Raw genomic sequence first — 288,358 nt, 5'->3', positions numbered from 1 at the left:
TCATACACACAGGCATATGCGTCGCGAAGAAACTGCAGCGGTTTAATTCATGTGTGCTGTAGGACGCGTGTATGGGCGTACACACATGCAACTGGAAAAGCGTCCTAAGGACGTATAGCCACTCGCATAATATTGTTTCAAACACATACGAATAACAAACATTATAAATATTACATAATACATCTCAAACTATATAAAATAATATTCTACTTTATACCAAACGTACAAAACTACTGTGAACCAATCTAAAAGGATAACTAACTTATGAAATGATTTACAAACAACTAAGTTTATGTACATTGTGATTTCAAACGAAACAAAGACTGGTTTTAATCAAACCTTTTACATACAAATTAAAATCAACAAAATACGTATGTATCTCATAAATATTTCCCTAAACATCGAATACGGTGCGCAACTAAGCGTACGGTTCAGACAAACTGGAATAACTCTAATCAAAAAGTTATTTGAGGTACCGTCACCTTCCGCCTCAAAATACGTACGTAACTCATAAATATTTCCCTAAAAATCTAATACGAAGGCAACTAAGCGTACGGTTCTGACAAACTGGAATAACTCTAATCAAAAAGTTATTTGAGGTACCGTCAGCATCCGCCACAAAATACGTACGTAACTCATAAATATTCCCCTAAACATAGAATACGATGCGCAACTAAGCGTACGGTTCAGACAAACTGGAATAACTCTAATCAAAAAGTTATTTGAGGTACCGTCACCTTCCGCCTCAAAATACGTACGTAACTCATAAATATTTCCCTAAAAATCTAATACGAAGGCAACTAAGCGTACGGTTCAGACAAACTGGAATAACTCTAATCAAAAAGTTATTTGAGGTACCGTCACCTTCCGCCTCAAAATACGTACGTAACTCATAAATATTTCCCTAAAAATCTAATACGAAGGCAACTAAGCGTACGGTTCTGACAAACTGGAATAACTCTAATCAAAAAGTTATTTGAGGTACCGTCAGCATCCGCCACAAAATACGTACGTAACTCATAAATATTCCCCTAAACATCGAATACGATGCGCAACTAAGCGTACGGTTCAGACAAACTGGAATAACTCTAATCAAAAAGTTATTTGAGGTACCGTCAGCCGACGTCGAAGTCTGAGGTTTTCAAACATTTGATCCATTCTAAATATACTCGTATCATTTACGTTTACGTTGGTTGCGAGCCTTTTTTAATCGGATATTTGTGATTCAAACAGGGCTCTCTATATGAGACAGAGGGTTTCAGGTTTGATTCCAGCCTAAATAAACATCCAAATAATGGATTCCACCTCCTACAGAAGTAATTACGGCTCAATTCCAGACACACAGATGGTTCCAGGTTTAGTCCCAGATCAAGAAAATATACAAATATTGCATTTAGAGGTAGAACCTTATGTGGTTCGACTCCAGTGGCACCACCGCTCCAAATAAGTCTACCTACTAATAAATAGCAGTTTATCGGAGACATCGGCCCGTATTTTTCTTTTCACACAGACCGGATGGTATAAGCTTGGAATTGACCGGAGGGGAGCCGCCAACTATTTCACATAGACCGGCTGGTAAAGATCTGAAAGGGGATGCACTCGCAATCGGAGCCCATCGCTGCGCGAGGGAGAATGAGCACGCAGTCAAAACCGGCTAGCTCCTCTTATTATTTCACACGAAGCGCGTTCAAGCATTCTTAGTGACCAAAGAAGTACACATACAAAAATAAACCTTAATACAATTGTAACTTAAACTCTGTTTTAACGTGATTAAAATCTGCTCCCCTCACCGAGCATGTCTGTGTGATCGGACCCTTAGCGCTGCTGTGTTCTGGTTTGAAGGGTGTGGTAAGGGATACATATTTTTTCGAGACATGCCAGTTTAGTCCTCAGTAGCGGCGCATATGAGGCCGACGTCAGGTACCAGAGGATCTAATCTTAACTGCGGTTGATTACAGATGTCCATGGGCGGCTGTAGCCACTTACTATCAGGTGGACTGCATGCTCGTCACTACTCCTATATTATAAAAAAAGGAAACAAACATCGCATAAGGCATTGTGTTTTAGTTCCATCTATTGATCCGCTAACTGCAGTTTACCTGATCAGTAACCCTTACCATGAGTTTTCAAAACATCCCACAATTTTACGTTACGTTTACTCAATCCATTATCCTGTTCCGTTTGCTTCAGTAAACTGAGTAAACGTAATAATACGTAAGTGTTCAAGTCTTTTTGTCTGCCTTAACATGTTCGCAAAAAAAAAAAAACATAAAGCGCCATTTTGTCAATTTAGACATTTAATATTATGTTACTGACACTGTAGTTCTGATACAATCAGCTAGGGGCGCTGATTGGAATTTGTATGGGCAAATACGTAAACAAATACCAAAATATTTGTCAAAAAGTAAAAACTCATGGTAAGGGTACAGCATTCAAGTTCTATTTGTACGAATAAAAACGAACAACGGAGTTTCAAATTGCTTCAATATTGCATGTTACTATAAACTGAGGCAATTCGATGAATTTATCAAGAAATTCTATTTTCATTTTAGATATTCTATTGAAGATTGTAATATTATAAATTGTACAATGATAAAATATTCTATTGTATATATGAATTATTTGTATGTTGAAGTAATTTGAAGTTGGTAGAACACTGTGGTTCGCCTCCAAAGGTACCGCCGCTACATCTTTTTCTGCCTAATAACAGCAGTGTTATAGCTGCTGTGTTCTGGTTTGAAGGTTGTGGTAAGGGAAACATGTTTATCCGTGGGGTTCGAACTTATTCCTCTTTATAAGGCCAGGTTTGTTGTTTCGCTCACGCCGGCTTAATGTACTTGTACACATGAAAAATAAGGCCCCCACACACTTAAAGCTTTGCTATACATATGCAACAATGGCAGAACTTTTTGACGATAGCGTTATCATACCCTCTAGCGGCTTAAATGAGGGGCGGAAGGGGTGATCTGCTCCTGGTCTCTGATCCTGGAGGCCTCCAAACACAGTTGTTAAAAAAAGTCGTCAAGACCAAACAATCTATGAAATGTGTATCTCTCAGCGAAAAAAGATCGCCGAATCAAATAGTTTTTACACTTTTGGGGGCCTCCATTCAACTTTCCGTCCCGAGCTTCCGATGACGTTGGAGTCCTTATCATAGATTAGTAAAGATACTTCACCGCCTTGAAATTGAATGAAGCCACAAACGGCTTATTAGTAAGTTATTTTTTTGAAATCTTGACAAATAAAAACGAAAAAGAAAAAATACCTATAAATAACTAATACTGCGTAATTTACATAATAAATAAATAATTATTTCATATATTTTAGGGACATTTTAGCACGGAGACGTGGCAAAACTTTTTTACGCAACTATTTCAATTCTCAAAACTGGGTACATTTTCTTGTTAGGAGTGAGTAATCTTTATTTATCTATGGTCCTTATAGATCTGTTAATCAGGTTTTCTAAGTTAACGGCTTTAAATAAGCCATAAGAGTTTTGTTTTTGGGAAGGGTGGGAGGGGAACTTCAAAAGAGACACGACCTTTTGGGGGAAGAAATCTCCCACAGGGGTTGTAAGGACGCACCCGTTCACTTTCGTGATGCCCTTAGGCTCTCAGAGCATGTAGTTGGAAATAATTCTGATTTATATTTTAACTAACTATATATATTTTATTATTTGTATGTGCTATACGAATGTCAGTTGCTTTTAGTCCTTTATGGAAAAAAACGTTATTTTGTGAAAATTGTTAAAGGGCTGTTTTCGGTTATATGTATGTTATGGTAGATTTTAAACGCGGGTGAATCCACAGGCAGAGCTAGTATCTACATGTATGAGGCGTTCTAGCATCGTCTTGAGTTATATGAGGTAACGATAAGCTCCTTTAGTAGTATTAAAAAAAAAAAAAATAATTAATAAAACAATAAAAATAAAAAAATACGTGTGGCACTCGGAGACTGCCGCGGTAAAGCTATTGCATAGCATTTTTTATGCTATGAAAACGCTCAGAAGGAATTCCAGAAATACAATATATTCTTCCATAATCATCAACATTTACATTAATACATCTTTATCCACTATTTTATCATATCTCCATTATATAAGACATTGCAAATATCAGCTGACATTTCATAACTCCAAGCAAGACTGAACATTCTAAAATATAAAATAGAAAAGTATTTAATAAGTGACGTAAAGTATTAACAACCAGCAATATAAATGGATCAATGCGATGTGCCTGTGACATTTGGCCGAATGTTACAGGTACATCGCATTTTTCAATAATAAATACACTTTGTTTATTCATATTTAAAACACTTTGAACACAAATTATTTGTACCATAAATCATAATGGCGTTTTGATTTTGTGCTGTCAAGTCTGTCAGTTGTAATTGTACGTTTAAAAATAACAAACACTCTTTTACGTTATTTTATCAATCCAGAATTCAACATAGCTTATGTTGATAAAACATATTATTTTGATAATATGGTAATATAATTTTGAATTTTATAATGGGAATATAAAATATACTTCACGCAATTTTAAGATTTCTGCACGGATTATAAAAAAATGTGTATTACTGCCATCTGTGTTCAAGTTGACGAATTAAGGTTATCAAATAAAATAATAAGGAATGTAAAATAATACTTTATTCAATTATATCCATATTTTTCTATTGACAGTCAACAACTCGGTTGCCTGGAGACTTGATATCCAACAGTCCTCCACCGCTATTTTCACTTACACCACCAGGGGCGCCGGCAGCATTTGGTCAAGGTGACGGCGCACCAGTATGCCATTTTCAGTTCTGACTTCATAATGGAGTCTACCTAATCTTCGGATGACGACTCCGAACTCCCATTTAACTCTTGGGTTGGTGTAACTGCGGACTTGTACCTTATCACCTTGTCCGAACTCCTGCGTTGGCGGTGCATTGTAATGTAATCTGGATAGTGGGGCGGATTTCTTAAATAAGGCATGCATATAGGTTCTTACCTCTCTGCCGAACATAAACTGATAAGGTGATAACTCTTTTGTATTAGGTGTACGTCTCAAGCGTGCCTTGACAGTTAACAGTTTATCAAATAAACTTCCGCTCTTGCTGATATAAAAGAACATTCAGGTATTAGCCGATTATTTTCTTTTTGTAGGTACATTCAAAAATTTAAATTTTAGCTTTGTATATATTTCTTCAAATTCGTACCTGTATTTTATTTCCTCTTCTAAATCTTCTTCTGTAAGCCATTCAATATTTTCTTGAATCGCGTAGAATTTGTTCAAATTTTCTTGTAAAGAATTCAGTCGTATATTTATTTCTTCAATGTCAATTTTTTCTATTCCCGAAATGTAATTTTCGGTTCGTTTCATTAACCCACGTAATGTGGCTCGTATTTCCTTATTGTTTTTTAGTTCATTCGACATCTCGTCGCCAATATCAAATAAAATAATAAGGAATGTAAAATAATACTTTATTCAATTATATCCATATTTTTCTATTGACAGTCAACAACTCGGTTGCCTGGAGACTTGATAGTTGGATATCAAGTCTCCAGGCAACCGAGTTGTTGAAAGGTGTTACTTATTTTCGTTACGGAATTTCTCTATTCGGTCGCCGCGCTCAAAGCCCGCGATAAAAGCTATGCAATAGCTTAATAAAATCAGTCTGTCAATTCAGGGGGATAATGCTGCTAGTACCTTGGGTACACTTCCTCGGGGCAGCGATTTGGCTTATTTATTTTATTTATAAAATTTAAGTGTTAATTGTAGTTGTTTTATTTTAAATAGTGCTTAATTGTTTTTAAAATTTCTATTCTAATTATTATGAATATCTTCAGAAAAATAAAATGATGATTTTTATTTTTGTGTGTTACAAGCCTTAAGTAGAAAAGGCAGCGCCCGCGGACTGAAATGCAATTATAGAAAATACGGGTTTTAATGCAACACCGAATACGACTTCCATATAATACTAATCATAAGAAACATCGTTCATGCCATCTAGAGATAAAAGCTGTCATGTGTGAGAGGGGCGGAGGACTGTTCCGTACTCCTTAGGTACTATATTATATTTGTGTATCAAATAATCTATACTTTCCTAGCTGACCCGGCAAATGTTGTGTTGCCATATAAATAAAAAAAATGTTAAGGGTGAACAACCCTTATCACTTAGGGGTATGAAAAATAAATAGTAGCCGATTCTCAGACCTACTGAATATGCATATTAAATTTGGTGAAAATCGGTAAAGCCGTTTCGGAGGACTACGGTAACTAACACTGTGACACGAGAATTTTATATATAAGATTATACGAGTATGTATGTATAATGTATAATGTAAAGTATGTATAATGGAAGAGCGGGTTGTTAAATGTTTTTTCTTTGATTTTTTTTGTGTAATTTTTATGTAATGTAGTAGCTACTGTCGCTCATGGACTTATGCCAGCTACAGGTGTGCCGCTACCCTTAAGGTCTAAGCTGGTATTTTTTATAATATAGGAGTAGCAGATGAACATTTGTCCACCTGATGGTAAGTGACTACTGCCGCCCATGTACATCTGCAATTAACCTTAGATATGATTAAATTTCTACCTGAGGTCGGCTACAGGTTTGCCGCTACCCTTGAGGACTGAGCTGGAATGCCTCGGACAAGTATGTCTCTCACACCACACCTTACTACTAACCTAACCTAACCTAACCTAATACACTAGAACACAGCAGCACTTAACACTGCTGTTATTAGGCAGAAATAGATGTGGCGGTGGTGCCGCCGGAGTAAAACCACAGAGAGTTCTACCCTTTGTTTTATATATCCATATCGGGAGCATAGCTTAAGCCCGGCGTTAGTACAACGTTAACGTTGTGCCGCAAAGCCCCGTTAACGTTGGATCGAGATAAACTACGGTTCTCAGTCATGTGACCATTACTTTGTAAGCATTCAAAATTACTAAGAAAATAATTTATTAAAAACTAGAGATTTTACTAAAAAAACCCGATTGTTTTATTTATACATAGAAGAAGAGTGAAGTGTTTTTTAATTTCTTTATTGCCGATATTTTGACCCAGTTGCATGGATCGTGGTCACGGCGAAACTGCGGTGGCGGGGAGAAACCGTTGACAAGTACTAGTGGTAGATTAATCTATGTACCCTACGTCTCGTTCGTTTTTCTTTTCTAGGTTCCATATCACGACACACAACACTAACAGTATCCTGCTGTTATTAGGCAGAAATAGATGTGGTGCTGGTGCATTTGAATTCGAACCACATTGAGTTCTACCATCTTCAGAATTATAGCTTAAATTACTTCCACAGTTTAAACGAATCTCATATGTTAAAATAATTTAAAGAGTTCGGAGAGCAGGGCGTGCCAAAGCATGAGAGATATAAACATACATATAGTCCGCGCCAAACTGCTAGTCCGCTCTGAAGTTGTTGCGAGCAGGTGTAGTCATATAATTTGCTATGGCGATGCTTATTTCTATATTCAGAGCGGACTAGTAGTTTTACGTGGACTATACACACATACGCGCGAAAAACATTACCCTCCACATCATCATCATCATCATCATCAACCCATTACTGTCCCACTGCTGGGCACGGGTCTCCTCTCAGAATGAGAAGGATTAGGCCATAGTCCACCGCGCTGGCCAAGTGCGTATTGGTAGACTTCACATACCTTTGAGAATTCTTTTTATAAATCTCTCAGGTATGCAGGTTTCCTCACGATGTTTTCTTTCACCGTTTAAGCAAGTGATAATTAATTTCTAATTTTCTAATACGCACATAACTTTGAAAAATCAGAGGTGCGTGCCTGGGATTTGAACCTCGGACCCCTCGATCGAGAGGCCGAGTCTCTTAACCACTAGGCTATCACTGCTGCTATTACCCTCCACAGTGAGCCAAAAATAACTCTTGTTCAACATTTTGAACTTTATATTCTTGTAAGTGTGATGTCTATTAGTAAATTATGTATTTCATATGCATTTGCAAGGCCAAAATTAAGGAAGAGGAGGAGAAAAAGAGTAAAATCCAATATAACCAAAATCCATAGACACCCCAGTAATCTGCTATCGCTGACAAAAGTGACCCAAATGACACTTGTTAATATTATCCGGCTCGAAGGACCAAAGCAGATTATCGATAACGGATTAACGCTCACATTAGCCCGTCCGTTCGGAAACACATACAATATGCTTTCTAGGAATAGTGTTTCGTTCGAAAATATGGATAGACGGATAATTCTTTGAAATTATTCTTTTTAAAAACTGTTATTTTTTACAAGCTATTATGTGGAATTGAAGATGCAAATGAGAATGCAAATTACTTAATTTTAAGTAGTCAGCCCTAGAATGAACTTCTGTAACCTTAAATAGTATCTACAAAGTTCTACTGCACTTTTATGAACATTTTATACTATTTTTCAACTTTATCCTGTTTAGTAAAAAGGTGCAAAGAGTAGCGCTACTTGAACATTTTTGGGGTTTAATTTATGATATTTGATCCTTTCCATTCCTCATCTATCATCATCGTTTGCCGAATAGTGGGGTATAATTAGATTTCACCACGAATCTTTTATCCTCAAAATACTAAAATCTCGTGGGTTTCCGTCATTCTACTTCCTCATCTGTAATCCATTTCCCTTTGTCCACTTCCATTGTCCTCACCATTTTTCAAGTCCCACTTCTGGGCATCATTCCCCAAAACTGGGGAGATCAATACTTTACCACACAACATTTATCATCCCTTATAATCTAAAGTCTCGTAACTTAAACATTTAACTTCCCCAGTTGTATTTACACCCCATTTTTCAAGTCCCATAGCTCTTATCATCATCATCTTTCCCACTACAGGGGAAGACAGATAGTCCACCATGTAACATTTATCACACCTTATAAAACTAAAGTCCAGACTTAAATATAGCCTTCATTTTATTTCCCCAGCTGTATTTCAGGCTGTTTTTACAAACAAATGGGGTTATCTGCGCGGCGCGCGGTCTCAAGAGTGTAGGAAGCTATCTAGATTACTTATTTTACATTTATACAAGTTTTACCCGCTGTTTCGTGTGTTGGGTTTTTGGTTTGAGAAACTCTAGGTTTTTGATGAAAATCTTATGTTTATCCCTGTGAATCGTCCAAAAAGTTTGACTCACAATCCTTTCAAAAATTTCCAGTCTTGTAGATAATGTCTGAATGGGAGTAGCAAGGATTTTTATCTTTGAGAATAAGTCCCATCAAAATTGATTCAGACTTGTTTGTTTTTGAAGCAATAATCTTGCAGTCTACGTGATGTTTTAGTTACCTCATCGATATCAATATAAGGTCTTATATCATGATACTACCTATCTTGCATAGTAGGTAATATATTGGCTGACTTACGTATAAGGCGACTTTAGTCATCAGTACCCTTACCATGAGTTTTCAAAACAGCCCACAATTTTACGTAACATTTACTCAATCCATTATTCTGTTCCGTTTGCTTAGTAGACTGAGTAAGCGTAACAATAAGTAAGTGCTCAAGTCTTTCTGTCTACCTAACATGTTCACAAAAAAGAGAGACCAAACATAAAGCACCATTTACTCAATTTAGACATTTAATGTTACGTTAATGACACTATAGTTCTGATACAATCCGCTAGGGGCGCTGATTGCAAATACCAAAACAGTCATATTTGTCAAAATATTGTCTTTATTAATTATATGTAAAAATAATGGCATTTAAAAAAAATGAAAAAGAGAATAATTATTTTTAAAATTAAAAAAGACAAACCCACTGAGTTTCTTACCGGATCTTCTCAGTAGAGGTCGCGTTCCGATCCGGTAGTAGTCTAAGAAAATATTGTAACTGACAATTTGAAAATGCCGCCGTTGGCCTATACAAAATAAATATATTTCATTTCATTTCAAAACGTAAAACTCATGGTAAGGGTACTGGAGTGGCAACGCATCTGTAATCCATTTCAGGTAGAACTCTCATTCAGGACTTTATTAAAATTCCATAGACAGCAGTGCCCGTACTCGTGCCATCAATAGCAAGCTACAGTCCATCAATCCTTTAAAAAATATTGCAGACAAAATACAAATTTCGTTTCATTTCATGCAAAGTAGTTCTATTTATGGTCCATGAGTATTTGACCTTATACTATTTTGGAACAACAGACAAACCATTACCTATTATATATTTCTCATTATTCCTTGGAGTACAGTTAAGATATGACTGAATCATGAAAATGTGCGGAGCGCTCCAGATCTGGCTTTCAAAAAGAGGTTTACATGTTAAGGCTTATGATCGGTGATATTATTCATATTGTTTCAAATATGGGTCTAAATAAATGTAGATTAGTAGCGTAACGTAGGGTTCTATCGCTCGGGGCATAGGCCGATTTTTTTCTCAGAGCTTAGGCCTAATTAGCCGCCCAGACCATTTTGCGGCTGGAGCGTTTGCCGAATTTTCCGCCCCGAGCGTAGACCGAACTTGCCGCCCAGAGCGTATGCCGAATTTGCTATAGAGGCGTAAGCCAAATTAGCCACCGGGGCTAGACCGTATTTGCCAACTATGTCGTAAGTTACATTTATGGGGATATAAGTAATTTGTCGTCTCCAATTTAGATAATTAAATCAAAAAAACCTGTTCAGTCTGTCTGCTCTTTTTTACCAGGACACTAATTATATTTTTGACTAGAAGTGCCCCTGATTTAATCTTTAAAATCTTGCCAAAAAGCAGATAAGACAATTTGTCAATATCGTTTGACAGAGTTACTCGCACTACGCAATCCAACATAGTTTTTAGCGGCAGCGTTTTCAACTTCAGGTAGGATGTCAAATCTTTGTATAGTTAGATATCATAAGTGACCGTGGCAGTGATAATCATTAATTTGACTGCACGCTCATTGGCTACAATCATTAAAATTACTTAAAGATTTAATTATCCCTTTTGAGCTAACACTAGCTGTACCTACACTGCATAATTGGCCTGAATAAACAAAAGTAGACATTGAGTCTCCTTTTGTTAGACTGAAAGTTTGTATCCGGGTGTAATCAGTCTTATGCGGTAGCTCACCGCATGCAGGGCACAGGATTAGAGCAATGCATTGGTTACATAGGATGTCAGTCCTTTCTGAGGTTAACTATGACTACGGCAGAGAGCTACGCTGAATAATTGACCTGAATCAACAAAAGAAGACACTATCTGTATCCGGGTGCAATCAGCCTTATGCGGTAGCTCACCGCATGCGTCAGGGCAGGATTAGAGCTCGAAGAGGTAGGTATTTCGAAGTAAACGTTGTTTATGTCGTCGGAACTTCTAGCTTTAAGAAATTAATGGTTATATTTTTTAATAAGTAAACATCGGTAATTTAGAAGATTGTTTAATTCTAGGGTTCGTTGATGACATCTTCTCATGTCATTTATTCGATTTCGTCCAAAACATTCGTATGTAAAAACTAACGTTAATTACCTTCATTTTGATATTGAGAGAAAGTACATGTGAGAAGCAGTTTACTATGTACACGGCATAATTGGCCTGAATAAACAAAAGGAGACATAGGGTCTGCTTTTGTTAGACTAGAAGTTTGTATCCGGGTGTAATCAGCCTTATGCGGTAGCTCACCGCATGCGTCAGGACAGAATTGGAGTACGGAGATCGTAGGTATCTCGAAGTGAACGTAATATGCTACAGCGAGTTTTGTGCTTAAGAAATTAATTGCGAAACTATTTTCGTGTTTTTCTTATATTATGTAGCTTAATATTTTACCAAATTTACGCTATAATCATAACTGGAAATATGAGAAAATACGTACAATACCTTAAGTATAGATAAAATATTTATATCAATTTCGATTAAGATATTTAAGATTCTAATATTATTTTATCTGTATCCGGTAAGATTAGTACCTGGGGTTAGCTACAGATGTCCGTAAGCGGTAATAGCCACTTACCATCAGATGGATGCATACTCGTCTGCTACTCTTATACTACATTTATAGTATAAAAGACATGTTTTGAGTTCGTTAAAGTCGATATACAATTTGTTATGAAATAATTCCGTCCATCCTTACCCGCTTTATTTATATTTAATCAATAATTAATGTAAATTGGACCGATGGAATCCAATTTGCAACGACACGGCGGTACATTCGGTAGACTAATTAGGCCGTAATTTGCGTGAACATTGAATATACTAGTGCATTCGCACGGTATATCGCAGGTAATGCATCCTATGTATGAACGTAATTGAAATATTATATAAAATTTACTTTATTTACAGGAAATCCTGAAAAAATCTCTTCGGAGAGATGATTAAAAATCTACACTAATATTATAAAGAGGAAAACTTTTTTGTTTGTTTGGTTGTAATGAATAGAAAATAATAAACTTTAAAATTTATTATTAATTATTATAAATAGGCTCAAACACTACGGGACCGATTTTAAAAATTCTTTCACCATTCGAAAGCTGCATTGTCCACGAGTAACATAGGCTATATTTTATATGAAATATATTTGATACATATTTACAAGTTGAGGCGGTACAAAGTTTGTCGGGTCAGCTAGTAGTTTATAAAGGTATGTACAGTCTACCAAAATACATAATTGTCATTAAATTTTGTACGCGTTGTCAGGATTTCAGAAAAGGACATAGAGTATGTCGGCGAGTTCCCATTACCGCACTTATTTGGTTCCATATTAATAAAATGAATGAAACCGACTTTAATATGAGAATCACTTTTATTCACTTTTATTTATAATTCGGGCAGAGTAACGGCTTACACGACTGATTAAATGCGAATGAACCACGCTCTACCAGCGCGTGGACTTAAATACTACTCAAGTGACAAACAGCATAAGAACTACCCTCTCACATCACTTGTTTTGTTATAACAAGTGACGTGATTCACAATAAATTTAACTTAATAAAATAACATTATATTGAAAATATTGTTTTAAAAATACGAGAATAAATATTCTAATATTATTATAATTTATATAATTATTTGGTATGACTAACAAAGTTTTTTGAAGTACTACCGGAAGTCGTCCATATTTTAATCTAAATATTAATTCCACATTAACAATCAAAATTAACATGATAAAAATTAATATTATATATTATAAAATGCCTCACCGCCCATAAGTACATTTATCCTCAAAAAATACTCTTCTCGAAAATGATAATGAAAATATCTGACGTAATAGTAAGTAAATAAATAGTAGTAAAATAATAGTAAAATAAAAGTAAGTAAATAGTAATAAAATAATAACTAACGTTATTATTTTATTTATCCTAACTTGCTAATCTTAACTAATATTATAAATGCAAATGTTAGTCTGTTTGTTTGCAACATTTTCACGTAATAACTACATAACCGACTGTCATGAAATTTTGTACATACGTTGTCAAAGGTTCAGGTCAAAGGGTGTGGCAAGGGAGACGTTTTTTTTTTGTTTACGAGGGGGAAACCTTCAAAAGGTACCCAGTGTCGTAGGAGTGACACAGGGTTATGTGGGATTCTTACCGCACTAAAACCCCCCCGGTGGCCGTCCTTAGCGTTGCCAAGAGGACTCCGGGATCTCCTACGAAACGCAACCGGAAGTCCTCTGAACGCGTTGCCCCTTCGGGCTCCTCCTAGGTGAGCTTCACTCACCACACCGTCTGGTGTTTACGATGGTATGCGACTACACATACCGCCGTCCTTCCCGGGGTCGCTTACTGGACGGCTCGACCTCCCAATCTTGCCGCCCGCAACCCCGGAAGCCCCCTTTTAAGTCGCCTCTTAAGACAGGCAGGGGATACCGTAGGGGATTCTGGTCCCGGAACTACAGGGACAGGCAAGGGAGACCTACTTTTCCGAGGCGTTTCAGCTTAGTCCTCAGGAGTAGCGGCGCATGTGTTACCGACCGCAGGTAGGAATATAATCCTATCTGGGGTTGATTACAGTTCTCACTTACCATCAGGTGGATCGCTACTCCTGTATTATAAAAATGTTACTTTTAAATAGATATTAGGAACGTAGTCACAAAAATACGCACAAGCTTAGCAGTAGCTAGTACCACTCGAAGTGTTACTTATTTATAAAAGTAATTTAGCGGAGACGGCAACTTTCTTGCTAATACCTAATTGATGCCGATGCTCTGATCAACACCAAGTTTGTATCAAAGTTATGATTAGGAGCCCTTAGAAAATGTCTACTGAGCAATAAGATCGAAATGTCTGTTCTGAGAATCTAATAACTTGTAATTAGAAATTACTCTAATACTACATATTCTCATAAAAAGCGCGCATAACCCCGTTTGTAGCTTATAGAAGATCTAGAAAGTTAAATAAAGTCAAGCGCGGTCAAAAGTTTGATGGGTGACCGCTAGTGGCGAAAATGCACGCTAAACAGCTTTTTGAGAAATAGAAGTGGCCCTCCAGTCCATTAATTTTCAACTTTTTTTTTTTTTATATTATAGGAGGAGCAGACGAGCATGCAGTCCACCTGATGGTAAGTGGCTACTGCCGCCCATGGACATCTGTAATCAACCCCAGATAGGATTAGATATTCCTACCTGAGGTCAGCCACAGATGCGCTGCTACCCCTGAGGACTAAGCTGGAACGCCTCGGAAATGTCTGTCTCCCTTACCACACCCTTCAAACCGGAACACAGCAGCGCCTAACACTGCTGTTATTAGGTAGAAATAGGTGTGGCGGTGATGCCGCCGTAGTCGAACCACAAAGGGTTCTACCACCTTCAACTGTTGGAGAACTAAGTGTGAATGTCTCATTTATGCAGCTTTTAAGACAACACCGCAGCATTTAACACCGTTGTGAACAACGGTCATTACAACGGTGGTAATGCTGCGGTATAGCCATAAATAGTTAAGGAACTCGGCCTCTTGATAGAGGGGTCCGAGGTTCAAATCCCAGGCCACCTCTGATTTTCAAAGTTATGTGCGTATTAGAAATTAATGATCACTTGCTTAAACGGTGAAGGTGTTAAGTCTACCAGTACGCACTTGGCCAGCGCGGTTAACTATGGCCTAATCCTTCCCATTTTGAGAGGAGACCCGTAACCGGCAGTGGGACGGTAATTTGTTGACGATGATGATGTTCAGATGAGGGGTAAGATCCATGCCCAACAGTGAGACATCATAAGTGGGACAGACCCGTTCACTAGAATCCGTGTCTTAGATTCAGACGATATCCAGCCGAAAATTATGAGAATATATCAGACTAAACTTACCCAAATTGCGAGCTTAAGTTGTTCCTACCACTTCTAATTTAAAGCAAGGATTTATTCGCCAAAAGTGAACAGTGGGGCCAATGCGGTAATGAGAAAAGTTATTTGATCGACCGTACCAATCATAACTTTGATCATTGAATCAGTATCTAAGATATTGAATTATCGAAGCTTTTTTACGAAATAGAAGGTGAACTAAACGAGCATGGAGTTCACCTGATGGTAAGTGGCAACTGCCGCCCATTGACATTTGTAAACTAGGTACTCAAGATAGGACTAGATTTCTACTTAAGGTTGGCCATAGCTAACTGAGGACTAAGTTAGAACGCCTCAAGGTCTGAGGTACAAAAGTGGGCATGCATATAATATTTTTCTCTACCACGTATTTGGACAGCGCGTTGGACATGGTCTAAATCCTTCTCACAGACGATTTCCAGCAGTGGGATAATAATGGATTGAGATAAAGGGCATATTTCGAACAATTATAATTAAACATATGAACATATGTTTAAACATATATACGGATAACTTTTTTAAGGCAGTTAAAAGCAGTATTTAACAGACATTTTCAGTATTTTAGTGATAAGCTTCGGTGAAAATATTTTAAGGTTTATTTAAGGCTTTATCGGAACTCCGTAGAGGTGCCACAGGTCGAATGTTAAAGGTATCAGTGACAACTCGACCTGAAAATATGTAGGTAAATATCAAAATGGTAAAAATTTAACAAATTAAGGCATATTATCTTGAAATGGTTTTCGTATAGTATTTTAAGATATATTCAGTGATAAAAAAGCAGTGATAGCCTAGTGGTTAAGAAACACGGTCTCTCGATCGAGGGGTCCAAGGTTCAAATTCCAGGCACGTACATACCTCTGATTTTTCAAAATTGCCTATTAGAAACTTATTATCACTTGCTTAAATGGTGAAGGAAAATATCGCGAGGAAACCTGCATACCTGAGAGATTTATAAAAAAATCTCAACGGTATGTAAAGTCTACCAATACGCACTTGGCCAGCGCGGTGGACTATGGTCTAATCCTTCTCATTATGAGAGGAAACCCGTGCCCAGCAGTGGGACAGTGGGTTGATGATGACAGTGATAGCCTCGGTTGAAAATTGGTTTCTTAATTGGGGGTTCAAGGTTCGAATCACAGGTTTTTCAATAAATATTATTTGTCTTGCTATAACGCAATATATAGAAATAAAGTACAAAGGACTACTTATTTCACAATGAAATTTCTTCCAGCAGCCCTCAGATTCATACGAAAACAAATTCAGCGCGCAATTTTTTTGGGTAATAACCCAACTACTATTTCACTATTGTGAAAAATCACAGGTGGTACGAGAGAAGAGTGTCCGGGAATCGAACCCCGGCCCCTGCATTTAGACACTCATTAGGCTGCAACTTTGTTCTGTAGTATTCACTATTAATTATTTTCACGAGCCTTCTAGACAGTCTGTAATCAATAAAAATATTCAGTCTTACTTCCTGAAAGAGTTACGATGACCTATGAAAACGCCATATTCCGTACAGTATTGATCCTTAGTTAAAAATAGCTTACGACGTCTGGATCGATTATCTTCACACAGTAACTAGGTTATTTATAAGTCTTGTATTGATTTTATGAAAAGCAAGTAGAAAACGAGCACTCCACCTGAAGGTACGTAGTTACTGCATTTTTATAATATAGAAGGAGCAGACACGCGTGCAGTTTAACGGATAGTAAGTGGCTACTGCCGTCCAAGGACATTTGTAATCTCGAAATAAGATTAGATTGCTACCTGAAATCCGCCACACGTACGCCGCTACCCCTGAGGACTAAGCTGGAATACCTCGGAAAAGTCTGTCTCCCTTACCACACCCTTCAAACCAGAACACAGCAATGTTTAACACTGCTGTTATTAGGTAGAAATAGTTGTGGCGGTGGTACCTCTATTTTCTACTCTAATCTTTAGTTTGAAGGTGGTAGGACCCTTTGTGGTTCGACTCCGGCGGCACCCTCGCCACACCTATTTCTGCCTAATAACAGCAGTGTTAGACGCTGCTGTGTTCCGGTTTGAAGGGTGTGGTAAGGGAGACAGACTTTTCCGAGGCGTTCCAGCTTAGTCCTCAGGGGTAGCGGCGCATCTGTGGCCGATCTCAGGTAGGAATATCTAATCCTATCTGGGGTTGATTACAGATGTCCATGGGCGGCAGTAGCCACTTACCATCAGGTGGACTGCACTCGTCTGCTACTCTTATATTATAAAAAAACCTTTTGGGACAATATATTTTTCTATCCCGACAAATTTCGACAGATTCTTATCACGTATCTTTACGTCAGCATTAATCCGCATCCTTATCACAGTATTACAAATTTTCGCACAAGCCGTGAGTTGTTTTAGCTGCAACTTCCTTCTTCCGATTATTTCGCTGATTACTATCAGATGTATTCTAATCATGTGTGTACGATCGTATTGGCCTTGTGTGTGACTTCCTCGTCAATATAAACCAATCGTGCATTGTTTGTTAAGAATGAAGGACTCAGGTTCGAATCCCAGACATGCTATTAGTTCTGTAAGAATTAGAAAATGATTTGCTTTAATGATTAAGGAAAATCTTTCAAAGGTCTCTGAAGGCCTCTGATGCATCAAGTATGTATCAGCGTGGTACTATGGTATTAATTCCCCTCATTATTTACGGAGGGTTCTGGAAGCGATGTGTATCCCAAAGTTGGGAGTGGACAATGTACTTATAATGATGACACAGACAGTTAAAGAAGTTTGCGCCCCTAGCAAGAGTTCAAGTTTACCGTTTTACACCCCTGGCAATATTTAAAGTTTACACCACGTTTTTTTTTTACAAGGGAGATACCTTTAAAAGGTACGCGACGACGTGGGGGCGACGCCGGGTTATGTGGGATTGTTACCGCACTAAAACTCCCTGATGGCCGTCCTCAACGCTTGTTGGAGAACTTCGGGATGTTCGAGGGAACACAACTGGTTGTCGATAATTTTTTATTGTTAGACGACGTGCTATAAAAGTAATCTTGATAACCCTTCGGATATAATGGTGTTAGTCTACTATAAATATTTAACTCTTGTGCACTTTCAGGGCTTGTGTACACTCAGAAACCATCGGTTTGAGATTTGCATTGTCAGTTAGCGTTCAGTTAGAAATAGATTAGTCTTTCATCTTTTTCGGCATTACAAAGTGTGTTGTGGCGTTGTTTTCGGCCCATGGACACAATGACACGGAAATACAGTGTCAAGTATGTACCGTAATATAATAAACATACAAATCACGCACTTCTAAAACAAAGATCTAAAAACACGCAAATCTAAAAACGTTCAACCAATTCCAATTAAATTTTGTGAGTAGGTATTTATAAAATATGGCTGGTTAAAGTTTGAAAGATAGGATACTTTTAAATCCCATAGATGGTGCAGTCAAGATAAATAATATATTGTCAGGAAAACTCGTCAGGACATTATTTAAAAAACTTTTATAAACCGAGAACATTTTACTTCACAATTTTACTTTACTAGTTAACAAAATAACAAGTAAGCATACAAATAATAGATTCGACAATAAAAGTGGAAGAGTAACGTTCTTTACAATAATCGGAAAATAACTGCCCAGAAGGCAATCTACAGTGCCTTTTTAAACCCCCTTTTTTAGTTAATATCCTCATTTGACAAATCAATTTTCTATCTTCTATTGATGTTCCTAATAATATGTTAATCTTTCATCTACGGCATCACAAAGTGTGTTGTGGCGTTGTTTTCGGCCCATGGACATAATGACTCGGAAATACAGTGTCGAGTATTTACCGTAATATAATAAACATACAAATCACGTTACATGACTGTTCGTTGGACGCAAATCTAAAAACGTTCAACCAATTCCAATAAAATTTTGTGACTTTATATTAATTATCACTTGCTAAACGGTGAAGGAAACATCGTGAAGAAACCTGCGTTTCTGAGGGATTTGTAAAAAAATCTCAAAGGTATGTGAAGTCTGCCAATACGTACTTGGCCAGCGCGGTGGACTATGGCCTAATCCTTCTCATTCTGAGAGGAGACCCGTGACCAGCAGTGGGACGTTAATGGGTTGATGATGATAATGATGATGATGAGTATTTATAAAATACGGCTGGTTAAAATTTGAAAGATAGGATACTTTTAAATCCCATAGATGGTGCAGTCAAGATGAATAATAGAAGTTAGTCTTTCATCTTCGGCATCACAAAGTGTTGTGGCGTAGTTTTCGGCCCACGGACACAATGACACGGAACTGCAGCGGCCAGACGTCGCATCGCATCGCGTCGCATGCTAACGCGCGGACAACCACCTTCCACCCGGTACAATTGTTGCGGATTTTAAATTAATCGTACTCGAGGTTTTAATGAGAAGGATAGATGGTCGAGGTATATCTGTGTCACATTTCGCTTTACTGTGTAGTATTATGAAAAATTGTCTGATTTTTAAACTGATTAAAAATATTTATGCTTTATGTCTGTGTATTAAACGAGCATCTATTTGTATGCCCTTATCTCTGAAATCGCTAGAAAAAAAGAAGGTACCTACATCATCCCTAGATTAGTTAAGAATACTCTCCCCGAACAAAGAAATGTAACCTTTTGACAATTATCACTGACAATTATTTACGTGTTTGAAAAATATTACAAAAAATTTAGTTTTTAGATCATTTACGAATGAAACGATATTTCTTCGCACATTTCCTTCGATTTCGTGTCTCAACTGCGCATGTTGGCATTATTCCGCGTAAATTACACCATGACAGCCATTAGACGGCTGACAGAATTGTCAGCTGTTGAAGTCATTTAATGGCTTTCTTCAATTACAAGGCGGTGAGATATCTATACTTATCTATGACATCATCCATATCCATCATTCACTTCCGGGGTGAAGCAGTTCTGGGTTTCGGAGGAAGGGTGTGGATGCTCGCTGACTTACATATAGAGCTGATTCTATGTGGAATTGGACCCAGATGTCTATGGACGGCAGTGACCACATACTATCAGGTCGAGTGCATATTCGCTTGCTAATTCAATATTATAAGAAAACTCATTTTGGTCGAGACATTCAGCCGTAGACTTATAAATGGTTATTAGGAAATTGCTAGGTCTCCCTCTAATTTCAAAAATTCAGATTTTATAATATATCTAAACTCAATTATCAATACCTTACCCTTGAGAACTAAGTTCAAAAGCCTTTATGTAATCGTATCAGTTTATTCACTGGTTACATTGGAAAGAAATAAAATGACAAGACGACTAATGTAACCATACGTTCCGCTTTGGACAGAATAATATCGCTTTTGCTTTCTATCCTTCGGTATCCAGCGAAGGCAATAAGTCCCTTCTTTACTCGTAGGTAAAGGTGGTAATTTCTTTTGTGGTTCGCCTACGCAGGCACCACCACTTTTGTCATTCTAATAGTAATGTTAAGCGCTGCTGTGTTCTATACCCTTACCACGAGTTTTCAAAACATGCCACAATTTTACGTTACGTTTACTCAATCCGTTATTCTGTTCCCTTTGCTTAGTAGACTGAGTAAACATAACAATAAGTAAGTGCAATAAGTAAGTCTTTTTGTCTGCCTCACATGTTTGCAAAAAAAAGAGACAAAACAGAAAGCGCCATTTTGTCAATTTAGATATTTAATGTTACGTTACTGACACTATAATTCTGATACAATCCGCTAGGGGCGCTGATTGGAATTTGTATGGGCAAATACGTTAACAAATACCAAAACAGTCATATTTGTCAAAACGTAAAAACTCATGGTAAGGGAACTGATTTGAAAGTAAGGTAGAGACTCTCTAAGTGTGTTCTAAGTTATTCTTCAGGGGTAGCAACTCACCTATGCCAACTTTAGATGGGACTGTTCTATGTAGGGTTAATTATAGATGCTCATGTCCGGCAGTACACACTTATTATCAATAGACACCATGCTGTTGTGAAATAATAAGATTTTTTTTAAAGAATCATTCCACGCGTGTCCCAGTCTGAACAGAAAAATGGTACGGCAAATATGACGCAACGCGTTATTAGCGTTATTTAACAAAAAACAGGTCCCGACAGTTCAATGGCTTCACGCAATTGCAGTAAAACAAGTACTGCAGGTGCACGGTCGGTTTGTTCGTGGACTCGTGGTTATTTATACCCTCAGAACTGGTTCCTAGGGGTTAGCGTTTGTTAGTAGCCTTCAACGCTGTCCTAGGGATCCTCGGTTGCGATTTTATGTTTAGAAATGTTGTGGGAAAATCTTTATGTAATTTATAATATATGTATTTTTTGGCCCTAAAGTACTAAATTTATCTCCTATTAGGGACACACAGTGGTAGTAGTAACTCACTAGTAGGGACAGAAAGAAGTAGAGTAGTTTTTAAGAAAAAAATCTATAGGTTGATTTTTTTCTTCGTTCCTTATTATTTCGGATTGGACTCATTTAAAATATGTTTCACGAAGTTTGAAGGGAGTTCCAAAAAACGGAATAAGGCTAGGGGACTGAACCAATTAGACCCATCTATGTAACGCTCCAAATGATGTCACTGAAGTGGCAGGGGAGCTTCAGAAATAATAGTAAATGACTGATTCATATCAATTTACTCATAGTTAGGTAAAAATAGCTTTAGATTTACTTCGTTAACAATAATTTCTTGGTTTTTTAAATATTTGAATTGTTATGTATTTTTTACGATTGCCAGGGGAGCTTCAAACGAAGCTTCAAAGCAGGGGACTGATTCGCAGTAACCAATTTAAAATCACGTTTCACATGAACCTCGCAGTACAAACGTGTGTTAGACGTGCGCGCAATACTAATAGCTCGCCCTTGGGACCTTCGGCAGCTTAGTTTAAGTTCCTGGAGCGCTATTGTGCTAGCATCAGTGTCTGGAGGGCTTGCGTAGGCGCAGTACGGCAAATAGGTGTGTGTTCTATTACTTATCGTTAAGTTAATTGAAATTTTCGGCTGATTTCAGGCTATCAGTGATGTGGTGTGTTTTTTGTGTTAAGTGGTCACTGACCTTGGATGGTAGCGTAGGCTAAAAGTTCCGAAAGGACTAAGTTGGAACGCTTTATGTAAGTATGTCTCACTCTCTTCAAACCAGTACACAGCAACGCTACATGGTTGCTATCAGAAAGATGTGTTTGTGTTTAATGTTTGACCAATGTTTAGACTAATTTTATTGTTATAAACTACTTTTTACTTCTTTGTTGTTGTATGAAAGATGTGTTATACCTAATAATAGATAATAATTATAGTGTTGTGTGTCTGCATACACTCTGAAGGTCCAGGGTTCGTATTCATAACTGATACTGATGACCTTCAGATAGTGCAGATCTTCTTACTCTGAGAAAAAAACCGTGTAAAAAAAATAAACAATAAAACATTCAAATAACTATAAAATGTATAAATAATTAAATATAATTATAATAATCAGTTATTCAAGTAAACTAACTTCAATAGTGTTATGAACTTACTCTTTGTTAGATCTTAAAATCGGGTGCATTTTTTGCTTCAATCAAAAACAAAGGGTTGAAAATTGTATTGTAAGTTAATTTATGATTGCTAATTTATGATTGAGCAGTGCGTAGGTGTCTTTTGACAAGCTATTGTTATGTCAAGTTGACGTTTAATTTGCGAATTTGAATAAAATCAACGAAGATTAAAATAAATAAATGAAATGAATCGAGTTTATTTTTGCATTGTTTTATAATTTATACGTGTATATTATAAGTTGAAATTTGGAATAAAAAAGAACATGTTCGTTAAAACCATCTTAATGGAATAGGCATAGATATGTAGAACAATTATAATATTTTAATCACGCATTTGATTGAAAGATTTTAATCAAATTATGTAAAAATCAAATAGATTTCAATCAATATTTTTAACTTACACAAATAAATGAAATTTAAAGACATTCGCTTAAATTAAATTTGATTTTAGGTTTCGCTTCAGAAACTTTTGCAGGTCATCAAAATTTTATGCGAAAATTCAATATTTGAAAATGAATTTTCATCTCGAAATAAATTAATGTAATGAAATCTGCTGTTTGGCATATTTTATTCAAGAACTTGGTATTAAAGCTGTTTTTGTTTTTATTCCTAAAAATTATCAAGATCAAGTCTCATGGGTACGATATTGTCCCAGTTCATTTATTTGAGCATTCAAATAGAAAGATTTTCTCTCAAAGTACTTGAGTTCAAAGTAAGTGATTGTTAAGCGCTGCTGTGGCACCACCGCCATACCTATTTCTGTCTAATAATGTTTGAAGGGTGTGGTAAGGGAGACAGACTTTTCCGAGGTGTTCCTGCTTAGTCCTCAGGGGCCGCGGCGCACATGTGGCCGACCTCAGGTAGGAATATCTAATACTATCTGGGGTTGATTAAAGACGTCCATGGGCGGCGTCAGCCACTACTTCTATATTATAAGCCGTAGTGTCGTGTTTATAAACAAGTTATTCCGTGTTTATATTCAATGGACGATGTAATAACAGATCTTGCGTGTTACTCGAAGAGAATTTTAAATACTATTTAATGTTGTGTGCAAAAGTCTTCTTGTAAATTCCATCGAAAGATTGTTTTGTGTTTTTTACAAAAATCTGTGATAGTGTAGTGTCAGTTTGACGAACTACGAACTGGACGAGTCTCAGGTTCAAACCCCAGGCAAAGTAATCTCAATGTTATGTAAATACGAATTTATCACTTTTTTATGACGAAGAAAAGATTATTTTTATTTTATTTTCATTACAATGTCAGGAAACTCATGAAGTCATTTTCCACTTGGTTTAAATGCAAACATCATCGATCCATTATTGTCTCACTGCTGGGCACGGGTCTCCTCTCAGAATGAGAAGGATTAGACCATAGTCCACCGCGCTGGCCAAGTGGACTTCGCATACCTTTGAAAACATTTTTTTAAGATTTCTCAGATATGCCGGTTTCCTCACGATGTTTTCCTCCATTGTTTAAGCAAGTGATAATTAATTTCTAATACGCACATAACTTCGGAAATCAGAGGTACGTGCCTGGGATTTGAACCTGAGACCCCTCGAGCGAGAGGCCGAGTTTTTTAACCAATGGGCTATCACTGCCTAAATGCAAACACAGTTCTGTAAATATGTACATATCGTAACATCAACAGACCAAAACTATTAAAATAAGGCGGACAAAGAAACATAAAATGAAATAATCTATTCGAATAACTTATTACCTATGTCTTAGACATTGTTAGTACCTACTATGTATTAACTGTATTACTAATTACTGTATTCGTAATTACTATGTATTCTACTTTAAAATAATTTGTTACTACGAACCTAAGGCCTATACCTCGTTTAGCTAAAGTCTAAGGCTGAACAAGGCATTCCATGTTAGTCAAAAAATAACAGGCTTGAAGGTACAACCTTCTGTGGTTCGACTCGGTACTCTCGGTACTCGAATTGGTACATACTTTTTCGAATTTAGTCCTCAAGGGTAGCGGCGCATTCGTAGCCAAGCTCAGATATGAATCTAATCTTATCTGGGGTTGATTACAGGTGCCTATACACGGCAGTACTCACTTACCATCGGGTAGACTGCATGCTCGTCTGCTACACCTATATTATAAACAGGAAAAAAATAAAAGACTTATGTTAATCTCGTTTGTCTAAAACCTAAAGGCTTAACAAGACTTTACTTAGGCCTAAACCTTAGTTGTCTAAAGCCTAAAGCCCAAAGCCCAAACAAGACTGTTTTTATAAATATAAAAACAGTCAAGTTTTTACAAATATAAAAACAGTCAAGTTTTTAAAAAATATAAAAAAAAGTCCTTAAAATAAAGTAAAAAGCAATTAAACTCGTAAGAACGCTTGAAATACAGGAATTCAAATTGAAATTCGAACTTCATTTAATTTTCACCGTTACATTAACCGCTATGTGTCCCTTTGAGAATCAAGAGCGAGAAATAAACCAGTTTTTTCAAATTTCGCCCTTAAACACGAGAGTTAAGGTTTAGATTAACGGTATCAGATTAGTGGTAAACGAAGCCTTTTAGGGTCGTTTTAGTTAACGGAAAATGACCTTTAGGTTACTAGAATAAAGGTGGGAATTGCGTAACGATGTCCACCAAGTGCATGCGTTCAATGATCTTAGATAAACATGAGTATTGACCTCAAATAATTGACAATTTGCATTTTATGCGCACTCTGTAATCTATACTTATCGATTTGTTTTCTTAAACTTGAATTAGATGGAGGCATAATCTGTGCCACTTTTTAATCTGTTCCTGTTTGTCGATTGTCAACTTTATTTTTAAATGTGGAGAAAGGTGGTTATCGTATTCTGCCAGCAAATCTTTGTTTTATTTTTATACAAATTTTATATTGTAAAGATAATTGGTACTTTGTTTTTATGTTTTTGTTTTGAAAATAGTGACATGTACAAAGTTTATTTATAATTTTAGTAACAAAAATAATGACTGAAATATTTATGTAACTTTTAAAATAAGATAAAAAGACAGGATTTAAATTGTATAATATTTAAAGAAAGTTAAATAAAAAATCAAATATTTAATATTTTTTCTCAAAAATATTAAAAAGTGTAAATAATATCTGTGGTTCATGTCATTAATTCGCGCCAAAACTCGGCCAGACTCATAAAACTAGTTTTTTCGACGAATAGCAAAGGTTTATGCGATTCAGCCTATTGTTTATATGGTCGACATCGTATCGCCCGTCGATTTATGATATTGTAGTTGACAGTGTTGCCAATATTTCACGCAAAATTTCGCGAATTATTATCAGAAGTTTTCTATCAATTTTTATAGGTTGAATTTGTTTATTAGATTTACTTTAAATATTTTTTTTTAATTTGCGCTATACCTATGTATTTTCATAAAATGAAGGGATATTAAAATTACAATATTAATTTAGTATTCATTATAATAATTATTTTTGACGTAATAGGTGACCTGCGTCTGACTCTGCCTCTTTGTAAATGATACCTTTGCGTTAAAGCCTCAAACATCAATTCAGCCTAGATAGGCAAATATTGTCTTTGATGTTTTAATCGCTTAATAAGCAGTAAATTTAGACGATAGCAATTAAGAAATGTCTATACAAATTTATTTTAGATAGATTTTCACAAAAATGATCTTAAATAAATAAGTCCTACTTTTTATGTGACACTGGCCTTATTCCTTTATTTTTTTTTATCAAACAATCCGTTATTGAATCCTTTGACCCACTTCTTTTATTTATTATGTTTTAAACGCACTTTCACGTCAAAAGTGAAATTGTAATCGATGTTAGGGCCCTTTTTACAAAAAAGAAACTATGTGTGTCAGGTCGGTCATGTTTAAAATTAATGTTGACTTTTTAAGCAGTCACGGAAAAAAAAATAAAAAACATAGTGGGTCAAGTTTGTTATGACCTTATTTTAAACGTATTGTGGATAATATTTTTGAAAGAAAAGTTTGTTTACATTTTTTTTACTTTTGCGTTATTTGCTATCCTAAAAATATTGTGAAACTACATAATAAGTTATAATACAACTTTGAATTTAAAATAATAGGTTCGTGTGTTAATATTTTCGCTTCTAATACAATTGACAAAAATTAAAACTTTAAATTATTTGTCTGTCGAAAAAATCAAACAAATATATGTAGATGCTAAATTGCTAACATTCAATAACTATAGATTTTATTGCGACTATTACATTACTTATATTTAGTGTCCAAAGTAAACAAAAATAAAGTAAAATATCGATCCCTGTTACTTAAAACATTAGATAGATCGAATATTAATAACGCTACTCCATGGCTTCAACCCACTCCAAAAATATATCGCTTAGTTAATCGAATAGTTATATCAAATTTACTTTCGGACGGAAACCTCCGAAACTTCGGAGACATATATGTTACTAATATTAAAATTACTTTCGGATGATCCGAAACTTCGGAGTCATACAGAGTGGGTTTATCAATGGACAAGACAATAGTGTTGTCATCTTATAAATAACACGACAGTTACAAAAAGCCGTTACGACCACGATTATAATCGTTAACTGTTATGTATACATGTGATCGATGCGCACGCGCCGATCTAGTTTTCTATGCAATTTAATTATGTTGTTAGGGTGTGTTCATCATGGTGCATTTTTTGAAGATAAGAAAAAAATATAAATCTAAGTGTAAATAAAAATAATACGTGTCTTTATTTCTAAACAAATAAATAAATAAAATATAAAACATATTCAAGTCTAAAAAAATGTATACTTCATTATCATAGATACTTAATATTCCTCAAAATTAGGTTGGTATATTAAAGATATATTGTTATATATTTTAATGTGTATTAATTGCTTCAAGAATGAATCTGATCTAAGATGACTGCTTTTATACATTTTTCTCCCTCAGTCATTATAAAAATGAGCAAGAGGTAAATAGTAATGTCTTGTTATTTTGCATTACGAAATTTATTAGGTCAACCTACACGAAACTTAAAAAATTATCTTGAACGTAGTTAAAGAAAACCTAAAGATAGTTGATACTGTTCATTTAAAATATAAATATGTAAAGGTTCTTACTATTCATTGTTATATTTAACCGAGTTCCCAAAGGATTAGAGGTTATCTTTTCGTGCGTATATATATATTTTTAATTATATTTTTTATGGCAAAAATGTTACTTTAATTGGTCAGGACCTTATTAAAGTATACATTTTAAAGTTTATATAAACACTAGTTGAGCCCGCGCTTCACCCGCATTTTAAAGAAATAATATGACATACATAAAACGGAAAATTTGTACCTGCATTGGCATGACAGTGGTGCCATCTGTCGAAAATTGGTCTTTAACTCCCAAACCCTCGTGGGCTCTTGGACAACAACTTTGCTAAAGATCATCACTTGATCAAATGCATAGTTTCCGATTCTATAACTACTTACGAATTAAAAATTAATTAAAGAAACCTTTTCCCACAGACTAAATTGTGAATCTAAACCATTCTCAAGTCCCCTTGAACACACACAACAAATTTCATCAATATCAGTCCAGTCGTTTAGGAGGAGTTCAGTGACATATAGACGCACATAAGAAATATATGTATAAAGATAAAATACGTCATTTTATACATGAAATGTAGCACGTATTTATACTGTAAATAAAAGTAAATAATACAGCTTCGTTAAACTAAATAATGGAATAGTACAAATATTTGATTTCCACTTGAAATGCATGAAAGCTTGGTAAATTATAGTTTAGTTGAAATATTTACACGCTATTTACATGTATATAGCCTAGGTAATCGCGTTATATAAACAGATTCGAAGCGTTCTCCGTTCTCAGAAGTAACAATAGTCTGTTGACTAACGCCCGTTATTTATAATCAATCTATCCACTGTATTGTAATATACCAAACATCAAAATGTAACTATTTCTGGCTTCTAGAAATGATCAAATTTCGATAATTGGTAGAAATAAACGGATGGATTGAATATTAATAAGGAGGATTAGATGGAACGCCTCGAATAAGTATCTATCCTTTACTATACTCTTGAATCCAGAACACAGCAGTGCTTAACACTGTCGTTATAAGGAAGAAATTAAATACATGTTACGGTGATGCCTTTGGAATAAAAATATTTATTCTACTATTCTAATATTAAAATATTAATAATAACTGTTCTGTTGTCAAACATATACATTTTTTTACATAAGTATTTTTCATCAAAATAATATACTAGACAGACTTTTCCGAGGCGTTCCAGCTTCGTCCTCAGGGGTAGCGGCGCATCTGTGGCCGACTTCAGGTAGGAATATCTAAGCCTATCTGGGGTTGATTACAGATGTCCATGGGATGCAGTAGCCACTTACCATCGGGTGGACTGCATGCTCGTCTGCTACACCTATATTATAAAAAAATACTAAATTTATTTCACATGATATTCGTTTATTACTAACCATTACATAATGATTATAACTAGAATTCTCAGCCTAGTAACTAACCGCGTAATAGAGGAATGCTTACAAATTCCGCTTAATAGTTCTCAATAAATACGAAATAGTGAACAAATTGGCGATACCGCAGATTGAATAACTATTTGAAACAATGATCCCAAAGGGCAGCCCTCGACATTCAGTGGCATTTGTGTTCTGTAATAAATTGTTAAGTGATATCTGGTTTAATCACGACTTCACGAATTAAATAGACGTCATTCATTATGCCATCCTCCTTTTTAGTTTTGATTAGGTTGGTTTGCGGTTTCATAATATTATTTTATATAGTTATCAACCCATTATTGGCCCATTGCTGGGCATGGGTCAAAAGGATAGGGCCATAGTCCACCGCACTGACCAAGTGCGAATTGATAGACTTCACATACCTTTGAAAACTTTTATTTTAAGATTTCTCAGGTATGTAGGTTTCCTTCAACGTTTAAGCAAGTGATAATTAATTTATAATACGCACATAACTTCGAAAAACAGAGGTGCGTGCCTGGGATTTGTACCTCGGATCCTTCGATCAAGAGGCAAAGTTTCTTAACCACTGGGCTATCACTTGCAATTTTATATAGTATAGAAGACAGAAGAAGTGAACGAGCGTGATGTTCACCTGATGGTAAGGCCGAACGCCAATGGACATCTGTAAGCAACCTTAGATAATAGAGTCCAACTTGAGGTCGGCCACAGATGTGTCGGTACCCCTGAGGACTAAGTTGGAACGCCTCAGATATGTCGGCAGATACTCTTCAAATTGGAACACCAAAACATTTGTATACTACTCACTGACTTTACTTTTTTTCATATTTTTCAGTTTCGGCATTTTTTAATAATATAGGAATAGCAGACGAGCATGCAGGCCACCTGATGGTAAGTGGCTACTGCCGCCCATGGATATTTGTAATCAGCCCCAAATAGGATTAGATATTCCTACCTGAGGTCGGCCACAGATGCGCCTCTACCCCTGAGGACTAAGCTGGAACACCTCGGAAAAGTATGTCTCCCTTACCACACCCTTGAAACCGAACAAAGCAGCGCTTAACGCTGCTGTTATGAGGCAGAAATAGGTGTGGCGGTGGTGCCGCCAGAGTCGAATGAAAAGGTTGTACCTCTTTCATACACTTATATGTATACACCTTATAGGTGGCGCTAATGACATTATATTTAAAGCTTATTGTTATGAGCTTTGGTAGACTACTTTATACATGTTTTAACCTTTTTTACAATGGTCTTGAAAATGGCCATGATGAAGTCTTGGTCAATTGTGCTGTAAAAACAAAATCCGAGTTGAAATGAAACGAAATGGAATGGTATTATTTTATATAAACCTCCGGGGCACTTATAAATTGTCGGTTAGGTAGTTACAATATTGTTTCTTATACTATCTAGTATACGAAAGGGTACTTGACAGTACCCTTACCATGAGTACTCAAAACATCCCACAATTTTACGTTACGTTTACTCAATCCATTATTCTGTTCCGTTTGCTTTAGTTGAGTTCGCAAAAAAGAGAGACAAAACATAAAGCGCCATTTTGTCAATTTAGATAATTAATGTTACGTTACTGACACTGTAGTTCTGATACAATCCGCTAGAGGCGCTGATTGGAATTTGTATGCGCAAATACGTAAACAAATACCAAAACAGTCATGACAAATATGACAGACCGATTGTGTCAGAACTAGGAAATCGTATGGGCCAATACGTAAACAAATACCAAAACAGTCATATTTGTCTAAACGTAAAAACTCCTGGTAAGGGTACAGTTTAAACGTACCCTAACTTTCGCCTTGCACCTTGGCCGACCTCGATGCCGGGGCGATGACCCGCTGCCGCCCACTGGTATTGTATGTAAATCACCAACCCAGATACTTTCTCATTGTCCTCCGATTGTTACGGGATGACACACGGTTTGCATCGAATTCCGATTGACTTGTTAGTCATTTTGCGGTTTGATTACTGGACGAAATTGTGGATTTATTGTCTGTATTGGGCTTAAACAGTGATATCTTTTTGCCTATTTATATTTATCCTTTAGCCTTTTTTTAAGAGTTAAAATTCAGTCAAGGATCAGTGGTTCAAACTCTGACACTACTGATTTTTCGAACTTTTGTGCGTATTTTTATGATCAGTTTTTTTAATCGTAAAGGAGAAGATCGCGTGGAACCTATACTTAAAACATATCTAGAAGGTATGTGAAGTCGACTCATAGGCACTTGGTCGGTATGGTGGACTATGGTCTACTTCCTTTCGCTCTAAGAGAAGACACGTGCCCAGCAGTGGGACAGTAATGGGTTAAGAACAACGACGGTTTATTGGGGGAATCTTCGCAGATTGAGATCTTAGTGGATTTAAAAGTTTAGCATAGTTCCTCGGTAGTCGGCGATCGCTAAAGGCGTGGTTGGAAAATATTTGTCACGGGTCATTAACTCAAGCCTCCCCCTTCAATCCGTTTTATACGAGAGCTGGTTTATAGTCTCCAGTACCCCAGTTATGAGGAGAGAATGTGCCCCAGAGTAAAATATATAAGAGGTCATCATCATCAACCCATTATTGTCCCACTGCTGGGCACGGGTCAGAATGAGAAGGATTAGGCCATAGTCCACCGTGCTGGCCAAGTGCGTATTGGTAGACTTCACATACCGTTGAGTTTTTTTTAAGTCTCTCAGATATGCAGGTTTCTTCCTGATGTTTTCCTTCACCGTTTTAAGCAAGTGATAATTAATTTCTCATATGCACATAACTTTGAAAAATCAGGGGTGTGTGCCTGGGATTTGAACCTCGGACACCTGGATCGAGAGGTCGAGTTTTTTTACCACTAGGCTAACACTGCAGAAGTAGGTACAGCTAAATAGGTGCGGTGTGTGTAAGGTTATTTCTATATTCTGTTTGTCAGAAAGCTTTGCTGGTGTCTAACTCTTTTCATATATTCAACACTTGACCAGTATACATTAATTGGTTTAAAAACATGACATCCTTGAACTCCTGTTAAAATAACGTTTTTTAATAGGAGTGCGAGAGGTTAACAGAGAGGTTAACAAGGTTTCTATGTACCATGAGTATATAGAAATATAAAGATAATCATCCTAAAACTAGACAAAATAGTAGCTCAATTAGTCAATTACATGTCTGCTTGAACAGGAATCGAACCAGGAACTTTGCATGTCAGATCAACTGTAATCTCCACAACACTAACTCGCTAGAAAATATCTTAAACAGACAGACTTTACAGTAAATTCCAGTAATATATATGCAATATCTTGAAGCAAGGTACTAGGATACCATATACTGAAGGTGTAATTAGACTCTGACAAGCGATGCTACATGACAGAGTGATGTTGACTTTGACATTGATTACTGCTTGCATATAATGCACGATGCAATGATTAGTCTAGTTGTAACCGGTTAGACTTAGCTTAGGCTGTGTGCACACGAGCGGTTCAACTGCTAATTAAAAAACGCATAAACTGTTACACTTTTTGGCATACTAATTAAGAACTCTTTTTTGTTTTGTCATTTTAGTTATCGCTGAGCTCAATATCGTATAGTATCGTATTCGTATCACGGTTATCCTCTGAACATCACTATAAGAATATTTTTTTCTTTAATACCTACTTATCAGAGCTCTATTTTTAAGGAGCCGGGTTTTAGGTTTTAACTACATTTTTTAATTAAATGTACTCGTAGGTAAAAGTAAATGTAGATATTAAAAGTGAAGCAGTTGAGACATTGTTTCTTATATGGAAAGTGCGGGGCTTGATACGAAAAGGAGTTTGTATTACATTTTTATTTTAAGTGTCCTCTCCACAAGTTACTTTTATAATGTTATAGTCCGCGTAAAACTGCTAGTCCGCTCTGAATATAGAAATGAATCACGTCGCTATAGCAAATTGTATGATTACGCCTGGTCGTAACAACTTCAGAGCGGACTAGCAGTTTGACGCGGACTATAGGTACTTAAGGTTTCTGACTTGATTCACGACCACAGTTCTTTTGTGTTACTCACTTTTCGACAATAGTAAATTAAACGTATCATGACTCAAATATGACGACGAATATCAAATTACATATCGTCACATTTGTGGTGAGTTGGTATATTGAGGTATGAGTCGGACAGCATAATAATCGTCAACCCATTACTGTCCTACTCCTGGGTACAGATCTACTCTCAGTTTGAGAAAGATTAGGCCATAGTCCACCGCGTTGGCCAAGTGCGTATTGGTAGACATAACATGCAGTTGAGATTTTTTTTCAGGCATGCAGGTTTCCTCGCATTTTTTTCCTACATCGCAAAGCAAGTGACAAATAATTTAAATACGCACTTAACTTTGAAAATCAGTGCCCGCTTGAGATTTGAACCTTGTGCCCCTCAATCGGGCCGAGTTTCACCCAAGCTGCTGTTAACAGCATAATAATATATCCTTACCATGTACTAGATACCTACATACCTAAGCTAAGTCCGCTTATCCACGTACGAATCACCGAAGCGTATAGTCTCAGATATAACCGCTCCGTGTGTAAGCAGCTTACGGTAGCATTTACTGTGTTTGTGGTAACGCCACGATCCCTCAACTCAGATGTAGTATGTCGAAGGATGCTAGTTATCTCCATAAACACGATTTAGTTCATATGTGCCGCCATCTCACGACGGCTTTGAAAAACCCAAATCTACGTTTTTGTAATTTCTAGGTGTTCGAAAAATGCCCTTAGTTGACAATTGACAGACAAAAATAAAACCTGAAAACTATTATTACTTTATTTTATGTAGCATTTTTCAAAAATGTTAAGAATAGGTTACGATTCTCTAAGTTTTATTGCTGTTTAATATTTTTGATTATGAAAATTTTGTAAATACTAGTTTAGAGTGAAATTTCGAAATTTTTTATCATTTTCGTTTTTTTTTTTTTTTGTAAAATAAATATCATTAGATTTTTTTTAAATCTAAAAATAGCAAAGGGGCATGCAATTCAAACAATATTAGTTCTACCGCCTTACTAAATTACAGCTAAATCTTATTTTACCCTAATATAATCAAACTACCTAATTTTTGCCTACCGAAGTTTAAAATAAGATTTCTAGTAGGCAAATAATATCAAATATAATTATTGGAAGTCAAAATAGATGGATTAATTTATAAATAACAGATGTAAGTAATTTATTACTGCTATTGCAACCTAAACAATATATAAACATTTCTTTCACATATAAATAATCGAATGAGTTTCAATAGAAAATTAGTAAAATCTAACAGGAAAAAGATAATTATTACTTCCAGTAAATGTAAAACCTCTTCAATGTAAACATCCTTCACTTGTTTGTTTTGATTTATAATAAGATTAATTTTCGTTATCAAAATCCTTATACTTGTCTTATCATACTCACTTAGATTCCGATTATTTGCTGTTATGACCACGAAATGTATAGCATTATTATAATATTCAGAAATTAATATGTTATGTACTATTTTTTATAATACACAAGTAGCGAACGAGCATGCAGTCTATCTGATGGTAAGTGGCTACTGCCCACACCCTTCAAAACGGAACACAGCAGCGCTTAACGCTGCTGTTATTAGGTAGAAATACGAGTAGGTGTGACGGTAGTGCCGCCGGAGTCGAACCACAAAGGGTTCTACCACCTTCAATTCTTATGATGTATGTGGCCACTGCCGTCTATGGACATCTGTAATCAACCCCAGATAAGATTCAGTCCTACCGGGGATCTGATATAATTCATATCCCTAACTACTAAATTGGAACGCTTGGGGTAAGTATGTCTCCCTTACCGCACCCTTAAAACCAGTACCCTTACCAGGAGTTTTTACGTTTCGACAAATATGACTGTTTTGGTATTTGTTTATGTATGGGCCAATACGATTTCCTAGTTCTGACACAATCCGCTAGGGGCGCTGATTGGTATTTGTATGGGCAAATACAAATACCAAAACAGTCATATTTGTCGAAACGTAAAAACTCCTGGTAAGGGTACAGAGCACGGCAGCGCTTAACATTGCTGTTAGTAGGCAGACATAGGCGGTGGTGCCTTTGGAGTCGTACCACAAAGGTTTCTATCACATTCAATTCACTTCATACCAATTTACCACATTCTAGAACATAAGCACAAATAATTTTAGTATTTGTAGTGCCACTGCAGTAATAGTACCTCTGAAGTCGAACTACAAAACACTTTTTTACTATTAAACGGTTTTAGGTTTTTACGTGATTCCGAAAATAGGTATTGCTTTAACACTAAGGTTGATCGCCCACCGGCTACTGTCGCGCGAGCGACTTGCGTAGGAAGTGTTATCACTTATGCTACTGAGCAGTTGCTCGGTTAGTGCTCACGTCCCCAATTTGTTGCCTGTGCGACCGGAAAACAGCAAATGTTGTATTTTTCGAAAAATATAAACACTTAATAATTGATCCATGGGACGGTGTAAATGTTTTAGGGACTAAATAGTCGCCCAGTAACTTTTGACAGTCGCATACTTCTTACAAGAAATGTAAAATTCGATCTTTGATACATAAAATTTGTATAGATCGAGTATTAATAATCAATGGAATAAATTGTGAAATTTCGATTTTTGGCAGGCAAAATATTTAATAGATTTTTTAAATACAAGACATTGACAAAATTCAATCATAAGCTACTATATATTCCCCGAGCAACCATTGACAGTCGCGTTAACTACTTAAGTTGCTTGCGATAGTCGCAAATGCGCGGGCAGCCTAAGATCTAAAACGACCTTCAATCTTCTTCAAGTCATGTTGTAACTTCCGTTACTAAGTAATTTCACGAGAAATCTTCCGAAATAGTTGAAAAGAAGATTAAGATTCAATAAAGCAGACCAGTTTCAAAGAGGCTATCAGTGTGTGCGTTTGAAATATAGTTCACTTTTATTTATTTATTTATTAAAAAAAGACAAAGTTATAGATTTAACGATTTTCCTAAGTTTTTAGCCTAGTCATTAAATATTAAAACTATGTTAGTAATTAAAGAAAATGTTTAAATCTACTAATTTGTGTGTAATGTGTGTGAAATTGTCGGTTATGTTTCTGTTGTAAATAGAACTGTATAAAAGGTAATGGTGGAACGTAATATTTTTTACGATTTGATAAAAACTTTAGCGGGGACTAGTGAAGTGATACTAATATAACATTTTTTCTCGCTCTTGTTTGCTTATAATAAAATATTATATTATTTCTACTTATTAAAACTTACTTTAACCACTATACTAATGTTATATCTTATATATAAAATTCTCGTGTCACAATGTTAGTTACCGTACTCCTCCGAAACGGCTTTACCGATTTTCACCAAATTTTATATGCATATTCAGTAGGTCTGAGAATCGGCTACTATCTATTTCTCATATCCCTAAGTGATAAGGGTTGTTCTTAATTTTTTTGTGTTTTGTGTGTTCGGTTGTTGTTAACCCTTAACATTTTTTAATTTATATGGCAATACACCGTTTGCCGGTTCAGCTAGTAATATTATAAAACTGTAGTGTGTAAGTTAGTATATAATTATTTAATTTTCTTGTAAGCAATCAGTTAATTACGTTCTCACTGCTGGGCACCGGTCCTCAAAGTAATGGCTTTAGGCCACAGACCACCGTGCTGACCAAGTGTAGATTGGTAGACTTCAAATATCTTTGAGAACTATTTTAATATGTATAAGACTCCGAAAATCAGACGTGTATGAGATTTGAATCCCAGCGTATCCTCAATCTAGCGTAAGAGCTCTTATTTCAAACAACAAATCTACCATTGCCTTAGTACCCTTAAAGTTATTTCTTAATAAGTAATCTTTCAATTGGCAACCACTATTACAAAAATGTCAGTAATAAACGCTACTTAAACAAGTACAATTCATTTTATAACATTTTTTGTATTATATTGTAAACTAATTTAAATCTTTTAATAAACTTGTCATCAATCCACGGAAAGAAACCTCGATAAAAAGTTGTAGTAATAAAAGAAAGAAACAAAATAAAATACAAAATTGCTCTCTTTTCAAATCACACCGGTTCGCACTTTTATAAGCCTGTTTTTATTTCGCTGTCAATAAAAACTTAACTAAGCAACTAGTTTTGTTCCGCGGTTTCTCTTGTTCATGATGTTACCCGAAAAATATAGTTATTTTTCGTATAAAAAAAAAAATCAAACAGTCTCAACAGTTTTTAGATTTTTCTATTAGTAAATAGGCGCGGGATCGCTTTGAAATTTTATTATATTCTAGCCCATAATTTTGTTTAAAAACACTATTAGAATACAGAAATTCATAGATCCTACTGTTTGCTTACATTTCATAACAAATTATTAAATAAAAAATTAACTATATACAACCAAATTGGTTTTAAAATGAATATAAAACAGGTTTCGAACAGAGATACTAAATCAATTAACATTAGTTCAAGTTCACATTATAGGGATCGGCGCTTACTCACAGATAACAGATAGCGACGTCCATTAGTCAGCATCGAAAAACATCAATTTCCCTAATGTGTAATAATTAACAATTAACTTAAAATCAGAAAACAAAGTCGTAATTTCCCTAAATGTGTCCCAAACGTCACCTTGACCGTGCGCGACCGAAAATCGAAAAAAATCGGAACCGTGCTAATGATCTTTATTACATCTCAAAATCTTGACACGGCACCTCCTCGTATTAGCGGTTGGCCTACTATAATCCACGTATATAAAAGATACCACGGAGATGCAAGTTCAGTTTTGTGTCAACGCTTATGTGGAGTCCGCGCCCGTCTTTATAATTATTTGTTTATTTTAGAACCGGTATGAGGCAGCTTACGTTGGCAGTGCTCTTCGGAGCAGGGCTGGTAGCGCTCGTGCAATGCGCCCCTCCAGGGAAACCGTCGCTCGGCTGGGGCGAGAGGACCTTCGCGATCGTCGAAGTCAACCAAGCAGCCACCGCGTACAACCAGCTCGTGAAGAGGAAAGATGCCGCCGACGTCTCCGTCACCTGGAATGTCTGGTCTGGGGATCCAGCTGACTCCGCGAAAGTACTCTTCGATGGCAAGGAGATGTGGTCGGGCGCCTCTAGCGCGTCAGGGTCAGCTACCTTCCCGGTCAAGAAGGGCGGCAGGTACCAAATGACTGTAGAGCTCTGCAACTCTGATGGGTGCAGCTCAAGTGACCCAACTGAGATCGTCGTCGCTGATACTGATGGAAGCCACTTACCGCCCTTAGAGTACTCCATGGGAGAGAAGAACAAGCCTTTCAAGCAGACGTCTGGAAAAGTTGTTGGTGCGTACTTCGTCGAATGGGGTGTCTACCCAAGGAAGTTCCCCGTGGACCGCATCCCGATCCCCAATTTGACTCACCTGCTGTACGGTTTCATCCCGATTTGTGGTGGTGATGGCATTAACGACAGTTTGAAGGAAATTGAAGGCAGTTTCCAAGCCTTGCAAAGGTCTTGCAGCGGTCGGGAAGACTTCCAAGTGTCCATCCATGATCCTTGGGCTGCATTACAGAAACCTCAGAAGGGATTATCATCATGGAACGAACCTTACAAAGGTAACTTCGGCCAGCTGATGTCCTTGAAGCAAGCTAGACCCGACCTGAAGATCCTGCCTTCAATCGGTGGTTGGACTCTCGCTGATCCGTTCTTCTTCTTCGACGACCAGGTAAAGAGACACCGCTTCGTGAGCTCAGTCAAGGAGTTCCTCATCACCTGGAAGTTCTTCGATGGTGTTGACATCGATTGGGAGTTCCCTGGCGGTAAGGGCGCTAACCCAGACCTCGGTGGACCTAAAGATGGTGAGACATACGTTATTTTGATGAAGGAATTGCGTGAAATGCTCAACGAATTGTCAGCTGTGACTGGAAAGAAATACGAGCTGACTTCCGCCATCAGTGCTGGTTGGGACAAAATCCAGGTTGTGGACTACAGCCGCGCGCAGAACTACATGGACCACATCTTCTTCATGAACTACGACTTCAAGGGAGCCTGGTCCAACGACACCTTGGGTCATCAGACGTCGCTATACGCTCCAGCTTGGAAGCCCAAAGAGACCTACACGACTGACTTCGGAGTGAAGTACTTGCTGGCTCAGGGAGTGAACCCTAAGAAGGTGGTTGTAGGCGTGGCGATGTACGGACGAGGCTGGACTGGTGTGAACGGGTACACAGACAACATTCCGTTCACAGGTAACGCTAGTGGACCGGTTAAGGGCACCTGGCAAGATGGTGTGGTAGACTACAGAGAAATAGCCAATGAGATCGCACAAGGCAAGTGGGAGTTCCACTACGATAACGTTGCACAAGCTCCATATGTGTTCAGGCCTGCCACCGGCGATCTAATTACATACGACAATGCCAGATCGGTTATTGAGAAAGGCAAATACGTCAGAAACAACAAGCTTGGTGGCTTATTCGCGTGGGAGATCGACGCTGACAATGGTGATCTGTTGAATGCAATGAATATGGGTCTCGGTAACAGTCCTGCGTAAATGTGATCGTAATGTAAGTTAACTTAGGAAAAAGGTCTCAATGTAGTCTAGATTAGAAGCGTAGATTAACTATTTATATGCTCAATATTTGCACGAATTTCATTGTCACTTGCCACTCACGTGTATTGGATGTTTCATTGTAACTTAAGTTCATATGTACTGTCATTGTATAAAAGTCATTATGAAAAGGAAATAAAAATAAGACTTGAACGAGTTTGTGAGGACGAAGGGAATGTAAATAAAAAACTTTAAAATTAACTTTTGATTTTTATTTCTTAATTTTCTTAGATTGATTTAAGTACCACACACACACACATAACGCACATTCTATAAACACACAAATATAAGTAATTATAGTCAAAATAATTATATTTATCTAATGTCTTGCACCAAAATAATATTATACTATAGACATATTGAGATGTATGCCTCGTAAGGCTTCGAACCTAAGACTGTCCTTCTAACAATTCTTCACCTTCGCCACTGTTGCCCTATCTACATATAGCAAACTTAATTTGTGGATTAATTGGTCTGACATGTTTCCGGGTTCGATCCCCGGTCAGACAGATATCTAAATGAATTTAGAATTCTGCTCTGGGTCTGGGTGTCAGTGTATTCTTCTATGTATGTGTTCATTGCACCCATCACACAGGTAATAGTGTGGGTCTCTAAATGGTCCTCTTCTTGTACTGTACATACATAAAATCGGTACTTAAGTAAATAGAATCAAAGTAAGTAATGTTAAGTTAAAAATACGCAATATGGTTTCGATATTTTGAAACTTAATTCATTGGGGATTTGATTTATCGTTTTTATATTACTTTTTTCGACAAAGTTTAGGACGTTTAGGAGTTTTTAGGACTTTGCCAAAGTCAAGTTAAAAGACATTGTATATGAAGTATAGAAACATTTGTCTGTCAATTTCTTTTTTGTGTTATTTCAAAATATTTTACATATAGGCTCATCTCAACTCATCTCAGCTCATCTATCTTATTCCAATACTTACAAAAGCCATATTTACTGTTTTAATGGGTAAGTTTTTTAAAATTAAAATATAATAAAATTATTTTCCATTGAATAAAATAAAAATATCCACTGAATGGGTTTTGAATTAAAAAACAGTTATCATACAAATAAATTCAGGTTGTAAACGCAATTTTGAGACAGTTTAAATTAAATTTTTACTTACATATTTTAATTTTATTAAGTATCAGAATAAAATATTAAAGAATAAATTTAATTTAGCTTAAACTTAACACACAGACTGATTAAATTTAAATTAAATTCATCACATAAAGTTTCATTTACAATTTTGATTTGAATGAGTAACAAAAAATAAATTAATTGGACCGATTACATTGCTTCCGAATCGCATACGTGACATCGAACCCAGAACTCTCTTGACCTGTAGAACAAAAACATTTTTTTATATAATATTGGAGTAGCAGACGAGCATGCAGTCCACCTGATGGTAAGTGGCTACTGCCGCCCATGGACATCTGTAATCAACCCCAGATAGGTTTAGATATTCCTACCTGAGGTCGGCCACAGATGCGTCGCTACCCCTGAGGACTAAGCTGGAACGCCTTGGAAAAGTCTGTCTCCCTTACCACACCCTTCAAACCGGAACACAGCAGCGCCTAACACTGCTGTTATTAGGCAGAAATAGGTGTGGCGGTGGTGCCGCCGGAGTCGAACCACAAAGGGTTCTACCACCTTTAAATAATAAATAGTAGTAATTATTATAAAAACATACACCCGACTGCTTAAAAACACAGCCTATGGTCACTTACACAATTTAGACGAATCCAACGACACCTCATAGTTGTTACAATCCGTCAAGCTATTGGCCTGCGAGGTATGCTAAAGAATGAGATATATACGTACGTACATACGCTCGAAAACTTTACCTTCCAGTAAAAAATATATTACGACACAGGATTATTGCACGGCGGTTTAAAAATAAAATTTTCAAAATAATTGGCCAAGTGCAAGCAGAACTCATATAATAGGGGTTCCGTATAACAATAAAAATATGGTGATATTTTTATTATTTTTTTCTCATTGTTATCATCGCATAGTAGAAATGCAATGTGAAAAGTTGAACTGTCTACCTATTATAATTCATTAGATAAAGCGACAAAAGCAGTTTCTTGTAAGGCGACTCCCATGCATTTTCAAGGTTATTTATTTTTAGTATTTGTTTTTAGCAACAATCGTAACACACACTCTGTAACAAATTCAAGTGTCTATCTATTACGGTTCAAGAGACAGTCCTGTGACAGACGGACAGACGGCGGCTTAGTGTTTTATAAGGTTGTATTTTTACTCTTTGGATACGGAACCCTAAAGGAACATTGCAATTATAAGCCGGCCATTCCACCAGAGGGCGCTAAGGACCTTAACCCCTCCCATAAGGAAGGGTCGTTGACCTCAGCGAAACCAGATTCATCCCAGGAACCAGATTTGCACTACGTGGTTGTTTTTTCTGGACACAGATTATAGAAATGCAGACTGGCAGCTTTTTTATGATATTGAATAAGTAGTAAGTGGTCACGTCTGCTCATAGAAGAGTCAATCCTATTTTGATTTGATAAACTTCAAATAAGATTGTAGTCCTACTTAAGATTGATAAATAATTAGTTAACCAAATACAATTAGTGTAAGTACCACACTTTAACGACAAGTATCGTGTTTTTAATGTTAGTCTTACCACACGTTTTAAATCAGAACACAGTTGTTCTTAAGACTGTTGCATTACATGCAATGCATTACAAATTCTTCAAAATTTGAAGGCGATTTTTAGATCATTAGAGATTTTTTTATATTAGCGATCATGCTAATAAAATAAAATAATAATGCGCCCTTTCGTCAATTTATACATTTAATATTACGTTACTGACATTATAGTTCTGATACAATCCGCTAGGGGCGCTGATTGGAAATGATATGGGCAAATACGTAAACAAATACCAAAACAGTCATATTTATCAAAACGTATTTACGTAACTTACCATCAGTACTCTTACTCATGGTATGAGTACTGATGGTAAGTTGTCTTTGCCGCCAATGGACATGAACTTTAATGAACCACAGATGTGTCGTTACCCCGGAGGTCTAAGCTGGAACGCCTCGGAAAAATATGTCTCCCTTACCACACCCTTCCAGAACACAGCAGCGCTTAACGCTGCTGTTATGAGGCAGGAATAGGTGAGGCGGTGGTGCCGCCGGTGTGGAACCACAAAGGGTTCTACCTTCATGTGTGTGTTCTAGTGTGGGGCTGTGAGTATAGAAAGATTCTCAAAGTGTCTTAAACTTGTTTATAATAAACCACGTATCACTCATTAAAACGCTGTTGTTTAACAACTATGTATATTATTTTATTTACGTATTAAGATTATAAATATGTAAATGACTAAATTGTTTACATATGCGAAGTCCTCCCAGTTTACACTTAGCAAAGATTCGGTGGCCATAACAATAGCGATTACAATTATATTTATCTTAATACGTGGTAGGAGTAAAAATGAAAAAAAAAAACGTAAAGTAAAACGTAAAAAGGTTTTCCTTATTATTTTGTATCTGTTGGTTTGTCAAAAAAAATAATTAATAATACAGATATGCTTATGTGAGACGATCCAATCAAATCTTTAATAATGCTATTTTGCATAATATTATGAAGCCATAATAATAGGCTACGAATAGGGTAATAGTTTTTCGATTGCAAACTGTGATTTCAATTTAATTTAGGTAATGAGTTAAATTATACACTTGGTACTGCGGTCACTACACTTTGAAATTTAAATTTCATCATCTAGTTCTGGGCACGGATCTCCTCTCAGAATGAGAAGGAATAGGTCATAGTCCATCATGCTGGCCAAGTGCGAATTGATAGATTGAAATCAGAGACGCGTGCCTGGGATTTGGACCTCGGACCGCTCGATTAAGAGGCTGAGTTTCTTAATCACTAGGCTATGTACAGAATGATTGATGTTAATATATTTAGTTCATTTAAACGCTGGTTCTCTAGCCTCTGCTGCAACAACCGGTAATACCGGGCCGATAACGGAACGGTACCGGTATTTGTTATGCATTCAGATCTGTTTGATAGCTGGGTATTGACCTGCTAAGCAAAGTATGGTAATTGGTAACAGTGGTTTTGGATATATAAGTATTTGTTTTTGTTAAGTGTTTACAATGTCAAAGATTAGTCGCAGAGTCGCATGATTAGATAGTGTAGTGGTAGAGTTTTGTATATTTTGTATTAGTTTATGTTGTCTATTTTGTACGTTCGTCAACGGGATTTCGGATGTTTAGTAGGTAAATATATCGTACTAAAAGGAAATCGCCGGTCTTTCTTATAACCTTGAAGTAGCAAGGGTGCATGCAGTCCTCCTGATGGTGGTGGTTATTGTATGGAGAACAGGAGTTCTATTTGAATTCTACATCTTCCGTTCAGGACCTTTGAGGACTAAAACGGTGACGTCATTTAAGTTAGTCGGCATCAACACCGTTCCTTCGAAACTCAGAACTGCTTTAGCCAGAAATATGTGTGGCCAGAAATAGACGTGCCGATGGTGCTTCTCTGACCGACACTGGTTCTACCCTTTTAATATTTAGATGAAACTTTTTTACTTATAATATAGGAGTAGCAGACGAGCATGCAGTCCACCTGATGGCGAGTGGTTACTGCCGCGCAGGGAAGTCTGTAATCAACCCCAGATAAAATTAGATATTCCTACCTGAGGTCGGCCACAGATGCGCCGCTACCGCGGACTAAGCTGGGACACCTCGAAAAGTATGTCTCCCTTACCTACGCATGTCTACCTTAACAATGTATTTTATGCGTACCTAATAGTCACATTATCTTACTCATTAGTTACAAAAATCCTTTGTTCAACACAGCATGTATTCATAATTATTACCATTTATATGCTATTTGCTTAAAATAAAATTGCTAGTTGCTCTCTGATTATTTTCAATACAAACAACACGACTTGCGTACTAAGTAACCAATCAGTATGCTGATCGTCTCTCGAAGATGAACATGTGATTCATATAATTAAGAACAGATTTTTTTTTAAAGTAAATGTCCATGCAATGCTGCTGATGGCATTGTCGACATGTATAATAAAAACATTGTTAAAGGTGGTAGAACCTTTTGTGGTTCAACTCCGGCGTCACCAACGCTGCACCGCTTTCTGCCTAATAACAGCAGTGTTAAACGCTGCTGTGTTCTGGTTTGAAGGGTGTGGTAAGAGACATATTTTTCCGAGGCGTTACAGCTTAGTCCTCAGGGGTAGCGGTGCAACTGTGGCCGATTTCAGGCAAGAATATCTAATCCTATCTGGGGTTGATTACAAATGTCCATGGGCGGCAGTAGCCACTTACCATCAGGTGGACTGCATGCTCGTCTGCTACTCCTATAGGTATTATAAAATAGTAAACGTGTATGCAGTGCGTCTGAAATGGCTACTTACGTTCATAGACATCTAAAATAAATAAATAATAATAATAAAACAAAAATAGCTATTCTTCAAAGCCGGCTATTAATAATAAAAATTAAGGTGGTAGAACCCTCTGTGGTTCGACCCCGGCGTCACCACCGCTACACCTAATATATATGATGTAAATTGAGTATTTTTAACACATAAATAATATTCCAAATGGATATTAAATTGGTTTTTAATGTCTATTCAATTGATATAGCCCAATAGCATCTACTACAAACTAAAAGTAGGCCAAAATATCCAAATTAGCTTGCAGACTAATTTGGAACGTTTCCCGTTCCAACTTATTTAGCAGTGGGATATAAAAGAGCTTCAGAAGCAGCAGACACTCAGTTAGAACAAAAATCTTAGTTCTATGCCTGGCCGGGGTTTGAACCCGGAACATCAGGTCAGTATGACCACTGCGCGCTACAACCAAACCATCCTATCTTAAAGTTATTAATAGTTGAAATCTACCGTATAACCTATTTGTAAACGGATAATCGTCCCCCAGAGACCTATCACCCCACGCTCCCCAAACTTACACTTGCGGCCACGAAAAGTGTACGCGCGGGATTATTTTAATTAGAACTGCAGAAACTTCACTTCAGTTACTGTTCTGTTTTGAAGTTAACTTACTTGAATATTGTTCTAGTTTTGTGTGTGTTAGGACTAAACTTGGTTACGTTCCTGTGGTTTAGTCTAATATTCTCCACGGAATATCGAGTGAATTGAAGGTGGTAGAACTTATGTGGTTCGACTCCGGCGGCACCACTACCACACCTATTTCTGCCTCATAACAGCAGTCTTAAGCGCTGCTGTGTTCTGGTTTGAAGGGTATGGTATGGGGGATATACTTCTCCGAGGTTGTCCAGCTTAGTTCTCAGGAATAGCGGCGCATCTGTGGCGGACCTCAGGAAGGAATATCTAATCATATCTGGGATTTTTTACACTAGTCTTAAAGTTATTAATAGTTGAAATCTAGCTTATAACCTATTTATAAACGGATAATCGTCCCCCAGAGACCTATCACCCCACGCTCCCCAAACTTACACTTGCGGCCTAGAAAAGTGTACGCGCGGGATTATTTTAATTAGAACTGCAGAAACTTCACTACTAGTTAGTTACTGTTGTTTTGTTGAAGTTTACTTACTTGAAACTTACTTGTCTATTTCCCTGGAAATTACAACTGAATGAATTGAAACATGCAGTCCCCCTCATAAATGGTAATTTCTCCCAATGGATATGTATAATGTTACAGACACATCACATTGATCCATTTATTTATACTTTACGTCACTTATTAAATACTTTTCTATTTTATATTTTTAAAATGTTCAGTCTTGCTTTGAGTTATGAATTGTCAACTGATTTTTGCTTCTTTTATAATGGAGATGTGATAAAATAGTGGATAAATATTTATTAATGTAAATGTTGATGATTATGGAAGAATATGTTGTATTTCTTGAATCCCTTCTGAGAGTTTTCATAATAACAACTCCAAATAAGATCAGATTCCTACCTGACATCGACTGCTGATGCATCCTATCTTTGTGGACTAACTTGGAACGCCTCAGATAAATATGTCTCCCTATCCACACCCTTCAAACTCAAACACAGCAGCGCTTATTACTGCTGTTTTCCAGCTTTTCCAATGGAAATAAATGTGGCAGTGGTACCTTCAGATTCGACCATGAGTTTTTTTTTTTTTTTTATAATATAGGAGTAGCAGACGAGCATGCAGTCCACCTGATGGTAAGTAGCTCCTGCCGCCCATGGACATCTGTAATCAGCGCCTAACACTGTTGTTATTAGGTATAAATAGTTCTACCACCTCAAAAACCTTTTGTGATTCCAACAAATGTATTGACCAAATAAATATGTACTTTATCTGTAGCCATATTAGGTAGACCAGGTAGCCTTAAGATACTCTTAAACATAATAATTCAATAATAATCAAATACAAACTATATTTACAACAATAATAGTGTAATATGTTCTATACTAATAACCTATTTCACCCCAAACTACTTAGAATTACACTTGCGGACACCGAGAAGTAGACCCGCGGGATCATTTTAATTAGCGTAATGTAGAAACTTGATTGCACTGCTTCGCCATTTAAGATTACAGTTACATTACATATGTATAAATTCTAAGTTAGATTTCAAATATATTAAATGTATTTTAATAGGAATTCTGACTTGTTTAGGCAATTTCGCACATAAGGAGTTCTTATTTAGTGACTGAGGTTTGGTGTAAAAAAAAATAAAGACCAATTTTTAATGTGACTAAAAATAAATCAATCATATAATAAAACATTTTGCTATTAAAAATCAGTCATAAAAAAATGCTATTAAAAAGCTTATTAATTATATAAATTAATTATATAATTTATAAATATACTAGCTAACCCGGCAAACGTTGTGTTGCCATATAAATAAAAAAACGTTAATGGCGAACAACCCTTATCACTTAGAGGTATGAAAAATAGATAGCAGCCGATTCTCAGACCTACTGAATTTGCATATAAAATTTGGCGAAAATCGGTTTCGAAGGAGTACGAAAAGCCGTTTCGGAGGAGTACGGTAACTAACACACTGTGACACGATATTTTTTTAAATAAGATTTAAGTATAAAGCATTTAACTTAGGATTTTTAGGTACGATTGCGGTAACAGCATCCTCATACCTATTTACTTTAGCGTTTTAGAGTACCTAGTTTGACAATTTCTTCTTACTAGAAATTCCTAAACTTCGATCATTAGCACGCAAAATATGGATATATTTTATAATACAACTGTCGTTAATATCTGATAGCATAAGCTAATCCTCCCAGAAAATCTAGGTTCTCTAGTAAAATTGAACCTTACACAATAATGAAACACTGTCTTTATTGTAGAAATGTACGGAAACTAATGAAAAGATGGCGTAAATAATTGTAACATGTTACACTGCCGTGCAATTAAAAGGTAATCTACTTATTCCACATGATAATTATCAAAAGAAAATAATGTAATATGTGACATTGTTATGTTTTTAGAACGATTATACAATTTTTTTGTTACTGTAGGAAAATGACAAGTATGCAACTTAGTGGAACTAAATGGACATTACACGTTTTATATAATATAAGTAGTATTATATCTAGGGGAGACTGGGGACACTTGATCCTTATGGGAGACTAGGTACACTGCATTTACAAAGCTTCTGTGAACACTATAGAGGAAAGTAACTAAATGTGGGCTAGTGCTTTAATATGGGCTAGCGACAATTCTCAAAAACTTACAGTCGAAAGAGGCAACAAACGACGATCGTACATCGCATTCACTCGCTCTAACATCGCACTTACTCACTCTCGTCAATCGCGCGCGAACTGTCGCCAGCGTCGGCCATACTTGTGTTGGTGCTGTCGAAAACTTTTCTGAGGTACGTATCAATGTGCTGTTTAATTAAACAATCTTAGGTCTAAATACTGTAACTATGTGTTTTATTGAAGAATGTAAGGTGTATTTTATGATTTTCGGTCGATTTATTGCTTGCTTCCCATGAAATGTAAAGTACACGATCAGATTTATTTTAGTTAAGAATTTCGAATATGGGCTATTACTATGGTCTTAAATATGGGCTAGCCCATATTTAGGTATTACCCATATCTGTAAAGTATTTTAGGTGCTTGGTTATGTCGTTCTATAGGTATCTTCTTATTTTTTAAGCCCCGTACCAAAAAAAATCAGAACTACATCCAACTCGGTCTCGGTCATAACTTTATCTCCATATAAAAATGACCTCATTGAAACAAATAAGAAGAAGATTGAAAAAGAAAATAAAACAAAAGATAAGAAACCCAAGCAAAAGAAAAAAAGTTCTGGAAATAAGAAAGCCAAGACCAGGGATGAAAGTGAAAGTGAAGAATATATCCAATTTGATTCAGATAGTGAACCAGATGCCCCTATAGGAAGAGCGGCTCCTGACACTGCCGATGCAGCGTGTTTGTTTTGTCAGGAACTTTTTTCCGAAAATGCAGACGAAGAACTATGGATTAGATGTTTAATGTGTCAGCTCTGGGCACATAATGACTGTGCTGGGCCAGAATTTGACACTTGGATATGTGATTTTTGTAAGTAAATTAAGTGGTATTTGAAAGTAAATTATGTGATTTATTCCATCCACCAAAGTTATTTGATCTCTTATAAGATAAATATTTATAATTGTTATTTTCACAGAAGATATTATAAGTTTTTATTAGTAGCCCATATTTGAGTACCTGCTCCATATTTAGCATCTATTTTGATATTTGGTTCTAATGCTCAATATAATTATAAATTATAATATTAGGAACATATGATTGTTAGTTAGCTCTTTAGAAATGTATGTGTGATTATTTTGACAACAATAAATGGTTAATCTTTTAATAGTTTTTTATTTTTTAAGCAAAATCAAAATGGTAGCCCATATTTGGTTACTTTCCTCTATGATTTTAGTGTGGCAACATTGGTTGTCTATAATACGTTACAACCTTCTAAAGTTGGTATTCTTGTCCAATTTGATATTTAAGCAGATGGCGGATGATTGTTTGTTTCGTGTCGCAGGAAAATATTTTTCGTAAGTTTTCATTTTGATTAAATAATTGGTTAGTAAACTTATTTTGGGTAAGTATCACTTTTAAACTATTCATTATCTATGTTTTTAAACGTCTGTTTCACAGAATAGTAGTAGATTTTTTTACAATATATTTTTATAACCAAAGTATATCTAGGGTACACATGGTACACTTTCTTATGGGAGATATGATCCCACCGGATCAAACGTCCGTTCATGTTTATTTTTTAATAATTTCAGGATTCAATATGCCCAGAGTATATAAAACAATAGAAGGTGCAAGAAAAAAAATATCAACCATAAGATTCTGTGATAATAAGAACATTAAGTAATGTTAGCTGAAAACATAGTTACTCGTATATGTGATTTATCAAAACAGTGGATATGTTGTTGTTGTTTCTACTAAGAAAATAAATCAATGATAAATTAATTTTAACATATATTTTTTTCATTTTAGTGTCATATGAAAATATAGGAGACTTATTTTCCTCAGGATCAAGTGTTCCAGAGGGGAGGGATCAAGTCAGACATATATATGGGACACATGATATCATTCCCTATACGAAGTTTTCGTGGGCTGGTTACAAAATTTAAACACCGATATTATTAGCTTTTCTACTTAGTATAGCCAATGAAATTCCACGTATTTCAGTACCCATATATCTAAAATTGGATCAATATTTACCAAATAGTGGTCAAAAAACAAAAGGGGGGATCAAGTGTCCCCAGTTTCCCATATATCCTAATTTTGTAGGTGGTAGAAACCTTTGTGGTTCGAGTCTGGCGGCACCACCGCCACACCTATTTCTGCCTAATAACAGCAGTGTTAGGCGCTGATGTGTTCGGTTTAGAAGGGTGTGGTAAAAGAGACCGACCGGGGTTAAGGGTGGCCAACCTCAGGTAGGAATATCTAATCCTAACTGGGGTTGATTAAAGATGTCCATGGGCGGCAGTAGCCACTTACCATCAGGTGGACTGCATACTCGTCTGCTATTCTTATATTATATAAAAAAAAAACAAAAAGGCGCTTTCTACACTCATATACTAGAATTCCCTGTGTCATGGGTGCCATGGGCACACAGGCGAATACACAGTACATATATAGCATATATAGAATCTGCCGTTAAGATATGGAGCATTCATTCATTACGGTACATGGAAACGGGTTTATATTCGATGATAGGCTTTGTTTGGTGACCTACTAAACTTGTAGTGCACCACCGTGACTGGGTAAGCAATATGCGATAAAAAAGAATATCGTGTATAGATAAATACAAAAAAAATCCAAATCTTATATTTATACTGTAGATTTGAGGATAAAGATTGAAAATATGAATTAGCACTAATTTTAAGGTTTTGCTATGTTACGAGTACTACAATTCTGTATACAAATTTATAGACACACACACCCACAAACAAACACGCACGCATACATGCACACACACACACACACACACACATAAAATACTATTTTACACTTTATCGTACTCACGACTCCCGGACACAGCTTTATTGTGTAAATAGTTCAAGTTTTCTCATTTTAAGTGACCATGTATGTGTATGAGAAAAATAAAGATTCTTTAAACCCGAAAAATGTGAAAGAGATTATCTTTTTAATATTTTGAGGTTGTCTTTTAAGGAAGCTTTGGTACAGTTTTCCTGTTTTTAAGTTGTTTAAGTCGTATTACTAAATTAGCACAGATCGATTACAGATTTATTTTACTCGTAAAGTGTAGTTAAAACATTTTATTATAGAAGAAGTGTAAGGGCAGTAAGGATAGTCTTCCTTACGAAAGTTTACAAACTAAAACGGAATACACCAGCTCTTAACACTGTTATAAGGCAGAACTAGGTAGATGGCAATCCAATTTAATTGTAATTAAAAAAGGTACCGCCAGGCGATAAAAAATATCTCGTTTCTATTTAATCGCTTGTAGTAGCACAAGCCCTTATATATTTTTAAACGATTTTTAATGCTTAAATAATTTAAATACCAGTAGTGACACAGCTAGAATGCTAATTGGGTTATAAAAAATATTTATTAAAACGTTAATTGGGAAAACATTCGCTTGAACTACTAATAAATACCATCTTGTAGGTATGTCAAAAGAATTTAATGGTGAATAGTTCTTTTAATTTTTTAATTTAGAGATAGTAAACTAACGTGCAGTGATGACCTAGTGGTTAAGAAACTCGGCCTCTCGATCGAGGGGTCTGAGGTTCAAATGCCAGGCACCTCTGATTTTTCAAAGTTACGTGCATATTAGAAATTAATTATCACTTGCTAAACGGCGAAGGAAAACATCGTGAGGAAACATGAGAGATTTATATATAATAATATTCTCAAAGGTATGTGAAGTCTACCAATACGCACTTGGCTAGCGCGGTCGACTATGGCCTAATTCTTCTCATTCTGAGAGAAGACCCGTGTCCAGCAGAGGGACAGTAATGGGTTGTTGATGATGATGATGATGGTAACTGGCATCCAGTGACAACGATCAACCCAAATATGATTAGAAGTCCGTTACAGATGCGTTGCTGCCCCTGAGGATAAGGTTAGGTTAGGTTAGTGTTTCAATAAGTTTTATTTCCATTACCACAAATTTAAATCAGAACACATCAGCGCCTAACGCTGCTGTTATTATTAAATCTACATTGGAGTAGCAAACAAGAATGCAGTCTACCTGGTGTTAAGTGGTCACTGTTGCTCCTGTACATCTGTGATCAACTCCATATGGAACAGATTCTACGCCACAAATTGCAGAATTGCTTCAACTGGCACTTTCCCGGTCAAATTTAAGTGTCTATACCATTCTGAAGGTGGTAGAGGCCTTTGTGGTTCTACTCCGGCGGCACCACCGTCACACCTATTTCTGCCTAATAATAGTAGTGCTAGGCGCTGCTGTGTTCCGTTTTGAAAGGAGTGGTAAGGTAGACATACTTTTCCGAGGCGTTCCAGCTTAGTCACTCAGGGGTAGCGGTGCATCTGTGGCCGACCTCAGGTAGGAGTATCTGATTCTATCTGGGGTTGATTACAGGTGTCCATGGGCGGCACTAGCCACTTACTATCAGGTGGACTGCATGCTCGTCTGCTACTCCTATATTATAAAAAAAAATAAAAAATCAAAACTGGCACTTTCCAGATCAAATTATACTGTCGCTACCATCTCTAAGTACTTATGCATTTATGTATGTATATCTTTGTAAGTATTGTTTTGTTGACTTTTATATCTCATTATTGGACTCAGGTCTCGTTTCAAAACTGGATGAGTTTGAAGCCTACTCCAAAATGCTTGTACGTTAAGTATAGACATTTTCATAGCAGTGCAAAGTCTCAGAAAAACAGAGGAAAATTAAAAGATAAAAGAGTGCGACATCTAATTACGGCTCGAAAATTACGCGTTTGACAAAACGTTGTCCGCTGACTTTGTTTTTGGAGCGAAAAATAAGCAAATACACTTTGACGTTTATTTTTACTAATTGTCAGAGATTTTTGTCGCAATCTGTGACGTAATATTTGTGGACGTAGTATAGTTGTTTTAATAGTTTGTTGTATAAATCGGAAAATTAACATTTTCTTCATTATACAGAAAACTCAGGTATTCGGAACTTCGAAAGACTATTACGAAGGTAGTAGAACTCTTCGTGGTTTGACTCCAAAGGCAACATCGTCACACCTGTTTCTGCCTATAGACAATATATAACATGCATATTGTTATAACAATAGTGACAAGTGCTGCTGTGCTCTCGTTTGAAGGGTGTGGTAAGGGACACATATTTAACAGTACTCTACCGTAACTCCTATATTATACGTTGTACAGTAACTCCTATATTATGTAAAAAATAAATGAGTTACACGTACTCGATGCGTTCCAATTTAGTCCTCATAGGTAGCAATGTATCCGTGGCCAATCGCACGTAGAACTCTAATCTTATCTAGGGTTTATTACAAATATCCATGCTCCGCAGTAGCCACTTATCACCAGGTGGACTGAATGCTCGTTTCATACACTACTATAAAAACTTCCTACTATTTAAAAAAAACTTGGAATAATATTTAAACACATCGTATACATAAATCAATTAAACTAATTTCTTTCAAACCGTGTGTACCAAAGTTAATATCACTTTTACCTTTAAAGCAGAGTTTTTCAAAAGCTTAATTACTGCTTTGCAAAGACCTTTAATGAACTTTTCAGAATAGGACGAATCAGGGTAGCGAAGTCTATCAATGAATAATTTATCACGCGTCGTAAACTTGGGGACAAAATAAAGTGATATGGAAAAGGATATATTGTGGAAAAAAGTTGCGGTCTTTGACGGCGACAGAAAAGGTGAAGTTGACCCTTTGTGGTTCGACTCCGGCAGCACCACCGCCACACCTATTTCTGCCTCATAACAGCAGTGTTAAACGCTGTGTTCTGGTTAAAAAGTGTGGTCAGGACATACTTAATACATATACATAAGACATAAGACATACTTAACCGAGGCCTTCCAGCTCAGTCCTCAGGGGTAGCGGCGCATCTGTGGCCGACCTCAGGTAGGAATATCTAATCCTATCTTGGGTTGTGTACAGATGTCTATAGGCTGCAGTAGCCACTTACCATCAGGCGGATTGCATGTTCGTCTGCTACTCCTACATTATTAAAAATATCGTGAGAAAACCTACAGAATTATTAAAAAAAAGGTGTGTGAAGTCTATCAATTCGCATTGGGCCAATTTGGTGGATAATGACCTTTTTTGTTATAGAATGGGAAACCTTCAAAAGGTATCCGGTGCCGTGGGAGCGACACAGAGTTATGTGAGATTCTTACCGCACTAAAACCCCCCCTCAGTCAGTCAGTGGCAGTCCTCGGCGCTGCGTAGAGGGCTCGGTACGGTATGCGACCACACAAACCGCCGTCCTTCTCGGGGCCGCTGGCCGGGCGGTTCGAGCTCCCACTCTTGCCACCCGCAAGCCCAGAAGCTCCCTTTTAGTCGCCTCTTACGACAGGCAGGGGATACCGTAGCCATATTCTGGACCTGGAACTGCAGGGACATGGTGGACAATGGCCTAAAGACCACACTCTGAGAGAAAACCTGTGCCCAGCCGTGGGACAATAATGGATTAATGACAACGTCTATTTAACCGACTTTATTAAACACTATTTCCAAAACTAAACTCCGTACTTTAATTTAAACCACATTTAGCAAGAAATGTACAATATACACAGTAATAGAGAAAACTTGTTAATACTCTAATCATTCCAAATAATACTAGAACTGAGCTGAAATTCAGGAATTATAATGGAAAAGTACACAAGTACTACATTTCAGCACGGTAATTGCTTCAGAACTGCAAATGAAAACAAATTGTAATTTTACGTAAAGTTGTGTAATTCTACCGCGGATCTATTACTAGGGTTGCTAGTGAGGTAATGACCCTAAATATGGTCTTACATTAATATTGTTAGCCTTTGTTTTGACCGCTAGTTATATCTTATATATAAAATTCTCGTGTCACAATGTTAGTTACCGTACTCCTCCGAAACGGCTTTACCGATTTCACCAAATTTTATATGCATATTCAGTAGGTCTGAGAATCGGCTACTATCTATTTTTCATACCCCTAAGTGATAAGGGCTATTCACTCTTAACATTTTTTTATTTATATTGCAACACAACATTTGCCGGGTCAGCTAGTTATAAGAAAATAAAACTCTTACGTTTACTTTTACTTACGACAAAAATAAATCTATCCAAAACAAAATGAGCTAAAGTTCAAACTGATCTATTTCACCGTAAGATGCAGAGTTGAGATAAATCACCCGCTCAGGTAAAGCCATTATCTTCCTAATCGCTGAATTTACCTCCGCCACTATAGCCTTAGCTTGATCTAGGCTATTACGAACCTACCCTATCTCTACACTAATAATCATGTTATAAAAGGTTTTATAAAACTTAAGTAGGAGACGAGTATTAGAGCATAACAGTCTGAAAGAGGAATTTCTGAATTTTTTCTCACTTTTGCTAAAGGAGTCTGGAATAAATAGTCTTAGAAATTTGTGGATAAAAAAAAATCTAGTCTTGTTTTAAAAATCTTTTTTAGGGTTTCGTATTCAAAGGGAGAAAACAGAAGCTTATTACCAAGCCTCCCCTGTCTGTCACTTGGGTATATCTCTTTAACCGTTATAGATAGACACAATTTTTTTACAGAATATGTATAACAAAAAACTAAAATTAAAGAAAATTTGAAAATAAATAGGGGTCTCCATTCCAGAAACCGCTATGATTCTGAGTGTTTTTCGATTTATTTTTTGAATCGTAATTGGTAGACAATTAATTTTAATCATGCATTTACTACTATGGCTGTTATGATTACAAATTTTAAAAATAAAAAAGTAAATGAAATTTGGTGGTAAGGAACCTCTCATATGAGAGTCTTTTTTATTTTTTATTATTTATAATATAGGAGATCCTTGTTAGATTGGAAAATCAAAGTTGCCTGGGATCGAACCTGGGAACCCCGATTAAGAGCCTGTACTGTGTACTAGACATGCAAGTGTGTGCATTAAAAAATCGAAGACAGTAATAAAAGATGCATCGTACGGACAACACGCCTTTTATTGACGGTCTATCTTCGAACCACATTACAGGGCCGTCTTAGGACCAATAGGCTATCACTGCTCCATCGTATCTTCCTTACCTTCATTAAAATTAGAACACATTACTGCTTCATATCAATTTCATATATCCGAAAAAATGCCAAAATCGTTAAACAATTTAAAAAGAGAACCGACTTTAATTAAATCCCAATCGGTAATGCGTAAATATGTTCAGAAATATCCTTTTTTGAGTTTAAAAACATTAAATTAACGTTCTGTTGTATTGTGGGAACATTAAAACATTAATCGGCTTATTATCCCGACGGATAACCGGATCCGTATTCCGGTTACACCACCGATACGACTCTTTTGCCGGAACTATAAAATACGTACATTTTAAAGCGCTTTAAGCCCTTAAGCGTGATTGATTCCGGAGCAAAGCCACAAATTTCCGGATTTTACTTATCCGGTTAAAAATTACCCGGGTCTCTTGAAACTACGCCTATGGTCACATACTGCTATGGTTATGTGGCGTTCCTACTTTTATAAGTCTACTAGTACGCTCACTAGGTCATTAAACTGAATTTCCCTGTAGTTCCGGGACTAGAATAGGGCTACAGAATCCCCTGTCGTAAGAGGCGACTAAAAAGGGGCTTCCGGGGTTGCGGGCGGTAAGAGTGCTCGAACTGTTCAGTATGCGACCCCGGGAAGGACGGCGGTATGTGTGATCGCATACCGTCGTGAACACCAGATGGTGCGGCAGGAGCGTAAACTGCTCCCCCAGGGCAGAGCCTGATCGGGGCACCCCGCTTGGAGGACTCCGGTTGTGTTCCGTCGGAGATCCCGGAATTCCAACAAGCGTTGAGGACGGCCACCTGGTTCTAGTGCGGTAAAAATCCCAAATAACACGGCGTTGCTCCTACGGCTTCGGGTACATTTTGAAGGTTTGAAGGTTGAGGGTTAAAAAAGGGTCATTAAACTGCAAGAGAATAAAAAATTGCCAGAATACTACAATTTGAATTAAATATATTTGTGGTGGTAGAACCATTTATGGCACGACTCCGGGAGCACCACCGCCTTACCTATCTGGCTTATAAAAGCAGTGTTAAACGCTGTTGTGTTCTGGTTTGATGAGTGTGGTTAGAAAGATATACTTATCTGAAGCGTTTCAACTTAGTCATCTGCTAGCAACGAATTTCTGATGTCAGGTAGGAAAATTCTAATTAAATGTATGATTGATTACAGATGTCCATGGGCAGTGGTCAATTACTTTTCCGAGGCGTTCCAGCTTAGTCCTCAGGGGTAGCGGCGCATCTGTTGCCGAGCTCAGGTAGGAATATCTAATCCTATATGGGGTTGATTACAGATGTCCATGGGCGGCAGTAGCCACTTACCATCGGTGGACTGCGTGCTCGTCTGCTACTCCGATATTATAAAAAAAAACCTTCATGGACGGTTTGCTCGTTGCCACTTTTATGATGGAAAAAAGATCATAATGATACAGCAAAAACATACAGAACCCGTTTTTTTACAAACTGTCATTACACACGCATAGCCTCCGGGCCGGTTCACACAATGATCTATAAATTGCTATCGTGGCACCATCCATTTGTGTTAGACTAATAACTGCGATCGGAGGGTTGCTATATCCCTTTGTGGGAATCGGCTATGGGCGATTGACGTTTTTGCTTTTACCGTGACCGATGACCAAAAAAGTTTAAGTTGACGTAGAATATTATATGCGTTATTGATGGAACTGTGTTTTTTTATAATACTAGCTGACCCGGCAAACTTTGTACCGCCTCAAAATCTATTTATCAAATATATTTCATATAAAATATAGCCTATATTACTCGTGGATAATGTAGCTTTCGAATGGTGAAAGAATTTTTAAAATCGGTCCAGTAGTTTTTGAGCCTATTCATTACAAACAAACAAACAAAGTTTTCCTCTGTATAATATTAGTGTAGATAGGAGTAGCAGTCAAGCATGCAGTCTAACTGATATAAGTGACTACTGCCACCCTGACTGTATGGTTATTGGCTACTTCTATACGATAAAAAATATAACTAGCGGTCAAAACAAAGGCTAACAATATCAAATGTAAGACCATATTTAGGGTCAATACCTCACTAACTAGCAACCCTAGTAATAGATCCGCGGTAGAATTACACAACTTTACGTAAAATTACAATTTGTTTTCATTTGCAGTTCTGAAGCAATTACCGTGCTGAAATGTAGCGAGCTTTTCCATTATAATTCCTGAATTTCAGCTCAGTTCTAGTATTGTTTGGAATGATTAGAGTATTAACAAGTTTTCTCTATTATGGTGTACACTGTACATTTCTTGTTAAATGTGGTTTGAATTAAAGTATCGAGTTTTAGGTAAAGTAGGTCTAGTTGTAAATGGTTACGTATTTTGAATATTTAATCGTTGTCAACCCACTACAGTCCCACTGCTGGGCCCTGTGCCCAATGTTCTCTTATAGTGAGAGGGATTAGGCAATAATCTATCACGCTGGCCAATTGCGTATTGGTATACTTCACACTTTTGAGAACTTTTTTAAAAACTCCGGCGTAAAGGTTTCTTCACGATGTTTTCCTATTCAATCTATCTAATGTTTAGCGTACAAAAGATCGAAATTTGACAATTACTTCATACTAGAAAGTATCAAACCTAGATTAAAGTCCAAGAAAAATATGGATAGATTGAACATTAATTACTGACTTTAGTACTTTAAAGTACCCAACTAATAAGAATGAAAATAAAAAGTTTCGTAAAGTCTCGCGTCCATCAAAATGCGAAGCGAATGCTATACTTTTAATAGCGGAACTTCACTCAGACTATAAATACGTAATTGCAATAATTATAGAACGAAACGTCGCCGACCATAACGTAGGTTTGCTGTTAAATATTACAGTAAGAAGTATTGCAGTGCGGTATTAGGCATTTATTGATTTTTTTGAATTTTTGATTGGTGTAGCAAGCGAGCGGTCACTTACCATCAAATGGACTGCAAACCATTTAAAAAACGCTTTCTACACTTACGGCCCCACTAGGATTCCTTGTCGTGGGTGCCATAGACACACACATAGACAAATACATAAACACCCAGACCTAGACAGAAATCTAAATTCATCATTCAGATATCTGTCTGGCCGGGAATCGAACCCGGGACCCTCTGCGCAGACCGGTATGGTGACCGCTCCACCACGCGGGTCGTCATAAATTTGATGGTAAGTGGTCAATGCCGTCTATGGTACTCTGTAACTAACTTTTTTTTATATAATATAGGAGTAGCAGACGAGCATGCAGTCCACCTGATGGTAAGTGGCTACTGCTGCCATGTAATCAACCCGAGATAGGATTAGATATTCCTACCTGAGGTCGGCCACAGATGCGCCGCTACCCCATGGACATCTGTAATCTACTTCATATAGAACGAGGAATTTACGTGAAGTCGGAGGTTCTGAGGACTAAAATGTCGCCTCATATGTAATTCAGCCGCCATTTACACCTTTCCACCTGGACCGCAAGAAATGGTTTACGATAAAAATAGATATGGTGGTGGTGATATATACCTCATTAAATCACAATCGTTCTACCAACTTTCAATATATTAGGGTGTTATCGGAGGTAGGTCAAAATAGTATTATTGAAATTTTAGGCTAAATTGACCGTATTTTCAAAAACTGGCAACATTTTACACCAAGCCTTGAAAATTAACCCAGTTCCGATATTACCATAAGTAATTATATTTGCTTTATTTGCTGAATATGATGAACCGTAGGGCTGTTATTCTAAACTTAATTTCGTTCTAAACTTAAGGTCGTTTTAAAGTCGAGAACTTCTCGAGATAGCCCGTTATGCATCGTGATATCTTAATTAATTTAATCTCGCCCAATAAATATTGGAATGATGAATCATTACCGCTGGAAACGGAGTAATCAGCGTTCAAATCTGTACTGCGATGGTTTCTGTTAAATATAAATGCGATAAGGTCGACCGCACACGATATTTTATCGCTCTAATATAATATTATATAATATACGAATAATAATAAAAAATCTTTATTGAAACACAATTTAGTACACAATGATATTAGATCGAATATTAATTTGTAGTTAAGTTGAGTTTGTAATAAATGCGGTATTAATTAAGTATTCTTATTTTCAAGCATATGACATAACAGAAGTTTAAGTACTAATCAGTAGCAAATTTTCAACGAAGTACTAGACAGGTACTAAGTAGTATGACTAACAGGAAGCAACAGCGAGAGACAGGTAAGTCCTTGGAGTATAAATAAAAAAAATATTACTAAACGAAGGTTTAAGCGATATGATGTCGTTTTCAAGAAATGGACAGCAGCGTCATCTTGCAAACTTTTTTAGAATAAGCTTATGTTGAAGAATTTATATAATACATGGAATTCAAGCAATTATTTAAGCCTTTATAATGAATCTCAAATAGAATTTGAATTTTACCTATGGTCTCTTAATGTTACACCTAATATATACATAGAACTCCTAATGTAGGTGACGTTATCAAAAATAATTATGTCGATCGTGTGCGGTGCCCTGACAACGGAATCAGGCTTCGACGCAGCGATTTATTGCAATCGAATAATTGATTCGTATCAAACCGCGGTTACATCGGACGAATTCGTGCCGCATTACCGAGGTTACCTATCATATAGGGCACATTCCCTTTGAATACAGTAAGTAAACTCCTTTAGCACTATATATCACCCATAGATTAGTAAAGATTACTCACTCCTAACAAGAAATAGAACAAGTTTTGACAATTGAAATTGTCACTGTTATCTATTTCCGTGTTTGAAAAAAAATATAGTTTTTAGACCATTTACGAATGAAACGATATTTGCCCGCACTTTTTTTTCGATTTCGTGTTTTAACTGCGCATGTCGGCATTGTTCCGCGTAATTACACCATGACAGCCATTAAATGGCTGACTGAATAGTCAGCCGTTTATGTCATTTAATGGCTTCCTTCAGTTACAAGGCGGTGAGATATCTATACTTATCTATGATATTACCATATAACATTTTGAATGGTGGAACCTTTTGGGGCTCGACTCCGGCGGCACCACCGCCACACCTATGTCTACCTATTAACAGTGTTAAGCGCTGCTTTGCTATGGTTTGAAGGGTGTGTTAAAGGAGACATACTTTTCCGAGGTGTTCCAGCTTGGTCTTCAGGGATAGCGGCGTATCTATAGCCGACCTCAGGTAGGACTTTTATTTCATCTAGGGTTGATTACCATGGGCGGTAGTACCCAACCACCCGTTAATCATCAGGTGGACTGTACTCTTATACTTCAATATTATTAACAATAATAATAAACCTCATTCTCATTTCTTTAATGATGCTGTAAGTATCGTATTATTATTTCACTTAGCACTTATAATTACTTCCCTAATATTTCTGGTTGGTGAATATTGCTATACATTTCTTAAAGGCGCAAAAAATAGAAAACATTTCGAGAGAATTAAACCATATTGTACGAGTATCATGATTGCCAAGTAAGGATTGGTAGATCTCTAGACACTGTAAGATTTTTTTATTCACAAGTATGTAGGCTTCCTCGCGATATTTGACACCTACCTACCGAATTAACTGAGAGTAAGTACCTACTTTAAAAACTTCTCAAACGCATGTGAAATTTACCAGTGAAATATTAATATTACAAGTGACGCTTAAAGCTAAACAAATTAATCTTACGTACCAAAAATAGATATGTCTTTTTTATCCCTCAATCCCAACAAATATTTATTATATTTTTAATAACACGAACCCAATACAAGGTATCGGTATCGTACGTGTAGAATTGAATCCCGGTGTCCGGGGACAGCTGTGATTGGTAAGATCTGTCCCGGTCCCCCGGGATACCATTTGCAGACCGCTCACGTTTTTTATTTATTTTCATATCCACATCTATCCCGTTTATGGCTCTCTGGTATTAGGTCCGATTGGTTTTCGTAAGGTCGATGTTGTAAAGAAATTTTAAGATAGAAAAACTGAAAGGAAATGTAGGTTGTGTAGTATTGAATTTACTGACGGTGTTAAGAAATTATTTGAAGAACTTTTAATAAAAGTATCTGTTAATATTTATTGCGAAATCCTCTGTAACTAATTACTAGAAGTTTATGATTAATTAGAAGTAAAATAAAAGAGCAAATTACTTCTAAAAATGAAGATAAGTAGGTATTTTATTACGTAGGTACTGACTATTTTGTGATCATTAGAATCATTATTAATCACTTTTTTCTGTCCCACTGCTGGGCACAGGTCTCTTCTAAGAATGAAAATGATTTTTGTCATAGTCCACCACGTTTTCCATAGCTCGCTGAACTAAATTCATTAAAGTTGTATTGACGCCTGTGATTTTAACAATAGCAACCATACAAATCAGAACAATTGTTATTATTTATGTAGGCGCTTGTGTATGTAAATTAATTTTATTACATTTGACTAGGTATTATAAAAGTTATTAGACACTTGAGGGTTTGATTATGCCATGCTCACTTGAAAAAATAAGCATTTCATTATGTATATTTAAAGTAAAACATGTTTAGTATGGCGTCCTCTTCGTCGCTTCTATATGAATGCACTCTCAAAGCGGTGATACTTAGATGCTTGAAATAATTCTGTTAACTACTTTTCATCAGACATTAAGATTAAAATTATTTTTATAGTAATTTGCTGGCCGAAGTAAGCTCCAGCTCTTCACCGGAGGCCTCAATCAGGCGCGAAGACAATTCTTTATAGAAATGCTTCGCTTCCAGTCAATTCAGCGAGGTAATGTAATGCTGCTAGTATCTTGGGTACACTTCCTCGGGGCAGCGATTTGGCTCATATATTTTATTTATACATTTTTCGTGTTAATCTTAATATTTTTAGTTTATATATTTTTTTGATTGTATTGTAGTTCCTCTGAATAAAAGAAACATCTGTTTTTAAAGAAAACATATTTGTTTTAAAACGATCCTAGTCTAAATTATAAGCTAACTCGTTTCTATCTTCTATTAAGCCGGCTTAGGGGATGAATTTTCGAAAATCCTCTCTCGGTGCTCATTTACGTTACATAACGTCCTCTGCCAATCTGCATGTGACCTACCTATACTCCACATCGATCCCTTTAAACGGTGATATCTTTTGTGGATGCCGCCTGATTTACATATGAGGCGGCCATCTTTTTTAATAAGAAGTGAATGTATAGCGAGTATGAAGTCCATCTAATCCATCTGATTACTGCCGTAACCTGTAATCGATCCTAGAAAACGTTTTCTACGCTCACAGCCCCACTAGAATTCCCTGTATTGTGGGTGTATTTGTGTCTGTGTGTGTTGTGTCTATACACAAACATTTAGATATCTGTCTGGCCGGGGATCGAACCCGGAACCTTACGCGTCAGACCAGTATGGTGACCGCTCCGCCACGGGGGTCGTCAAAAGAAAAGATTAGATTCCTACCTGTCGGTCATAAATGCTATGAGTATGTCTTCCTCACCATACCCTTCAAAGCACCATTCGGTGCACCTATATCTAAGGTGCATCGGTGGTGCATCAGGGGTTGAACAAAGAGTTTTACCACCTTCAAAAGAACCCCTAATATCGGGAGCTGTACCCTAACCATGAGTTTTTATGTTTTGTTAATACGACTGTTATGGTATTTGTTTACGTATTTTCCCATACAAATTCCAATCAGCGCCCCTAGTGAATTGTATCAGAACTATATTTTCAGTAACGTAACATTAAGGTACTAAATGTCTATATTGACAAAATGGCGCTTTATGTTTTGTCCATAGATTAGTAAAGATACTTCGCCGCCTTGAAATTGAATGAAGCCACAAATGGCTTATTTTAGTAAGTTCTTTTTTTGAATCCTTGACAAATAAAATCATTTTTAGAGAAAAATTACGAATAAATAACTAATTTACGTAATAATTACGTAATTTACGTAATAAATAAATAATTATTTCAAATATTTTAGGGACATTTTAGCACGGAGACGTGGCAAAACTTTTTTACGCAACTATTTCAATTCTCAAAACTAGGCACATTTTCTTGTTAGGCGTGAGTAATCTTTACTAATCTATGGTTTTGTCTCTCTTTTTGCGAACATGTGAGGCAGACAAAAAGACTTGAGCACTCATTGTTACGTTTACTCAGTCTACTAAGCAAACGGAACAGAATAATGGATTGAGTAAACGTAACGTAAAATTATGGGATGTTTTGAAAACTCATGGTAAGGGTACTGGTTATAGATGTACCGGTAATGACCACTTAGGAGGACTGCATGATCATTTGCAACTTTTATCTAAAACTACCTGACCGGGCAAACTTTGTACCGCCTCAAAATCTATTTATCAAATATATTTCATATAAAATATAGCCTATGTTACTCGTGGATAATAGCTTTCGAATGGTGAAAGAATTTTTAAAATCGGTCCAGTAGTTTTTGAGCCTATTCATTACAATCAAACAAACAAACAAAGTTTTTCTCTTTATAATATTAGTATAGATAATAAATATACATGATATAGATAATAGACGCTATGTAATGGGCTAAGAAATAGGAGCCATGTTAAATGAAACAGCGATAAAAATCAGAATTTTATTAAAGAATCAACATTTATTACAATATCATAGAATTTACAATACTATCTATATTTAACTATTATAATTAAATCTCATTTCATTTGGAAATGTATTGTCAAGATTCTTTTTAATAAAATTAATTTGAATATTTTTTTGATTTTAATTAAATTTTCTAAGCTCATAGATACATTGAATATTCCAAAAAACTTTAAAAAATATAATAAAATTTTGAAACTTTCATGCAAGTATAAAATATAGATCTTATTTTTCCAAAACATATGAAAATTTGAAAACCACGTCGGTATTTTGATGACAACCGAGTAGATCCGTGACATTCTAAAAGAGTTCTTTACGAAGTAATTTAAAATACTCATTTATGAAAAAAAAAGTAAAAAATCAAAAAATTAAATTTGAATTAGTGGGGGTCTTCTGTATTGCACCATATTTTGCGTGGTTAGAAAATCAAAATTGGACGCGTGTGATCACTCTTGAAAACATACAAGACAACTTGACAGTACATTTCCAATACAATTATTATAATAACTGATATGGAAGAATTCGTCTATACTCGTCTTAGGGGGCTCTTAAACGGGCTATTTTGGTGCAATTTGTAGTTGCAATATTGCCGCTGAGTGTAAATGATTGCAACGTAGTGCTATACTTGCTGCAAATATTATTTATTTGTCATTATTTCCCTTCTTAAAATTTCAAGGGTTTAGATTTTTCTCTATCACGCCAGCTAAGTACAGATGATGATTTTACATAACTTTGAGTTTATTTTATAATTATATAACTTCATATTCCTATATAGGTTTCCTCGCGATATGCCCCTTTTCCATTTAACCGCGTGTTTCATTTAATTTTAAACGTATCTAACTTTGAAGAAGAGGCACGTAATTTAGATTTGAATCTTGGCCCTCCAAGGCATAAAGTTGTAATTCATACGACTAATACCTGTTTCTCTATAAATTTTAATATTGCCCGGCAATATTGAACAGTTTGGTGTTGTGATACCGCCTGTCGATAACTATCGGGCTATATTGCAGTCGTACTATACCAAAACGTTGCAACAAGTCACCGGCAATATTGCCGCATGCAATATCGTTGCAAGATTTCCACAAAATGCAATACTATAGCCCACTTAGAAGCCCTGTAAGTATCATTGGCAATCTTTGGAATTTACAATAGTCTATTAAAATTATATTTACACGACGTACTGTTCAACTTCCGTATGCTATCTTTGTGGCATCTGTGAACAAAAGAAAAATATTAGCACATTGAACATTCCAGTTTAGTCCCAGGTCTAAGAGGTAGTAATACTACCTCCAAAAATTTAAATGTCACCTCCAAAATTCTGAATGTCTGTGCGTGAGAAATTCATCTTATTATTATTTATTATTTGAAAACCATTATTGTCCCACTGTTGGACACAGGTTTCTTAGAAAATATTTAGTTCACACTGTTCAAGTATGGATTGACACTTAGACTTCAAATAATAATAATCACAAATTGAACAAATGTGTGTACATATAAACACAGTACAAAACTATCGTCGCATATCAATATCGTAGCGTATCAATGAGTGGTCATGTTTCATGCATATGTGTACAACTCTCATGACGGCTATTTCATCAATGGATCCATGTTACACACACACTTGCAGTGGCTATTCCTGTCATTCGTATTTCGTAACACATGAATTTAATTAACATTGATATTTGCGACATTATACTAAAGCCATTTCAATGTTCCTTTTTTATGACATTTTATAAAAAAACATGCATTTAACGTGATGGCAAATGGCAATTGCTGTTCATGCACATCCATAATCGAGTCCTACTTGAGGATCCCTGACACGCTCAGTATTAATAATCAATCTCTGTAATGTTTTGCATACCAAAGGGTGATCAGGATAATAAGTGCATCGTAGTACGGCGAATGGAAACAGAAAAAAATCATTAAAACAACGGATCGATTGTTACCATATCATCTTCAGGTGTTGGTGGGGTGTAGGGCGTCTTGGCCACGCTCGGCGCCTCCTTGATGGTGTAGCTCTTGTTGTCGCTGGACTCCAGCACCACTCGCGGTGGCTGGCTCTCTGCTAAACAATCACTTTGCTTTATATTTTAATACTAAATAGTTCGATTCCGGCGGCACCGCCGCCACGCCTATTCCTGCCTAATAATAGCAGTGTTAACCGCTGCTGTGTTCTGGTATGAAGATTGTGGTAAAGGAGAGATAATTTTCCGAGACATAGCTTAGTCTTCAGGGATAACGCACACAGGCCAACCTAAGATAGAAATCTAATTAATTATCTAGATTTGATTATAGATGCCCATGGGCGGCCGTAACATCATGCTCATGCTACTCCTATATTAAAAAAGAAAAAAAACACCAGAATATCACAGACTTAGGGTTCACGATGACGGAACCCTACTGCGAGATCGTCTGTTACTCCATTAAAAAAAACACTAGGGTTTAAAAAACTTAGAGTTCACAATGACCCTGAAGACTTCCAGAACTCACCAGCCTTAGGGTTCAGGATGTCAGGCTTCGTCTCCAGCTTGTCAGCAGCGGGATACGCGATGAGGTACCGTCGACCGTTCGCGTCGACTTGCACCACGCTCTGCGATGGACGCTTACTAGTGGTGGTAGCTTCGTTGCGCCTGCTGTAATGTAATCTATATATTATAAGACGGCAATGGGCAATATGTTAGATTGTTCCTGGTCTGGGCAAAATAAGAAAAGCAATATGTCACTTGCTTTTGTCAGTATGATTTTATGAAAATGTTAATGATCTATATGTGTACAGTATCCCTAAATTCACCGTTAAGAAGGCTTAGGGCAATATGTTAGTATATACCTGTTATGGGAACCTAAGAAAATTATGTCACTTTGTTTTGTCATTAAGAGTATTTATGAAAATATTAATGAATACAGTGTCTTTAAATTCAAAAATGTCAAGTAGACATGAGGCTACAACCTAAGTTGCACCCTATTATCCAGAATATAAGAAATAAATTATATCTCTTGGTTTTGTAATTATTTATGAAAATGATAAAAATCTGTAGATGTTTAAAAATATTCGTTAACATAATAATTACCTTTTGCCACTAATTTCTATTGATACTACTTATACACATATATGCTTTTCTTGAGCTTTATTAACTCTATATCTTTCTAAGCTTGATAGGACGGCAATATATTATAATGGTGGTAATAAGGCATACCTTCGTATAGCTATGGCAGCGATGGCGCCCCCGGCGGTGAGGAGCGCCGCCAACGCCGCCAGCGCCGCCGCGCCCGGAAACTTAGACGCTACTCGGGTTTCCTCTGGTTCAATAGAAAGTAGCTGAGTAGCTAATTACGGGAATAAGTCGTTTGGTGCGATGATATGGAAGTTTGGTGCTACGATCTTGTAGCTTAGGTGATGTTAAGTAGTATTCCATACAAAAGGATTTTATGTAGTTCTCACCAGCGACAAAGTGCAAATATTTCGCTTTAATTTACTTATTGATTATGATTACCTGTAGGGATTAAGTTGTTACGGGTCATGTAACTTTCTGCCTTACCATTTTTTAGAACAGAATACAGAGAAAACAGAAAAACAGCCTAATAAAAGCAATGATAATACTTTTGTTACTCGTATTAGGCAAAAATGGTGTGACGATGGTGCTTCCGGAGTAACTTGAATTTTTCAAAAAGGTTTTTTTTTAATTTTTTTTGCACATTGGTAGTAGACCAATTACACAAAAAACTCTTCTTATACAAAATAAACATACCAGTCTGCTTCGCCGCATCCTTGTACACCAGCTCCCTGAGCATCACAGGATCGGAGACACCCTTGCTGTTCCGTGCGCTGACCGCCAGGTTCTCCTCCTCCGACAGCATCTCCAATGCTGACCAGCTTATGTTCAACCAGACTACCATGTCTGGGGACAATGAGAAAATTTACACGAAGAACTTAAAGTCTGGAGTTCGAATCCCAGGTCAAAATTATCCCAGAACTAACTACAATTCGCATTTAGTTCTAATTATATATAAAAAAAAATTGCTTAACAGAAGGATAGAGGATTTGCTTAACATAAATATAGGTAAAATATATTTTACCTGAATTTCCAAAAATAATTTTTTACTAGGTATTTGTCAACATTATTAATAAAATTGTTATTTTTTTACACTCAAGACTTCTTTATTTAGGCTCACTCCACGTCCTCTAAGAACTTTTTAAGGCTTCTAAGGATCTCTAGCTTGTAGCGTTCCTATATAATTATTTTACTACACCGTTTTAAGCAAATGATAATTATTTTCTATAGACAATAATGTGGTAAATCAAAAGTATAATCTAAGATTAAGTCTGTCAGGAGCTTAGGACTCGAACCTTGGTCCCTACGATTGAGAGGTGAAGTTTCAGGTGAAATAAGGGTATCACTACTATATACCTATAATTAAGTTAATCTATATAAACCTCAATTTGCGTATCTTACCAAGCGGTCCAGCTGTGTTATTGACCAGGACCCTCCCGGTCTCCCCCAAGGCCTCCAACGTGAAGTGCTGGCTGAGGCCTCCGTCGTAACCAGCTATACACTTCACCGTGAGGAAGGCCTCCCCGTTCTTGAGCACTCTGTTGGCTGTGCAGTTCCGTGGTGGAGAAGGTCGAGCTGGTGAAGAAGATAAGTAATAAAAAAGTTGAACTTCTTCAAGTAAGATTCTTCAAGTAAGTTCTTCAGAAGATTTGATAGTAAAAGATGGACTTCTTTCGGGGCCTATTATGTAGACAAAAAAATCGATAAAAGAAGTTGTGCTTCTTAAGTATCGCACGATGTGGGTGATGAAGAAAACTGTTAAAAGAAGTTAAACTTCTTTATTGTCGTATGATGTGGCCAAAAAAGAAACTGATACGAGAAGTTTAACTTCTTCAGATCAGTAATAAGTCATTATGCTGCACTAAAAATATCATATATTTCGAAATTTTACTTCTAAACATCAGCAGTATTTATTTTATAAAATTATTCTACAAAAATATAAAGTTATCTATGTGTAAAAATTGTACCTTCAAATAATTTTCAGTTTGTATAAAATTGTTGTAAAAAAGGATATGATGGAATACAAGTACAGTACATTTATTTTATCGTGGAAAACAATGGAGTTGAGGACTTGTTCCGCCGATGAAGAGAAGCGAGAAGATAAGCTTAAAAATATTAACTGATAATGTTAGCACATGAAAAAAATATTTTGTATTGTATCACCCACAGCGGCAATACCATCGCTTCACTTATTTTTGTTTATTATAACCTATTTGGCTACAGCCCTTCGTAAATCCCACTCCTCCGTATATATCTCTTCCCAAAACTGAGTAAAGTTGACTGACTGAGTACAGTTTACTCTGTACGGCACGTACGCTGTGTGTCTTACGAAAAGCCTGGTTGTTAGCAATGGAACAAACCCATGAATAAATGAAAGTTGATTTATCAAACGTTGTCAGAAGCTTTCATAGATAAGTATAGATATCTCACCGCCTTGGAATTGAAGGAAGCCATTAAATGGCTTAAACGGCTGACAATTCTGACAGCTATTTAATGACTTTCATGGTGTAATTTACGCGGAACAATGCTTACATGCGCAGTTAACTTGTGCAGAAACACGAAATCGAAGAAATAGTGCGGAGAAATATCGTTTCATTCGTAAATGCTACATTTTATTATTTTTTTTCAAACACGAAAATAGATGACAGTGACAATTTCAATTGTCAAAACTGGTTACATTTTCTTGTTAGGAGTGAGTAAACTTTACTAATATATGGAAGGTTCAAATGAAGACGATCGATTAATTTCAATCGTCAATACTCGTCACTCGTCAATACTCATTGAAGCAGCGGTATGACTGGTCCTTTCAGCTGGCTACCCATCACAAAAGTGCACGACGCCGGTGAAGAAGCTTTCACTTCAAAAAAGCGATTATCGTTTATCTCTTTCCGCCTATCCAGTGCTCGTCGAACAGGTCATCGCGGTGATGGCACGGGACAATACATTTTATTTCACGCCGCCGAATCACAATATCATTTCGCGCCGGCGATTGTCAATTTTATTCGAAATGCGAAACACTCGGAACAGTTTTAAAACAGTCCGGTGACAATTGTGAAAAAATAAAAATAAGGGTGGATGTGCATGGGGCGACTTGCAACTGCGGTGTTTTCGGAAGTTCTCAGGACCTTCTAATAGTATAATGCGTTTGTAATAAAAGGCAAAAAATGAGTTAATTTTAAACACTTGAAAGTTTTTATCTGATGGCTTTGAAGCTGTCTTTAGATGATTTATGAAATCATCGTTCCTATTCCGTTCAAAAATAAATAAAAAATAAGAACGACTAGTGCATAAGTCATAGTATGTGATAACTGTGATATATTTATTCAGCTTTAAGCTCGTCATTTAACGAGCTCGTCTTTTAAATTTTATAGCTTTCAAAATGACTACGATATCATGAAGGTTTAACGTTTGGGTGATATTATTAACTATGGACCATATTATAAGCTTATTCATTTACTAGTTTGTTAAATATACGCAACATAACTATAATATTCCAATATTTAATCAATGTAAATAACATTTTATCGATTTAGAGGTGTAATCGCATAGTAGTAAAAAAATCGAAATTTAAATCGCAAGTTACCAAACCCCCTAAACGCTAGAACGCGTCACGTTTCCCCGCTCACGAAATTTGAAAAATGTACCCCCGAAAGTGTTGCACGTACCAAAATGTGTCAAATTAGTAACGCCCCGACAAGTTAGCATTTTTACTTTATTCACTTAAAAATACGGAATGTGTGTGCAATATATTTTGAAAATAGTCGTCAACGAATGGTAGAGTTCACACTTTGAGAACTTTGTTGCAAATTTTAAAAATATTCGAGAGAACGCCTGAGCGTTTAGTTTTCCTCGCATTTTTCTAAGAACCTTTTCAAAAGGTTAACTATTTCACAATTTCTAACATAAAAAACGTTAAAAAAGATATTTTCTACACTCAGAGTTCCACACTTAGATTCCCTGTGTCGTGGGTGATATACACATACAAAGTACAATACACAAACACCCAGACCCAGAAAAAAATCTAAATGCATCATTTAGAGTTTAGACGTCTGGCTGAGCGGGATTAGAACCTGAAACCCATAGCGTGTCAGATCGGTATGATGACCGCCTTACCACGCGAATTGTCAAACTAAAAAAAACAGAATGGTCATGTTCTAAAAACAAAACATATTATAGGAGAAGAGTCCTAAAAGTAAGTTAAAGATAGTAGAACCCTTTGAGGTGCGACTCCAACGGTAACAGGCCCACACCTTTTTTGCCTTATAACAGCAGTGTTAAGCGCTGCTGTGTTCTGGTTTGGGCGTGTTAAGGGAGACATACTTTTCGTAGGCGTTCCAGTTTAGTCCTCAGGGGTAGCGGCGCATTCGTGGCCGACCTAAGATATGAATCTAATCCTATCTGGAGTTGATTACAGTTTATGGGCGGCAGTAGCCACTTACCATCAGATGGACTGCATACTCGTCTGCTACTCCTATATATAAAAATAGAGTTTCGTAACATATAGCAGTAGAGTCGTAGAGTCTCGTAAAGTTAATCTAATGTATTCGTGCGTAACTGGAGGCTGCATTTCGTCAGCGCCGAGGCTCTATCTTGTTAGTTGTTCCAATATTGCCTCTATTGAACTTCGCCGGAATATTTCCAATTCCCCTATCTGTTACACATATTAAAATAGGATTTTCCTATTTTCCCTGTTTTTCCTATCCTATATATAAAACTAAGTAACAAGCATAAAACCTACTTGAATATGCTTGTATTGTCGTCGTCGTCTACACTACTATCCCACTGCTGGGTACAGTACCCTTACCATGAGTCAAAACATTCCACAATTTTACGTTACGTTTACTCAATCCATTATTGTGTTTCGTTTCCTTCAGTAGACTGAGTAAACGTAACAATAAGTAAGTGCTCAGGTCTTTTTGTCTGCCTCACATGCTCGCAAAGAAGAGAGACAAAACATAAAGCGCCATTTTGTCAATTTAGACATTTAATGTTACGTTACTACAATTCTGATACAATCCGCTAGGGGCGTTGATTGGAATTTGTAGGGGCAAATACGTAAACAAATACCAAAACAGTCATATTTGTAAAAACGTAAAAACTTATGGTAAGGGTACAGGTCATTAGACCATAATCCACCGCGCTGGCCAAGTGCGAATTGGTAGACTTATAGGTATAAATATAGGTTTCCTCACGATATTTTCCTTCATTGCTAAGGCAAGTAATAATCAATTTCTAATACGCACAGTCGTAACTTTGAAAAATCACCAATAGGATTATACTTTATTCCCCCGACTGAAAAGCCGAGTTTCCACCACTACAGTTTCATAGTCTATACCAATACATTTAGTCGTTATAAAAAAGAAAAAAATCAACCGCCACAGAATGAAATCCGAGTCTTCAAAGCATTTTAACAACCAACATGACTGGTGGAGATAGACTGAAAATGTCAATGTATATTCCATTCTCATTCTGTTGGAAATATCGAAAAAATATAACGAAAAATCCTCACCGAATAGCAAAGGCTGAATCGTCACAAAGCCACGGAGGTATATTAAAAAGCAAATGTCAGTTTGTCTGGCTGTCGACAGTAACGGATGATTGCTTATAGATTTCGCTACGGATTGAAATTTAGGATTTCGTTAGTAAAATATATTTAGGTACAGGATGTGATTCGAAATGTGTGTCGAATTTTTCATGTCTTCATTATGTGCGCAATGCGAAATTATGCGGATAAGTGGGTAATTTTTAATATAAATGATTGATTTTAATATGTTTACTATGTATAATTTATTGCTAGCAATGATCGTTTTTTTATTATTATATAGGAGTAGCAGACGAGCATGCAGTTCACCTGATGGTAAGTGGCTACTGCCGCCCATGGACATCTGTAATCAACCCCAGATAGGATTAGATATTCCTACCTGAGTTCGGCCACAGATGCGCCGCTACCCCTGAGGACTAAGCTGGGACGCCTCGGAAAAGCCTGTCTCCCTTACCACACCCTTCAAACCGGAACACAGCAGCGCCTAACACTGCTGTTATTAGGTAGAAATAGGTGTGGTGGTGGTGCCGCCGGAGTCGAACCACAAAGGGTTCTACCACCTTCAAGTCATTCTGAAGGTGGTAGAACTCTTTGTGTTTCGACCACGGAGGCATAATCGGAGGCCTAGTAACAGCAGTGATTAGCGCTGATGTGTTTCAGTTATAAGGGTGTGGTAAGGAAGATAGACTTATCTAGTGCGTTCCAGTTCAGTCCTCAGAGGTAGCAACACATCTGTGACCAACCTGAGTTCGAACCCTATTATAAAAAATGTATACGTATAAAATTATGTATTGTCAATTGTAATAATCCTATTAAGTAAATTTGATTTGCATATCAGCAAAACTCAAAAAGTAATTTAATGGGTTAACTAAAAATTGTATCATTATACTTTTAATCCCATTTCGCATTGCAAATAGAACGTACTTTCTCGGTGAATCTGTGATCTCTAATACTTTTATTTATTTCACCAAGCGTGGCCGGGGTTGGTAATAGATGAATGTGTGTAACATGTCAAAGTGTCGCAATAGTTGCAATGTGACCGAGCGTGAGCGTTGCAACTTTTCTCGTTATATGCGACTCCGCAACTTTGCTTTATCGACAAATGTACTTTTTCATTTCAATACTATGTAATATAAAATACTTAGGAGGTATTTCTGGACTTACATTGTTATTTTAGTAATGGGAGAGATAAAATTGGTGCAGATTAAACATGTTTTTCAGTAATTATTATAATTCTTACAAGTCGCTTAAATACCGTCAAAACTTTTGGCGACCATCTTTATTTTTAATATCTTATATTTAAAAATTTTAAACTTTTAATAATAATATAAATAAGTTTATTTAATGGATGAATGTGTGTAACATGTCGAATTGTCGTGAAATAGTTGCAATGTGACCGAGCGTGAGCGTTGCAACTTTTCTCGTTATACGCGACTTCGCAACTTTGCTTTATATCGACAAATTTTCATTTTATTTCCAATACTAAGGATAATTGTTCTTATTTTTGTTATTTTAGGACTAGTTTTGGCGATAAGTGGTGAATATTGATATTAAATGGTCACTAATTCTTATCAAAAATCGCATTTAAATACTATCAGAAATTTTGTCCAAAATGTTGTTGAGTGGTTTTAGTTAGAATTGATGAATAAGTAGTAAAATTTTTAATTAGATAGAATAACGTACTTATAATAATATAAATAAGCATACTAAATGGATGAATGTGTGTAACATGTCAAAGTGTCGCAATAGTTGCAATGTGACCGAGCGTGAGCTTTGCAACTTTTCTCGTTATACGCGACTCTGCAACTTTGCTTTATCGACAAATGTACTTCTTATTTTCAATACTAAGAAGTTAGGAGGTATTTTTGCACTTATATATTGTTATTTTAATGATGTTAGTGGTAAAAGCGGCATACATATTTATTGTAACGCGATGAACTATTATTTAAGTATCGTGGTAACATTCTTTTACTTCTGCCTAATAACAGCAGTGTTATGGGCTTCTATGTTCCGATTTGATGACTGTGGTAAGGGTTCAACATAGTGCTTAAGGGTAACAGTGTCTGAGGATCTGAGGTAGAACGCTAATTTGAACTAGCGTTGCAAATATCCATGGCACTTACCATCAGTGTATTGGTCGTATAAAAAATAATTTATTAGTGAAGCAAAATTTTACTGCCAAAGTTTTTGGACAAAAATATTTATTTTTTTAATGGTTTCGGCTATGCATTGAAAAATCAGCAAATATTTTCTTTAGTTACCTATCTATTAAGTATAAATATTTTTTTATCGATCTTCATAAGCATTTCCCTGTGGATTTAAATCCAGTTCAGTGGTTTAAAAACGTAAATTACCTTAGAAACTTTCATGCCCCATTTCACCCCCTTAGGGGTGGGTTTTGTATATATATCTATAAGGACAAATAAACAGATAGAAATAGGTGTGCGGTGATGTCTCCGGAGTCGAACCACAATGTCATGTTCAACAATAGGCCATAAAAGAAATATACCTAATATATTATCCAAAAATTAGACATAGAAACATGCAGTCCACTTGATGGTAAGTGGTTACTGCCGCCCATGGACATATGTAATCAAGTCCAAAGAAGATTCCTATTCCTATCTGAGGTCGACTAGAGATGCGCCGCTACCCCTGAAGACTAAGCTGGAACGCCTCGGAAATGTATGTCCCCCTTACCACGCTTCAAACCAGAACACAGCAGCGCTTTACACTACTGTTAATAGGCAGAAATAGGTGTGTCGGTGGTACCGCCGGAGGCGAACCACAAGGGGTTCTACCTCCTTCAGAAAAACTTTTTCTTAAAAATAAACATATTTTTGAATTTGGATTATTCCAAATTCCCATTAAACTACATAACTACATAACGATCTAACCACATCCATTCTACTTCTCGATAACCAGGATCAATATTCGGGAATGTGGAATGTTTTAATTAAATTGCTCAATTATATTAATTAGCATGATATCGATAGCGGTTATCTGCTGTCATATTTTTGATTTACTGTCCTTTAACTTGGGGGTGTTAAAACTTTTTTGATTAGGGAGGGAAAATCTTAGAAATATATTTTTTAAAATTAGCAACGAATTCTTTGGCGGCTGGCGTAGCGGTCGCTAGGACACCTGACTTGCTAGCGTTGTGGGTTCGATCTCCGACTAGACAGATATTTAAATGTTGAATTTAGATTTTTTCCTAGGCTCATTTCATCGAAATGTAAGAACTGCTGTACTCTAGAAATAAAAGTGTCGGTGGTATAACTTCTCCTTGAAATAGGTGTGCCAGTGTTATCTCCCCTCGTTAGTAAGTCTATCTGAAATATATGTCGACCGTTAATCAATCCGAGATAGTGTCAGTGTGAAGCTCGATGGAAGTTGCATGAAAATCTTGACAATGTCCGCTCTACACCCATAAATTTAATCTAATTGTCAGTGTCTCAGTAGTTGGGGGTATCAGTGATCAACCCCAGATAGGTTACTGCCTGAATCTGACCGTTATCTACCTGTCACAGATCATACACGTCATGTCTTGTCATTACAGTTCACACCACTCATCAAGTGAATTACACGCTTTCTTTACATTACAAAAAAAACAATTAACTTTATTCATACATTTTCGTTTAAAATTACCCATTTTATTTCCAATTTGCGGTGTCTTTACTTAACGAAACAATTAATTCATGATGACCCGTCGCCCGGCGTGAATCAACCGCAATGGGGGTCGGCTATCGAACCAACGTACAAATTAATTAATTGCTAACCTAACCAAAATTGTCTTGAACTATTATATTGCGTTGAACTATCAGTTTGGCAGCGATCTTCAAGCTAGGTTAGGTGCGGCCGTGCTCCGACAGTCTCGGTTCGGAACTTGATGTGAGTCTGAGATGTGCAGAAAACTTCGATAACGTGATTCAGTGTCCTACTAGTGCCATCTGCTGATGAGTTGCGGAAAGTCAGTATAATATGAACTTCGAGAGAATATGAGTGAGTCTCACTCAACTAACTGTCAGCTGTCACGGTCAGCAGCCTTGGAACATTTATGATGAATGGCATTTCAGGCTATAATCCACCGTGCTGGCCAAGTTCGAATTGGCAGGCTTCAGACGCCTTTGAGAACTTTTTTTGGACTCTCAGGAGTACAGGTGTCCTACACCGTTAAGCTTTATATTAAAAAAAAACTTTTGTCCAAGAACCGCGTTTTAATTTCAAAAACATATTTCTCAATATACGATTGTGACCAAAAGGCATTACTCTCCGCCTTTGTCGAACGTAATAAAATCGATCTACGACATTCCTTATTTTACGACGCTCACTGTGTACGCGCGGTAATAATGTGAAACATTTATAAAACTATTAATATTTTCTATCATGCTGGTTTATTTTAAGTTCTTAAATAAGGGTTAATAAGGGTTGTTTGTCAACTATCCCACTGCTGGACTCAGTCTCAGGGGCTTAGGCCACAGTTCATCGCGCTGGCCAATTACGAATTGGTAGACTTCAGACGCCTTTGAGACCTTTTATGGACTCTCTGGTGTACAGGTGTCCTTTACTGTGAAGCTTTATAGTTTAAAAAGCTTTGTTCCAGAAACCGCGATTTAATTACAAAAACAAATTTCTCAATATATGATTGTGGCCAAAAGGCATTACTCTCCGCCTTTGTTGAACGTAATAAAATCGATCTACGACATTCCTTATTTTATGACGCTCACTGTACGCGCGGTAATAATGTGAAACATTAATAAAACTATTAATATTTTAGTATCATGCTGGTTTCTTTTAAAGTAGTTAAGTTTAGGAATAATAAGGGTCGTCAAGCGTCCCACTGCTAGGAAAAGTACTCTCAGCGTAGGTTCAGGCTATAATCCACCGTGCTGGCCAAGTTCGAATTGGCAGGCTTCAGACGCCTTTGAGAACTTTTTTGGGCTCTCAGACGTACAGGTGTCCTTCATCTTTAAGCTTTATATTTTAAAAAGATTTTATCAGGAACCACTATTAATTTCAAAACATATTTCTCAATATACGATTGTGGCCAAAAGGCATTACTCTCCGCCTTTGTCGAACGTAATAAAATCGATCTACGACATTCCTTATTTTACGACGTTCACTATACGCGCGGTAATAATGTGAAACATTAATGAAACTATTAATATTTTACTATGATGCAGCTGGTTTCTTGTAAAGTATATAAATTTAGGGTTAATAAGGGTCGTCAAGCGTCCCATAGCTAGGCAAAGTTCTCTCAGCGTAGGTATAGACCATAGTCCACCGCGCTGGAAAAATAGGAGTTGGTAGACTTCACACGTCCTTGAGAACTTTTTTTGGACTCTCAGACGTACAGGTGTCCTTCATCTTTAAGCTTTATATTTTAAAAAGCTTTTTTCAGGAACCATTATTAATTTCAAAACATATTTCTTAATATACGATTTGTCTGGGTGTTAATCAATTTTTATTTGGGTGGAACTAATTTACTGTGTATCAGCATTGCAGAGTTTCAGTAAAATGTAGTTATAGTGGTTGGGTTGAAGAGACTAACATGATCTTGGTTGTGCAACTGTTGACTGGGGCTACGACAATGTCCTACAAAAATAGTCTTTTTTATAATATAGGAGTAGCAGACGAGTATACAGTCCACCTGATGGTAAGTGGCTACTGCCGCCCATGGACATCTGTAATGAACCCCAGATAGGATTAGATATTCCTACCTGAGGCCGGCCACATATGCGCCACCCTGAGGACTAAGCTGGAACGCCTCGGAAAAGTCTGTCTTCCTTACCACACCCTTCAAACCGAAACACAGCAGCGCCTAGCACTGCTGTTATTAGGTAGAAATAGGTGTGGCGGTGGTACCGCCGGAGTCGAACCACAAAGGGTTCTACCACCTTCAAAAGTCTTGTACCATTTAAAAGTTAACTATGTAAAAAAATGCACAAAAAATGTCACTTTAGTTTCACAACACGGTATTTTAATATTCCCAATGACACGAGAATATTACAAATATTAGTGAATATCACAGATATTATAATAATATAACGAAAAGACGCGCGAAAGCGAAAATATTTTTTAATCTGTAGCGGTTATTCAAACCCTCAAGCCGCGAAGCCAATAAATTTGCGAAGGTTATTTTATTACGTAATAACTCACAGATTATACAATAAATCCACAGATTATATTCGGGCCGATTTATAGTTTTTCGTTCAACGCCCAACGGCGGAATAAAAACTTTTTTACTTAAAACTTAACCGAGTTGAAATAGGTATTTGTTTCACTATTAGCGATATTATTCATTCACATTAAATGAATTAAAATAATGATTATATAATTTATACTTATATTTAGATTAGTAAATAAAATAGATATATTATAATCCGCTTTAATATGCATATTGCATATATCTAAAAATTCTAATGTATAAAAAAATATTCGACAAACTCTTAACAAAAATATTTCTTATAAGCGAAATAATATGTTTTGGACTATAACGTCAGTATTTTACGTATTATACTTTTGTCCACACGAACGAAGGTTCCTTCATACTATCCTCTTTACTTGGAACTTTTCAGATTCTCAAGGGATTGAATATTAGCGGGTATAGCTATTAATATTTTATATTTTACAGCAATTCATAATATCACTAATATGCTATTTACAACTAATTAACGTAATTCGCTTATCGCCACTCGCCGTCAATAGAACAAGTGCCTTAAGCCGAGTATTCCTCATTCTTATATTTTTTTCAATACTTCTTCAGGAGTTGTGCAAAGTTTATATTATTATCATCAAAGTGCAGTAATTGGAGTGCGAGTACTTTTGTAAGTAGTTTTTTACTAAAGAAGTTTAGTGACAAGATTTTATAACTTTACTTTGTAAGAAATAAGTAAATAACAGTGTTTATGAGGAACAAAGGGCGTTCTAAGTTAGTCAGGTAGAGTAGCAGATGCACTTTCTTTAAATTTCCAAGAAAGTTGGTGAAGATGTTTACGGTTCGGCGTTAGAAGTTACACTTCTTTATTTTTTGTTTCTAAAGAAGTGTAACTTCTATAAGTTAGTGATTACTTACTATCCTATGCTGGGCACTTATCCTATGCTGGGTAAACATGAATTATTTTCCCAAGGTACTTAGATTTACTACAATGAAATTTGGTGTGTAGCCCAAAATTATATACTAGCGTTGGTTATAAAGCTTAAAATAATAATATTCAACAAAATCTTGCAAATAAAAATGTGTGAGGAAACTTTAGTAATAGGCCGTACTTTACTATCAATATAGGCGAAATGTTATCTTTACACTTCATAGAAACCAAAAAGTTTTGATACACAGCTCAGTTATTAAGTAAACAGAGTGGTTACACCAAATTCTTTTTCACACGTACCTTTGTAATGAAACAATATACAAAGTTGCGATATTTACCCGAGATATTAAAATCAAAATAGATTCTTTACAGAATTTAGAAAACCACACTTATTTCTGCCTAATAACAGTGTTACGCGTTGCTCTATTTTGGTTTGAACGGTGTGGTAAGGGATACATACTTTTCCCAGACAGTACAGCGTAGTCCTTAGGATTAGCGGCGCTGTGGCTGACCTCAGGTCGGAATCTAATATTATCTGGGGTTGGTCACAGATGTCCATATGCGGCAGTAGCCTTACCTTCAGGTGGACCGCCCACTCATTTGCTACTTCTATATATAAAACATCATACCAGCAGGCACTTTCTGAGAGCACGGCTTCTTCTGTCGCAACCACCTCTTCAGAAGTTTCGTTATTGAGAAGAGGAGCGTTCACCGCTAAAAAAACCCCATTCGTCATAGCGCCACGGTTCCAGGGAATTCCACTCACCATTGATAAAAGTATAGGGATCCTAGGAGTTGACATATCGTGTGATGTGCAATACCGGGGTCATTTGGACGTTAAGGCGAAGTTGGCATCAAGGAAGCTGGGCGTTCTGAACAGAGCGAAGCGGTACTTCACTGCGGGGCAACTCCTTCTGCTTTATAAGGCGCAAGTGAGACCCCACATGGAGTACTGCTCGCATCTCTGGGCAGGAGCACCCCAATACCAACTTAACCCACTTGACTCCGTACAGAAACGCGCAGTACGAATCGTCAACGATCCGAGGATTTCCGATCGGCTAGAACCTTTAAGTTTACGGAGGGACATAGGTTCCCTCTGCGTGTTCTACCGGCTTTACAATGGTGAGTGTTCCCAGGAACTATTTGACCTGGTGCCTACATCACCGTTCCTCCATCGCACCACTCGCCGAAGGATGAAGTTCCATCCACACCAACTGGACTCGTGGCGGTCCTCCACGGTTCGATTTGCGCGGACGTTCTTGCCACGGACGTGCAAAATGTGGAATGAACTTCCTTCTGAGGTATTCCCGGAGCGCTATGACATGGGGCTCTTCAAAAAAGGTGCAAAAAGAGCTCTCCTTCAAAGCCGGCGATGCATTGGCGACTCCTCTGGTGTTGCAAATGTCCATAGGCGACGTTGACTACTTTCCATCAGGTAGCACGTCTGCTTTATCGTCAGGTTCAAATATATAAAAAAAAAAAAAAAAAAAAAAAAAAAAAAGAGGCGGTGAAAAAAACTCCATGTTTCATATCTTTTAATGGTGGTAGAACTCTGTGATTCGACTTCGGCGGCACCACCCATATACCATTTTCGTTTTAATAACAGCAGTGTTAAGACCTGCTGTGTTCTGGTGAAGGGTCTGGTAAGGGAGACATACTTTTTCGAGGCATTCGCTGCTTATCATCAGGTGGACTGCGTGCTCGTCTGCTACTCTTACAATATAAAAAAATAGGAAGAAACATACCAGCAGGTACTATTTGGAAGACGCACGGCTTCTTCTGCCGTCCGACTGCGTTTGTCGCACGACACAACAACGCGCCATAGTCCCGTTCGCTCGCCGCGCGGTATCGTAGCTCGCTCGCCGTGCCGCCAGTCGACACTGTACAAAAAATTATTATACATAGTTTAAAAACTAAACACCACGCTAAAATCGCACAAGAAAAATCGTTAATCCTGATTCCTGATGATCCTGATGAGGAGAAAGGGATAAATTAAAATCGTGTATTGTCATCGGTTCTTGATAATTGTTCAAAATTTTAAATTAATCGGACTGTTCAAAGATTCCGTTACATAGATACATACATACATACAACCCAAGCTAATAAAAGCGTGGTAAAAATACAATGCAATACACTACAATACAATACAAAACTCTTAAAGGCACGGCCAAACAGGTGACATGATTTTCTTCTAGCACTGACTGACTCTGTGTGGCCAGGCCTTTATTGTACACCAAATTAAAAGTAACAATTACAAAATTTTAAAATAATCTAAGGTACAATTGGCGGCCTTATCACTAAATAGCGATGCAACCAGGCAACCGTTTACTTGTTGCAAGAAAGAATTATTATTTATAAGAGATCCAAGGTAAGGGTGTTCAAAAGTATGAAATACAATTGTACCGAAAAAAGAATAATTTTAATTCCTAAATAATTGGCTGAATACGAGTCGAACTCGAACACGGAAGGTGTATGCCACCAAATTGTATTTCTTTTAATTTAATATTTTTTTAATTAATAGTTCTGTGGGTACGGCCTAGATAAAAATAAAATACTCCGAGCAAAGTGTTTTGTAATTAAAAAATAATTTAAATATATTGCATTCATTATTCAATTGTACATTCATTAAATTTTATTTCAAAATTATTATAAGCTCAACTGAACTTTAAACGAAGAATTTAAATTATATGTTATATATGTCAGATCGCCGAGCCTCGCGTCTGACCGATATAGAAATGCCAGATGGCGTTCCTTCATAGTGCACCAACTGCTTTCGGTTCCAACAAAGAAGCACACAAGAAAATAATAATAAATTCGGAGCCGATGGATTTACAAGTCCACACGCCATCAACGTCAATTGTCAACTCACTCTCAAAAACGAAACAATAATCATAGTTCTTATAACAAATAGGCGACACTTGCAACCCCATCCGGAGTTACCCGCTCCAAAAATATAGTCTACTAAAATAATTGTTAATGAAGTAATTTGAATGGAAATCATAAAATAAGATTAAATAGCTTCAACTCCAAATTAACTAAAACTAATTGAAAATAATAGCCCGCGCCGTTACGGCCGTCCTGCATCATCACACGTCCTCGTGTGTGCTTCTTCGATGCCTTTTGAAAACAAACAATACCACACTGCGTACCTCGATACACTCGGCCATACTGACCCTTTACTAAATTAACGCAGAGAGCAAATTATAAACAAAGTACATACTGGGTATTAATCTCGTATAAACTTACGTGACAAGAGTCTTACCCCTTACTATGAACTGTACAAATTCACGAAACACTAAGTTGTTACGATTACAACTCATACTCACCCGATATATATTCAGAACCACTGTGTCATACATACTCCTTTGCCACAAGGCTACTATGACACACAGGCTACTGTGCCACACAGGCTACTGTGCCACACAAGCTACTATACCACACAGGCCACTATACCAAACAGGTCACTATACCACTCATTCTACTTTGCCACATAGACTACTATGCCACACAGGCTACTACGCTACACAAGCTGCTATGCCACACAGGCTACTCTGCCACACAGGCTATTATGCCACACAGGCTACTACGCTACACAAGCTGCTATGCCACACAGGCTACTCTGCCACAAAGGCTACTATGCCACACAGGCTACTATGCCACACAGGCTACTATGCCACACAGGCTTCTACGCCACACAGGCATCTAAGCCACACAGGCTTTTATGCCACACAGGCTTCTACGCCACACAGGCTTCCCGCACCACCCCACTTAAGTTACACTTCTCATTAAAGTTTCGTTCGCTATAAATACCACACAGCAAGAATATTTACATCATACGATTAATTCAGATACAGGTCTTGCCTAAATAGGAGGCAATATTCTATAACATACCATCGCCGTTATCGGTGCATCCTGATTCTCTGTCAGTAGATAATTCCAGGCCAATATCTAATTCTGTTGGAACATGAAAATCTGGCATTTACTTCTAACTTGATTATTATTGATTTTATTTTAAGAATCTTGTTCTGTTTTGCTTGTAACCAATTGCTAGATTGTTGTTTTGTCTGGTGACTGAGAACAACGGCATCGTACCCATCGGCACTCACATCTGTGTGCAGTTCGATTGATTTATCGACATCAAAAAAATAAAATCGATACGACCGGTTTGTCTGTTAATATTTTAATTTTTTTTTCACCATCATCTTCATTAACCCATCACTGTCCCACTGCACGAGTCTCCTCTCAGAACGAGAAGGACCAGGCCACAATGCACCGCGCTTATCAAGTTTACACTTGGAAAGATTTCTCAGGTATGCAGGTTTCCTCACAATATTTCCCATCGCTTAAGCAAGTGATAATCAACTTCCAATACGCACATAACTTCGAAAAATCAGAGGTGCGTGCCCGGGATTCAAACCTCGGACCTCTCGATCAAGAGGCCGAGTTTATCAACCACTAGGCTATCACTGCTATTTCTTTCCTATTGTTTTCAACGTTGGGTGTCCAATTACATTTGCCTTTTCCTGTTCACCTATATAAAGGGCCTGTCTTTTGAAAGAAACTGGGTACAATCTCAAATATGAAGCGTATCCTAAAAATTCAACCCTAGATTCATAAACCAGCATTTTTTTTTAAATTCAATGATAAACTATTTTCTGTTAGAGCTTTTAAAACTTACTGAAGCCTGTCAGAAGCTTCTTCTACAGTACAAGCCGGGACAATAACACAATCAATGTAAATTACAGCGAATGGCTCTATTAAGGAGCCTCACGTAAACCAGAAGGCATGGAGAGATATTCGAACTATCCATCAGGTATAACGAAAGCAGTACGCTCAATAGAGTCTTTATGAACGAGAATCTGGTGGTACTCGCTCGCCATATTCAGGGACATGAAATAATGAATACTCACCCTTTTTACTACGCTTTTATCAGCTTTACCTGCATGTATCTAGGTATGAATGTATGTAACGGAATCTCAGAACCCGATACCCACCCATTTCTAACGGTAAGTTCAATTCAAAATTTTGAACAACCATCAAGGTCCTATGATAATACATTATTTTCGTAGCAGTGTTCGAGGTAAGTGGCGCCGCAGCAACGCGGTGCGGACTAAATCACAACTAATTAACAAAGTGATGCTGTTATCGATCCACAAAGTTCACCACCGAATCGCTAGATGGCGTTAATTATTATTGAGATAAAAGTTCGTAACTAGATTGCAAAAATCATTACCTGTTAGTTTAACTATAAGTGTATTTTTTTAGTTTTATTTTTAAATTATAAGTTATTCCTAACTAATAGAATAGGACTCGAGAACCATTCTTCAGCTTTCTCGTAAAATACCGGAGTCCAATAGTTCGTTAATTTTATTTAGGGCCATTTGCCGCTCTTCAGGGCTAAGTCGGTATGGTCGTCGTATCTTCAGAATAAGTTGACATACTTCAAAGGAAAACCCGAATGAGAGTAAATCTCTACCTATCATAATATCATGTGAAATACATAGGTTAGGTACAACGTGAAACAACTAGATAAACGCAATGCCCTGTAACACTACTGTCGTTAATAATTGCAAGTTACAGTTAACATTTGAATAAATAAATGAAAAAAATAAACGCCTTCTACACTCACAACCCCACATCAGCTTACTACCTGTTTCGCGGGTGCCATGGACACACACAGTGACAAACATACATTCACCCAGATCAGAAATCTAAATTTATCACTTAGACATCCGTCTGGCCGGGGATCGAACCCGGGGCCCTCCGCGCCTCAGACCAGTATGGTGACCGCCCCGCCACGCCGGTCCTTAAATACCACTCAGAATAACTCTAGTATTTTGTCGTTTACCTGAGAATATGTTAGCTACACTTTCTTTAAGTAAGGATCATTCAGCACCGGAATCGACCTTCCTCGGGCAGTGTGTCACCATGTGACCCTTTTCACCGCAGGAATAGCAGATAAGGGGTCTCTTAGTTGCTACTGCTTCCATAGTTTGTTGTGGCGTACGATTACCTAAAAACTCAGAACGGGGATTAGTTATTATATCTCTTTTGCTTTTATTAAAAACGCAGAAATTTCAGCAGAAACGTGGCGGCCCATCTTGCCACAAGTATATCATCTTCTATCGTGATACATTCGTGGATTCTTCGCATCACTAGGCAAGTTAGTTGTGTCAATTTGGAAGCATGTGCTATAGTAACAGCAATGGCAATTTGTTCCACCGCTAAAGATCGCCACTGACTCATTAGTGTACTAAGAAAACGAGTGGCATACGAGGACATGCATTCTCCTTCCGTAGGGGTCTCAATACACAATCTACACAAAGGCTGCCGGAGTTTTAACAAAACCTGCCAAAAATAGGTCTCCCAACTGAGACCAAGTTATTTCAGTAAAGCTATTTTGTGCTAACCATGAGGTCGTAGATCCTTTGAGGGCTTTACTCATTGTAATAATAACATGAATACCCGATAATGGCTTCTCTTGCAAAGATTAAATCCACTATATTACACCAGACGCGTGCGTCGCTTCCGTGCACCAAATGTGACCTTAGAATTATAAGAGCTTGGTTCTCTAATTACACGAACGAATTCCTTCATTTGCTTTTTCTGCATTTCAAATAAAATTTTCCAACTGTCACTCTCACTACGCTGTGGAGCTCCTGGGCGTCCCGCTTCTGATGTCAGATCGCCGAGCCTCGCGTCTGACCGATATAGAAATGCCAGATGGCGTTCCTTCATAGTGCACCAACTGCTTTCGGTTCCAACAAAGAAGCACACAAGAAAATAATAATAAATTCGGAGCCGATGGATTTACAAGTCCACACGCCATCAACGTCAATTGTCAACTCACTCTCAAAAACGAAACAATAATCATAGTTCTTATAACAAATAGGCGACACTTGCAACCCCATCCGGAGTTACCCGCTCCAAAAATATAGTCTACTAAAATAATTGTTAATGAAGTAATTTGAATGGAAATCATAAAATAAGATTAAATAGCTTCAACTCCAAATTAACTAAAACTAATTGAAAATAATAGCCCGCGCCGTTATATATTTTTTTTTAATTGTGTAGTTTATTTTTGAATATATTTAAAATAGACAAGGTTTAGTAAGGCTGCCGCAACACCTCACAGCACGTCGGTGACGTGAACCTATAACTTTTCCCATATTGAAAATGGCTTCCGCATTAAAAACTTTAGAGACTCTCTCTACGTTCACAATTCCACACTAGGTTCCATGTGTCATGGTTGCCACGGAGACACACAGACAAATACACAAACATCCAGACGTATAACTGATTTACACATCTAGTATCTATCTGGCCGGGGATCGAACCCGGATCTAACGCGCAAAGGGTTTCGGATTCGATTCCCGGCCAGGCAGATATCTGAATGATGAATTTTTAGATATCTATTCCTGGTCTGGGTTTAATATTCGTCTTTGTGTGTCCATGGTACCCACGACACAGTAAATTCTAGTGTGGGGCTGTGAGTGCAGAAAGCGTAGAGCGTAACCTTTTGCACTTTAGACCGGTATGTAGACCGCTCCGCCATGCGGGTCAAACGCTTTCTCTTCAATTTATCAGATTACAAAGTTCCATACTGTTGGCGTGAGAAGACTTATTTCTAGTGTAGTAGGAATAATTACATATAGGAAGAATTACATAAATTATAACAAATTCTTATTATTCATTTAATTACATGTAATGTAATTAATTGACTTTCACAAAGTGGTTTATGTGGCCCTACTTTGAAACAAACAGTTTGACTTTGACATCAAAATATCCTTACCATATCTAGCAGGTGAGGACACGTCGGCGGGGTCAGCGCTGACAGTGCAGCGCACTCGCAGGGGTTCGTCCAGCCGCGCGCCGATCACCAGGGGTGTCACTTCAATGTTCTTACCATATCGTGCAGGTGACACCTGGAAGCTCTCGCCGCTGTTGTTGAACTGCCAGTAGAAGGACACGTCGGCGGGGTCAGCGCTGACAGTGCAGCGCACGCGCAGGGGTTCGTCCAGCCGCGCGCCGATGAGCAGGGGGGTCGGTTGTGCGCACGTGGGGGCATCTAGTGGGAACAATATTTATGAAATATGCATTTTTATTAAAAAGTATGAGTAGGACACACACACAGGTGGTTTTAACGTGCCAGAAAGATATATAGTATGCTATTTAAAGGATGCCGCAGAAATGTTAAACATTTTAGGCACCCATTTCACGTTTCCATGCAACTGATTAAAATATACTTAAATGTTATATTTTTTTAAATGATCGCCCAGGTGATCAATGTGTGGTTGACGACTCCCGTGGCGGAGCGACCACCATACTGGTCTGACGCGCAAAGGGTCCCGGGTTCGATCCCCGGCCCGACAGATATCTAAATGTTGAATTTAGATTTCTGTTTTTTGTCCCTGTAGTTCCGGGACTAGAATAGGGCTACGGTATCCCCTGCCTGTCGTAGGAGGCGACTAAAAGGGGGCTTCCGGGGTTGCGGGCGGCAAGAGTGGGAGCTTGAACCGTCCAGCTAGCGACCCCGGGAAGGACGGCGGTATGTGTGGTCGCATACCGTCGTAAACACTACATGGTGTGGGAGGAGCGAAAACTGCTCCTCCAGGGTAGAGCCCGATCGGGGCATCGCGCTTGGAGGGCTCCGGTTGTGTTCCGTCGGAGATCCCGGAGTTCTCCAACAAGCGTTGAGGACGGCCACCGGGGGGGTTTTAGTGCGGTAAAAATCCCACATAACCCGGCGTCGCTCCCACGTCGTCGGGTACCTTTTGAAGGTTTCCCCCTCGAGAAAAAAAAAAAAAAAAAAAAAGGTGATCAATGTGGAATAGACCGTTATATCGCATGTATGTAAGTCACAAATCTTTCACACTGATTTTAAAACCAGCTAACCATAACCGGTTGAGCCTCTGAATTTTAAATCCAATGTACCAAATATGTTTATGATAAAATCAAATAAGGTTTAGGTGTCGTTATGCAAGAATGCAGTAGGATGGGCACGAACAGGATGAACTGGCGAGATGTTTGATGGTGAGTATATCAGCCCCATCAGACATAATGATTACCAGACAGTATGTCGTATTGAATGATCACCAATATGATGAACTTCAGGACACATATCCCTCTTCGTTGACTATTTCATCGCTTACCATCGGGTAAGCATACTCGATATTTCATATAAAACTCTAATAAGACATCTAGACCGCTCTAGTCCCTGAAGACTTACACTGCACTCTCAAGAACACAGCCTGACTGCTGGACTCGCCCATCTGGTTAGCGGCTCTGCAGGTGTACAACCCTCCATCCCGCTTGGTGACTCGCTGCAGCACCAACGACTTGGTACTGATGAAGACCCCTGATGATATGTTTTGGGTGACTTGTTGGTCCTAGAACAAATGTAACTGTGAAATTTTCATGCCTAATTTCAGTGTCATCTACTCTAAAATATCCATGTCACCATTCAACATCAAAAGTTGCAAGAAAGTCACTAAAAGACATTTTACCACAAATACGGTTGCTGACTACGGAATTTAAAAAGTCGCGCAGAATAAAAATGTTACTATTGGCAATTTGACGCCGAAAAAAATACCAAAATGTTGTCGAAATCCGCTAAGTATGAATTCAATTTATTATTATTAATTGGTCAAACATGGGTCCATTTTTGTACTTCAAAGTCGCAAAATTTTTTTAGCGCGTTTTGTCGCTAAGACCATATTAAAGTCGTCATTTCTAGAGTCGTCATTTCTAAATTGGAAAGACTGCGTCATTTTAACAGAATTGGTGCCTAAAATCTTGTTACTGTTATGTACTGTAGCTAGATTTTAAATTATTTCTGGTGGTAGTTTATGTTACTACATTTCTATGTTATATAAATACTGAAGAACGCTTAATGAATAATATGCAAATTAACTTGTGTTATAAGTACAAAGAAAGGAATTATTTTGCTTATAAGATGTAGATATTATAAATGTATTTTTACTCATATTCTATATTATTTATTTTGGGTTTAGATAGTTAGTTTTTGATGAACTTATTTAAGATAATATCAAAAATATATGGCTTTCAAAATATAAATACATAGTACTATAATGTACTTTTCTACACTTTCATGTCTTAACTACTGATTGTCATGAAATTTTATGCACACGTTTTCAGGGTTTCAGAAAATAATATAGAGTATCATTTCTTCCCAAAAAAGTTTCATTCCTGAGCGAAGCCGCAGGTAAAAGCTACTATAAAAATTAATATATACAGGCACATCTTGGCTTTATTTTTACAGAGTTTAGCTTTAGTTTTAACTAATTTTGGAAACATAAAAAACAATATTATGAATTATTTTAAACTAAGTTGTTGATTAGCATTGTGTGCTTTTTTCACTTAAATATCAACACAACACGGCTTATACTTTTAACCATTTAACAACCAACGTATCCAAAATCCAAAACGAAAAACAAACAAAAAACACGGTTTTTTAAACGAAAACTATCCGAATCTATTAGCCGCGCAAATATATTAACACTTTTCCGGCATACACAGGTCCGTGTCGGCACAAATTGGTCCTCAATGCCTTTTAATTTAATTTTACACAGAAAAGCACGGTCCAATTGAATAAAACTGAGTGCCTGAAAAATTTGCATGCATTTGCTAACTTGTACGTTCATTGCTGGGCGCGAGCCAATGTTTTATAAAATATAAACGGATTTCGGATAACTTGTTTACATACGGATTGTTGTACGGAATAGTTGCATTTTCATTTGCGTGTTCTGTATGTACTATATAGTAAATATATAGAAATGGGGTTTACATTAAGTTAATATGGAAACTATTTATGCACCGGAACACAATTATTATATTTATAATTTAATTACAAAAAAATAAGATAATCTATTGAATTGAACGAAAGAGTATGTTTGAATCGAAAAACTATACAATACATGGTAAAACTTTTTTATATTAATCGAAATTGATACATATTTTTTTAATGAACAGGAAGGCATGAAGCAATTGATTTTTTAAAAGTAAATCCAGCTATTTCTTAATTTATTTTTTAAAGAGAAGTACAAGTTAATTGAATAAACTAAACATCAGAAAAGTCGGGGCATGCCACAGTATGCCGATAATATATAAAATAAAAGATAATTTGTCAATCGCTCATTCTAATAAGTAAAAGATAACGAAGACAAGACAAGAGATAAAAATAAAAAAGATAAAGATAAAGCAAAAAGAGAAAAGCCAAACTCACTCACGTTATGGAACCAGCTGATCCTATGTTCCTTGGGGTTGGCGCGGATGTTGCATTCGAAGTACACGTCATCCCCTTCTTTGATGTCGTTGGGGTTGAGGGTGCTGCCCAGAGACATCGTTAGCACTGGTCTGTCTGTGGGAAAAGAATTTAATGAAATACATATGTTACAGTCAAAGTGATCAAATAGCTATTATAAATAATGAATGGTTCATCATCATCAACCCATTACTGTCCCACTGCTGGGCACGGGTCTCCCCTCAGAATGAGAAGGATTAGGCCATAGTCTACCGCGCTGGCCAAGTGCGTCTTGGTAGACTTCACATACCTTTGAGATTGATTTTTTTATAAATCTCTCAGGTATGCAGGTTTCCTCACGATGTTTTCCTTCACCGTTTAAGCAAGTGATAATTAATTTCTAATACGCACATAAATTTGAAAATCAGAGGTGCGTGCCTGGGATTTGAACCTTGGACCCCTCGATCGGGAGGCCGCGTTTCTTAACCACTAGGCTATCACTGCTATGAATGAATGGTTATTATGTATAATAACTAATTTGTCCAGACAATGTAATAATTTAAACACTTTATCCGGATGTTAGATATATAAAAGCATGTTAAAGTTAGTCAATAATCGATATGTTATTGTAAAAGTCCGAAGTACTGTAAATCTTAAGATTTACTGAAATTATTAATGATGAATTATCTTGTACGTCATCTTCGTTGTTGTATTACAGCTACGATCATGCAGTTTAGGTCCGAATTATCGCGAATCGGACTTACTCACTCGCAGGGCGCAAGTCATGTAAAGTCAGTATGTACTTAAAATATAAATAAGCGATCAGAGATCAAAGGAATCGAGCGAAGGAAAACATCGTGAAGAAACCGGAGAAATTTTACAAAAAAAAAATCCAAAGTATGTGAAGTATACTAATACGCACTTCGCCAGCGCGATAGAATGTGGACTAATCCTTCTCATTCTGAGCGGAGATCCAGTAATGCAGTGATGAGTTGATGATGATGATACACAGATAAATCAGTGATAGACTAGCGATTGAAACTCAGCCCCTTAATTCAGACATCCGGCGCGCACACTGATTTTTCAATGTTATGCGTATATTAGAAAATATCATTTCCTACAAAATATTGCAATCTGCACGCTTGGAACATCTTTAAAAAACATCTCTAGGGTGAGTAAAGTCTATCTAAGTATGTGGAGTTGGTTACAGATGTACTTCAGTTCAACTGCACATTCATTTGCTACTATCATTAAAAATATAATAATAATAATAATCAGATAAAATCTATACAAGAATATGTTGTTCATTTGTCATGGTAAGATCACGTGACATTACGTCAGCACTAAGTTTTATTATGGTTGCAACAATGAAATTGAAAGCTTAGCAGTTAATTAGCAGGAAATTCCAAACATTGCGTAGTTTCCTTTGTTTCTACTAACTTTTCGATACTTGAACGATAGAGATTCTTTGTGAGAGGGGACTTAAGTTTCAATACCACGTTATTGATATACTTATCAGGTACATACTTATAGTACGCAGCATAAGCAGTGATAGCCTAGTGGTTAAGAAACTCGGCGTCTCGATCGAGGGGTCCGAGGTTGAAATCCCAGGCACGCACCTCTGATTTTTCAAAGTTATGTGCGTATTAGAAATTAATTATCACTTGGTAAACGGTGATGGAAAGCATCGTGAGGAAACCTGCATACCTAAGAGATTTATAAAAAAAATCTCAAAGGTATGTGAAGTATACCAATACGCACTTGGCCAGCGCGGTGCACTATGGCCTAATCCTTGTCACTCTGAGAGGAGATCCGTGCCCAGTAGTGGGACAGTAATGGGTTGTTGATGATGACGACTTATAGTACGCAAGTAAGAAACTCGGTTTCTTTACTTGGGGTCTGAGATTCAAGTTCCAGACGCGCCTCTGATTTTTCAAAGTTAGGTGCGTATTAGCAATAAATTATCACTGATGTCACGGTTAAGGAAAACATGATGAGAAAAGCTGAATATTTAAGTGTTAAAGTTCTCAAGGGTGTATTCAGTCTAATAATACTTAGCCAGCGCGGTGGCATGAACCTCTCACACTAAGGGTAAACCTAAGCCCAGCAGTGGGATAGCATTGGGACGACGATAATAGGTATACTAGTGGTACGATCTTACTACTACTAAAGGTGATAGAAGCCTTTGTGGTTCAACTCCGGCGGCACCACCGCCACACCTATTTATGCCTAATAACAGCAGTGTTAGACGCTGCTGTGTTCCGTTTTGAAGGGTGTGGTAAGGGACACATACTTTTCCGAGACTTTCTAGCTTAGTGCTCAAGGGTAGCAGCGCATTAGGTAGGAATATTTAATCCTATCTGGGGTTGATTACAGATGTCCATGGGCGGCAGTAGCCACTTACCATTAGGTGGATTGCATGCTCGTCTGCTACTCTTATATTATAAAAATAAAAAAAACTACAAATAGTCCTACCACTACCGCTACCTTCTGCTGTAGACACAACTGATTAAGTGTGAATGCAGCCAAACTACAAATAAATAATTGTAGCTGCACTGCTTTTGCAAAATATTTTCACTGTCGTTAAAGGCACTGATAGGTGTGGCAATGGTGTCCCTGTAGTTCCGGGGCTAGAATAGGGCTACGGTATCCCCTGTCTGTCGTAAGAGGCGACTAAAAGGGGGCTTCCGGGGTTGCCGGCGGCAAGAGTGGGAGCTCGAACCGTCCGGAGAGCAACCCCGGGAAGGAAGGCGGCATGTGTGGTCGCATGCCGTCGTAAACACCAGATGTGCGGGAGGAGCGTAAAGTGCTCCCCTCAGGGCAGAGCCCGACCGGGGCATCGCGCTTGGAGGACTCCGGTTGTGTTCCATTGGAGATCCCGGAGTTCTCCACCAAGCGCTGAGGACGTCCACCGGGGGGTTTTAGTGCGGTAAAAATCCTACATAACCCGGCGTCGCTCCCACGTCGTCGGGTACCTTTTGAAGGTTTCCCCCTCGAAAACAAAAAAAAAACAAAAAAGGTGTGGCAGTGGTGCTGTAGCATCCACAAAGAGCTCTTTATAATGTAAGCCTCTGCTGGCTACTTATTACCCCAACAATAGACCGCGGATGCATTATAAATGACTCCACTACTGATTAACTCGAGCGCTAATTGACTAATTATGTTCCGATGAAATATGCTTAGTAATTAATCGTAATCTATGGTAATTTACTCCTGATTCATGCTGTTTGGTAGTGGTATGGATTGTGGTGTAACTACCACCGTTATCTATTTCTGTCTTTTAGGTAGCGATGTTGGAATTTGGTTTGAGGAGTATGATTTGTGTAAGGCAGATAATTATACTAGGCATTATTTAGTCTATCGTTGTTTTTAGAACCTAATTAGAAAATAGCGTATACACGGAAAAAGTTATATTTCTTTGGCATATTTCATGAAATAATAAACTAAAGAACGATTCCATAAAATAATTAACTAAAGGACTATTGCAAAAATAAAAACAAATATTCGAATGCTTAAAAATATATATAGCCTATGTTACTCCCACAATTTGGACGAATCCAACGACACCTCGTACGTAAAAATCCGTCAAATCGTTTGAATTGCACGAAAATAATTACTTTCATCAACATCAAAATCTTCATCAAAACATTAAATATACTTACTCGTAGATTCGGAAGTGAAACTATTACTACAACACGAAAAATATAATGACTGGTACAGAATTGATGACAAGTTTTTTTCTGTAGGTTTCGTAAAATATCACTTTCGTATCTTTTCAAGCGCTCAAAAAAACAAGAATTACCAAAATCCAAAAAAACTAACATTGAATTTTAAAAACACAATATGTGAAAAAAATAAAAAAAGCAAATAATTGTAAAGTAAAATTTAATAAAAACTGCATTAATATTTAAAACCAGATCCCGTAATATTATGAAAACATTATTAGGGTCTGCAGAAGGTAAACATTACAAGTTAGTACAGATATCATCATAATTGGTCCAAAACCCACTATTATGTACGTGAGGTCCTAATAGTGGGTTTTGGCAGATGGCAGCACTGATAATCTGACCCTTTGTAGTATCTTGTAATGAAGAGTTTTCTATTATCTTTTTGGGATTTGATACGGATATGTGGAAAATGGGAACCGTTTTATAAATGGCATGGCAATTTAAACTATGTTCATTGTAGAGGAGCTTTGCCCCGCGGTGTTACCCGCGCTTAAAAGTGTAAATAGGTAGTATCTTCCCGTAGTCACTAGCCGGGCGGTTAGAGCTTCCACTCTTGCCATTCGCAACCCCAAAAGCCCCCTTTTACAACATGCAGAGGATACCGTATGTGTGGTCGCATACCGTCGTACGCACCAGACGGTGTGGCGAGCGTCAACCTCACCTTGTACACAAAAAAAAGGCAGAGGATATCGTAGCCCTATTTTGGTCCCGGAACTACAGGAACAGGCCATCTTAGACCTAGTAACAAGAATAGTATAATAGTGGCAATACATCTGATCGACTTTAGATATAATCTCTGGTCTATTATAGTTAGATATAGGTATATGTCCAATTGTCCATGGGGGGCAGTAACCACTAACCATCCCGTGAACTGCATTTTTTATACTATAGGAGTAGCAGACGAGAATGCAGTCCACCTAATGGTAAGTGGCTACTGCCGCCCATGGACATCTGTAATAAACCCAAGATAGGATTAGATATTGCTACCTGAGGTCGGCCACAGATGCGCCGCTACCCCTGAGGACCAAGCTGGAACGCCTCGGAAAAGTATGTCTCCCTTACCACATCCTTCAAAACGAAACAAAGCAGCGTCTAACACTGCTGTTATAAGGCAGAAATAGGTGTGGCGGTGATGCCGCCGGAGTCGAACCACAAAGGGTTCTATCACCTTCAAATGCATGCATGTTTGGACGTTAATCAATTCTATTAAAATAAAAATAAATAAAATAAAAGTACTGTAAGTACATTTAATAATTAACAAATTAATAAATGGGAATGAACTTTTCTCAGAACTACATATTTCTGTTAAAATGAACTATTACAATAATTGTAATTTCGCATAATTATATCCCAATTCACACTCGAATGGGAATTTTGTGAATTCCTCCTGAGTCAATAAGTCACGGTGAAATGGAAATTCAATGGAAAATGAAAATGAAGTTATTGACATTTATGGGAAATTCTCTCTTGTCGTCATTCTATTAAAAAGTGATTTATTTGACAATGGATTTCGGTAACACCATTGATTTTCAGATATTCGGTCATTAGTCATTTTTATTGTTGAAGAGTCGAATGACACAGTATTAAGCTTTTTTTTTATAACATACGAGTAGCAGATGCGCATGCAGTCCATCTGATGGCAAATACTGCAGGTCAAGGACATCTGTAATCAGCCCCAGATAGGAATAGATATTCCTGCTTAGTTCCTATCTAGGAATATCTATTCCTATCTGAGTTCGACCACAAAAGCGCCGATACACCTGAGGACACACACTTTTCCAAGGCGTTCTGCCTTGGAAAAGTGTGTCTCCCTTACCACGTCCTTCAATCCAGAACATAGCAGCGCTTAACACTGCTGTTATTAGGCAGAAATAACACCTTCCGGATTCTTTATAACCATGGCTTCTAATGTATACATGCAAATTCGTGATGATTCATTAATTATTCGATTTATTATTTTAGTAAAATTTATGTCAATTCAAATTGGCGAGAATTTAACCCAAAACTGACTGGCGTGGTGGAGCGTACACCATACCGGTCTGACCCCGAAGAGGGTACCGGGTTCGATCCCCGGCCAGCCAGATATCTAAATGATGAATTAAGGTATCTGGATGTCTGTGTTCGTTTTTGTGTCTATCCATGGCATCCACAGGGAATCCTAGTTTGGGACTATGAGTGCAGAAACTCATGTAAAAATGTAAATTATTGAAAACAAGAAATAGTATTAGAGTTGTGGTTTACCACAAGATTTAATGCAAAGATAGTTAGAGACGGCTCTTGGCACAATTAATGGAGCATTTGCTCCCCTATTTCAGTAACCGAGGCAGTGAAATACTGTTTAGGCAAATGGTAAATCGGTAGATTCTGCGCTTAAGTTCTACAAATAAATCTATGACCTGATTCTCGAAACTGAAGACGCTAACTAATGTTGAAGATACAAAAAGTTCGAATTTTCGAATCTTTTTATATTTTACTGGTTTTGTCAATAAATTATTGTCCGTCCATTATTGTCCCACTGCTGGGAAACTCTCTCGGAATGAGAAAAGTTTAAGACTATATTTACGCTAACCAAGTGCATTAGTAAACTTCACATACCGTTGACAACTTTTTCTTCTTATTAAACTCTACGATATATTTGATATCTATCATAGCATAAAAAATACATAAAGTTAATCTTTATTACAAAATGAAATCTATCTTCCTGTCTCTATTTAATTCGCTATATTTAATTTACTACGCTACATACACACTATTACTACACAAAATTATACTATTTTATCTTAATTATAACGTAAATAATACATAACCAATAACGCAAACGCATGTTTTTGTTTTTTCTTCTTCTTTTTTCCAACTCTAAACTTCAGAAATTCATAGTCTTCATTCTATCAAAAATAAAAAATTCTTACAAACAACGCCCATCCTGAAGGATTTATCCAACGCCACTCTTAGCCGTGCAACCCCCTGGGGTTGTCAGCCCTGCACCTGATGACCTAGACATCCTCTGGTTGCGGCAGCATCACCAACCGACTCACCGTTGACTTACCGTTGATCTTTATGATCGTCTATCTATTAAATAAGAAGCTCTTACAAACAACGCTCATCTTGAAGGAGTTCTCCAGCGCCACTAGCGCACGGGGTTGTCAGCCCCACACCTGATGATCGGGCCCTCCTCCGGCTGCGGCTGCATAACCGACCGATTGACCATCGAGTAGTTGCTCTTTACTATCTTCTATCAATTAAATAGGAAGTTCTTACAAACAACGCTCATCCTGAAGGAGTCCTCCAGCGCTACCCTTAGCACAGGGTTGTCAGCTCTGCACCTGATGACCGCGCCGTCGTCCTCCGGCTGCGGCAGCATCACCAACCGACTGACCGTAGACGTCTCGTTGGTGAACTCGGTGTGCTGGGAAAGATTGGGACTTGAGTATTCGATATATAGCAGTTTGTTTAGAAACTCGTTTGGTTTGGTTAGAAACTCGGTCACTTATTCGTGGAGGCCAAGGTTCGAATCCCAAATTAATTATCAACGGTAAAGGAAAATATCATGAGTAAATCCACGTATATTTACTCATGAGACCCTCCTGAGAGGTCTTAAAAAGAAGTTCTCAAGGGTGTGTGAATTCTACCGGGCGGTCCATTCTTCCATTAAGCAGTCCACTTGATGGTTAGTGGTCCCTCCAACGTATGGTCATCTGTAATTGTTCCCTGATCTGTATGGACACCAAATCCATATACATAAATGGAACATATTCTTCTACCTGAAGCCGATTATAGATGCGTCACTATTCTTGAGGACTGAGATGGTTGCCTCGGATAAGTCAGTCGGTAACACTTATATCATATCTTGCCTTTTAAATAAAACTGTTTTACGACAAGATTATCGACGGATGCTCTTAAACCATATCTATTAAGACACGACAAAGTTAGTTCGCAACTTATCCACGGCGGCTCCGTATAACGAACTCATATCAGGTAAGTACAAGTCGAGTAATGTCGTACTCCAGTTAGTAATAACCTGGTGTATGTTTACCTGGATCAATGTGAAGTTGTGACTGCCTTAAGTTAGAATGTTTTAGTATATAAGCTCGAAAATATTTTTTTAACTATTGGTTCCTATTTTCTTTTAATAGCGAGCGCTGTAAACTTCATAAATGTTCATAATTATGCATATTTTGGGAAAATACAAAAAAAATATCTCTTAATATATATATTTTTGCACCAAGTCTCCTCTAAGGATGAGATGGATTTAGACCTCAGTGCACCACGCTGGCCAAATGAGAATTTGTGTACTTCCCACTCCTCTAAGAGTTTTTTTGAACTAAATGGCATAGAGGTTTTTTACGACGTTTCCTTGGACTGTTAAAACATGGGAAAAAGTGCCTGGAAAGTGAACCTTGAATCTCCATCGCGAGAGGCTGAAATTCATACCACAAAGAAACCATTGTTTATAAAAGTATGAGTAATAAATGGAAATGTAGTTTTACCACGTCATGTGTGTTTTTCATTTGATCGTAATAAGCCTTTTATCATTTTCAACAATAATATGTTTACCCACTCAACCGTGACTTATGAATTTTAAAGCGTTTAATATTGTGGTAACAACGTAACGAATCATTCGAGATTTTTCATCATATCTACTGAAGCTATACGGCATGATTTAAACTGTAATCTGCAATATATGTATACTATACAATTCGAAAGAATTTGGTTTCTATAATCCTAACTTTAATTTTAGATTTCGGCCTCATCAAATAAAAAAGCAACATTTAATATCATACGCAGAATATACTTAACATCCTAAAACAAAATCAAAAGGCAGACACAGGTACGACCACGTTTAGAGAAAGGCTTTTCAACCACTACGACAAAGTTCGGACCATTACTCCGACCATGAATAAACGCTGCGGGCGCAGAGCAACTTGCCCGCCGCAGGGACCGCACTTAACAAACTCATATGAACTCCGCAGCTCGCTAATGTCGTGCCGTGCACTAACTTTCAGTTGGAAGCCAATATTCCGAAGTGGATTGTATATTACAACGAAGGGGTTTTCCAAAAACATACATACATATATGGGTTTCGGGAAAAATATCCCAAATATAGGTCTCATTAATGTTGTGATTTTATAAGTAAGGAGTTTGATAATATTAAACAAAAATGGTTTTTGTAACTTCGTATTTTTATATGCACAATATCAAAATATAAACAATTTTTGTCCCTATGTTTTCCAAAATTATAGGTCGCAATAAGGCTAAAAAAAATTACGGATTCATCACCCAAAAATAAGAGTATTTTGCAGAACAACACGCGAGCATTCTGGTGAAAAGTTAGAACAATTTGAAAAAGATTATCAAAAAAGTAAAGATAGACATTACAGAAAGGCTTTACAATCACCTCAACAAAGTTAGGACCATTACCCGGACCATGAATAGCAAACAAAATTATTTAAAGCAGGAACAGGTACGTTTAAGAGACAGGCTTTTCAACCACTACGACAAAGTTGGGACCATTACTCCGACCATGAATATACGCTGCGGGCGCAGAGCAACTTGCCCGCCGCAGGGACCGCACTTAGCAAACTCATATGAACTCCGCAGCTCGCTAATGTCGTGTCGTGTAATAACTTTCAGTTGGAAGCCAATATTCGGTATCATTGTATACTACTACACAATCCATAACAATTCGTAAACTGACAAACACGTAGTTAAATATCGTTTAACTATAATCTATAATACAAACACAAAGACCCAGACCCAGAAACAGAAATCTAAATTCATCATTTAAATTTCTGTCTGGCCGGGGATCGAACCCGGGACCCTCTGCGCGTCAGACCGGTATGGTGACCGCTCCGCCACGCAGGTCGTTAAATTACCAACCCATAATGGTCCCAACTTTGTCGTAGTGGTTGAAAAGCAATTAATCAGTTTTAAATAGGTTATATGTCCTTAGAGGCGGCGATACTAGTCTTTAGTGAATAGTAGTAGTGATTACACAAATGATTTCTTAGATTTTATATGCATCAAGTGTCTTTAAAAGGGCCATCAAATCAAAATCAAAAATACTTTATTAGGTTAACAAATTGTGTACATACTTATGAGTTGGTTTTGGAGCATCCTTATAAGTAAATATAATTCCTGTGCCAGGATACCCCGCTCTTCCTAATCTTACATACTTATACAATTTGCTTTTGTAAACAGTTTATTAATTTTATTTTTATTATAATAAATTTAACATTTCATGGATGAAAGGTCTGTAAATTGGACTTAAGTCTTAAAGTATATGATACGTAGAATAATAAAATGACATGTTATTTAAGACCTGATATGTGATATCTTACCTTCCCTCTAGTATATCTCCTATTGTCTCTGAACCAGGTGATCTGCGCTGAAGGACGACTGCCGTGCGCCACGCAAGTCAGCGTGACTTCGGTATCCGCTGACAGTTGCCCTGGCTTCTCTGTTATTGAGACTGACGTTGGTCGTACTGTGGGAAAAAGTGATTTTATTAATTAATTGACATGGCTTAATTAGCAGGAATTATGATATAACAAAGATGAAGCAGTGATAGTCTAGTGGTTAAGAAACGCGGCCTCTAGATCGAGGAGTCCCAGGTTGAAATCCCAGGTACGCACCTCTGATTTTTCAAAGTTATGTGCGTATTAGAAGTTAATTATCAATTGCTTAAACGATGAAGGAAAACATCGTGAGGAAACCTGCATACCTGAGAATTCTTAAAAAAAAACGTTCTCAAAGGTATGTGAAGTCTACCAATTCGCACTTGGCCAGCGCGGTAGAATATGGCCTAATCCTTCTCATTCTGAAAACATTCTTATATGCGGTTGGCAACAGAAGCTTTGCTATCCCTGAGGATTACGTTCGAACGTCTCGAACAATTATGTCTCCCTTACCACACACTTGAAACTAGTATTACTCAATCCAATATTTAACACATTATACGAGTATATATTTACGGATACACACTTTTCATGTGAAAAAAGATTTTACTTACTTGACTTTTGCAGTTAAAAAGTGCATTTAATATAATATGGAAGTCACGTAGCTACATTAGTTATTTTGAAGTTAGTGTTTTAAGACATGCTGGGAATCGGAATTAGAAAAAGAATGGCGTTGAAAACAAAAAACATTGAGGATAGCAAAAGATTTTTTTATAAGACTCTGTTAGAAACTCGATTTTACAATTTAAAAAGCTGATTGAACATTGATTTTTAAACGCTTTAACGCTTTCTACACTCACAGCCCACACTAAGATTCCCTGTATCGTGGGTGCTATGGACACACACAGAGACAAATACACAAACACCCAGACCCAGAAACAGAAATCTAAATTCATCATTTAGAAATCTGTCTGGCCGGGGATCGAACCCGGGACCCTCCGCGCGTCAGACCGGCATGGTGACCGCTCCGCCACGCGGGTCTTCAAAGACGCTAACTCATTACTGCTCCACTGCTGGGCGAAGGTATTCTCTCAGAAAGGAAACGATAAGGCCGATCCACCGCCCTGGCCAAGCGAGAATTAGTAATATAGATTGGTGGTAGAGGTTATAAATTAGTTGCCAGAATATATCGGATTTCTAAAGCCTTCAATAAGGCCTTTGACAAAGTTTAAAAACCGTTTTATTCAGTAATAACAACTGGTCCTGTCGACTTAACATGCCCTTCCATGCACAGAACAGCGTATGACTTTACCGCTCATCCATCTTTCGATCGCAACTGACACTACTTAACTTTGAAAAAAAGGTTAAACAAGTAATTAATTTAAAAAAATCAAAAACCCGACTGCACCAAAAAGGCTGAAGTAGAATTTCCAAAAGCAGTGAAATAGGCATTTCATTATTTTTATCCAAAAAGCCAAATACAAAGTTTCATAGTAGGTGTCTGCTTCAAAAACAAAAGATGTTCAAAAAATATTATCCTATTTTATCCTCGTAGTGCTCATTTATGCAATATAAAGAACGATATGTGTAAAATTCCAGCACTGTAAAGTTCAGCGGTTTCCCTTTGCGTTGATCTCTCGCACAGAAACTCACTCATTTAGTCAGACAGTCATCTCGATGTGTATATACGAGCATATATGTACTAACTGACCCGGCAAACGTTGTGTTGCCATATAAATACAAAAATGTTAAGGGTGAACAACCCTTATCACTTAGGGGTAAAAAAAAAATAGTAGATAGTGGCCGATTCTCAGACCTACTGAATATGTATATAACATTTGGTGAAAATCGGTGAAGCCGTTTCGGAGGTGTACGGTAACTAACACGAGAATTTTATACTACCATAAGATATATTATATAATGTATGTGTGTAAATGTTAATCTCCTCTTAAATTCCTTTATTTTGACACCCTACTCGATAGGTTTGGTTAACTTTTTTAAAACGTGTTACTATTTCGCAAAAAAATCCACCATTTACAGTCTATAGAATATATAACATCAGTAATTGTTGGATAAAAATAATTAAATTCTACCTCATTAGAGGTAGAATTTAATTATTTTTATCCAACAAGCCTAATAAAAAAATTCATAGTGTTTGCTTCAAAATTCACGGTTGTTCAAATTAACTTTTAACCCTTATTTTACCCTCTACGGGGTTGATTTTTCGGATGGGGATAAATAAATGCGTCCTTGTTCTTATCCAGAAAGCCAAACACAAAACTTTATAGTAGTTGCTTTAAAATTAAAGGATTTCAAAAAAACTGTTTTCCCCTATTTTACCCTCTTAAGGGTAGAATTTCCAAAAAGCCTTTCTTATTACTTATTCACGCTATATCGAGAACCTATGTGCAAAATTTCAGAACTGTACGGTACTTGGTTTAGGCTGTATGTTGATTTCTGAAAAATGAAAAAGTCATTTAGTTAGTCATTCACTCCGTCACGTTGCTGTTTTATGTATATAGAAATATGTTTTTATAATCTCCGTTTCATTTCCTTTCATTTGATACCCTACTCGATAGGTTCGGGTAACTTTTTTTTTTAAATGTGTTACTATTTGGCGTCAAAAATCCGCCATTTTGATTTTTTTTTACTAACACCTATCTAAGGACTTTCGGGTCATTGAGACAAATATAATGACACCTTAACTGTTGAAATTCATCCAGCCGTTTGTTAGATCGGATCAAATAAAGAAAGACAAACATACAAGATACGCGCGAAAAACATAACCCTTCCTTGGCAGTCGGGTAAATACACAAGTTGCAGTGCAATGAACGTTTTCGTAAGGTATGTACGTGCTAGAAAATATATTTACATAAGTACGCTGTATATGTGTACAGTTTAAAAACCAGATGTCCCTAGAATTCTTCGGATAAAATCATAAATCGAGTTTGGCGTAACGCCAAGACATGCCAACTTGAAACAATTTGATTTCAGGATGCTAATAAAATTTGTAAGAGGCGCTAACGACGGAGTATGCACTGCCAAGTGCCAAGGCAGATGACATAAATACAGAATACATAAGAACTGTAAGGCTGAATACCCATTGGCTACTATCGCGTGAACGATAGCTGCATAGACCACTGTCGTCTTTTTATAAGAACTGTAAGACTGACTGCCCTCTGGCTACTACCGCATGAACAATAGCTGCATAGACCACTGTCGTCTTTTTTATAAGAACTGTAAGGCTGACTGCCCTCTGGCTACTATCGCATGAGCAATAGCTGCATAGACCACTGTCGTCTTTTTTATAAGAACTGTAAGACTGACTGCCCTCTGGCTACTATCGCGTGAACAATAGCTGCATAGACCACTGTCATCTTTTTTATAAGAACTGTAAGGCTGACTGCCCTCTGGCTACTATCGCGTGAACAATAGCTGCATAGACCACTGTCATCTTTTTTATAAGAACTGTAAGGCTGACTGCCCTCTGGCTACTATCGCATGAGCAATAGCTGCATAGGCCACTATCTTCTTTTTATAATATAGGAGTAGCAGACGAACAAGCAGTGCACCCGATGGTAAGAGACTACTGCCGCCCATGGACATCTGTAATCAACTTTAGATAAGTTATGATTCCTACATGAGGACAGCCACAGATGCGTCGTTATCCCTGAGGACTAAGTAGAAATGCCTCGGAAAAGTATGTCTTTCTTACCCTTCGAACCAGAACACAACAGCACTCATATTATAACGTGCCAGGACGATTGCCATTTATTACCTAAACCTGTATCATTTTGAACATCTCTTACCATTAATTTATAATATGCTTCAATAACTATATTAACCTATTTGACGATGTACTCTGATCGGACAGATGCAGTGTTATATTTAAGATTAAGAGTGCTTTTCCACCAGAGTACGAAGTAGCGAAGTAGTAAACGAAGTTGAAGTTTAACTACGAAACTATTTGACCGTTTTCATCAAAGTGCGATGTATCCTGCGAGCTTAGCAGGATATGCCATGAAGACGATATATGCTAACTACTTAGCACGTCATCTACTCTTCTCATCATATAGCTATATAGCTGCACCTGTCTCTAATACTTAGCTCTAATCCTTAGCTCACATTCCTCCATATAAAAATACCCTTGTTGAGCGTAGAACCCTCTTTGTTTCCATTCTGGCCGCACTACCGCTATACATATTTCTCTCTAGTACTAGTGTTAAACACCAGCAATTTTGGTTTGACAAAAAAGGCATACTTATCAGAAGCAGACAGGATTATAATCTTATCGGGATTTATTATACAATAGTTCTTGCCTGCGGCTTCGCCCGCGTTTCAAAGAAAGTAATATGACATGCTAACATACATAAAACTGAAAATTCGTACCTTCATTGAAATGAAAGTGGCGCCATCTGGCGTACCAACTTTGAAACCTTCGTGGGCTCATGGACAACGACTTTGCTAAAGATCATCACTTAATCAAATGCATAGTTTACGATTCAAACTAATATCGATTAAAATAATCGACTTTTTAGTCCAAAAGATCAATTTTCCGATTTAACGATCTTAGATCGCCATCCCTAGTTCCCGTGGGATTTCCGGGATAAAAACTATCCTATGTCCTTTCTCGGGTCTCAGACTATCTTTGTACAAAATTTCATTAAAATCGGTTCAGTGGTTTAGGCGTGAAGAAGAGACAACCAGACAGATAGACAAACAGAGTTACTTTCGGATTTATAATGTTATATAAATATAAAATATAATAGTAAGGAAGTAAGGATGTTCATGGCTAGCTGTAACCACTTACTGTCTACGAGCCAGTGAACTGTATGGTCATTTAATTTTGCTTATCCAATTTTATAAAAAAAAAAAAACTATTTCCATCGGTAGTTAGCTCATCTAAACAATGAACGGATTGCTTGAGTTTTTATTGATAGGTTTGACAAACAAACAAAGTAATTTCAGCCTGAGATAAAAATGTCTACGTAATCCACTAAAACGTATGCCATAACGTAACTTAGTTTCAAGACATATGATAGAAGGTAGATACGAAAATAACCCGAAGATTTATTACAGCGGCGCTTATAAATCTCATAATTCTTGCATAAAGGTACGAGGAATTGACGATCTAAAAACTTTGGGGCTAAAATTTGATGTAGTAATTTCCTCCCCAACGTTCTTACTCCGTGACCTTTCCCGAGTCGAAATAATTTTAACAATTAACTTAGGCTTAGGGCAGAACGAATAATTATGACGACGGCCTACTTTTTACACAATAAAGGCTGAATTTTATGATTATAGGCCTGGAGACGCAATTGCAAATTTCTTTGGTACTGTGAGGAATTCTCTCAAGGGTACATTACCCTTGAGCACTAGCTCACACTTAGCCTTTACTAGAATTGTACTGTATACGTCACACGACGAAATGCTCGAGATTTTAATTAGTAACACCTGCATGCGAGCACTACTTGTACCAATCTGAAGGGTCTAAGTCGTAGACCCTTAGGATTCTTGGAATTATTCCCTGGAAACGCGCTTAACTTGGGTAGATTGTAACCGATCTACAAAGTAAAGCAGCGTCTTTTTAGCATGAACCAATTGTTTTGTTTTGGTGGAAGAATGTGGATGTCGAAAAACATATGAGATTTACATCTTAATTCTCAGGAGGCAACGCAGTTAATTAACTTCAGATTTGCTATTTTAATCTAATAAAAAAAGTACAGTCGAAATTAGTGCCAGTAGTCAGAAGTAAGATTAGAGCATATCCTATCATGTGGCTACGATGCGAATTAGCGAAGAAAGATATAGATTAGGCGTAAATCATTGGTCGTTTGTTCAGCTACTATAAGTTTTGGCTTCATCATCATATTTGACATTTACTACCTAATTTAGCATTAACTTACAATTCATCTCCACCTGAGCAGTTCTCTCATGAAGACTCAAGAGCGGAGTATTGGTCGCCTGACAGCGTATGCTCATGTTGAGCCAGTTTTGACTTCCTCATCATATTTCTTATTATCACTTAATTTAGCATCAACTTACAATTCATTTCCACTCGAGCAGTCCTCTCATGTGGGCTCAAGAGCGGAGTGTTTGTAGCCTGACAGCGGATGCTCATGTTGAGCCAGCTCCGCTCCGCGCCGCCCACGCTGATCCTGCTGATGATGACCTTCCCGTCGTTTTTCAACACCGTGTGGTCTTCGATCGGCTTGTTGTCGATCATCCAGGAGAGCGTTGGTTGGGGACGACCTGAGGACAAGAAAACAGTTTAAGCTTGATGATGATGACTTAATAGTATCCTATTCAGAATTGGTATTAGCATTTAGTCTCGATAAAAATGATTCAGTAATATGGAAGCCTTTGGTATGATGACGTTACCGAAATACATTTTGGATTTTGATATTGCAGACAAACAAGCGCCTTATTCATAAACAGCTTAGCTCCTTTCTTTCCATGCATGCCTTACTGAATCCTTTACAATCCGGTTTTCGTCCTGGTCATAGTACGGCTACTGCGTTACTAAAAATCACAGACGACATTCGCATGGGGATGGATAATCAAGAGCTGACCGTATTAACGCTGTTAGATTTCAGCAACGCGTTTAATGCTGTTGATTATGATGTCCTCATAGGGGTTTTGCGTTCTCGTTACATATCTCCGACGGCGATTGATTGGTTTCATAGTTACTTGTATGGTCGCCGACAGCGTATTCAAATCGATGACAAATTTTCCAACTGGTCGAGTACTACTGCCGGTGTACCGCAAGGTGGCGTGTTGTCTCCACTTCTGTTTGCTATCTTCATAAATTCTATTAGTCTCCACCTCACTTCTCTCTACCATCTTTATGCAGACGATCTTCAAATTTACAGTCAAGCAAATTTGAGCAACTTGCATTGCGCCATCAAAATTGTTAACACTGATCTGACTCATGTTTCGACTTGGAGTAAGACATATGGCCTTAAGTTAAATGCCTCCAAATCGCAGACTATTATTATAGGGAGTTCGCGACTGACCTCTAGAATCGACTGGAACCTGTTACCACCAATTACTCTGGATAACGTTATTATTCCTTACAGTAATACGGTGAAAAATCTGGGTATATACATGGACCAACACCTCTCATGGATACCGCAGATCACGGAGGTTAGTAAAAAGCTGTTTTCTGCAGTGGGCTCTCTTCGTAGGTTGAGTAATGTTTTACCTATTCCCACTAAAATAACGCTTGCACAATCATTACTTCTACATATACTTGACTACGCTGATGTGTGTTATCCTGACATTACCGAGGAGCAATTAGATAAGCTTGAGCGTCTTCAAAATTTGTGTATACGGTTCATATTTGGATTACGAAAATATGACCATATCTCTGAATATCGCACTAAACTCAAGTGGCTCCCAATTCGCCTTCGCCGGAATGCTCACATTCTATCTCTTCTCTATTGTTTACTATTTAATCCAACTGCGCCTCCCTACCTCAAACAACACTTCCAGTTTCTACACTTGTCCCATGACCGATCTCTCCGTTCTACAGAAAATCTTGCTCTCTATACGCCTTCTCACTCAACTTCCTTTTATAAAAAATCCTTCACTGTTTCAGCTATCCGTCTTTGGAACTCCCTCCCAGTATCTATTCGTAATTCCCAGTCCCTATACTCCTTCAAAAAACTAGTCAAATCTCACTACCTTCAACTCTAACTTTATTCCTTCTCTAAAGTTGTGCTCTTGCTATTAATCATACTTTGTTTCTAAATTTAATTATTAGCTTCTTTCCCTTTTACTTATTTATTCTTCTCCTACTGCTATCCCTTATCTTACACTTCATTTTACATATTATTAGTTAACATTTTAATAAAATTGCACCCTACCTTTTATTGTATTTCATACTTTCTTTAACTCCTCACCCTAAGGTTGTCTGGAAGAAATCGCTGTTTTAGCGATAAGACCGCCTTTTGTGTCGTCCTAAATTGTATGTTTTCATTTTATGTTCTATTTCATTTTATGGTACAATAAAGAGTATTATTATTATTATTATTATTGATAACAGATCATTGCTGGACGCAATACTACAGGATTTCTCAATATTACACCTTTGACACGGGGGCACAAAGAGCATACAGTGAACATTGGCGACTCGGCCTGACACGCATTGATTTCCTGGTTCAATCTGTCTGTGTGTATGTATTCGTCTTGTGCGTTCATCACTACCTTGAAATAGGATAAAACCTCGTGTACATCCTCTGAGGCTACGAGTATAGAAAGCGTTATTAGTTCCAACTTAGTTCTCTCTCTGTTTCTCTATCTTAGATTGATTTCTGCCGACTAATCTAATGTAATGTAATCTATTTGACTACTACAAAACAGAACTATTTATCTTATTTAAAATTATATTTCTATCTATCGTCTTTTGGATATTATTATCAAATGGGTAAAATAATACGTAATCATAATAATATTTGCTACCCAAACTTGAAAATTGTCTTTCAAACAAAGTTTATACTTCGGTTTAGCTGACCTTGTTACAAATTTGTACCTCAGTCGAACAGTCCTAAATAGGTAAATGGGAATAGTTCACGCTGAACAAATAGTTTCACGTATTACAAAGACTGCTTGCTCGTAATTATTATTTAGATGTTTCGTGAACTTATTATATTTATCTTCCTTTAAAGTATCTTTGACGGTCCACGATACAATAGTTATTTTTAGGATTTGATTCTTAAATAGGTAGATAAAGATCTTGAAGATATACTATTTATTTTGTTCGATTTTGGATCCTTATCCTTAGTACAAGTTCGATTTACATTGAGCCGAATTTTATCATTATTAACTAATCATTGCTTTTAGAAATAATATTTTTACTACAAGCAATCATCAAATCAAAAAAAGACAAAAAAGAACATTTTTATGAAACATCTTATTATTTTTTAAGTATAGGATTTCGTCATATATTATATTCCAACTATTACATGCGTCTCTACAGTACCCTTACCAGGAGTTTTTACGTTTCGACTAATATGACTGTTTTGGTATATGTATGGGCCAATACGATTTCCTAGTTCTGAAACAATCCGCTAGGGGCGCTGATTGGAATTGGTATGGGCAAATACGTAAACAAATACCAAAACAGTCATATTTGTCGAAACGTAAAAACCCCTGGTAAAGGTACAGTTCAACATTAGAAGATATAAACATACCATAGATTAGTAAAGATTACTCACTCCTAACAAGAAAATGTACCCAGTTTTGAGAATTGAAATAGTTGCGTAAAAAAGTTTTGCCACGTCTCCGTGCTAAAATGTCCATTAAATATTTGAAATAATTATTTATTTATTACCTAAATTACGTAATTATTACGTAAATTAGTTATTTATTCGTAAATTTTCTCTAAAAATGTTTTTATTTGTCAAGGATTCAAAAAAAAAACTTACTAAAATAAGCCGTTGGTGGCTTCATTCAATTTCAAGGCGGCGAAGTATCTTTACTAATCTATGAAACATACAGACGGAATATTACTGTAAGCATAGCGTGGTGGCTTAGTAATTTATGTCTCGCTTTACATAACCCTCAAGATTGAAAAAGATTAACGACGTATACTGCATGTGAAAAATGAGTAAGGGTTTTAAGTACTTCCAAAGTTAGCACGCCTACAAACTTAGCGAAATGCACTTACTTCCACAACTTAGATTCGCTCCAAAAATGTTGTCGGTGGCAAAGTTATCGGAACTTTTCTAAAAGCATTAGCATGTTCCATGTTCCGGCGCCGCACTCGACGCTGTTTGTTTTTACGATTGCATCTGAACATGTTCGAACAGGTCGTAACAGCTGTTCGGAAATTTTTGATTCAGTTCGTGAAACTTAGTTTGCTCTTGTCGATGTTCAGATTGGTTCGTGATTGCAAAGAAGACAAATTACTGCCTACTTCCTAATGGACTGAAGGCTTTAAGAAGATAGATAGTAGGTACTAGATGTATATAGCAAAGGATTGGCCTGCGGCTGTCTATGGCCAAATGTAAATCTCCGAAGAGGGTAATCTCCAATGACATGACATAGGCTTAATGTATGTATAGTGTTCCTGTGCATTATGTGCTTATTGATGAAGGGAATCCTAAAAGGATTAACGAGGTACACTTGCTTCTACATGTGAAAATGAATAGAGTCTTTAAGTACTTCCAAACTTAGCTAAATGCACTTTACTTCCACAACTTAGATTCGCTCCAAAAATGTTGTCGGTGGCAAAGTTATCGGAACTTTTCTAAAAGCATTAGCATGTTCTATGTTTCGGCGCCGCACTCGACGCTGTTTGTTTTTACGATTGCATTCGAACATGTTCGAACAGGTCGTAACAGCTGTTCGGAAATTTTTGATTCAATTCGCAAAACTTGGAGTTTACTCTTGTCGATGTTCAGATTGATTCGCGATTGCTAATTTGTTATCTTTAACGTGGATTGAAGACCTTAAAAGGGTTAGCTAGGACTGGATGAAGAGCACAGTACTAGTGTAGCGCTAACAAAGAGAGGCTTATATGGAGCTGTGATCCCTCAGAGGCTCATGAATAGCCATGGCTAAGGGGACATATAGAGTTTCTTTGCAATGACAGGTTCATTTCTGTACGGAACCCTATTTCTTAATTATAAAGTTGACTATCGTCGTTGTTTCGTTTAGTTCGTAATTGATAATTTGTCTTGCAGAACTGGCCTGAAGAAGACAGGAGTAGCTGGATGCAGGACATCTGTTTTTATTTTCATTTTATTGAAAAATAATCTAGACTTGCTCTGTACGTTGTTTAAGTAATAGCTATAAAGAAATAAAATTAAAAGTTTTGCTTTCAAACCTTATTTATTACCATTGATCGAATTTTGAGAATTTCTCGTCAACTTTCATTCCAGTAGGTATAACGTTGGATAGATTAATTAATAATAACGAGCATTTTAGTTGTGTAGATAGACTACAATTTCGGCTATTGAAAACTGGAACCAAAGGCAACATAGAATAAGGTAAAATGTAAACTTCTTAAAGTATTATCATTTTCCAACTTCATCACAAACTCCGTACTTCAACATGTTTGTTTTTCTGATCACGGATGGCAACATGATCGAACAAGTTGTAACTGATTTTAAATTTTTGATTGTGTTCGTAAACTTTTGTTGAGTTTATCTTGTTTATGTTAAATATCGGTTTATATTTAATAAGACGTGTTTATAAGTATGGTGTCTATGGAGAACAGGTTGAAACAGGTTTGAGATTTCTGACTTAGTATTGTTGTATGGTTGTTATTTTATTTAAAAAACGTAATCTCGGTGAACTAGTTGAAACCTCTCAAGCAAGGCGGTTGAAAACATTGTCGAAATTTAAAGGCAAATAGATTTTTTTTACAAGGTGTCCCTTAAAAAATCAGGGGTGCATCTAAAATGCACTTCGACTTCGAGAATTTTTAACATATCAGGAATTCGAATTGCAGAATTTTAGAAACGACGCCTCAAACTGGAAAAACTTAGCTACGATGTATTAGAAGTGTATGTCTCGGAATCAAACTTTGGACCCCTAAAATGGTAATCCAAATTAAAAACCCCTTAGTCCCTACTGCTTATACAAAACATAAGATAAACATTTCTAACACGATTAAAAGCAGGGTCATCTTCAAGGCTCATTTAAAGTTAACCTAGTGTTGATAGTATACCAAATTTCAACCCCATTATACAACATTACCCTCTGCTAACACACTCCACGAGCTAAGGCTAATGGGACAACACTAAAACCTAATTAAAGTTTACCTGCCGCGCTTAAGTAAGACGTGTGGAGATGGTATTAAACTTTATCCAATTTTTTATTAAAATTCTCTTTCGAGTAATAGTTTTTATGAAGATAGGATTTCCTGACTGTCTCATATTTAATAATGTTATAACGTTAATATATATCATATATTATATAAAGGATTCGCTAATTACTTAATAGATTTGAAAATTCTGCTACTAATGTTACGTGTCTAATGTTTTGCAGAATAACTGTTTTCAATCCACTTGACAAAATTTATTCTCTGAATATGATAGTTATGAAACTCGACCCCTTGATCGAAAGGTCCGTGGTTTAAATCCCAGGCACGCTCCTCTGATTTTCCAAAGTTATGTGTGTATTAGCAATTAATTATCACTTGCCTAAACGGTGAAGGAAAACATTGCGAGGAAATCTACGTACCTGATAAATCTTTAAAAAAAAAGTTTTCAAAGATATGTGAAGTCTACCAATATACGCTTGGCCAAAAACGTGGACTATGGCCTAATCCTTCTCATTCTGAGAGGAGACCCGTCGCCAGTAGTGGGACAGCAATGGGTTGGTTATGATGATGATGATGATGACGATATACTTAATGACAAACAATGTACTGCTTAAATTAATGGGATGGCATAGGATCTAGGAGCATAGATCAGCACTAAGGAACATTTTTTGAAAATAACCCCTTAGGGGTTAAACAGGAAGAAAGCTTGTCCTTAATATTGTAAATGCGAAAGTTTCTTGTTCTGTTTGTTCCGCTTTCATGGTTCAAGTTATTAACTGATGTTCATAAAGTTTGGCAAACATGTAGTTTGTTTGTTGGAGAAGAACATAAGGTACTTTTCATCATGTTTTTTTTTTAATTATTTATACCAAATTTTGAAAGTAAAACATTGAGGTTCATGTGGTTGGAGCTATAGACAAATATGGCATTGGCACTAGAATACCCTGTATATATCGGGGTAAAATCTAGTACTAGTAGGTACTAGTTTATGAAAAGAACCCAACTTGGAGGTTTTTTTCTTTATATAATACAGGAGTAGCAGACGAGCATGCAGTCCACCTGATGGTAAGTGGCTACTGCCGCCCGTGGACATCTGTAATCAACACCTGATAGGATAAGAACGCCTCGGGGAAGTATATAAGGGAGACATACCATACCCTTCAAATCAGAACACAGCAGCGTTTAACACTGCTGTTATGGGGCAGAAATAGGTGTGGCGGTGGTGCCGCCGGAGACGAACCACAAATGGTTCTACCACCTTCAGAGCGAAAAATTCCAATTGACTATTACATAGCTCATTGAAATGACGATTTTAGAAAGGTTTATAGATTTGTAAAGAATATTTCAAAATCTAATGAATTAAATTTTATTTGGTGTATCTTTTATAAAAATTCCAAAATACTCGGAGATCCTAAAGTCCACGTATAAAAGTCGTACCGATACAAATCTCTCACTAAAGCGTGGGCCCCATACGCCCGTATTAGAATTCGGAGAGACCACCTCATTCGTAATCAAAACTTTTGTAATCGAATACCGGAACAACTTGCGAAAGAAGGTAACAGTATCGATTTTCGATAATCGAATAGCCTTTTCTGAGACACGTTTAATACTTGAATGTGTTACACTATCTGTCTAGAATAATACCACTGTACTTATGTATCTAAACAGTCATCGAACTCAAACTAGAAGTTATAGAAGCAGTGATAGTGTTTGAAACTCGGCCCCTTAGGGGTCCAAGGTTCAAACCCCAAGCATCTCTGAATTTTAGATGTTTTTTAATCTTAATTCTGATTTTTAGAAACTAATTATCGCTTACTATAACGGTGAAGTCGGTCACGTACACCCTAGTACCCCTGAGGACTAAGTTGGAAAGCTTCGCATTAGTATATGTCCCTTACCACACTCTTCAAAGCGAAAAACTGCAGATCTGAACACTGCTGTTAAAAGATATAAAAAGGTGTGACGGTGGTGCATCTGAAGTCGAAGGGATTCATAACCTTCAGATAAATGCAATAATAAGTGATTGATAATGGTCAACTATTCAATCCCTGACCGCCTAATACTACTTAACTTTATAAATTGGTTACGCTTCAGAACGGCAGCCGATGGTTTCTAATAATAGCAGTATAACTAATTAATTACAGTTATAACCAAACTAAACTACTATTGGAAGTAACTCTAGCCTCAGGGGGACTAGTTGGGACATCTCATAAACTATTGCAGTCCAAAGCCATGCGAGGTAATATATTAGGTTGGCAGCTAAGTTCTCGCCGTTTTTTTAATTCGTCTTGTAATAATATCTTTATGTATGATTTTAAGAAAAGCTTGCAGGACTAAGTAATGTGTAGCAAGTCATGTCTTAAATTATTTCTATTTGTTTATTAATAAAAATATGTAATTGAAGCTGAAAATATTCTTGGTTCTGCTCCGCGGGCACCACTGCTACGTCTTTTCTGCCTTATAAGTGAAGTAACACTTTGTATTCGTTTTAAGGTTGTAACGACACTCGTTTCTTTATAGGACGTAGCGCTTCTGTAATCTGCTGATTTGATAACGCAGAGATACTAACGTTGTATTCCAACATAGTTCTCAAGGGTAGCAACACATTGGTTGACTTAAAAACCCTTCAATCCTCCTTCTTCAGGAGTTAATAACAGCTGTGTAATTGACTTACCGGATCTTTTCAGTTGAGATCACGTTCCGATCCGGTAGTCGTTGGAAAAATATTGTAACTGACAATTTTTAAGTGCATCCGTAGGCCTATACGAAAGTAAATATATTTATTTCATTTCATTTCATTTCATTTCATTTCATTTCATTTCATTTCATTTCATTTCATTTCATTTCATTTCATTTCATTTCATTTCATTTCATTTCATTTCATTTCATTTCATTTCATTTCATTTCATTTCATTTCATTTCATTTTGAACTGCAAGCTCATTTCCTATTTAATAAAAAACTCGATAGCTCAAATGAATTTTACAAAGACATTGCTAACGCGACTTCGGAACCTTTCTCGGTAAATTCATTACAACTCCCAATTGTTCCCGCTATACAGGCTGTTCAAACTTTCCGGCTTTGTGACCTGAAATTAAGGGGACGGTACACGCACCGTGACCTAAAGAAACTTCTGAACCTGGAACTTTGTACGCTATAACATAACGTCATCAAAAATATTTATCAATTATACAATCTTAACCTGAATATAAAATTATTTTGAATTTTCCCATAAGAAAATTGCTATAATATTTGTTTCTTAATTGTTATTTTTTTACATTGGAATTGGTAAATAAAGCATGTATAAAAATATTTGCTTTTGATATTCTAGAATATTGAGTATTTCAATAACCAATGCAAATATAACGTTAAAACTAAATTGTTATAAAAACAAAAATCCACAATTTATAGGAATCTAACGACACCCTATATATTAAAATCTGTTAAACCGTTTTGTTCGTGGTGCGTGTAAAAGACTGAGAAATACAATATACATACATACATAAATGCAGTATACACACACATACATATACAGATTATACAGGGTGTCCCGTAAGTACCACGACAAACTTAGGGAGAACATAGGTGAGAGTCTGACCTCTCTGAGAAAAAAAAATTTTAACAAAAAAATAAAACCGACTTCTATGTCACTACAAAGTAAAAAATAATTGAAATAAATGTTGGTTTAGTACATATTTCTGAAGTCGGCGCTCAATATATTTCGTTTGATAACAGCGTGTCCAATATGAGCGCCGACTTCAGAAATATGTACTAAACCAACATTTATTTCAATTATTTTTTACTTTGTAGTGACATAGAAGTCGGTTTTATTTTTTTGTTAAAATTTTTTTTTTCACCCTTTTTAGTGATGATATGCTAACGTTTGTATTAATATTATGTAAAATTGTATAAATGTGATCATGAATAAAGGTAAGGTCTGAATAGATACGGATTGGACCCACCCGCTCGCAGGGCGCTGCCGCGCCCTTCTCGCTTAGTTTTATATTGTCTTATATGTTCCAACCTAACCTAACCAATTCAATACGAAACACTATAGGCGAAGCTTTATGAGATACTAATTATTGGCTAGGTTAGGTAGGAACAGATAAGTAAATAAATCAAACTAGGTGGTAAAACTCTGCGAGTGAACCGGTCCAATTTACCTTAATTCAATAGTTAAGAAAAGAAAAAGGAGTTGATGGTCAAATTTTTCATCATATATCTCTGTCTAGCTACTTCATTACAACAAATGTCTAATCTATATACTTTACATGGGAGGCACCTCTGCATCATCAGGATTGAAGAATTGAAGGTCATATCTTCCATCATATGTCTCTACTCAAAGACCTTATCATATATTCGTAAGCTCCAAATGCCTAAGTTGTATGGTTGAGGCAGGAGGCACTTCTGCATTATCAGAGTTGAAGAGTAGAAGGTCAAGTTTTCCATCATATATCTCTACCTATCAACCTTATTGCATATTCATAAGCATCAAATGCCTAACTTGTATGGCTGAGGCAGGAGGCACCTCTGCATTATCAGAGTTGAAGAGTGGAAGGTCAAATTTTCCATCATATATCTCAACTTATCGACTTTATTAAATATCCATAAGTTCCAAATGCCTAACTTGTATGGTTGAGGCAGGAGGCACTTCTGCATTACCAGGGTTGAAGAGTTGAAGGTCAAATTTTCCATCATATCATGATAACCTAGACACTCAATGTTCATTTTAAGTTTCATGAGAATTGAGTGGGCAGAAGGTAAGTTGTCATAAAATATGTAAAAAGCAGGGGTAGTGATGATGAGTTCCACCCCATAACTTAAATTCTAATCATTAGAGCGTACTAATGTTAAGGTAGGAAAGTACCGCAACGAAACACCCTTTCATATGAAAAAAAGAAAATTAAAATTGGTTAAGAAATACTCGACTTATTCAAGTTTATATGAAATCGGGTTTTTCCAATTTTCCGGGAAAACTGGCGGAAATTTTCAAATTTCCTCGAAATGGGACCCCCTGTGAAACTAGCCGCATACAATGGTGTATGAATCATGTCGATCGGTCGCGGCATCGCGAAAAAATCGCCGAACAAACATAAAAAAAAAAAAAAAAAAAATATATACGGTCGAATTGAGTAACCTCCTCCTTTTTCGAAGTCGGTTAAAAAAAAGAATACCTTAGTAAAAGTGTCACCGTTTTTGCACTATAAATTGTTTTAGATTTTTTAAGAAATTCAGCCCTCTTCATCTTCTTTCGTTAACTGCTTGTACAAATTTGGTGATGCAGTGTTTATTTTTTCTGTTAAATACTATCAGATAGTTGGTCTATCATATTGAAATGTAAATTGGTTAAAAGATGTAAAGGAACCATGAAAAAAATAGGGATATTTTTAGATTTAATTTTTTTTACTATTTTTCACTAAACTTTGACTCGTCGCGGTGAAAAAAAAATGTACTGGACTGTAAGTGTACATTGCGCAAAAAAATATGTCCAGTTAATAGAGATTTCAAAGGGTACCACACTTACTATTTAAAATTGAAGAAAAAAAGTTAAGGCCGTGTTTGCATGAAAGGGACTGAAACCAACTAAAACGTAATGATCGAGTTTTTATTTAAATTACGGTTGATAGTGCAAAAACGGTGACACTTTTATTAAGGTATTTTTTTTTCTCAGAGAGGTCAGACCCTCACCTATGTTCTCCCCAAGTTTGTCGTGGTACTTACGGGACACTCTGTATACAGTCGAAAACATAACCATTCATAATCAAGTAATAAAGGGTGTTTAAATAATTATAAATCAAAAATCTGCTCAATCGAAACTCATTCATTACGTCACACTCATTTGACCTAGAACAGAAATCAATCACTCAACGGGGTATCGCATGATATCATCTCACATACTTTGCTACATTGCAATAATTGCGTGGCGATGGATTTAAAACTTTCCATTTCAAAGATATCAGAAAATTAAGTGAAGTTAAATTTTTAAGTCGTTTAAACGTGTTTTCTAGAGGCGTCAAGAATATTCTTATAAAATTGGCACTGGTCTTACATAAAATTATCTATTGTTAATTAAATAAAATATATCTGTCAACCACTTAACTTTTCTCTTTATTGTTTCTCGTGAGGTGCGGAAACAATTATGTTTATTATAATTGTTTTTGAGACACCCTATATAAAATATATGAGGTAGAGATATTTGTGTATATTTTTAAGATATTGAAGTAAATAATTAGTATTTTGGACGATAAGTGATCACTAGGACCGTCTTACAACTATCCGCATCTCGAGCAATGATGCAGTCCCTAGTATTTCTGACCCAGGCTATCAAAGTTTTCCCAATATTTCGTATACACACGAGGTCTGAACTAGATTCCTGGAGCACGGGCGCTGCCCAGGCATGATTATCTTGTCCTGGCCGGATTTATTCGTTTTCCAAATAGTTTATGCTTATAAAAACCAAATTTAAAAAAACATTTAATGCCATCATTCTCTACATCATTTGAAGGTGGGAGAACCCTATGTGGTTCGACTCCGGCGGCACCACCGCCACACCAATTTCTGCCTAATAACAGCAGTGCTACGCGCTGCTGTGTTCTATTTTGAAGGGTGTGGTAAGGGAGACATACTTTTCCGAGGCGTTCCAGCTTAGTCCTCAAGGGTAGCGGCGGATCTGTGGCCGACCTCAGGTAGGAATATCTAATCCCATCTACAGATGTCCATGGGCGGCAGTAGCCACTTACCATCAGGTACTGCATGCTCGTCTGCTACACCTATATTATAAAAAAACAAAAAAAACTCTACATACTCTTACCTGAAGTGGTCAAATCAATTTTGTGCACAGACTTCCGAAAAATTTGCCCCGTGGGATAAAACTAAAGTTTATTAATCAAATTAAGATACGAATTCCTGACTATATAAATGGTTTCATATCAAAGGGTAGGCTCAAGGGAGTTGCTCCCTTATTTCCACCAGCCGAGACATTTAACTAAAATGTTAACACTAAGATATTATAATTACTAACTTTATCGAGTTCCCTTCCATAACCCTTTGAAGTCGCCCAGAAGTTAGTACATTTTGAGGGCTTAGAAAGTTGTGGAGCGAACTTTCATTATTAAATCTTTTGTTAAATTTCATTCAATGGACCCAAGAATATCAATGTTGCAATGCCTAATGATGTTTTTTTTGGATTCCATACCTAAAGGGCAAGAGATGGAAATGGGGCAAAGAGTAATGGGGACCCCATTACTAAGCCACCTGCCTGTCCGTCTGTTACAAGGTTCTCTCTTTTGAACCTTATAAAATAGACACTTGATTTTTTACCGCTATAGCAATAACAAAGCCTGTATTGTAAAGGTGGTAGATTCCTCTGTGATTCGACTATGTGTAATAAGGGAGACATACTTATCCGAGGCGTTTCAGCCGAGTCCTCAGGGGTAATATCTATGGCTGGCCTCTGGCAGGACTCAAATGTTATCTGGGGTTGTTTACTGATGTCCATAGGCGGCAATAGCCACTGTTAATAGGTAAGCTTCATGCTTATTTCCTACTTTATATTAAAAAGATAAATCAAAAAATATATTTCCACTAGAAGTCTTTTTAGAGTTATCTATCATTCCCAATTTTTTGCTAAATTTCCAACTCCAGCTCAAAGTAACCCTAACTCATATTTTCACGATCGAAGAAGATCGCATCAGCACTTATTATTTAAGACACTTTGATCGAAAAAACATTGATTCTTGATAAAGCACGCTTACCTCGGAAGGTGTAATTTTCTTTGTTATGTACATTGACGGTAGCGGTACCAATATTCTAATCATAGAGTTCTTTGAAGGTAGAACCCTTTGTGATTCCTCCTTGGAGATACCACCGCCATAAGATTTTCTGCTTAATAACAGCAGTGTTACGCGCTGCTGTGTTCTGATTTTAAAAGTGTAAGGGAAACATACTTATTTATTTATTTATTTAAAAAATGGCAAACCAACTAAATACATAAACAGCATTAAAAAGAGACTATACAAAGCTAGTTAATATATTATGTTCTTAAATTATAGGTGTGCACAGCATTGCAAGAAACATAGTCAATCACAAAAAAATATATATATTAATCTAAAATGGATACAAGATAAAAAGGAGCTTAGAATAAAATAGCTTATTAAATCAATTCAATTCAATCTTAATGGGTAACAGCGCATTTGGTTACCTCAAGTATCTAATGTTATTTGTGGTTAATTACAGATGCCCAATGTCTATGGGCGGCAGTAGCCGCTTACCATCACCTTTGTCAAGTAACTTTTATTTGCGATAACACTATAAAAATTGAAACTTTTGAATGGTGTCAGAACGATTATTTATATTTCGAACGGGAAATCCTACCACCACACAGGTTTGTGTGCCATACCTATTTGTAGCGTCAAATACTCCTTGTGTTTCGGTGGAAGAGTATTGGTGCCGTCTACATATATGGCAATCATCATGGTCCTCAGAAACAACGCATCTGTTGTCTAATTCAGGTTCCCTATTCCACATGGATTACAGATGTCAATCATATGAAAAAAGTCTATGATATTGAAGTAGCAAGCGAGTGTGCAGTCTACCTGATAGTAAGTGGTTACTACCGCTCATAAACATCTGTAATCAACCCCAAATAGGATCCGAGTCCTAAGTACCTAGTTATCCTTGAGGATAAAATTGGAAAGCCTCTTATTTATTTATTTTAAATACTGACTCTAAGGTAGAAACAGGACCCTGGGACCCTAAAAGGTCTGTTTTAGCGATATTTTTGTAGGAAACCTAAAGGGTTTGGATAAATTCTTCCGAACAAATTTATTCGACCAAAAGCGAGCGGCTTTGATAAATGTTCCCAATACATATTCATACGAGTATGTATTCATTTTCAGAACGGATAGTCGTCAAAACCATTTTATATATCTGTTACATAGAAATTTCAAGGGCTGAATTGGAAATATGTCAAGAAAACCTATTTGACGAAAAAAATGTACATTTTCGTATCATTTTATGGCTTCGACGTGAGCTAGGCTAGGAAAAAGGACTTAATGGGACCTTTTTTGTAAAATGGAGGTAGTAATGGGACATGTAGTCAGCCGAATTTAAAGAGGTAACTGATGTCCATAGGCACATGGAGATTTGTAACCAACCAGATAAGATTAGACCTCAACTAAGTTGGAATACCTCTTTTTACTAGAGCGCTTAACACTGCTACTATGTATTAGACGTGGCGGTGGTGCCCCAGGGGTCAAACAACAAATTTCTACCACCTTCAGAATGTAATATTTTTTAAATATATACATTTTTATAATATTTTGAAGTGGTACCACTTGAAGGTGGTAGAACCCTTTGTGGTTCGACTCCGGCGGTACCACCGCCACACCTATTTCTACCTAATAACAGCAGTGTTAGGGGCTGCTGTGTTCCGGTTTGAAGAGTGTGGTAAGGGAGACAGACTTTTCCGAGGCGTGCCAGCTTAGTCCTCAGGGGTAGCGCAACTGTTGCCGACCTCAGGTAGGAATATCTAATCATATCTGGGGTTGATTACAGATGTCCATAGGCGGCAGTAGCCACTTACCATCAGGTGGACTGTATGCTCGTCTGCTACTCCTATATTATAAATAAAAAAAAGTGTGTGTGTGTCAGCTACGACGCACGATTGGAGTTTACTCCTTACGAATGATAATTATGATATATATCGAATAGAAAAAAGGGTAGGTAAATGAACGCATCTGCTAAAATGATAAGAGAAACAAACATATATCTGTAATTATTCGGATTATTTATATTACTTCAATAATGCGTATTACATAAAGTATGTTACAAAATAATATAAAATAGCGCCATCTAGTGGCAAGTTTTATAAATTGTAAGTTTGCAAGTTTATCAATCTATGTATTTTGGTTCCAAATATTATAATGGTAACTTAATATAATTGTTTATATTAAAGTAAATTTTAATATAATAAAATTATTTATATTTAAAACAATGTTAAACGTTTTATAACTTAAAACTTAATAATTATAATTTCTTTGCCATCTATAAAATATCCTTGTTGCAATTTACGGATGAAATTTATATGAGACTCAATAAACATGTTATTATATGTAATTTGGATTGTTTCTGAATGTTTTATAATTCTAGAATATATTTAAAACGTATTGCTAATTTTATATAACTTATTTTGAACATAATTCATTAGCAATAATTCTGTAATAAATATTAAATAATACTGTTTTGATTTTGCCCGTTTATCGTTGATAAATGGTGCTGATCAATAATGCATCCATTTATAAGTTAAATTAATATATCAGTAACTTACAAAAGCCTCTTTATGTTAAAAACTTATTTTGCTAATATTATATCTTATTCAATTGCTTACTGATTTTATATGTTACTCTTCTTTAAAAACGTTCATAAAAGATTGTTAATCATATTATGGCGCCAATGTTCATATTTTTCACAGTGTTTATAAATGATCAAACCTATAACTTAATTTATGCAAAAATGTAAACAAATTAGTTAATGACGTTTTAATGTTTTATATATTGCTAATTATTTTTATTGTAATAATTACTTTCATATGGGATTTGAACTTACTGTATTTTAAATTAATAAAAGCACTCTTGATTCATATTTTGGTTACCGTTACGCCTCACCTTTTCGTGTTACACTTGATTTTACTCCTCATAAAATTTCCGTACCGGGCCTTATAACTCAAATCGTTTCTTAAGGAGTAAACTCCAAAAAAACATTTGCGGTTTTTTGCGCGTGTACACTATACGTATTGTTATTTTTTTATTAAATACCACAAAGAAGCATAACTTTTTACATGTGTACATATGTACACACACGCTTCTTTTCATTAGACAGCCCTAATACCCACTCGCTTCTTTCATTACATGATCCGAGCATTCATAAATCACAACCGGAAAATTTAATCAATACTTAGCAAATTACGCTAATTCAGTTCAAGTTCGCTGATCAATTACATTATCAACGTAAATGTTTAACTGAATTTGTAAACGGGAATCGTGTTCATTGAACAAGTTAAAGCTGTCACGGTGATTACTCATGAATAAATAGCAAGTGCGTGGTAGTGTAATTAGTACATATTGTGTGTTTAGGTATATATAGTTTAAAGAGGTTCTCAAAATTAATTTGTGTATCGCAACTAGATTAGATTTAGAAGCGATTATTGTATAGCGCTCAATTTCTGCATATAATTTCTGCGTACAATTTCTAAGTATTTGAGTTTGTTTTATTTCATTCTGTTGGAAAATTTAGATAGATAGATAGATAGACTATTAATAACGGACGTTGGTAGAGTCGCATTGCTGGAGTAAACATATAATATGATATTAATATAACATTTTGTATTTTTGTACATTATTTATTTCTTGCGTATTGATTTCTATATTAAACACAAAAAGAACTATACATTCTTCTTACATTTTTACAGATATCGTGTTCATTGAGCAAGCTAAAGCTGTCACGGTGATTACTCATGAATAAATAGTAAGTGCGTGTTACTGTAATTAGTATATATTCTATGTTATGTGTATAAGTATATCGTGGTTTATATGTATATAGAGGTTCTCAAAATTAATTTGTGTATCGCGACAACAATAGATTTAGAAGTCATTATTGTCTAGCGCTCAATTTCTGCGTATAATTTCTGCGCACAATTTCTGAGTACTAGACTTTGTTTAATTTCGATCTTTTGACATAATTTCAATAGATTGATTATTAATAACAGCGTTGATAGATTCGCATCACTGTATTAAACAGAAATATGGTTATAATTATATTGAGCAGGTAGAAATAAATGTATTACTCATATTGTATTTTTTTGTAACATATTAATTTCTTGCGCGGGTACACATAGATTTTTTATTTCTATATTAAATACTCTAAAGAAGTATAACTTCTTGCATGTGTACATATGTACACACATCTTACTCAATTAATGTGTACAAATGTACATATGTACAGAAATCGTGTTCATTGAACAAGTTAAAGCTGTCACGGTGATTACTTATGAATAAATAGCAAGTGCGTGTTACTGTAATTAGTATATATTGTGTGTTTAGGTATATATAGTTTAAAGAGGTTCTCAAAATTAATTTGTGTATCGCAACTAGATTAGATTTAGAAGCGATTATTGTATAGCGCTCAATTTCTGCATATAATTTCTGCGTACAATTTCTAAGTATTTGAGTTTGTCTTATTTCATTCTGTTGGAAAATTTAGATAGATAGACTATTAATAACGGACGTTGGTAGAGTCGCATTGCTAGAGTAAACATATAATATGATATTAATATAACATTTTGCATTTTTGTACATTTTTTATTTCTTGCGTATTGATTTCTATATTAAACACAACAAAGAACTATACATTCTTCTTACATTTTTACAGATATCGTGTTCATTGAGCAAGCTAAAGCTGTCACGGTGATTACTCATGAATAAATAGCAAGTGCGTGGTAGTGTAATTAGTACATATTGTGTGTTTAGGTATATATAGTTTAAAGAGGTTCTCAAAATTAATTTGTGTATCGCAACTAGATTAGATTTAGAAGCGATTATTGTATAGCGCTCAATTTCTGCATATAATTTCTGCGTACAATTTCTAAGTATTTGAGTTTGTTTTATTTCATTCTGTTGGAAAATTTAGATAGATAGATAGATAGACTATTAATAACGGACGTTGGTAGAGTCGCATTGCTGGAGTAAACATATAATATGATATTAATATAACATTTTGTATTTTTGTACATTATTTATTTCTTGCGTATTGATTTCTATATTAAACACAAAAAGAACTATACATTCTTCTTACATTTTTACAGATATCGTGTTCATTGAGCAAGCTAAAGCTGTCACGGTGATTACTCATGAATAAATAGTAAGTGCGTGTTACTGTAATTAGTATATATTCTATGTTATGTGTATAAGTATATCGTGGTTTATATGTATATAGAGGTTCTCAAAATTAATTTGTGTATCGCGACAACAATAGATTTAGAAGTCATTATTGTCTAGCGCTCAATTTCTGCGTATAATTTCTGCGCACAATTTCTGAGTACTAGACTTTGTTTAATTTCGATCTTTTGACATAATTTCAATAGATTGATTATTAATAACAGCGTTGATAGATTCGCATCACTGTATTAAACAGAAATATGGTTATAATTATATTGAGCAGGTAGAAATAAATGTATTACTCATATTGTATTTTTTTGTAACATATTAATTTCTTGCGCGGGTACACATAGATTTTTTATTTCTATATTAAATACTCTAAAGAAGTATAACTTCTTGCATGTGTACATATGTACACACATCTTACTCAATCAATGTGTACAATTGTACATATGTACAGAAATCGTGTTCATTGAACAAGTTAAAGCCGTCACGGTGATTACTCATGAATAAATAGCAAGTGCGTGTTACTGTAATTAGTATATATTGTGTGTTTAGGTATATATAGTTTAAAGAGGTTCTCAAAATTAATTTGTGTATCGCAACTAGATTAGATTTAGAAGCGATTATTGTATAGCGCTCAATTTCTGCATATAATTTCTGCGTACAATTTCTAAGTATTAGAGTTTGTCTTATTTCATTCTGTTGGAAAATTTAGATAGATAGACTATTAATAACGGACGTTGGTAGAGTCGCATTGCTGGAGTAAACATATAATATGATATTAATATAACATTTTGTATTTTTGTACATTATTTATTTCTTGCGTATTGATTTCTATATTAAACACAATAAAGAACTATACATTCTTCTTACATTTTTACAGATATCGTGTTCATTGAGCAAGCTAAAGCTGTCACGGTGATTACTTATGAATAAACAGCAAGTGCGTGTTACTGTAATGACTAGATATTGTATGGTTATGTGTATAGAGGTTTATATATACAGGTTCTCAAAATTAATTTGTGTATCGCAATAAGATTAGATTTTGAAGCGATTGTTGTCTAGCGCTCAATTTCTGCGTTCAATTTCTACTTGCTATTTATGCGTACAATATCTGAGTAGTAGAATTTGTCCTATTTGGTCTTTGACAAAAATTTGATAGACTGATTATTAATAACGGGTGTTGACAGATTCGCATCACTGTATTTAACAGATATATTAATGTAATTTAATTGAACAGGTAGAAATAAATGTACTATTCACATTGTATTTTTTGTAACATATTAATTTCTTGCGCCTGTACACATAGACTTTTTATTTCTATATTAAATACTCTAAAGAAGTATAAGTTCTTGCATGTGTGCATATGTACATACATCTTACTCAATCAATGTGTACAATTGTACATATGTACAGAAATCGTGTTCATTGAACAAGTTAAAGCTGTCACGGTGATTACTCATGAATAAATAGCAAGTGCGTGTTATTGTAATTAGGAGATATTGTGTGTTTAGGTATATATAGTTTAAAGAGGTTCTCAAAATTAATTTGTGTATCGCAACTAGATTAGATTTAGAAGCGATTATTGTATAGCGCTCAATTTCTGCATATAATTTCTGCGTACAATTTCTAAGTATTTGAGTTTGTTTTATTTCATTCTGTTGGAAAGTTTAGATAGATAGACTATTAATAACGGACGTTGGTAGAGTCGCATTGCTGGAGTAAACATATAATATGATATTAATATAACATTTTGTATTTTTGTACGTTATTTATTTCTTGCGTATTGATTTCTATTTTAACACAATAAAGAACTATAAATTCTTCTTACATTTTTACAGATATCGTGTTCATTGAGCAAGCTAAAGCTGTCACGGTGATTACTTATGAATGAATAGCAAGTGCGTGTTACTGTAATTAGGAGATATTGTGTGTTTAGGTATATATAGTTTAAAGAGGTTCTCAAAATTAATTTGTGTATCGCAACTAGATTAGATTTAGAAGCGATAATTGTATAGCGCTCAATTTCTGCATATAATTTCTGCGTACAATTTCTAAGTATTTGAGTTTGTTTTATTTCATTCTGTTGGAAAGTTTAGATAGATAGACTATTAATAACGGACGTTGGTAGAGTCGCATTGCTGGAGTAAACATATAATATGATATTAATATAACATTTTGTATTTTTGTACGTTATTTATTTCTTGCGTATTGATTTCTATTTTAACACAATAAAGAACTATACATTCTTCTTACATTTTTACAGATATCGTGTTCATTGAGCAAGCTATAGCTGTCACGGTGATTACTTATGAATAAATAGCAAGTGCGTGTTACTGTAATTACTAGATATTGTATGGTTATGTGTATAGAGGTTTATGTATACAGGTTATCAAAATTAATTTGTGTATCCCAATAAGATTAGATTTTTAAGCGATTGTTGTCTAGCGCTCAATTTCTGCGCTCAATTTCTACTTGCTATTTATGCGTACAATATCTGAGTAGTAGAATTTGTCCTATTTTGGTCTTTGACAAAAATTGGATAGATTGATTATTAATAACGGGCGTTGGTAAAATCGCATCACTGTATTAAATAGAAATATGATTATAATTATTTTTGAGCAGGCAGAAATATGTACTACTCATATTGTATTTTTTGTAACATATTAATTTCTTGCGCGGGTACACATAGATTTTTTATTTCTATATTAAATACTCTAAAGAAGTATAACTTCTTGCATGTGTACATATGTACAATGTACATACATGTTACTCAATCAATGTGTACAATTGTACATATGTACAGAAATCGTGTTCATTGAACAAGTTAAAGCTGTCACGGTGATTACTCATGAATAAATAGCTAGTGCGTGTTACTGTAATTACTAGATATTGTGTGTTTAGGTATATAAGTATATGCAGGTTTATGTATACAGGTTCTCAAAATTAATTTGTGTATCGCGACAACAATAGATATAGAAGTCATTATTGTCTAGCGATCAATTTCTGCGTATAATTTTTGCGCACAATTTCTGAGTACTAGACTTTGTTTAATTTCGATCTTTTGACATAATTTCAATAGAATGGTTATTAATAACGGAAATTGGTAGATTCGCATCACTGTATTAAACAGAAATATGGTTATAATTATATTGAGCAGGTAGAAATAAATGCATGTAGAATAAATTTCTTGCACGGGTACACATAGATTTTTTATTTATATATTAAACACTATAAGGGACTAGATATTGTGTCTTTAGGTATATAAGTATATGGAGGTTTATGTATACAGGTTCTCAAAATTAATTTGTGTATCGCAATAAGATTAGATTTTGAAGCGATTATTGTCTAGCGCTCAATTTCTGCTTACTATTTATTCCTACAATTTCTGTGCATTAGAATTTGGCAAATTTCGATCTTTTGACAAAATTGAATAGATTCATTATTAATAACGGACTAAGCCACGGCAATTCGGACCCTGTGTAATGTGGCGCTCCAGTAATCCAACATGCGAAACATTCGACACTGTATTTTGACCGACCCGGCAAGACAGATATGTAAATGACAATTATAGAATTGCACACACAAACACACACACCCGCACACACAGTCTACCACGTATGCAAACATACCCATCATACACTCACTCACACACTTTTCGTGGGCAACTGTATTCGCTACTACAATAAAATACCCGACCACATTTTGAATCTCACAGAAAAAAAGTTTAAACATGTCGTTAAACTAACGCTATGAAAAAAGCGTACTGTAAAGTAAGTGATTATTTAACTGACAAAACGGTCTGGTCTGAATTAGCTCCAGCTCCACATGTACCATTACGTTAAGTCAACATTGTCAAAAACATTTTTTTTTAAAAGATGTGTGTTATGGAGTTTCTTTCGCCGCTTCTTCTCCATAACGAAACACCTTGTGAAGTGGTGGTAGTTGCTTTGACATTCAAAAAGTGATCTGTAAAGAACCTATTTTGAATAAAAAAAATTGATTTGATTTGACATATACACGTACACACACATACGCCCTACTACACACACGTCTACTTGGATTCACACAAATGTTTATTGTTTAGTCTTTCGCGGGAGGGCACTGGTGACCTGTAATTCAGGTATTTTTTACCTACAATAGGCACCAGTCTCACTACGTAAGGTTTAAAATATTCATATGCTGTAATCATGCAATTTAACATGCTTAAGACCTTTTTGTGAGAGAAATAAACTATTTTCATTCATATTCATTCATTCAGAATTCTATTCTGGATCTGAATGTTTGTGTATGCTTTATATATGTGTCCATTGCACGATACCATATATAGAATAGGTTCTACTAAAAGCCAATCACGGATGCGATACATCTGAAGATTGGGATGGTTGCCTCATATATACGGTTACTTAAACTTTATATAAACGATATACCTATGTATCAGCCAGCCACGCACTTCCACCGAAGCAAGAATTACTTCACGCACGAAATAGGTATGACGGTGATACCTTTCCAGTCGACTTATGTTGTACCCTTAGTACGAGTTTTCAAAACATCCCACAATTTTAAGTTACGTTAAACGTTACGTTACGTTACTGTTTGCTTTAGTAAAATGAGTTGTCCAAAGCGCACCACTGAGTAAACGTAACAATAAGTAAGTGCTCAAGCGACGATGAACTTTTTGTCTTCCTCACATGTTCGGAAAAAAGAAAGACAAAACATAAAGCGCCATTTTGTCAATTTAGATATTTAATATTACGTTACTGACGCTATAGTTCTCATACAATCTGCTAGGGGTGCTGATTGGAAATTGTATGGGCAAATACGTAAACAAACACCAAAACAGTCATATTTTTCAAAACGTAAAAACTCATGGTGAGGGTACTGACTCTACCTCAATGGCACCGACAGGCATACTCCAAAATTAGGACCGTTGTTCCACAAGTGCTCAAATAAATAACCTTCAGTCACCCTTTTATTTTGTTTAAAAAAAGGTTCAAAACAGTTCATCACGCTAACCCATTGTTAAATTGAATCAAAAGACCTTCATTGTGACGCCGTCTCATTAAAATTTACTAAGAACAATATACCCGTTAAATTAGTATGTTTGGTGAGGTTATAACCCTTCCGTTATCTACAGTCATTCGTACGGATTAAGTGGACAAAGGCGCTAATGTCCCTAACTGGGTAATGAATAAAATGATATACAGCCCTCCTAGGGATGTGACGAGTTGGGCCATCGCGCTTGGAGGGCTCCAGTTGTGTTCCGTTGGAGATCCCGGAATTCGCCAATAAGCGTTGAGGACGGCCACAGGGAGGTTTTAGTGCGGTAAAAATCCCACATAACCCGGCGTCGCTCCCACGTTGTCGGGTACTTTTTGACGATTTTACCCTCGAAAAAAAAAACAAAAAAGGGATGTGACATGTGAAAAAAATGATTTTCTCTTTCTTAACAGTGATTTTATTATGAAAAAAATAATTATTCCGCGAAAATTTTAGTCTAAAATCATAAATTATTGTGGAAATTCGATTTTTGAAACTGAATATAAAGTTGGCCTGCTTAAAAAAGTCGTTAATAGTCCTTGACATTTGACGGGAAAAATATTGTCACTAAATTTGCTTTCGAAAATACGAAAATCTATATTGCGACCGCGCGTTGGCTAAAACTCCTTTATTTATAAAAATATTAAATTATTAGGTTTAAAATCGATTAATAAAATCAATCATTACACAAAAATAATCGATTATTATAAATGTTGATTATGTTTTCACATCCCTACCCTCCCCTATTCCCATATTACTGTAAAGGTTCCTTTATTAGGCCGTGTTAGAGCCTCTATTTCAACGCAATCAGGTTGAAATTTGATTGTGACCCCTTCGTGGTGAAATGCAACAAGTGTAATATTTTTCTAGTTAGGACTGTAGCAAGATTTATCAGCATTGTGTTAATTTTAAAATTACATTTTTTGAAGGTGGTAGAACCCTTTGTGGTTTGACTTCGGCGGTACCACCGCCACATCTATTTCTGCCTCATAACAGAAGCGTTAAGCGCTGCTGTCTTAAGCGGTTTGAAGGGTGTTGTAAGGGAGACATACTTTTCCGAAACGTTCCAGCTTAGTCCTTAGGGGTAGCGGCGCATCTGTGGCCGACCTCAGGTAGGAATATCTTATCCTAACTGGGGTTGATTACAGATGTCCATGGGCGGCAGTAGCCACTTACCATCAGGTGGACTGCATGCTCGTCTGCTACTCCTATATTATAAAAAAAAGTTGTTGATAAACGTTTTAAAAAATACTTTTTGTTATATAAGGCATTCCAACTTAGCCTTCAGGGGCAGTAATGCATTCATTATTAAACATATAAGTCACATTAGACTATACACATATAGACTAGACACATATGGACTAGACACATTAGTCATATTAGATTAATCACAGATATGTTATCTGTGATTAATCTAATGTGACATACAAGCGACATTAAGCACGAGCGACAAACCCTCACTGACCACCTTCACCGACGGTGGTCGAATGTCGTCAACAGTTGCTGACAACTATCGCCGACGACCTGACGTTGGCAACTGCCGTCGGCGACTGTTGCCGGCGCGTGCGACCACTCGTATATATGGACCCTTAGATCTTATTTAGAATAAATTTCAAATTGCCATTGTATATTACGTAACCATACTTTTAGATACCTATAATAATTAGTATATTACGTATGATACATTTTTATCCATAGACATTAGATATGCCTAATTTTTGGTATCAATACGCTTGAAGAATATTTTTTAGAAAACTTTGGCATGAATATTTAATTTTCTTCTTCTTGCCGCCTTGAAGATCATTAACGTTAAGGCTTAACTTAACATCGAATATTTTTAAAGAGACCCGTTAAAAAATAAACCAAAACTCATACAACACACCCATCTGTAGCACTACCATGAGTTTACAAAAGTATTACTCGCTAGCGACTGCGTAAAATAAATGTATGAAATTTTGTACAGCTCCTCTGGTGGTTACTCGTAGAAGTATAATCCGTAGTGGCGTAACTCGATACGTAAAAAACCTATCGAAATCAAATCGCTAGCGAATGTCATTATGATCTATTGCCATACAAATTCGGTCCCATGAGTAATTAATTTGACAGACGTTGTCAAGAAATACCGTAACGATAGTAGTTATGTTATTCACTAGCAAAATGACAATAGTTTTCTATTTACAATTTCTATAGTGGCATTTCTATGCCAACTCATGGTAGTGCTACTGTTAGTTATTTAAACCTATCAACATACTTACGATATATTTATAAAACGCTCACACGAGTAGAGTGCTGCTATTGTGTGCTGTCACTTTGACTAATGTCATATTCCGCGGAAATGTACCTTTCCTGCGTCTACTTCCGTATATTCTTAAAATACGCTATCCTCTATGCTTATGTACGTTTGCTATGTATATGGCTAGCGACTGGTGTATTCCACCATGAAGATCGTATATATATAGAAATATATAGAAATTATTAAATTATTATAAATAATTATTATAAAAGCAGTGATAGCCTAGTGGCAAAAGCAGTGATAGCCTCGTGGTTAAGAAACGCGGCCTCTCGATCGAGGGGTCCGAGGTTCAAATCCCAGGCACGCACCTCTGATTTTTCAAAGTTATGTGCGTATTAGAAATTAATTATCACTTGCTAAACGGTGAAGGAAAACATCGTGAGGAAACCTGCATACCTGAGAGATTTATAAAAAAAAAAAAAAAAAATCTCAAAGGTATGTGAAGTCTACCAATACGCACTTGGCCAGCGTGGTGGACTATGGCCTAATCCTTCTCATGAGACCCGTGCTCAGCAGTGGGACAGTAATGGGTTGTTGATGATGATGATGATGATGATGATGATGATATAGAAATTATTTCTTCTAGGCTATCTTATTTACCTTACACTTAGTATATAATTATTACGAAATCTTAGATATTTACCTATATAATATTGAGTGTATTGGGACCGGATACAAACTTGTCCACACAGGACACACAAGTCACACAACACACATACACACATGTGTGTGTATGTGTATGTTAAGCTAAAATTTAAATGTATATACTTCTCCCGTGTTTGAGGATGGGCGTAAAAAGCAATACCTTAAAACTAGCTGTTTATCAAAATTAAGTTTATGTGTAATATACATTAAATACATACATATATTTGAAAATAAAAAATCTCTCACATAAAAATCTTATACTACCACGCGTCATTAAGGTTTTTCGATAAGAAGACAAACTTCTCGTGGATTATTTAATCACGGCAATTTCTTTAATCAATGTATTTGGTTCATTATCGTCATAAAAGTAAACAATTATAAAAAAACTTTATTGAACCTTTAGAAATAATGGCTTAAGTGCAAATATCAAAATGTGCACAAATTGTGCAATTTTTTTTAATAAATTTCGAGTGAATCTTAAAAAAACATTTGCTAAGACAATGAGGTTTGTCGGGATAATTTGTCATTCATACGAAAATTTGCCCAACAGTGGACCACTAAATACCAAATGATGTAGTAAAAGTAGTTAAGTAAAAGTTAATTTTTAGTGATTCCCTATTTCTTATTTTGTGTTTACATTATTATGCATACTGAAATAAGGCTTTTCTTTCTTTATTTTTAAAATAACCAGTATAACACTCTATTTCCGAAGTAAAAACCTCCATCCGAACGTTACCCAAAAAACACAAACAGAGCGATTCTGGAATCGCCGACGACTATTAGAGTAACAAATGACGCTTCCAGTACAAACGCGAACTATTTCTCATGCTCGTTTCCCTGCCACTGTCGTGTACGCTCAATGTGAGCTGTGTACTGTACCCGTTGTATTTTTAACCTACGGAGGGATTTGAAGAATTGAAGTAAGCATTAAGCCCACCTAGTAAATGGCTGTGCCGCTCATGGACATCTTTAATCAACCCCAGATAAGATTCGAGGACTATCTAAGTTCGGCCACATATGTTTTGCCACCCTTATATATCATCAGGCGAACTGCATGCTCATTTATTACTTACTACTCATCATAATCAACCCATTACTCTGCTCTGTCTTACTGCTGGGCACGGGTCTTCTTTCAGAATGAGACGGATTAGGCCGTAGTCTACCCCGCTGGCCAAGTGCGAATTGGTAGACTTTACATACCTTTGAAACCTTTTAATATTTCTCAGGTATGCAGGTTTCCTCGGGATGATTTCCATCACCGTTTAAGCTAGTCATAATCAATTTCTAATACGCACATAACTTTGATAAATTAGAGGTAGAACCTGGGATTTGAACCTCAGACCCCTTGATCAACAGGCCGAGTTTCTTAAGCACTAGGCTATTAATGCTGCTATTTTAATAAAACATGAAGTTCGATTAGTTCACCATGAATGTACTCACCACCTCTGAGCTCGCAGAGTAGCGTGAAGTTCCCGCCTTCTTCCAGCGGCCCCACGACGCCAGCGACGTCGCGACCCGCTTCGTCGTATAGCAGTAACTGATGTGGGGGAACTGTAGGGCAATAAAAAAATAATCAAATTTTGAAGTTGGTAGAACCCATTGTGGTTTAAGTTCAGATATGAGCAGTGTTAAGCGCTGCTGTTTTCTAGTTTCAAGGCTGTGTAATGGAGTCGTAGTTATCTGAACTGTTTCAACTTACTCCTAAGAGGTAGCAACGCATCTGTTGCCAACCTAAGGTAGGAATTTAATCTTATTCTAGTCACTATAATATATATTAATTAATAGCTCAAAAAACATTACTTGATAAAGGAACTAATGTGGTCGATGTTTCTCCCACAATTTACAGGAATTCAACGACACCTCATTTGTTAAAATTTGTCAAGCCGTTTGGGATGTAGCGCGTGCCAAAGACTAACAAAAAAATATAAACATACGATTGAAAAACATTACACTCTACACAACGTTAAAAATAATCACTCACCAACAACATTGAGACGTATTTGGAAGTTCCTCGTCGGTGAATTCTTGAAGTCCACTCTACATCTGTACACGCCCTCGTCATCCAGCTGCACGGCGTCCACGGTGAGGGCTGAGGGCCTGGACATCGTGACGAAGTAGGCTCTACGCCCAAACGCCAGGGGGTCGGACCAGTGTAGGGCTTTGTTGAAGCTACGACCTCTGACGTCGAAACTGTGGAAAAAAATATTTTTTGTATATTCTGGGATTATGGAAAGCATGAGACTTATTTCTAGTGTTAGTAGGAATTATTATTACGTTAATTATAACAAATTATTATTGGTAATTCAATTAATTATAATGCATATTATGATTAATTCGTTCTCATGCAATTAATGTTATTATTATTTCAATTAGTTATAACGGAATGTAGTTAAATGCCTTTCAAAAAGTGGTGTTATATAGCCTTACTCTGAAATAAATATTTTGAATTTGAATTTGAATTGAAACAAGCATGCAGTCCACTTGATTATTAGCAGTGACTCCCGACCAGGGGCAGCTGTATTCAATCCCAGATAGTATTAGTTCCACCTGATTAAGTTTTAATATTATTTTGATATTGTCATTATGATTATGGAGGATTTCGTTAACGGAATATGAATTTTGAAGGTGGTAGAACCCTTTGTGGTTGGACTCCGGCGACACCACCGCCACACCTATTTCTACCTAATAACAACAGTGTTAGGCGCTGCTGTGTTCCGGTTTGAAGGGTGTGGTAAGGGAGACACACTTTTACGAGGCGTTCCAGCTTAGTCTTCAGGGGTAGCGGCGCATCTGTGGCCGACCTCAGGTAGGAATATCTAATCCTATCTGGGGTTGATTACAGATGTCCATGGGCAGCAGTAGCCATGAGGTGGACTGCATGCTCGTCTGCTACTCCTATATTATAAAAAAATAATAATTTAAAGAAAAAACACAGACAAGATACACTAACACGATGAATTCTAACTTAGTCATCAGTAACAATGCATTAGTCCCAATCATAACTAAGGACTATTTTTATGTTTACCTAGAGCTAATCACAGATGTGTTAGAAATAGCTGTGGCGGTGATACCACCCCGATCGAACTATACCAGCTCTACCATCTTTCTTTTATAATTGCACCGGGCTTTGCCTATGTAAACTAAAGAAGAAAGTGGTAGAACCCTCTGTGGTTCGACTCCGGCAGCACTACCGCCACTCTTATTTCTGCCTAATATCAGCAGTGTTAAGCGCTGCTGTGTTCCGGTTTGAAGGGTGTGGTAAGGGAGACACACTTTAACGAGGCGTTCCAGCTTAGTCCTCAGGGGTAGCGGCGCATCTGTGACCGACCTCAGGTAGGAATGTCTAATTCTATCTAGGGTTGAGTCCATTGGCGGCAGTAGCCACTTACCATCAGGTGGACTGCACGCTCATCTGCTACTCGTATAATATGTAAAAAAAAATTCAAAAGCATAAGTGGTCCTATCGATGCAGTTATGCATTCAAAACTCCACCTGGGACAATATGCCCCCCCCGTATTGTCTGCAGGGCGGAGGGCCGGTAAATTTGACTGAACTTTGCCCTGCGTTGCAACACTAACAACGCAACTTCTGGCTGTAATTGGACATTGTTATGGTAAACTTGAAGACGACAATGGTCTGCAAACCCATCTACTTCATCTTGTTAGGTGTTTGTCAGTATTATAATAGGGTTCGTTGATGAATGCGATCACCCACATGGTAGAGCTGGTTCTACTGGTCTGACACGCAGTGAGATCTGTGTTCGATCCTCGGCCAGACATATATCTAAATGATTTAGATTTTTGATCTGAGTTCTATGTCTGGGTGTTTGTGACCGTCGTGTGTGTGTCCATACCACCCACGACATACATATTCAACAAAAATCCTAACGTAGAAAGCCTATTAATATTTATATTAAGACAAATAGCACATTATGCCTGTGTCAAGCTCCCAAACACATAAACTGAGTAAGATCGCATAATTATGATGACTGATTGATACGAAATGATGAACTTGATAAACAGATTATAGAATAGAATAGAATAGAATAGAATACTCTTTATTGCACACTTACAGTAGAATTTAACAGTAGTAATTAAGGTAAAAAGTAAAAACAGTATGCAATAGGCGGCCTTATCGCTAAGCAGCGATCTCTTCCAGACAACCTATGCATGGGAAAGAGAAAAGGACAAATAAGGAAAGTAGGATAGGGTGTGCGAAGTTAGAGGTGGAGCAGACTACAAGGAATAGAATTACAGTAAACAATAATAACATAAGATGTAGGAATCCGATAATAAATGAAGGACAAGAAGACAAAAAAGACAAAAGCACATCAGATAAAATAGCAATAATAATAGACCAAATAAAATATATAATAATAATAATAATTGAAAAAAGAAAAGGAGTAAAACTAAAATGTGGAAATGACGAGGGCAAGGGATGAAAAAAAAAACAAAACATACATCAAAAAATAAAATCAAGACATACATGTTGAAATACACTTTAATATGGTTTGTAATCTAAAGCAATATTTTGCCGATTGGCTTTCATGTGGAAGTTATGATATGCACCAATGACTTTTGATACTACAAAGAAATTGGTCAAGTGCAAGTCGAAGTCGGACACGGAGTGTTCCGTATCACCGAATTTTGCTTTTTCTATTTTAGTATTTGTTATTCACATAGACTTAGAATTTTTTCGCTACGCTAGTTATTCATGTTATTAAAGCGGCCACCGTAATAAATACTAAGTAAAAATTCAAGTGTATTCAAGGGATTTGTTTTTACTCTTTGTGACGGAACCCTAAAAAGGCGGCGTTGAATCATGTGCCGAAAATTGACTAAATATCCCACGGATCAACGTTCGCAACGTTTAACACTGCTGTTAAGAGGCAGAAATAGGTGTGACAGTGGTGCCGCCGGAGACCCACAAAGGGTTCTACCACCTTCAAAACCTTCAGGTATTAACATTTTTTTCCCAAAGCTTTTAACCAACTTAAGGGGAGACAGCACAGTCCAGTGATGCACAGTCAACGCATGGCGCAAATCCTGACGCCACATTTAACGCAAGTCGCACGACGCAAATGGCGCACAACGCAATGACGCACAACGCAAAAGCAAGCCAGGCTTCCTCTCAAACTTTATGATAACTGTAGTAGTTAATAAAGTAGGTCGTGAATTTCAATACAAATGTCCTGAATAGAACATAGTTATATTTCAGCTTCGAAATGTTTGTGCAATTGCGCCAACGCTCCAGGAAATATGTTTGCCAACGCGAATTAATTGAAGTGTAGATTTGTAGTTATGTCATACTTATACTTTGGTGTAAAGGTAGAATGTTTGTGGAACTCTTTGACACTTATTTTTATTTTTATGGTTCCGTACCTGAAGGTTAAAAATGGAACCCTATTACTACGCCTCCGCTGTCTGTCCGTCTGTACGTCTGTCATAGGGATCTTTAGAACCCTAATAGATAGACACTTGAATTTTTACAGAGTATAACGGTGGCCGTTATAACAACACATAAAAAGCTTAAAAATGAAACTGTTTTATGTATTTCGACCATACAAGAAACTGGTATACTCTTCCAAGGACTATGTTTGTAGAAATAGTCTTTTTAAAAAGCGAAAATTTTTGCAGTCTTGTACCTCAGATAAGACCTCTTTTATATCGCGTGATTACGCCCGCACACGTGTCTCAAAATAACGTGTCCTAAACGTGACTTGAACAAGAAAATAATACATTTCCAAAAACAAAATGTCCTGTTTGTGTTTAGAAACTACCGCCTACAAACCTTTGACAATATTCAAAATTTTTAGAATGAAAAAAAAACGGCGAGAACTTAATTGCCAACCTAATATGGCTGGCAAAACATTACCCTCGGCAATCGAGTAAGAAAGAAAAATATTCTCAAAACTATCTTAGCTTATTGTAACACCTTTCTTATAACAGATATCCCCTCTATAGAAACCAGTTTTAAATTTTCACGTAAAACACGTCAAAAGTTCCAATGGTATCCATCCTTCTGACTTCGACCAAAATCCTATATACGATCGCTTTAGCGAATAAAATATCTAGAACCTGGATTCGGTTTAAAGACGACCTAGATTTGAGATTGGAAACGATTTGATTCTGAGAAATATTTTTCCATCCACGAAACGGTTTTACGGATCTCGTTACAAGATCAAAGAATCCGAAATGACCTTTTGGTCGCACTAGCCTTTAAGGATATATGAGACAAATAAGGTGATTTGACTATGTTTGTTTTTGACTGAATGATGATTTTGATTTGAATCTTTTGCAAGGTTAAATACATATTTTTTAGTTTATATTGGAGTTTACTCCTTAAGAAACGATTTGAGTTATAAGGCCCGGTACGGAAATTTTATGAGGAGTAAAATCAAGTGTTACACGAAAAGTTGAGGCGTAACGTAGAAAGAGACAAACATATATATCTGTAGGATTGAACGTGTAAAAGAATGAGATGGAATACATTACACAGCGTATCTCATTCTCGGGGTCTCCTCTTTGCGCGATACTTCGTAGTCTCACTGTATAGTTCACTACCTCCAGTCTGAGAGTTGAATGTGTGCGTATGTTTGTACGTGTGTGTTGCGCGCCTGCGTATTACGAAGTTCTGCCACAACTTGTATACTGCTGCCGAGTACAGGGTATGCATGCTGTATAATAAATGCATATAGTAGCATCTATTGTATACATCTATATACAACGTACATAAACAGCAACCTAACCATCAAGTTTTAATGTTTTTATTATTATTATTATTTATATTATTTTGTAACATACTTTATGTAATACGCATTATTGAAGTAATATAAATAATCCGAATAATTACAGATATATGTTTGTTTCTCTTATCATTTTAGCAGATGCGTTCATTTACCCTTTTTTTCTATTCGATATATATCATAATTATCGTTCGTAAGGAGTAAACTCCAATCGTGCGTCGTAGCTAACACACACACACTTTTTTTTTATATTAAATCCGTATTTGTTTTTACTCGCATGTGTTTTTTTAATATAGAAGTGGCAAAGAAACATGCAGTCTGCCTGATGGTAAGTGGTTATTACGACCCATGGACATCTCTAATCAACCATAAATAAGTTTATAGATCTACCTGAGGTCGGCCACAGATGTGTTGCTACACCTGGGCCTACGGATCTATTGCTACGCCTCGCATAAACCCTAGATAAGAATCCTACTTAAGAACAGCCACAGATAAATGCGTACACCTCGGATAGGTAAGTCTCTGTTACCACATCCTTCAAATCAGAACACAGCAGCGCTTAACATTGCTGTCATTAGAACGATACATATGAATTGCAAAGGGTTTTAAATGTTCGAAATTATCTTATTTTTTAATGTTGAATAACATTGTTTTTTTTTTTCAAAATCTTTGTTAATAAGACCCTAAAGTATCTAAGGGAAGCTAAGATGATGCCTCTGGAGTTTTAAATTTGTTTAAAAACCCGTTTTTTTAAGCGAACGTTGTGAAACTTTGTATTTGGCTTTCCGGATAAGAAAACTTAACACTTTTTCCGCGTTGTCGGAAAATCAATCCGTAACGGACTAAAATAGGGATTGGTGAGTTTGTAATATTATTTCATTTTATAATTAATGAGTGAAAGTCGCGGGCAAATACCTACTAGTTTTACATAACGATAAAATATTGCATAGAAGGTGCTAGAACCCTTTGTGGTTCGACTCCGGCGGCACCATCGCCACACTTATTTCTGAGTCATAACAGCAGCGTTAAGCTGCTGTGTTCTGGTTTGGAGGGTGTGGTACGGAAGACATACTTTTCCGAGGTGTTTCAACTTAGTCCTCAGGGGTAGCGGCACATCTGTGGCCGACCTCAGGTAGGAATACCATCAGGTCGACTGCATGCTCGTCTGCTACTCCTATATTATAAAAAGAAATATATACTCACACACTAACAACCTACGGATAGTTATAAAAGCAAATCCGTCCTATCCTTTCACTGAACTCAAATGGACCGGTTTATGCAAAACGTTTGATTGCACGTAGATATCGCTTTATTCTGCGTCGAAACGTGTTGGCTAGCTGCGAGTTATGCCATTCATGTTGCACAAGTTCGTGTCGCTTTGAGAACGGCTTTGCATTGAGTGTCGAGCAATTTTATTTTATCAAAGTATAACGGCATATATTTATTGAAGCGTCTTGTAGAGTAGAGGGCTAAACGATCCGCGGAAGATAATGTTTTGCGAGTATATGTATATATATTTATGTCTCATTCTTTTGGCATGGCATTTTGTTTTTCGGATACATCCTCATGGCTCTTCTCCCGCCCGGGTAGCCGGGTAGCCGGGTAGCCGAGTATGTCGGTCATATTTAGCCCGATTGCAGAGGGCAATGTCTTGCAAGCAAACATACTCGTATGTATTATTATTATTTATGTGTATTTTTTTAGGTATTCCCTGCAATCCAAACGGTTTGGCAGATTTCAATATAAGTAGTGTCGTTGGATTCGTTTAAATAGTGTAAGTGGCACATGTTACCTTTTGAAATAGTGTAGTTATTGTATTTTTTAATAAATCTCTAGTTCTATGTGTCAATAGCATCTTTAATAGAGTTTTATGTGACGCAAATGGACAGGTTTATGCAAAACGGTTGATCGCAATGTAGAAAAGCCTCTATTTTGCTTGAAAATATGTTTGCTAGTTACGAGTTACATTCATATGCAATCCGTACGTAATTTGTACCGTGTCGAAAGTTTGTGTTACTCTTTGAAAATATTTTGCATTGAGTGTAGTTATTTCAGTTTTATTTTTGAAGTACTGTACTAAACGGTGAAGGAAAACATCGTGAGGAAACCGGCATACCTGAGAGATTTATAAAAAAATCTCAAAGGTATGTGAAGTCTACCAATACGCACTTGGCCAGCGCGGTGGACTATGGCCTAATCCTTCTCATTATAAGAGGAGATCCGTGCCCAGCAGTAGGACAGTAATGGGTTGCTGATGATGATGACTAAAAGCAATTCTGCTACTACAAACTTTTCATGTATTTTAGTTTTTATGCCTGTTAACCTTAGATATTTAATATAAGGCCGAAAGCTGATTCACTGACCGAAAACTATTTCAGTGTTAATAAAATGTGCCTTTGTGTGAAAGTTCCAACCGAAGGATCTGTTATGTCCAATATCCTCAGAAGATATAAAAATAGAATTACTTTTTGGTCAAGCCAATCAAGGCATTACGTTAAAAATCTTCAACGACAGATTTCAAGACTTTATTTTTGCATTTAACGCTATTTTTGACATCTAAAATATTTGATTTAACTTAATGAAATTTTCTTGTATTTAATATTTAATGAATTTTATGTAATTTGAACGTTAATTATTGTTATTTTTAAGCTACACTAACGCATTAGAATTTTTTCCTGTAATGTTAGATGTAAGTTGTATTAATAAATAAATAAATAAATGTTTTTAATACCTATTTATTTAGATAGAACATAGGCATTTTCCATCTATATTATAAAAGTTTAGAAATTATTTTTTGTAATCGAGGAAACCCGTGTAACTTAAAAATAGTGGAAAACGAAACAAAGGAATTAATTAACAAAGAAAACTCAATAAAATCCAATGTTTATTCTGATATATTTGTATTCACTTGGGGTCCCAAAATCTATACAGAATCAGACCTCTGAACGCTTCTTTCTAAGTAAGTATCGTATATCTAATTAGTTTATCTTACATTACAACGTAACTTTTGTTTATTTACGCCTTACATTAAGTTATTTAAGTTGGAATTCCTGTATAAACTTTACATACCTTTGAAGAATTATGAGATTCAGACGTGTAGTTTTCTCGTGAGGTTATCCTTTACAGTCAAAGAAAGTGTTCTCATATCTAATATGAACATGATTTGCAAGATGAAAATTGTATTTTGGATTCGATTCTTCCAGATTTTGAGATAAATAATAACAAAATTTATATAACACGGTTTTTTATGTATAATTTGGAAGAATCAAACGAGCACGCAGTCCACCTGGACATCAGTAGGACTACCATGAGTTTACAAAAGTATTACTCGCTAGCGCCTGCGTAAAATAAATGTATGAAAAATTGTACAGCGCCTCTGGTGGTTACTCGTAGAACTAAAATCCGTAGTGACGTAACTCGATACGTAAAAAACCTATCGAAATCAAATCGCTAGCGAATGTCATTATGATCTATTGCCATACAAATTCGGTCCCATGAGTCATTAATTTGACAGACGTTGTCAAGAAATACCGTAACGATAGTAGTTATGTTATTCACTAGCAAAATGACAATAGTTTTCTATTTACCATTTCTATAGTGGCGTTTCTATGCCAACTCATGGTAATGCTACTGTAATCGACCCGGATACGTCTAGTAAGACTTTTACCTTCCTACTTGAGGCTACAGATTCTTCGCTACTTCTAAGGACTAAGTTGAAACGCCTCAAGTAAGTGTGTATGTCTCTCTTACCACATCCACACTGGAATACAAAACTTAACACTGTTATGTCTGTTGCCGACCTCAGATGGGTCTTCAATTTTGTTTAGAGTATACTAGAGTATAGAGTGCTACTTTTTATAATGTAGGAGTAGCAGACGAGCACGCAGTCCACCTGATGGTAAGTGACTACTACCGCCCATGGACATCTATACTCAACTTCAGATAAGATTAGTTTGTCTCCCGTACACTCTTCAATCCAGGACGCAGCAGCGCTCAACACTGCTGTTATTAGGCAGAAATAGATGTGGCGGTGGCATATATGATTCCACCACTTTCGATACTTACTTTACTTCTATGTGAAATGCATGCTTCTTTGCTCTTCAATTTAATAAAAAATACCTTTTTTTTTGTTGACGAGAGGGAAACCTTCAAAAGGTACCCGGTGCCGTGGGAGCGGCACAGGGTTATGTGGGATTCTTATCGCACTAAACCCCCCCCCCCTGGCCGTCCTCAGCGTTACTAAGCGGACTCCGGGATCTCCTACGGAACGCAACCGGAGTCCTCTGAACGCATTGCCCCTTCGGGCTCCGCCCAGTTGAGCTTCAGGGCTCGCCACACCGTCTGGTGTTTACGACGCTATGCGACCACACATACCGCCGTCCTTCCAGGGGTCGCTTGCTAGACGGTTCGATCTCCCACTCTCGCCGCCCGCAACCCCAGAGCCCCCAATTAGTCGCCTCTTACGACAGGCAGGGGATACCGTAGCCCTATTCTGGTCCAGGAGCTACAGGGACAATAATAAAAAATACCTACACCCCAAAATATACGTATAGTTATTTCGAAAAGGGATAAAATACTTCCGTTACGTTACAGAAGTAAAACCCGTGGCGTTCCCACGAAACGGAAATGGACCGGTTTATGCAAAGCGCTTAATTGGTACGTAGATACGCCTTTATTCTGCTTTGAAATCGTGGCTTGCTAACGGATAATACCGTCCACATATGTCCTAATACATTTCTGTCAAAATTCTATAGAGATTTCGATATTAAATGAAATGTGGGAGAAGTAACAAGTTTATCTTTTATGTAAAATATTGTACTTGCTTATATTTGTGTCCTCAAAATATTAAAATTTGTATGTTGACTTGAAATTTTAACACAAAGCTATATTCTACTTTATGTATATTTTTTTCAGCTTCTAAAAGAACAATATAAAGTTCATGACGATGATGATGTTGAAGAATGATTAGAGTTTGTATTCATAAAAAATATATACATATAAAAATATATAGATTTAATGTGTATTAATATATTTTATTGACTACGGTAACATATCGCAGGCATAAAGGGTGCCTGACATAACAATGTAGAATGATTTGATTTCGTCTGACACATTTAACATCTAGAGTAGATACTATCTATGCCTAAATCTACAGAAGATAAAAACAAGCACAAAGTAATAATTTTTCGTATATGTAAACATTTAAAACATCTATGGAATGTATAGCCAAAAGCACGATGTGTTCCGTTGAGATCTTTTGCCAAAAGTCCAAATCCAATACCGAATTTTCCAATGGTACGCAATGTTTACAATATATTGACATAATCTTGGTGTAATTCGCGGTGTAAGAGTCAGATGAACGTATCTACATTTTGTCAATTTTACAGGAGAGCAAAAACGGTGTGAAAATTCGCTACTTCAAACTTTACCAGATCATTAATAGAGATAATATACAGTAGTTAAAAAAAAATTGAATATAGCGTAACGTCGTTTTGCCATTTCATAAAAGACTACATTGTGGACCGTTTTGGGAAAAAGAAACCAATTTTTGATTTTTTGTACATACGTTCATTCGACTCTTACACCGCGAATTAGCAGTTGACATAAAAACAGACTGTATATAATATTTTTTCATACGTATAAACCTTTGGAACATGTAGCACGTCAAAAGATCTTTTGCCAAAAGTCCAATTCAATGTCCAGTCTTTTATACGTGGAATGGACCGGATTAAAGTAAGATTGGCCCGTGAAAAGGACTTTGAGCAGTGCGCTTCGAAACGTGTCGGCGATATGCACTCACCAATTGCGAACGGATCTTTGTCAAAGTTTTATTTTCCATTTTTTATTAACCGTGTAGCTTACTACAGCTTGCATGAATGAAACTGTCCGTACAATTTTGATAGGAACTAATTATTTACAACGGTGAAGGATAATATTATGAGAAGGTGTGTGAAATCTCAAAAAAAAAACAGTAATAGCCTAGTGGTTAAGAAACGCGGCCTCTCGATCGAGGGGTCCGAGGTTCAAATCCCAGGCAGGCACCTCTGATTTTCAAATTTATGTGCGTATTAGAAATTAATTATCACTTGCTTAAAACAACATCGGGAACAACAAGGAAAACATCGTGAGGAAACCTGCATACCTGAGAGATTTATAAAAAAAAAATTAAAGGTATGTGAAGTCTACCAATACACACTTGGCCAGCGCGGTGGACTATGGCCTAATCCTTCTCATTCTGAGAGGAGACCCGTGCCCAGCAGTGGAACAGTAATAGGTTGAAGATGATGATGATGATGTGTGAAATCTATCAATCCACTTGTCAGCGACATTCATCGTTATTACGGCTTAAACTATATGGCTTAAGAAATGTCTAATAATAACAACCGGCATTACTTTACATGTCCTCCGAATATGGAATCTAAATATATATAACTCAAAGGTGACTGACTGACATAGTGATCTATCAACACACAGCCCAAACCACTGGACGGATCGGGCTGAAATTTGGCATGCAGGTAGATGGTATGACGTAGGCATCCGCTAAGAAAGGATTTTGATCAATTCTAACCAAAAGGGGATAAAATAGGGGATGAAAGTTTGTATAAATCTTCTTAGTTAATAATATTAATTCGTAACGCGAGCGAAGCCGCGGGCAAAAGCTCGTCAACTATAAAAATTTAACTACTAACAGTCACCCATCCATTTATCGACCAAGCCTGTTATTGCTTAACTTTGTAGATTGGTTTGGATCTACAAGATTTGTATATGCGTTTAACAGTACTGCTAAACATAAATTAGGCTGGCAACTAATTTCTCGCCAAAATTTTTATTTAAAAAATCATCAAATATTTATTTCTTTAATTATTCAAAAGAGGACATTTTGTTCACCCGCTTGCTTTAATAGCAAAGGAAAACATCGTGAGAAATCCTGCATACTAGAGAGTTCTTATAAAAAACGTTCTCAAAGGCACTTGAAGTTACAATAAGCACTTGGCCAGCGCGGTGGACTATGGCCTAATCACATTCTGCGAGGAAACCCGTACCCAGCAGTGGGATAGTAATGGGTTCACGACGATTACATATGGGTTTATTAGTAGACTCTCCGCGATTCAGGTAAAACATGTTTCAACAGAATTGGTACCTATTTTAAGCGCTTGAAAGATGAAATATAAAAAATAAAAGAATTTATAAAAGTAATCGTATGTTTCGCGTTGAAAACGTTTCATGAAAAGAGAATCAATACTGAAAACCTAACGCTTTTTCAAAAGCAAATAACTTTTGAAATATGTAAAACATAGAATTTTGTTTGCTCATCTAAGTGTTTATTTACGCGTACAGACATGGAGCGTGTCAGACATGGACCGTGATAGATGCATACCGTGATAGGGAAACATTGAGCGACCGGTTGAGACTTTTACGGGTTGTAGAACTCTCAGTGGTTCCACTCCGGCAGCACCACCATCACACTTATTCCGTGTCAAATATAGTTGTATTGTGGTTTGAAGGTTGTGGTAAGTGAGCATACTTTTTTGAGGCGTTCCAGCTTAATCCTCAGCGACGCATCTGTAATCAACCTCGGTTAGAAATCTAATCTTATCTGGGGTTGATTACAGACGTCCATGGGCGGCCGAAGTCACTTACAATCAAATGGACTGCATGCTCGTCTGCTACTCTAATAACTATATATAAAAAAAACATATTTGCCGTTTTGCGATCGTGCTTTATCCTTGGTCGCTGCCTGTCTGATTTAAAGATTTTTATTGAACAATACATCATCATCATCATCATCATCAACCCATTACTGTCCCACTGCTGGGCACGGGTCTCCTCTCAGAATGAGAAGGATTAGGTCATAGTCCACCGCGCTGGCCAAGTGCGTATTGGTAGACATAAACTCGAAAAACTTGACCCTTTGCAATCGGATAAAATTGTATTACTTTAAATTCAATATATTAACCCACTAGAATACTAGTAGAATTATCTATCGAGACAATATACAATGCTAAATGCCAGTATATTGGTTCGTTAACTGAAGCTGGCGAAGCGCAGATGCCTTACTTAATCAAAGCCTAAATTCCGAATGTACTATAAAGTGGGACACCTGTTCATGATAATCATATTATCAGGTCAGGATGGGAGCCTATTATTTTTTAAAAAACGAGTATGCAGTCCACCTGTACCCTTACCATGAGTTTTCAAACATCCCACAATTTTACGTTACGTTTACTCAATCCATTATTCTGTTCCGTTTGCTTAGTAGACTGACTAAACGTAACAATAAGTAAGTGCTCAAGTCTTTTTGTCTACGTCACATGTTCGCAAAAAAGAGAGACAAAACATAAAACGCCATTTGTCAATTTAGACATTTAATGTTACGTTACTGACACTATAGTTCTGATACAATCCGCTACGGGCGCTGATTGGAATTGTATGGAAATTGCAAACAAATAGCAAAACAGTCATATTTGTCAAAACGTAAACTCATGGTAAGGGTACTGATGGTAAGCGGCCACCGCAGCCGATGGTCATCTTTAATCAACCTTAATTACCTTAACTCTGAAGATTAAGTTGGAACACCTCGGATAAGCATATCTCCTTTAAGACACCCTTTTAATTCGAAAACAGCAACGCTTAACACTGCTGTTATAAAGCAAACATAGGGGTGTTGGTAATGCTTCGGAAGTCCCCACAAATAATTCTAACACGTTTAGAAATTGTAATAGGTTTGCCTATGGGTCACACTCTTTCAAGCAGTTACAACTTATTAAGTATAGGTAACACATGGGAAGGACGGTGGTATGTGTGGTCGCATACCGTCGTACTTACCAGACGGTGCAGCGAGCGTTAAGCTCACCTGGGCGGAGCCCAACGGGGCAACGCGCTAAGAGGACTCCAGTTGCGTTCCTTTGGAGATCCCGGAGTCCTCTACGCAGCGAAGACGGCCGCCGGGGGGTTTTTAGTGCGGTAAGAGTCATACATAACCCTGTGTCGCTCCCACGGCATCGGGTACCTTTTGAAGGTTTCCCCCTCGTGAACAAAAAAAAAAAGTATAGGTGGTCCAGGGTTCAAATCCTAGGCACAAATCTGTGATTTTATTAAGTTATGTGTGTATTAGAGATCAATGAAGGGTTAAACCACGTACCTCAGAATTCTAAAAAAAAACATTCTCCTCGTGTAAATGTACTCTTCAACTAACAAAACGCTAAAAACACTAATCTCAAATTAATCTGCCAAATTTAAAGCTCCAACATTCCGCAGAATTCTGTAATTAAAATTCTAAACGTTCCTATTTCAATGGCTAAAATTCTATTCCTAAAATTGTGAGATGTCTAAAATTCCTCTATAGAGACTCTGTAGGAACGGTTGAGTGTATCGGTTCGTTAACTCATGAGCCATGGGAGCGGAAAGGGAGCCGTAATCGAATGCAAGCCGGTCACACTCGTATCCGAATTAAATACTTAACAGACACGTTGGCTATATACAAAACATTATTGTCTATATCGTAGGAATAACTTACGCTATACTTCTAAGCAGTTAGGTTTATTATTTCCATAATAATTCCTTAGTTTAATTCAGATAAATCTTTACAATATCTTCGAGCTGAGGTACTTATTATATCCATCCATCCAACCATAAGGTTGGCAATTAAGTTATCGCCGGTTTTTTTTTTGTTTCATTCTAAAAAATGGAACATTATCAAATGTATGTAGACAATAGTTTTTAATTACAAACAGGACGTTTTGTTTTTCGGTGTAGCAATGATGCCGCCGGAATCGATCCACAGAGGATTCTACCGCCTTCTAAAATTAAATGTGAGATGTCTAAAATTCCTCTATAGAGACGCTGTAGGAACGGGTGAGTGTATCGGTTCGTTAACTCATGAGCCATGGGAGCGGAAACGGAGCCGTAATCGAATGCAAGCCGGTCACACTCGTATCTGAATGAAATACTTAACAGACGTTGGCTATTTAGGTTACATGATGTTACGTTGTTTTAAAAATAAAGGGGCTTAGACTATCGCAAATAAAATAATCACTATATGTATGTCTGAGAATTTTATAAACTAGCAATTTTTATAAAAACAAAAACCCAATTTCTTATTATAAAAGTATAGCATACGGTTTCTCTAATTTAGACGAAACCAACGACACCTGATCTGTTAAAATCCATCACCATTTGAGCTGCAAGCTATACCAAAGAATGAGTATACACGCATACATACATACTATTATATATAAGCTCGAAACTTGTCGTTCGATTCGGGAGGCCCCATCGTTTACTGCCACACCTATTTCTGCCTAATAACAGGGGTGTTAAGCGCTGCTGTGTTGCGGTTTGAAGGGTTTGTTAAGGGACACATACTTATATCAGGTGTTTATACTTCGTCTTCAGTAGCAACATATGGTACCTCAGTTAGGACTCTGATATTATCTGAGATTGATAACAGATGCCCATGGGTGGCAGTAGCCACGTACCATCAGATATATTTTCATTTTCATTTTTTTCAAATGTACAGATGTACTCTTTGACTACTTTCATATAAAATAAAAAACAATTTGTAACATAGTCTAATAAAAATACATATACCAAACCCGTAAAACATATCAAAATGTAGTTATTTACCCGGATTACGGGTACACGGGTACGTGGAACGGCGCTTGCAATAAATAACAATTAGACGTATTTTCTCATTTAAGCCTCTCATCTCCGAAGCTGTTCCACCCATTTAACTACGTACGTGACTGCTTGCCTTCAGGAATACTGTTTCAGTGGCGCCGAATAACTTATTTTGGAAATACGCAATAAAGTGAAAGGTAGAGCTAAATGGCTCGGGGAGGTACCACCGCCACAATTTCGCATCGGCGCATCTATCGACCTTGGACAAGACTGCAATCTTATCTAGGTTTGACTACAGATGTTCATGGGCGGCAGTAGCCATTTACGAACAGGCGGTCAGCATGCTCGTCGTTACTCTAATTATAATATTAGAAAAAAAAACATTTTTTTGCATAAAGAAGTTTTTGGGTTTTGGTGGTTTTGTGAGACCGACTGATTTATACATAAGGTCATAATAGTGGAAATACATCTATGATTACCGTCAGGTAAAACCTTATTCTATATTGAGTAAGTGATCGCTTACCATTTTGGTACGCGGTAAGCTCGGTTTTGCTTAAATGTTATAAAAACTCTCCTTTTAAGTTATAACAGTTTAGCTGCATGGATTTCAGCCCATCAAACATTAGGGTTACCATTCCATACACATAGACTTTCAGATAATGCCAGATTTATTAAGTTACCGAATTTTGACTGAATTTCTTTTGAGTTTTTGAAGGTGGACAAACCTTTTGTGGTTCGACTTCGGCGGCAGTACAAAAGAGCAGTGTTAAACACTTTTGTGTTCTGGTTTGAAGGGGGTGTCGGCTCATCTGTGGCCGACCTCAGGTACGAATATCTAATCCTATCTGGGGTTGATTACAGATGTCTATGGGCAGCCACTTACCATCAGGTGCACTGCATGTTTGCTAGTTTGTTATTTCTTTTTCTATTATTACTGTTTATGCCTACCACATGCTATCGCCATCACCCAGGGTCGACTAGCAGAAAATGCCATTAGATATTAAGTTTACCCTTTGTAAGCCTTAGTTTAAGGTGTACAAAACTAAATAAACAAATACTTCTGTATTAAAAAAAAATTGAATTACACTAAAGACGCCCAAACTATATGTAGGTCTGTCTATGTAATCATTGTCGTTTTTGTCTCTCATCGCTTATCGCCGATAATTAAACAAGTAGGTCTGAACCATAAACCCCGAACGAAATTACGTTTGTGTACTGAACCAGTGTTATTGAGATAATAATTATGTCATTAACATAGGAAAGGACGAAATACCTTAGCAAGAAATGGTCGTTATTCTTTTGTGAGCCTAATCCTTTTTCAAAGAAAATGGAGTTGTATCTATTAGGAGAGAAATAGTTATTTCATTACTTATACCTTCAAGTAATTCCTCTAATGTATACTAGGTCTGTATGACCTGGTATATTAGAGTAAGTAAGTCAAAAATCTTTTACAAAAACGCTATAATTATATGCTTCTTCTCCACAACGAAACACCTTGTGAAATGGTGGTAGTTTTACTGACATTCAAAAAGTGCACTGTAAAGAACCTATTTTGAATAAAAAAAAATTGATTTGATTTTGATTTGATTAATGTACGTCTTTGTGTTTGTCCTGAGTTTTGAAATTAAAGGTCCTACAAAAGGAAAAATGTCCCATTGGCCGATCAATTTTACCCGACCGCGGGGGATGACTTTTCGAGGGTATGTCCTCACACCTTTTAAACCAGAACATAACAGCGCTTAAAGCTGCTGTTAGCTGCCAGAAATAGGTGTGGCGGTGGTATGGCCTGCGTCGAACCACGAAGGGTTCTATCACATAACGTTCCACACTTCAAAAACGTCTAAATCTGAGGTACAGAAACTGTCAGAAGTAGAACGATTGTCATTTACCCTAGCGATGGACCAAATAGTATAATATCAATTAAATTGGAAATTAATACCTGTATTGTTACCTCAAGCTTATTTACTTGTTTTCAAAAATAACATAATTTATTAATAGCAAATTAAGTAATTTCCATTATTTTTAACCGATTTCAAAAAAAAGGATGTTTCTCAAATGCCTGATCCCCCTCGCTCATATTGGATATGCTGTTAACGCCGTTATCCAACGAAATATATTGAGCGCCGATTTCAGAACTATGAAGTACATAGTTCTGAAATCAATTCATCAAAGTAAAACATATTCAAACCAACATTTATTTGAATATGTTTTACTTTGTAGTGACATAGAAGTCGGTTTTATTTCTTTGTTAAATTTTTTTGAACATTTTGAAAACATTCCAAAAACATAAAACCAATGCAGACTTAACACAACAAACATACTACTTTCAGTCTTAAATCCGGTATAATCCGCTGAAATGCAGTTGTATTTAAAACCTCTCATTTTGATAAGCTTTCGTTCTTCTTAATCTACATATTCCTAGGATGCACGTGTTAAAAGTTTGTAATCCGATTAAGCTTACGAGTATATTCTAGAGAAAGATTCTGAATAACTAAAATGAATAATGGCGTAAAAATAAATGGAATAAATAATACTGAAGATTTAGATCTCCTTTTCAAAAGGATAAGCTTACGTTACAAAAATGAAAACGACGAACTAGATTTTTTTATCAAAGCAAAAATATCTGACTGCTTAAAAATACAGCCTATTACTATCACATTTTTTTATAATATAAGAGTAGCAGACGGGCATGCAGTCCACCTGATGGTAAGTGGCTACTGCTGCCCATGGACATCTATAATCAACCCCAGAGAGGATTAGATATTCCTACCCGAGGTCGGCCACAGATGCGCCGCTACCCTTGAGGGCTAAGCTGGAACGCCTCGGAAAAGTATGTCTCCCTTACCACACCCTTCAAACCAAAACACAGCAGCGCTTAACACTGCTGTTATGAGGCAAAAATAGATGTGGTGGTGGTGCCGCCGGAGTCGAACCACAAAGGGTTCTACCACCTTCAAAACTACTAAGATAAACGATTAAAACGAGTAAAACAGTACTCTTACCATGAGTTTTCAAAACATCCCACAATTTTACGTTGCGTTTACTAAATCCATTATTCTGTTCCGTTTGCTTATTAGACTGAGTAAACGTAACAATAAGTAAGTGCTCAAGTTTTCTTGTCTGCCTCACATGTCTGTATGTAGTTATTATTACTGTAGAGATTGGAATGCGTTACAGTATTTTCTAACGATCGGTCTTAATAAGGGTTTTTAAAGTATGAGCTTATAAGGTTATGAAGATATATTTGAAGGTAGTAAAGGTACCAAAAACTCAAAAACCCAAAAACTGACAAAAGTTGACCAATTGCACATTTACCCAATGGCAATAGGGTAGAAATTAGACACCATTTAAATTTATTAAGCTATATTTTGGTTTTTTGAAAACGTTACTAAAACATAAAACCAATGCTGACTTAACGCAATAAAACATATTACTCTCAATATATATTATATTATATTATATTATAGCGATCGACGCGTCAAGCGAGTTTTTTAGTAATACCTAAGATTCGAACTAATTATGGAAAAAGAAATATCACCTTTGAAGGAGCACAGTTATACAATAAACTTCCAAAAACTATAAAGAAAACTGACTCATTTAATGCATTCAAAGTAAAACTAAAGGAATATATTACGAATAATTACCTAAGCATAACAAGTAAGTAATAGAATGCATTAAATGAGGGTAGCAGCTGCCGATTTATTAAACAAACGATTAATAGTTATATTTAGCTATGAATTAAATAATTGTTCTTATGTAAGTGACTGTAAGTCTTTATAAGAAATAAATTCTTTAAACCCATATTAAAATCCGAAATAATCCGTCGAAATGCAGTTCTATTTCAAATATAAGGTAGTTCTATGAAATGCAGTTGTAATCACAAGACACCTTTAACATAATCCCTGAAACATGAAATCAAAACCCTTTAAATGTAAGATACTGCCAACTTCATTCAAGTGTAATTAATCCGGAATGCCTTAATCCCCAACTGGAACTATTTGGAACGCTTACGTATACTACGTATGCTGTAGTTATTATTACTGTAGGGATTGGAATGCATTATAGTATTTTGTGGTATAATTAATTATGATAAGGGTTTTAAGGTATGTTCTTACAAGTATGAACCCTTTATGGTTCGATTCCGGGGTTATAGTCCGCGCGAAACTGCTAGTCCGCTCTGAATATAGAAATGATTCGTGTCGCCATAGCAAATTGTTTAACTACACGTGCTCGCAACAACTTCAGAGCGGACTAGCAGTTTGGCGCGGACGATACCATCGCCACACCTATTTCTGCCTGTTAACAACAGAGTTGAGTGCTGGTGTGTTACGCTTTGAAAGGTGTAATAAGAAATATCACGGGCTTTACAACTTAGTAATCAGTACCCTTATCATGAGTTTTCAAAACATCCCACAATTTTACGTTACGTTTACTCAATCCATTATTCTGTTCCGTTTGCTTCAGTAGAATGAGTTGTCGAAAGCGCACCACTTAGTAAACGTAACAATAAGTAAGTGCTCAAGCGACGATGAACTTTTTGTCTCCCTCAGATATTCGCAAAAAAGAGAGACAAAACATAAAGCGCCATTTTGTCAATTTCGACATTTAATGTTACTTTACTGAAACTTTAGTTATGATATAATCCGCTAGGGGCGCTGATTGGAAATTGTCTGGGCATATACGTAAACAAATACCAAAACAGTAATATTTGTCAAAACGTAAAAACTCATGGTAAGGGTACTGGAATAACAAAGCATCTGTGGCCACCCTGAGTAGGAATGTAATCTTATCTGGAGTTGATCACAGACGACCGTTAGCGGCAACAGCCACATACCATCAGGTGGATTGCATGCACATGATTGGTGGTTGCTTATTCGAATACGGCTATTCGAGTATCAAGTAAATTTATTCATAAAAATTAATGTCACAATAAATTGTTATATTTGAATGTCATTTATTTACGAGGCCTAAGCTCACACGTGTAAGACGTACGTGAGCTAATTTCGAATATCATTATGAATAAGTTATGTTTTTGGCCTTTCTAAATATCTGAATCTAATTTTATGCAAAGTTTATCGTAGACGCGATTTTAATCTTATAAATTTTAAGGTGGTACAACTCTACATCTTTTGACTGCGAAGGTATCACTACCATACCTCTTAAGCCTCACTCGATTGAGACTTCGCTCACACTCTCAAATGAAAATAGTTGTTCACTAGTATTGTACAGTTTAATTAAGTTTTCAGAATTACCAAAGCATTTTGAATAGAATTCAGATATAATTCCAATACTATTATAATCCAATTCTATTATAAAGTGTCAACCGAGTATGTCGTCGTTCTAATGGAAATAGTCAGTGCAATTTATTTATATCTATAAATAATAAATTATAGTTTAAAACCTAAAAACCACGCTAAAATCGCACAAGGAAAATCGTTAATCCTTATTCCTGACGATCCTAATGAGGAGACTGGGATAAAATTATTAAAATCGTGTACTGTCATCGATTCTTGATACTTGTTAAAAAAATTAAATTAATCGGCTTGTTCAAAGTGGGTAAACTCGAGTTCAAAGATTCCGTTACATACATACATACATACATACAACCCAAGCTAATAAAAGCGTGGTTATAATAGCAAATATCTAACCATAAATATAACACATTATATGTGTTCTATATTGTTTTACTATCATACATTTAACCATCACTAAACCGTCAAACTAATACGTAGCGTTCGTAGACGCTACAGCGTAGCTTAATGATCCGGAAGATCAACAAGATACCGTAGCTCGTAGCGCGTAGCACACGCTACGCCGTTTAAACACGGCGACTGATATCTCGTTTATAATTGCTACGACTGACGTAGGATTTGTTTAATTGCAAACAGTATTAGATGCAAGTAAGATTAAACGGGTTTAATTTTGTTCTATTTATGTTTATTGTGATTGTTTTACGTTCCAACGTTAATTTATTAATGTTGATGTGTAATTTAATGCTTTTTACAAATTTTGGTAAAAACAACTTTGCACGATTATTATTTACGGGTCCCTTGGTAGTCATATTTTTTGCGTAAAAGGGCACGTAATTTTTGTATAACATAAATATGAATAATATAGTAACTAAGATAATTACATAAGAAACAATTTATTCGTAGAATTCTATTTTTTATAATATAGGAGTAGACGAGCATGCAGTCCACCTGATGGTAAGTGGCCAATGCCGCCCACAGGCATTTATAATCAAACCCAGATAGAATTAGATATTCCTACCTTAGGTCAGCCACAGATGCGCCGCTACCCCTGAGAACAAAGCTGGAACGCCTCGGAAAAGTATATCTCGAGACCCTTCAAATCAGAACATAGCAGCGCTTAACGCTGCTGTTATGAGGCAGAAATAGGCGTGACGGGGTACCACTTTCTAAACAAATATTAATATTGCTTTAATATTTAAATAAACGACATATTTTATCTACACTAATATTATAAAGAGGAAAACTTTGTTTGTTTGTTTGGTTGTAATGAATAGGCTCAAAAACTACTGGACCGATTTTAAAAATTCTTTCACCATTCGAAAGCTACATTATCTACGAGTAACATAGGCTATATTTTATATGGAATATATTTGATAAATAGATTTTCAGACAGTACAAAGTTTGCCGGTTCAGCTAGTTATCTATACCATCCTCTGACTATACCAAAACATTTCATAAATACTATACCGCTAAAATTACTAGGTAACGGCTGGCGTATAACATGTTATAAGAACATGTATTATGACATCCCTGATGAAGATTCCTGTACCCTTACCGTAAGTTTTTACGTTTTGACAAATATGACTGTTTTGGCATTTGTTTACGTATTGGCCCATACTATTTCCAAATTTTGACACAATCCGCTAGGGGCGCTGATTGGCAATTGTATGGGCAAATACGTAAACAAATACCAAAACAGTCATATTTGTCAAAACGTAAAATCTCCTGGTTAGGATACTGTACTTATATCTCGTAGACACTACGTTTTAGCCTACGTTTTATACCTTTTTTTTTTGTTTACGAGGGGGAAACCTTCAAAAGGTACCCGACGACGTGGGAGCGACGCCGGGTTATGTGGGACTTTTATCGCACTAAAACCCCCCGGTAGCCGTCCTCAGCGCTTGGCGGAGAACTCCAGGATCTCCTACTTAAACTACGCTTATATCGAATAATTTTACTGAACTTAAATGTATGTTAAATACGTGAAATTTAATGTCTCCAATTGTAGAAGGCCTACGCAGTGGACCTCCAAAGACTGATTTTAATTATTAATTATATTTTATATAATTCTATTCAATGAATTACATAGAAGTAAAGACATTTTCAGTAGGCGATTATTTTAATCATACTTCTTGACTATGATATTCCTTTTTACGTTGTACGTACTCATCGAACAACCTCGTTCGATTTGTATCTCGTACATATGGGCTCCCACAGCTGCAATCAACTTTGTGAACCCCGAGGCACTGATACAGGATTACATGAAAAGTCAGTGATGTTACTATTAAGAGGCAAAAATTGTATTCATACTGTATTCTGTAAAGTGATGTCAGTATTTGTTTTCAATAAATAATAATAAAAAATTTATATCCGCTATGAAAAAAGTGATATATTTAGCACTTTGTCACCTTTTTTTGTAGTCAACTTTTATTGTTACTCTCTTAAAATGCATCCTAGTTTATTAGGTGGTAGAATAAATATAGTTTAATCAGGAAGGTACTACCTTTATCTATTTCTAGTGTAAGACAGTTATGCGTTATAGTGGAAAGGTGTGCATACCGATTAACATAAGTACTATACGTACGTGCGTACGTATACGTGATGTAATTCCGTTCAATATTCATTATTTTAGGCATAGATTAGTAAAGATACTTCGCCGCCTTGAAATTGAATGAAGCCACAAATGGCTTATTATCGTAAGTTCTTTTTTTGAATTCTTGACAAATAAAAACATTTTTGAGAAAATTTACGAATAAATAACTAATACTGCGTAATTTACATGAATTTACATAATAAATAAATAATTATTTCAAATATTTTAGGGATATTTTAGCACGGAGACGTGGCAAAACTTTTTTACGCAAGTATTTCAATTCTCAAAACTGGGCACATTTTCTTGTTAGGAGTGAGTAATCTTTACCAATTTATGATTTTAGGGTTATAGGATTATATAATTCAAATCTATGATTCTTATAGAAATCAAAATATTCAGTAGACGAATTTTTTAACCATATTTCTTGACTGATATATTCCTTTATCTGTACGAATCGAACAATGTCGCTCGATTTGTATCTCGTACATGCGAGCTCCCACAGCTGCAATCAACATTGTGAACCCCGAGGCACCGATACAGGATTACATACAAAAGTCAGTGATGTGACTATTAAGAGGCAAAAATTGTATTAATGCTCTATTGTGTGTAGTAATATACTCGTTTATGAAATCCGCTGTCAAAATAATGTTATCTTAAACTTTTTTCAAAGTCAATTTATATTGAAACTCTCTTAAAATGGCACTGAGTTGAAAGGTAGAAAAAATATAATTGGACCGGAATGATACCACCACTACATCTTCTTATACCTTAAATTATTTCTGTGTTTCGGTGAATAGCTGACAACTATGTTAGTCTCGGGTGAAATAACGTGACCGGTTTCAGATAGAACCCTAGTTCTATATAGTTATAAATGTACATTGATGGTAGTGACTTACTAAGTGACCTGTACCCTTACCAGAAGTTTTTACGTTTCGGCAAATATGACTGTTTTAGTATTTGTTTACGTATTTGCATACAAATTCCAATCAGCGCCCCTAGCGGATTGTGTCAGAACTAGGAAATCGTATGAGCCAATACGTAAACAAATACCAAAACAGTCATATTTGTCGAAACGTTAAAGCTCCTGGTAAGGGTACTGACTTGCTCAGTTCAGTTTTATATAAACCGTAAAATAAACAAAAATGTTTTACGTATCCTTTACATACAGTGTACGTCATACAGCAATAGACAAAATATACGTAGCACATGTCGCAAGCAATACAACGGAGCACAGCTCGTAGCGCGTATCTCGTAGCACGTAGCACTACGCTGTTTACACACAAATCGCGACTGATTTCTGGTTTTAATTGCTGCGGTTGCGAAAATTGAAACTGCGGTGGTTTTGAGCTTGTTTAATTATTGCTTTAAGGAGCTAGTAACGGGTTCTAAAGGTTTACGGGTAAACGGGCTTCCTAAACAGATATTGTATATGGAGTACCTATAGTAAATTGTACTACGTCGTATTTTGCTGACGGCTTACGTTAATATCATAATAATCAATTCTAAAGATTTTTTATGTACCGAAATTTGTCAGTTATCTACGTAATTTGACAAATTTACGCTAAAATTGATAGACATCTTAGTCTTAATTAGTGGTAACGCATATATGATCGTATTCAAGTAAAACCCCTGTTTTATATGGTTGTAGCTGTTCATGTAGCAACGGCTGACCTAGTTAACTGGCGTGCTTGGTTGCCACTTCAGTTTTATATAAACCCTAAACAAAAGTGTTTTACCTATCCTTTACATACAGCAAGAGGCAACATATACGTAGCACATGTCACAACAACACAACTCGTAGCACATTTCATAGCACGTAGCGCTACGCTGTTTACACACAAATCGCGACTGATTTCTGGTTATAATTGCTGCGGTTGCGGAAGTGGGTTTCAGTTGCGAAAATTGAAACTGCGGTGGGTTTGAGCTTGTTTAATTATTGCTTTAAGGAGCTCGTAATGGGTTCTAAAGGTTTACGGGTAAACGGGCTTCCTGAACAGACATTGTATATGGAATAACTATAATAAATGTTACTACGTTGTATTTTACCTACACCTCTCACACGTTGGTAATATAATAAACAATCCTAATGTTTTTTTGTGTAGAGAAATTTGTTAATTTTTGTTAACGAAATTTGACAAATTTCTGCGAAAACTGATAAGATTTAGTAACGGACATTAAGCGCCACTGGATTTGTATGATGATAAACATATAGTTCCGAGTTCGATTTCCGCCTAAGCAAATATCTAAAATAATAAAGTGTGATATATGTTGAGATTACCTACCCGGGAATATATCCCAGGACCCTCTACATATACAAGGAACACGAGCAAAGTCACTACAACAACGCAATACAATAGAAAATTCCAAAATTTTTAATATTTCTTTTCAGGGGCTTATTTTCAGACTACTCCATACGACACACTTCGAATGCAATACATATATTTACTCTGTGCATCTTGGAAATTGGAACGAGATTCAGAAACGTACCTGCAATAAACTACAAGCGTATGTATTATACTCTGCAGTTTAGTTATTTTATATGAATAACTAGCTTTTGCTAGCAATTTTGTATGTAAAAATAATAAAATGTACAAAAACGTTCAAAAGGGATTTATAAAATGCAATATATCCTTCGACAATCATTAACTTGTAAAAAAACAGATATTTAGCCCCTTATACTTGCTTGACAGATGTGATTGTAACTTTTTTTTTATAATATAGGAGTAGCAGACAAGCATGCTGTCCACCTGATGGTAAGTGGCTACTGCCGCCCATGGACATCCGTAATCAACCCCAGATAGGATTACACCTGAGGTCGGACATAGATGCGCCGCTACCCCTGAGGACTAAGCTGGAACGCCTCGGAAAACTTAGTCTCCCTTACCACACCCTTTAAACCGAACACAGCAGCGCTTAACGCTGCTGTTATTAGGCAGAAATAGGTGTGGCGGTGGTGCCGCCAGTGCCAGTTCATACTACTACCTACTACCAACTTATAATATTATACAAGATTTAAACGACTGTTACCCCTTAGATTTCTTAAATCTTACGTTCTCCTAAAACACCAAGAAGCTAAATACTAAGTTTCATTAATATTGCTTTAAAATTGGCGGATTTTCAAACAAACTTTCAACCCCTGTTTAAACTTCTTAGGGGTTAAAAATAAAAAATCCTTCGCATCCACTAGATGCTTACGTTTTAAAAATAACGTATTATCCGAATTCCATGCTTCTATCTACAATACACTACAAAGTTTGGCCTGCGGTGATGAATTAGTCAGTATGAGTCCCTTGGTATGAGTTTTTACGTTTTTACAAATGACTGATTTTGTTTTTGTTAACGTATTTCCCAAACTATTCCAATCAGTTCTGATACAATCCGCTAGGGGCGTTGATTAGAAATACATGGGCAAATACGTAAAAAAATACCAAGGTAGTAATTTTTGTATAAACCTAAAAACTCCTACCTACTCCTACCTAAAAACCTAAAAGTAAAACGTAAGCCTTTTTTATAGATTTTTAGAATCCTACGTACTTTTTAAAGGTTTTAGTGTCTCCACCACAGTCAGTAATAACATTCGCGCGTCGTTATTTTTTGATCTGAGTAACTAAAAGGCTATATAGGGTACAATACGTTTCCAATAAAACGGAATAAATGATCGCTCATTGTTACACCATTCAATCAATTTGTGTCAACGCGGCGAATTCAATTTACGGCGCGTATCTATTTTATTATTAACGGACATTTTATGTAAAGCACGGAGATTGGAGCCTATGTAATGTTGGTTATATAAGGTTAAATAGCAAATGGCATACATTACCCTTGGCCACCTATACCCTTACCATGAGTTTTTACGTTTTAACAAATATGTCTGTTTTGGTATTAGTTTACTTATTGCCCATACAATTTCCAATCAGTGCCCCTAGCGGATTGTATCAGAATTATAGTGTCAGTAACGTAACATTAAGTGTCTAAATCGACAAAATGGCGCTTTATGTTTTGTCTCTCTTTTTTGCGAACATGTGAGGCAGACAAAAAGGCTTGAGCACTTACTTATTGTTACTTTTACGCAGTCTACTAAAGCGAACGGAACAGAATAATGGATTGAGTAAACGTAACGTAAAATTGTGGAATTTTGAAAACTCATGGTAAGGATGCTGAAGGTACGTGATCAGTTATACTCATGGGCATGTGTAACCAACTCTATTAAAGTTAAATCAACATCAAACATTTATATATATTTAAAACATTATATATTTTTTATATATTTTAATACATAATATATATTTATATATTTAATACATTTTCGTAATAAAAAGTTATTTTATACTATTTTATATTTTAAGAGGTTTTATACCATTTCATTTATTTCTCTCTATCAACTTAGCACTAGTGTTAAGTACTTTGTTCTGTTTTGAAGGAAGGAAGTTCTGTAAGAGAGACAATCATTTTAGGCAACATAATCATCATATACATCTGTTGCCGATCACAGATAGAACTTTAATCCTATCTGGGGTTAATTATAGACCTATATGCGACATAACTTACTATGTAAACTGCATGTTAGTTTGCTACTTTGATCAATATCAAAAAATCTAGCCACGACAATAGAGAGGCGCACGCATTGCATCTGTTTAATCTGAACGTAATTTTCCATTCCTTTGTCGCTATTCGCAATCTTTTCTCGAAGAAATGCGGATGCATTGTCAATACTGACACGCTCAAAGGTTTCCTTCTATCCAATGCAACTTTGTCTCGTATTTCTTTAAATTCCGTATCGGTTGTCGCATTGATAGCTAGTAAACGATAAGCAATATTGACAAAATCTATATATACTAATATTATAAAGAGGAAAACTGTGAAAAAAATAGGCTCAAAAACTACTGGACCGATTTTAAAAATTATTTTACCATTCGAAAGCTACATTATCCAGGAGTAACGTATGCTATATTTTTTTATATGAAATATATTTAATAAATAGATTTTGAGGCGGTACAAAGTTTGGCGGGTCAGCTAGTAAGCAATCATTTGGTGCGTATATTTGGCAATAACAAGATTAATCCCTTAAGCAAGTAATTTCCTTAAATGGTAGAGAATTAATTTTGAGAAACTTTGTTTATCATTAATAATATACTCTTAAACAATAAGTACATATATGTTTAAGACCTACTTGAGACACGTAAACGTTCGAAACCCTGATTAAACAAACAAGGACTTGAACCTGGGACTGCACCCTGCGTGCAAAAATCGGAAGTTCTTTACACATCCCTTGCGATAACCATTTTTGTATGCCAGTAACCATAGATGAACACTTTTTTTCGCCAAAAATCGCCTCTCTTTGTAACGGTGAGACAGGTACCCAATTACCAGATTTTTCAAGTGTCAAGAAGTCGGCTGAGCTTCATACGTAGCAAAGTTTGTATTAAATTTTCAGTTGATATGTTATTTCTGTACGACAGCTTTCTAAAATTTTGTCCGGCTAATGCGCACTAGGGTGTTCCGGATAGTTAAAATTAGCATAGACAAAAGCAATTGTTTTATTTAATAATTATTATAGTTTAAAAACTGAAAACCACGCTAAAATCGCACAAGTAAACTCGTTAATCCTGATTCCTAACGATCCTAATGAGGTGAATGGGATAAAATTATTAAAATCGTGTATTGTCATCGGTTCTTGATAATTGTTCAAAATTTAAAATTAATCGGACCAATCAACGTGGGTAAAAATCGAGTTCATAGATTCTGTTATATACATACATACATACACGTAAAGCTAATAAAAGCATGGTAAAAACATACTTAATGTTTATTTTTTTGTAATGTTTCACTTTCGTATCGTTTATAAATAACCCACCTGTAGGACTACCATGAGTTTACAAAAGTATTACTCGCTAGCGACTGCGTAAAATAAATGTATGAAAAATTGTACAGCGCCTCTGGTGGTTACTCGTAGAACTAAAATCCGTAGTGACGTAACTCGATACGTAAAAAACCTATCGAAATCAAATCGCTAGCGAATGTCATTATGATCTATTGCCATACAAATTCGGTCCCATGAGTCATTAATTTGACAGACGTTGTCAAGAAATACCGTAACGATAGTAGTTATGTTATTCACTAGCAAAATGACAATAGTTTTCTATTTACCATTTCTATAGTGGCGTTTCTATGCCAACTCATGGTAATTCTACTGATAATAAGTGGATATTAGTAATGAACATTTAAATTCAACTTTAAGTAAACGCTTTAAACGCTTTTGACAGTCACAGCTCTACAATACGATTCCTACATTGTATAAAAAAAAACCTGAGGTCGGCCATAGATGCGCCGCTAAGCTGACTAAGCTGGAACGCGTCGGAAAAGTATGTCTCCCTTACCACACCCTTCAAACCAGAACACAGTAGCGCCTAACACTGCTGTTATAAGGCAGAAATAGGTGTGGCGGTGGTGCCGCCGGAGTCGAACCACAAAGTGTTCTACTACCTTCAAATAATCAGGTAGGAATAAAATCCCATCTTAGGTTCATTACAGCTATGAGCGGCAGTAGCAACTTACCGTCAGGTGACTGCATGCTCGTCAGCTACCTCTATATTATAAACGAGCTTTTGCCCGCGGCTTCGCTCGCGTTACAAAGTAATATTTTCATCCCCTTTTTCATCCCCTTGGGGATAGAATTGGTAAAATCCTTTCTTAGCGGATGCTTACGTCATAACATCTACCTGCATGCCAAATTTCAGCCCGATTCGTCCAGTGGTTTGGGCTGTGCGTTGATAGATCACTACGTCAGTCAGTCACCTTTGAGTTATATATATTTAGAATTTTAGAAGAACCTTTTTATACACGTGTGCAAGACAGTGTGCATACACCCTATAGCTTCGTAGGCGGTTTGTTATATACTCCCGTATTTGATGTCCGCAGTTGATAACTTTGTTACAAACAATGTTGGTCGTTTCAGTGATTAAAGTGAAAATTTAATTGTAATTGCTGTTAGAGAAACATTTAGTGGTTAATGAAAAACGTTTTAGCCTAACTTACAGCCTCGTAACTTCACAGCTTCCTAATTTCAATCATAGATTCGTAGCTTCAGAGCTTCGCTTACAGCTTCCTAGTTTCGTTTACTCAACATCATCATCAACCCATTACTGTCCCACTGCTGGACACGGGTCTCCTCTCAGAATGAGAAGGATTAGGCCATAGTCCACCGCGCTGGACAAGTGCGTATTGGTAGACTTCACATACCTTTGAGATTTTTTTTTACCACTAGGCTATTACGCTGCTATTACGTTTACTCAAAGATCCTTAATGTCAATCACAAGTACCTTGTTTAGTTCAAAGATCGCTTCTGGCCTTGCTTACTGATTCCTAACTTCGCTTATAGCTTCCTAGCTTCGTTAACAGTTTCCTAGCTCCGCTCTGCTCGATTTACTCGCAGCTTCCTAGCTTCGCTCATAGATTCCTAGATTCGCTAACAGCTTCCTAGCTTCGTTAACCGCTTCCTAACTTCGCTTATAGCTTCCTAGCTTCGCCCACAGTTTCATAACTCAACTGCATAGCTTCCTTATTTCAATCACAAAGTCCTGGGTTCGATAATAACTTCTTAAATACACTTATAGTACCAATCACGTATGTAAAATGTACATAGTTTAGTTTCTTGAAAAGTCATATTTTGTATATAGACTTGTCTTATATACAGACGTAAGGCGTTCTAATGTAGGCCTTTTAGGTAGGCACGTTCTACTACTAGCTTCACTTATAGTAACAACTTAGTAACTTACAGCTTCGTGAATTCGGATTGGACCATAGATATCCATGGGAAGCGACCACTAACAAAACCATATATACGGTCGAATTGAGAAACCTCCTCCTTTTTTGAAGTCGGTTAACAAAGGAAAAGTATCTGCAAATAAAATTGTAGCAAGAATCTGAGCACATTTCTATCATTATAGCATCCTATGAGATGTCTATTCTTAAGTCGAATACACTCAGTAATCCGATCGGTATGAGATTAGCTTCGTTCGCAATATCAAGGCAATATTCAGTTACAGATTCGCTTATAATACTGGCATAGTATCGATATACTATATTCCTTCACTAGCAACCCATATCATTCCATTTACGATGTTTTTAAAACTTATTTTATTTATTATTTATATCTGTTAAACTCCTAAAGAATAACTGCACTAAAAATCGTTCTAACGAAATAATTAAGTATATTGTAATACCGATAAGAACTAAAATTATGTTGTATTAAATTGAAATGAGGAATTTTTAACAAAATATTTAATTTAGTCCTTCTAGCCTCATCTTTATGGCATCTTTCAAATCGGAACTCTAATACTCTTATAACTCAGAAAATATATGTGACGGTGGTACTATTGCTGTAAAAAATAGCATATTAGCTTTAAAATAATAAGAGAATAAATTATATAAGTGTAACTCTACTTGAATCTTACTACATGACAGCACTACAACTCGTTGCCCGTAGCGCGTAGCACCCGCTACGCTGGTCATACAAAATTATAACCGACTAACTGACCCGGCAAACTTTGTACCGCCTCAAAATCTATTTATCAAATATATTTCATATAAAATATAGTCTATGTTACTCGTGGATAATGTAGCTTTCGAATGGTGAAAGAATTTTTAAAATCGGTCCAGTAGTTTTTGAGCCTATTCATTACAACCAAACAAACAAACAAAGTTTTCCTCTTTATAATATTAGTATACACAAATTGTAAGGGCCTCTATAGGCAAATAAAAATAAATAAAAAAACATTTTGTTTTGTTCCGTTACATTCGAATTCGTTTCGTTTTGTTACGTCACGTTTCGTCTCATTTCGTTACTTTGCGTTACGTTTCCTTTCATCTCATTACGTTTACCTTTAGAATAAAGAACTGAATTTTATACCACTGCACTTTAAGCATATTTCTCACCAGATTGCCGAGTCATAGCATAATTTCCGCTTTCGATTGAAGTACAAATGGATTAAGACCTGCGTCTAGATCCAACCCCTTTGTAACTATCCGTTAGATATAATTCACATCGTCTATATGTAAATTGGATTCTCTTTGTGTGATTTCTAAGAAATGACTTACTTAGCAATACTATGGTAGGAGTAAATGTCTTACAGAAACTGGTATATTTACACTAATTTTAACTTGCCATGTTAGGCAATATGTATGTATCATCTAGGAAGTGAATTTTCAAGCAGTTGACCGTAACAGAATGACGTGTAATTTCGAATACACGTTAGATGTATGAAAATACATGACATATTAGCTTAGTGACATTATTCTAAAACGCCTCTATCATAACCATATTAAATGAAAAAAAACAGAGAAGAATAGAATATAATTGAAGTAGCAAAGAGCTTGCAGTTCACCTGACAGTAAGTAGCCACTGCTCTGCCAGTTTCCTCCCATAGACATCTGGGACACACTCCACATAGAACAGGACTCCTGAGGACTAAGATGTCCACCTATGTAAGTCAGCTAGCATTCACGCTAGAAATGGTAACGGTGATATCTCCATGGTTGAACCTGCCTCTACCACCTTTCTACATCTACCTTCTAACAATAGTGTTCAGTCATATTTACCACGTCCAACTATAAAGGACTCTTTTTATAATTATAGTAGCAGACAAACGTGCAGTTTATCTGTTGATAAGTGGCTACTGCCGCCCATGGACATCTGCAATCAACCCCAGATAAGATTAAATATCCTACTTGTGTCGGCCACAGATGCACCGCCACTGCTAAGGACTAAGCTGGAATGTCTCGGAAAAGTATGTTTCCTTTACCACACCCTTCGAATAAGTACTAATAAGTAATAAGTAAGCGCTTAACACTGTTATTAGGCAAAAATAGGTGTGGCGGTGGTGCCGGATTCGAACCACAAAGGGTTCTACCTTTAATACTCTACCAGCATTCTGTGAACGAATCTTAAACTTCAGCGAACCTGAAATTCAAAGCCTAGAAACATCCAAGTACCTAACGAGGCGTTCCCACGAATTCTTTTCGCGAATTCGCCTAAAAGGCTGACAATTGTGAGTTTGGGAACATATACGCAGGATTTCTCCACTATTTGATATATTACACGAATACCGTGTGATCCTGAAAAAGTGGTGCTATTTCTCACAATGCTGTCTTTTGTACGCCTTTTCTTATATCTCATCATTACGTTTGCTTAGTTGTGTTTCTGAATTTCTCGGTAATTCTGGTTTCCACACAAGTAAGTTTTAGATATATTTCGTACACTGTTTTCTTTTGTAAATAAATAAGTGCCATTTTATTAAACTTATTTTTTGATATGAAACATGTCTTTCTTTATCATAGAAATGGTAAATTTAGTATTCTACTAGTTCTTTTATTTATTATTAAAAACTTAAAAACGTGCATAGGTATAATTAAGCAACCTTAGAATCGGTAAAAAAATATACATTTTCACAGTAGTGCTGATCACTGTTATTAGGCAGAAATAGACAGAATATTACCTCCAAAGTCGATCTACAAAGGATTCTACCACCTTTATTCTTTCTTTTTAATCCCTACCTAACCTAATCTAACATTGAATGAACATCCGTAGAGACACACACATAACTAAACTACCTTAATAATCACTAAAAAACAGCATAATCGAAAGAATAAAACAGCAAAGTGAAACAGTAAACAATTTCCAAGCCTAATATTGATTTGTGTGCGCTTGGTACCACTGTCACGTACGACAGGATGCAGTTAACTGCCGCTTGTCCTGTCCTGATGTTTGTTTTGAAAGCCAATGTGTATTGAATGGGAATGGTAGTTAATAAGTTAAGATTAAAACTACTTCGCAACAATCCGCTACAAATATGTATGATGGTATATATTTTAAACCATGCAGTATGTAAAATATATACCATCATACATATTTGTAGCGGATTGTTGCGAAGTAGTTTTAATCTTAACTTAATAGCATGGATTTCCGCAAAGTAACGCCTGATACAATTAACAATGGTAGTTAAAATATCAAAAAGTAGGTAAGTATTTGGGTACACTTCCTCGGCAGCCATTTGGCTCATTTATTTTATTTATATATATTTTTTTGTGTTAATTGTATTAGTTTTATTTTATTTTAAATAGTGTTAAATTCCTTTTTTTTATTTCTATTGTAATTAATATGGCCAAATAAAAGATTCGAGATAAAAAAGTGGATTTTGGATAGAAGTTAATGAAATTATATGACATGTTTGTTTAATATTGATTTGTGGGTGCTTGGTACCACTGTCACGTACAGGATGCAGGTAACTGCCGCGTGTCCTGTCCCGATGTTTGTTTTGAAAGCCAATGTGTATTGAATGGGAATGGTAGTATCGAATGAAAATATCGAAAAGTGGGTTTTGGGTGGAAATTGATGGAATTAAATAAAATGTGGTAATGGTTTGAAGGTAGAACCTTTTGGGGTTCACCTCTCCACACTATTTCTGCCTGATAACAGCAGTATTAAAAGCTGCTGTGTTCTGAAGTGAAGGGTGTGGTAAGGGAGACATACTTTTACATTCCAGCTTAGTCCTCAGGGGTAGCGGCGCATCTGTGGCCGACCTCAGGTATCTAATCCTATCTGAGGTTGATTACAGATGTCAATGAGCGGCAGTAGTCACTTACCATCAGCTACTACTCGTCTGCTACTACTATATTTAAAAAAAAAACAGACTAAAAAGTAACTATAAACCTTTTAACTATTTTAAGTCTGTACCTCCGTAAATACCTCTGGAAACACATATAGGATCCAATGATCTTTATCTTTATATAATATATTTCTTATGTGCGTGTGTATGTCACTGAACTCATCATGAACGACTGGACTGGTTTTGATGAAATTTGTTGTATGTGTTCAAGGGGACTTGAGAATGGTTTAGATTCACAATTTAGTCCGTGGGAAAAGGTTTTTTTTAAGTAATTTTTAATTCGTAAGTAGTTATAGAATCTGAAACTATGCATTTGATCAAGAGATGATCTTTAGCAAAGTTGTTGTCCAAGAGCCCACGAGGGTTTGGGAGTTGGTAAGACCAATTTTTGACAGATTGCACCACTGTCATTCCAATGCAGGTACAAATTTTCCGTTTTATGTATGTCATATTATTTCTTTAAAGTGCGGGCGAAGCCGCGGGCACCACTAGTTACTTATATTTCCGAATTACTCTGTAAGCATTACATAAATTCAACTTCAATAGAATTTCAATAATGATGTGTATTTCGCAATATAGCTTTTCATATTACATTTAGTTGAACTTGATGATGTGATTTCGACAAATTCTAGACATGTATCATGTGTCGGGCATAATGATCTCATTTCATCCTTAAATGCATTTGTAATGTCTGTCAATCACTCATGACGCCTGTGTAAACTACGATATGTCGTAATAGGATTGCTGCGAATACTAAAATTGAAATGGTAAATGGGTAAGCAATATCGTATTAGGAAAATTTCTGCGAATAATACTGAAATTGAAACAAAATTGTATAACCGTTTGTGTAGTATTTTATAGTTGGCGCCAAACTGCTAGTCCTTTCTGAAGTTATTGCGAGCGAGTAGTCATACAATTTGCTATGGCGACGCGATTCATTTCTATATTCAGAGCGGACTAGCAGTTTTACGCGGACTATAAAAGCGTAATTTTTTGCTGCCTATGAACATATAATTACGCTTTCTATACTCTCAGTCGTACACTAGGATTCCCTGTGTCGTGGGTGCCATGGACCAACACAAAGACGATATACAAACACCCAGAACAGAAATCTAAAAACCTGTTTTAAATATATGTCTGACCGGGGATCGCACCCGGACCCCACTGCGTGTCAGACCGGTATGGTGAAGGCTCCGCCCGTGCAGACTTTTCCGAGGCGTTCCAGCTTAGTCCTCAGGGGTAGCGGCGCATATGTGACCGATCTTAGGTGGGAATATCTAATCCTATCTGGGGTTGATTACAGATGTCCATGGGCGGCAGTAGCCACTTACCATCAGGTGGACTGTATGCTCGTCTGCTACTCCTATATTATTAAAAAAAAATAACTTAACGTAACGCTGGGACTTTGTGCTTAGTCTGTGACTAAACCTTACATTGGACACGGAACTACGCTTTCCTATCTACTAACGGTCACCCATCCATCTTCTGACTGACGTTGTTACATTTATTAATTGTGACACATGCTTCGATTATATGCTTTAGGTTATGTGTTACTGTTACGTAAATAAGGACAATGACAAAAACAATATTTAATTTCATTCTATTTTTTCCTAAAATGTTTCGCCCAGCACTGGGCTTACAGTGGGCTTAATGCAGCATGAACACGCTTTCAAGTTTGTCAATCATTTGTCTGCGCGGGGTCTAAATCCGGTTTGTTGCGCGGTTCATTAGTCGTATTGTAGGGGCTGCATGTTGTGAGAAAAACGGGACATGTCCCGTTTTGAAAAAGTATAACATAGTATAGGTTGTCTTATTTTTAATTATCAACCCATTACTGTTCCTCTGCTGGACACTGTTTTTTTTGCGTGCCCGGGACTTGAACCTCGGAACCCTCGATCAAGAGGCCGAGTTTCTTAACGACTAGGCTATCACTGCTTTTCTTTGACATTGTGTATTTATCAAAACGATGACATGCATAATATTTCATTCTATCTTTTATCAAAAAGGTTTTGCCCAGCAATGGCTTCCAACTACTAGTTATTATAAAAAAACAAAGATCCGATTGCTTAAAATTATTAACTGAAAATGGAAGTATTGGAACTTATATATTGCTCCCACAATTCAGATAAATCCAATGAAAATCCATATTTTAAAATCCGTCAAGTTGTTTAAGCCACAGGGAATGAGACAATCGTAAATTCATACCTAACCTAAAAAAACACCTGCAATAATGTAAAAAGTATAACCAACCTTGTCATCCTTTACAAGGATACACTCATACAAAGTAAAGAGTTCTCACAGAGAGAAGTATAACACATGAACTGAAATATAAATTAGTCATTTAGATTTCTGTCTGACCGAGGTTCGAACCCGGTACTATATGGACATACCGATAACGAACGAAGTACAGTGAATTTTTAATCAACATTTCCTATATAAATATATAAATAGTTTCGAGGTCATGGTATAAAAGTATAAAATAGTCATATGAGTAATAGTAATAGTAATATATATCATTTATCATTCAATAAAGGATATAAAAATAGGTTTTATAGCGAGTCCAGTAATAAACATCATATGTTTATTCATAATGATGATATTTACAAATATCTGATAATCATAATTACCCTATTTTGGTTGAAAAGTAAACTTTTTGTCAATTAAAATAATTAATCGTGTTTTCGCATCTGACGCAATCAGCCCTGTTTGTTATCAATTTGTGATTAAATGGCCATTGTTTTAAACTATAGTTATATTTTAATTAACCACTATGATATACAATTGATATTAAAAAATATTAGCTTATTGAACTCAGTTCGTTAAAAACTATTTTATTATAAAATTGCTATTAAAAAATAATAACATATTGATGTTGAAGCCATGTGTTTGGAGACTAACAGAAATTACTGAACTAAGTGGACGAAATTATTTGATTTTTTATCCAAAATTCTTTTAAATGTTGTTGGGAGTTAGATTTAAGACTTAATATACACTTTGTTTATATTAAGTTAATATACCAACTCCATATTGAACAGGTTCTATCTGAAGTCAGATGGATTGCCTCCTGAAGACTAAGATAGTAGTCGTCTCATATGTAAGACTATCGGCATCAACATTTCACAACCCATCACCGAAACTTAAGAATTACTTCACGGTAGAAAAAGATGAGACAGTGGTATCAACTGGTTCAACTTATTACTTCAAACACACACTTCAAACCGGAACACGGCAATACTACTGGTATAAGGCAGATATTAATATACTCGACACTCGTACTACCGCCGTACTAAGATTCAGTCTGCGATGGTAGACAGCCATTATTCCCAAGTGGATTGAGTCGATCGAGAATTATGATTTAACTTGTTTGTCCCGTATTATTGAAGATCAGTAATTAAATACATACAGACTTACCGGGAAGATTTTATTAATTGATTAGGTTGCAGTGATCGTGTCACTTCACTGTGCTACGATGCACTAACCAACCCGTTAAAAAATCACATATTGGAAGCAAATCCAAAACTTTTTATTAGAAATAGGTATGTAATCTATGAGTTAAAGCCGAAAGTTTTGGGAACAAAGTTACCTCGTGGCAAACTAATTGCGATTTGACAAATTTGCCACCGTCGGCTAATTTATTAGAGACCAAGTGGTAGATGACCCAAATATAGGTAAAGTTGGAACGTGGAAAATTTATTACGTATGAAAGCAAGAATGTCTCATATAAATATTTCAATAAATACGAAATTACCTTTCAGTCTGAGAGTAACTGCTATGTACAAACAAAATTATAAATTACTTTTGTGCCCCATTTAAAGAACTCTCACGGAAAAGGTTATTTTTTGCTAAACTTATTGAACCTTATACATATAAGGAATTCATGTATAAATGTCATGATGTGTAATTGTTCGATTCTATTGCATTCAATCATGCATCATTTTGACGTGAAATTCAAAATTTGAATTTGAAGTTAAAAATAACTATATACTAACGTACAGAAAAGAAACAAGGAGCTTTCTACACATATAGCCCAACACTAGGATTCCCTGTATTATGGGTACACCGAACATACAGATAAATATATAAACACCCAGACCCAGAAGAAAAAAATAATTCATATACCTGTCCGACTTGGGATCGAATCGGGAACCCTCTGCGCGTCATGCCTGTATCGTGACCCTTCAGCCACGCGGGTCGTTAAACTTTATATATACTTGACTACGTCTACGACTAGATTCGTAGTTAATATAGAAATAGCAGACGAGCATGCAGTCCACTTGATTAAGTTGGAACGCTTCAGAAAAGTCTGTCTCCCTTACCACACCCTCCAACCAGAACACAACAGCGCTTAACACTGCTGCTATTAGACAGAAATAGGTGTAGCGGTGGTGCTGTCGGACAAAAGTCCAAGGAACAAAAATAAAACAAAAAATATGTTTCTTTTTCAAAAAGGAATATCTCGTATTTTGGGACATGAAGAATGGTCACCCTACGCGTATTTAACGAGGTGTGCGGCGGACGGCGCCCGCAGCGTCGTAACATATATTTTTATGTATATTATACATATCTAAGTCAGCCCCTAGGTGTAAATTTTATAAAGGTAAACGCGTTTTTGATTTCAAATATATTTTACGTGTGTTTTGTAAGAAATGGCGATAAAAACACAGTAACAATAATATATATTTGATAGCCGTAGTAAGTAAATTGTCTCTACCTAAATTTTGAATGGCAAATGCCTTTGTTTAAGCTTTTGTCACATGCACCCTTAAATAACCAAATATTTTCTGAGAATATTTAAATTATTATTATAATTATTATTGTTTATAATATAGGAGTAGCAGACGAGCATGCAGTCTACCATCAGGTATGTGGCTACTGCCGCTCATTGATGACTGTAATCAACCCTAGATAAGAATAGATATTCCTACCTGAGGTCTACCACCTTTATTTTTTTATGGCCTAAGTGCTTTCTACGACCCAGTGGTTGACAAACAATTGTCAATCTGTATACATTTTTACGAGATATTTATTAGATAAAAATTTACTATTATTACATAAAAAATAATAATACAAATTGTTTAAAATTAAGTTTTAATAATTTGCATCCAATGTCACATAAATAAATAAATATTTGTATTATTTTTATTTAATTATTTCCGAATACATTTTCTGGCATATCGGCATAACCGTATTCTTTTTTTAATTTTTTTCTATAAAAATATATTTTGATTAAAAATTATATGTGACAAGTAATCACATAGCCACTCCTACTAAGCTCGAACGATTTCATAAATTGATAGTAGCTTAGCGCATAGAAATAGACGGAATCCCTTTGATGTTCCGAGCGAGCGACTCTACTAATATAAAAAGACGTAAGTTTGTATGTGTCGAGCGTAAGCGTTGAGTTCTAGTTCAGTGGTTTTAGAAATCCAAGTTTGTTGAAAAAATTTTTTTTCAACCATTTCCGTTTTTAATGTTTAAATACTGTCGTATTACTGGACACGAGTCTCCTCCCAGAGTGGTTTAGGGCAGCCTATTGCGCTGGTTAAGTGCGAATTGGACGACTTCACACATATTTATTTATTTTTTTGAGAACTCTGTATGCCTGAGAAATCTTAAAAAAAAGTTCTCAAAAAGGCATATTAAGTCTACCAATTCGCACTAGGCCAGCGCGGTGGACTATGGCCTAACTCTTTTTATTCTGAGAGTGAACCCTTGCCCAGCATTGGGACAGGAATACCTTCTGGTGTCCTCAGACTTTTAAAAGTTATGTGCACATTAGAAATTAATTATCACTTGCCTTACTTGGCGGTGAAGGAAAACATCGCGTGGAAACCTGCATACCTGAGAGACCTTCAGAAAAACCTCAAAAAGTGCACTATATACAAAGTGCACTTGGCTACTATGGCCTTAGGGACTATATACTACTTGGGGACTATGGCCTAATCCTTTTCATTCTGTGAGGAGACCCGTGCCCAGCAGTGGGACAGTAAAGTCTACAACGGTATCTCTTACACTATCATTTCACAAGGCTACAATGTAATAACAGAGACTAAAAAACAGTTTCATTTAGATTTTCTCAGTTCTTAAATAAATTCCTACAAGAAACTAATTTACTTGGCGTAGTGAAAGGTGTTTTTGTAACAAAAATACTTCAGATGTTCTCCAGTCTTGACAATGGATGCAAGAAATGTTAGAGTTAAAATATTAGAAATAGAACGTAGCTGGAAATATTTTACAAATGTAACTTTGTACTTTTATTAGCACTAATGGGATAAAATGCATGGTTTTTTTATTAAAATGTTGAATGCAGTTCACCTGATAAAAAGTGGCTATTTCAGCCTATGAATCAAACTGTTTTTTTTTTTTAATATAGAGCATACATCCTGATGATAACCTAATGCTGCCTATGAACATCTATAATCAAACCAGATAAGATTAGTTTACTAACTGTTGCCGGCCAAAGATGCGCCTCTACCCCTGAGGACTAAGCTGGAACGCCTTAGAAAGGTATGTTTCCTTTACTACACCCTTTAAATCAGAAAACAGCAACTTAACAATATTTTTATTATTGTTAAGCCATTAGGAATTTAAAAAATATTTATTTCGTTTAGGCCTGCGGAGGCACTTACAAATTATTACATTTTTTTTTTAATACTACCACTGGATCGATACGCGACCTCAACTTAGAAGATCCGATAAGGAATTCAGCGGGTTAGTCTTTTTTTAGTTGTGGCGATGTTGCTGGCGGAATCAACCATAGAGGATTTTAGTAACTTAAAATAATTATTATAATTTTTTATACTGAAATTTCGCGACCCTAACAACACTCTTATGTAGCTTTGCGACCCCCAAGGGACTGACATTTAAAAATAACTCATCAATGGTTAAACAGTAATTGTGGCTCACCTGTACAGCGGCTTCCCACCAGCATGCCGGAACCACAGCACCATGTAGACCCGGTCCTCGTGAGAGTCGGGCTCAATGTCGCACGGCAGTGACGCGGTGCGCCCCACCACGGCGTCCACGTCTGACGTCGATACTGGAACAAAGTCCACTACACCTGGGGTTACATGGCTCTTTTTATCAGATTAAAGTCATTACTTGGTTGGCTTGGTTTTTTACAATACTAGAGTAGCTGACGAGCATGCAGTCCATTAGATGGTAAGTGGTAATACTTAATTTTTTTTATTAAAAAATAAATCTTAAAAACGGCGGGAACTTAGTTGCCAACCTATTACGCTCTAGTACTTATCGACTTAATATCGAAGAATTAGTGTAACACAGTATGAAAAAAATATTCTTAAAAAAATGCTTTTCCTTTAGTTTGTCATATATATTACTTTCCAGAATTTGATCCTTATAAGCGACATTATCCGATAATGGAATAATACAAGGATAATAAAATAATACAAGATGGAATAATACAGGGTGTATTCTTTTTCAAAATTAACTCTTTCGATTCCCGACTAAAGAAATAGATTTTTTTTAAATCTAATGCAGCTTTCAGCATTTTTCACTAATCCTTATAGTTTCGGATTTGGCCCTGAAGGCCCGTTTGAAAAATTCATTCTGTATATGTATAGAAATAATATCGGTACCATTAACATTTTATAAGCTTAAAATATATAAAGGTTTTTTCATGTTGTATTTTAAGAATAATAATTTCTCCATTAACTGGAAGATGTCAAGCGTTACATCAAGGAAAGGACATCTATAAATATTCCGGCATTACCTCAAAAGTGACCAAAAGGGCAACTTTATCGGCATTTGGAGTAAAAATAAATATTTGGGTGCTCCCTCAGGACATTAAGGCATAAACGACCGATTTTTATGTACGCGGTTTCGCGAATTTATTCAGGTTATGTGTATATTTAGTATTTAAGGGTTAGCCTTCACTGGCTACTACTGTGCGATAGTTATTTTTTAACGAGGGGGGATTTCCAAAAGGTACCAGTCGTGGGAGCGACACGGGGTTTTGTGGGATTCTTACAGCACTAAAATCCCCCGGTGACCGTCCTCGACGCTGTGTTGAGGACTCCGGGATTTATCTCGGATAGAATCTTGTTTGTCTTGTAGTTCGTGGACAAGAATCGGGCTACGGTATCCCCTGCCTGTCGAAAGAGGCGACTAAAAGACGGCTTCCGGGGTTACGAGATGGCAATAGTGGGAGCTCGAACCAACCAGCATAAGACCCCGGGAAGGACGACGATATGGCGAGCGTCGTGCTCACCTGGGCGAAGCCTGACGGGGAACGCGCCAAGAGGACTCCGGTTGCGTTCCTTAGGAGATCCCGGAGTCACTTACGCAGCGCCTAGGATTTACCGGGGGATTTAATGCGGTAAGAATGCCACATCACTCCCATGTCACTCCCACGGTACCGGGTACCTTTTGCAAGTCTCCTCCTCGGAGACAAAAAAAAGGATTATTTATCGATAATAACCGTAAAAGCACAAATCCGAATTACTAAACCCAAAACTACTTTCTTGTCCCGAATAAGAATATCCTATTCCCTATTAATCGGAGCACTCACAAAAGAATGATTGAACAAGTTGAACGATGTTCAAACAACAAATATCCGAGAATCATTCTGAGAAATGGCGCATAATTTCCTCGGATGGACGAGCAAATTTGATGAATGAATGGACTAACGCGCTGTAATTCTGATTAATCGACAGCGCACGATGCTGTAATGAATAGGTTATCTTTAGTATGTTTGTGTGTAATATATCAGTAGTGGGAGGATACTCATCCCACGCAAGTTCACAAATAAGGCCATATTCTGATTTATCTAAAACGCTCGCCATACCGTCCGGTGCGTAAGACGGTTTGCGACCACACATACCGCTGTCCTTCCCGGGACCGCTGGCCGGGCAGTTCGAGCTCTCAATCTTGCGAACCGTGACCTAGGAAGACCCCTTTTAGTCGCCTCTTATAACAGGCAGGGGATACCGTAGCCTATTCTGGTCCCGAAACTACAGGGACAAAGTGATATATCCTATAGTCGTCACAATATAATAAGCCCATTTTGACACATGCCATCCTAATATCATTAATGTTTTAAACTAACTTTGTAGTAGGCAGTTTACGACCACATGACGGTTAAAGCTTGCGGCTCAAATTGCGATTCAAAGCATTCGGAAGAACCCATAATCGATTAACTTACAAATAATCGAAACTTAGAATTACCAATAATTAATTATTTATCCCTTTTACGTCGAAGCTTTTTCATCATAATAACAATAAAATAATCAAGACTGTTTACGATAAGACAAGATAAGATAAAAAAAACAGTTTACGATAGCACGAATTCCGTGTTACGATGCTTTATTTAAACTTCTAAACATGATTAAAATTTTAAATTACACTATAATTTATTTTCTTTTCTACTTTTTTTTAAGGTTTAGATCATATAGAAAAATAATTAGCTCGACTTGGCGAAGGCACTGCCGTGCCTCCAGATTCTGTTTACAAAATATTAAGCAATCTATATAATACGATGTGGGGTTGTAATCGATTTGTCGTAAAATGGAGCAGAATGGTTGATATAAGAGTTTGATACACATGGTTCCGGCTTCGATCTCTGGCCACTAAAATCCTTTGGGCTCCACGCGCATTTGTGGTTCTTGCAGTACTAAAATTCGTACACAATGAGAAACAAAGGGAAAATTTTATGGCTACAAATTTACTTCCTACTGCTGGGCACTTCAGTACACCAAGGCGGATTTATCAAGGAAATGCGAGTTATTGGCCAAGTCATATCGGGTACTTCAAAATTGCCTATAAGGCATTCTACAAGATTTAACATTGTCCAATGATAACAAACAGAATCGTTTAATGTGCCTTCCGAACGAAAGCGTACATGAAACCGCCACTCTGGCCACCCATCCAAATTTCGACCGCGCTGAACGTCGCTTAACTTTATATATCGACGAGCTTTTGCTCGCGGCTTCGCTCGCGTTACGAAGTAATATTTTCATCCCCTATTTTATTCCCTTGGGAGTAGAATTTATCAAAATCCTTTCTTAGCGGATGCCTACGTCATAACATCTACCTGCATGCCAAATTTCAGCCCGATCCGTCCAGTGGTTTGGACTGTGCGTTGATAGATCTCTATGTCAGTCAGTCACCTTTGAGTTTCATATATATCATATATATATTATATATAGATTTATCTTAACACAATACGCGACACCATGCACGTTACTAAATAAACCTTTGAATAATGCCTAAATTAGAACGTTACATGTTACGCAGCAAAGCCTTATATTATTCATTTGGTATTGAACGTTAGACCAACATAAATTATGTTCAACAAAGCTATCTATAGCCATTGTCTTGGCAAAATTGAGGTGTTTCGTAAAGCATAATAGACTATTTCCTGCACGGGTTTCTTAGTAACTTAGATCGGCATCAACCCTTTGTTTAGGGACATACATACATCATTCATACAACCCTTTACTGTCCCAATGCTACTGGTCTCTCTAAATGAGCTTTCATTTACCACAGTTCACCACGCTGGCCAAGTACCAGTTGAAGGTGGTAGAACTCATTGTGGTTAGACTCAGTTAGTTTCAAAGGTGGTAGAACTTTTTGTGTTTCGACTCCGGTGACACCACCGTCACACCTATTCCTTCCATATCAACAGTGTTAAGCGCTGCTGTGTTTTGGTTTGAAGGATGTGGTAAGGGAGACAGACTTTTCCTAGGCGTTCCAGCTTAGTCCTCAGAGGTAGCAGCGCATCTGTGGCCGACCTCAGGTAGGAATATCTAATCCTATCTGGGGTTGATTACCGATGTCCATGAGCGGCAGTAGCCACTTACCATCAGGTGGACTACATGCTCGTCTGCTACTCCTATATTTAAAAAAAAAAAAAACTCCGGTGACACCACCGTCACACCTATTCCTTCCTCATATCAACAGTGTTAAGCGCTGCTGTGTTTTGGTTTGAAGGGGTGGTAATTGAGACATATTTTTTTCTAAGCGATCCAAGCTAGTTCTCAGGGGTAGCGACCACATCTAGGAATCTAATCCAATCTGGGGTTGATTACAGATGTCCATGGGCGGCAGTAGCCACTTGCCATCAGGTGGACTGGAAGCTGCATGCAATTATATTAAAAAAAAACTCTTTACTGTCCCCATGCTACACATTGGTTTATCTGAATGAAAGGACTTTAGCAATAGTCCACCACGCTGGCCAAGTGCGAATTTATATTCGGTATTGGTATGCAGCATGTGTGGTCACATGTCGTCGTACACATCAGATGATGTGGGAGCAGTGTAAATTGGTCCGCTCAGGGCAGAGCTCGATAGGGGGCGTATCGCGCTTGTAGTGGGTTGTGTTCCGTCAGATATCCCCGAGTTCTCCAACAAGCACTGAGGACGGTGGCTGGTGGATTATACAAATCACACATAACACGGCATCGGGTACCTTTTTAAGGTACCATGAACAAAAAAAGGATCAGGTTAGTAACCAACTTTATTAAATACTTGCTGACCCGGCAAACTTTGTACCGTCTCAAAATCTATTTATCAAATATATTTCATATAAAATATAACCTATGTTACTCGTGGATAATGTAGCTTTCGAATGGTGAAAGATTTTTTAAAACGGACCAGTAGTTTTTGAGCCTATTAATTACAACCATACAAACAAACAAAGTTTTCCTCCTTATAATATTAGTCTAGATTGTTATTTCAGTTTATTACAAGTGTTTATAGACAAAGTGAAAACTTACTATTCGACTGCATACACTTTGTAGGTTCAAATTTAATAAAAAAGGTGCTGAACATAAATTATTTTTTGCCTCCAAAATTACAGACAATTAAATTCGGAAGAAAAAGCTCTCGAAGAAAGTGGATCTTCAAAAGTCGTTAGCTATTAACGGGGGTGGCACAAAGGGTGTAAAATTAATTAATCCTTATTATTGAGAGGAATTTCTTGCATTACGTGAAAGTAGGCATCTGGACGCGAATTCTCTTTTTGCAGTTTCTTGCCGCATGCAAATTTTTACCAAAGCAAAAAGCAGTGATAGCCTAGTGGTTAAGAAACTTGGCCTCTCGATACTAGGCACGCACTACTGATTTTTTAAAATTATGTACGTATTAGAAATTATCACGTACTTAAACGGTGAAGGAGAACATCGTGAGGAATCCTGCCTACCTGAGAGGTTTATAGAAAATAATCTCAAAGGTATGTGAAGTCTACCAATACACACTTGGCCAGCGCGGTGAACTATGGGCTAATCCTTCTCCTCCTCTTAATCTGAGAGGAGACACGTGCCCAGCAGTGGGACAGTAATGGGTTGATGATGATGATATGAGGTGTCGTTGGATACATTAAAATTGTAGGAGTGACATAGACTACATTACTTCTCTTTTCAATTAATGCTTAGCTACCTCATCCATTTCTAGTAGAAAACCAACTTTGAATTGTTTAAGGTGGTAGAACCCTCTGTGTAGTTCACCAACACTTCTATTTCTGCCTAATAACAGCAGTGTTAAACACTCCTGTGGTCTGGTTTGAAGGAAGACTTACTTTTACAAATCATTCCACGCACTAAGACTGGAATCTTAGTCCTCAATGGTAGGGGCGCATCTGAGGCCGACCCCAGGTAGAAATCTGATCTTATCTTATAAAAATGTTTAACAAAAAAATAAAACCGACTTCTATGTCACTACAAAGTAAAAAATAATTAAAATAAATGTTGGTTTAGTACATACTCGTAGTTCTCTAGTCGGCGCTGAATATATTTCGTTGGATAACGGCGTAAACAGCGTGTCCAATATCAACATGTAAAAAATATACATGTCGAATAGATCGCTTCCTTTGGGAAGCCGGTTAAAAAATAAAAGCGTATATAATCTCCGAAATCCTTAAATAAAATTTAAGCTGCCCTACTATTTAAATCTTTTTTATGCAATATAGAAGTAGCAGACGAGCAGCAGTCCATCTGATGGTAAGTGGCTACTGCCGCCCGTGGACATCTGTGATCAATCCCAGATAAGATTAGATATTCCTACCTGAGGTTTGGGTACGCCACTACCCCTGAGGACTAAGCTGAAATGTTTCAGAAAAGTATGTCTCCCTTACCACACCCTTTAAACCAGAACACAGCAGCTTAACGCTGCTGTGATGACGCAGAAATAGGTATGGCGGTGATGCCGCCGTAGACGAACCACAAAGAGTTCTACCACCTTCAAAACTCTACAAGCGTCGATTACGATATCATTAAGATTTACACGTTAAAACATCATTAATCATTAATCCCATTCAGGAATTGTTCCCCTAAATTCCCAAGTTAAGGCCACGGGTACATACAGGTTGATTGAATGAAACAATTGAATGATTATTTGAACGAATCTGCGGCTTGCGGTTCATTACACAATTTCGATTTATGGGAAGATTTCGTTATTGTAGTGGATTTAATGTTTGTAACATACAATTTTTGAGATTGGTTATTTACTAGAATTCATAAACAATTTTGTCACCCTTATGAAGGGTGGACTGCCATTTTATAGTAATGAAATGAAATGAAATATATTTATTTTGTATAGGCCAAAAAAAAGGTGTTTCTAAAGGTGGTAGAACCCTTTGTGGTTCGACTCCGGCGGCACCACCGCCACACCTATTTCTACCTAATAACAACAGTGTTAGGCGCTGCTGTGTTCCGGTTTGAAGGGTGTGGTAAGGGAGACAGACTTTTCCGAGGCGTTCCAGCTTAGTCCTCAGGGGTAGCGGCGCATCTGTGGCTGACCTCAGGTAGGAATATGTAATCCTATCTGGGGTTGATTACAGATGTCCATGGGCGGCAGTAGCCACTTACCATCAGGTGGACTGCATGCTCGTCTGCTACTCTTATATTATAAAAAAAAAAAAAAGGCCAACGGCGGCACTTACAAATTATCAGTTACAATATTTTTCTTATACTACTACCGGATCGTAACGCGAACTCTACTGAGAAGATCCGGTAAGAAACTCAGAGGGTTTGTCTTTTTTTTTTAATAATAATTATTCTCTTTATCTCTTTTCTTAAATGGCATCATTTTTTACATATAATTAATAAATAATAAGAAGAAGTAAAAGTAAGTCATAAGGGCCCATCTTCATCAGTTAGTACTGACTGGTTTAAACTTTAATAAGTTTAAACCACTTAACAAAGGCTTATAATGGTGGTAGATCAAATAGGGTTCAAATGGGGATATTTGCCATACGAGTACATATAAAGCAAACATTATAGTCTTTAGGAGTAGTAACGCTTCTGAAATTAGCTTAAGATTAAATCATTTTTTCATCATAATCAACAACCCATTTCTGTCCCACTGCTGGGCTATCTCCTCGCAGAATGAGAAGGATTAGGCCATAGTCCACCGCGCTGGCCAAGTGCGAATTGATAGACGTCAACCTTCGAAAACTTTTCTTTTTTTTAAGATTCTAAAGTATGCAGGTTTCATCGCGATGTTTTCCTTCACCGTTTAAGCTAATGATAATTAATTTTTAATACGCATATACCTTGACAAATTACCGTTTGTTACTCCAATCTTGTAAAACCAACATTACATGGTCTCCAATCTCTGAGGTTTACATAAAATGTCCGTTAATAATAAAATAGATACGCGCCGTAAATTGAATTCTCCGCGTTGACACAAATTGATTGAATGGTGTAACAATGAGCGATCATTTATTCCGTTTTATTGGAAACGTATTGTACCCTATATAGCCTTCTAGTTACTCAGAACAAAAAATACGACTCGCGAATATCATACTGATATGATAAATAGTATCGTAATGGAGTTATAAAAATCTTTATGCAACGCTTATTAGCGAATAAGCTGCACTAACTCGCCGAACAATGACGAGTAGGTAAAGGCCGCGTACGAGTAAGGACGAATACTCCATGAATTGCGTTGAATTTCCCTTTAAACCGCGGAAAACGGGCGAACATTGTGGCGAGTATCAAATACACCTGAGTAAATAATTTACATACTTATTCGCGTCTATTTGCCTGAACTCGGCAAGTATCTTATTGTATGCATTATACTCTTAATTACTAAGATCAAATAAAGAAAGACACTACTGACCGTAAATTATTTGCGTTACAGATTAGATTCCAAGATGATTTGTAAGTATTTCAGCCTTATCTAATTCGCAAAAGGGCAATGTTTTAATATTTTCTTCGAGAGGTTAAGTCTATCGTTTTTTGTCTGAGGTCCCACTATACGATTCCTTATGTTGTGGTTGCCATAGACACACACAAAGACGAATATATAAAAACGAAGACCCATAACTTAATTCATTATATGTTTGACAAGGGACTTTATATAGACTTTATATAAAAATATAGAGTCTGTTTAAATTAAATGAATACTAATTAAAATAAATAAATAAAAAATACTATATATATATATATATATATATATATAATAAAAATGTAATTTATGCATTATTATGCACATATCGACTATAAAATTATTTGTACATACGGAGAATGAGAGCTTGGCACTTTTTAAAAAGACGGTATATTTTTATGAAATAAAGAAGTATGTGAGCATGCAATCCTCCTGCTTATAAAATCAGTGCTGTCCATGGACATACACATTATCTCCAATTAAATTGGAGTCATACCTGAGATAAGAAAGAGGCAGAGCTCTTAACACACACTTCAAACACACGGCAGCACTTAACACAGTTATAAAGCCTTACGCAATAACATTACCCTCAGAGTTTTTACGTTTTGACAAAAAATAGTGTTTTTGTTTTTGTTTACGTATTTCCCGTATATTTCCAATCAGTTCTGATACAATCCGCTAGGGGCACTGATTGGAAATGTATGGGCACATACGTAAACAAATACCAAAACACTCATTTTTGTAAAAACGTAAAAGCTCATACTAAGGGTACAGAATGTTATAGATTTAAAAAGTTCCATAAAAAAATAATAGTATATTTTTTTTATAATATAGGAGTAGCAGACGAGCATGCAGTCCACCTGATGGTAAGTGGCTACTGCCGCCCATGGTCATCTATAATCAACCCCAGATAGGATTAGATATTCCTACCTGAGGTCGGCCACAAATGCGCCGTTACCCCTGAGGACTAAGCTGGAACGCCTCGGAAAAGTCTGTCTCCATTACCACACCCTTCAAACCGGAACACAGCAGCGCCTAACACTGCTGTTATTAGGCAGAAATAGGTGTGGCGGTGGTACCGCCGGAGTCGAACCACAAAGAGTTCTACCACCTTCAAAATCGCTTCACTCGCTTACAATTATAAATAGAACAAGTACCTAAAGCCTTGCGATGCAATTTGTAAGGAACACAACAGTATAGCGGTTTCCATTTCGAAAGTGACAGATTTCGCTGCAACATTTAATTTTGGTTTTGATAATCGAAAACTACACTTACTGCGTAGGGATAGGACGGGAATAACCGCAATTGTAGCCGAGGTGGCACTGGAGATGGAGGTGAAAGAATTTGTTACAATGGACACACGGTTGATACGAATCTCCAACAAAAAATAAATAAAAATTATAATTCGTACTTTTTATTTAGAGTTAAAATATCTAAAGTGTCATTTCCCGGCGGCGGAGGGTAATGGTATGGAGCGTATGTATGTTTATATGTTTGTATGTATGTCTTTTCCTTTAGCATGCCGTGCAGCATGAGGTCATTATATTCGTCTAAATTGTGGCAGTGACAGTTATATTTAAAACAATCGGGTTCTTAATCGAAAACTACACTTACCGCGTCGGGATAGGACGGGAATAACCGCAATTGTAGCCGAGGTGGCACTGGAGATGGAGGTGAAAGAATTTGTTACAATGGACACACGGTTGCTAAGAATGTTAAACAAAAATAAATAAACGCTCGTAAAAATATGTATTTTATTTATGAGGTAAAATTTTTGTTTGAGTGATTTTTTCCGGCTATGGAGGGTCATGTTTTTCAAGCGTATGTATTTTTGTATCTATGTATATATGTCTCGTTCTTTGGCACGCTCTGCAGCTCAAATGACTTGACGAATTTTAACAAGAGGTGTGGTTGGATTCGTCAAATGAGTGGGAGTGACAGGTACATTTAAAACGGTTCTTAATCGAAAACTACACTTACTGCGTAGGGATAGGACGGGAATAACCGCAATTGTAGCCGAGGTGGCACTGGAGATGGAGGTGAAAGAATTTGTTACTATGGACACACGGTAGCTAAGATTGTTAAACAAAAAATAAATAAACGCTCGTAAAAATACGTATTTTATTTTTGACGTAAAATTTTTGTTTGAGTGATTTTTTTTCCGGCTATGGAGGGTCATGTTTTTCAAGCGTATGTATTTTTTTTTTGTATGTATATATGTCTCATTCTTTGGCACAAATTTTAACATTATGAGGTGTTGTTGGATTCGTCAAATTAGTGGGAGTGACAACTATATTTAAACGGTCGGGTTGTTAATAAAAAACTACACTTACTGCGTCGGGATAGGACGGGAATAACCGCAATTGTAGCCGAGGTGGCACTGGAGATGGAGGTGAAAGAATTTGTAACTATACACATTGTTGTAAAGAATGTTGAACAGAAACCACGATAAATGTATTTTTTGTAATTTTTGAATAAAATATTTGAATAATATGAAATTATGTTTTTGGAACTTGTATGTATGTAAGTATGTTTGTATGTATGATCGGAAATGTGTATGTCTCATTCTTTAGCACCTAAACGGCTCGACGGATTTACATTTGAGGTGTTGTTAAATTCGTCTAAATTGTACCCCGAGAGGAGTCCCGTACTCAGTAGTGGGCCAGTACCGGGTTGACGACGAAAGAGAAGCCGAAGAAGGACTTTACAGGATTGGTGGAAGCTAAATAATAAATGGCAGCAGTGATAGCTTAGTGGTTAAGAAACTTGGCTTCTCGATCAAGAGCTCCGAGGTTCATCACTTCTGATTTAAAATGCATGTGTAGCGTCGTAGTAGTATTTGATTATCATTTGCTTAGACGGTGAAGAAAAACATCGTGAGGAAACCTGCATACCTGAGAAAAATAAAATCTCAAATGTATGTGAAGTCTACTAATACGCACTAGGCCAGCGCGGTAGACTATGACCTAATCCTTCTCATTCTGCGAGGAGACCCGTGCCCAGCAGTAGGACAATAATGGGTTGATGATGGATGATGATGATGAAATATGTGCGGGACGACGCGAACAGCTGACTCAAGATTCGACGTAATTATAAGTTTGAAATTGTTTACTTAATTTATAGTTAATAATAGTTCATAAGTTGTAATAAATAAAGACTTCATTATTCGTAACACACGATCAGCTGATTAATATTGTATAGTTCAATGGCCGACGCTAAACAGCTGACTCCAACTCGATCAGCTGATCATAGCAGTAAGACGTAGTTACGTAAACAGCTGATAGTTTTTAATGTAATTTATTGATGTTTTTATTATGTTTGAATAGTGTTTTACTTATGTTTTATTGTTAATAGTATATAATAGGATTTAATAGAATAGGAAAAATAGATAATAGTTTAAGTTTTGTAAATGTAATAAAATAAATATTTCGTAATAGTTTATAGGGCATAGGTATAGGTGTCATTTATAATAGGTTTTGCAATAGTTTAGGTTTTAATAGAAGTTTAAATAGAAATATGTAAATTCCTAAACAAACTAAATAGATTATTATTATTATTATTGTGAATCATCGATTCAAGGCCACAGTTTGAACAGGTTCGTACAGGTCCGTACAGGTTTAGACATAGAATAACGGGAAATAGTTGTAATTGGCCAAAAGGCCTATATTCCTGCCTAAACCTGCTTCTAGTTGTGGTACTTGAGTCGGGGATATAAATAGGCCAGATTTTCAAATTTTCATTCAGTACTGGCAATAGACCTATGGAACAAAGGAATAAATGGAACAAGAACAAAACAAGGGATTTCAATTCTTCCAATCCAGCATTTATAGTAATGTGCCCCTGCACATTTAATGGTCCTTCGAAAGCCGGATATTGAAGAAATTGAAGAATAGTAAGTAATATTATCGTTCCAATTGTCATTTCACACGCTCCGTGGGAAAAGAGCGCCGAGACTCGACGGAAACGAAGCCCTCCTCGTCTGACGCGACCACTGGGACCTCCGCTACGGGCACAACAACAGAAACGTCGGCCACGGGAACCACCGCGACCGACACTACTGGGGGAACCTCCGCTACAGACACGTCCGTCACGACGAAGGGTACAGTAGCGTCAGTGGCCACTGGCACCACGATGGCCAGGCCGGCTGCGACCATTTTCAAGAATTCCGTCGAGCTCACCGCCAGTACTGATTCACCGACAGTAATACAGAAGCCTTCAGAAGCACATAGTCAGCATGGTTCGCGCGCTCCGAGTCGACGCGCCGGATCCACGCGTTCAAGGACAAAGGCTTACAAGATAGCCAAGGCCAAAGAAGAACTTATACGTCTGCAAGTGGAACTTGCAACAGCACGCCTCGCCGTTATAGAAGCAGAAGACGACGATGACGACGTCTCCGAGTACTCAAAAACAGAAGCCGACACCAGGGTCGACGACTGGTTGGAACAGCAAGCGCAACCGAGGCTAGCCATAGCCGACGAGCCGCACCTACCTCTCCGCGAAATAGAAACAGAAATAGAAGCCATCACGGAAGAGACAAGGCCGGTTCAACAGAATAATAGTACAGCGCACCATACCCAACCAGATCCGCGAGTACATACAACGGCGGGAGCTCAAGCACCGGCGGGAGTCCACGCGCAGCCAGACTTCTCTCAACTTACGTCAGCGATAACACAGGCCATCAAAGCTAGCCAGCGGTCCTCAAAGTTTGTTGAATTACCGACTTTTAACGGTAATTATCAGGACTGGCTACCTTTTAGAGCAGCATATATGGAAACAGAAGAGTCTTTTTCAATAGTAGAAAATATTAATAGGTTAAGAAGACATCTAATAGGAAGAGCTAAGGAAGCAGTTGAAAGCTTACTGATCACCAACGCGCACCCATCCGATGTTATGAAGACCTTGGAAATGAGATTCGGTAGATCGGAGATGATAGCAATGGCCGAAATAGACACATTGAGAACACTGCCGCGCCTCTGCGAGTCGCCTAGGGATATTTGCGTGTTCTCTACTAAGGTTACAAACGCCGTGTCTACACTTCGGGCATTGAAATGCGTCTACTATCTCTACAATCCGGAGGTATCTAAGGTAATGGTGGACAAGCTTACTCCTACTTTACGTTACAGATATTACGACTTTGCTGCAACACAACCGAAAGAAGAGCCTGACTTATTGAAGTTTGAAAAATTTATGAAGAGAGAAGCTGAGCTGTGCGGACCCTATGCACTCCCCGAACAGATGGCACCGCCGATGTATAGTAATAGACGTCCTCAGAAGACACATACAGTATTAGAAAAGCAGTCTACAGTTATACAGAAATGCCCCGTATGTGAAGAAACAGGTCACATCGCGACGGACTGCAAACAGTTTAAAGAAGCAAACGAAAGCACAAGATGGGATATAGCAAAGAAGAAACGACTATGCTTTCGGTGTCTACGCTTCAGAAACAAGACTCACAACTGCCGAACGAAGCCGTGTGGTATTAATAGTTGTAAGTATTTTCATAACAGGTTACTACACTTCAACAGAACAGAAAAGGCAGAAACAGAAGATAGGTCAACAGAGGTCATCAACTCCGCGTGGACTACAGCCAGACCTACAAAGAAGCAAACTTTTTTGAAAATAATCCCGGTGCAGGCAACAGGTCCCAAGAATACGGTCAACACTTACGCGTTATTGGACGATGGATCTACAGTTACGCTGATAGACGACAGCCTTGCCTACGAAATAGGGGCAAAGGGACCCATCGACCCACTACGTATAGAAGCAATCAACGAGTTGAAAACAGCTGAAACGAAGTCAAGAAGAGTTAGCATCACACTCAACGGGTTGAACAACCACACAGCAAGCATTCAAGCGAGAACTATCAAGAACCTGCACGTATCGCCGCAGGAAATAGCAAGACAACAGATTGAAGAATGTGAACACTTGCGAGATCTTAGCGACGTACTTTCCTATGAAGATGCGAAGCCTACCATACTCATCGGTCAAGACAACTGGCATCTCCTTCTAGCATCAAGAGTGAGAAGGGGAAAAAAGAACCAACCGGTAGCGTCTCTCACGCCACTTGGGTGGGTACTTCACGGAAGCCACAACCGAATTATTGGACGTACCGCTAACTTCGTGTCACACATTACAGAAGCGCCGCAGGAAGATAAGCTTGAAGATCTCATGAAGCATTACTTCGCAATGGACTCGCTATGCATCAACCCTAAGAAGCCACAGTCGGACCCTGAAGAGCAAGCCTTACGTATCTTAAAGAAAAATACAACCCAAACAGAAGAAGGAAGATACGAAACCGCTCTACTATGGAAAAGAGAAGAGGTCGACTTGCCTAACAACTACGACAACTCGTTGACACGTCTTATGCACATAGAAAAGAAGCTTGACCGTAATTCTCAATTAAAACAGAAGTATACAGAACAGATGGACGCGCTTATCAAGAAAGGATACGCCGAGCCTGCACCGAGGACGAAGACTCCCAATAGAACTTGGTATTTACCGCACTTCGCGGTAGTGAACCCAATGAAGCCAGATAAACTCCGAGTGGTACACGACGCCGCAGCGAAGACTAGGGGTGTCGCACTCAACGACTTGCTGTTGAAAGGTCCAGATCTACTGCAATCACTTCCAGGGGTCGTGATGAAGTTCCGACAGCATATGGTTGCAGTAACAGCTGACATTAAGGAAATGTTCATGCAAGTGAAGTTGAGAACAGAAGACAGAGACGCCCTTAGGTACCTGTGGCGAGGGAACCGTCGTGACGATCAACCACCCGAGGAGTATAGAATGACATCACTCATCTTCGGAGCTTCAAGTTCGCCGTCAACAGCAATATTCGTCAAGAACTTGAACGCTAAGAAGTATGAAGAGACCGAGCCAGAAGCAGCCTCCGCCATTATAGAGAAGCATTACGTCGACGACTACCTGGACAGCTTTAGAAGCCTCGAAGAAGCCATACGCATCACTTCAAGCGTGCGTGATATACATAGAAGAGCTTGCTTCGAGTTGAAACAATGGAAGTCCAACACGCCCGCGCTACTACGAGCACTAGGGGAACAGGAGTCGTCACAGAACATAGAACTCTATAAGGCGGGTGAGCAGCTGGAACGTGTGTTAGGAATCGTATGGAGACCGGATACAGACGAACTTACCTTCAACCTCAATTTAACGCGTGTGCCTCGTGAACTTATAGATGGGAAAACACCGACGAAGAGAGAAGCCCTACGTATAGTTATGTCGCTTTTTGATCCGTTAGGCTTTGCTTCACCAGTTACTATAAGAGCTAAGCAGATTTTACAGGAACTCTGGCGGCGTGGGACATCGTGGGACGAGAAAATAGAAGATCACATAGCGGAACAATGGCGCGACTGGATGGTACATTTGAGAAGCCTCTCGAATATAACAATACCAAGAAGATACCTACAGTACAGCGACGCTACATCCCTTCAGCTCCACGTGTTCACCGACGCCAGCGAGTCAGCCTACGCAGCGGTATTGTATTGGAGAGCAACGGCACCCAACGGCGACGTCAGCATATCACTAATTATGTCCAAGGCCAAGGTGGCACCTTTAAAGTTAACATCTATACCTAGGTTAGAGCTACAAGCTGCAGTGATGGGAACTCGCCTCGCCGACGCCGTCGTTAAAGAACATCAACGAAGGCCGGACTCAAGAACGTTCTGGACGGACAGCCGCACAGTACTCTCATGGATCAAGGCTGGTTCGCGCTCTTACAAGTCGTATGTGGCACATCGCATAGCGGCTATAGAAGAAGGTACAAAGGTAAGTGAGTGGCGCTGGGTGCCAACGAAGTCCAACGTGGCGGACGATGCCACAAGAAATGTCCCAATAGGGTTCACTAAGAACCACAGGTGGTATAGGGGACCGGACTTCCTACACGAGGATTCGAGCACCTGGCCAATAGAAAATTCTGCGTCATATCCATCAGAACCTACAGGTGAAGAAAGAACACACAACATAGTAACAGAACGAGGTCTGAAGCTGGCTGAAGGTCTACCGGAGGTGTCTAGATTTTCAAATTGGGATAGATTACGTTTCACTACAGCAAGGGTTTTACAGTTTATACAGCTTTGCAGGACGTCTAAACAGCGGGTCAATTACAAGAGGACTAGACGAAACGCTCAAGCGGACCCCGACTGGCGACGTCAAAAGAAGACACCGGTGGCTCCACAGGTAAAGCATAGAAAAATAGAACAAGCCAAGTGTTATATCTCCGTGCCCGCAGAACTCCTCCGAGAAGCAGAAGAGTTATTAATGCGTTCGTCGCAAGAAAGTTCATTTCAGGTTGATATAGATAACATGAAACGTCAGAAGCCTATAGACAGAGATAGCCGATTACATCGATTAAGTGTCAAGTATGAAAATGGTGCCCTGAGACTCCGAAGCCGCATCGAAGCAATAGAAGCCGTCACAAATGAGGTCAAGAACCCCATGGTGTTGGACGGTGACCATCCTACAGTCAAACTATGGATACACAGCATCCATAGACAGATGCACCACAGCGGAGTCGAGGCCACGGTAAACGAGTGTCGACAAAGGTATTGGGTTCTACGGTTACGTCCGGTGACGCGCACTATAATACGACAATGTCTCAGATGCCGCATGAAAACTCAAGCACCGCCGTACCCGAGAACCGGAGACCTACCATCGTGTCGCTTGGCACATCACAAGCGACCTTTCACATACACAGGAGTCGACTACTTCGGGCCGCTTACAGTAACAGTTGGGCGTACCAATCAGAAGAGGTATGTAGCTATCTTCACCTGTCTAACCACACGTGCTATTCATCTAGAAGTTACAGCATCGCTCACCACCGACTCTGCGGTGATGGCGCTCCGGCGGATGATGGCGCGCCGTGGACGTCCGGCGCAAATATGGTCGGACAACGGCACCAACCTGAGGGGCGCTGACAAGGAACTACGGCAGGCAATCGACGCAGCCACAGCGGAGGAGGGTGCTAAGAAGATCATCTCGTGGCGATTCATCCCACCTGGCGCGCCCTTCATGGGAGGCGCGTGGGAAAGGCTCGTGCGCTCCGTGAAAACTGCACTGCAAGCAACGCTTCACGAACGACATCCAGCAGAAGAAGTCCTCACGACGCTCCTGGCAGAGGTGGAATATACAGTGAACAGCCGACCTCTCACCCACGTGTCAGTGAGCGCCGAGGACCCAGAAGCGCTTACACCGAACCATTTCCTACTCGGCGGGAACGGAAGAGTATCGACCCCGGGAGAGTTCAACGACCGCGACACCATATGCAAAAACAGCTGGCGTGCCGCGCAGAGATTAACCGACATATTCTGGACAAGATGGCTTCGAGAGTACCTTCCTGAGCTTCAACACCGGCGGGAGCCCCACGGAAGAGGGGCAACAGTGAAGATCGGCGACTTAGTACAAATATTGGATAGTAACCTACCTAGGAACATATGGGTTCGAGGTCGGGTCATCGCAACATTTCCGGGTCCAGACAACATAGTAAGAACAGTCGACGTGGCAACCAAGGGAGGAGTTCTACGCCGGCCAGTGAGGAAGCTGGTAGTGCTGCCTATAGAAGACGTCGCCCCAGCACCGACAGAAGATGCAACACAGCTGCACGGCGGGAGAAATGTGCGGGACGACGCGAACAGCTGACTCAAGATTCGACGTAATTATAAGTTTGAAATTGTTTACTTAATTTATAGTTAATAATAGTTCATAAGTTGTAATAAATAAAGACTTCATTATTCGTAACACACGATCAGCTGATTAATATTGTATAGTTCAATGGCCGACGCTAAACAGCTGACTCCAACTCGATCAGCTGATCATAGCAGTAAGACGTAGTTACGTAAACAGCTGATAGTTTTTAATGTAATTTATTGATGTTTTTATTATGTTTGAATAGTGTTTTACTTATGTTTTATTGTTAATAGTATATAATAGGATTTAATAGAATAGGAAAAATAGATAATAGTTTAAGTTTTATAAATGTAATAAAATAAATATTTCGTAATAGTTTATAGGGCATAGGTATAGGTGTCATTTATAATAGGTTTTGCAATAGTTTAGGTTTTAATAGAAGTTTAAATAGAAATATGTAAATTCCTAAACAAACTAAATAGATTATTATTATTATTATTGTGAATCATCGATTCAAGGCCACAGTTTGAACAGGTTCGTACAGGTCCGTACAGGTTTAGACATAGAATAACGGGAAATAGTTGTAATTGGCCAAAAGGCCTATATTCCTGCCTAAACCTGCTTCTAGTTGTGGTACTTGAGTCGGGGATATAAATAGGCCAGATTTTCAAATTTTCATTCAGTACTGGCAATAGACCTATGGAACAAAGGAATAAATGGAACAAGAACAAAACAAGGGATTTCAATTCTTCCAATCCAGCAATTATAGTAATGTGCCCCTGCACAAAATAATAACAGCTATTTCTACCGTATACAGTAATTGTATTGGTTATTTTATATACAATTCCTATCACTTTCAGCTTTGAAAGGTCATAGTTGAATATTCTGTCTAATCATTTCATTTATACGAACCACTAATGTAGGTGTACTGTTACAGAGAAAATAATTGCCTACGTTCAACATTTTGAGATAAATTATACCAAATTATATCAAATACTACATCAGCACCCACATAATAAAACGGAGCGATGTTTTCCCTAAATATCGTATTATACTTAAGCTATTTTCATAATTGTAATAGTTATTATTTTCTTTGTCTTCGAAGAAGATTAGGGTCTCAAGTTAAATGTTGCTTATTTTATGAATTTTGTGAAGAGGCGAATACTCCAGTTACTGTCAAAAAGTAAAAATGGTGTATTTTGAACTTAGTAACTTTTTTTACTTTTTCTCTGTAGTTAAGCTCCGGAGGTTCCAAAACTACGCATATCTCTCTCTATTAACAGCAGTGTATAGAGCTGTTGTGTTTCGCTTTGAGGAGTGGTAGAGTGGTAAAGAACGCACTCGAACTAAATTCTGTGTGGTAGCAACATTGTTGCTAACCTCAGATATGAACGTGGAAATCTTGAAGGTGGTAGAACCCTTTGTGGTTCGACTCCGATGGCACCACCGCCACACCTATTTCTACCTAATAACAGCAGTGTTAGGCGCAGCTGTGTTCCGGTTTGAAGGGTGTGGTAAGGGAGACAGACTTTTCCGAGGCGTTCCAGCTTAGTCCTCAGGGGTAGCGGCGCATCTGTGGCCGACCTCAGGTAGGAATATCTAATCTTATCTGGGGTTAATTACAGATGTCCATGGGCGGCAGTAGCCACTTACCATCAGGTGGACTGCATGCTCGTCTGCTATTCTTATATTATAAAAAAAAAATCTATGCGTGGCAGTAGCCTCTTCTTATTAGGAGGACTGCATCGTTTGCAAACTGAATCTTTAAGAAATCCTACTCAAAAACTCTCACTTTAAGTCCTTATAATCAACCCATTACCTTCCAATTACTTAGGACTGTACGCCTCTTAAAATACGAACGATATTCCATAAAATTATTACAAAGTATTTACATACAGTAATTAATAACCTCATAAAGTTATTCACATTTGCTGCAATAAACTGATTTACTCAGTTTTACGTTTACGTTTTACGTGCGTGAAATATTGATGCTAAAAATATTTCATTACCCGTTTATACATTTACAAAAGCCCAGTTTCCGTAAAATGTACATTTTATTTGTGTCTGACTGTTAAAATATTCGATTAACTTATTGAGTTGATAAACACTTTATTTGATTTTATGAAAGGATTATAATAATAATTTAGTTTAGTTCATTTGCTGTAATGTAAAATTTTGTAAGTAGTTATTAATTTTAGCGGCTATTTATGTCTCAATATTTCCAAGTTACTACATGCGTTGGTTAGTCTCAGTTCATTCTGAGATAACACCATTCAACCTTTATTTATTAAATACAAAAATACTTTAACCTTAATCTAAATTTAAACTTAACATTTGTAGCCTCTTTAACCTTTACATTTTTACCCTTAACATTTTTAACCAAAGTTATTTTTATAAAAAAATATATTTTCTTTATACCTTTTTTTAAACAAAAGCAAGGCTAACACGTTCGCCGATTGCCTTTCGTCAGTTATTTTTATAAAAAAATATTTTCTGATATGCTTTTAAATAACGGCAAGGCTGTTCGCCGCTCGTTCCTTCCGTGTGTCCCAACCGTTATCTCAATCGTGGCAATCGCAGTGAATCACCGAAGACGCCATTACGGGGGGGCGAAAAGTGTAATGGCGTTTTAGGCTGTACACATTAGTAACAGGTGTCGTGTGTTAACAGAAAGATCTATTTACTTTTTAGGGTTCCATACCCAACGGGTAAAAACGGAATCCTTACAGTCTCCACTCTTCAGTTCAAGTGTCTATCTTACGTCTCCAGAGATAGATCTCCGTGACAGACGGACAGCGGAAGCTTATTACTAGGGAACCAATTTTATCCTTTAGGTACGGAACCCTAAAAATAAAACAAAAAAAACAAATGGAATGGAGATGCTAATTAAAAATGTACTGAAATGTATTATTATTATCCAGCATATGTTAGAAAATTTCATGATAGCGTGCATAAATATTTAAAAATAATGTTATAGGTTTAATATGTATTCGACATGGGGCTCTTCGAAAAAGATGCAAAAAGATCTCTCCTCCAAAGCCGGCGATGCATTGGCGACTCTCCTGGTGTTGCATAGGCGACGGTGACTGCTTTCCATCAGGTAGCCCGTCTGCCTCAACGTTTCGGTATAAATATAAAAAAAAAGTAAGTAACACTTCAGCTCAATGAATTATATTATTTTAAAGATACAAATAGTGACAAATTAGATATGTTTTAACCAAGTATTTTATTAAAGTTTGATTGAATGAGATATAAGCAAATATACACAAATGCAAAAAAAAAAGTCCGTCATATTAAATTTGGATATTTAAAACCGTTATACTTTTAAGCCAAACAGAATATTAATATCAAAAGCCACAATCAAAACCATAAATCATTTATCATTTAATGACACAGATAATAGTGACAGATAAAAAATAATTAGCCAGTTTAAAGGAGGCGAATTCAGTAACGTTTCGTGCCAATTCGCACTCCGGCGGCCATTTTGAATCGTAAAACGCAACGACTTCCGCACTGTCCGAACTGCGCGGTTCGATAACGCTGTGTGCACGCGCCCTAATACTGTTTGAATGTTTTAACTCCGATTTTTTATGAATTATGTCGTATGGCCGCTATCATACTGGCAACTTTTTTTTAAATATTTTGAAATGAAAGCCACGCTTTTGTACGTATACCGTTTGTGTTAAGTCAATCACCTCCACACCTATTTCTGCCTAATAATATCAGTGTTATGCGCTGCTGTGTTATAGTTTAAAGGGTAAGAGAGTACTCTTCCGTGGCATTCCAGCTTAGACCTCAGAGATAGCAGCGCATCTGTGGCTGACCTCAAGTAGGAATCTAATCATATCGGGGGTTGATTATAGATGCCCAAGGGTATCAGTAGCTTACCATCAGGTGGACTGCATGCTCGTCTGTTTATTATAAAAACGCTTCCACCAAGTTCTCCGACGCCTTTACCGAACAAGCAAATTAGCTTGAAGACCTGGTGTAAATGATCCTTTAATCCTTAACTCTAGGTGATACTACACCGCAAAGTTTCCTATTACATTTAGCTAAAATAAATCCAAAGAAAAAGGCTTAAGTTTTTCTCGTGAGACTTAAATTATCAGCCGTAAGTTTCTCCAATAAATCATATCGGATCTTACGTCTCCGAGCCATTCCATCATATCTGCATCTGACAGAACGTATTGTTTTATTCTTGAGTTACAAAGTTTTTAGGACTGGCTTTAGTTTCTTTTTGTAATGTAATTTTTAATAGCATGTCTATATAGAAAAGAATTTTCAAAGAAAAGACGCCGGCAAGCCCTTTACAGTTCCACTGCTGGGCATGGGTTTTTCCGTCGTGACGAAGACGCCGACGTGTTCGGACATGCAGAGAGCATTTAATTTAATTTATTACAGAAGGTATTTAAATGATTAATTTAGATTTATGGTGCCGCTACCACTGAGGACTAAGCTGAAATGTCTCAGAAAATTATAACTCCCTTACCTTTCAAACCATAATACAGCAGCACTTAACACTGCTGTTGTTAGGCAGAAATAGGTGTGGCGGTAGTGCCGCCGGAGTCGAACCACAAGGGGTTCCACGACCTTTGACTAATAGGAAATTATCGGTTAACGACCCATCTATCTTTATATAAACAGGCTTGTGTTCTCCATTGTTTACTAGTAAATGGATCTTATAATCTAAATCGCAAATCCTCGAGCAGGAATATCACAACTTTGATTTCACTCTTGTATGTCGTAATATGCGAAATTGCAAGCGAAATTACGTACAGTCGGGAAGATTTGAATCGTAGTACTGTATCGTAGCAATTCTATGATGTTCTAATCAACCCGGTGTAGAGAGTAATACTATCTTTGCAGAGAAACAAGTAATCAAGCGTAAATAAAACGAACTTGTGAACCGACTTTTTTATTATTTTTATAATATAGCAGACGAGCATGCAGTCCACCTGATGGTTAGTGGTTACTTAGTGTAGTGATGGTTAGTGGTTACTGCCGCCCATGGACATATGTAATCAAGCCCACATAGGATTAGATCCCTACCTGAGGTCGGCCACAGATGCCCCGCTACCCCTGAGGACTAAGCTGGAACGCCTCGGAAAAGTCTGTCTCCCTTACCACACCCTTCAAGCCAGAAGTAGCGACAAAGCTACTATAAACCAAAAACAGGTGCGACTCAAACCTTTAAATTCAACAAAACTCCCTCAAAACTTTACGTTCAAAGAAAATAGTTAAAAGTTCGAGACTTTAAATTTCGTCGTAAGTTTGTTCAATAAATCATCGGAGCTTACGTTCCGAGATTCCATTCCGACTTATCCGGATCTGACAGAACGTATTGACTGTATTCTATCGGGTATCGGAATAGGGATGTTTGAAACAGTCATTTTGAAGTTGGTTGAAATAGGTGTGGCGGTGTGCCGCCGGAGTCGAACCACAAAGGGTTTAGTTTTTAAAAATAGTCTTTCTTACTCTCACAGTTAAGACAAAGGCCGTGCCAAAGATTGAGCTACTTACATAGACATACATACATACATACGCTCAAATAACATTACCTTCCGCAGTCGAGTAAAACGATAGTCAGAAGAATGCGACAAGAAATTAAACGCCCCAGGTATACAATACGAATAACAGTCCATTAAGATACCCTCAAAACCCTAATGTGATATAAACCGGTGTGGAACGGAAGTACATCTGGGACACGTAACGGACATGACGTCATTAGACAACGATAACGAATAATATCTCTCTCTTTGTCTCAACAGATAAGACAAATATGAATTATAATACTAGAATATCAAATGTCATAGCATATTTTAAAATCTGTAAAGCCTTGGTTGAAGAGCATAAGACATACAAATATACATATTATATACAAATGGTCGAAAAATATTACCTTACGAAAGACAAGCTAGAGCAACGATAATAGAAGTAAATTAACCTTAAGGGTACCTACCCTCAAAACCCTAATGTGATATAAACCGATGTGAAACGGAAGTACATTTAGGGCACGTAACGGAAATGACGTCAGACATTTAGACAACGATAATGAGTTAGAGAGATAAGATGGTAATAATAAATAATAACAAAATTGTCTCTTACTCGAGTGTATATTAGAAGAATATGTATGAGAAACATTAAACAAATGGAAAATAACATAAATGTGTACAGAGCAATCTATTCCTGTCTAACTTCTTTCAAACTTATCGTTACGTAAAAATAACGTGTATGATAACGAAGCACCTGTGGTACGTAACGAAAATAGGATCGTTAGAAATAGTCGATATAACGAGATGGTAAATGCGGTACTAAGAAATAACTAAGTTATTGTGAGACATGTGGAGATACAAGCCAAGACACCTTCTTAGACTTATGTAAAGCGTGTATGGTCTACCATGATCAACTATTAATTAGAATTAGAAATACAACTATTCAAATATACAAAGATCTGCTTGGGAAATACGAACTAAAATTGAAAGAATATTTCTTATACAATACTAGCTGACCCAGCTATTATTGTGTTGCCATATAAATAAAAAAATGTTAAGGGTGAACAACCCTTATCACTTAGGGGTATGAAAAATAGTAGCCGATTCTCAGACCTACTGAATATGCATATAAAATTTTGTGAAAATCGGTAAAGCCGTTTCGGAGGAGTACGGTAACTAACATTGTTACGCGAGAATTTTATATATAAGATGATACATTAAAGTTTGTCTTACAATAAAATAATAAGTTCATTTCTCACAACTCAAAGTTCAAGGCAGCCCCGCAGACTAAAAGATACGAAAGAGTAAAACCGAGCACGTAACGGAAATGAAATCGTTAGGCATTTTTTTGGAAATGATAACGAAATGGCATAATTTAGGCGATACGTATATATTTTTAACGAGCTTTTGCCCGCGGCTTCGCTCGCGTTACGAAGTAATATTTTCATCCCCTATTTTATCCCCTTGAGGGTAGAATTGATCAAAATCCTTTCTTAGCGGATGCCTACGTCATAACATCTACCTGCATGCCAAATTTCAGCCCGATCCGTTCAGTGGTTTGGGCTGTGCGTTGATAGATCACTACGCCAGTCAGTCACCTTTGAGTTATATATATTGAGATTTTTATGGTTATAAATGTTAACAACCCTTTGGCAAAACTCTATGCTACTATGTATACAAAATTTTTGGGTCACAATGTTAGTTACCGTACTACTCCGAAACGGCTTTACCGATTTTCACCAAATTTTATATTCTTATTCAGTAAGTCTGAGAATCAGCTATTATCTATTTTTCATACCCCTAAAGATAAGAGTTGTTCACCCTTAACATTTTTTTTTTATTTATATGGCAACACAACGTTTACCGGGTGAGCTAGTTACCCGTATATGTGTTTATAAAAAATAGTGTTATGTTTTTACGGTATCCCTACAAATATTACTTACATATTCTAAGCCTCTATTTTGGGGAAGAGATCCGTGTCCAGCAGTGGGCTAATTGTCCTCCACACAGTACTCGAACAATAAAAATCACTGTAAGATTTCCAAGAGACCATCAGGGAGTCGTAGCGGAGATGGGTTGTAAGCGTTTAGCAACGATAACCTTGGTGTGCTGGATATGACAACGTTTGAGCGTACTTAGTTGTACTGTTTGTGTTTCACCTTATGTTAAAGTATCGGCTCACTGCTGTACACACCGCACGCACATCTATCTTACACCACAGCTTCCAGCAGAGTGAGGGGGGGGGGGACTATGCCCCGTTCACACCATACCATTGTTCGCGGCGTGTACACGTGAGACGACAGAACCTGCATATTACTTCTCATACACTACATTAGTGATATCTTGAACGTACATTTTGAGTCTTTCAGAAAAAAATGTAATAAAATAATTTTTAGATGCCCCAATTCGATTAAAGTTCTTCGGAAAATACACTCGTAAATCTACATGAAAGTTGTAGAATGTGTCGTTTTTTGACTCCGAAGACACCTCCGAAGACAAGGTAAGTGGCTACTGCCGCCCATGGATATCTGTAATCAACCCCAGATAGGATTAGATATTTCTACCTGAGGTTGGCCACAGATGCGCCGCTACTCCTGAGGACTAAGATGGAACCCCTCGGAAAAGTCTGTCTCCCTTACCACACCCTTCAAACCGGAACACAGCAGCGCCTAGCACTGCTGTTATTAGGTAGAAATTGGTGTGGCGGCGGTGCCGCCGGAGTCGAACCACAAAGGGTTCCACCACCTTCAATCTATAATTCTGTAATAGCACTAGAAGATAAAACCCTTTGTGATTTCATTATGATAGATTGGCTGTTAATAGGCAGCGGACAATCTACTGCTGCCCAATAACAGCAGCAGTTAGCGCTTCAATTGTATGATTATAATCGTATCTAAGGTTAATTATAAGTTTATTTCCTTTACCACGCCTTCAAACCACAAGGCAACGCTTAACATTGCTTTAACAGCGTTATTAAGCACAAAAGATGTGCAAAAGGGCTTTCAAGTGTTTTTTTTTATTTTTTTGACGTGGTGGAAACCTTCAAAAGGTACCCGACGCCATGGGAGTGACGCCGGGTTATGTGGGATTTTTACCGCACTAAAACCCCCCCGGTGGCCGTCCTCAGCGTTAGGTGGAGAACTCCGGGATCTCCAACGGAACACAACTGGAGTCCTCCTAACGCGATACCCTTTTATTGGGCTCTGCCCTGGGAGGGGCAATTTACGCTCCTCTCACATCCCCTGGTGATTACAGTGATATTCGACCACACAAACCGCTGTCCTTCCCGGGGTCGCTTGCTGGACGGTGGGCCTTTAAGTGCCTACTCGCTACTTTAAACTACCAATATTTACCAGCGAATAACGTCAATCAAAATCGCCAAAACCGCAGCTTAACCGCTTTGTTACGGTATTTAAAACGAATTTCACTGCACTGACACGCAAAATTAATTGATATCAGATTTGAGGGGATAATTAAACATCACGCCCGGTAAATGGGATAATTACGTGTTAAATATGATTAAGAGGCAATTAATTGTTTGAAACCAAAAATGTTTGTCGACGTAACGATTACTTTGGAAATAACTATGGGAATATATTAAAAAATCTGGATGGCAACACTAAAAAATATATACCAAACTGTTTTTACATTAGAATGGGATCGTGGGGACCGAAAGCGAAGTATTTTTATAAAGAACAAGCTTTTGCCCGCGGCTTCGCTCGCGTTACGAAGTAATATTTTCGTCCCCTATTTTATCCCCTTGAGGGTAGAATTGATCAAAATCCTTTCTTAGCGGATGCCTACGTCATAACATCTACCTGCATGCCAAATTTCAGCCCGATCCGTCCAGTGGTTTGGGCTGTGCGTTGATAGATCACTATGTCAGTCAGTCACCTTTGAGTTATACATATTTATAAGATTGTCTTCGCACGAGATAAGATTGTCTTCGCACTTGATTGAGACCTCTGGTGACCCAAGAGCTGGAGCTTACCTCGGTCAACAACGAGGAGTTGCAACACATGTGCTCGCTTCAAGAAGAACTTCTGTTCTATATGGTGTTACGAATGTACATGGGTGGCAGATACCACTTTGGCTGACCTTACATTGGTTAGATTTCAATGTAACTAATTCTCTACTGCTCCTAAGTTGGAATGCTTCGGTAAAGGATGTCTCCCCTATCACTCCCCTCAAATCAGAACAGAGCAGCGCTTAACAATGATGTTATTAAGCAGAAATAGGTGTGGCGTTCGTGCGAACCACATAGGTTTCAAACACCTCAAAAGGTAACTCTAAAAAGAAATTAGCGCTATTTTATATGACGAATCCAGTACTCTATATTCATGTTGCATGCCCAGTGTATTGGAGAGCCAATACGTTGCTACCGAGTACACCTGTGCTAGAGCACAGCAATCCCACACCTATCCCCCTTGACATAAATGCGATAATCGCGTAAACTCCAACAGTCAACAGGGAGTAGCCACTTGCAAGTTTATTTCTAGTGCAATAAAGGTGATTATTGCTTGCACTCTACATTTTGATGATAGAGTTTCGATCCTACTGCCTCGAAGTAAGGTAGAGTTTCGGGAATATTTCAGGCTAGTTTTCAAGAATCGACTCACTGATTGTTCCAATTTTGTATTTGGTACATATGAAGATAATGCTAGCCACTCAGGTAGAGTTTAGGAGAAAATAAAATTTTCAATGCGAACTGGCTGATTTTCATGAATAGGTTAAATGAAAAAGAAATTGTTCCAAATTCAAATTCTAAATTCGCGTGCATTGCATTTGAATACGTGCTTGCTATGCTTGGTTTGAAGTGTGTTAGTTTTCCATGCTTAAGTTAACCCTTAGAGTTTAACTGATGGAACGATTTTTAAGCCTTTTTTATTTCATAATTCATAAGACCGCAGTTTGATGCGGTTACGTAGCCGCCACGGTTACTGGCTTGCCCGCAAACTCGATGCAATATGATCGCCAGTCAAACGTAATCATATGAGTTATAAGTTAAAAGGGTTAAAATATAAATTTATCACCATTACAGCGGAAACAGCATAAGTCATACGTTGCGATAATAAGTAGTAATAGAATGTAAATAAGGAGTAGTAACCATGCTATTACCAATTCGTAATAACTTGCCTTGACTTTTATTTGTTATCCGGCGATGCTTACACAAAGGTAGTATAAGGTGGTAGAACCCTTTGTGGTTCGACTCCGGCGGTACCACCACCACACCTATTTCTACCTAATAACATCAGTGTTAAGCGCTGCTGTGTTCCGGTTTGAAGGGTGTGGTAAGGCAGACAGACTTTTCCGAGTCGTTCCAGCTTAGTCCTCAGGGGTAGCGGCGCATTTGTGGCCGACCTCAGGTAGGAATATCTAATCCTATCTGGGGTTGATTACAGATGTCCATGGGCGGCAGTAGCCACTTACCAACAGGTGGACTGTATGCTCGTCTGCTACTCCTATATTGTAAAAAAAGTACAATTCAAATCTCATTTATTCAAAATTGATTTATATAGAACACTTTTTGAAAGTCAACAAACTATCACCGCTTCGAAAAGTGTTTCGCTATGAAGAACAAGAGCCGCAAGAAACTCCATACGTGTGCAAATTTCATCATAAGCGAGATGATATTTTTTGGATGAAAATCTGGATAACGTCCTGATTTACCAATAATTATTTATATGATTAAATTATCAAAAAAAAAAAGACAAATAACACGCATTTTTGTAAACACTGCCTTGTATACAGTATGATATTTTTAATTTAAATACACGTTAAAACCTGTTGTATAGTAATTCAAAAGCCGTTTACCACATCCTTTGATGTTTGTGTGCTTCAAGTTGACTTAAAGTGTTCGTTTATTCATATCATGTTTTGTTTCAACCCGAAAATAGCATCAGATTAATGAAAAACAAAAAATCCCTCAGACAAAATAAAAAGTAGACAGCGTCGAACAAATTATTAAAGTATGATTCCTACTGTAGAGTGTGTTTATCTTATAATATAGCAGTAGCAGACGAGCATGCAGTCCACCTGATGGTAAGTGATTACTGCCGTCTATGGACATAAAACAACCCCAGATAAGATTAGATTCCTATCTGACGTCGCCATTGATGTATTACCTACCCCTAAGAATTATACTGACATGCCTCGTAAAAGTATATCGCCCATACCACACCCTTCAAACCGGAACACAGCTGTTTTAAGGCAAAAAAAGTGAAATCCAGCATGGTGTTCAGTTTACAAGAGATTCATTCATATATTGCCGATCGCACATGCGTTGTCACTCCTAAGAACTACGATGGGCTTATATATAAGTCAAACAGCATCTACCTTTTACTGAAACGCATGTGAGTAATTATTCTGTGATTCGTGACTTACGAAATCTGGCGTGGTGTTCAGTTTACAAGGGATTAATTCATACATTGCCGATCGCACAGGCGTTGTCACTCCTGAGAACTACGAAGGACTTATATATAAGTCAAACAGCATACACCCTTTCACTACAATGCAAGAGAGTAATTCGTCTGTGATCCGTGACTTACGAAATCTGGCATGGTGTTGAGTTTACAAGAGCATGTGTTACAAAGGCTTTGACGCTTACTTAGAGATGCATACTGAGACTGTATAGTCACAGTAAAGACGACGAGAACAGAAATTTAAATTTACCACGTCAGGGATGGAACCTGGAACCTTCTGGGTGTCAGATCAGTTCCGCCACGCTGGTCAATAATGCTTTTTTGCATGATTTTCATTATTATTTTCAAGTATCCGAAACAAAAATTTGAATTTATTCAGATACCAGGCCGGGAATCGAACCCGGAACCTGGGTGCCAGATCAGTTCCGCAATTTTATGTTCAAATTATGTTGCAAAAATAATTGTGTAGACTAATATATACACTACATTTGCATGTTTTTTGGCAGAATAAGAAGAATTGTCACAATAAAAAAATATAGATATGTACCTTATTTATGTGCAAATAAAAGTATTATATTGTATTGTATTGAAAAGCGGATCAATAATGCATTGTTGTAAGAGGCCTTGTCTTTCTATTTTTAATCTTTAAAAACCCAAAAACATACGGGTGAACAACCGATACATTATTTTGTATACGAAAATTGCCACTTCAGTACTCCTAAATACTTTGAAGGCCTTAAGAAAAGCTCGAACAACTGAAAATGAACTCTACTTCAACGAAATTAAATACCTTTTCGTATCACAAAGCACCCGTCTAATGTTTTGTACGGAGAATTTTGCTCATACAAAATTGAACCTCATTATTGGACCTCAAAGTTTATTTTAAAAAAGTGGGTTTTCGAAAGTAGAATGGGACCCCATTTGCACAACCTTTTCAGGGTTTCGGGACTCAATAGGCAAATAAAAAAGGTCAAGTGTGAACGCTGTGGACATCGCAGGGTTTAATTACCTATCCGGGCCATTTTAAAATTAACAGGATGTGCTAGTATCATGAATTTATGAAGGTTAATTAAGCTATTAATTTCAAATTTACACTCATTTATTATTATAATTGGCACTTAATTATTTTAGAGTAAACATTTAACCTATCTTTGACTATGTTAATATGAGTTTACGTGCTTGTGTTTCATTGTTTACAAGTGGATTGTTTGAAGGTGGTAGAACCCTTTGTGGTTCGACTCCGGCGGCACCACCGCCACACCTATTTCTACCTAATAACAGCAGTGTTAGGCGCTGCTGTGTTCCGTTTTGAAGGGTGTGGTAAGAGAGACAGACTTTTCCGAGGAGTTCCAGCTTAGTCCTCAGGGGTAGCGGCGCAACTGACTAAGTTCGTCGGGGGCCCGGAGTGGAAATATTGAATGAGGCCTCCAGTCTAAGAAGGTAATCTAATTTTAAAAGATTTTACAAATGTGTACAAGAGAACATTTGAAGGATCCCCAAGTCCAGAGGCCCGGAGAAGAACCTACACCCCAAAGGGCTTGGCAGATTTTAACATATGATGTATCAATGGTTTCAACATTATGGGCATAACAGACTAAATTTTTAAGCAGTCGATTTTATGTTCATTATAAGTAATTGCTAGTGTGTATATACGCTAGAATCTTCTTCAAATTATCTAGCGTCTGATTATATAACTGTAATCATCATTGAAAAAAGTAATAGGTACATTATTTTAATCGCTAAATAAAATTCTTTAAATAATTCCTAGTCTTAACAGCAATTATTTTTGAAATAGCCTTTCCTATACAGTAATGGTTTCGTACGATGTATCCGGATTTCCGATTGGGCGGAAAATGGTCGGCCCGTAAGAAAATTACGCACGTGAGTTTAAATTAGACCGTGAAATAAAAAGTAATATTTCCACATAAAAATAAAAATTAACTTAGTATAAAAACGTATTGGTGTTTGAAATAAGTTATAAGTTTGAAAGATGCTATAGCCTGTATAGGACTTTCTCCACTCTTAGTGTAAAACAATACTGCGTTTTAGTGGAAATAATCCTGATTCCTTACTATCATGATAAGGTGAATGGGATAAAATTATTTAAATTATGTATTGTCATCGGCTCTTGATAATCGTTCAAATTTTTTTTAATTAATCGGACCGTTCAAAGTGGGTTAAAATCGAGATCAAAGATTCCGTTACATACATACATACAGATCAAGCTACTATTAAAAGCGTGATTAGAATAAAATGCTAATGCAAATGGAGCAGTCCAAAAATAGTTGAACGACGCGCTCAAAGAAAATCTGGGGTCCACAGCCGGATCTGCAAGACCTCAGCATCGTGACATCGGATTGATTAGAAATATTCATTTGCGATAGTGACCACATACCATCACTAATTTACCACTGTGGCGCCATTTTTCACCACTTTATAAAAAGCTACTTAGAAGAAAGACTAGCGGTCCCAAAGCGCACCCTGCGAGACTCCAACCCATTACACCGTCCAATGCGATAACTTTCGCAGGCACATAAAATTTGCAAGCTCCTTATCCTCCAGATTGGGTTAGTATCGAGAAATAAAACGAAAGAGTTGGGACTTCGTAAAACAATTGTTTTAGACTTGCCGTTTTTAACAATCGATCGATCGAATGAATGATTATGTGTCAAATGTTTAATACATTCTCATTCTTTTCTGTACAGTTCAATACAATACGCTTAAATAACGCTTGTTAAACTCGCATTTCCACTGCTGATCACGGGATCTTCTCCCAGAGAGAGATTTATGTCATGTTGTCGAAGGGGAAACCTTCAAAAAGTACCCGGTGCCGTGGAAGCGACACAGGATTATGTGGGATACTTACCGCACTAACACCCTCCTAGGGTGTTATCGGTGCTGCGTCAAGGACTCCGGGATCTCCAAAGGAACGCAACCGGAGTCCTCTTAGCGCGTTGCCCCCTCCGGCTCCGCCCAGCTGAGCATGCCGCTCGCCATACCTTCTGGTGTACGCGACGTACCGCCGACCTTCCCGGGGTCGCCGGACGGTTCGAGCTTCCACTCTTGCAGCCCGCAACCCCGGAAGCCCCTTTTAATCGCCTCTTACGACAGGCAGGGAATGCTGTAGCTCTATTTTGGTCCCGGAACTACAGGGACATTATGTCATAGTGTACTGCCCTGGCCAAGTGCAAATTGGTATACTTTAAACACCTTTGAGAACTTTTCTAGATCTTTCAGGATTCGATTCGAACCTCGGACCTCTCCATTAAGACTTAAGGGAGGGGTTCAAACACTTACACTAGGACTACTCATGCAAAAGGTTATTAAACAATAATTACAAGCTACTATGCGACATTCCAGCGTGTAATATTATGCCAAATAACGTAGCTAATAGCAGAGGCGTTACTACATGTAGGGTCATCTCACACTGTCAGTCAGTCTCGAATGCTGATGGCTTTTAATTCACAAAAGTACTTGTATTCAACAGTACCACTTTAGTGTGGTAGCAACCCTTTTTCCATTGCTTGACCGGCCTCTGCTGACAATGGGGCCACCCATACTACATTATCTACTAGTTTACTTCAATGTGAGTAGAGTAGGGTTAGTAACCAATATGTGTTACAGGCCATTTGATGTTACGTGGCCACTGACGTCATATACATTTGTAATAAACCCCAGGTATATAGAATAGGCATTCTATCTAAAATTAATCGGAAATATATCGTCACTCTTAAAAACTAACTTCACTCTAGAAATGAGCCTAAAATATTTTTTTGACAATTTATGAATGTATTATTATTATATTAATTAACTGCATGACAAATAATGTTTGATATTTATATGTAAATAATAGTTATGATGTGTGTATGAATCTGACAATTGTTACTTAATATTATAAATAATCTTGGAAATATTTTTTCCATGCCTAACTGTATATTTGCACGCCTTAAAGGCAAAATAAGAGGATATAATACATTATCTTAACACCCAACAACAATTGTACCTTATTTAGCTAAGAAAGATTATGATTATGATTATGACTACGACGCTGGCACCCCACTGTCAAATCATACTAGTTCCACCACCTTTCAATTTTGTCGTATAACATTGAAATGTAAAACAGATTAGGCAAGAATACTAGTAGTGGGTATAAACCTGGAAAATGACGGAGTTGTCAGTATGTAAATCGCAACACGTATCCTGCGGAGAGACTGCAGGCACAGATCCCACGGGCTGTTATTTATTTCGGGAATGGTTCGAGCTATGAGCGGTAGCGGATACAAATGCAAATAGAGAATTATTTTGAGCTTATATTATTCATTTGACACTTGTACTGAAAACCAATTATAAATGGGTACTCATCTCCTAAAAATGTAACCTACTTATACTAGTAATACACCCCATTTTTTAAGCCATTATCGTAGAATTTGCATCACGCCCCTAACGGACTATCGAAGATTAGCTACTTTTATCATTAGGGATTCTCATTTTTTTGATTGCATCGTTGATGCATCATGTGTCATTTACTTTTCGGTGGTATTCAAAGCGTTCTAGTGACTACATTATTTGCTTCGCGCATTACCCGTTCTGTTGTATTGAGCGTCGATAAATAAATATTTAAAAAAGCAGCAAAATCGTTGCTTTCTAAAGTATGTCCGCTGGGTTCTTGACAACTATTCTTGATACACAATAATGAGGCATCTGTAATATTTTATGTGTAATATTTTAGTTAACAACAATTTAAGTGATGTATTAAGCTTGTAGTTCTGAGTCTGGGTGTTTTCATACAAGTCTTTATAGCAGTTCGTTATGCACACCAGGAAATCGGTAATCGGCTAATATTTTTATTTTAAGCAACAATTACTACTATGATCTCTTTTTGTATTGTTGTTTTGAAATTACGTGCTTCAGACATCTTATAAATTTTCTTTCCTTCTTTCTTTGCAATAACCAAAATAGCCAAAATCAATCGCGGTCTCCTATAACTTGGACACGCCCGTGATAGATCTGCACAACTACGCAGCAGATTTATGACCATAATTTATACTTAACGTGCTCTTCCTCATTTCGGACGTAAATGCATTACGGTTTTTATTTCTGTTCCGAATTAGCTTCCGGAATTCCGGATATAATGTTGTCTCTTTCGGAAATACAGGGTGCTCCAAATTGGAGTGACTTATGTGACTGTGTAATGTAACGAGTTATATTCCAACGTGTCAAGATATTTTATTTATCTTCACCATGTTTGGGTTACATAAATTATAATTATAATTAGTATTAGTATTAGTAGTGTAATTATTAGTTTAATATGAAGATTTAATGTTATTATTGTATGCATTGTTCTGTTTTAATTTAAATAATTTAGGTTAATTTTAATTAGAATTTATATAATTTATATACTTATGACATATTTGCATACCCTTTGTGTTAGGATAGGAGCACAAAACTTATGTATTTCACGCATGTATACCACCTTATCCTGCAATAAATGAATTGAATTTGAAATGAATTGAATTATATTTTTTAACTTGCTATGTATGACTATCTTTTATATAATATCTAATGCAATGTATAATAAACTACATGATTAAGTACGGAGTGACAGATATAAACAGTTGTTCATGTACTTAAACTTTTATGACTTCGTAATGTAACAAGTTATTTGCCAAAATAATGTTAGGTTTATTTCAACAGTTTATTTCAAAATAACTAAAATGTAAAGTTGCATATTATGTCAGCCCGCGTGGCGAATCTGCGGTCTGACACGTAGTTTGTCCAGGTTCGACCCCCGGACGGATATCTAAATGATAAATTTGAAATACTGTTTTGGATCTTTGTGCCTGCGTATTCCTGCCTGCATGAAAATACCTAGAACTAAGTGTGTAGAAAACGATTTTAATACATTTATTTATTTGTATATTATAAGCATAGAGAAGTATAGAACTGATATCTCACCGCCTTGTAATTGAAGGAAGCCATTAAATTACTTAAACGGCTGACGATACTGTCAGCCGTTTACTGGCTGTCATGGTGTAATTTACGCGGAAAATGCCGACATGCGCAGTTAAGACACGAAATCGAAGAAGAAGTGCGAAGAAATATCGTTTCATTCGTAAATGATCTAAATACTACATTTTTGAATATTTTTCAAACGCGAAAATATTGACAGTGACAATTGTCAAAAGGTTACATTTTCTTGTTAGGAGCGAGTTATCTTTATTAATCTAAGTATGATTATAAGCTGTCATATATATAGTGGTAAAATGTCAAGTGATCTCAAAAATATTGAGGGTTCTGTAACTGAATGACATTATTTTGCCTATTTTTGGTGAATATTCCACCTGTTGACATATTTTTTATTCTGTTTGGCCAGCAACTTTTGTGTACTCTGTGTACAAACATTTTTGCTATCAAGTAAAAATAAAAATTATAAAACTGAAAATTAAAGAATTAAATCCGAATCACAGTTGTTGTTACAACCTTTTAAGTCCTATTGATGGGTAAGAGACTTATCAGATTGAGAGGGGTCATTCTTTTCCGAAGCGTACCACCTTAGTCCTCAGGGGTAGCAGTGCATCTGTGGCTGACATAGGTAGGAATATGCAATCCTATCTGGGGTTGACTACAGATGTCCATGGGGGGCAGTAGCCACTTACCATCAGATGGACTGCATGCTCGTCTGCTGCTCCCATATTATAAAAAAGGGGTCTGGATTATTAATTCTTACTTTATTTGGAAGGATACTGGCTGACTTTGGGGCTACCACGTTAGTCTTCAAGAGTAGCTCATCTGTGATCGTCTGCAGACAGTTCCCCTGTTCTACATGCAGCTGACCGTGACAGTGACCACTTACCATCAGGTGGACTGCATGCTCGTTTATTACCTACCTGCATGCCAAATTTCAGCCCGATCCGTCCAGTAGTTTGGGCTGTGCGTTGATAGATCACTACGTCAGTCAGTCACCTTTGAGTTATATATATTTAGATACACACACATATCTGTGTATACACACATACACACACGCTCGAAAAACATCACCTTTTACAGTCAGGTAAAAGTTACACACGTTTTACTCAGCTGAAAATAAAACACCCTGTATACATATTTCACGCTTACTTAACAAAAATGTATCTCTCGCCTACTTAACATAATGTTAATCTGTGCTTCGTATAATATACGGTTGTTAAAACTTATGAACACGTAAATAAACACGGCAGAAAGTTACAAATGGGTACTTACGGATAATTTTAATGTTACATTTGAGTAAATTACAAGATTACAATGTTACCTCAAAGTAAAATTAGATATTAGTTTAAAGGGTGTGGGTTCATTTCCTACAACCTTTTTAGGGTTCTGTACCCTTACCATGAGTTTTACGTTTTGACAAATATGACTGTTTTGGTATTTGTTTACGTATTTGCCCATATAATTTCCAATCAGCGCCCCTAGCGGATTGTGTCAGAACTTGGAAATTGTATGGGCCAATACGTAAACAAATACCAAAACAGTCATATTAGTCAAAACGTAAAAACTCACGGTAAGGGTACTGTACCCTTAGTCCGTGGTTTTACGCTTTTAAAAAAATTACTGCTTTGTATTTGTTTACGTATTTGTCCATACATTTCCAATCAGCGCCCCTAGCCGACTGTTGGACAGCGGACTAGCGGACAGAACTAATTGGATGGGAAATACGTATACAAAAACAGTCATTTTTGTAAAAACGTAAAATTCATACTAAGGGTACTGTACTCAACGGTACTCAAAAGCCTTCACTATGTCCGTCTACCACAGGACTTTATCTCTTAAACCGTAATTGATAGGCACTGGATTTTTATACAGTTTATAATTGCTATCACTGTCATAGTTGCGCAATAAATAAATAAAGTCAAAAATAAAGGTATCACCACATAAGAACCCGGTTTTTCTTTCAAGGTTTTATTGGGTTATTATAGAATCATAAAAGGTATTTTTTATTAAATTGAAATAGCAACGAATGCAGTCCATCTTATGGTAAATCGAGAGTATACCTTTTTGGTTCGATTCCGGAGGTACCACCGCCTTATCTATTTCGTTTAGCTAGGTTATGCGCTGCTTGTCCCTGTAGTTCCGCGACTAGAATAGGGCTATCCCCTGCCTGTCGCAGGAGGCGACTAAAAGGGGGCTTCCGGGGTTGCGGGCAGCAAGAGTGGGAGCTCGAACCCTCCAGCAAGCTACCCCGGGAAGGACGGCGGTTTGTGTGGTCGCATACCGTCGTAAACACTACATGGTGCGAAAACTGCTCCCCCAGAGTAGAGCCCGATCGTGGCATCGCGCTACTGGTTGTGTTCCGTCGGAGATCCCGGTGTTTTCCAACAAGCGTTGAGGACGACCACCGGGGGGGCGGTAAAAATCCTACATAACCCGGCGTCGCTCCCACGTCGTCGGGTACCTTTTGAAGGTTTCCCCTCGAGAAAAAAAAAAACAGGTGTGCGCTGCTGTGAGACATTTTGATCTAGACGTTTCAACTTAGTCCGTAGCCCCAGATAGCAAGGTATCTGTGTCTGTTGTATCTTGATGTGGGGTCGATTACACTTACACGAAGCGTTTCAACTTAGTCCCTTGAGGTAGCGCATCAGTCATTAATGTTTCTAAAAAGACTACATTTCGAGTTTTAAACGAAAGTACTATTATGAGCTTTTAGACGACATACAGACAACCTTGTGGGGCTTCTTATATATAGTTATAAGGAATTAACAATGCTTTATTAAGTTTTAATTCAGTTTCTTGAGTTTCCAGAACGAAAACCTCTTGTGTCGAGTTTTATAAAACTTGTTTTACGACTATCCTAGAAGATAGAGCGTTCCGACGAAATGGTCCATAAAGAAATAGAAACGTGAGGCAATTCGCGTCGGCATTGACGGTGTCTTTGTACTTTTTAGTCTGTTTGAAAATTGTCAGTTTAATGTTTTTCTTTTATTTATTTTTATGAAATTGAACTAACAACGAATGCAGTCCTCTTGGTGTGTCGGTTGAAGTCCCTTAATGAAACGCCTTGCTTGCTTCTGCTTAAACGCAATTTTAAGCGCTGCTGTGTTCTGATTTGAATGGTATAGTGAGGAGGACATCTTTTACTAGGCGTTTCAACTTAATCCTGAGCGGTGACCGACTTCGGGGCTCATATCTTACCTAGGGTTGACTATTATTACATTACATATTAATGTACGAATAAAATATGGAATGAGTATACTATGAAATATTTAGAAAAATGAATCAAATAATTATTTTTTTTAATAAATGAACAGATAAGTTATATAAATGTATGAAGTAAGTATGTGAAGAAATGACATATCAATTAATTAGTCAATTAATAGTCAATTAATTAAATCGCGGATAAACACATAAAACTATCCCTTCGGACAGTTTACATACAAGTAAGTAAGTATGCAAATTGCTAAGATCCTTCCCGTAACACGAGAAAGGGCAAACCTTCATTACAGCCGTAGTGACGCAAACTTTAATTTCACTTAACTAACCTTTAACATTAACGGGATCATATTTCAGGGTCATTTACACGACGTAAAACTGTTCATTAATTTAAATTGTCTGTAAAAGAGGGTGACGTCTCAACACGGCTTTATACTCACTATTAATAAGTGTTTGAAGTTATTGTGAATAGCAAATACTGTATTTTTGGCAGTAAGGAAGTAAGTGTATGAAATTATGTCCATTATGATTAAAGTGCCTCACACACAAACACACAGTCAATCACACTATAAATGCTTAAAACCCGTGCATATGTTGCTACTCTCAAAGGACTAAATTAGAACGTCTTTTGTTAATATAAGCTTTAGCACACCCAATAAGAATAATACGTAAACAATTATAATAGCAAAATAAGTGATCACATGCATCATGTATTGCTGGTCTTAGAACTAAGTTGAAACGCCTCGTTTAAATGTATCTTATACGCTAAGAGAGCTGCCCCAACTATTATAAACTTTACTTATAATAAACTTTATTTTTTGTTTTAATAAATAAATAACAATAAAGCAAATAGACGTAACTGTGTCTCCGAAGTGGAACCACGACACTTTATCTGACGTAAATATTAATTAATTTAAATACTAGGTCGCAAACCTGTCTAGCGCTACCCGTCACGGAGTCGAAACACGCGAATTAAATTATTTTTATGACCCAGACTGATAAGGGTGATTTCACACGGGCATCTAACTAAATAATCACGCTTCGAGTTAGTGGTGCTATCTATACAATATAATTAACGATATTTGCGTATTGAAAACGATATGAACTGATTTTCTAATGATACGCTTTTGTGCAATGGTTAATACTTGTATTTCAGTACACTGCCAATATAAAAATATATTACTTAAAGTCAAAATCTACTTTTTCTTTTTTTTTTTGTTTAGACATAAAGTCTGATGAAAAACGTAAATGCGCCCTAAAACCGAGACTGAGTTAAAACGCCTCACATTAAAGGAACTGTAAAACAAAATACACCAGCGGTACTACACTGATTTATTTATTTATTTTATTGATCTAATTAGAACGGCCGAGGCCACTTACACTAACTAGACAGATCTAACATACAGACAACTCACAGAACTCCAAGCATACAGACATGATCAGCTTCCAGTCATCAGCAAGCACATCACAGTTCGGATAACGATCCATGAGCGTGTTCAATGTCGCAAGTGTGCGCGGAACAGGTGATTTAGCGCGCGACACAGTGCGGGAAGGCGGAACCACAAATAACTTGTGCTTTCGGCTTCGTAGATAATTGGATGATAAGTGGAAATAAGTGTTACATTACTTCTACCAGAGTTGAACCACAAAAGATCCTACTTACTATTATATAGTAACTGGTAGGATCGACTACTAGCAAGATTAAGCAATTTATTTAGCGTTTAATGAACTATATCAGGCATTCGAGCCAAATCGTATTCTTGTCAAACTTAGTTGATCCACAAAATGTTCTACCACCTAAATGACTACAGTGTGAATCGCCCCTTACTGTCACAAGACCTAAATTTAAATTGTTGCATGTTTTATTTACGCTTAATTACACATAATATATTTTCCTTACGGTAAGCAGTTGTTTACGATCTACAAATTATGAGCTCTTTTATTCATAAGTATACAAAAAAGTACACGCAGCCATATATTATTTATTTTTCTATGTATTTATTGTTAATAACTTGAATGTATGAAAGGAAATTGCTAAGCATATCTATATTTGTAATTAATTACAAAAATGTTATACAAACAAAAAAAACCCAGTGTCTAAATGCATATACTTATGACAATTTAGATTCGAACCCGTTAATTAAACTATTCATTTTTTGCCTTACCATAGATCGAATCCATTTCATTTTGTCAGTATGAAGAAATTTTTAAAAATCGACCATTGGTATGTAAAACATTGAATAGATTGATTATTAATAAAAGACGTTAGACTATTGAAACGGATCCGACAAATCTTAATTTATTTTAAAATTCGTCAGGCCGATTGGGTTGCAATTATGAATATATTTAGAACTAGGACGCTCCCCTCTTTTATAAATTCGGTAATAATAATAATAATAATAATACGACGTTACAGAAAAACTAATCAAAGATATAAGCAGAATAAGACATTTGAAGCAAATCAAAAACAAGTATACCGTAGTTTCAATCCACAACAGAAAATTATCCAATCACCTGATATTAAAGAAATCCAAAACTACTGGGAGAAAATTTGGTCAAATCCTGTAGGTCATGCATCGAATATATCTTGGATGGAAGATACTGAATTAGAAAGTATAGAACCTATGCCACAATTTATAATAGATAAAGAAGATATTAAAATAGCAACAAACAAAATGTTTAATTGGAAGGCACCAGGTCCAGATAAAATCCAAAATTACTGGCTTAAGTATTTAACTGCTACTCACAAGACCATAGTTGACATTTTTAATGGTTTCATTCAGGATCCAAGTAACATTCCTGACTTTTTAACACGAGGAGTTACATATTTAAAACCCAAGGATATTGATACATCAAATCCTGCCAAATACCGTCCCATTACATGCCTTCCCACATTATACAAACTATTAACCTCCATTATAGCTAATAAGATAAACACACATACAACTTTCAATAAAATTGTTCAAGAAGAACAAAAAGGATGTTGCAAGGGCTCGAGGGGATGCAAAGAGCAGTTAATAATAGATACAGAAATTCACCAACAAGTTAAACAAAAACATAGAAATTTATACTACGCTTACATTGATTATCAAAAAGCCTTTGATAGCGTACCTCATTCCTGGTTAATTCATGTATTAAAACTTTATAAAATTGACAATAGTTTAATCAGATTTCTTAAACATGCGATGACTAAATGGACAACAACTCTTAACATTACAATAGAAAACAAATCTCTTAAATCCGACCCAATTAACATTTCCCGTGGTATTTTTCAAGGTGATTCATTGAGTCCTCTATGGTTCTGTTTGGCGATTAATCCACTATCTAAAATATTAAATAATTCAGGACATGGATATATCATCGATAGACAAGTAAATATAAAACTTTCTCATCTCCTATATATGGATGATATAAAATTATATGCATCAACTAGACAGCAACTAAATAACTTACTTAACTTAACAGAATCTTTTAGTAACGATATAAAAATGTACTTCGGAATAGAAAAATGTAAAATTAATAGTATAGTAAAAGGTCATCATAAGTTAACAGAACCACATAAACTCACAATCTCTAACAATACGATTAGTTCAATGGAATACAAAGATTACTATAAATATCTAGGTTTTCAACAGTCTACATGTATAGAACACACTAAAATTAAACAGGAATTAACAGAATTATACAAACAACGATTAAATAAAATTTTTAAAACTTTCTTATCTGCTAGGAATAAAGTTAAAGCTGTTAATACTTATGCCGTTCCCATCCTGACTTATTCTTTTGGTATTGTCAAGTGGTCCGAGACAGATTTAGAAGCACTTAACACACTCACCAGAACCACAGCATACAAACATCACATTCATCACATACACTCCGCAGTTGAAAGATTTACACTTAAAAGGAAACTAGGAGGTCGCGGATTTATCGATATTAAAAACCTACATTATAAACAAATAGAAAATCTTCGTACTTACTTTTTAACTAAAGCTAAAGATAGTTTATTACATAAAGCAATTACAGATATACCCACATCAGGAACACCACTACATTTTAAAGATAAAAAATTTAAACCTGAAAATAAAATAGTAAAGCAGGAAGTTAAAATGGAAAATTGGAAGAAAAAATCATTACATGGCAAACACCCGCACAATATTGAACTAGAACATATCGATAGGGAAGCATCTAATTGTTGGTTAATGAAAGGAAATATTTTTGCAGAGACTGAAGGATTTATAATTGCCATTCAGGATCAAATAATTAAAACTAGAAATTATTCTAAACACATATTAAAAGATAGTAGTATAATAAATGACAAATGTAGATTATGCAATTTAACAAATGAAACAATAGATCATATAACTGGTGGGTGTAAAGTATTAGCTGGTAAAGACTATATAAATAGACATAACAATGTTGCAAAGCAAATACATCAGTATCTAGCACTTAAATATAAACTCTTCAACGACAAAGTCCCATACTACAAATATTCACCAAAAAACGTTTTAGAAAATAATGCCGTAAAGTTATATTGGGATCGAGATATTATCACCGACAAGACAATTAATTGCAATAGACCGGATATTACAGTAACACTTAAATTAACCAAAACAACTTATCTCATTGACATCTCCATCCCGAATACTGACAATGTAAAACAAAAACATTTTGACAAAATTCAAAAATACTTACCCTTGGCAGACGAAATAAAAGAAATGTGGCACCAGAATATAGTTAGAATAGTTCCTATAATTTTATCATCTACTGGAATTATACCAAAAAACCTCCATACATCCATCCGAGAATTAGATTTACGAAAATCCATCTTCATAGAGCTACAAAAGTCCACAGTCTTAGATACAGCTTCTATTGTTCGGCGATTTTTTAAACATGTCAACGTTAGTAAGCAATTAACAAATTACAGTACTGCAATAAATTCGTCAGAGTAACAAGATACTTGGCTGGTGCCCGTACTTGGACTCTAAAATACCGGTGTAAGACCCGAGTAGAAAAAGATTCTTTCTTACATAATAATAACATTTATTTGCAGAAATAAGGTACAATTTAGATGGCATATTTCATGTATACAAGTCCTCTTATTTTACCTAATGAGGCATGCAAATTACAATAGCATAAGTAATATGTAATTATTACGTACAAGTCACTATGATCAAAAAGTTAATAGTATTAAGATAGGAAATGTCATGTCAATATAATTATTCAAATATTTAAATTTCCATAAACACACCTTAAGCTGAGACGTGCAATATAGGTACAATTATAATTAATGAATCTATTAATAAAAAAATATATACAGTTATACTCATGTCACGATAGATATTTTGTACATTAATATTATAATAAAACAATTATTCATTCCAATTCTTATTTTTTCACATAGTTACAAGTTATTATTTGTCGAATAGATCATTTGTAGAGTAGAATGTCCTTGCTACGAGCCATTTCTTTAGTAGTAATTTGGTAGTAAATAACTATTAACTTTAGTTACTAGTAATTATTATTAAATAAATAACCCGACTACCTACAAAAATAAGTAGCTGATCGAAATATGTACCTTATGTCACTCCCACAATTTACACGAAATCACCGACACCACATATTTAAAAATCCGTAAAGCCCAAAGCTTGCCAAGAAATGACACATACCTGCATACATACGCTGGAAAAACATTACCCTCCGCAATCGGGTAAAAACAACTTCACTATACAATAATAATCTTTACATCTGTATAAATATATTTTGGTGTAGTTTTCCAAACCACATTATTACAGGGAATCCCGAGCGGGCACAGAGTAAACAAACGCCATAGATAAATATTGATATACTGTCCATGCTTGCTTATCTGTGTGTTGGATTTACTATACTGTATTGTTATTGCAGAGCTCGATCGACTAGGTTCTTAGGTTTAGTTGTTTTTGGGCTATTTTATTTAGACTGGATTATAGAAAGGAATTTAGATACAATACTGATAAAATAGTATTGTGAACTTAGTTATTTAGAATCATTAGTTAAGGAGCACGCGAGGCATTCTAAGTTAGTCCAATGTAACAAATATTTAAGACTTCAGTACTATTTTCGGTTGATTACAGACATCTATCAGACATTGGACTACATATCTGAAAAACTTATGTAATAAGCCTATTATTAGTACTATTTTATAAAAGTTTCAGTAACCTAATATTTAACTTACTAGTAGTTAAAAAAGTTCATATAAGTATATCACTCCCTAAAAAGTTATAGAAAGTTCAATTAATATTTGTTTTGTTATCCAAAATTACTTTGGAAGTATTTAGTGAAAGCCCTCGACAAAACAATCACTAAAAATTAAATTCTTCAATGTTGGTATTATTTTTAACGCTTAAATTCAGGAAGGTAACCCATGCCCAGCAGTAGGGCAGAAAGTATTTGCGATAATGATAATAAAAACAAAAAACTCGGCTTTAAAATAGTTACCTTAAAAGGGAAGTAATGAAGACACTCCCGTAATTAAGACGAATGCCACACGTACACGTCATATGTTAAAATTATCAAGCCATAGACTTTAGGGCGTGTAAAAGAATGAGACAAACATACATATACATACATACATACATACATACATAATTACATACATGAGAAATTTGTACGACCCGCGTGGTGGAGCGGTCACCATACCGGTCTGACACGCAGAGTTCCGGGTTCGATCCCCGGCCGGATTTCTGTTTCTGAGTCTGGGTCTTGGTGTATTTGTCTCTGTGTGTGTCCATGGCACCCACGTACAGGGAATCCTAGTGTTGGGTTGTGAGTGTAGAAAGCGTTAAATCGTTAAATACACTCGAAAAATATTACCTTCCGCAGTCACGTCAATTTAAAAAAAACCTTTTAAGTTGATCAGATTTCTCCTTAAACTTAAATTCTCATCCAACAAAAGCTTTGAAGGTGGTAGAACTCTTTGAGGTTCGACTCCGGCGGCACCGCCACACCTATTTCTACCTAATAACAGTAGTGTTAAGCTCTGCTGTGTTCCGGTTTGAAGGGTGTAGTAAGGGAGACAGCCTTTTCCGAGACGTTCCAGCTTAGTCCTCAGGGGTAGCGGCGCATCTCTGGCCGACCTCAGGTAGGAATATCTAATCCTATCTGGGGTTGATTAAAGATGTCCATGAGCGGCAGTAGCCACTTACCATCAGGTGGACTGCATGCTCGTCTGCTACTCGTATACGATAAAAAAAAAACAAAAGTGAGACATCCGATCCTAAAAGAAATATCATTCCTCTCAAAGTAGAAGTTGAACAAAGTATAAGCAAAACGAATAAATTTCGATCGTAAACGGAGCACTAAAACTACAAGCAGCCAGAGACACTAAAACTTTGTACAAGTTACACTTTGAAAAACGTAACAAGGTGCACCTTTTAATTAGTGGTAGTTTTAGGGTTCCGTATCCAAAGGGTAGACCCTTGGAATATTACTAAGGCTACGCTGCTTGTCCGTCTGTAAAAAAGGGGTTGTTCATATTTGACCATGTTATATTTGACCTGGTGCCTACGTCACAATTCCTCCATCGCACCACTCGCCGAAGGATGAAGTTACATCCACACCAACTAAACTCGTGGTGTTCTTCCATGGTTCGGTTTGCACGGACATGCAAGATGTAGAATTAACTTCTTCCTGAGGTATTACCGGGGCGCTATGACATGAGGCTCTTCAAAAAAGGTGCAAAAAGAGCTCTCCTTCAAAGCCGGTGATGCATTGGCAACTCCTCTGGTGTTGCAAATGTCCACAGGCAACGTTGACTACTAAAGTGACGGCTAAAGTTGGTGATCACCGCAAAAAGGTAGTAGATACTCAAATGTGTCTTTCTTACACCTAAAGCAGAACATGGCAGCGGTAACATTATTGTCTTAAGACAGAAAAAGGCGTGACAATAGTAAACACAATTTGAATTTGAATAGCAAAAACTTTAAGTCTTTTGGGGTTAATTATTTTGTCTGAGGCTCCGAATTTTTAACTCCACTTGTTCTACCACTTTGATCAAGTTGTAGTACAAAGTGAACATTACGAAACAAATAAACATCGATCGTGGCACTTAACTAAACACTGAGGCACTAAAACTTTGTCTGTCCCAGACTTTAGTTAATTTGTGAAAACTTTACAGGAAAACCTTTTTTTAGGTGAAACAGTTTTTTCAGAGTCAATTTATTTAGCGAAGTGTGTTTATTATTATTTGCAAAAATTAGACTGTACGATTGGATAGAGGAAACTTTAAATATCCTTAAAAAAATACAGGTATTTCTTTTTTTAAAATACAGGTATTTATTTTTTTAAAAAGAAGATTTTTTTCATAAAAAATAATTCAACAAAACCAATAAATTGACATTTATTAAACCGACCGTTAACAGTAAAATACTAAAATTCTTTTTTTTTCAACTAAAAACAATTAACAATATAAATAAATAAGTTAGTAGGAAGAAAGACACAAACCCTTCCCTTGTGTTAAATAAATGAAACAGTAACATAAAAAAGTAAAAAAAGGATTCACCTAATTAAACACATAAATGAAAAATAACTCAACACGCTGAATATAAACAAAACGAATAAACATGTTGAGTTTTAGATTCATGCTAAAACCTTTGCTCTGTTACATGAGTTAATACCATACTAATTTAATTTTAACAAGTTAATAAACAGCTCGACCTTAACAAACTCAACATAACAAAACAAATAAACGATCTCAACAAATAGAACATTAACAGCACGAATAAACATCTATCGGAGCGAGGCACTAAAAAGTTTGTCAGCACTTGAGTTCTACGGAACTTGTTTTACGCCGCGTCCGTAATAAAATTTCCTGAAAAGACAGTTTTCACTCTTGTCAAGTTATCTTAGTTTCACATATTTTTAACACGCTTTTATTAGCTTGGGTTGTATGTATGTATGTATGTACGTAACAGTAACGGAATCTTTGAACCCGATTTCTATCCACTTTGAACGTTCAGTTTAATTCAAAATTTTGATAAATTATCAAAAACCGATGACAATACACGATTTTAATAATTTTTTACCATTGTCCTTATCAACATCCTCAGGATTAACGACTTCCGATGCGAGAGAAAGCGCCTTAGGGAGAGTTCAGGCAAAGTTACTAGATTATTTTTTTGTTTTGAGAAATAATAATGTTATTACCCTATAACTCAAATGTACTGAAACATATCTATAATGCCATCTTGTAGAATGATTTTTAGGATTCCGTACTCAAAGGGTAAAACGAAACCGTCCGCTGTCTGTTCGTGAGTCACAGGGCTTTATCTCTTAAACCGTAATAGATAGACACTTGGTTTTTTTACAGACAATGCATAATGATGGTCGCTATAACAACAAATACTTAAAATTAATAAAACAAATATAGTTCAAAAAACTAAAAAACACGCTTTTATGATAAACTAAACTAAAAAGTAGAAAATAATTATACTATTTACTGTTCCTTAATTGATTCCTAGATTGAAAATTATTTTCTACTTTTTAGTTTAGTTTATCATAAAAGCGTGTTTTTTAGTTTTTTGAACTATATTTATTTAGGTAACTAATAGGCATGAGCTGTCATGAAGTAATAGTAATTATGTTTTCGTACCGAAGAGATTAAAATTTTAAGTGGGCATTGTCATTTTTATACAAAACAAAACATCCCGCGAAATGATTAATGTTTAACATATTATATTTCGTTAAAGTTCTTACCAATTGGTAAGTCGTGGATGACACTTTTCTCCCCATATCCGGTCTATTGCTTCTATATTCTAACTTTTCGGTGGAAGAGGCATCCAATGACATACATTTTTTTTTATACTATAGGAGTAACAGACGAGCATGCAGTCCACCTGATGGTAAGTGGCTACTGCCGCCCATGGACATCTGTAATCAATCACAGATAGGATCAGGTATTCCTACCGGAGGTCGGCCGCAGATGCGCCGCTACCCCTGAGGACTAAGCTGGAACGCCTCGGAAAAGTATGTCTGCCGCAGTAGAACCGCAAAGGGTTCTACCACTTTAAAAAATGTTTATGTATTTGCCTTTGTGTGTGTCCATGGCACCCACATAATAAAAATGATGTTGTGGGGCTATAAGAGTAGAAAATTATCTATACTAATATTATAAAGAGGAAAAATTTGTTTGTTTGATTGTAATAAAGGCTCAAAAACTACTGGACCGATTTTAAAAATTCTTTCACCATTCGAAAGCTACATTATCCACGAGTCACATAGGCTATATTTTATATGAAATATATTTGATAAATAGATTTTGAGGCGGTACAAAGTTTGCCGGGTCAGTTAGTCTATAAAAAAACATGCAACTACAAGTTTAAGAACTGCATTAGAAAAGGTATTTCAATGTAAATTGCATACACGTAAACTATTAACACTTGCCACGAGCTAATGGTGTAGTTTAATTAACAAGATGCAAATCTTACTGCGAGCACGAACTGCCAGTGTTTTTCACTTGAGTAATTTTTGTAATTTTAATTAATTTCTGTGGAATTGGTGTTATTAAGACTTGATTGTTTTGTTTATCATATAGATAAGAAACGGTATAGCCTTTTAATAAGAGTTTTTTTTTTTTAAATATTGGAGTAGTAGACGAGCACGCAGTCCTGATGGTAAGTGGCTACTGCCGCCCATGGACATGTGTAAGCAATCCCAGAGAGGATTAGATTCCTACCTGAGGTTGGCCACAGATGCGCCGCCACCCCTGAGAACTAAGCTGGAACGCCTCGTAAAAGTATGTCTTCCTTACCACACCCTTCAAAACGGAACACAGCAGCGCCTAACACTGCTGTTATTAGGTAGAAATTGGTGTGGCGGTGGTGCCGTCGGAGTCGAACCACAAAGGGTTCTACCACCTTCATGGTATGGTATAGTAACACATCTGTAATCGGCTTCAGGTAAAACCTGTTCTATATAAAGATGGTTACAGTTGTCCATGAGCGAAGGTGACACCAAGTTCTCAAGAAGACTAAACGCATGTTAGTTAATTCAATCTTATTAAAAAGAAAAACGCAGGGTTAAGTGTTGTTGTGTTCCGCTTTGAAAGGTAAGGGTGGCACACTTGTCCCAGGCGTTTCAACTTAGTCCTCAAGGGTAGCAACGCATCTGTCACCAACCCCAGGTAGGAATTTAATCTTATCTGGGGTTAATGACAGATGTCCATGGGCGGCAGTGATCTACCATAAATAGCACTAAACTTATTTTTCTTATAAAATCTTATGAAAAATAAACATTTATTTTAAACCGTTCTTTAATAGAACACTTAATTAAGTCCATTCAACCCTCCGTTAAAATAACAAAACGCTAAACCAATTTATCTTGTTTAATTAAATGAACCGTGCATTTGATAACTGTAAAATGTTAATTAACGGGGTTCTTTGCACGCGTGTAGGAAAGGCGTGACGCGTGTCGCTCAATACTAGGAGATAGTTCATATATAGTATGTTGTACACGAATACTACATAATTAGGGTTGTCACCTTACTGTTTCGAATATATTGCCGTAATAGTTGGTATTTTTATCCAACTACAGATGACAACGATTTTCGAGCCTATGGTGGTAAAGGTATGGTATGGTATGTGGTTAAGGTAAATTTCTTGATTTTATGTAACACATAATATATTCTATAATAAACTGTTTTGGTTAATTTGTCAACCCTACAAGCTAACTGCATTCCGTCGTACGGTCAGCGCACTCGGTCAAACTTACATAGCGGCGTGACCCCAACTCCGTGCGAAGTCAAATTCTAGCTTCAAACTACAGCTGTAAGCTTGTCTTAATCCTGTGTTCTCTAATAACACGATGAAAGTTTTTTAGGATTTAAGTGTGAAAAAATATTGCGTAAGTGGTTTTGAGTTAAGCCTTTTACAAGTTTCGACCTCTAAGATTTTTTTGTAACACGATGTTTTCATTGCCATTAATGACTTAGGTTGAATCTTATTTCAGTAAAGGTTTTATGTAGTAATCCTTATGTAGAGTTATAAGTCTACATAAGGATTAAAATAGAACTAGTAATTATCACAAAAATAAACTGACTGTTAAAATAATTAAGTAGCCTATCACACCCACAATTTAGACGAATCCAACGACATCTCACAAGGGTAGCGGCGCATCTGTGGCCGACCTCAGATAGGTATATCTAATCCTATCTGGGGTTGATTACAGATGTCCATGGGCGGCAGTAGCCACTTACCATCAGGTGGACTGCATGCTCGTCTGCTACTCCTATATTATAAAAAAACCGGTATACCTATTGAACCGTAATGAGTAGACACTAGACACTTTAAATTTTCACAATGCATGTATTTCTCTAGCTACTACAAGAACACACACAAAACACGAGTATATTAAAAAAATAAAATTTTGTTGCGGAACCCTCAATTTACGAGTACGACAGGCACTTGGTGAATTCTTTTTTGTTGTACGTTCATAAAAATAAGAATTCCTCGAATTTTTGAATACGCTAAACTGATTCCAAAACCGTTATAAACTGGAGAGTTTAAATATCAACATGTTTGTGAAAAATATGTTCTGTTTTCAGCACAAATAAAAATAACTGCATCATCCTGTCTATTGTGATTCTAGCCAAAGGTGCAAAAAAATAAAACTCATGTTTAAACCTAAAGTTAGAAGAGTTTTAAACAAGCACAATGCTTTGACATTCCTTTGACATTTGGACGCCATTTTATTTTATTTTTCAAGCGCTCATAACATCGTGATTCTATTTTGAATTTTTGAACGTATTTTTATATTTTTTACGGCACTTTCGGAGCACATCATGTCGTAAATTTTAATGCCATCAAATGTCGGATGGCGAGAAAATCCCGGAATACAGTTATTGTTTTATTGTAGGTGTTTTATCCGTGGAATTTTTATTAAAATTGCTCTGAGTGGGAACGGCATAAAGCTGGAATTAAATTTTAAAACCCAAAGTTATTTATGCTTTAGTTACTTTATTTTATTTAAAAGTGTCTCATTTACGTCAACCCAACGCTATGCCACTGTTGGACATGTATCTCTTACAGAATGAGAGAGGTTTAAGCAGTGGTCCACAGCGCTAACCAATTACACATTACACATTCTTAGAGACCTTTAGCTTTGCAGATTTTCTCATAAAGTTTTCTTTCTAATTCTAATAAGCACATAACTTCAGAGATACCTGGGGTTCAAACCTTAGATCCACCGATTGAGAAGTCGAGTCTAACCACTAAGCTATCGCTGTTTTAAGGTTTCTTATGAAGAATACTAATTAGATCATATAATTATGAGTCTATTTATTTCTTCTTCTTTGTCGTTGCACAAGGCATAGCGGTCGTGGTCATCATATCTGTCTTTCCTACGGGCCTGATGTGTGTCGTCTCACGATCTCTCTTGGCTAGCCGATTTATTTCTATTTATTTACTTGTGTTAAATAAGAATAAGAACTTACATGTTACATGACATTTTCCATTCAGATATTAGTAGTGTTCATTACAAAATTTCCGAAAACATATCTTAAGACACATTGGTTTTACTCGGTTAAGATTGTCAAGATCTTAATACAAAATCTTTCATCCCGCCTCACAATACCACCATATTGGATTGATTGACAATTGTCATATATTTTCGATCAACTTACGACCAATTGGTAATAACTCCCGGATGACAACTTTTCCTCCCCAAGGCCTATTTTACTACTTCAATTCCAAACATCCAAACACCGCTAAAATACAACATACCTATGTTTATAGGGATACCGTCCAACATAATCCATTCCTCATACCCATCACTAATTATCCATTTTAAATCCACATAAGCATTCAAAAGAGCCAAAGCCCATTCAAATCGAACCACGGAACCTTTCAACACACGATGAAAAAGCATCTAATTTAGGCATTCAATTTAGACTCAAGATCTATACAAAGGGTTTATATAATTGGTCGAACGCTCCACAAAATCAACATGTAGAACTATCTAAAGCCCTTTGATGAGGAAATTGAAATGAAACGCCATTTCCATCATTTTATTTGGACTAATTCGCTAGATGGTCAGCTGTAGGGATGGGAATGATTACAGTTTCGTATTTCATTCATTTTGTTTGTGCTACAAATGTTATATTCTAAGTTTGAATTGGCAAAGGGCATGTCATCCTTGAATGTGGTAGAACCCTTTGTGGTTCAACTCCGGCGGCACATACATATATAACAGCAGTGTTAGGCGCTGCTGTGTTCCGGTTTAAAGGGTGTGGTAAGGAAGACAGACTTTTCCGAGGCGTTCCAGCTTAGTCCTCAGGGGTAGCGACGCATTTGTGGCCGATCTCCGGTAGGAATATCTAATCCTATCTGGGGTTGATTACAGATGTCCATGGGCGGCAGTAGCCATGCATGCTTGTCTGCTACTCCTATTTTATAAAAACAAAACAATGTATGGAAAATAGTGTATTGGTTTCAAAATAGATAAATTAAACGATAATGTAATTTGATGGAAAGTATTCGCCGCCGCCTATCGATATTTAGAATACCAGAGAAGTCGCTAATGCCTGGCTTTAAATAACAGCTCTTTTTGTACCTATCTTGTCATAACTGTCCGGGATTTCCTTAGAAAAAGCTTATTTCACATCTTGCACGTTGGTAGCAAGAAATTTTCTGCATTATTTTGATATTTGTAAGCCAAAAGTCACACCCTTAAAACTAGAATACAGCTGCAATCGAAGCGACTTTAATTTAAAGTTAACTGCATAAGTATTCAGGTACCTGCACATACAATAGAATTTTTCGCGAACCTTTTAGTATACCTTGTACTATTTCTGAAAGTTCCGTACATAAATCAGTCAACTGTACGGTCTGTCAATCAGTTTGTACGTCGCAAATTAGCGAAGTATGTCCTCATTCCTAGTTTGGAGGAAAACTAGAAAGGAATTTTCGAACGCCGCCGAAAATGTAATAGTCATTAAATTTCAAAAGGTGACAGAATATTACCCAACTCTTCTGTTTTGTCACCATACATCACGTACAAAGGATACTGCTTGTACGACTGCAGAGGGTAATGATTTTTTGACGATATGTCTCTTTTTTGACAGGTCCAAAAGTCCAAACGAGGTTTCATTGAATTCTTTTCACTTTTCAGTAGGCTATAGAGTCCAAACGAGGTGTCGTTGGATTCGTTTAAATTGTGTAAAAATAGTAATGTAAAAACATTATTTCCCTTTGCTATATAATTAACAGCACATGTATTTGTTTGTTATATAAGATATTTTATATTTTTAATTATTATCATTTTACGGCTACGTTTTTTATAAAAGCCGTAAAACTATATTTAACTTCATATAGTTTTACGGCTTCGTTTTTATTAAAACTCAATGTTTTATCAGAATACTTACGGCAATTAATAATTATAAATATAAAATATTAAAAAAATATTAATTTATAGGTTTAGGGATAGTTTTTTTATTAATAACACAACGTTTCATAACAATACTGACAATAAATAACCGTAACATTTAAATCGGTTACGGATATATATCACTGTCCCATCACTACACGTGTCTAACATACGTCGTCTGTATTGAAAGGGCCTTTGTACCGGCAAAGGTCACATGTAAATAACCAAAACTGACCTTCGCCCGAGGGCTAAACCGGGTGTGTGATTTTCAATGACAAGAATTACTTCTACGATATCATGGGTCATGTCACGTGTAAGCATTTTGGACTAAAAATGTATTCATTCAAAATCAGAATTCTAAAATATTTTTTATGTTCTACAAATTTTATGTAAACACTTTTTACACTTATAGCCCCATAAGATTCCGTGTCGTGGGTGCACCTGACACAAATAAAGATGAAAACACAAACAACCAGGGATCGATCCCGGAACTTTTTGCGCGTCAAGCGTATGATGACAACTGGTGGCCATCGTGAAATTATTATCGCCGCGGTCAGCTATAACAGTTGGTCGTCATTCAAAACACGCTAGTGATATTTAAAGGTGGTAGAACGCTCTGTAGTTCGACTCCAGCGGCACCACCTCCACACCTATTTATCTGCACTAACATTATAAAGAGGAAAACTTTGTTTGTTTGTTTGGTTGTAATGAATAGGCTCAAAAACTACTGGACCGATTTTAAAAATTCTTTCACCATTCGAAAGCTACATTATCCACGAGTAACATAGGCTATAATTTTATATGAAATATATTTGATAAATAGATTTTGAGGCGATACAAAGTCTGCCGGGTCAGCTAGTGTCTAATAATAGCAATGATAAGCGCTTTTGTGTTCTGGTTTGAAAAGTGTAGTAAAGGAGACGTTTTCGAGGCAATCCAGCTTAGTCCTCAGGGCTAGCGGCGCATCTGTGGCCAACCTCAGGTGGGAATCTGATCTTTTCTAGGGTTGAGGGCGGCAGTAGCTACTCAACATCATGTAAATAGCATGCTTATCAGCTAATTCTATATTATATAAAAAAGTCACCGACAAAATGCTTTATCTGTTTATTTCCATAATCTAAGTAGAGCCGTCAGCCAAAATAATTAGCTTAAACCAATTTAAATCTGTTTTACAGTAACTCAACAATCAATTAAGGCTTTAATTAACTTTGGTGGTTGTAGGTTTGAACAACGGTTCGCTTGTGCAATGCGAGTAAAACAATATGAGTTATATTACATACATTAATTATTAAATAAATTAATATATTTGGATGTGTTCATTATCTTTTGTCATAATGTTGTCATAATTTTGGGAGTTTCATCAGTATAATTCGAATTCGAATTATAGCACGAAGTAGTAGTTTTGAAAGGTTAATTAGTGCAGTGTAACGCGAATAGATATACTCACTGCAAATAAGGTCTTCTCGTTAAGTCTATGTTATTTTGATTTGTATAAGCAGCGATAGCCTAGTGGTCTAGAAACTCGGCCTCTTGATCGAGGCGTCCGAGATTCAAATCCAGGCACGCACATCTAATTTATTAAAATTATGTGCGTCTTAGAAATTAATTATCACTTGCTTAAACGGTGAAGGTAAACATCGTGAGGAAACCTACATATCTGAAAAATCTTAAAAAACAGTTTTTAAAGGTATGTGAAGTCTACCAATTCGCACTTGGCCAGCCTATGGCCAAATCCTTTCTATTCTGAGAGACCCGTGCCCAGCAGTGGGACAGTAATGGGTTGACGATGATGATTTCGCTTGTGATTTTGCATATCACGGAACATCGTCGTCAACACTTACTGTCTCACTGCTGGGCAGTATTCCCCTCAAAGTGAGAAATGCTTAAGACATACTCGTGGTTTACCGCTGGCTAAGTGACAATTAGTACGAGTAGACTACGCAACTTTGAGAACTATTTTTATGAACTATCAGGTGTATAAGTTTTCTCGCTGTTTTCTTTGTTATAGCAAGTGACAATTAATTTGTTATATTTCTTTTTTGCTATATTATTTTCGGACCTTTTTATAAATTAACGACCCGCGTGGCAGAGCGGCCACCATATGCGGTCTGACGCGCAAAGGGTCCCGGGTTCGATTCCCGGCCAGACAGATATCTAAATGATGAATTTAGATTTCTGTTTCTGGGTCTGGGTGTTTGTGTATTTGTCTATGTGTGTCCACGGCATCCACGACACAGGGAATCCTAGTGTGGGGCTGTGAGTGTAGAAAGCGTTTAAGCGTTTATTAAGATAGTATTGTAAATAATAAAATATCCATTGTAAATATGTTTATATAAATAAATAAATAACTCTTTCAGAAAGCCGAAAGAAATTGTAATAACCAAATCACTTTGAAAATTCAAAGTTAGGGAATCAAACCTACCTGGGAATCGAACCTTGAACCAATTGAGAGGCTCCCATCACTATCATCTGCAGTGGAACTGTAGCGTTAATTTCGAAAGCAAGTATGCACACTAAGCGATTTTACATATGAATGTAATAATATGTAAATCCTCCGGTGCGCGCAACGACCACTTACGGGCGTGCATACATTATATGATAAAATATTCAGCTAAAATATACTTCATGGAGAACTGGGGACCGTGGACGGATAAACAAATAGAGTCCGAAAAAAGATGCGATTTTTAGTATATTTTTTTTAAAGAAAAAATCATGCAGTGCAATTAATGAGTGGCTCCTGCCGTTTATGGACATCTGTAATCAATCTCTGATAAGATTCCTACCTGTCGGCCACAGGTACATAGCTACCTCTGAGGACTAAGTACGAACGCCTCGGAAAATATTCAGCTAAAATATACTTTATGGAGAACTGGGGACCGTGGATATATACCCAAATGGACTCCGAAGCACTAGTATATTTTTTTAGCAAAGGAGCATGCAGTCTAACTAACGCTAAGTTACTGTTGTTCAACGACGTCTGTAATCAACCCCTGATAAGTATAGAAACCTATCTGAGGTCGGTCATAGATACGTTGCTACCTTTGAGGACTAAGTACGAACGCCTCGGAAAATACCTAAATATTTTAGTATTAGTATATTTTTGAGTAGTAGTAGTATTGTTAGTTTTAGCTAATTAAAATATACTTCATGGAGAGGAGAGCAAAGGGGCATACATTCAAACCAATGTTAAGTTGCTGCCGCCATTCATGGACTTCTTTAATCAACCCCTCATAAGATTAGTCCTCCCTGAGGTCGGTCACAAATACGCTTTGCTACCCCCGAGGACTACATTGAAACGCCTCGGAAAAGTACTCGTATGTGTTTTTTACTACAACCTCTCAAATAAGAACACAGCAGCGCTTACTACTGTTATTAGGCAGAAATAGGTGTAAAAGAATAGTGATAAAATATTCAGCTAAAATACTTCATGGAGAACTTGGGAACATGGACGAATAACGATATAGACTCTGAAACAATATGCGCTTTCTAGTTCTATTTTATAAAATAAAGGAGCATGCAATCCAACTAATGCATAATTAATTGTGGTAATCAACCCTTGACAAGATTAGAGTATTACCTGAGGTCTGCCACAGATACGTTGCTACCCCTGAAGACTAAAATGGAACTCCTCGGAAGAGCTACTCCCTTACCACACCTTTCAAACCAGAACACAACAGCGCTTTATACGGCTGTTATGAGGAAGAAATAGCGAATAAGAAATATATTTGCGTGCTTGTAATTTGAACCGGCCCCTGGAATGAGAGACCGAGTTTTAACCAATAAGCTATCACACCTTTAAATCTGAAATAATACGACCAATATAATATTCCATAGCTTCGTGACCCAAAAACGCGTCTTGTATCAATAAATATTTAAACAAATTAAAAATCCATACAAATGTATCATACGTTGCGTTGAATCCGGAAAATCCGTTTCACGTTTTTAATTTCCCAAAAATCCTTTTTGAATTCGCCGTTCCGTTTCATGCACTATTCATCCGGAATTATGCTGCTCCAAAGCCTCCGGTTGTTATAATATTCATAGGTCCTTTTACGTACGTTGATAGACAAATACGTGATATAATATTAATGGGTAAATTTAATTTAACGTTGAATTAAATTTAAGATTGAATTTCGTACACACGTTCAAAAGATAATGAAAAAAGTATAATTCCCGAAGGATAGATAAAGAAACTTATCTTTTATCCCGATTAGCTTTAGGACAATGCCGTCCAATTATTCTTTTGTGTTCGAGTTTTGTTTTTAAAGGTGGTAAAACCCTTTGTGGTTCGACTCCGGCGGCACCACCGCCACACCTATTTCTACCTAATAACAGCAGTGTTAGGCGATGCTGTGTTCCGGTTTGAAGAGTGTGGTAAGGGAGACAGACTTTTGCCGAGGCGTTTCAGCTTAGTCCTCAGAGGTAGCGGCGCATCTGTAGCCGACTTTAGGTGGGAATATCTAATCCTATCTATGGTTGATTACAGATGTCCATGGGCGGCAGTAGCCACTTACCATCAGGTGGACTGTATGTTCGTCTGCTACTCCTATATTATAAAAAAAAAGAACTGACCGCAAGCGAAGCCGCGGGTTAACCTCCTAGTTCTTAATAATTATGTAAATTAGGTAATAGGTTTGAAGGTGGTGGAACACTTTGTGGTTCGAGTCCGGCAGCACCACCCGTTTCTGCCTCACACTCGTAATAGTAGTGTTTGAAGGGTGTGGTATAACGCCTTGGATAAGTCTTGTTCCCTTACCACTTATATCGTAACTTATATCTAAATATATATAACTCAAAGGTGACTGACTGCCATAGTGATCTATCAACGCACAGAAAAAACCACTGGACTGATCGAGCTGAAATTTCGAGAAAGGATTTTGGTCAATTCTACCCCCAAGGGGATAAAATAGGGGATAAAAGTTTGTATAAATCTTCTTAGTTAATAATATTACTTCGTAACACGAGCGAAGCCGCGGGCAAAAGCTCGTTACATATAAATGCGAATGTAAGTTGATTTGTTTAAGCTTAAGGACAATGCTATCCGATTATTCTTTTGTCAGTGAACTCTGACCGCAAGCGAAGCCGCGGGTAAACCTAGTTCTTCATAATTATGTAGTTGGGTAATTTAGGTAACATTAAAGTTTAAAATAAATATTGCATCGAGACACATGTATACCTGAATTTGAAACGCTTGACATACGGTTCCATGGTGTAATGGTTAGCACTCTGGACTCTGAATCCAGCGATCCGAGTTCAAATCTCGGTGGAACCTCTATCTCAATTGTAGTAGCATTTTTTGTCCTAGTTTTTGTGTCCAATTTTAATCATTAATTTTTCTATATTACTTTAGCATTTTATTTGTTTACTTCCACGAAAATTATTATTTTATCGCTCTCCTAAAATATTTTTCAATTAATAAGGCGGAAATTTATAATATACATGTCTATTTTGTAATAAAATCATCATAATAGTCTAAAATAAAAAGTTAAGAACTTTTTTCCCTTTTAACCACAGAAATTAGTTTTGTTTATAAAAATGATAAGTTTGTGAGCAACAATAAAAAATGAAAAAAATATATATGTATATTAAAAAAGTTGATGCGGTCAAATTTTACGAATATACAGTTAAGTTCCTTTTTCTCTTATGTTTTTTATTGACTTTATTTTTATTTGTTATTTTTTCAATTTCAATGAGCTTAAGTGTTATTAATAAAAGTCATCTAATTTTCTATAATGATTATGGTCGAACTTTTGTCAGACGAAAACTATTATAAATGCTTTCTACACTCACACATAGACAAATACACAAACACCCAGACCCAGAAACAGAAATCTAAATTCAACATTAAGACATCTGTCTGGCCGGGGATCGAACCCGGGACCCTTTGCGCGTCAGACCTGTATGGTGGCCGCTCCGCCACGCGGGTCGTCAAATTATAATATTACTAGTAGAATCGACAAACGTTGTGTTGCCATATAAATAAAAAAAAGTTAAGGGTGAACAACCCTTCTCACTTAGGGGTATGAAAAATAGATAGTAGCCGATTCTCAGACCTACTGAATATGCATATAAAATTTGGTGAAAATCGCTAAAGCTGTTTCGAAGGAGTACGGTAACTAACATTGTGACACCAGAACTTTATATATAAGATTGTGCTGACGACAGACCCGGATGCTAGCAATAGCAATTCCTGAGCGAACTAAGATATCACTCTTATTTTGGTTTTTAGAATTCAGTTCACATTTTTCTGGTGTGTACAACGATATGCGGCCACATATACCGTCGAACTACGCTTTCCGGGCGGTTAAAGCTCTTGCCACTTTTAACCCTGGAAGCCCCTTTTAGTCGCCTCTTACGAAAGGCAGGGGATACCGTAGCCTTATTCTGGTCCCGGAGAATTCGTTTCACATACCATTCGTTTAAGTACATCATATAAATAAAAACTTCTTTTAAGAAATGAAAATTGATTATATTTTAAACACGGTAGAACCCTCTGTGGTTTGACTTTGAAGGCACCACCGCCACACCTACGAGTACGTATTTCTAATCAGTTCTGATAGTTCAGTCCGCTGAGGGCGCTGTTTGAAAATTAATGGGCAAATACGTAAACAAATACAAAAACAGTCATTTTTGTTAAAACGTAAAAACTCATACTAAGGGTACAGCACTGCTATGTTCTCATTTGAAGGGTAGTAACAACGTAAGGAAGACATGCTTAAACTTCAACTATCACACGGGGATTATATATAATAGCTGCGGATTCGTTTTCGATCACAGGTAGAAGTTTAATTCTATCTGGGGTCGATTACAGATGTCCGTGGGCGGCAGTGGCCACTTACCATCAGGTAGCCTACATTCTCTTTTACTACTTGCATATTGTGAAAAATACATAGAAAAGTAGGTTTATGCATAAATAATGTGCAAATTAAGCTCCACGAGCGCTTTTGACGCTGACAAACGACCCGAAAGTTATTGAACGGAACTCTAATGCAATAATAATAGAGTTTAAAATCACACTTGCACTATTCGATTCATCAAACCGGCGCAAAAGATTTTGCAAATAAATTTAAATCAAACTGAATCGTCTTAAAGTTTAAATTTGGCTGTTGCGAAGTCAATAATGACGTAATAAAATCGCAAATGAATAATCAATACATTCAGTTTAAATTCTAGTTTTGAGTATTTTTCTTAGAAGTAAGAAACGAAACTGCAGTACACTTGATGGTAGGTGACTACTGCCCTGTCCCTGTAGTTCCGGGACTAGAATAGGGCTACGGTATCCGGTGCCTGTCGTAAGAGGCGACTAAAAGGGGGCTTCCGGGTTTGCCGGCGGCAAGATGGGAGCTCGAACCGTCCGGCAAGCAACCCCGGGAAGGACGGCGGCATGTGTCATCGCATGCCGTCGTAAACACCAGGTGTGCAGGAGGAACGTAAACTGCCCCCCCCAGAGCAGAGCCCAACCCGGGCATCGCACTCGGAGGACTCCGGTTGTGTTCCATCGGAGATCCCTTAGTTTTCCACCAAGCGCTGAGGACGGCCACCGGAGGGGTTTTAGTGCGGTAAAAATCCCACATAACCCGGCGTCGCTCCCACGTCGTCGGGTACGTTTTGAAAGTTTCCCCCTCGAAAACAAAAAAAGGTGACTACTGCCCATTATATATAATGTAATCAACATGAAGTCGATCTAAGATACGTTACTACCCCTAAGGATAATTTGAAATGATGAAATTGGAATGTCTTATTAAATACTTAAGTGTAACACCTGCAAATTCTCTACATCCACCCAGGGTTGACTGATATAGAATGCCATCAGGTATTAAGTTTGCCTTTGTGTACGTTTCATAGAGGTGATGCAATAAATGTAAAATAAATAAATATACGCCTCCTATAATTGTAATTGCCTTATCATCCCCTTCAAACCAAAATACAGCGGCGTTTATCATTATAACGTAAAAAAAAGTGTGATGGTAGTGCCTCCGTAGTCGAACCACAAAGGGTTCTACCAACAACATACCATCTTAAATATCACAACTAAGACTATTTCAAAATATTTCTCAAATAAACCCGTACAGTTATGACAATAAGATCTGAAACCGTTTATTCATTCGCGTACTCAACAAGACGCAAACGAGCGCGTTAACGGTAATGACTTGGCGCAAATGACGCAAATGACGTTAGGTTTGATTGCGATTTGAACGCTAGGTAACTTATGCTATGTTTTGATTCCTACCTTTATAGGAAATTCGAATATATATATGAAATTTATGTACACATCTTTAACGAGGTAACGTCATTCTAAATCCAATATTGTGGACGCATCGGGATGGCTACCCTATTATTGTTTAAAAGATCTTTTTAAGAATTAAAAAAATCAATATAAAGTTACCACAAAAAGCTTATTTTAAACGCTTTTTTTTTCAACCGAAGTCCTCCAAGTGCGATGCCCTGATCGTGCTCTGCCCTGGGGGGAGTACTTTTGGCTCCTCCCACACCATCTGGTGCTTACGACGGTATGCGACCACACATACTGTTGTCCTTCCCGGGGTTGCTTGCTGGAAGGTTCGAGCTCCCATCTTGCAGCCCGCATTCCCGGAAGTTCCCTTTTAGTCGCCTCTTTCGACAGGCAGGGGATACCGTAGCCCTATTCTGTTCCAAAGTGACTCATACCTAGAATTAGAGGATATTAGTAACTGATAACAATACCTCAACGTGTGATAACTATATTCCAGTAGAATCAATGGCTACAAAGGTCTTCTGAATAGAACGAAACTTACCTCCGTCCATTATTTGTCGAAACTTTGTATAGCTCCTGACAAATACAGGCTACTTCCTTACTTACAGGTGCAATGCAGAGTAGCGGAGCGTAAGCGTTAGAGATTTATGGGTCCAACTGTACTTGTATATCGTGTTATTTATTATTCACTTATTGAATATGAATATTGGGCATTTTTTTAATATTCTATCGCTACATAAAATTGCTGATCTTCTCCTAAAACCCTAACACCTAAGCAGGGAAAACAACATAATTTGATAGAAAGATTTTGCAAAAGACTTCCTTACATAACACAGTGAGAGTTTTTCTTAGAATCCATCTTATTATTATTATTAAAAAATCTACTTTAATTCTTAAAAAATCTAAAAAAATACTAGATATATACGAAAAATTGTTAAAACAGGAGGATATTTCTTAACGGTTTCTTTTTTCGCCGGACCATTTTTAGACATTTTTATGTTGATACGCTATTTTGATTGATTACGCACTCTGAAGCAGTATTCTTATAGTATATGATCTACTGATATGGCACTAACATATTACTTATTTATTTACACTACCACCTTATATATAACCACAGCCTTAGTTAAGGTACACGGCAATATTTGTAGCATGTCGAACGCGTTGTGTATGCATTCCGAGGTCAATCGACACGAGAGCCCATTGTTCGTGTCCATGCGTCGGGTAGAGCTAGCTTGTCAGATAGTTACTTTAGCTTGTAGTATTAAAACTTTTATGGTGGTAAACTTTGTAAATCGACTCCGGAGGCACCACTACCACACCTATTTCAGCCTAATAACAGCAATAATACCCAATAGTATAGTAACAATAGTTTTAAATTAACTAATTTTAGATTTTTTCAAAGTCAAATAAAGTGACGTACCTAGTTAGGTATTCCTTGTACCTGTCTATGACTGTATACCTAATGGCGCTCATTTCTAAACGATGTACTTAATCCTTTCAAAAACTGCCAATATGTAAATTGCAGAACTACAAAGTAACTCGTATATAAAAAATATCCAGTTATTTACAAAACATGTTACTTTCCTTCCACGTTCACGAGATAAATAATAAGAATTCAAACTAATGGAAACTAGAAGTCACAAAAGCTTGTAAGTCCATTACGAAACAAGATAAAAACCTCGCTACAAGCAGAAACAAGCTCCCCGAGGATCGGGAATAATTCGACTAAATCTCGAACATCGGGTTAGGAGCATTGATGTTATACATAAAGATGAGTTACTAGCTAAAACTTGAAACATACGTAATACACCAATTGGTGTAAGTCGAATCCAGTCACTCTCGCGCGGCCTAGTTATTGACACATATGTCACTGTACACGTTATACGTCATTATTTTAGTCTTCTAAGCCTCAAAATGCCTTCTTGTACAATTGCACAAATTATACAAAAAAATAAACAAACTTCAACGAATCACATATCACAAGTAGATGAGGAGAAGTTATATATTTTGATTGTTTTTCGTTTTTGTTCCGCCATGATTACGTAACTAACAAGAAAGAGACATCGTTTTCCTTCCACAAGTAATGACAGAGACGCAAAATTTACATCGATATTTACATATGAATGAAACTTGAAACGCAATGTCAAACACTAGTTGTCTTTTTATTGTCCTTTTTATATTATTTGTCTATGTAGTAACATGTAAGTAAACTGGGAAATGTGTATGTCTGTGCACGCTCGCGGTTCTTTCACTTTTTCGAGTTGTTTAGTAGACACGTAACCCATCTATAGTATAAAACATCATTGGCTAGGAGCAGCCGATAATTCCCCCGGGCGCTCAAAAATTCATACAGTGTTGCTAGTGTACACGCGGAATATCAAAATGGGTTATAAAAATTGCGAATAATGAACACATTGGTGGTACTTGATATGTGGTGGACTTGCGTCCCTGTGGGGTCGTGTCATGTTCTGCCAAAGCTAAGGTCTTAATGCTAATGGAATAAGATATCAATGTTGAGAATGCGTCCTGCAAAAATGGAAACATATATCGGTTTATTTTGTTAGAACTTAATAAACTTTTCTTGTAGGCGATCACAGACTGTGTATAAAATTGAAACAGTTTATAAATGAAGAGTCAGATTCGCCCATTGACATCTGTAATCAACTGTAAGGGCGATCGCACACATGAACTAACTCACTGTAGTTTCTTAGTGTAAAAATAACGTGTATGAAACGAAAGATAGATATGCGTAACTCACCCCCTTGCATTTTAGGGTTCCGGACTATGAAAGCCTAATTAAATTGCCATGCCTCACGTAAAGATCTCTTCACCACATCCATCAAGCAATCCTTTTTTTTTTTGTTTACGAGGGGGAAACCTTCAAAAGTTACCCGGTGCCGTGGGAGCGACACAGGGTTATGTGGGATTTTTACCGCACTAAAACCCCCCCGGTGGCCTTCCTCTACGTTGCCAAGAGGACTCCGGGATCTACACTACAATCCTACACTGCTGTCAAATGCAGAAATAAGCGTGGGGATGGTGTCTCTAGAATCGCACCACGAAATAGTCTACTGTTTTCACATTTTCTACTTTAACTTACATGTCAATAATCTATTAGAGACTTCTCCACAAATATTTTGATACTTAACTACCGTAAGCTTAAAATGTTACCTAAAATACTCGTACGACGTGCACGTCACAACGCGGTCTCGGCTGTAACGAGTGGTTCGAGCGATATTGGCGCTGCGGTCTCGGAGACCGGGTGAAATTACTTGCTACTTTCAACGTTGCATTTTCTATTGCAATTTATAAATACGTTCCATTTAACTCTAAGATAAGACCTATGGATATTGGACATGTGAAAAACGGTGTGTTGCATAAAATACAAAATATAGTTTCTAAAAGTCTTCATATACTATTTGTATTTTTTTTGCTTATTTAATGTGTGCGGGTTCCATACTTCCCAAACCCCCGTTGAAAATTAGGGTGGAATTTCGTTTAAATATATTTATGAACCACACCCATTAAAACAGCAACACTACACTGCTGTTAAAAGCAGATATAGTTGTGATAATGGTGTCCCTAGAATCAAACGAGAAAGTGTTCAACTATGTTCACATTTACTTCTTTAACTTACCAACATTTCAAAAATCTATTAGAGAGTTCTCCACAAATATTTTGATACTTAACTACCGTAAGCTTAAAATGTAACCTAAAATACTCGTACGACGTGCACGTCACAACGCGGTCTCGGCTGTAACGAGTGGTTCGAGCGATATTGGCGCTGCGGTCTCGGAGACCGGGTGAAATTACTTGCTACTTTCAACGTTGCATTTTCTATTGCAATTTATAAACATGTTCCTGGAAACATTACGTCCACTTATATATATGAACATTGGATGTGTCAGACTTGAGACTTTGTATAAAATACAAAAGATATTCACTAAAAGTACGCTACTCCTATTTGATTTTTTTTTGTTCTATGAGGGCCGGTTCTGGACTTCTCTAACCCCCTCCTGAGCACTAACTTGGAACCTAGCATAATTATTTTTTCTTGCCGCACCCATCAAAGTAGCAACATTACAACTACTACTAGTTAGATGCAGAAATACGAACCACTCCCACTGTCAATTTACTAAACACAGACACGAACAGTCGAAATGTTCTACCAAGTTTACATTGACTATTTTAACTTACATGTCAATAATAAACTTTAGAGAGTCCTAAACTAGGTACTACTTTGATACTTAGCTAGTATAAGCTTAAAATGTTACCTTAAATTCTCGTACGAAGTGCACGTCACAACGCGGTCTCGGCTGTAACGAGTGGTTCGAGCGGGATTGGAGCTGCGGTCTCGGAGACCGGGTGAAATTATTTGCTACTTTCAACGTTGCATTTTCTATTGCAATTTATAAATAAATTCATTTAAACCTTATGGCCCGTTTATATCTATGGACATTGAATGTACAAGACACGGATCGTCGTATAAAAGACTAGGTAGTATCTAAAACTCTACAAATCCTATTTCTTTTTTTTTCGATGTGAGCCGTTTCCGAACTCTTCTAACCTCTTCTATAGAACTGAATCGGAACCTGGTCTAAATACCATTTCCTTACCAAGCCCGTCAAACTATCAACACTACAATGTTGTTGAAAGCAGAAATAAGTATGGCGTTATTGTCTCTAGAATCAAGCCACAAAGTGTTCAACCATGTTCACATTTACTACTTTCACTTACCAACATGTCAAAAATCTCTTAGAGAGATCGCCACAAATACTTTGATACTTAACTAGTATAACCTTAAAATGTTACCTAAAATACTCGTACGAAGTGCACGTCACAACGCGGTCTCGGCTGTAACGAGTGGTTCGAGCGGGATTGGCGCTGCGGTCTCGGAGACCGGGTGAAATTACTTGCTACTTTCAACGTTGCATTTTCTATTGCAATTTATAAACAAGTTCCTTGAAACATTACGTCCGCTTATATATATGAACATTGGATGTGTCAGACTTGAGACTTTGTATAAAATACAAAAGATATTCACTAAAAGTACGCTACTCCTATTTGTTTTTTTTTTTTTTGTTCTATGAGGGCCGGTTCCGGACTTCTCTAACCCCCTCCTGAGCACTAACTTGGATCCTAGCATAATTATCTTTTCTTGCCGCACCCATCAAAGTAGCAACACTACAACTACTACTAGATAGATGCAGAAATACGAAACACTCCCACTGTCAATTTACTAAACACAGACACGACCAGTCGAAATGTTCTACCAAGTTCACATTGACTATTTTAACATTTAATGTACAAGACACGGATCGTCGTATAAAAGACTAGGTAGTTTCTAAAACTCTACAAATCCTATTTCCGTTTTTTTCGATGTGAGCCGTTTCCGAACTTTTCTAACCTCTTCCATAAAACTGAATTAAAACCTGGTCTAAATATCATTTCCTTACCATGCCCGTCAAACTAACAACACTAAATGTTGTTGAAAGCAGAAATAAGTATGACGTTATTGTCTCTAGAATCAAACCACAAAGTGTTCAACCATGTTCACATTTACTACTTTCACTTACCAAAATGTCAAAAATCTATTAGAAAGTTCTCCACAAATACTTTGATACTTAACTAGTATAAGCTTAAAATGTTACCTAAAATACTCGTATGAAGTGCACGTCACAACGCGGTCTCGGCTGTAACGAGTGGTTCGAGCGGAATTGGCGCTGCGGTCTCGGAGACCGGGTGAAATTACTTGCTACTTTCAACGTTGCATTTTCTATTGCAATTTATAAACAAGTTCCCTTTAACTCTAAGATTTATACCTATGGATATTGGACATGTGAAAAACGGGGTGTTGCATAAAATACAAAATATAGTTTCTAAAAGTCTTCATATACTATTTGTTTCTTTTTGCGTATTTAATGTCTGTGGGTTCCTTACTTCCCAAACCCCCGTTGAAAATTAGGGTAGAATTTCGTTTAAATATATTTTCGAACCACACCCATTAAATCAGCAACACTACACTACTGTTAAAAGCAGAAATAAGTATTATAATGGTGTCCCTAGAATCAAACCACAAAGTGTTCAACTATATTCGCATTTACTACTTTAACTTATCAACATGTCAAAAATATCTTATAGAGTTCTCCACAAAGATTTTGATACTTAACTACCGTATGTTACCTAAAATACTCGCACGAAGTGCACGTCACAACGCGGTCTCGGCTGTAACGAGTGGTTCGAGCGGGATTGGCGCTGCGGTCTCGGAGACCGGGTGAAATTACTTGCTACTTTCAACGTTGCATTTTCTATTGCAATTTATAAACAAGTTCCCTTTAACTCTAAGGTTTATATCGATATTGGACGTTAAACACGGGCTGCATGAAATCATATTTTATGCAAGTTCCTGATAGCTGTCCTTATCTGAGCGGATAAATATAAGTATATAGTAGTAGTAGAAAATACGTTTTGTCAATTAGAAGACATGTCTGTTGCGCTCATTGATGCTTCATTTATGTATATCGACACACATAGTGTCGATGTACATAATTGAAGTATCAATCGTAGACTCATGAACACAATCATAATCACAATCAATTAACAATATAAAAAAATCTTTCAGACCGTAACATATTTGATTCATAAGCACCTTCTTATTTGCAACACATTTATGGTCAAGTGTTGGTTTAAAGCATTCGACCTGTTTGAGGCGTCTTTCTTTAAATAGGCTCGTACCCAACAGTGGGATGATATTTTTTTCCTTATTAAATAAGTGGATAATAATGATTTTGCTTACTAGTGACGTCACTCAACCTATTCAATTATGTGCTCTGGCAAATAAAAATAATATTTTGTTTCATGTTGATATATAACACGAGAAATTCGTGTGTCACTGCGTCATATTCATAATAATAAATAGTTTTCATCCTAAATCCATTCGCAGACATTCGTAGACATTTTATACATACACACCACACCACACATGTGTTTTTTTTTTTTTATAATATAAGAGTAGCAGACGAGCATGCAGTCTACCTGATGGTAAGTGGCTACTGCCGCCCATGGACATCTGTAATCAACCCCAGATAGGATTAGATATTCCTACCTGAGGTCGGCCACAGATGCGCCGCTACCCCTGAGGACTAAGCTGGAACGCCTCGGAAAAGTCTGTCTCCCTTACCACACCCTTCAAACCGGAACACAGCAGCGTCAACACTGCTGTTATAAGGTAGAAATAGGTGTGGCGGTGGAGCCGCCGGAGTCGAACCACAAAGGGTTCTACCACCTTCCTATGTGTATTTGTAATTGGATGTACAAAAAGAAAAGTATTTGAAAATTTGTAAATTGGAAAATCAACAATAAACGCATGAAATTCATTAATCTGTATTGAGTTTTTTAACTGCAAAGCGGATACGAACTATAGTTAAAAATTTTGTTATTTTTGTTAGCTCGCGAGAATAAAAAATGGCTGTGAATTTTTCTCTTAACTTTATTCAATTTTATCGCCATTAGTGAGAGACTATCGGGATAAAAATAACGCAACAATAAAAACAAAGTAACTTTAACTTTTTTGTATATATGAATAACTTTATCGCAATATTTTATGGTGTTATTGTAGTATCCGCGTAAAACTGCTAGTCCGCTCTGAATATGAAATCGTATCGAAATGAATCGTATCGCTATAGCAAATTGTATGAGTACACCTCGCATCAACTTAAGAGCGGACTAGCAGTTTGGCGCGGACTATATTTATATCGAACGCTGTTGATATTTTAGACCCCTATTGTGGTATTCGTAAATAATGTAGTGTGCTTAAAATTGTTGTTATAGTACACAGTTTCTCTACACTTTTCGTAGGAAAAAAAGCGTATAGGGGGGTAAATATAGGTAAAAATTTATATCAGTTTGAAAAATGTTACAGATTATTACTTATATCGAAGAAAAATAGAAAATGACGTCATATTTCGTAGTAGATAACATTATAACTCAATATGACACAAACAAGCGCGTTTTATTAAATCTTTTTTGTGGTTGTACTTGTCAAAAATTCACTCTAACATTTTTATCTTATAAAATATTATAACAATATATATATATATATACTGTGTTCTTTTAAAAACTGATGAGTTTCGTTCAACCAATTTCAATGCTATGCAGAACAATGTTAGCAGTGCCAACATTATTAGGCCAGTACCAACATTATTATATACTTAGATATTCTTAATTACATAGTCTGAAAATGTGTCAGTAAGGCTGCTAACGAGTTCGAACCCTTGATTGCTGTGCGGTCGCTAAGACCCGGCGAAATTACTGGTTAGCTTGCGTCTGGCAGCTCGCTACAAAGTTCATTTAGTTAATTAGTCGAAGGAGACGATTTCATTTACAACTACCAAAGTATTCCCTATTAATACTTTTTTCGTTAGTGAATAATCATTAACGATACATTTTTTAAAATAAAAAAAAGGCTAAAAAGTTGTGTGTTTTTTTTTATAAATATAGCAGTCCATCTGATGGTAAGTGGCTACTTCCCCATCAACATCTGTAATCAACCCCAAATAGGATTACATATTCCCACCTGAGGTCGGCCACAGATGCGCCACTACTCCTGAGGACTAATCTGGATCGCCTCGGAAAAGTACGTCTCCCTTACCACACCCTTCAAACCAAAACACAGCAGCGTTTTACACTGCTGTTATAAGGCAGAAATCGGTGCGGTGGAGTTGCACCACAGGGTTCTACCACCTTCAAGTTCAAAAATGATATAAATATACATATTATTATGTTACCCAAACGTTTGATTAAATTTCAAATTGTCGATGTTATATTTTTCATAAATATAGAGCATATTTTATTTGTCATCGCATGTCTCATATTCGAGTCAATTCGAAATAGCTGACGCAAAATTTCTATCTCCAATACATTTTATCTGCACGTCGCATAAAACAATAAAATAGTTTTATCGTTATGTATTCAACCGTTTGGTCACTTTGGACATAAACTTGACACTACGGTCTTTAAGACCCTCTGCAGTTCACGGGTTATGTTTCCATGCTAATGGTGGGTCGTTAGCTAGATGACTACACTCAAGCACTACTCTGCGGCGTTTGAGTACTAATTTCTGATTAAATCTTGTCTTCTGGTCTTAATGGGATTCAAAAAGGTAGTAAAGGTTAACGAATTCCATGAATTTTTAAAATGTGGTGAATGGCGCTTATACGAGGCATGCTATTGTAATCCTCAGGAGTTGAATGCCTGTGGCGGTCTTCAGGACCATATTCATTGAAGGTGGTAGAATCCTTTGTGGTTCAACTCAAAAGGTACCGCCGCCACAGCTATTTCTCCCTATCACTCGTAACTGCACTGTTAAGTGCTACTGTGTTCTGATTTGAAGGGTATGGTAAGAATGACATATTTTTCCGAGGCGTTCCAGCTTACTCGTCAGGGGTAGTGGCGCATCTGTGGCTGACCCCAGGAATATAATCTTATCTGGAGTTTATTACAGATGTCCATTGGCGGCAGTAGCCAGTTACCATCAGGTGGACTGCATCTTCGTTTGGTACTTCTAAAACTAAAAAAACCAACACAAAAATCTCCTGAGTAAAACTATACATGCTAGTCTAAAAACATGCAATCTTGCATATGAGTTCCTTGAATAACATGCATACACAGTAAGAAAGATTTTCTTTGGGAATTCATCCCCTAAAGTGCAAAAGGGGATGAAAGCTTATATCTTAATGTACGTCTCAGAAATCATATGTTTCTGATGTGAAACATCTATTGATAGTGACAATCCACGGAACAATCCTCTTAAAGATCTGATACGCAATTGGTTCCGGGTTCGATTCCCGGCCAGACATTGATATTAAAAAATCTTAATGTTGAACTGAAATTCGTCTACTTTAATTTTCAATCTTACAACCTACTACTGCCCCACTGCTGGGCACGGATCTCCTTTCAGAGTGAGAAGGGTTTTTAGTCCATAATCTACCAAGCTGGCCAACTGGGAATTGGTAAATTTCACATACCTTTCAGATTTTTTTAAAGAACTGCTAGGCGCACAGGTTTTGTCCCTGTAGTTCCGGGACTAGAATAGGGCTACGGTATCCCGTGCCTGTCGTAAGAGGCGACTAACCCCGCACCCCGTCATGAACACCAGATAGTGTGGAAGAAGCGAAAACTGCTCGCCCAGAGCAGAGCCCGATCGGGGCATATCGCTTGGAGGACTCCGGTTGCGTTCCGTCGGAGATCCCGGAGATCTCCAACAAGCGCTGAGGACGGCCACCAGGGGGGGGAGTTTAGCGCGATAAGAATCCCACATAACCCAGCGTCGCTCCCACGTCGTCGGGTACCTTTTGAAGATTTCCCCCTCGTGAACAGGTTTACTTACGGTGTTTTATCGTTACAGTAAGTGATAATTAAATTCTTATACGCACATAACAGAAAAATCAGAGGTAATATACCTAAGGTTAGAACATAGGACCCCCCAAATGAGGGGAATGAGAATCAATAGGATATCACCGCTTAAATAATTATTTTCAATAACCATCCATTTCTATGTTCACATCTACCAAATGTTTTGTGAGGCTCTCAGATGTTTTTACCTTTTTTATCGGTAACTAGCTGACCCGGTTACCGCCTCAAAATCTATTTATCAAATATATTTCATATAAAATATAGCCTATGTTACTCGTAGATAATGTAGCTTCCAAATGGTGAAAGAATTTTTAAAATCGGTCCAGTAGTTTTTGAGCCTATTCATTACAACTAATTACAACATAAATTAATTTCATCATCATCATCAACCCTGTCCCACTGCTGGGCACGGGTCTCTTCTCAGAATGAGAAGGCATAGGCCATAGTGCAACGCGCTGGCTAAGTGCGAATTGGTAAATTTCACACACCTTTGAGATTTTTTTAAAAAATCTTTCAGGTATGCAGGTTTCTTCACGATGTTTTCATTCACCAATCACAGTGAATGAATTAATTTCTAACACGCACTAATTATTATTATATTCAATATTTATTCAAGTATTGTAATTCATGAGCATACTTTTTATTGGTGCCAGTATTATAACGACAAACTACAAAATTATTCCCGCATATTTGCATATAATTTCCCATATTCCCAGAGCGCTGCCTGCCGTGTTGCGAGAAAATATTTTTGCAAGTTTTAACGCTATCTATAAGAGACACCACTTCAAAAGTTATATAGAAAATTTCACGGGAATTTTTTATTAACTTTAATTTTACTAACTTTGATTTTTTATTGTACTGAAGTACCTACCAAATGAAAATGAAGTCCATCTGATAACTGGCTACTGCTACCAATGGATTACTGTAATCAACCCCAGGTAAGATTAGATTCCGAGCTGAGATTAGCCACACATACGTTTCAATCCCTGAGGGCTAAGTTGGAACGCTTTGGAAAAGTATGACTCCCTTACCACACCCTACAAAGCGGAACACAGCAGCGCTTAACACTGCTGTTATTAGGCAGAAATAGGTGTGGCGATGTTATCTTTTGAGTCGAATCACAATGGACGACCCGCGTGGCGGAGCGGTTACCAAACCGGTCTGACGCACTGAGTCCCGGGTTCGATCTCCGGCCAGACACATATCTAATTAATTTAGGTTGCTATATCAGAGTCTGGGTGTTTGTGTCTTTGTCTCTGTGTGTGTAGCATTCATGTTATTGAGAATCCTAGTGTGGGGCAGTGAGTGAAAAAAGCGAAAAAATAGTTCTACCACATACCACCTCCAAATATACTAAACTATTGCATGCCCATTTCTAATTCTATTACACTTATATAAAAGCTTAAACCATTATGTTTACTGAAATCATAATTCACTTCATTGTTCTATTAAATTTATGTCGTACCTATAAATACAATTTATTCAAGCGAGCCAAGTTTAAACATTACAATCGTTACGACCCGTTGTTTATGAAGGACTGGTTCTACTGTCGACTGGTAGCGAGAAACGAATATTAGCATAGAACATAGATAAGTATAGATATCTCACCGCCTTGTAACTGAAGGAAGCCACTAAATGGCTTAAATCGTTGACAATATTTCAGCCGTTTAATGCTGTCAGCTGACAATGTGTCAGCCATTTAATGGCTGTCATGGTGTTATTTACGCGGAACAATGCCAACATGTGCAGTTAAGTGGTGCAAAAACACGAAAATGAAGAAAAAGTGCGGAGAAACATCGTTTCTTTCATAAATACTCTAAAAGCTATTTTTTTTATATTTTTAAAATACGAAAATAGATGACAGTGACAATTACAATTGTCAAAATTGGTTACATTTTCTTGTTAGAAGTTAGTAATCTTTACTAATCTATGGCCTAGAACGAAACCTCTCAATCGAGGGGTCCGAAGTTCAAATCCCAGGCACGCACCACTGTTTTTACAGAGTGCGTATTAATAAATAACTATCACTTGCTTTAAAGGCAGCTTTTAGACAGTGATAGCCTAGTAGTTAAGAAACTCGGCCTCTCGATCTAGGGGTACGAGGTTCAAATCCCAGACATGCACCTCTGATTTTTAAAATATGTGCTTATTAGAAATTAATTATGACTTGCTTAAACAGTAAAGGAAAACATTGTAATCAAACCTGCATACCTGAGAGATGTTAATGAAGTTCTCAAAAGTATGTGAAATCTACTAATACGCACTAGGCCAGCGCGGTGGACCACGGCCTAATTCAACGCATTCTGAGAAGAGACTAGTGCCCAGCAGTGGGACAGTTATAAGTATTAAAGGACACTACCACACATAGACCTCTTTTACTCTTTCTAATAGGACAGTTCTAACTAACAGATACAAGTAAAGATGTTTTACCTACAGTCGAAATTCGAAAGTTACATTGTTGTTCCTTGACGACCCGCGTAGCGGAGCGGTCTCCATACCGGTCTGACGCGGTCCCGGGTTCTATCCCCGGCCAGACATAAATCTAAATCATGAATTTATGTTTCTGGTTCTGGATCTGGGTGTTTGTGTATTTGTCTCTGTGTGTGTCTATGGCACCCACGATACAGGGAATCATAGTGTGGGGGATAAACCGGTTTTTTTAAGGACTAAATTAAAATGTCTCAAATTATCTGATTTACTCGTGATAGTATCTTATCATATGTATATAAGATACTACCAATATCCTATAAACTGGAATTTAGCAGCACTACACCGCTATCGGAAGACTTTTGAAGGAAAGGTAACCTTTAGTTATTTAACCCTTATTATTAGTATCCATTATGTTAATCCCGGGTTAGGTAGATATCTGAATGAAAAATTTAGATTTTTGTGTATTCGTATACTTCGTGTATTCCACTGTACCCTTACCATGAGTTTTCAAAACATCCCACAATTTTACGTTACGTTTACTCAATCCATTATTCTGTTCCGTTTGCTTAGTAGACTGAGTAAACGTAACAATAAGTGCTCAAGTCTTTTTGTCTGCCTCACATGTTCGCAAAAAAGAGACACAAAACACATTTACACCACGTTACTAACACTATAGTTCTGATACAATCCGCTAGGGACGCTGATTGGAATTTGTAACCCTTTTACAAAGCCTCTTTCTCGATCTATCCGTCTAGCCGTCTGTCCGTCTGTCTGTATGACTGTCGCCATACAAGTTATTTTTTTGGCATTTCGAGATTTTTTTCCTGTTGCAATCTTCACAATGCATTTATTTATATGGCTACTATGACAAGAAATACTAGAAAATTTTGTGGTACGGAACCCTCAATACGAGATCGACTGGCACTTGGCCAATTTTTATTTAGAAAAAATAATTTGTCACATCTTGTGTCATTTTCTGCCATTACCGTCATCGTTTATCGCTCATCGCTAGCGGTATTACTTCTAGATTTGAAAGAATTAATAAAGTAACGTTTGGAACATAAAAAATATTTACTACTCTCGCAGACTGCATAGCTAACGAGCTCAAACGAGGCCCCACGTTTTTGTATAATTTTCCCTCCAACTTGTAAACTTCCTTAGATTTAATTTAATCTGACCTTCCGTAGACGAAGAACGAATAGACTCCTACACATACACTGTACAGGGTGACAGGTAAAATAAAGGAGAGGAGAATTATTTTTCCGAGATATTCCAGCTTACTCCTCAGTGGCAGCGGCGCATCTGTGGCCGACCTCAGGTAGAAATCTAAACTTATCTGGGGTTCATTACAGATTTCTATGGGGGAGTAGCCACTTACCATCAGATGGACTGCATGCTCGTCTGCTACCCTTATATTATAAAAAAAATATTAAACGTGCCTTCATACAGAAGCAGGGAGATTTGATATCAGTTTAGTGAAAGGTTAAAAGTATCTAAGTGCAGGCCAGTTGGATACTTTTCATAGAGATAAGACATCGGTCTGATCTGAAATCATGTAATCTGAAAGGTACGTTTTATATTAGGACTCTATTTTATGTACTCTACGTACCGTTTAGACAAACAAGAGTTATATTAAAACATAATTGTGTATTTTCCTCAAAATTTAGTTCATTATAGGACCTACGTGTTTCGTTTATGAAAATTATACCGTGTATTTATTCTATTGATTAAGTATTGACTTTTATTGTTTCACATTTAATTATTCCATGGTTCATCATCATCAACTATTATTGTTCCACTGCTGTGCACGGGTCTCCTCTCAGAATGAGAAGGATTAGGCCATAGCCCACCGCGCTGGCCAAGTGCGTATTGGGAGACTTCACATACCTTTGAGAGTTTTTTTACATCTCTCAGGTATGCAGGTTTCCTCACGATGTTCACCGTTTAAGCAAGTAATGATTAATTTCCAATACGCATATAACTTTGAAAAGTCCTGCGTGCCTAGGATTTGAACCTCGGACCCCTGGATTAAGAGGTGGAGTTTCTTAACCACTGCAATCACTGCTTTGAAACCGCTATATCCGCGTTTGGAATTATTCATTATCTGGTCATTCAATTTTAATTAAAATTTACAGCAATACGTATATTTAAGTTGTTACGTATACGTATACGTTAAACGTATACGTATATCTACTTGAATCTGATCACAGATGCGTTGCCACCCATGTGGAGTCAGATGGTGTCACCTAGCGTAAGTCAGCCGGCATCCATATCCTTGTAACGAAGTTTGTAGCCAAAATTTCAATTCAATCAATTGCGGTTAACTTTAAATATGTATCTAATACTTTACCGAGCACTCCAACTTAGTCCTCAGGGGTAGTAGCGCATCTGTAGCCGACCTGAGGTAGGAATCTAAGCTTAACTGGGGTTGATTATAGATGATGATGATTATAGACAAGACCATATTCCCACCTGACCAACCACAGATGCGCCGCTACCCCTAAGGACTAAGTTAGAACGCCTCGGAAAAGTATGTCTCCCTTACCCAACCCTTCAAACCTACAACACAGCGCTTAAAACGGCTGTTAAAGGGAAGAAATAGGTGTGGCGGTGGTGCCGCCAGAGATAAACCACAGATATATAAATATATATAATATGTTGGACGATACGGGGAGCAAAAACGCACAATTTGATTTATCTAAAAATAGAAACATTTAATGTTATTTTAAATTTACAATATTCAAATGAATTGAAATTTTAGACTAAATGGTTACACACGCAATATACTAACCTAAAAATAGAAAAATCGACAATTAAAGGTTTTTACTTCCAACATTTTTGTAGATCGATACTATTATTAAACTTAATGAATTTATATGATTTACTTATATTTCTTACAACCACAGTTAGCTATTTAAATCACTTTACGAGCAGGCTTTTATTCTACTCCACTCATAACCCTCTTAAATCTCCTGTCAGTGTCGCTACGTCAAACTTTTAAGGCGGCGTACACACGGTATAAATATTAGGCCGCGTACACAGCAGACAGTATACAAAGCTTACATATATATGTATATATACCAAATATTACTAAGGTAAAATATTCTAATTTTATTTTCATGAAAAACCGATGGTTCGAAGTAGTTTAATTCAACGTTAGAGGCGGATATCGGAACCGCTTTTAATCAAATTTCTATCTAATACACTCAGAAACGTTCTAACTTAGTCCTCAGGGTAGCGGTGCATCTCCGATCATCTTCAGGTAGGTATATAATCTTATCTGGGGTTGATTACAGATGTCCATGGGCGGCAGTTGGCATTTACCATCAGGTGGACTGCATCCTTGTCTGCTATGCCCATATTATAAAAAGATCTATCGAATACTATGTACAGTCCGCGTAAAACTGCTAGTCCGCTCTGAATATAGAAATGAATCGCGTCGCCATAGCAAATTGTTTGACTACACCTGCTCGCACCTCAGAGCGGACTAGCAGTTTGGCGCGGACTATAACTAGGTAAATTCTAATTCTAATTCCATTAAAACCGGTGGTTGAAAGTAGTTTAATTCAACGTTAGAGGCGGATATCGGAGCTTTTAATCAAATTTCACTAAGTTGCAACACATAAATTTCCATTATGAACTTTGGGCATGCAGTTGGGAAATTTTGATTATAGAATTTTTGGCGAATTTCGGTTAAACTAGTATTCTGTTAGGGCGATTGAAAATTATTTTCGATAAAGAAATTAACTTGAAATTAATTTTGTATTTTGTTTTTATGACGTAACATATGAGTATGATATTCCTACCTGAGGTCAGCCACAGGTGCGCCGCTACCCCTAAGGACTAAGCTGGAACGCCTCGGAAAAGTATGTCTTCCTTACCACCAGAACACAGTAGCGCTTAACACTGCTGTTATGGGGCAGAAATTGGTGTGGCGGTGGTGTCACCGGAGTCAAACCACAAAGGGTTCTACAACCTTTTAAATCATTACTGTCGCTTATAGATTAGTAAACAACTCCACATAAACCAGTTTCTACTTGAAGCCGATCCTACTGATAGTGGTAACTCCAAATTCAAACCATATTAGTATCTTTCAAAGATTCTACCACATTTGTGTGTGGATTTGAAGGTAGTGGAACCCTCTGTTGTTATCGAAAACCGCACCATCTCACCTATTTCTGCCACAAAACAGCAGTTTAAAGCGCTGCTATTATCCGGGTTGAAACATACCTATCCAAGGCGTTCCAACTAAGTTCTTAAGCATAGCAACGGATCTATAACCGACCTCAGACAGGAGTCTTATCTTATCTGGAATTGATGACAGTTCATGGGCAGTAGTAGCCACTTACCATCAAGTGGACAGCTCGTTTGCTACTTCTAAATTAAAAAAAAATGTATATATTTTTTGTACTACATTTCCTTAATTTTAAACAATTATTACAATTTTTCGCAGCACCCACTTATTTATGTGCACAAAACATTACAAAGGTACTTTGTAAGGGAAATCTCAACAAAAACTCGGAGGTCACAAAAAATTGAGCCCATTACAAATTAGAGCTGAGCTTATTAAGTTTCGGGAGAATCTTAGAGATTAGTGTCAAAACTTTGCCCTTTTTTATTATTCTTTGTTTAACCGGACCTTTGTTTTCGTAGACCCTTGAGAGTTTAAGTAACGACCCTCCAATGCGGGTACCGTTTTCACAACTATCGGTCTTTATAATAAGCAACTTGTGTGTTTTGTTCGCCTAACACTAATTCTAGAAATTCTAGGTTCGAGTCTAAACAGGGTACGTGCATAGCATGCCTGTTTTTTGCCTAACTCTCAATCTGAAAGTCCTAGGTTTGAACTAAAATGAAGGTACTACCTACCGTTTCTTTTGTTTACGAGGTGGAAGCTTTCATAAGGTGCCCGATGCCCGATGATAGTTCCGGGACAAGAATAGGTCTACGGTATCCCCTGCCTGTCGTTAGAGGCGACTAAAAGAGGGCTTCTGGGGTCGTGGGTGGCAAAAGTGGGAGCTCGAACCACCCGGCCAACGGCCCCGGGAAGGACGGCGGTATGTGTTGCATACCGTCGTACCCACCAGACGGTGCGGCGAGCGTTAAGTTGGGTGGAGCCCGACGGGGCGACGCGCTAAGAGGACTCCGGTTGCGTTCCTTTGGAGATCCCGGAGCCCTCTACGTAGCGCCGAGGACGGCCACAGGGGGGGTTTTAGTGCGGTAAGAGTCCTACATAACCCTGTGTCGCTCCCACGGTATAGGGTACCTTTTCAAGGTTTCCCCCTCGTGACCAAAAAAAAAAAGGTGCCCGATGCCACAAGGAGCGACGCGTATGTGGGACTTTTAGCGCACTAATACCTCCCGTGACCGTCCTCTGCGCTTAGTGGAAGACTCCAGGATCTCCGATGGAACACTACTGGAGTAAGTACTACGAGTACTTACCTAATATGTTTGAAAAATGTGCCAGAGATTCAACCTTCGGAACCTCTGATTAAGAGGCTGAATTTCAACCAATACTACCTACTTCTGATTTCTAGGTGCTTAGCGGCTAATGGATGCACTACAGATAAATCGTATCCATTATCAAGAATCCTTTGACCACTGTAAATAATATCAAACATAAAGACCGTGTTTAAGATTATATTGCATAAATTTCCTAAAACATTCCTTGGTGTTAGGGTTGCCACTGTCCGGTTTTATGACGTATCACTAAGCAATCTATGTGATATTAAATGTCCGTTGTCATTTCTAAGTGGTTAAGAAACGCGGCCTCTTGATCGAGGGGTTCGAGGTTCAAATCCCAGGCACGCACCTCTGATTTTCAACTTTATGTGCGTATTAGAAACTAATTATCACTTGCTTAGACGGTGAAGGAAAACATCGTGAGGAAACCTGCATACCTGGGAGATTAAAAAAAATCTCAAAGGTATGTGAAGTCTACCAATACGCTCTTGACCAGCGCAGTGCACTATGGCCTAATCCTTCTCATTCTGAGAGGAGACCCGAGCCCAGCAGTGGGACAGTAATGGGTTGATGATTACGATGATGATGATTACCACACCACTCACAAGCCAAAAATAAAAGGCAGAAATTCGCAAAGTTCTTATAGGAATTGTAGCTTAGTCGTAAGAATTTCAGTTTTCAAAAGTTCAAGTTTAATTTCAGTCAGGTCATTTTGGCTTCCAAAATAATAAAAAATAATTATTATTATCATCTGCCTTTACGGCGATGGGAATCATAATGAGGAAATAAATGTGCCTAAACCAATTTAAAAGGTATAGTTTGCCTGTACGAATGGCTATGAACTCAACCTTCCTCGTTGTATGTGCCATGCCCAGCAGTGGGATAATAACCTTTTATAACAATAAATCAAATTTCCTTAGTGCCAACCCTACCCACACGACCTTAAGTCAAGCGAAACATTTGCATTTCAAATGCGATGAATAAACCTCAAGAAAGAAATCGCCAAAATACGAAATGTGGAGTGTTTATCGCGAATCTCCCTTATTATGTACGGCAGATAACGTAGATTGAATGTATAAATAATTAAACGGTTGTAACATGAACTGAATAAATATGGATGTATTTATTTCGATAGTACTTTGAAGGTAGAGCGCTCTGTGGTGCGACTCCGGCGACACCGTCACACCTATTTCTGCCTAATAACAGTGTTAAGCGCTGCTGTGTTCTGGTTTGAAGGGCGTAGTACAGAGACATACTTGTCCGAGGCGTTCCAACTTAGTTCTTATTCATAAATCATGAATTTTTATATTTGCTTACGGTTAGCACGGCTAGCCGCACTTCTGTAGCCGCCCTCAGATAGGACTCTCTTCTTATCTGAGGTTGGTTACAGATGTCCACGGGCAGCAGTAGCCGAACCATCGAATGGACTGTATGGTCATGCTCCTTTAATATAAAATCTGAAAGGAGACTCGTGCCCAGCAGTGATACAGAAATAAAAACATAAACATAAAACACTTTCTACACTCACAGCCCCACACTAGGATTCCCTGTATCGTGGGTGCTATGGACACACAGAAACATATATACAAACACCAAAACAAAGAGAAACTAAAATTTATCATTTTAGATTTCTGTCTGGCCGGGAATCGAACCCGGGACCCTCTGCGCGTCAAACCAGTATTTTTTTTATAATATAAGAGTAGCAGACGAGCATGCAGTCCACCTGAAGGTAAGTGGCTACTGCCGCCCATGGACATCTGTAATCAACCCCAGACAGGATTAGATATTCCTACCTGAGGTCGGTCACAGATGCGCCGCTACTCCTGAGGACTAAGCTGGAACGCCTCGGAAAAGTCTGTCTCCCTTACCACACCCTTCAAACCGGAACACAGCAGCGCCTAACACTGATGTTATTAGGTAGAAATAGGTGTGGCGGTGGTACCGCCGGAGTCGAACCACAAAGGGTTCTACCACCTTCAAATGTGGTATGGTGACCACTGCACCACGCGAGTCGTCGTAATACAGAAATAAGTTATTAATGACGATAAAACCTATTTATTTGAAACGTCTTCATATAATCTACTGGTTTTAATATCATATTGGCAGCGTGAGTTTTATTATGCGGTCCGCTGACTGCATTCTTCTATATAGATGCAATGTCGCCAATAAATTTTATTGTGCAAATCCCCCTTTGTTTTAGCTGTCATTGTGAAAGAAATGCTGAACAGGAAAATAAATCTGCTGACATTGAAGTGGTATGGAAATGTGAAATCTGAATATATGATTTTATTTTATAATATATTTTTTTATAATATAGGAGTAGCAGACGAGCATGCAGTTCCCCTGATGGTAAGTGGTTTCTGCCGCCCATGGACATCTGTAATCAATGCCAGATAAGATTCGGGAGGACCTAAGGTTGGCCACAGATATGTTACCACATCCTGAGGACTGACTTGGAACGCTTCGAATAAGAATGTCCTTCTTACCACATTCTTCAAACACAGCAGCGCTTAACATACTGTTATTAGACAGAAATAGGTGTAGCGGTGGTGCCGCCAGAGTCGAATCACAAAGGGCTCTAACACGTTAAAACTTTTGAAGAAACGCTCCTAGATTTAGTTATTTAGTCTTCTTCGAGCCACAGAAAGAGAAAGAATGAACAACTCTAAACAGAAAGAAAGAGACAGGCGGAGATTTCATGGATCTTATCAGCCGTATACTTATAATAATAATCGGACAAAAATCCAAAAACTTACTCTATACGGATCATTAGTTCAGAATATAAAAATATTTTCACCCATCTGTTGGTATTCATCATTTTTCTACACTTTTTATTATATCCGCGCCCAATTTCCGATCTGGAGTTATAAAAGATTGAAAAGTTATGATGCCTTCAGATCGGATCGGATCTTGGATCTGCAAGGCGGATTTAAATTTACATTTAATAATGTCATCTTTTGATGTTATAGATTTGGATGTTTTATTTTCCATGTACTGGATTCGATTATGTCAGAGAATGTGCCAAAATAGACGCTGTAGGATTGCAATGACATAATATCATAGCACAATAGCACTGATAGCGTAGTGGTTAAGAAACGCAGTCGAGGGGTCCGAGGTTCAAATCCCAGGCACCTCTGATTTTCAAATTTATGTGCGTATTAGAAATTAATTATCACTTGCTTAAACGATGAAGGAATACATCGTGAGGAAACCTGCATACCTGAGAGATTTATAAAAAAAATCTCAAAGGTATGTGAAGTCTACCAATACGCACTGGGCCAGCGCGGTGGACTATGGCCTAATCCTTCTCATTATGAGAGGAGACCCGTGCCCCGCAAGGAGACAGTAATGGGTTGTTGATGATGATGAATGTCATCTTTTGATGTTATAGATTTGGATGTGGTTTGTTTTCCACGTATTGGATGCGATCATCCAGCCGAAGGCAGAGAATGTGCCAAAATAGATGCTGTAGGATTGCAATGACATAATATCATACAAGATAATATCTATTTGTACATAACACAACATGATATCTATTTGTATTTCTTGGATTCAGTCCAATTAAACTAAAGCTGAAATTTTGAAACTTTTGGAATTTGAAATGTTTAGCCTTACTCTAAGCAATAAAATGTCCAAGCACCGGAAATAACTATGAAGCAAATTATTTTTTACCAAATCGTCCATTTATTGAAAAATCTATAAAGTAAAACGTCTAATCATAAATCTTCCTTTTTAAGTATTGATTTGCAATCAAAAGGTAAGTGAAACATTATAGTTAAGGGACAATTAAAAATTAAAGACTATAATCTCCTGTATCATGGATGCCATGGACACACATATACAGATCCACAAACACCCAGACCCAAAAACAGAAATGTAACTTCATCATTTCGATATTTGTCTGGCTGGGAATCGAACCCGGGAGTCTGTGCGTCAGACGGGTATAATGGCCGCTGCGCGGTTTTAATTTTTTGCCGATATATCGAATCAGTTGCATGAATCGTGATCAAGGCGGGACTGACCACGTCGGCAAAAAAATTAAAAACCGCCTACTGTGAGTAACCGTTACATATTAAAATGTATCAATTCTGCGGTAATATAAGCCTAAAAATATAGTTTAAAAAACTAAAAAACACGCTTTTATAATAAAATCAACTAAAAAGTAGAAAATAATTTTCAATCTAAGCATCATTTAAGGAACAGTAAATAGTATAATTGTGGATAAAGCATGGGGTGCTCCAGTTATCAGGTTCAAAAAGCGCCCCACATTTTTTCTATTTACAAGCTAATAAAAGCGTGTTAAAAATGGAAGTGTTGAGTGACTAAGAGTGGCTTCAATAGAAAAGTTATAGTTCAATAGAACAGTAACTTCAATAGAAAATCTAAGACTCAGCGTTACTATCAATGCTGCAATTCAATATGAAGTGGTAATTAAAATGATTTATGCTTAGATCGTTAGGAACGGAACTAATTGAGATTCCCCGACTCCTAAGCTACATAAGAATTTCTGAATTCATGGTAGATAGAGATTTGAATAGATTTCTGGCGTAGACAACAAATATGGCGTCATTTCTAACGTCCAACAAAACTATTTTTATAATATAGAAGAAGCAGACGTGTATGCAGTGCACCTGATGGTAATAGCTCCTGCCGCCCATGGCTTTAATCAATCCCAGATAGGCTTACATATTCCTACCTGAGGTCGGACACAGACCGCTACATCTGAGCTGGGACGCCTCGGATAAGTATGGCTCCCTACCCACAACCTTCAAACCAGAACACAGCAGCGCTTAGCACTGCTGATATTAGGCAGAAACAGGTGTGGCGGTGGTGACACCAGAGTCAAACCGCAAAGGGTTCTACCATTCCAAATACGCAGAAACAATGCTTTCGATTGCCGTGTCGTGTATGCCACGACAGGTGCCAGACCTAGAATGGAATTCTAAAATCATCACCACTTTGTGTCAGACAGGTATGGTGACTCGAACCGGGTCATCGAGTGGATTCCTAGTACGATTCAATTATCTAATGGCTTTCATTCCAATTCCAAATTCATTCTGTTTTAGATATACTTCGGTGTTGTGAATTAGTGACTAGTAGTAGAAAAGTGAAGAAAACATGTTTATTTCATAATTCAGATAATTCAGAAATAATCAATAAGTAATAATTAACTAATAAAAATTAAAAATCATATCTCACCAAGATCCTCGTTGGTGAGGGACCAGCTCTGGCAGAGCACATTCCTCAGCACCATGAGAAGCAGCACACCGCACTTCCCGCCGAAAACGGCAGCCATCTTGGACACGCTGTTACGTCATGTTACGATCGCGTTCATTTTAATGACGGCACATTACCACTGCCCGTTTTGATCTGTAAAAGAAAATAAAGCGTTGTAAATATAGATAAAGGTTTTTCCTTGATTGCAAATAAAGATCTTCCTATTCTTGTCTAACTGTCAATCAATAAGGAGGTGTTGGTGTGAATTCGTCATTTAAGATACAAATGTAAACATTTTTTCTTTCAAATATAAATGAATAACATTAATATTAACCGCACGTAAATATAAATCCGGGCGATGCAATATTTTATGCGTCGTTTAGTCAGATTAAAGTTTGCGCAAACAGCTCAGCGCAAATTTAACACCTATCTCTATGCGACAGAGCTATTGAAGTTATTACAAAATGTACCGTAGAAATTAATATCACATGACATATGATGTAAATTTAAACTTTAAGCATTTATTTTATTAATATATCTTTTATTTGTAGACAGGAATAATAGAAATATTTTGATACATATTTCTCAATTGAATGTCTGTGTTGCAGTCAAAAAGCAAAATGATAATATATTTTATGTTCCGTATCGTCAGATTAAAGTAAGAGTTAACAACTCAGCGTAAATTTTCAACGTCTCTTTGAAACAGAAAACTATTTAATTTATAACAGAATATACTGTGAAATTGAATATCACGTTGCCACATATGATATAAAGTTAAAATTTAACCACTATTTTGTTTTATTTTTATGTAATTTATTTATAAAAATAAATAACTTCTTAAGCACAAACCTGAAAGTCTATGCAGTCATAAAGCAGAGCAATGCAATATTTTATGCGCCGTTTCGTCAGATGAAAATAAGCAAAAACAACTCAGCGCAAATTTACAACACCTATTTCTATGCGAGAGAAAATTATTTAATTTATTACATAATATATCGTAAATAAAATATCGCGTTGTGACGATTTCAATTTCAAGAATTTATTTATAAAGGCAAATATTTTCATAATATTTCATACCTACTTTTTGAGCATATCTGAATGTTTATAATGCAGTCATATAGCTGAGCGATGCAATATTTTATGCGCCGATTCGTCAGATTAAAGTGAGCGTAAACAGCTCAACGCAAATTTTCAATACCTATCTCTGTGCGACAGAAAGCTATTGGATTTATTACGAAAAATATCGTACAAATCGTATATTATATTCTGACGTCTCTGCGTTTGATCTGAAGCATTCAAAAGCAATATCTCATTTAGCAAAATATTTTATACATACTACACGAACAGATATTATAATGTTCTTTTTATAAATCGTAGAGGTGTGCAATGCTATATATTATGCGCCGTTTCGTTAGATTAAAGTGAGTATAAGCAGCTCAGCGCAAATTTTCAACACTCTTCTCTGTTAAACAGAAAACTATTTATGTTATTAAGAGAATAATTTTATAATTTGAATATGACGTGCTGACGTCTCGGCATTTAAAATTTGAGGCAGTTAAAAGCGGTTATATATTTTATGCAGACTTCATGAACAGATTTTGAAACGTTTTATACATCATAGAGGTGTGCAATGCAATATATTATACGCCGTTTCGTTAGATTAAAGTGAGTATAAACAGCTCAGCGCAAATTTAAAACACCCTTCCCTGTCATACAGAAAACTATTTATTTTATTAAGGGATAAATCGTAAAATTCGAATAGCATGTTCTGGCGTGTCAGTATTTAAAATTTGAAGCATTTAAAAGCATTAAATTTAGTAATATATTTTATGCAGACTTCATGAACAGATTTTGAAACATTATTTTTACCAGGCTTTTTAACATGCTTTTATATTAGCTTGGGTTGTATATATGTATGTATATAACGGAATCTTTGAACTCGATTTTTACCCACCTTAAACAGTCCGATTAATTTAAAATTTTCAACAATTACCAAGAACCTATGATAATACACGAATTTAATCCATTCTCCTCATCAGGCTCGTCAGGAATCACGATAAACGATTTTCCTTGTGCGATTTAAGCGTGGGTTTTAGTTTTTAAACTTTTTTTTATATAATATAGCAGTAGCAGACGAGCATGCAGTCCACCTGATGGTAAGTGGCTACTGCCCCCCATGGACATCTGTAATCAACCCCAGATAGGATTAGATATCCCTACCTGAGGTCGGCCACAGATGCGCCTCTACCCCTGAGGATTAAATTGGAACGTCTCGGAAAAGTCTGTCTCCCTTACCACACCCTTCAAAACGGGACACAGCAGCCCCTAACACTGCTGTTATTAGGTCGAAGTACTACTATATTTTTTATAAATCATAGTGGTGTGCGATGCAATATTTTATGCACCGTTTCGTCAGATTTAAGTGAGCGTAAACAGCTCAGCGCAAATTTTGAACACCTATCTATCTCTGTGAAACAGAAATCTATTCATTTTAATTCGAAATATACCGTACAATGTTATGTCATCTCATATCTTTCAATGTACTCTGAATTTCAATTTAAGGAAATAATTAATATAAATAAATTTTTGCATAATATTTATAACATATGTTACAGACAGTTGAAGGTGGTAGAACCGTTTGTGGTTCGACTCCGGCGGCAATACCGCCACACCTATCTTCCTAATAACAGCAGTGTTAGGCGCTGCTGTGTTCCGTTTTGTCCGGCCACCCAGTGGTTTGGGCTGTGCGTTGATAGATCACTATGTCAGTCAGTCACCTTTGAGTTATACATATTTAGATTTGTGTTTATTTTTATTCCTAGTATATGTTTATTATTATTGAACATATAAATACCGACCTGCATATTTTCTGCTTTACCCAAAGGTTATTGGTAAAGAATGCTTCTAGCATTAAGTCCGCCTTTTATACCAATTTTTATGGTATAATAAAGTTCTAAATGAATAAATAAATAAATAGAACACAAGTTAATTTAATCTACACCTACAAGTAGTATTTTACAGCAATTTCAAAGATCATTTACCACAATGAGAGCTATAAATAAAAAGTAAGTTAGCTAAGAAAGTAAGTTAAATTAACTTTCTTAACATGTTACATCTACTCTGCTATAAAACTGTTGGTTGTCTGTTTGTCCTGTTACCTTTGACGAAGGTTTTTATGTTTAGAATAAAATGGTTGACCTAAAGAACTAGTATGTATTTCATCTCATAAAAATAAATTGAGCTGAAAAATATAATAAAACCATATTTTCATGTAAATCTATATTAAATACATGTACATTGTATGACAGAGTATAGTCATGTACTAAATACACTAGATGTCACTTTGTGAGACACATACATTTAAAGAAGTGAATAAATATTATGATGCTGACAAAATCGATGACAGAAGAAAAAGAATAGAATAGCAATTATTATGAAAACAAAAACCCAACAATTCTTTCTTCTTACAATTCAGACTCCAACGACACCTCATAATTATATTAAAATCTGTTAAGCCCTTTGGCCTACAGGAGATGCTAATGGATGAGTCATACAAACTCTCGACACACAATACCCTCCACAATTGCGTAAAAAAAACAATCACTCACTAAAATGTCACATAGTGGCAATTACACAGACGAAGCCGCGTACATAAACAAGTTAAGCAACCCTTTGATAGACAAGGGAACAGTCAGTGAACTAGCTAACGTATCGCCCCTATCTAGCGTCTTTAACGACACCCCTGGGATGGGGACGAACCCATTCTTAAAGAACCACAAATCACGTATTTGCAAACAATCTCAATTCGGAGTTCAATGTAGATAATTGTTTTCGGTTTTGTGAAAACAATAGGTCACAGCTGAGCTGAGAACTGATAAAATCATATAGGTACATAAAAAATCATTTAATAATAAATGACAATAGGGAACTATATAAATATAAGTTAAGATAAGATCATATAGAATAATAAATAACAATATGTGTAAGTTAAATTAAGTATCAGTGATAGCCTAAGTAAATTATTTATTTATTTTTTTAATCTTCTTATACCTAGAATATGGTACAAAGGCGGACTTAATGCTATAAGCATTCTCTACCAGTCAACCTTTAAGTTAAGCAGAGATCAGCGAGGACGGCACTAGCAAAATCAAATATGTATATCCCTAAAGAGTACATTCAATATACCCACTAATAATATTGTATAGATATATTTATATATAAATGGTAATAAAATAAACACATAAGTGCATAAATAGTAGAAAATAAATTTAACAAATATAATAATAATATACAGATAATACTAAATTAATTCACTAGATGTTGTTTTAAATAGAATTCTCAGACTTTTGATTTAAATGTAATATAAATATAATACGCATATAACTTTGAAAAATCAGAGGTGCCTGGGATACGAACCTCGTACCTCTTGATCGAGAGGATGAGTTTTATAATGATGATGAATAAAACTGATGAATTTTATTACGAGTAATTTTTATTTTTTACCTACTTAGAGCTCAAAGTTTGAATTTTCATATGAAGAAATTAGCAAATATTCATCTCTTACAAGTGATTGGATAGATGACAAAGCTCTGAACATATTAATTATTAATAAAGATAACCAGACGCTAGTGTCACATAAATCGAAACATAAAAAAATGACCGAATTTCCAATCGGCCCCACCTTTTCCGTGTAAAATTAAAACGGACGGGTGGTGCAATATTTTTGCAAGCGTCCATTTCTGTGAGATTAACGTACGGCAAACAGCTCCGGCAATATATGTTAATGCTCGCTATCACTGTCCGACAGCGGCCGCTATTTGCATTGTATTGAATACTTGAGCGGATGTGTATGGCCCCAGTGTCAGCGGAGTCAGAAAAATATATTTTGGACGAATTATTAGTATATGGTCGCCAAACGTGTTTAAAATATCTACACTAATATAACGTCAGCGTATCATCATTGTTCAATTAATGTCCCACAGCTCGTCACGGATCTCCTCTCACAATAAGGAGTTTGAGACCATTATCCGCCACGGTGGTCATATGCGAATCGGTAGAATTCACATACTTTTGAGCACATTTTAAATAAAAATAGACGTGTGGTGCAATATTTTTGCAAGCGTCCATTTCGCTGAGATTAACGTACGGCAAACAGCTCCGGCAATATATGTTAATGCTCGCTATCACTGTCCGACAGCGGCCGCTATTTGCATTGTATTGAATACTTGAGCGGATGTGTATGGCCTCACTGCTAGCGGGCTTCAAAAAATATATATTGGACGTAATATAAGTATAGGAACGCCAAACATTAACGTCAACGTCAACGTAACATAAAGTAACGTCAACGTATCATCAACGTTAAACTTTAATGTCCCACAACATGGCACGGATCTCCTCTCAGAATGAGGAGAATTAGGCCATAGTTCACCGGGCTGGCCATGTGCGAATTAGTAGACTTCATATATCTATATAGAACTTTCTAAAATCAATCGGACGGATTATTTGACAACGTTTGCTGATATATAAAAATGAATAGTACTGGTCGGTACCTCACCAATCAAACTGTACTAATTATATCTTTCTTTATATAAATAAATTCTAACTCAACTACAATTAATTTTATTCTAAAGTCATAGTCCCACAATACACTTCCCTGTGTCGTGATCACTGCAGACACACAAATACACAAATATCCAGACCCAAAACAAAAATATAAATTCCTCATTACAGACACAGCCTGACCGAGAATCAAACCCGGAACCCTCTACATATCAGAGCATCTTATCCATAACTATGGTACCCTGTTACTGTATTACAATACATAATTTTCAAAAATGATATTACAACAGCTGTTTTAGTGAGATTAGCAGCGCAGCGCAATATGTAAATATACATTATCACTGTCCACAAAGCGTGGCATTTGCATTGTATTGAATATAAACACGTGTGGCCCCAGTGTAAGCGGACCTTACGTAATGTTAACCTAATACGTATAATCTTATGCATTGTTTCGTAACAACTTTTGGTTTACTATAATTTAATAGTGTAAGGTCGTTTGTCCACCGCACCGTCACCGAGCCGATACCGAGAACGAGATTATTTCGGGCCGATTTTAATATGTCGTGACAGCGATAGTTTGTCCATCGCGACCGATATCGGCGGTTTTTTTGTTCCAGCTGTCACGCGTGTGACGGCAGTGTATGGACAAGATCCAATGTGTTTTAATTTGCCGGCACATCGGCCCGTCAAGATCTCGGTGCCGATCTAGCGGTCACGCCGATCTACTCGAAATATCGGCGACCGGGATGACAGTGCTCGGTGTCGTGCGGTGGGCAAGCGGATATAGAAAATGTATGTACGCTACTTCGGCGCCGACATTAATTATCGGTATCGGCTCGGTGACGGTGGCGGTGGACAAACTGCGTAATACTCCAATATTTAAAGTACTTCTTAGGATTTTTACTTGATGCGGAGGGTAATGTTTTTGAGTCTCATTCTTTAGCACGCCCTAAACAGATTGGCAGATTTTAAGTGACAAGAGTAACAAAGGGTATATTTTTAGGCAGACGTGTTTTTTTGTTTTTGATATATTTTTCGTATTCTTAAGCACGCAATAATAAAGCTTCTACGGTTCTTGGCCTTCTTAATTAAATTGTAAGACTGTCTAACTGACAGATAAATCACAATCAGGTCGATTAAAAAGCATGAAATTTTAAACAGATGTTTAAAACGACTATGAGAACTAAGAAATGCTTCCTGAACATTCATCTCCTAACTGGGCTAATAAGACGAAATCTTGTCACTTATAAACCACAATATTCCCATAAAATCACTTTATATTTTAATATTTTTCCCCGGAAAATTATTACTAAGTACGTCTAATTACTTCGGCTTCCTATCTGAATCCCTAGTAGACTCGAGTAGTAGTAGAATCGAGACTAAACGAAAAAACTTGAAAAGGTTTTCTAACTATGAATGAGACGCTAATTGAATTAATACGTTTATAAATAAATCTTATTACTTGTCCATTTAGAATATGGGTTTCAAGAAAATCTTTGACTAGATCTAAGCGCTTTGGTTGATCTCTTTTTTGGATACCCAGAAATACTAATTTAATTTAATTAAGGTTTGACTTTTATTGAAACATTTATTTTAAAGCTATATTATATTTTTTTATAATATAGGAGTAGCGAATGAGCATGCATTCTACCTGACGGTAGCAGCGGTTGACACTGCTGGAAATAGGCAGAAATAGGTGTGGCGGTGGTACCGCCGGAGTCGAACCACAAAGGGTTCTACCACCTTCATGTATTATTTACGTACAAGTAACATCCCTACGTAAATACAATTTCTACAACGTATGTTATTTATATATAATATCGCCAATCTAATGAATTGTGTAAATATCTTCGTATATCCACGAATTCTAGTCTTCCTATTATAACATACGAACAATAAACGATATTTATATTTCTGTAATATAAATAACATAACATCATGAAATAACAACTGTTTACATAGTCTAATAACATCTTTTTGTGTTACAGACAAAATAATTATATTGTTATTTCATCGCAATCTAGAGTAAACAAATAGTATTGATATCAATTTCTTTTTTCTTTTTTATAATATAGGAATAGCAGACGAACGTGCAGTCCACCTGATGTTAAGTGGCTACTGCCTCCCATGGACATCAGTAATCAACCCCAGATAGGATTAGATATTCCTACCTGAGGTCGGCCACAGATGCGCTACTTCTGAGGACTAAACTGGAACGCCTCGGAAAAGTCTGTCTCCCTTACGACACCCTTCAAACCGGAACACAGCAGCGCCTAACACTGCTGTTATTAGGTAGAAATAGGTATAGCGGTGGTGCCGCCGGAGTCGAACCACAAAGGGTTCTACCACGCTTGGAGGATGACGGAGTAACTAATTTGTTAATACTATTTTGTGGAGTGGAGCTAATAAAGAAATATACAATCCTTCAAACGTTAAATCATTAATTACTCCTAAAAGTTTTATTCTATGCACTATCAAAATGCATTAAAAATAATAAGTATTGTATTGTTAAAAACGGTACTAATTTCCATTGCATTGGTGGTACTGATGCCCAATTGACTAAATAGTCGCGTAAGTCTTTGGAATATCAAGTTCGTCTAGAAGAATTTCACATTTACTGGAAGACTTCAATTAGTATGTGATTGACATAAGTTCAAGAATGATTAAACTGCCAAACTTGTATTAACTGTAATTAAAACGAAAATATCATATCTTTATTAAAACACAATGAAACTACATGGATAATTTCTGTGGACGTCGTGAAATAACTAACAATGTTTCCCAAAAAATGGTTTGCATCAAATTTCTCAGTTTTCAATATCAGTTTCGAAATAACTGACATTGCTGATAGAATATGTCTTTATTCTAGCCAACTTTAATAACAAGCCTGTCGTTCTTTCGTGATGATAGTTTTCATCGCGTCATTGTTATATTACAATATTTATTGCGATATTTGTAATATAATCTATTCTATAAAGGTTATATACTTAAGTCATTCATATTTGGCTACGTTTTAAGAAGTGATTGCTTCCTTGATAGTCACATCACAATATTTTTTTTAACAAAATTAAAGTAAAAAACAAGTCGCCAATGAACATTTCAATCAAATCCAAATAGGAATTAATTTTAGAACCGTCTTCTAAACGTTGCTATACCTAAGGACTATTTTTTTTTTAAATCATCTATCTTACCTTATGGCGTTCTTGAAGCCAGTACACATTACATTCAACTTGTTTAAGGTAGAAATAAATGTGCCTATGCTGCCTTCGCAGTCGAAACTCGAAGGGTTCTACTATCTACTCAGATTCTCGCTTTTGAAAATTACTGTCATAATTTATTTATAACACAACACATCGAGTATATATAACATTCTCTCACATTCTACTCGAAAACGAATGGTAACAAATTGGTTCGCACGTTAATAACTCCATACGCGTTCCACCCGCCATCAAACGCACCACGCCCTTACCACACTGCGGTATCTTTTGACAGTTCATTCATTGTACTGCTGGGTGAATAATATGTGAACTGCATTTTTAACTAGGGTTGCTACGAAGAAGAATAATTTTAGAAATAATTCTAATAGACTAAGAAAATACTTCCTTTTTTACCCGACTGTGGAGAGTAGTGATTTTCGAGGAAGATTCGTCCTTTAATACACCCGGCCCGGTGTCGTTGAATTGTGGTAGTGACCCAGGTGTTTTAAGCACTCCGGGTTTTTGTTTTTAAAACAATTCTGTAGTTTGGTAACTTTTAGCGAGCTATATCACTTAAAAATTTAAAACTTTCTATAATTTTATAATGATCGAATTTCGATTGCTGTAAATGAAATGAAATGAAATATATTTATTTTGTATAGGCCAACGGCGGCACTTACAAATTGTCAGTTACAATATTTTCTTAAACTACTACCGGATCGGAACGCGACCTCTACTGAGAAGATCCGGTAAGAAACTCAGTGGGTTTGTCTTTTTTAATTTTAAAAATAATTATTCTCTTTTAATTTTTTTTTAAATGCCATTATTTTTACCTATAATTAATAAAGCATTATAGCTCCAGTATCTTGCTTTACATTTATCTAAAAAAAAAGAAGTTTGTTCAGCAAGATACGCTACACTTTGACATTTTCTTAATTAACTAATAATTATGTTATTGATCAGTCCCAAGCTGTTTTATCATTAATATAATCAGAAATTTTATAATAAGCTTTACGACTAAGTTTGCTTTTGATAATAACTTTAAATTTATTAATTGACAAATTTCTGATTTTGATGGGCAGTTTATTATAAAAACGTATACATTGACCCACAAAAGAATTACTTATTTTGTGGAGACGAGTAACATGTGTAGAAAGGTTATGTTTGTTCCTTGTATTTACAAATATGCAGTCAGGTGAGTAACACAGGCGCTGTGGTAAGACAAAAAACCCGACTATTTAAAAATACAGTATGTCATTCCCACAACATATGTGGTATTCATATGTTAAAAACTGTCAATCGGTTTGGACTGTAGGGCATGCTAAAAAATGAGACATACATATTATAAGCTCGAAAAACATTACCTATCCTCCCGAAATTAAATTCAGTTTTACCCCACAGATAATATAGTAACCGCGTAGTAAGCCAATTTTAATTTAATTCCCATCTGCATGGAATGTAGAGCGCTCTGAAATCAAACCGATTGTTCAATCAATCGGTTATAGACTTCATACGTCCCGTCATACGACATTGAATTACGAATTTTTTTTTTGTAAAATTTATGTGACAACTTTTTCTATTTAGAATGTAAAATATTTTCAATTCAAAATCAATAGATACCGAAAAACACTGATAAATAGCAGTTTCTTGCCCGGCGACCCTCATTAATTTTTAACATTTTTATTTTTCGTAATCGTAATTATATCATCTACCGTTATACATACTCTGTATAAATTTCAAGTGTCTACCTATTACGGTTCAGGAGATAGAGCCCTGTTACAGACAGACAGTGGAGGCTTTGTAATAAGGTTCCGTTTTTACCCTTTGTTGTACGGAACTATATCTAAATAGAATAATATAAATTACACATACATATAATTATACATATATTTGTTAAAAATATAGTTGCTTTTTAAACTAAAAACAGTTTTCGCAGACCTACCTCACAGGTAATACAGTAACCGCGTAGTAAACCCAATTTTAATTTAATTCCAATCTGCATGGAATGTAGAGCGCTCTGATAATCAAACCGATTGATTGAAGTCCCGTCATACAACATTGAATTACGAATTTTTTTAAATATATTCTACTGCGTGCTGACTTTTTATATGTGGATGGAAAAATGGAAAATGCGTGGAATTTTTTGCAAAAAGATTCGGAGATTTTTTAGAAATGGTGAAATGGCAAATATCTTCATTTCGGCATATATTTTGGGGCAGCTACCCTAACGTATTTGAAAAGAGTGGTAAAATAAAACACCTATTCCTGCCTAATAAATGCAGTGTTAAGCGCTGTTATGTTCCGCTTTTAAGGATGTGCTAAGGGAGACATTTATCCTAAGCGTTCGCATTTAGTCCTCAGGGGCTGCAAGGAGCTCTGGTTTATCTATTTTATTTGGGGGCGATTATTTAAGCCCATGGGCGGCAGTAGTCACTTACCATCAGGTCGACTACATGCTCGTTTGCTACGTTCTTTTATAAAAAAAGTCACATTTTATAACCACTTACTAGGCTATGCTGAAAAAATAAAATATAATATTTCATTTAAATCTATAGTTTGTTGTCGGAAAAATGTGGCAAATATTTTCAAATACCATTACGGCTCTACTCAATTTAAGAGGCTTAAAAAGCTTTCATAAATTAAATTCCAAAACTATTTTTGTTTGTCATAAAAATATAAACAATTGTAAAGGAGGTAACATGACGATGTGATAATACATGAACGACTGTTTGAGTTGGACACCGTTAGAAACGGTCGCTGGTGGTCTGGGCGACAGTCGATGTCGATTGCTGGCGACGGGTTGCGATATTCGGCGACAGCGATCAATAATATGCTTCCTGTTACGTCTTGAGAATGTACCACAAGGGTTGGGGCTTCAATGAAACTTAGATATGGTTATTGATCACGACACGTCCGTCTCTCGCCGCTGTAAGAGTAAAACTGACTTCAGTCGACCGACGGGTGGCAATCACACATTTATTACACAAACCGCAGGTAGTACAATATTTATTTATTTAGTTATAACTTACATATTACATTACAGACTACCTTAATACGTTAGTGTAGTGAAAACAAATTAATTAAAATATTGATAATTAAATTAAATATGAATTGTTCATAAATTAAAATTACATACAAAATTCAATTTACTCAAAAATTAATTAACCATCAAATACATAGATCAGTAAAGATACTTCGCCGCCTTGAAATTGAATGAAGCCTCAAACGGCTTATTAGTAAGTTCTTTTTTTTTAATTCTTGACAAATAAAAACATTTTTAGAAAAAAAATACGAATAAATAACTAATACTGCGTAATTTACATAATAAATAAATAATTATTTCAAATATTTTAGGGACATTTTAGCACGGAGACGTGGCAAAACTTTTTTACGCAACTATTTCAATTCTCAAAACTGGGTATATTTTCTTGTTAGGAGTGAGTAATCTTTACTAATCTATGATCAAATATAATAAAATTAAACAATAGTGCAAGAATAATAACAATGTAGTAGTATTATAGGTGAAGTATATAGGTCTCTCTCGCACTCGCACAGAGCGCACGTACTTAACAACTCTCCGTATGTTTTTTCTCTGTTATTGTTATGAAAACAAATCAATAATAAAAACATCTTCTCGTACTACAGGATGTCACCCTTCCCGCATACTATTTAAACGCCATAATACCCGATGGAGCGCGACGCATATTGAGCCCAATCAAATTTTCTGATTAGCGCTTCATGTTCAGTTTGGGGTAGAGTAACAAAACGTTCCAAATTAGTCCTCAATAATAACAACAATTCAATATTGCAAAATTACTTCGAGGTACGACTTACAACCCGGTAGTGCTCATCATCATCATCATCAACCCATTAACGTCCCACTGCTGGGCACGGGTCTCCTCTCATAATGAGAAGCATTAGGCCATAGTCCACCGCGATGGCCAAGTGCGTTGGCAGACTTCACATACCTTTGAGATTTTTTTTATAAATCTCTCAGGTATGCAGGTTTCCTCACTATGTTTTCCTTCACCTTTAGCAAGTGATAATTAATTTCTAATACGCACATAACTTTGAAAAATCAGAGGTGCGTGCCTGGGATTTGAACCTCGGACCCCTCGATCGAGAGGCCGAGTTTCTTAACCACTAGGCTATCACTCGCCGGTAGTGTTACAGTCTTTAAATATGTGCATGCCAAATCGGTATGTGTGGCGATGGCATCGCCGCTGCTGTTGGCGCCACCGGCAGCCAGGACCAAGCTGCCGGCCAAGGCTCCCCTCAACAGAGCGATTCGAATATTGTGGACCTCTAAATGAGTAGAATTCTTAATGAGGCCCACAAAAGAACTGACGTATTTTGTTGCAACTGTAGTGAACTCGCAAGTGTCACTATACTTCATACCTTATATGTAACTACTAACATTCATGTTATACCTAATAATATGTAAGACAATGTACTTATATGTAGTTATACATTTATCCAACGTAATTATAAATAGGCTACTCTATCGCTTTATGTTAAGAAAACCTGTAATGGCAGATGTAACGATAAATAAATAAATAAATTAAGAGTTTAGAGAAACAGTGACTTGACCACTTGACAAAAGGTGGACTTTCTGAAGGTGGTAGAATCCTATACGGTTCGACTTCGGCGGCACCACCGCCACGACTATTTCTGCCACATAACAGCAGTATTAAACGTTCTGGTTTGAAGGGTGTGGTAAGGGAGACATACTTTTCCGAAGCGTTCCAGCTTAGTCCTCGGGAGTAGCGGCGCATCTGTGGCCGACCTCAGGTAGGAATATCTAATCCTAACTGGGGTGAATTACAGATTTTCATGGGCGGCAGTGATCACTTAACATCAGGTGGAATGCATGCGTCTGCTACTCCTATATCATAAAAAAAAGAAACAAGATGGACTACATTTTCGACGAAAAAATGCTATAGTTTATACGTGGACATATAGGCAAATACAACATACATTTTGCGAAGCGTTATTTTTTAGTCCGAAAACACTAAATTACAACTCATTACACACCACAGTTATTTTAAAGCACATTATTGTAGTGGTGGGGCCAATAAATTAAAATTTGCCACCCGACACTGTTTAAACAAATTACTAGATTAAAATGATTTATCAACTACCGCTAACGAGGACACCGATGGTTTTCAAATTTTACAATTGACATGAATAATGGGGGTTTACGTCATTAGCCATTGGGGGCTGGGATATAGAAAATATCGCTGTAATACTATACAGGATGAATTATTTTTTGAAAAACAGCACTTCCTGTATTATTCCACTAATAGGTATTGTTATTGGCAAGCAGTGATTAAGAAACTCGGTCTCTTAATCTTAAGGTCCAAGGTTCAAATCTTCTTCAAAAAAGGTGCAAAAAGAGCTCTCCTTCAAAGCCGGCAATGCATTAGCGACTCCACTGGTGTTGCAAATTTCCATCACTCTATCAAAAATTCGTTTTAAAAACAGCACTAATAGGTATTCCACTAATAGGTATTGTTATTGGTAAGTGATTAAGAAACTCGGTCTCTTAATCTTAAGGTCCGAGGTTCAAATCCCAGGCACGCAGCTCTGGTTTTTCAAAGTTAAATCTAAAAAAGTTTTTAAAGTGTGTGAAGTCTTAATACGCACTGAGCCAGCGCGGTGGACTATGGCCTAATCCATTTAGTGATGAGACCCGTGCCCAGCAATGGGACAGAAATGGGTTGATGATGATGATGATGGGTATTGTTATACGGGTTGTATTTTTCTTGATTTATTTTTTATCAAAATCGGTCTCTAACTCCTTTTAGCATTTTCTGCTAAGTGATATAGTATAAGATTTATATATCCAGGCCTACAATAAGAATTCACCCTGTATAGTATTGCAGCAATGGCTAATAACTGGTACAAACCCAGCCAAAGTAGTTTTAGCTAGTGAAGAGTAGAGATGAATTTTATTTGGATTAATACCATTCGTTTTATAGCAGCTATGTATACATTTCTCTCTTTTATCTTTCTTTCAAAGTATCTAAAAACAAATGGGTTTTCTCGATTGACATAATGTTCTCACAGAAGATTGAGGGTTCAATCTTCAGTCAGATGACTAAATAATAAACTAAAATAACTTCTGAAATTGCTATCAAACTTCAAAGAGTTAAACCATTACATAAAATAAATATACGTTATTCGACGGGAAATGAAAGAAAAATGTGTTTTAATCAAGGAACCGAGCAACCATCAATCCAAGATGTCTTACTCTTCGTCAAACATTACTCATAATCTTTGATAAGTAAAACAGAAAGATACTTCACCGCCTTGAAATTGAACGAAGCCACAAAAGCCTGGCTGTGATAGCCTAGTGGTTAAGAAACTATCCTAAGGCCTATTGATCAAGGGGTCCGGGGTCAAATCCCAGGCACACACCTCTGATTTTTTAAAGTTATGTGCGTATAAGAAATAAATTATCACTTACTTAAACGGTGAAGGACACCTGAGAAATATTTAAAAAAAAATGTTCTCAAAGGATGTGAAGTCTGCCAATACGCACTTGGGCAGCGCGGTAGGTTTAAAAAAACATTTTAGGGACATTAGCACGGAGACGTGGCAAACTTTATTTACGCAACAATTTCAATTCTCAAAACTGGTAACAATTTCTTATTAGAAGTGACGTATCTATGTATTTTACTCATCAAAGCTCATAATTTAGATAATTTCAGATTAAAGTACGGGATACGTTTCACGGAACTCCTTTTTCAGTAATTGGAAACCTACTCAATATAATTCTTACTTCTCTTTAGTAGTGTTGTGCCCTATATGTGGATCTATCGATAGTTCGACCTGAGTCACTGAAACTATTGACTGTATCGATAATATTATGATACGAGTAACTTTTTTTTATTATAGAAGTAGCAGACGAGCATGCAGTCCACCTGATGGTAAGTGGCTACTGCCGCTCATGGACATCTTTAATCAACCCCAGATAGGATTAGATATTCCTACCTGAGGTCGGCCACAGATGCGCCGCTACCCCTGAGGACTAAGCTGGAATGCCTCGAAAAAGTCTGTCACGCTTACCACACCCTTCAAACCGGAACACAGCAGCGCCTAACACTACTGTTATTAGATAGAAATAGGTGTGGCGGTGGTGACGCCGGAGTTGAACCACAAAGGGTTCTACCACCTCCAAAAAATATATAATACCAATGTATAATTATATATAATACCATACTTATATTCTTATATTATTCTTCAACAATGATTCTTATATTTTATTTAATGATAGTTACAAGCTTACAACCCTTTGTGCCATTGCTGAGCATCTTTCTCACAACTTGAGAAAGCCTGAGGCGTAAAGCATAAACCACTACTACAATAAAGATTAATAGATTTCAAGAATTCATGACTTAATGCATTCTTTGTTAACTTTATAAAACTCAATTACGTTAAAGAAACGAGCAGCAAAAAATAAATAGCATAATTATAATGATTTTGTATACTATATGCATATATTGTCAGAATTATCAAATCAAATCAATTTTTATAATTTAATACTTTTAAATGGTTTATTCGAGAGAAAAAGCTTCAAATTCTTGTGCAATTTCTTTACCCGAGGTAATCTGATTATTTATCGATTATCGAATTATTTATGTCGATAATATCGATGACTTCCTTAATTTCGTACAACACTACTTACGTACAGATTCATCTTACTAATAGCCGCTTTGGAAATATTTATCTTTATTTAAGACATGCCTCCGCCCACGGCTTCACCCACGTGCACTTACAAGTTCTCAACTTTACGCAGAAACCTTAAATATATCCGTAACTGAAGATAAAGTAATTTAATACACTTTTTATTCATATCGCTTTCATTCTTTCATACATTTTCATATATTTTAGGGTTCCGTACGCAAAGGGTAAAAACGGAACCCTATTACTAAGATGTCTGTCCGTCTGTCACACGTCTCTATCTCTGAAACCGTAATACATAGACACTGGGAATTATTATTAGGGTGTGACCGCTACAATAATAATAAATGAGAGGAAATGCTGCCAGCGTCTTGGGAACCTTGCCCAAAGACAGTGATGGCGACAATTTTTTATGGTAGTGTTTTTGTTTTTATATTTTTGTTTTTCATTTTTGTATATATGTAAATTTTGTAAATAAGTTGTTTTATATTTATAGTTTAATTTATTTCTTTTAATTTTTTGTAAGTTTAATTATAATTGTAAATACTTAATAAATCCAAACGGTTCAAAGGTTATATGTCATAAAATATACAATTAATAAATTATTAAATAAATTAAAAATAATAAAAGCGTAGATTTTAACTTTTCAAACTATAACTTACCTAATTTTTTTTTGTGTGCTGTAAATTTTTTTACGTCATTTTGAACCGAATGAGCTATCTCTCATATGTTTAGGAGCTTTAGGTCTATCTTACATTTTTTGAAATTGTTCGTTTGTTTCTTCCATTCCATTAATCAAAATTAAATAATCATGCTCTCAATACAACTGCAAAAAAATAATAAAACCAACTTTCCTATGAACAAAGTTGCGACACATAACTAGTTTGAGCAGAGATTCCCTCTCGCAGTTTTAATTGTAAAACTTTTATTATAATGGCTGTTTCATGGCGGAATTGCGTTATCTGTTTTCGAATTTGTATTCTATGTATTTTCCATTTCATTGTATACAAAAGTACAAACTAATCGATGCAGATTAGAGTTAATGGAATAGTTTCAGAGGTAAATGTTAACATTTTTAATAATATAAGAACTCTTACGAAGAAACCGTTTTTCGTATTTTCAGCAAAAAATAGCGTCACACAAAACTTATTAATGAAACTACTTACTTATTTGAGTTTCTTTTCAAACTTGACAGAAAAATACTATAACATCACATAAAAGGAGGCTTTCAGGGTTGCAGGCGGAAAGAGGAGGAGCTCAAACCACCCGGCTAGCGACCCCGGGAAGTACGATGGTATGTGTGACCGCATACCGTCATACGCTCCACGAGGAGTAGCGAGCTTCATGGTCATCTGGGCGAAGCTTGACAGGGCAACGCGTTAAGAGGACTCCGGTTGCGTTCCTTTGGAGACTCGGAGTCCTCTACGCAGCGCCGAGGACGGCCACCGGGGGGGTTTTAGTGCGGTAAGAGTCCCACATAACCCGTCGTCGCTCCCACCAGTAATACTAATTTTCGTAGTGCTTGTATGAAAATAGAATTTCTTCAGATTTTCCCAAGATCCTTTTTAACCCATTTACGATGAGGTGAATTTAAAAAATATTCTTTCTCAATGGACGCCTATATCAAAAAATAAACTGTTATACAAATTTCATAGTTAAGACCCTGCGATGATGTCAGTGATAGCCTAGTGGTTAAGAAACTCGGCCTCTTGTGTCAAGAGGTCTGAGGTTCAAATCCCAGCGTTAAACGCTACTGTTCTGATTCGAAGGGTATGGTAAGGGAGAGATTGAAATGAGGGCTTCCAACTTAGTGGTACGTCTCCACATACTTTTCCGAGGTATTCCAGCTTTGTCCTCAGGAGTATTTGGGTTTGATTACAGATCACCATGAGCTGCAGAAGCCAATTACGATCAAGTGGACTGTATGCTCGTCTGCTACACCTATAATATAAAAAGTCATCACGGATATCTGTAGTCGATAACGAATCTGTCGACCTCAGATAGGACCCCAATCTGAGATTGATTACATAAGTCTATGGCAGAGATCACTTACCATCAGTCGAACCGCATACTTGTTTGCTTCTTCTACATTATAATAAAGTAATTAATGATTTCAATCCTAATTAAAGTAAATTAAAAACAAAGTTCTCTATTTCAATTTTAGGTTTAACCCATTAATCATCCAACATAATTTGTAATTAGGAAGAGGTGGTAATAATTAATTAACACAAAAGTAATGAAATACAAATATAGATAAATTGTTCCGGAAAAAAATGGTTTTTACCCGACGATGTCGAAAGGAAGGTATCTAATGTTCGACTGTCTGTACTATGGACAGTGATATCCTCTTGGTTCTCGGCCTCGCGATCGTGGGATCCGGGGTTCAAATTCCAGGCAAAATCAGAGGTACATCTCTGATTTTTCAAAATTATGTGCGTATTAGAAATTAATTACCAATTGCCTACACGGAGAAGGAAAACATCGTGAAGAAAACCTGATAGATTTATAGAAAAAATTCAAAAGTATGTGAAGTCTACCTATACGCACTTGGCCAGCGCGGTGGACTATGGCCTAATCCTTCTCATTCTGAGAGGAGACCCGTGCCCAGCAGTGGGATAGTGATGTGTTGATGATGATGATGTATGTAGCATATACTCGTATGTATGTTGTCAACACTATTGTTAAACTGACTGTGTCCAGGGACTGCTTTACCAAAACCTTCCCTGACCCGCAGACCCCTGGCGGAGCGGTCATAATACCGATCTGACGCGCAAAGGGTTCCGGGATCGATCCCCGGTCATACATCTGAATTTGGCTATCGGTTCTGTATGTTTGTGTGTCCATGGCACTCACGACACAGGAAATCCTTGTGTGGGGCTATGCTGCACTAAAAGCCAAGGATTTTAGTGCGGGTGCCGGTTCACACACGAAGATAATAAAAACACCCAGACCCAGAGAAGAATTTTCTACAGTTCACACACGAACATAATAAAAACACACAGACCCAGAGAATAACTCAAAAAAAAATTCACTCTATTTTTTCCATAGACCTCATTTTACGTAGGTCATTCTATATTTATTTTTATCATAGACCTCATTTACTTATGATTCTATCTACATATAAAGTTACCACGAGAAATGAGGCTTTATAGTTGCAAATATAATAAGACCTAGTAGAGGGAAAACTAAGGGGTTAATTAAAGAAAGAAAATAATTATTTTTTAAGTCAGCACCCGGGTTCTGAAGTTATTTACCGAAATGTTACATAACCTCAAAATCGAAAATATCCGACGATAGATTGATGGTCGGTTTTAACTGATAGTAGGTATCTATAATGTAGTTCAACTAACATATTCCATTTACTTTTAAAGGTAGTAGGTAAAAAAACATAAAGTAATCCTAAAAATCTAAAATAATGAATTCCGAGTATAAAATACCGCCATTTTAATTTTTAAGAACAACAATCAACATTTCGTCTTATTTTATCTTAAATGGAACCCCCTTGTTCAAAGAAACTATTCTGATCAACATATTATGTAAAAAAATCAAAAAACAATTTTAATATTACTTTCATTTTGATGCATGAGAAAAATCATTAATCAAAACACTAATAGATCTTCTTGAATTCCGAGTATAAAATTCCGCCATTTTAATTTTTAAGAACAACAATCAATAATTCGTCTTATTTTATCTTAAATGGAATCCCCTGTTCAAAGAAACTATTCTGATCAACATATTATGTAAAAAAATCAAATAATAATTTTAATATTACTTTCATTTTGACGCATGAGAAAAATCAGTACCAAGAATGGGCATTCTCCTTTCATAGTAACTTTAGTAGTTAAGACCCTGCGATGATGTCAGTGATAGCCTAGTGGTTAAGAAACTCGGCCTCATGTTCAAGCTGTCTGAGGTTCAATTCCCAGGCACGCAGCTCTGATTTTTCAAAGTTATGTGCGTTTTAGTAATTAATTATCACTTGCTTAAACGGTGGAGTAAAACATCGTGAGGAAACCTGCATACCTAAGAAATCTTAAAAAAAAGTTTTCAAATTTATGTGAAGTCTACCAATTCATACTTGGCCAGCGCGGTGCACTATGGCCTAATCCTTCTTATTTTGTGGGACAGTAATTGTTTGATGATGATGATGATGTCAGTGAGTATACTTTTGCTTTTATGTCCATTGATTTAAGATGGTAGAACTCTTAATGGTTCGATTCCTGAAGCATCCACGTTATTTCTGCCTTATAACAGTAGCGTTAAACGCTACTATGTTCTGATTCGAAGGGTATGGTAAGGGAGAGATTGAAATGAGGGCTTCCAACTTAGTGGTACGTCTCCACATACTTCTCCGAGGTATTCCAGCTTTGTCTTCAGGAGTATCTGGGGTTGATTACAGATGTCCACGGGCTGCAGAAGCCAATTACGATCAAGTGGACTGTATGCTCGTCTGCTACACCTATAATATAAAAAAAGTCATCACGGATATCTGTAGTCGATAACGAATCTGTCGACCTCAGATAGGACTCCAATCTGAGATTAATTACATAAGTCTATGGCAGAGATCACTTACCATCAGTCGAACCGCATACTTGTTTGCTTCTTCTACATTATAATAAAGTAATTAATGATTTCAATCCTAATTAAAGTAAATTAAAAACAAAGTTCTCTATTTCAATTTTAGGTTTAACCCATTAATCATCCAACATAATTTGTAATTACAAAGTGTTGGTAATAATTAATTAACACAAAAGTAATGAAATACAAATATAGATTAATTGTTCCGGAAAAAATGGTTTTTACCCGACGATGTCGAAAGGAAGGTATCTAATGTTCGAGTGTCTGTACTATGGGCAGTGATAGCCTCTTGGTTCTCGGCCTCGTGGTCGTGGGATCCGAGGTTCAAATTCCAGGCAAAATCAGAGGTACATCTCTGATTTTTCAAAATTATGTGCGTATTAGAAATTAATTACCAATTGCCTACACGGAGAAGGAAAACATCGTGAAGAAAACCTGATAGATTTATAGAAAAATTTCAAAAGTATGTGAAGTCTACCTATACGCACTTGTCCAGCGCGGTGGACTATGGCCTAATCCTTCTCATTCTGAGAGGAGACCCGTGCCCAGCAGTGGGATAGTGATGTGTTGATGATGATGATGTATGTAGCATATACTCGTATGTATGTTGTTAACACTATTGTTAAACTGACTGTGTCCAGGGACTGCTTTATAGCTCTACCAAAACCTTCCCTGACCCGCTGACCCCTGGCGGAGCGGTCATAATACCGATCTGACGCGCAAAGGGTTCCGGGATCGATCCCCGGTCATACATCTGAATTTGGCTATCGGTTCTGTATGTTTGTGTGTCCATGGCACTCACAACACAGGGAATCCTTGTGTGGGTCTATGCTGCACTAAAATCCAAGGATTTTAATGCTGTTACAGTTCACACACGAACATAATAAAAACACACAGACCCAGAGAATAACTCAAAAAAAAATTCACTCTATTTTTTCCATAGACCTCATTTTACGTAGGTCATTCTATATTTATTTTTATCATAGACCTCATTTACTTATGATTCTATCTACATATAAAGTTACCAAGAGAAATGAGGCTTCACAGTTGCAAATATAATAAGACCTAGTAGAGGAAAAACTAAAGGGTTAATTAAAGAAAGAAAATATGTGCGTTACTTGCATGATTTTAACGACAACTAAACTTAGCTAATAAACAAATCTATCTTAAATTATACCATAAGTGATCAACATTGTTTATAGTTGGGGAGCCCAAGAGGGGTTTCGGAAGTATCTCGAGCGCGGTCAATTTTCTTTTTAATATTAGGGGAATAATGCTAGAAAACGAGAAACATCATAATCTGCCGATTACCACACGTCGAAGTAGTGAAAAAAATAGTCATTTTGACAAAAAAACACCCTCATTTTTAGGAAAATACATTATTCTTCATACATTCTCATAGTATTTTTTTTTTCAAATCGTCAGAATAAGAAAACACCCCGCTAAATCAAAAAATATCATATAACCTTTTCTTCATTCTAACGTCTAATCTACACAATCGTATAGGTCCCAATGACGCTCGAGTTACTACACATTTAGCATCATGGGCTCCCCTACCCCCTACCCCCCATTATCACCAATTTTCATGGATATCTGTGGATATATTTATTTATTTATTTACTCTTTACTAACCATGTTAAAAACAGTATGGTGCAAAAGGCGGACTTAATGCTAAATAGCATTTTCTCCCAGTCAACCTTAGGGATGTGCAGAAAAATTAAATTAATTAAATATTTCGTGTAACAAACGAAACGAAACGATATTATGGCTTAAAAAAAAGTGTTCATTTTAATATATATTTTGTAAAAATAACGTGATTTATACGTATTCGCGTAAGCACGTATTGTATCTGCGTAGCAAAGCGATCTCCATATAAGTTTGACACGTAGAGTTTTCCGGGTTCGATGCCGACCAGGACATCGCAATAATATGAGTGACCTTTTAAAAAAAAAATCATAACGAAGCCCACAGCTGGGCAATGTTTGCCGCTGAATAAGAAATGGTAAAGTAATAGTCCATTACGTCATTAATTAGAAATACTTTACATAAAATATATAATTAAAAAACACATTAATTGTGAATTTGAATTTCGAATCTACCAACGCAAGTTATAAAACTAACCGTAGAAAATTAAAAAGTTCCCGTCAGCTATATTAAGATGAATAAGATCCGCCTAAATTCCTAAGACTGACGAAAAATTAATAGACTTTACTATTGTACAAACGATGTAATTAAACATTGAAAAATACTATTTCTTTTTTTTTTATTTAAAAAGACAAAATTTCTAATCTACAAAATCTCGTTTGATGTATATTAAAAACTCACCATGCCATCAAAAATCTCACATCACACCAAAACCACCACAAACACGACACAACAAACTTGAGCGAACGATCTCGCGGACGAGCGACACGTCCACGTCCACCGGCGTCCCGACGCGGACTGAAACTGAAGCACCTCCACGATTCCCAACTAACCGTAGTATAACCCTGCCGAATTGGAACCCACAATGCCCGGAACGTGAAGTAGGGTTGAGGGGGCTTTTCACTTAGGTAGCGTATACATAATGTGCCACGATAAGATTGGTAGGGCAATGGAAGTTTTCCGTTGAAACTCGTTAGCGCGACGGGTAAACAGACTTTGAATTTTTCCCAACACCTGTACGGTTGCAGGGGGATGGGAGATTCGGGTTTTGTGGGAATT

At 36.8% G+C, this 288,358-nt stretch overlaps 1 protein-coding gene and 1 non-coding gene across 2 annotated transcripts; one reads left to right on the top strand and one right to left on the bottom strand.

Annotated features, from left to right (window-relative positions):
- Positions 1 to 65,927: 65,927 nt before the first annotated feature.
- Positions 65,928 to 288,092, bottom strand: LOC140745286 (neural cell adhesion molecule 1). Its single transcript, XM_073077053.1, has 19 exons — positions 287,981 to 288,092; positions 264,618 to 264,788; positions 178,528 to 178,675; positions 136,733 to 136,941; positions 136,192 to 136,302; positions 108,113 to 108,319; positions 102,011 to 102,156; positions 98,931 to 99,078; positions 91,931 to 92,061; positions 89,911 to 90,070; positions 88,588 to 88,749; positions 87,603 to 87,605; positions 82,427 to 82,561; positions 69,456 to 69,629; positions 68,751 to 68,900; positions 68,199 to 68,301; positions 67,495 to 67,634; positions 66,951 to 67,066; positions 65,928 to 66,217 (listed from the first exon to the last, which is right to left on the bottom strand). The coding sequence occupies exons 2-19, from the start codon at positions 264,712 to 264,714 to the stop codon at positions 66,203 to 66,205; spliced, it is 2,355 nt and encodes a 784-aa protein (XP_072933154.1). The 5' UTR covers positions 264,715 to 264,788; positions 287,981 to 288,092; the 3' UTR covers positions 65,928 to 66,202.
- On the top strand, positions 238,077 to 238,148 carry TRNAQ-CUG (transfer RNA glutamine (anticodon CUG)). Its single transcript has one exon. It is a non-coding gene; the product is annotated as a tRNA-Gln (tRNA).
- Positions 288,093 to 288,358: the final 266 nt, after the last annotated feature.

Source organism: Epargyreus clarus, unplaced genomic scaffold (genome assembly GCF_041222505.1).
Source record: "Epargyreus clarus isolate Ecla_fem2 unplaced genomic scaffold, WU_Ecla_fem_2.2 ptg000010l, whole genome shotgun sequence".
NCBI classification, from domain to species: domain Eukaryota; kingdom Metazoa; phylum Arthropoda; class Insecta; order Lepidoptera; family Hesperiidae; genus Epargyreus; species Epargyreus clarus.
Note: the sequence above shows the minus strand (reverse complement) of the source record. Positions and strands in the feature narration are given on the sequence as shown.

What these genes read in the sequence shown, in the direction of transcription:
- LOC140745286 (XM_073077053.1), bottom strand. Translation starts at nt 264,714, where the DNA reads ATGGCTGCCGTTTTCGGCGGGAAGTGCGGTGTGCTGCTTCTCATGGTG. An exon ending in CTTCCAAATAGTACCTGCTG is followed by an intron (nt 69,630 to 82,426) that starts GTATGTTTCTTC and finishes CTTCTTCACCAG; the next exon opens with CTCGACCTTCTCCACCACGG. An exon ending in GGATGCGGCGAAGCAGACTG is followed by an intron (nt 68,302 to 68,750) that starts GTATGTTTATTT and finishes CTATTGAACCAG; the next exon opens with AGGAAACCCGAGTAGCGTCT.